Genomic DNA, 288,358 nt, shown 5'->3' with positions numbered 1-288,358 from the left:
CAGAACAAGACAGTTATTTAGACAACCTGAAAACATTTATTATGGAGACAGTAGAAAGAAAACACACACACACACACACACACACACACACAGTGCTGATTGCTGAGAAATGGTGTACATGTACACCTGAGTAAAGAAACTTACTTAGAAATATGAGATTTAAAAATTTCCAGAACGATTTAATAGCATTTGCAGTCTTGGGAGGCATAGAATTCAGAGGTTACAAAGTTGAACTAACAGACAAGTGGGTTCAAGCCCTGGCACCCTCCCAGCTCTGTGACCTTGGAGAGGGTACTTCACTCTGTGTTTCAGGTTCAGCGTCTGTAAATTCACAGTAACACTGCTACCACTTTACAGCTGCCGTGAGAATTGAGACACCATTTGCAAAGTGCTCACTATGAAGCTTGATACTAAAAAGAGTGGTCAGTAATGTTAGCTTTGTTCATTTTTGAAATTCTGAGGCTGGTGCAATTGACAGGAGGCTCAGAACTGTCCCTGAGCAGAAGAATCAACACTTCCCAGGGGGTTCCTGCATTGGAGGTGGGGTGCGGGGGTGGGTTGTTGTCCTTCTGATTGAAAAGTTTCTTTTTCACAGGTAGCTTCAAGGTACTTGTTTAGGAATATGGGTTTAATTTTATTCTTCTTAAACTGTATAAGTTACATATACCCTTGTATGTATATTTTATAACTTTGCAAAAGTAACTCTTTTCATGTACTAAATTTTACTACATTAATTGCTTTGATAGTGCTACATAGTCTCAAACACCCACAGTTCATATTTACTTTTTATAAATGAAATTAATGACCAAGTTAAATAATATTTCATATGGTCTGCTTGGATAGTGTGGCCTCTTTAAAAATCTCCTTGAGATTCAGCAAGGGAATACTGTTTGCCTCTTGTTTTTGTCTCTTCTGTCCTCCTGTTTTCAAATTTAACTAGATAAATTTTTAAATGTCCATATCAGAGTCTAAACTAAAAGACAAACATCAGATGGGAGAAAACATTTCCTCTACTTATGCTTGCAAGGCATTATGTAATCAAGAGGCATCAAAGAAGTCTGGAAGAATGGATTAATATCCTGGCTATATGGTGATGGTAACACAACTTTATAAATTTGCTAAAAATCATTGAAGTATACACTTACAGTGGGTGAATTTTATGGAATGTAAAAATATATCTCAATAAAACTGTAAAAATAAAGTCCTTGATATACTTGAAACTACAAAACAATTGGGGGAAAAAAGTCAACAGCAAAACGTGAAAGAGATGTAAGCAGGAGGTTCACAGGAAAGTAAATATGGGTGGTGAATAAGGGTAAAAATAAGCTCGATATTACCAGCCTAACTGCACTGCCAGGAGCACCAAGAGCACTTTTAACCTATCATTTGGTAAATTTTAAAATTTTAATTCAAATTATATAAATTATTTGAGTAGGTAATACATTTAAAGAGTTCAAAGATAAAAATGAAAAAGGGTGTAGAAATGCCCAGGGAAAGTTCCCTTTCCATCTATTTCTCCTCGATCTCTAGTTTCACTTTTTCCCCAACACGACCAATGCTATCAGTATCTCGTGTAATTTTTCAGAGATTGTTAATGTACATACAGGAAAATATGTACATTTACCACTGCCACCTTATGCACAATGATCAGGCCCCATATAAACTGCTCTTTACCTTACTTTGTTCCTTCAAGAGCTTTCCCTATGAGTACCTAGAGAGCTCCCTCATTATTTTTTTTATAGTGTGTAGAATTTCGTTATGCAGATATACCACAGTCTATTTAAATGTTTCCCTGCTGGTGGAAAGATTTTTTTCTGTATTTTTCCATGAACACTGCTCTGGACATTCATCACTTCACTTATGTGTGAGTACATCTGAGGAGTAGATCCATAGATGTAGTTTTGATAAATACAGCAAAACTTTTAAAGGTTGATTTCATCAGTGACAGTTCAGGGAAATGGATAGCTCACACTCTGCTTTTGGGGTGTAACCTTGCTGTATATCAAATTTAGAAATATGCATACACTTTAACCCAGAAGTTCTATTTCTAGGAATCTCCCGTACAGAAATTCTTACAAAGGAACACAAAGTTATAGGTTCCAGCGTTCTTTAAAATGACAAAACACTGGAATCAACTTAAATATACAGCAATCTTAGTAAACAAATTATGGTACATCCATACCGTGGAATATTATGGAGAGGTTAAAAAAAGAGAGAGATAGATCTTTATGAATTGACATGGAAAGGCAGCCCTCTTAGATGTGTTAATAAGAAAAGCATGTTACATGAGTGGTGCAGTTCCACATAAGATAGATGGAAAGGATAGATCTATGGATCTATATCTAGATACCACAAATCCCTCTTCCTCAACCCCTTCCTCCCTCCCTCTCTTCCTTTCTACAAATGCATAGATAAAGATCTGGATGTATACCCATTAACATTTAGTGTAGTTAACAAGGAGAAAGGGATTTCTAATTCTTATTATATTTCTTGTATCGTTGGACAGTTTTCATACATATTCACATATAACTTCTGTAACTGAAAAATGACATTTTTCAATAAATATCAATAAAAATTCTAATGTAAGCTATCACAACCACTCCAAGACCTTCTTTTTCTTTCTTCCCCCACCCTGTTTTTCGTTAATCATAAAAAATTTCAAGTATACATAAGGCACAGAAAATAATATAACAGATATTCCTGTACCCACCATCCCAATTTAACAGATGTTAACATTTTGCCAAATTTGCTTCAGATTTTGCTTTAAAAAAAGAATGAAAATGTTACTGTTATAGTTAAAGCTCTGTGCCCTACCCTCATGGTGGCAATTTTCTTGAAGTTGTACATCATTTACAATATTTTATCATAAAATAAGGTGCCCTTAAATGATGTAAAAGAAAAAAGTTTTAAGCTTAGTTTTCCCACATTTTGTAAAAGATTGCCTTTAAGAGCGATTACAAATTGCATCTTCTTCTTTTGGACTACTTGGAGGGGTTTCCGTCTCCTGTTCATCCCCTGCCACCTCCGACCTTGGTCTTAATCCTATCTCCTTGACCGAGCATCTTCCCCCGGCTCTTTGCTTCCATCCTCTTCCCTCTGTTCCATCTGGACAACTACTGCCAGACTACCTTGCTAAACCAAGGTTTCTCAACTACAGCACTATTGACATTTGGGGTGGGTAATTCTTTGTTGTGGGGGGCTGTCCTTTGCATTGTATGATGTTTAACAGCATCCCAGTCCTCTACCTACTTGATGCCAGTACTGCCTTTCCCAGTTGTGATAACAAAAAATGTATCTAGACATTGCCACATGTCCCCTGGAGGGCAAAGTCATCCTGGTTGAGAACCACTGTCCTAACTATGACTTTTGATATCACGTCCATGCCCAAATAGTCTCCCATTTGCCTATCACGACATCTTCACATTCTCCCTTCACCTCCTCCCGCCCCCAGCTGATTTCAAGGCCAGTCACAATCTGCCCTCACTTTCACTCATTTCTCACTTCTTCCCATCAGTCAGGTAGACCTACCTTCTTGTTCCCCTGCCCTCTTGTGTTAAGGTAATTTTCACCTCTGGACTTTTGTGCATGCTTTCCCACATCTTAATATGCCTTATCTGTTACTTTCTGCCTGTTCAACTCTTGTTTGCCCTTCAAGGTCAGACTCAAGTCTCATTCCTTCCTATAATGTTTCTTGATGACTTTAGCCTGTAGCTGTATCTTTCTTTGGAGGCATTGACGTCTGGTGGTTCAGTGGATAGGCTTCAGAATCAGGTGAATGTGGGGACAGCCCTGACCCTCCCACAAACAAGCTGTGCGAGCCACCTTGCTTTGCTGAGGACAGAAAAGCAGAAAAATAGATCTTGGATCCTTGATAATGCCTTCTAACCCCCAAATAAATCCTCCTGGGGTCAACCGCCTCCAGATTTGTTTAATGAGGTTATACAGTTTCTTTATTTTCAAGCCAGTTGAAGTTTGGTTTTCTCTTACTTGCAGCCAAAAGCATTCTAATTGGTACAATTGAAACCCAGAACAAAACACATTAAAGCAAAATAGGTTCTATAAACCCCTGAATACCTTCAGGCCTGTACCTAAAAGCATAAACTCCCACATCTAATAAACCACTCCAGCATAAAATAGCTTTCTTTTGACTAAAGCCCAAGGTCTTAGTGAAGGACTCACTTTTTCTGAAAATTGACACCCGTAGAACACACATGCCTCCCCTTTCATGTTTCCGTGTCACTGAATAGAATGAATACCAGTGGCCAAGGGCCGTGTTGCATAGTAACTTCAGGGATTATTTAGTTGGAACAGCAGTCACATCCCAGCCAGTCACCTTTGAGTACCTATGGAATGCATATCCCAGGATCCTATTCTGGTAAGAAGCTGGGGGACTATGAAGCATAAGGAATTAAGTCCTGCCTGCAAAGTGGTTATGCTCAAGGAACGGTAAGACAGATGGGTGGAGAATCCCAAGATAAATAAAGACCATGTATGGCTAAGTAGAAGGGGTAAAAGGGTGAATCCAGTGTTTGCTTTCACTGGAGGAGAGGAGAAAAGAACCAGAAAGTCAAGACTGTTTTCTGGTCCCACATTTTTTTTTTTTTTTTTTGCGGTACGCAGGCCTCTCACTGTTGTGGCCTCTCCCGTTGCGGAGCACAGGCTCCGGACGCGCAGGCTCAGCGGCCATGGCTCACGGGCCCAGCCGCTCTGCGGCACGTGGGATCTTCCTGGACCGGCGCACGAACCCGTGTTCCCTGCATCGGCAGGCGGACTCTCAACCACTGCGCCACCAGGGAAGCCCTGGTCCCACATATTTGTAAGTCATTTGCTATTAGTCTTTTATTTCATTCAGGTCCCTTTGCTAATTTCATCTCCATGGAGAAGCCCTTTTTAAGTACCCATCTAAAGTAGGGTGCCCCACCTGTCATTCCCCCAAGTCTCTCTTCCATGTGCTCTCACTGCTTTGTTTTTCTTCACAGCGCTTAGAGCTGCACTGACTTGCATCTTTCTAGGGGAGATTGTCTCTTAATCTCTCTCTTCCTCTCAACATCACTGTGCAAATCAACCAGTTATGTGGATTCTAGGAAACTTTGGAAGTTAACTGAAAAGTTTTCACGCTCCTACCGGGAACAGATCTTAAAGAATCACTTACACACAGGCATGGAGACATATATACTAGGGTGTTCATTACAGTATTGTTTGCAATAGAGGAAAAATAGAAAACAATGGAAATGTCCATCAATAAGGGAGCCATTACATAATTTATGATACAGCCACACTCTGTAATTCTGCATAGCAGTTAATGAGTAATTAATAGTAGTAATAATAATAGTAATCGCAGCTGAGAGATTTTGAATGCTTACATATATTTTATCATTTATTTCCCCTAAAACTCCTCTGTGGTATGAACTTTTATTATCCCTACTTTACAGATGAGTGAACTGAGGCACACAAAATTTAAGTGATTTGGCCAAGGTCAATTAGGCAGTGACAGAGTTAGGATTCGTGACCAATCTGTCCCTAGCACACACACTTTCAACCACTCCTCCATACTGTCTTCAAGGAATATGAGAAGATATGTGTGCTTAGATTAAAAAATCCTAGAAATTCTATTAGCTGAAAATAAAAGCAAATGGGTCTAGAATGAATCTGTTCAAAACACAAAAGATGTTGGTGGGTAAGTATATATGTGTGTGTTGTGTATTATCAGTGCTTACCTCTGAGGAGGGGAGAGTGGGGAGGGTAATGGAAACTAGCAAATTTATTCTCTATATTCTTAAGATGCTTGGGTCTTTCATTATTACCAGAGTAATTAAAAAACAGTTGTGTGGAGAAGGAGACGAGATGGCAGAGAAGAAGGATGTGAGCTCACCTCTTCTTACAGAAACACCAAAATCACAACTAACTGCTGAACAACCATTGACAAAAAAATGCTGGAGCCTGCGAAAAAAGATACCCTACATCCAAAGACAAAGAATAAGCCACAAAGAGACAATAGGACGGGTGCAATCACAATAAAATCAAATCCCATATACGCCGGGTGGGCCACCCACAAGTTGGAAAATAATTATACGACAGAAGTTCTCCCACAGGAGTGAAAGTTCTGAGTCCCACATCAGGCTCCCCAGCCTGGGGGTCTGGCAATGGAAGGAGGAGGCCCCAGAGAATCTGGCTTTGAAGGCCAGCGGGGTTTGATCACGGGAATTCTACAGGACTGGGGGAAACAGAAACTCCGCTCTTGGAGGGTGCATACAAGGTCTTGTGCGCACCAGCACCCAGGGAAAAAAAGCGACGACCTCATAAAAGACTGGGCCAAACTTACCTGCTACTACTGGAGGGTCTCCTGTGAAGGCAGGGGGCGGTTTGTGGCTCACGGTGGGGACAAGGACACTGGCGGTGGTAGTTCTGGGGAGTACTCGTTGGCATGAATCCAGACCAGATGGCTTCACTGGAGAATTCTATCAAACATGTAGAGAAGAGTTAACACCTATCCTTCTGAAACTCTTCCAAAAATTTCAGAGGAAAGAATACTCCCAAGCTCATTCTATGAGGCCACCATCACCCTGATACCAAAACCAGACAAAGATACCACTAAAAAAGAAAATTACAGGCCAATATTACTGATGAACATAGATGCAAAAATCCTCAACAAAATACTAGCAAACCGAATCCAACAATGCATTAAAAGGGTCATACACCATGATCAAGTGGGATTTATCCCAGGGATGCAATGATTTTTCGATATCTGCAAATCAATCAATGTGATACACCACATCAACAAATTAAAGAATAAAAACCATATGTTCATCTCAATAGATGCAGAAAAAGCTTTTGACAAAATTCAACACTCATTTATGGTAAAAACTCTCCAGAAAGTGGGTACAGAGGGAACCTACCTCAACATAATAAAGGCCATATATGACAAACCTACAGATAACATCATACTCAATGGTGAAAAGCTGAAAGCATTTCCTCTAAGATCAGGGTCAAGACAAGTATGTCCACTCTCGCCACTTTTATTCAACATAGTTTTGGAAGTCCGAGCCACAGCAATCAGAGAAGAAATAAAGGGAATCCAAATTTGAAAAGAAGAAGTAAAACTGTCACTGTTTGCTGATGACATGATGCTATACATAGAAAATCCTGAAGATGCTACCAGAAAACTGCTTGAGCTCATCAATGAATTTGGTAAAGCTGCAGGATACAAATTAAATACATAGAAATCTCTTGCATTTCTATATGCTAATAATGAAAAATCAGAAAGAGAATTTAAAGAAACAATTCCATTTACCATCTTAGGAATAAACCTACCTAAGGAGGCAAAAGACCTGTACTTCAAAAACTATAAGATGCTGATGAAAGAAATTGAGGATGACACAAACAGATGGAAAGATATACCATGTTCTTGGAATGGAAGAATCAATTTTGTCAAAATGACTATACTACCCAAAGCAATCTATAGATTCAATGCAATCCCTATCAAATTACCAATGATATTTTTCTCAGAACTTGAACAAATAAATATTAAAATTTGTATGGAAACACAAAAACCCTGAATAGTCAAAGCAATCTTCAGAAAGAAAAATGGAGCTGGAGGAATCAGGCTCCCCGACTTCATACTATACTACAAACCTACAGTCATCAAAACAGTATAGCACTGGCACAAAAACAGAAATATAGATGAATAGAACAGGATAGAAAGCACAGAAATAAACCCATGTACCTATTAATCTATGACAAGGTAGGCAAGACTCTACAATGGAGAAAAGAGTCTCTTCAATAAGCGGTGCTGGGAAAACTGGACAACTACATGTAAAAAAATGAAATTAGAACATTCTTTAACACTATACACAAAAATAAACTCAAAATGGATTAAAGACCTAAATGTAAGACCAGGCACTATAAAACTCTTAGAGGAAACCATAGGCAGGACACTCTTTAACATAAATCTCAGCAATATCTTTTTGGATCCATCTCCTAGAGTAATGGAAATAAAAACAAAAATATACAAATGGGACCTAATTAAAGTCATAAACTTTTGCACATCAAAGGAAATCATAAACAAAATGAAAAGACAACCCACAGAATGGGAGAAAATATTTGCAAACAATGTGACCTAAAAGGAATTAATCTCCAAAATTTACAAACAGCTCATGCAGCTCAATATCAAAAAAACAAACAACTCAATCAAAATATGGGCAGAAAACCTAAACAGACATTTATCCAAAGAAGACATACAGATGGCCAATAGTCATGTGAAATGATGGTCAACATCGCTAATTATTAGAGAAATGCAAATCGAAACTACAATGAGATATCACCTCATACCAGTCAGAAAGGCCATCATCAAAAAGTCTACAAACAATAAATGCAGAAGAGGGTTTGGAGAAAAGGGAACCCTCCTACACAGTTGGTGGGAATGTAAATTGGTACAGCCACTATGGAGAACAGTATGGAGGTTCTGTAAGAAACTAAAAATAGAGCTACCATATGATCCAGCAATCCCACTCCTGGGCATATATCTAAAGAAAAAAATGGTTTGAAAGGATACATGCACCCCAATGTCCATTGCAGCGTTGTTTACAATAGCCAAGACATGGAAGCAACCTAAATGTCCATTGACAGATGAATGGATAAAGAAGATGTGGTACATATATACCATGGGAATATTACCCAGCCATTAAAAAGAATGAAATAATGCCACTTGCAGCAACATGGATGGACCTGGAGATTATCATACTAAGTGAAGTCAGACAGAGAAAGACAAATATCATATGATAGTGCTTATGTGCAGAATCTAAAAAAAAAATGATGCAAATGAACTTATTTACAAAACAGAAACAGACTCACAGGCTTAGAGAACGAACTTATGGTTACCAGGGGGAAAGGTGGTGGTGGGGGAGGGATAGACCGGGAGTTCGGGATTGACATATACACACTGCTATATTTAAAATAGAGAACGAACAAGGACCTATTGTATAGCACAGGGAACTCTGCTAATACTCTGTAATAGCCTAAATGGGAAAAGAATTAGAAAAAGGATAAATACATGTATATGTATAACTGAATCACTTTGCTGAACAGCTGAAACTAACACAACCTTGTTAATCAACTGTACTTCAATTTAAAAAAAAAAAAAAATCGTGCAACAACCAAAGCTACCACGAGAGGGCTCAGTAAGCTGCTTACCAAGATTTCCCTCTAGAGGTGTTACCCAGAGAGCTGTCCAGGTGCTGAAATATGTAAGATGGGTAAGCTCACAAGAGTGACACTGGGGGAACTAGATAGACTCTTGGAGCTTCCACTGCCAAGCTCTGTGGCTAAGAATTGGTTGGACTATGGGAATACGTTAAATTCTTTCATCCTGTGTCATTCCAGCATCGATCAGCTCTAGCGCGTCAGGGAAGGGTAGGCAAATGATAGTATTTCAATATGCTCCTTGTCAAAGAAAAGAGATGACTCTGCCATCAGGAATTCTAGTGAGAGTGGCAGTCCAGAAACTCAGGGTAGAAGCTTCAGCTAGCAATAGAGAACAGGAATTCCTGCCTAGTTCTCAAATAATTGGGAGAGAATATGTCCTAGGAAAATAAGGTTTTTTAAAAAAGTCTTTATTGCTTTGAATTAACTTAAAGAACCCAAACTTTAAACTCCCTTGTTATATAGTTTATAAACAATGGCCAGGTCCTTCATTTTACTGTTTTATAAGAGATTGTAAATGAAAATGTGGAAATAAGAACTTTGTAAAAAATGAAAACTGTCTACAGTGCTCCAAGTTGGTAAAGGATTGAGGAAATAAGTATGGAAAGAGTATACGCTGTTCCTGAGAGTTTAAACTGCTGCAATCATTTAGAGAAGGATTTCTTTGTCTAAGGGAGGTTAAATCTGTAGCAATTCTGTGTCTTCTGGGTGAGGTCATTTTCCTTTTCTCATATGTGGCTTCAGAACAAAATAATGATAATGATAATAGTTCTCTTTTAATGGAGCACTTACTATGTGCGAAACAATTTTGTCTCATTTTATCCTCACTACAATCTCAGGTTAATTCTATTTAGGAGATAGAATTTATTCCCTTTTTACAGATGTGAAAACTGAGGATTGATTTATCCAAGGTTACAAAACTGGTAGCCAGCAGGAACAGCTTAATTATCATTTATTTAAGAAATTTAGATTCATTGAGTGCCCAGAGTCTACATCTTCCTTTTAGGCATTTTAGAATAAAAGAGGTTTGTATAACATGATTTTTCTCCTGTTAGTTAATGTTGTGCTTTGGGAGATAAGACACGTATTGATGAAGTAATGTGTGAACAAGGGAGCATTAAATAGAATAGACTTAAATCTATAATGACTGAGAACTGGACAATGTAAGCTACAACAAAGGCAGGCCAGGTAGAAGGCTAAAAAGATCTAGAGGAAGTGTTGTCATCGGCTCAGGCAGCCATAACAAAATACTAAAGATTGAGTAGTTTAAACAACAGAAATTTAATTTTCTCACAGTTCTGGAGGCTGGAAGTCCAAGGTCATGGTGTTGGCAGGATAGGATTCTCCTAAGCTCACTCTCCTTGGCTTGTAGACAGCTGCCTTCTCCCTGTGTTTTTACATGCCCTTTCCTTTGTGCCCTGCACTCCTGGTGTCTCTTCCTCTTCTTACAAGGACACCAGTCGTATTGGATTAGGGACCCATCCTTATGACCTCATTTAACCTTAAATATCTCTGTAAAGGCCCAGTCTCCAAATACAGTCACACTGGAGGTTAGAGCTTTAATATATGAATTTGGGGGTAGGGGACATAATTCAGTTCATAACCAGGTCAGTGTGAGCTGGTGCAGTCAGTAAAGGCTTCACAGCAGAGGAGGGCTATGAAAGATAAATAAGGTATGGACAAAGAGAGAAAATAATGAGGAAGGCATTTAAGGAATGGGTGCTGGAACAAGTAAAGGGCTAGTGACAGAGACAGAGACAGAGACACAGGGAGAGAAAGAAACATGGACTAGAAGAGAGGAAGAAACTTTCCATAGTGAAATAGTAGTAGCTTCCTTTTGGGGTGAAAGTTAATCCCCTTCCCGCCTACATTGAGTGAATTCAAGACCTTTGTGGGAGGCAGAGAGAAGAGAACAATCAAGGCAACAGGTTGGTTCAATAGTTGATAACACAGGAAAGGAAGCTCTGTTTCTTCACAGTCATATGAAGGGATCTTCATGCAGAGATGTTAATGCCAAGGATACATGAGATGTGCCCCAAACTTCTTTTAGGGCACACCTTTTCCCTCTTTTATTACTAACCCAAAATATTTTCCATACACCCTCTGCTTGGATTGCTCCCAAACTCCGTATCAGTACCTCCCCTCTCCTGCAGACTCAAGATCATAAAAAATATATAGACTATTTTTTCATCATGCCTCTTCCTTGGCTGGGCTGAGTTCTCATACTTATTTACTTTCATTGATTTAATGTATTCTATTTCTGCCAACAATCATTAAAAGCAAAATGGTTCTAAATACCCATGTCCACATAGTTATGCCTTTTTGCATATAGAACCTCTTTCAAGTCTGAGTTCTCATCAATATCATTTGATTGAAGAATTTTAATTTGCATCAATATGATATATTTTGCTTCCTGATTATAGTCCCTATCAGTGTGATTCAAGGGGGACAAAGGAAGCGATCTAGAATCAGAGTTTAAGGCTTTGGAGAAGCAGAGGTACAGGGAAGTGGCCTACTCAGCAAGTAATGCTTATTGAGACCCCACTATGTGCAGGGAACAGCGGTAGGGACTGGAGATTGGAAGAACAGTAACAGCACATTATTCGTCAAGAAATTTGCTATCAAAAAAAAAAAAAAGAAATTTGCTATCAATAGGGAGGAAACAGATGAGTACAGAGTAGTTCCAATATGACACGTTAACCGCTGTGTAAGAGAGGCAGCATGGAGAGGGAAGTGGGAATATAGGATTGAGACCCCTCATACTTGACATGTCTCTGCCATTTCCTAGCTTTGTGACCTTGGACAAATTACAGGAGATCAAGTTTATCCCATTTCCTATGTGATCATACCTATTATACAGGATTATCTTATAATATTAGATACTTCAGTGCCTCATGCATAGTAGGTGCTCAGTAAGTTGCAACTACTTTTATGATCATTACAATGATAGCATTTGTGGTGTATAAAGTGTTACAGAGACTCAGTGCGGGTAGCAGCAGATTCTGACAGAGACCAGGGGAAGCTTGATAGGGGAGATGGTGCTAGAGTCGTGCCTGCATCTGCAAACCATCTGTCAGGAATGTCAAGGAGGAAGCTCTGCACTAGGAAAGCATTTGATGAGGTGACCTCAAAAAGCCTGTCCAAGTATAAGATTCTGTGCATATTAGGTCAGAGAATTCTCCAGCTGGCAGAGACCTTTTGGGAAGAGTGCTTGATATACACTCTTGACAATGTGGAATGAACTGATGAAGCTAAATTGATCCTAAATGTGCATAAATGAATAATTCCTTTTCCCCCTTTTATGCAGACAGTATAGTACATAAGAATCTAATACTTTCTAGGACTTCTATAAATCAGAAAGTCAAGGGTTTGTTTTCTTGGATTAGGATATTTATATCTTCTTTAGAGGGACATTCATTTTCAGTTGGATCTGATTTCAAACTTCTTGAAACTTTGGAACACAAGATAAATGATAGGTGCTTAGCAACCTAACATGGGCTTAGCAAATACTTAATAACCTATACCAATACACTGATCTCTTCTCCCAAAGGTTTCTTACTTTAGTAAATATGAAGAGTAAAAATGTAACACTATGTCTTCTGGATGTCAAACATCAGATTTTTTTTTCAAGTAAAAAACCCAGGTGTTCCTGGGCATGTTGAGTCTCCCCAGGATAAGCCGTCCAACTGTGCAGGGAGTTGTTCAGTGATGCCCAGGCAATCTGGACTCATGGGAACAAATATGGCCCTCACACAATCTCTTCCATTACCTACTTGACTCTGATTGCTACAGAGGCAGGCCTTGTGGAATGTTTTTCTTTGGCCTTGAATTTCTCGAGGTAATGTGCATTAAAGTGAAAAGTTGCTATCTGAAGCTCAAGGGCAAAAGAGACCATAAGGTACAGACAAAATTGGAGTTCTGCAACCCAAGAAGGCTGCTGTGTTGTGCTGACATATCAGGCCACAGCAACAGAGTGAGCCAATTCTTGAGGCGAAAGCCACAGGGAAGGAATTAAAGCAACTCCAAACCTCTTATTCAGCACATGCTGTTATTCATGCAGAAGCAGGGATACCAGTAAGACTCAACATGCTGACTCAGCATTAGCCTACAATTCATATTATGAATGGAGAAATCCTTGAAAGGGCTAACTCTTAAGGGATGAAACGCCCGTAATACTTTGGCTGAACACACCCAGGTGTGACTTTTGCTGTGCGCAGTGGAAAGGTGATTTGCCCAATCAAAGGCACAGCTGGAATTGAGAGAAATACTTCCACTTGTAAATTGTCCACAAGCTGTGGAGCCCTTGAGAGCACTGGCATGGAGCTAATTGCCATCTAGCTGTACCCTTGGGCAAAGGGCTTACTTCCTCTATGCCCTCCTCAGTTTCCTTATCTGTAAAATGGGGAATAATCTGGAGAATGGGGAATGCTTGCTTCATAGGTGGCCTGGAAGATTAAATGACATAATGTATGTGATGTGGTTGCCCCAGTGCCCTAACACTTCATGAGCACTCAATAAATGTTAATAGTAATCAAGACAGTACCTCATGGTGCCTTGTTTCCATTTGGAACAGCAAGCCTTACCAGTTGCTTTGAAGCAACGAGACATTAACCCTCATATTTAAATTTCTAGACTTATGCCCATAAAGATTACTGGAAAAAAAAGTAAATATATAGAGAAAATTAGAAAACTTATTTCAGAAACAGAAGAAGAAATTCTCATCAGGATTCTGAAAAAAGTGATCAATATTACTCTGGGATCTTAAAATCAGAATCTAACTCTTATGATTCTATTGATGATAATTGTGGACACATTGAAACACTATGTATTTCAGTACACTAAGGGTTTTGCCTGAAATATTTCATATAACTTTCAAAATAACCATGTGAAATATGATATTATCCCTATTTCACAGATTAAGAAACTGAGGCTTTGAGAGGTTAAGTAAATGTCCAAAACCCTGACAGCTGGCATACTAGTTACCTGTTGCTGTATAACAAATTATTCCAAAACTTAGGGTCTTAAAACAACAAACATTTCCAGGACTGAGACCAGGGTGAGGTGATTAAGGTATAGGTCTTTAGTGCAAGAGTTAAGGGGGTGCCAAAAAATTCAGCAACAAAGATAAGTAACATTTTTAAAAATCAAAATTAATGCAAAAACATCCATGATGAACAAAATACCAAGATTTTTCTTTTTTCTTTTTTGCGGTACGTGGGCCTCTCACTGCTGTGGCCTCTCCTGTTGCGGAGCACAGGCTCAATGGCCACGGCTCACGGGCCCAGCCGCTCTGCGGGATGTGGGATCTTCCCGGACTGGGACACGAACCCGCTTCCCCTGCATCGGCAGGCGGACTCTCAACCACTGCACCACCAGGGAAGCCCAAAATACCAACATTTTAGATAAAGACAAGATTAGTATTACTGACTTTTCCTTTTGCCTCAGGCTTTAGTATGGCTCATCACGGCACTGTTAGTAATCCTGTCTTGCTTCCAGTTTCCCCATCTCTCAAATAACCACATATTTTCCAAGGTCTACCTCCTCATCTCTAATGTGTCTGCTTATCTCCATCCCCAAAGCTACTATGTTTAGTTTACATTAACTGCTTCTTTCTCTTGTTTTACTGAAATAGTTCTCACAGATGTCCTTCCCACTTACGGTCTGTCTTCCCCAGGAAGCAGACTTTGAGATGGAGGTTTGCATGCAGGAAGTTTATTGGGGTGTGCATGGCATCGATACAGAGGGCAAGTGAGGTAAGCAGTATTGGGCAGATGGAGAGAATGAACTGTGATGCAGTCACAACAAAGGCCTCAGCTGATCCCACAGGAAATCTTGGAGTTGTCCCAAACTGCTATGGTAAGGGGTCAGGCCTTTATACCAAAATCTGTCCCCCTCCCACATACATGTTTAGACTTGTCACTGGGTGCAAGATGCACACCCCCCATCCCGGGAGGGTCGTGACCTTAGGCCAGGCAGCTCTCTTCAGCCAAAGTAAATTCCCAGAGAGAGATCAGTTGAGTGCTGTCAGTCATCACTGCCAGCAGAAGCCAGGGAATTGAGTGCTTCAGTCTTGAGGAGGCGAAAGTATCTGGACAGTTTATCAGAGCATCCACCACTCCTCCAATCTATCCCCTCCTGTGGAGCTCTCCCTTCAGCTCTTGGAAAAGCTGAGAGCTGCCCACCCTGAGCCAGGACTCTACCATTCTCAACCGGGAATGCTCTCCCTACTCTGCTCTTTGCCTTCCCAACTTCTACTCAGTTTTCGGCCTAAATGACCTTTCTCCCAGAGCTCTTGCGTGCTCCTCAACTGCTTCTACTGCTTCATATCAAAGCGCTGCTAAACTTAGTTGCTTAAAACAACACGTGTTTACCATTTCTCATGATTCTGTGGAGTGGCCGAATGGTTCTTCTGCTGGTCTAGCCTGAGCTCACTCATGTGGTGGTAGTCAGCTGGCAGGTTGACTTGGGGCTGGGCTTAGCTGGGACAGCGGGTCTCTCTCTCCACAGGGTCTTCCATCCCAGCTTCTTTAGAGTATGGCTTCCAAGAGGGTGAGAATGAAAGCTATTGATGCCTCCGCTCTGTAACCTCCATAACACCACTTCTGCCACATTCTGTTGGTCAAAGTGGGTTACAAGGGCAGTCCAGATTCAAAAGGTAGGAAAATCCCCTTTGTTGGGAAGAGCTACAATGACTCTGTGGCCATATTTAATCTATCAGACCAACATAAACTAAGTACCCATGTGAATCTCTCCTCATCCATGCTCTGCTTTTCCTTTGTAGTTCTTTTTTTCACAATTTGCAATCATGTTTATTTGTTTTAGTTTTTCTCTACTATACTCTGAGCTCTGAGAGGATGGATATCATGTCAGTGTTTCTTCACTTATCCCAACTGCCTCGTCCAGTGCCTCACAAATAGTTGGTGCTCAATAAATACTGGTTGAATAAATAAAGGCAAGTTCCATCTCAGATCTAACATGCTTTGGATTTTGACAGCCTAGAAGTTAGTAAAAAATGAACAGTAGAGTTGAGTCTAATTCTACATATCTCAAAGCGGTAGTTCTCAGAGTATAGTCCCTGGATCAGTAGCATCAGCATCACCTAGAAACTCATAGAAATGCAAATTCTTGGGCCCCACCCCAGACCTATTGGATCAGAAATTCCAGGGGCAGCCTGAGAAATCTGTCTCATCAAGCTCTCCAGGTGATTCTGACAAACCTGAAAATTTGAGAACCACTGTCCCGAAGTATGTTCTTTAGAACATGAGTTTCATGGGATTTAAATGAGTGTTAAAAGGCAAAAGGATTCCATGGACCAATAACTGGGAAACACTGAGTTAAATACAGACAGATTTCTATACTGCAACATTTCATTTGCTAATGAGCACCAGGATTCTCTGAGAGAGATTCATGGCGTCCAGCTCCTCTTCCAGGAGCGTCTCATGGGACTAGTGTTCCACGGAACTCATTTTGACTCTTGGGGGGAAATGCTGCTCTAAATTAGAAGCAATGCATAAATTAGTGAAAACAAAAACCAAAAAACAACCCCCTCCCCGCAAAAAACAAATTACAATTGAGAATCATCTATTGAAAAGGAATTTTACAGCTGATCCAGTCCCAAATAACTTTTAGGTCTAAGTCGCTATGTTGTGTGACGTTGTGTCAATTAGTTCATTGGCAGAGCCTTATCTCAGTGCTATTTTCAAAGTTGTGTTACTTCTAAACACACCTCTTTTTTTTTTTTAATGATCACAGCTTTAATATTCAGAATTAGCTCCAATTAGGGCATCTAAAGCCTTTTTTTTTTTTTTTAAACATCATAAGCCTTTCCTTCTCTAATGCCTGCCTTAGAGACTCTGCCAAACACAGGTGATGGTGGCTGATTCCCTTGCTGTAGTAAACTCTGAATAAACAGCTTCTGCTTGTTTTCATTTGGGTGGTCTTCACTGATTTCCACACAGTGAGAAACAGTGTTCCTGCTTGATAGGCACTTGAGAAGGAGATTTCAGTGTGACTGTTTTATAAGCCGAACTACACATTCAACTATTGCTGTTTTCAGTGGCTGATTCTTCTCAGTAACTTGAGCCTATGCAATAATTAGTTCTGTTTTCCAACTTGAGACTATGTGGTAATTTGTCCTGTTTTCCAACATATATTGTACTCATAATCCAACTTTATAAATATCTGTACCAGGGCAACTCAAGTTCTCTGATGTGTTATTTAACACATGATTTTTTGTTTTTGTTTTTGTTTTTTTTGCGGTATGCGGGCCTCTCACTGTTGTGGCCTCTCCCATTGCGGAGCACAGGCTCCAGACGCACAGGCTCAGTGGCCATGGCTCACGGGCCCAGCCGCTCTGTGGCATGTGGGACCCTCCCGGATCGGGGCATGAACCCGTGTCCCCTGCATCGGCAGGCGGACTCTCAACCACTGCGCCACCAGGGAAGCCCTCACATGATTTATTTTATTAGGTTATCTCTCATAATACTTGCTTGTATTTTTATTTCTATTCTTTCATGTAGATTCCAACTTACCATCAATGTTAATATGCTATCAATTGAACTATAATCACATAAGGATTGACTTCTTATTTTTAGTTTGCTCCAAGTTCACAGGAAAACTAAGGAATTTACTATTTACTAAAACTAAGGGTTTACTATTATTATAACCAATTTACAGATAAGAAGACCAAGGCTCAGATAGGGCAAGAACTTCCCTGAGGTCATGAAGATAATAAGTATGAAAATGAGATCTAAAACCTGTACAAGACATATGTCCACAGAGAAGTTAACATTTACAAACATTGATGTACCTGGACGTAGGCTTGCAGAGCTTTTCTGTCTTGTTTCTTGAAGGATATCAGCAAGTCCTGGGGATTCAGGACATTTCCAACAGCACTGAACCTTAACAGGGAGCCAGCCAGCTGGAGCTGCTGCTGTTTCTTCCCATGTAGTGAGGGTGCTCAGACACTTGGGATGCTCCTGGCACTGCCCACCGTTGTTTCTCACTTAAACAAGAAAGGCCATCCCCACTGCAACTTTGTATTCCAGTTGATGGATGCTCCAACATCATTTTCTTAAATGAAGAAAACCTGGTGTCTCCTGCATGGTCCTCTCTTGGTGCATCTGCATTGCTGGTCTTGCAATAAGAAAGGAGCTAGTAAGTCATGTCTTTCTACATTGCTGTTGGTGCTATCATGGCTTTCTGTTTTCCAAGCAGAAGCAGCGTGATATCACCGTACAATGACTCCTGAACCCTCCCCACCAAAGTCACAAATCTAAGCTTCTAGGAAAAACTGCCAACAAGACACCCATCAATGAGAAATGGTTACTCGCAAAGAAGAAAACAAAAAGTTCCAATCTGAAATTCAGAATATTTTATTTATTACAGTTACTTCTCTCCTACTTATTATTAGCAATATCATTATACTACTGTGATGTGATAGCAGCTGTCTTTCATTGAGTACCCACTACCTAGCAAGAGCTGTGCTAAATGCTTTATATATTATATCATTGAATTCTCACAGCATTATGAGGTGTTTAATATTATCTCTATTTTACTGATGAGGAAACCAAGGCTTAGAAAGGTTCTCCTGCTTCAAAGTCAGCCAGGCTGCTTAACCCCTCCACTGTGCTATATATAGCAATGGGAAGTGTAGAAATAATTTAAATGTTCCTTAAAAACATTTGCCTGATTTTTCTTTTTGGCATGCAGAATCTTAAAATAATGTACTTTTAAGGTTTACACCACTGAATTACTTTTAAGAAGCGCCTTTCCTTTCCCCAATCCATTAGTTACAGGTGGCAGCATGGTGTTTTGGGGAGCAATAATGGCTTTGGTGTGAAGAATGCCCAGATGTGGGGAGAGTTACTGTGTGGGATATGGTCCCTCATCTTGCAAATGGGGACTACTACATCCCACCTCCCAGGATGGTTGTGAGTGCTAAATGAGGACATGTATGTATGTAAAGCTTTTGGCCCAGTGCCTGGTGCACAGCAAGTGGTCAATGAGCGGTGAGTCCTCCAAGTGCAGCCCAAGAGTCCTCCCGTGTTTAATACTCCCCTTCCCTGACTCTATAGCTTTCTCATGCATCTTTATTTACTTAAGGCTCACATTCCACCTGCTTTCAAAGAGTGTTCAAGAAGGAGCTCTAAGTTAATCTCTGTATAAGCATGGTTGGCTATGAATTTACTGGAGAGGTCAGAGGTCATACTTCTACTCCTATCCATGTAAAACTAGGCAAGCCCTGTGCCTCAGTTTCCTTATATGTCAATGGGGATAAAAGCAGCACTCTGTTTCTCAAAGGGCTGTAAGGAGGATGATAAGTGAAATAAATGGAAAGCTAAAATGTATTACCAGCTATCATTAATGTCAACTTGTAGTGGCTTGTAAATGCCACAAGGGACATGTTCTACAACAGGGGACAGCCTCAGACTATAATGAAACCCAGCGATAGAATAAAGCCTTATTTGTTTGTCTTTGGGTCTTCCTCTGTGGACGGCCAATGTGAAAGGGTCAGCCATCCCATTTTCTGCTTCCTCTAATGAACTCCTTGTGGTGCAGTTCCTTACCTAATGTCAAAAGGCAAGTCTTGAAGGCAGAGACAAGTCAGAAATTTCATTGTCCTCTCTAGTTTACTTCTGACATCTAAGTGCTTCGGCCCCTTGAGGTGAAGGTGCTGTGAATAGGGCTACTTTTCATTATGCACTTTCTCAGAACAATGTATTGAGACTCAAATACATTGAGTATCATGAGATACTCAAAAACATATCACACTTATTGTTGATAACCTGGGAAAAGTTTCCACTGTCCAGAAGCTGAGGTTCGAACGTCACTTTATGTTTTAGAAGCTGGTCTCATGAAGAGATGTGTCCTTTAACCTTTGTTCCCACCTGAGACTACTTCTGCTCCCCACCCCCGGCCTTTAAGTGTTTTGTAGCATTTGCTTTGACAGACCACCAGTTGCCTCTTCTCAGACAAAGTAGATTGAATGGCCAGAACTGCTTGGGCACCGCTGTTGACAATTAAAATTGGGACACCCAACCACAGCCCACTCCCAGGAAGTTGGTACAAATTTATGTCCTGCAGCTGTGTGGGCAGCACCTTCTGAGAGGCAGTTGCTTATTTGAAGGCTAGGATGAGCATGGAGCTGTAGAGAATGTGTCAGACGGCGGGAGTCTTCATTGTCTAGCAGTTGGTTAGGAGCTTGGACTTGGGAGGCAGACGACGCAGTTAGTGCCTGACCTTACTAGCTGTGGGAGGTTGGGTGAGTCCCTTGACCTTTCTGAGCTTCCCTTTTCTCTTATAGTGGAATGGTAGCTGTTTCAGAGGGTTGCTCTGAAGGTTAAATGAAACTAAGCCTATAAAGCTGTTAGACTAGTGCCTGATAGGCAGTAAGCACTCAATGGATATCAGCTATTGTTATTGTTACAAGCATGTAACGTGCTTGGCACAAGTGTGTATATTTTTTTTAAAAAAATTATTTATTTTAGGCTGTCTTGGGTGTTCATTGCTGTGCGCGGGGGCTTCTCATTGCGGTAGCTTCTCTTGCTGCAGAGCACGGGCTTCAGTAGTTGTAGCTCGAGGGCTCTAGAGCGCAGGCTCAGTAGCTGTGGCTCACGGGCTTAGTTGCTCCACGGCATGTGGTATCTTCCCGGACCACGGCTTGAACCCGTGTCCCCTGCATTTGCAGGTGGATTCTTAACCACTGTGCCACCAGGGAAGCCCCACAAGTGTGTATATTAAGGGTGGTTGCTGTTACCATTGTTATTGTTAGTGTTGTCCTTTGTCATCTGGACCTTGAATAAGTTTCTCAGCCCCCCGGGTCTCTCAGAAATGTACCCAGTGGAAGTGACCCCATCACTTCTGGTTAGAGGCTCCCTCTGCACAGAACTCAGACAGGACTTCCTGAGGCAGTGGGTGGACATCATCACCAATATCTGAAACAGACTCCAAGCCATCCTCATCTAGCTCAGTCTTTGACCAAGACTTGTATAATCCTCTTCCTCTCTGTCTCAGTAACCCCCCATCAAATGCCTCCAAATTCTCAGGCAAATCCTGAAGTTCCTTAGGTAAGTTTCATTCTTCCTCCTTCTGAAGCATGTAATCGACTTGCCACCAGAGCTCAGTCATGTATAGTAGGTGTCCCTCTCCCAGTCTTGGTCAGTGTTTAGTTCAAAACTGTACCAAGGGTTCTCAATCCTGGCTATACATTAGATTTATCTGGTGGGGGGCTTCTTGAACATGTAGGTGCCCCACTGTCGATGATTAAATCAATGTGTGGGGATCAACCTGGGTATCTGTGAAGCTAACACTTCCGAGTATTTATTTACTTTATGCCAGGCTGTGCATAAGAGCAGCTCATGGAATCCTCATCACAACCATGTGAGGTGTTATCCTCATTCTGCTGAGTGGTTAAGTAATTTGGCCAGGGTTACCTGGCTTAGCTAGAGGTGGAACCTGGGTGGAATTTGGGGGTCTCTTGGTCTCCAAAGCCATGGTTTCCTAATCACTAAGCTACTTTCCCCCAAAATCTGTTTCAGGAATGATTCAATATCTGAGCTTCCCTAATATTCTCACACATTTGTTGGAAAGAGCCTCTAGGCCCAGATATTAGTGGATGCCTGATTTCAACTGTAAGGTTAGAGGAGGAAGCAGTGTTGAGGCGATACCCACCATTTTCACACCCTCGCCCACGCTTCATCTGCAGTCATTGCAAGGTGAGGCAAGTGTTAGTCATGTTCCTGGAGACCCAGGATATATTGGGCATTTATTCTAATTAGAAGCAATAAAAGAATTACTCCTTATGGTGTGTATTTCCTTGCCCAAAGAAGAAGGGTTTTGGGCTTTGGCAAAACAGAGAAAACATTTGGTTCTTTTCCATCCTTTGTCTTATATTAAAGATGAGGCAGATCTAGAGTTTAGTCCATAATTAAGTTTACTTTATTTAAGCATTTTGATTTTTAATGGCTTTGAGAATTAACAAAGATGGTTATAAAAATAACTACAGTGGAGTAAGTCTCCAGAATCTTATAAACCCACTACCATTTATGTTGATGTGGCAAAATAGTTATATTAAACACATATACCTGCACACACATGCATACACTCACATATACACTTACGCATGCTTGCTCACAATTCACACACAGAATGAAGAAAACTAGAAGTTTACTGTATTTTAAAATAGAGCAGTAAGCCTCATTTGGGTTGCAGAATTAGTAAATATTAATTTATTCACACATCTACTTATTCTGGTTTTGATGGGTAAAATTAGAGTTAGACATGCTTTGGTCTTAATATAGGAAGAAATGACCTAACCCTTTGAACCATTTGATAATGGAGTGGACAGTCCTATGGTATAAGTGAGTCCTCTCTCACAGAAAGGATCCAAGCAGAGGCTAGCTGGCTCTGGGAAGGAGAAGCTGTCTCAGATTTCTTTTCTATTCTACGTTGTGCTAAAACCTAACGTAGCAGGTGCTTTGAGAAGGTGGACAGCAGCATCAGTGACCTGCTAGCACTTTGGCTTGTGTCTCGAACCCTCACTTTCAGGTGTGTCTGTGCAGGGAGGTAAGCTATGGCTTCTGAACCCCTCTTATCTAAGTCTCTTTCAGTCCCTTTTTGGACCTAGTCAGTTACACATGCAATTAGTGCTGATTGTTATAATTATCACTTTCTTTCCTGAAACTGATAACCAATTAATTTCATAGACTATGGATGATATGACATCAAATGCTATAGTTTTGTGGGGTTTTTTTGTTACATGGAATAAAGGCATTCTTCTGATCTTCATAAGGAAATCTTCTTAGAAAATTATCTACTCTTTGAGTTTCCACTCTGAGTTGAAATTCATAGAATAAAAGATTTTTTTTTCTCATACTTTCAACAGGTATCTATTATATCATGACAGTGGTCCTGACATTGGGGTCAACACACTAGAAGTCCTCTTATTCCTGATAGAATTCCTGATAGAACTGAAACACACTGTTGCGTGGACAGCACCGACACCATGAATCAATCAGCAGTTATTCCATTATAGTCATGATAAGAGCCATAAAAAAGAAGTGCAGGGGGCAGTGAGAGCTGATAGCAAGGGCACCTCACAGAGGGCCCAGGGAGACCTTCTGGAAGAAGTGCCATTTGAGTCGAGGCTGAAAGCGGAATAGAGGTTAATTAAGTGGAGTGGTGGGAAAGGAGGGTGTTAAGCAGTAGAAATGGCAAGAAGGAGCCCATTTCTTGGAATGTATTAAATTGGATCCCAAATCAGGTTGCAGTATTTCCCACCGTGGATTTTCTGTGAATATTAGTCTGAATTCCTGAGACTTCAAAACCATTAAGGGAAAGGCTTTTGAATTCTATTTCACAAACTATTGCTTTAAGGCTCTAGAAAATTATCCTTTTTGTACCTGTTTGTACTTTGCAGAACATAACCCAGGGAAAGCCTGAGTGCTATGGGCGCTGTAGTCAAATGTAGGACTCGTCTTCCTTCTTCAGCCTGAAACAGCTGCTAGAAAAAACCCCAGACGTGCTGCGTATGTTCACATGTCATGAGAAGGGCACGTGCCACTCTAAACAACATCTGACATGCATCATGTCTCAATAAACTTCGTTTTTGACTTCGGTCACAGAGAGAATGAATTCTGATCTTTACTCACAGTATAAATTTGCTTTTAAAAAGAAATCCAACATTTAAAAAGTCATGCATCTTTTTCTTATTTTTAGGATTGTTTTGATTCCAACTGTATCCTGGCTAGCACCCAGCTTTCTATGTGTGTTCTGAAACTTTAAAAAGAACAGTTTTTTAAAGTTACACTGGCAGTTGAGAAACTTGGAAAGTGGAAACAGCATACAGCCCAGACAACTGAATTTACTGTATCTCATGAAGAAAATGATGTTAGTTTCTATTTATTGAGCATTTACTATGGGCCCAGCACAGTCCTAGGAACTTTCCATACAATTTCTTATTTAATATTCTCAAATTACTTGTGAGGCAAGTACAGTTAATCAACCCACCCTTTTTTTTTCTCTTGAGGAAACAGGCTGAATGGGGTTAGATAAATTGCTCAAGACCACACAGGGTCATAAAGGGAGAGACTGGCTTGACTCTATCATTGTGGGACCACAAAGCCCAAGTCTAACTCTTTATTACAATTGTTCCATGTCTTGGAAACTGCACGATGGAAACGTTGGTTATCAGATTTTTAGACATTCAAACTGAATAGTAATTGTACTTATGGTTCCAGGCCTCAACAACTAATGCAAACATAGCCTCCTCTCAACTTCCCTTAAAATGTTCCTCTAACAGAGGTTTAAAGACCCTTTAAATGAATGGTGAGTTCAAGTTTACTACTAGGTGTAGTGGAGAAACCAGGATGCATGAGGCATAGTCTTTAGTCATCTAGCAGAGGTGATAGTATTATTGTTATCTATTAATCTAATTTAATTTAATTAATTTATTTTTTGGCTTTGTCAGGTCTTAGTTGTGGCACTCGGGATCTTTCACTGTGGTGCATAGGCTTCTCTCTAGTTGTGGCACGCAGGCTCCAAAGTGTGCAGGCTCAGTTAGTTGCCCTGCGGCATGTGGGATCTTAGTTCCCTAACCAGGGATCGAACCTGTGTCCCCTGCATTGAAAGGCATATTCTTAACCACTGGGTCAGCAGAGAAGTCCCTGGCAGAGGTGATATTAAATGCCACAAAGTATTCTTGCTACCGCAGGTCTGATGAGTACTGCATGGGTGGTTGGGGACTAAGTTCTACTTAAACTTTATTAGTGCTGGTCTCTTATTTATATAACAGTCATCATCACTTGTGATGTGGCTGCAGCTCTTCCATCTGAATATAATTTTCTGTGTTTATCACTTTTAAAAACTTCTTATGTTCCTGGCTCTAGAAAAAGGTCATAAACATTCATCCATACAATGGACTATTATTCAGCTATTGAAAGGGAAGAGGGAGATGTGCACTGACACGGAAACTGTCCACGATGTACACAATTTTAGCTGAACAAAATCAAATTGCAGGAGAGTATGTATATTAGGACTCACTTGCTTACAAGTGGTAGACAACCACGGAGAAGCTTTTCCATGGCAGTGGAGCCATGGATGTTGCTAACTCTGTTATTACGTCCTTATAGTTCCATGACTAGAGAAGAACAGAGCTCCAGTTGAAAAAAATCCCAGGAAAGGATTCTGATTGGTCTGACTGTGGCCACATGTCTAGCCCTTGGAGCAACCACTGTGGCCAAGGAGGGAAGATGATGTGACAATTTCTGAAGCCAGAAGAACGAGGTCTAAAGCTAGAAGGAGGAGATAAAGGATACTGAAAGTCAAAAAACATAATTGGGCCCAATTTTTGTTAAAATATGCATTCAAAAAATCCAAGGGAATATACACCAGGTTGTTAAAAGTGGTTGGCTGTTTTTAGAGCAGATTTTAACCTCTTCTGGAAAGTTTGAATTTTATTTTATAACCCGTTCCTCTTACTTTTGTAAGTTAAAATTAAATTTTTTTTTCATTAGAAGGTTAAGTAAAAGAAGGTCCTAAACTAGTAAGCTCTTGTTTATTCAGCTGATAATGTATCTCATTAATCAAACCCAGGAGCATCATTCTAAAGCTGTTGTCAATTTGGTATATATTTTTATCATTTAAAATAACTTGTTTTCTTTCATTATTCTCCTCCAAGCAAATTAGTTCCCTTTCATTAATTGTGTAGTTAAGCCTTTTGTTTAGAAAAGAACTCTTTCTCAGAGCTGATCCAAAGCCTGTTTCAAGAAATGGATGAATTTTTGGCAACATAAGTTATGAACCTTTGTACAGTCTATAAGAGTTGCTTGGTGGTAGAACATTCAGTAGTCTGAGCCACTTTTGTAGGTGGTAGGGTATATACTTAATGCTTGGAAGGAAAGCCAACACCCTCTCCTGTTTTCTGGGTCCTGGCCCTGTTCTACCTTTATCTAGCATTGGCCTCTGTCCTGAGGCAGGATGATTAATGGGCCCATCACTTTTATCTTTGCAGTACAACTGCGATTCCACTCTTCAAATTTACATTAACAATTCTCCTATTACTAAAAAATGGCTCATATTTATGGAGTACTCAGTGTGTTTATTCAGACATTTATCTCAGTGACTTTTCAAATATGTAGCCTAAAGCAGGTATTTTATAGACCTTCAAGATCCTTGGTTAAGTTGGGTAAACAAGACTGTTTTTGCTGCAAGAAACATTTCCAGTGGCTTGTTACCCTTTCTCTCACAAGAATCCACCCCTTGGGCAAATGTTTTTCTCCTGCTCAGAGAGACTCTGGACTGTAAAGATGAATGCAGGCATTTTCAGCAGCAGTGGAACACCAGGAAGTTGGGTGTTAGTTAGAAGCTCTAGTGTAAGAAATTCTTGTTTGGAACCCTAGGGTATAAAATTCCTATAACTGAAGCTCCAGACCCTTTTTTCCTCTTTGTTTTCTTTGTTCCTCAGAAGTTCCAATAAAACTTTACTTACAGAAACAATCAGCCAGCCCATGGGCTGTAGTTTGCTGATTTCCATTTCAAAAATATTATATATTATATTGATTACTGAGATTTTGGTGTCTCCTTAAAGTTTGCACCTAAGGCTAGAGTCTCACCTGCCTCACCCTAGTCCTGCCCATTTAGCATGGAGTTTCACAGGTTCATTTAAAACTCCTGACAATGTTACAACTATTGAATGCTGAATTTTTGCCACTAAGGAGGAAAACAGAAAAAAGGTTGGTTTTGTCATGTTATGGATATTTCAAATACCTTTCATGTTGCAACACCCTCCACCCAATTTTGTTATTCTTCTCTCACTTAATGGATCCCATCATTGGCTTGCTTAAAATTTTTGTTGCATCCTTTCAGCATCTGCATGGATGGAAGCTCAGACAGGATTCAAGGTAAGAACTGTTCATGGGTTCTAGAATAGCTTAACTCTCCAGAATGCCTTTAGCTTTTTAGAAGGAAAAACACAGAGGTATTTGAAAGTAACTGCTTTAGTAGCAAAAAGCACAAGTCTAAGGAACCACGGTTTGGGTAAGGCCAAAAGAATATATAAGCCTGTAGCATTCTGAAATATTTAAAACCTGCATCTGTAGTTATTCCTCTCCTTAGGGGCTTCTAAGGGGCCTTTTCCACCCTGAAATTGTTCTTGAAAAATGGGCACGGTTAAAAGTCCTTTTAATTTTACAGCTTTTAGCATAATTTAAAATGTGCTAATGAACTACCTTTAAATAGCCAAGTCAGGGAACACTGCAGGAAGAGGAGGCCTAAGGGATGGGCAGTAGCTCATGGAAAATACCATATAGAAACAGACATAGCCCAGGCTTAGGCCTTAGCATGGCCATCTGCCACATCTTCTCAGAAGCAGAGTGAGGAATCCCCAAAGACTGTAATAATGTCTACTTATGAGGTTTCCCCAAGGTTTGTTTTCTTTGGGGAATCTGGTTACTGGGCCAGATTCGGTCACTGGGCCAGATTTGGCCACTGGATTCTAGTGGACTGGAGTGAAGCGCTTTGTCTAAGCACTAGGAAGGTGGTTTTCCAATTCAGGGAGAATTTGGGTCTGCAAAGAAAAGAAACTCGCTCAGGCTACCTGAGACAGAAAAAAGAAAGGTATGTATCTATTGGAAGGACATGGGGGCCTCTCATGGAAACAAGGACAGCAAAGGTGGCCAGACTTCATGACTAGCCAGAATCGTAGAAATGGAAAGTTACTGGAAACCAAGGAACTAAATAAATGGATGTAATTTGGACATTTAATCAACATTTTTTACAAGCCCCTGAAAGACTTACATGCCTTGACATTACAGATATACAGAAAACTGTAAATGGGGAATTAATAGTTGTTTAGTTATAAATACCTACACAATGTAGCTTTATGGCTTTTCATATTTACAAACATTTCATTTCATTTGAAAACAATTGTAGGTTAGATTTTCTTCTCATCTCAATAATTCTTGAGTATGCTTGATGATTACAGACAAAGCATAGCCACAAGTGGATAAAATGAATTAGTCAAATAAATTTAAAAGCAAAGTTAAAGAAACTTTCAAAAATTTCTACAGGAAAAAGGATACATATTTTGATGGTGCTGGGTTTTGATATGTTTGCTACGATGCTTAGGGCTACCGAGAATTTAAAACACTTTTGGCAAAGAGAATTGACTCATATTGGCTTAGCTGAGCCAATAGGTTGACTTCCTAAGGGTCAGGTGATTGGGCCTTTTTTTTCTTTCGTGGCAGCCCAATGATGTTTCTCTTCAACTTAAACCTACCTTGTTAAGGGATATGTACAAATTACTTCCTGCCTAAGAAGGACAGATAATTGTTGAGTTGTTTAGGGATTTTGTTTCTCATCTAACTAGATTCTTCATGTGGTGAACGACTATTCTGGGTTACACATACAGAGTTTTCCTTTTGCTTCAGATTCTGATACGGCCCTGGGTAGAGATGACAAAACTGGCTGATGGGGTGGCTATGAAATCAGCAAAAGGAGAAATCAGAGCTGCTCCTAGGTTTGGACCTGAGTAGCTGGTTAAATGGTGGTGCCATTAATCTGATGGGCAACCTTGGGAGAGAAGCGGCTTGGTACCTTAAAATGCAGAGTCTTGTTTAGGACAAATCAAGTTTGGGATGCTAGTTAGATACCCACACTGGGGATATCAAGTAAACAGCTAGCTATCTAAGTCTTTTAGGCCTTTAGGAATCTCGGTTTCTGTCTATATGGCTCCCTATTCTCCTCTCCGCAGACCAGCTTCCTTGGCAAAGGTCTTAGAGCTCACTTCTCCATGATCTTTGGCTTCATTGTTTTGGGTGCCATGGTTCTGATTTGGGCCACCATGGTCTACCAGCTCACCATTCAGTACCAGCTGGCTGACTCATTCTCATGGCACAGTTTCAAATACTGTGGAGATATGCTGTGATAGCCCACCCAGAGACAAGTGTCCACCAAAGATCTGATCTCTGGTGGGGCTCACAGAGTATGCAGGCTGCTGCTCTGGACTGAGCACAGGATAGAGCAGGAAAGCTGGATGTGGCAAGCAAATTTTATGACATTCCCTTGGGAAGTATTTTCTGAACCCCAAGGTAAAAAGTTGGCTGTCCTTCCTTCATGCTCCTACAGTTCTCAGAGCTTTGTCCCTTCTAAGTGGTATTGTAATGGCCTGTTTTCGTGTCTCCCTTACTACACTGTGCAATCCTTGAGGGCAGAGGCTCTGAACCTGCAGGAATTAGTACAGTGTGGATACTCAGTAAGTATTTGTTGAGGGAATGAATGCATGAATATGTGAGAAAAAAATACCTGCACAAAGTGTGCTCTCTCTGACTTGCTGGAAGGAATCACTATGATGAAGAAATATGTAAAAAAACAACAAAGCAAAGCAAAGCAAAACAAAACAAAAACCAACAAAAAACTTGGAGCCACTTAACAGGTTTTATAAAACATAACACATCTTATAATTTTCTATCCCTAGCCCTCAAGGGCTACTTGTAAGAATTTTGAACACTGTATGCGTTTATATACATATTTAAACATAAAGTTAGAGAATGTTGGCTCTAGAAGGAATCTTAAGATCCTTTAGTTCAGCTTTTTAATTTTTCAGATAAGAAAACTAAGTCTCAAGAGGGTAAAGATGACTTATTTAAGATCCCTAAAGCTTCCAGTCCTTGTCTACTATATAAAGTTGCTTTCTATTTAATACAATTATTCTTTACTTGTTTCAAGGACCCAGTGTGAAAGAATTCTGTTGAGAATCATAGATCTTCTCTCTGGAGGAAAAACGTACATAGGCATATAAGTAAGAAATTGTCCCCATGGAGTCCAAGGATTCCTATTTAGAACCCAAGGATCAAAGGAAAAGAGATAGGGTGCCTAAGAATAGTGAGCCTTAGGTATAAATTGAAATACATTTTTAGCTGGGTATGTTACCTGACTTTTCTGAAAGATAGAAACACCTTACAGAGTTTTTGTGAGAGTAGTTGAGAAAATGTAAGTGCTGCACTTAGAAGGTACTCAACAAAACGTTGGTAACATTTCAAAAGACATGGCATTATAGGACTTCTCAAAGGACTCTCGACAAGGCTTTTTATATATATAACAAGCCTTTTCAGTTGAGGGAAAGGTACATGGGAAACTAAACACAACAGGTGTAGTTTGCTTTTGCCCACAGAGCATCCAGGTCTACAGAATGAGTGCTGATTTCCTTGTGACTGAGAGAAAGAAGAGGATGAGGGCAAAGAGGCTTCAGGGTCTACGGGTCTGTGAAAAACCTTAAATACCAGAGGTGTAAAAGGAAGGTGTAAGAAATAGGGCATTTGGGCTGGAAAAGGAAGGCATCCTCCTCTTTCAGGGGCAACTTCCTTCATTTAATATTTGAATTCCAACCAGGAGAGGAAAAAAGGAGTCATCCCTGGTCTTGGATGATTCCATTTATCTCTGCTTACCCAGACATCCCATGGTTGGATTTGCTTCATTTGTCTAAGCTCCCTATAAGACTCATCAGGACAGGAAGGAAATCACTGCTCTAGTCCTGCAAACTTTCTACTCAAGTGAAAGAGACCAAATCTGGAGATTCCCTTGACGTTTGGAGTCCCCTAATAGACAATAGCAGCAGCTGGGGCTCCAGACTTGCTGGGTGGGAGCTTTTTCCAATGCAAAACCTGTCCAACTCCTCATGCACTTTATCTTGAGGTGTATATTTGTATGTGTGTGAATGAACTGACACCATCTTTCTACCTTAAATAGGACGATGCACACACTTTGCTGGGCACAGATGAGGCACTCAATGAATGATGGCAACTATGATGATGATGATGGTATTATTTTCTTGCTCCCTTCTTCATTTCCATTCTCTTTTTCCTTCGGAGGAACAAGAAAGTAAAAGTCTTTTGAAATCCCTTCACCCTCCTAAAGAAGATAAAACTAATGGGAGGGTGCCAGGGTAAGGGAACCTCGACCCCCGCTCTAAAGCTTAACTCGAAAGATAGTTGCACCCCCTCCACCAAGTGTCATCCCTGTCCCTGTCGCTGAAGCCACCTAACTAATCCCCGGAGCGCCTGGCAGCTTTTGGAGGAGGGTAGTCGGGAAGGGGCGTCAGGGACAGGGGATGGAGACGAGATGCTCCGAGACAGCGGCCTCCTGGGAGGAGGCATTACGAAGACCCCCGCGCCTGAACCCCGCCCCGGCCGGGCGCTCTCTGCTGCCCCCCGCGGAGGTGGCCGCGTCCCAGCCCCAGCCCCCCCCCCACCCCCCCAACAGCTCCTCGGGAATGCTGGGAATGTGAGTCAGGGGAGCGGCGAGCGAGCGAGCGCGCCGAGCGGCCGCGGGGGGGGCCCGGCGGAGCGCAGTTCTGGCAGCGCCCGAGAGAGCGCGAGTCTCGAGACTGCGGCGGGTGCCGCCCCCTCGGCCGTCGGCCCCGCCCGGCCCGGCGCCCGGCCTCGGCCCTCGGAACGGCGCCTTTCCTCCTTCCCTCCCCCCCCTCCCCTCCCTGCTCCTCCTCCTCCTCCCGCTCCTGCTCTCTCGGGCTTCAGCTCCGGTGCCGGCTCCGGCTCCTCCCGACCGCCCGGGGCCAAGGCGACAAGAGGTTGTAAAAATCCTTGTGGGACGGCCCCGGGGCGAGCATCGGAAAGGTGAGACGTCGACGCCGGGGCCGCTGGGCGCTCGGCTCCCTCGGGGCGCCCGTGCCCGGGCATCCCTCGTGCCGGGTCCCGCTCACTCGTGGGGAGCTGCATTGCGTTATCGGGGGGAGCCGAGGGGTGAACCACCCGCCTCCACCAGGGCTTGCTGGGGCGGGGGAAAGAATGGGGCGGCCTAAGGGCGGATTTGTCTCGATGTAGAAACCCCCGGATTGGAACAAGTGCACGGCTTCCTCCGGCGCGCGGGGGCCGCTCGCTCGCCCCGGCGGCCCGGACCACCTCCCGCAGTCCCTCTCCTGCAGCCACCCTCATTGCTATTGCCTTTCTTCTTTCCATCTCCCCCTCTTTCGCCTGGCTTTCCCCCTCTTGCCTTGAAGGGTGGGGTGTTGGCAGGGGCAAGGGTCTCAGGGAATTCCCAAGCAGAACAAAGTAGAGAAAGGTGGAGCCTCAGACTAGGGGGTGGGGTACCTAGCTGCTTCGGTGGGCTCCGAGGGCAGCGGTTTAAAACAAACAAACAAACAAAAAAGCCGTGTCAGAGAACATGAAGCGGATTTATTGGGGAGGGGTAGAGGGTGGTGGTATATGCAAACGAATACGATGTGAAATTCAACTGAACGACATTCCTTCCCTCGCCTTTCCCATCTCCGAATTATACAAGAAAACCGATACTTATAGGATTGTACCTATTCATTTTATTTATTTATTTTTATTACTGTCGGAGCCTTTGAAAGATCATCTTAGGACAGTGAAGATTAAGGGCTGCTTTGGTGCGGGATAATAAAACAGCGCTCGTAAACTACGATCGGCCCTGCCTTATTTATTTTGTACTTAAGGGTCTCTGTTCTCCTTGCGCGAGAGGGAGGGTCCGCTCTGTTACAAGAGGATCGATTTTAGGCGGCTACCTGCCTTTGCTGGATGAAAGGCAGTTTACTCCCGGAGCGGTGAATTGTCAGCTCCTTCTGTGATTGACAGCCACACCTACCACTTAGGTGGGCAGAATGGGGACCGCTGGAATCTCAGGAGCCAATCAATGCTCGAGAGAGGAGGGCAGTTCCCACTGTCAGGGTTAGTTTCCTGGTTGGCTTTTTAAATCAGTGGTTTTACTTAACCATTGGTTTATACCAGGTATGAGGCTCCAGCTGTGAGAGGCAGACAAGCGAGAAGAAAACTCTTCGAAAATGGGCTTAGAAGCAAGTATGCTTGACTTGTATTTGTCACCCCCAACCCTTTTTTTAGTTGTAGTAGTTGGGGATGCTCAGGCCGTTGGCTTAAAAATGAAAATGAAATGAATCTGTGTAAAGAATGAAATGGGAGAAGGTGTTGGGGGTTAGAATTGTCCACCTATTTCTCTAGAATTGCAGGCTCCTTTATAAGAGATACCATTTACTCTTGAGGTATCTGGAAAAGGGTGTGGTGCTTTGTCTCCTATGGTCACTCTTGTCCTTGTAAAGTCACATTGTTTCTCAGTATACAGTACTTGGCTCTTGGCTCTATTGGGTGGATTTTTAAGATATTTTTGAAGCAGGCAAGCATGCTTTATTTGGATTACCACGAATAGATTCTTTTAGTTTTTGACAGTATAACCCAACTTCTGAAGTGAAGGCTGCCTTCTTCACTTCCAGTTTGGATGCCAGTTTGGAGGTGGCAGTGGGGTCAAGCCAGATCGTTTCTGGAGGGTAGAAGAGTTTGCGTTTAAGGTGAATTTGCTTTTAAGGTGAGCCATCTTGTCGGTCTGCTTCTGTGCTTTAATGAAAGCCTTGTACAGTTTGGGGGTGGTGGTGTGTGGATTGTGATGGAAGCATGGCTTTCACCAGCAAGATCTTCAAGGGTGGATGGATTGTGGGCGGAAGGAGCAGATCCTTCTCAATTCTCTATTAGTGAAAGGCTAATTTTTCAATACTCTTGTCACTGAATTCAGTGGAAAAATTACTGGTTGAACCAGAGAGCTGTCACCTTATAGAAGTTGTACCTGGATGTGAATATAAAGCTGTGCATTCAGCATTTCATGAACAGATTGTGAGCCAGCATATACTGATTAGGATGGTCTTCATGTAGGAGACAGGTTTGTCAAGGTAGTATTATTACTATTGTCATTATTATTGTTATTGCATTTGCTAGCACTTTGGGGAGTACTTTACATGTATTTTCTTTTTTAAACCCTGCAAAGCCCCTATGAGGTAGGTAGGACTATTATTATCCTCAAATTATAGATAAGGAAACTAAAAGGAATTAAGTATCTTGCCACAGTTTAGTGTGAGAGTGAGAACTTGAGCCCAGGTTTCTCTGACCCAGAGCCCATGACCTTGGACATGGCCTTGAATTCAAATTTTGGTTGTGCAGTCTGCATGTGTCCAGTCTGCAGTGTGGGCTCTTCCGGCTTACATAGGGTCTATTCTGCTAAGAGTTCACTGCCATATTGATGGTCTTTGCACTGTCCTATTTGCCTTGCCACTTTGAAAGCTGTTGCCTCCACCAACAGGCAATTTAAGTAATTTTGTGTATTATATATTTCCCGTATGTCAGTTTTGGCCCAAAGGAAATTTGGTTTCAAACTTAACGGTGACTTAAAAAAAGGTAAAACAGAATAGAATGCACACTCTTCCATTTTTCTTGATATCTTAAATTTCCACTTGGAGTTCTGAATAGGTCTTAGTTGAATACATGCTCTTTTCATCCAATTGGCTTGTTTTCTTATTTTGTTTTTGCTAAAGGATAGGAATTTTATTTTCTCTTCCACTTACAAAGAGATTCTTTTTCATTAGTGATTAAATATAATTATATTTAAAATGATTCTATTAAAACAATATTGCTCTCTTGCTTTATTATGCTGCAAAACCCACAGACTTAAGCCTATCAGTGTCTTCTTCCCATTGAAGAAACTCAGTGGTCATGGTTGGTCAAAACAGGTATCCTGAAAAGTGAGTTTAGATGAATGGTGTTGGAGTCCAGAAATTCACCTCAACAGATAGTCTTTGATTTTGGTGGCGTTGACTTTGTACAATCAACATTTTTGTTTGTTTTACTGGGACTTGCTTTAACCCCTTTTATCAGCTCAGAAGTTAACATTTTGGCTGTCACATGGGAGACCTACCTGCCAGCCAGCAGTTCAGTTTTAGCAATGTTTATGTTATTCCTTGATACTTTATTGTGATTTTCCTTATTTTAGGAAGATAGTAGAACAAAAGGGGAATAGAAAAGCATTGATATTAATGATAATGTAGGTCTCATAAATTTAAAACAGTTGATCAAAAGATAGAAATCATTAGGTGTACCAAAGGCAGAGATGCTTTAACTGGTTCTTTCTTACCAGAAGAAAAAGAACAAAATGAATGATTATGTAATAAATGTGAAATTATATCAAATGGTAAAAAATAAATTAGTCAACATTTGCTGCATAACAAAACTCCTGGACTTACAGCAACAGGTATTTATTCTTGGGACTTCCCTGGTGGTCCAGTGGTTAAGAATCCACCTTCCAATGCAGGGGACGCGGGTTCGATCCCTGGTCGGGGAACTAAGATCCCATATGCCATGGGGCAGCTACCTACTGAGCCCTCATATTCTGGAGCCTGTGCACCACAACTAGAGAAAAGCGCAACACAACTAGAGAAAACCGCACCACAACTAGAGAAAAGCCCACGCGCCACAACAAAGAGCCCACGTGCTGCAATGAAGATCCCGTGTGCTGCAACTAAGACCCCACGCAGCCAGATAAATAAATAAATAAATATTTTTTAAAAAGAAAAGAGGGATCTTCTTAAAAAACAAACAAACAAACAAAAAAACAGGTATTTAGTCTCACCCTCATGAGTCTGTCGGTTGACTGTTATTTGGCTCATCTAGGTTGGGCTCCTTGTGGTGGCTCTGCTATAAGCTGTAAGTTGGATTCTGATCTGCTCCACCTGCGTTTGGGGCCCAGGCTGAAGGGATAGCAGCTACTTGGAGCATGCTCTTATCACAGCAGATCACTGTATTCAAGAGCCTTGCCAAGTTGCACAAGCTAATGTCATTTCCACTAACAGTGTTTTTGGATATACCAAGTCACATGGGGAAGCCCAACATCCATGGGTAAAAGTAGACTCTGCCCATAGTTGGGGAGGGAATATTTGATGAACTATAATCTGAACTCCTACAATGTGTAAGGAGTATGGTGTTTTTATAGAATTTTGTAATTTTTCTTCTCATTCTTGGGGAATGCAGTCTTCATCCCCTCACTCCTATCCCTGGCTTTATGACATATAAACCTAGTGTTTTACTTGTGCATTTCAGGAATATACTATGTTTGATTCTAGAGGACTGACTGTAAAAGCAGGTATGAATATATACATGAGTGTATACGTGAATTACTTAAATGATCAAGGCACTATTTATTAGAACCTACTGTGTTTGAGGGACTGTGCTCAATGGAGTGAGGAGCTCAAGAATTTTTGTCTGACGTGAGTCCCGTTACCATAGAACTTATTAGGAGTAGGTGTCAGGAAAGAATTCTTGGATGAAATGGCATTTTCCTGGACCTTGAAGCAGTGACAGTTTTAGAGGTACAGATAGAGCAGTGGATATAGTAGAAGTGTAAGGAGCACATCTGGTTATAATGAGTTATTCCATTTGGCTAGAGGGTAAGACACGTGCATAATAATAACAATAATAATTATAATAATAGCAATAACTATAGCTTAACTTTTATCGAGCAGTTAACTACGTGCTGTGTACTCTGCTTAGCGCTTTACGTAAAGTATATAATTTAATATTGGGGTAGACATTGCTGATTGCCTATCCAGTATTCATTCTCTCCTTTCTAACTAAAAGAACTCCAATTTTGTTTGGGATGGGGATATGCGCATCTCACGCTCCCAAACTCCGTTACGTGAATGGCCACGAAATTCAGGTCTTAATGATGCAAGTGGATGTTGTTGGATGGGGGCCTCCCTTAAAGCTTAGTGAGGAGGACACACTTGGCTGGTATACCCCAGCAGCATTTGACCGCTTTTTGCTTCTTGCTGCTGGGAAAATGGGCACAATGCCTTGAGGCGCAGCCTCGAACTACAACAACAAAGATAAGACCATGTATTAAAAACGACAAAGCTGGAACCTGGAAGGCTGTTGGTCTTGATTGACATTGTTGAGCCATAGTAACAGCCTAGACTGCCTTCCCCTGTACTTCTTGTTGCTGAAAACAAATAACCTCCTTACTTGTAAGCCACTATTTGTTACTTGTAATCAAACATAATCCTCGCTGATACATACCTTCTCAAGAACCTTTCAAAGTAGATGCCATCATACCTATTTTAAAGGTGAGAACATCAAAAATCAGATTAAGGCATTTGCACAAGATCTAGGATTCATCACTATGTCATTTTGACTTTCAGGGCCATCATCCTGCCTTTGGCTGGGCAAATACAGCCACAGAAGAGATAGTGCTGGAAAAGTAGTTTGGGGTAAAATTGAGGAGGCAACTGGATTCCAGGCTGAAAAGTCTGAGTTTTAGTTCTGGGCTAACGAGTACAGTTGGCCCTCAGTATATACGGGTTCTGCGTCTGGAGGGTTGACTGTAAGGGACTTGAGCATCCTTGGATTTTGCTATCCATGGTCATTTTGGGAGCCAATCCCCTGCAGATACTGAGGGACAACTGTGTAAGATGATTTGGAAAAGACAGAGACTGGAGGTTGGAAGATCATTGAGGCTTAAATACGTGACACCAGTGCTTTAGTGTGAATGAAAGTGGAGGAGAAGCTGGGCACAAAGGTGAGCTGGGAACGTGAGAAGAGAATGGAACTGAGTGAACACAAATCATAGTTGGCTGCTTACCTGTAATCTTCTGAGAACAAAAATGAAAGTCTCCTGAAGGTTAGTGTTAATTTCTACTAATGGCTTCACATTTACCAGGAAGTAGGGAATGAGTAATGTAGAGAATTGTTAATGGGATGTGAATCATTATTTAGTGCAATAGGTGGGGACTTCTACTTCTTGTCTGTATCATTTACTGAACCCTTGATGACCTTGTATGACATGATTTTGGTCTGGGTCTGGCTCCATTGTGCCAAAGGTAGCAGAGATGAAGGGTATGGCCAGAGAGTGGTGAACATTACAACAAATTCTGTCAGTGGACTTATTTCCACATCTGCTAATCATTCTGGAGCTTTTTTAGGGGTGGGGCAGGGTCAATTTAACTTCCTGGGCCTCCTTTTTTTCTCCTGTCTCTCTACTTTTTTAATCTGTAAAATAAAGGATTTGGTTTACATTAGCGGTTTTCAAATGTTTTTCAGCTGTAGAAACTTTTGTTTCCTGAAAAAAAACTTGTCTGGACCCTGAGTATATTTACAGAAAAAAGCAGAGCTGCTCTGAAAATTCAGGGTCCAGGTTTGTGTAGTCTGGTATGTCTTTATGTTGAGGCCACTGATCTGAAATGACCCCTACACATTCTCCCAGGTCCAGGATTATGTGAATCTTAGAGCTGTCCAGATGTTTTATTGGAGCATCCTCTTTAACAAATCCCTTTGTTATTCCACAGCTTGCTGTGTTTTAGTATCATCCAGGGTAGAGGTTGTTAATGTTCGCCACAGCTACTTTTTCTCCAGGTGTATGTTGTGTTACCTCTATGCTAGAACATTTAATTTCCAGTGTGAGACCATCCAGTACTCTTTTCTGCTGTGGTGATCATGCAAGCACCTGTTGAGATGGAGCCTCCATCTGCCAGGGTCCCTGAGTCACTAAATGAGCAAAGCTTCCAGTCAACTGGCATTGGACATACAATGTGACCGAGAAATACCTTTGTTGTTTTAAGCCATTGAGATTTTGTGATTGTTTATGCAGCACTTTTTAAAAAGCTTATCTTTACTGATCATCTTTTAGCACATCTGCTAAACTTTAACTTACTTTTTAAGTGTCTTCTGGATCAACCTGAGGTCTGGCCAACTTGTCCTTACTTTGTGCTTAGGAAAGTAGGAGGTAGCATCTACATTAGCTGTCCATGTAGGTCTCTGTACTCATAGATTCTATGAATTGGAATACTTATGCTTAATTACATTTGCTGTCATGTTAAAAAAAAGTCCAAAGATATATTGTGTAGTGCACCTTACTTTAAAAAAAAAGCCTTTAATTTAATGTCCTGTTGCTTTTTAAGGTAGTAGAACCTCAGTGGTTTGGGGAAGAATAATTGTTATCAGTTACCATAATAATGGCTACTATAGCTTGAGGACTCATTCATTGATTTGTGTAATATTTATTGAGCATCTACTATGTGATAGGTACTGGTGGTATAGGGGTGAACCATAGATAGTTCCTCACTTGGAGCTTACACCCTAATTGGGGGTTGTGGAAAAGTTTGCTCTGTTCTATGAAGGACACCAGTTATGAGCATTTACTATGTGCTAGGTGCTTTATATCCCTCATTTCATAATACCCATAAAGGTAGGTATATTATCCCCATTTTATAGATGAGGAAACTGAGGCTCAAAGAATTTGATAAACTCTATGAAGGCAAGAGCTTTTGCCTTTTGCTGTATCCTCCAGTGCTTAGAAGAATCTTTGACACATAGTAGCTGCTGAATAAATATTTGTTGATTGAATAAATGAGCAGAGGAACTTGCTTAAAATTAATGCCATGGCAGAACCGGAACTTGGTTGGGTGAACCCACATCTGCTTGACTCTCAGGCTGTTAAATTATCAGTGGGCATAGCAGGAGCAGTGTGTTTACACACAGTTACAACAGAAGCAACAACTGAGCCCCACCAGTGTCAATGCCAAAGGCACCAGCAAGAGCCAGATTGTCTCTCTTTTATGGCTAGGGCCGAGTTCTCTGCATGATTTGCTACTCACTGTGTCTCAGCTGGGGAAACTCGAGGCCACTACCTCACTGACTTAATTGCTAATGTAATTGGTCACCCCTCTCTTGGGCCAGTTCAACTTCTGCTCTATCCGGATTTCCTTAGCACTTGGCTGGCCCTGTTTCCCAGGTCTGTGCCTCAAGTTCTGCTTTTAGCATTTTGTGCATTTCTTCTCCACTTTCATTTTCCAGATTTGTTGCTTTGAAGTTCCAGGAAATCTCTAGTTGCTGGCACCTAGTGGGCACTCAACAAAATTAAAAAAAAAAAAAAAAGGGAGAGAGAGAGAGAGAAGGAAAGGAAGGCAGCCAGCACTTTCAGGAAAGAACTGTGATTACTTTTTCCTGGGAGTCAATCGTGAGATTGCAGCCCCAGCAGATGAGTATGGGTTGGGTTGGAGGGCATCCCTGGGGTACACCTATAGATGGAAGGCCAGTGGCAATGTTCATAGATGCCTTATACCAGCAGCTTTACTTTGCTGTGGTTTGTTCTTCAAATTCTACATTTCGCTCACTTAATTCTCTTGTATGTGTGCAGTATGTGCACGCACGTGTATGTGTATGCATGGGGGGAGTCTAATTCTTTCTTCCTGCCTTACAGCTTTCCACCCCTAAAGGTAGTTGTCATTCTGTGATTTCAGAATGTGAATGAATTACAGGCAGCAAAGTGCATTCTCTGTAAGTGTATTAAGAGCAAACTATTAATTCAAGGCAATTTCTTAGTGGCTCAGAAGACAAGAGCTTGAATGGGAATTGAGCAATGTGTTCTTTAAGAATATGCTCAGATCCTTATGCAAACTGTGAGAGGCTTTCCCCTAAAACAGTATGGCTAATTATAGCAAGAAAGGGCAGGGTTTTATGTAAGGAATTATACTGAGTTGTGCACTGTAGTTACTAGTTCTTTTGTAGCAGATTTCTCTAAAACAAGATGGGTGTGGTCAGGGTGGGAAGTTCATCTTCTGTGGGCCCAAGGTGATTGAAGGTAGGGGCCCAAGGTGATTTGGGGTCTGGGAGCTGCTCTGAGGGTGGAGAACAACACTCTGAAGGCGGAAGGTTGAGTGGCTCTGTAAGATGTGAGGTTGGTCTGATCCATGGTTATTTTCTTAGTGACACCGGTAGGCACCAAACTCCTACCGAGATGACTTCCTTATTCCTGGTTTAAGTCAGATTAGCCATGCTGCATTCCTGCCAGCTGGCTGCAAGCTAACTGCCATCCCTGGAGGAGCAAGACTGTGGTTCAAAGATCAGGATCCTAGTGGATCAGCGTTGTTGATCCTTTTCCACATTTGGCTCTCAGGAGAGGGCTTCAGATGTGTTTTCTTTCTGTCTGGTGATGTGTGCTTTTTGTTCCTTCTGGGTAAAATTCTCCCTGCTTCCTTCCCCCCACCCGCTTTGGTTCTCTAGCCATCTTGTTTCTGAAACCTCTCCATGGGGGGAAGCAGGAGGTTACATAGTGAATTGGATGATAGCTTGGTATTCTTAGGAGCTCGTTGAAAATAGGTCCTGTTTGATGCTGGGTGGATATAAAGGCACTGGAGTTTTAGTGACTGCTGTTCATCAGGCTTGCAAGCACAGAGCAGTTAGTAGGGGTACATAAGGGAAATTCTTTACCTTTTTTTGTTAAGTCTGAGAAAGTACTATCTTTTCATACAGAGCCTTCAAACACATTGAGGGGACATCCTTAAAATCAGCAACATGAATAGCTGCTTAGGATACCTTCCGAGCAGATTTTTTTTTTTTTTGGTGGTACGTGGGCCTCTCACTGCCGTGGCCTCTCCCGTTGCGCAGCACAGGCTCCGGACGTGCAGGCTCAGCGGCCATGGCTCATGGGACCAGCCGCTCCGCGGCATGTGGGATCTTCCCGGACTGGGGCACGAACCCGTGTCCCCTGCATCGGCAGGCGGACTCTCAACCACTGCGCCACCAGGTAATTCCCCCCCACCCCCAAGCAGATTCTTTTGGATATAGAGATGTGAGCACTGACCTGCAAGTCAAGAGACCTAAATTCCATTTCTGGCTTTACCACTAGCTTTCTACTTATTTCTCCGTTTCTTAATATATATCAAAACCATCTGGCTCTTTTCCAGGTCTAAAATGATTTTTTTTTTTTTACAACAGGTTTTTCATGCAAAGGATCAGCTAAGTAACTGTCATTTTATAAGCTATTTTATCCTGGAAAACAAGAATGTCCGGTGTGCTTTCATGATGGACATTATTAACAAAGAGTTAAGCCATTATATTATATTTTCACTATATATATGTGTGCTTACTTCATGGCAGCTCTCTGCTGGCACTGGGGATGCAGTTGTAAACAGAGCAGAGTTGTAAATAGGTGATTTTGGGGGGCTCAGGGATTGTAGCCTCTAGGGGGGCACCAAACAAGTAAGCAGGCTACTGTAATGGAAGCTCTTCTGGCAGAACACCCAGGCTGTCCTCCTCTAGGAGGGCGGGGGAGATTCATGGATGAAGGATGGAGATAGGCTTCTAGAAGAAGGTAACACCTAAGGGGAGGTAGAACACTAAGAGGACCTGGCTGGGGTAAGCTTGGTTTTTTGTTTTGTTTTTTTAAACATCCTTCCCCTATCACATTTTTTTGAGTCTTTATTGAATTTGTTACAATATTGCTTCTTTTCTATGTTTTGGGTTTTTGGCTGCGAGGCATGTGGGATCTTAGCTCTCCGACCAGGGATCGAACCCACAGCCCCTGCTGGAAAGCGAGCTCAACCACTGGACCACAAGGGAAGTCCCTGGGCTTGGTTTTGATGGTACAAATAACAGGGGGAACAGTCCAGGTCCAAAGGTGAGCAAGAGAATGGAAGGTTGGGGGTTTGGGGAGATGAAAGTAGACCTGAGGAGATGGAGTTTAGCTTGGCTGGGGGTGGGGGTTTGTGAGAGAGGCCAGGGAGAGTAACAGGCATGAAGACCCTGTGATCCACTAAGGAGGTGAAGTTCAAGCTTAACTGTCAAAGGGTTTCAGTAGGGGACTGACACAACCAGAGATGCTGAATTCTCTTTATTCTTCTTTCATTCCACTTTCGTGGCAATAACTACCTGCTTTTGGTGTTTGTGGGAGTATGGAGTTTGAAATTGGGGTAAGGGAGTAGCAGGATGACCTGGAAAACAATAGAAAGATTATGAATATGGTCTTGGGAATCCTAGCAGTGCCCATTCTGATTTCATTGACCAAACACACTTTATGCAGCCTTAATAACTTTAAAAGACCATTTACCAGGTGAAGATGCTCCTGATAAAAGATCTGTAGTGGGACTCCATGCTGTTTGTTGGTTTTGAGCATCTCTCTGAATGTCGTCTGGGACCAGGTCCTTTTCAGTGAGTTTTGAGCAAAGCACAGAGTATGGATCTTGTTTTAAAATGTTTGCAAATGTTTGCAGTTAATGGGTGCAATTAAACTGACTTTGTTAGACCAATAGAAAGCAATAGTTAAAGTAATTCATAGTGTACAATTTCTGAGAGTGGCGTGAGAATGCTCATGAATGAAAATGGTTTAATTATTCTGTGAAGCGTACAAGATTGAGAGTTATGTGCTGAAACTGCCTTCAGTGCCCCATGTATACCAGCTGCCTATGGCTTTACTTTTGTATGATTTTTGTACTCTAGATGGTAACACTGATAAACTGCCTTTCATACCTTAATCTTGACTTCTGTGCTTCAGCTTGTGAACCAACATTTTGAGCTACTATATTATGGCCTTACCTGATAACAAGTAGTTTTATTTCAGCAACATCACCATATTTGTATAGCAGAGTTCGTGTAATCATTTGAGTAGTTCTTTAATCTTCTCATTATTTTATAAAAAGTAAGTGGAAAATGAAAAAAATATAGGCAGTAATAAAGGAGAAATATGAGCCTCATAAACATAATGTAATTGAGGCAAAGATGGAAACCATTTAAACATGCCCAATATAGATGGTGTTTACTCAGTCAGATGCTTTGGACTTAAGGTGGCCAACTCTATATAGTTGTGAGGGATAAGAATGAAGTTAAAGGCTATGGACATATGAAATTTTAAAAAAAAGCTTTGTGGATTATGATAAAGATCAAGATGTAATTTGGATTTTGTCACTTATTTGTCTTGGGGTACAGAGCTTCCCTTTTTAACATATAAGTGTAGTAAACTTTTGTTTGTTCAGCTTTACAAAAACGTATATTAAGAAAGGCATTTTCTGCAAAAGTAGTGGATAGAAATTGAACTTCTCACCAGTCTTATTTAGGAGAGTCTGCCATCGTCAGTAGCATATTCCTTTGATAGGCTAAGTGGCATAGGTGGTCATTGTGCTTAACAAAATTCTCTGTGTATTTTGGTGAACCAGTAAAGAGAAACCAAAGAAAATAAAATGGTACTTAGCAAAGGATGCACCTCAATGGATTTTCATGATTCCATGGTTTCATTTGGTAGAAAAAGACTAAATGCATCTTAGTCCTCATCACATGCCTTAGTGATGCTATGATGGTACATTTGGAGCCAAAGAGAAAGAAGGGTAAGAATTAAGATTTGTGTACAATTAACCCCACAGCCCTCTAATTCCCCTGGTCAGGAGGGTATGATGGTGATCTGTCTGCCTTGGAGGATCTAACTGTTATTTGGGAGCTTGTTTAACTTTCTTTGTGGGCTCTGCCCACTTCTAAGCAGAGGATTGAGTTGGATGCAAACTTTCGGTTCCTTTTCATGCCTCTTGTGGTTAAATGGTGAATGTTAAATCATGGGAGATGTTGATGTAAAAGAAAAGAATATGTATATTTTTAAATATATGTATAACTGAATCACTTTACTGTACACCTGAAACTAACACAACTTTGTAAATCAACTATATTTCAATAAAAATAACATGGGAGGTGTTAATCAGGTAGGAGATGGGAAAGAATAGCTCTTGGGTTTCTAACCTCTTCCTGAAACTGAGACACAGTTTATCAAAAGGGCAAATAACTATTGGACCAGAAGTTCAAGAAACTCATATTAAGTACCTACTATATGTCAGACACTGTGCTAAGAACATGCAAGAATGATCTCATTTAATCTTGACAGTAACCCCATGATCCAAATATTATTTCTCATGATGAGGAAATTAACATTTAGAGAAGTTAAGAAACTTGCCTGGGTGTCTTAGTTTAGCTTCTCCCAGAATTAGAACCTGAGACAAGTATTCTAGTACAAGGAATTGTTTGGGACATACAGGGAACGCCAGTAGGTGAACAAGGATATGAGACAGCGGGGAGAAGGCAGCCAATACATAGGACATTATTCAGTAAGTTACTTCAGTGGCGACTGGAGTTTAATCGCACAAGGAAACTCTGGAGATAGTGTAACACACCTGCCTCTGGATGGTCTCATGTGAGGGGTGAGGAAGCAGGGGTATGTAACCACCAGCTCCTGTCAGTTGTTTTTTGTTTTCTTTTTGAAAATTTATTTTTTATTGTGGTAAAATATATATAACATTTATCATTTAAACCATTTTTAAGTGTACAGTTCTGTGGTATTAAGTTCACTCACAATATTGTGCAATCATAATCACTCTCCATCTCCAGAATTTTTGCATCATCTCAAACTGAAGCTCTGTGCCCATTAAACAATGACTCCCATTCCCTCCTGCCCCCAGCCCTTGACAACCGCTATTCTACTTTCCGTCTCTATGAATTTGATTATTCTAGGTACATTATACGAGTGGAATCATACAATATTTGTCCTTTTGTGTCTGGCTTACATCTCTTAGCATAATGGTTTCAAGATTCATCCATGATGTAGCATGCATCAGAGTTTCCTTCCTTTTTACGGATGAATGATATTCCATTGTATTTATATACCACATTTTGTTTATCCGTTCATCCGCTGATGGACATTTGGTTTGTTTCTACATTTTTGCTATTGTGAATAATGCATCTATGAACATTGGTGGATCCATATTTCTGTCAGTTGTTTCTGAGAATGGTTAATTCCCTGGCAGTTCCATCCCCCACCTTGCAAAAGCAGAGTAGTTTTCCAAGGTTCAAAAGAAATCCTCAGCAGAGATGCTGATATTGGCAGTGTGAAGTCCTTTGGGGCACTCGAAAATGTTCAAGTCAGAGGGACATCAGTAGGGCGCTTAAGAGCATTTCCTCACATGGTCTTTACCCAAGTAAATAGAGAAGCTAGGATTTGAATCTTGGACTCTTGCCTCAAAGCCCATGCTTTTAACTGCTCTACACTGAGTACTACAGTATGGAGATTTGAAGATGAATGAGCCGTGGTTATTGCCTTCAAGGACCTATCAGGGTTGAATCATCTGTTTTGCAAAAGGCTCCAGGGAAGACAGTGGCATCACATGGAGCAATCTGGAACTCACAGGGCCACTGTAAGATGGAATCACACGTAGCAGACGTACGGGTTCCCTTTCTCCTGACACCCTGTGGTGGGGCATGCTTGGGCCGGGCACGACTGGACTCTTCATGGGGCTGTGCTCCAGGATAGGCACTCACACACGTGCTGACCACTGGAGTCATGAGTTCCAGCCCACGCCCATTGATGCTTCCTGGCGTTCACTTGAGCTGTTTGTGCAACTATTGATACGTCACCTCAACAGGGGTTATCCTTCTATGAGCTTTTCTGACGACTGTCTTCATCTTGATGTCCAAGCATCAGAAGCAGCTATTTGTTAGGAAAGAAATTAGGGCCCAGGAATTATAAAGAGAATACATTTGGAGGCAGTTAAAATGGTTGGTTATGTGTATCTGTGTTTGAAAAGACATCATTTACAAGTGGTTTGCATTTATCTAGAAACCTAACACGAGATATTTTGTCCCTGAAAGGATGACATTACCTAGACTGGTGTTGTGGCAAAAGAAGAAAAAAATGAGAGGTCAGTCAGTGAGAAAATGCTGCCCTATATTCTAACCTAAATGTTAAATATTTTGTTTTAGTACTACATTTGTGGGAGCTGGGTGTGTTAGTCAGATATTGCTAGGGTATGCTGAGATAACAACTCCAAAGCTCAGTGGCCTCCTTCTCTCTCATGGGTTGTGCATGGTTCTATTCCACCTTGTCTTTATTCTGGCACTCAGGCTGAAGGAGTCGTCCCTTCCTTGGATGAGCCATTCTCATGGTAGAGAAGAAAACAGTTATGGTTTACTCACAAGATGGCTCTTAGAGCTTCTGTTTGGATATGGCATGTGTTCCTTCAACTCACATTGCATTCTGCAAAACAAGTCACATGGCCAAGCCTTATGACAGTGGGGCAGGAAGGATTCTCCTCTCATGGGAGGGAGAGACTATAGGGATGAGCTGACTACAGAGGGACAGTGAATATTTTGAACAAATGAGGCAATTTACTGCACTGGCTAAAATTGTGCTCTCGTGCAAATTGCTTAGCAACCTTTTTAACCATCTAATCTTTTTAGATTCATCGTAACATGTTTAATATTGTTTTTCTCCTTTTTCTCATAAGGAAGACACATATTGTACGTAAGGGACTAGTTCTCTTCCTGGGATCCATGTAAAACCACCCATGTAGCTAGTATTATTATTCCTAATAATTCAGTCGTTACTGTCTTTCAAGAACTAATCATAGAGTTTGAAGGAAACATTGAGACTCAAAATTTGAATGCCTTTTATAGTCATGTGAAATTAATAGGGAACAAAGGACTAATTATTAACAACATGATGATCATCCTTTAAGAAAATAATACAATGTGTCTGTAGTTAATATTGATGATGAGGGTTGTTGTACTGAGTGTTTATCACGCCTCAGGCACTGTGCTGAGCACTTACACTTTCTTTGATTTAGTCAGGACTCGCCTTATTTTCGCGAAGTAGCTGTTGTTACTCCTGAGGCCATTGTTAACTTACTGAGGTACTTACTAAGGCTCAGAGAGGTTTGTTAGCTAGCTCAAGGTTAAACAGATAAAAAAATGTGAGTTTCAGGACTCAAACCTAGTATATGTTTAATCACTTAACCAAGGTTTCTCCCAGTTAGATGAGATCCCTTTAAAAGAAGATAATTTCTCATAGAACCCCAGGTATGCTTAAATTATTGTTATTGTAATGATACTTTTAACTGTATAAACATAAAGCTGGTGAGGTTTTTTTTTCTAAGCTCCTACACCTTTATAAAACTTAAATCAATTTAGAAATTAAGTACACGTCATATTACTAATTCAAATTAACAACATTAATTTAACCAGATTAACTAAATTGCTGCTTGTAACTGGAATATGATGCCAACTATTCCGGGCCGGTTCTTTGGCAGTCAGCTGGTCTACCCTGCTGTGTGCTGGGTGATGACTCAATTCTCCCGCCGTATTCACAATATTCAACTTGTGCGAAACTTGGCTTCATGCTGAGGAGCTTGATGTCCCTTACCTTTCACTGGGTGAGAACACATCATTTAGATTCCCAGGTCCATCTTTTTTCCTTTCTCTTTGGCGCATAGTGATTCCTTAGGGTACAGCTTGTTGCTCAAACTCAATGGGCATGGCTGCCGTGATGATCAAAAATATCCTTACACTATTTGTTTTCAGATTCTTGAAATAAAAACAACCTTAATTTCTCACAGGGCTTGTAAATTCTTTAATATATGCGACTGCGGATCTGCCTCCCTCCTCCTTAGTTTTTGCTCAGGTTAAAAAACTGGATTTTCTCTCTCTGGTACTACTCTGTCTTTCTTTTATAGGACTCTCTCCATCTGAGACCACACCCTATTACTACCAGAAAGGGTCTCATCTATTTCCAATGTTCACAATACCTGGTAGCCATGCACAATAACTGGAGTTGCTTGTGTAAACCTGAATAAAGGGGCTATTGTTTTCCTTTGAAATGGAGGAACTTGAGTCCCTGGAAGGTCAGAAACAATACTACAGATTTGTTCTCGAAATATTTGTTAAATAGATTGAAACCATGTCCCGTAATTTCCCTTTTAATATATTTTGCTGGATAAGCCTACACTTATCCATGCACTAAGAGATTTAATTCAGTCACTTGATGACTTAATGTAGTTATTGACTCTTATTCACTGTAATTTCAGTTGTTATAGTGGTTACTGAATACTATTCAGCGCCCTGAACCTGGCCTTTGCTAAAGTCTCATGTGACTCCTCCATGATGATCAGTCATATTTTTCAGAGACCCCAGAGTTAGGATATAACATTTATTCTTTATCTTCTTTCCAGAATGCATAGACGAATGCTTGTCTCATTTGCACATTTAAGCCATTTCCCTTCTCTTATTATTGATTGTGTGTGTGTGTATGTGTGTGTGTGTGTTTGGAATAACTTACAATCCTTTTTTTTAAAATAAATTTATTTATTTTTGGCTGCATTGGGTCTTCGTTGCTGCATGTGGGCTTTCTCTAGTTGCAGTGAGCAGGGCCTACTCTTGGTTGCGATGCGCGGGCTTCTCACTGTGGTGGCTTCTCTTGTTGTGGAGCACGGGCTCTAGGTGCACGGGCTTCAGTAGTTGTGGCTCGCAGGCTCTAGAGCGCAGGCTCAGTAGTTTTGGCGCACGGGCTTAGTTGCTCCGTGGCACGTGGGATCTTCCCGGACCAGGGCTCGAACCTGTGTCCCCTGCGTTGGCAGGCAGATTCTTAACCACTGCGCCACCAGGGAAGCCCCAGCTTACAATCTTTGCTAAAATTTTTCCTTGTGTATATGATTATGTGTATATTCTTTTCTAGTAAAGGGCTATTTAAACATAATCTGTACGTGTTGATTTTAAATGTAGAGAATTTTTGTGTGATTGGAGTTTTAGGGGCAAAGGGGTAGAGTTGTTATTCTTCTACCTTTCTATCATTTTCTCTGAAACATCTGTTAGTTGACAGATTGAGGATTTTTTTAGTGTAAGACCCAATAATTCCTGAATTTTTTTTGTAAGTACACTATAGCTAGAGCTTTGCCAATTGACATTTTACCTTTGCAGATTAAAGGAAATGCACAGGTGTTTCAAAAACGAATCAGAAACCTTATTTATCTGTTCATTGCAACTAGCTTAATTTGTCACATTTATGAAACTTTATGAGGCAGTGAATAATGTTGTTATAATCAGCTTATTATATTAACCATAATTTAAAAAAAATTTGATTTAGCATCTCAAATTTTTTTTTACTTTTACTGGTTGTTGTTTGGCATTTTGTTGTATTTTAAACGTGTGGATTTAGCTGTGTAGTAGCTAGTGGTCTATTCCTTTAACAAAAGTTTTTAGGTGCTTCAGATTTTAAATTTAATCCCTTAGAATAAACTGATAGTGTTTGAAATTAAAACAGAAGGTGTCAATGGAAAGTACAATTAACTAATACTTGGTGTACAGAGTCCTTACCTTGCAGTATAAGATATAGTCAATCTCTTCACTTAAGCACCTTACCATAAAATATAGCCAAGGCAGCTGAACATGTAATCATGCTAAATCTGCACATGGAAAACAGTAATTATAAAATGAGTTTGGGGGGACTAAAGGAGAGAGTAGTGATATGTGGATGAGTATGTTTAAGTTGCAGAGACCTTCTTGGAGAATGATGGAAAAGCATTTTTGAAAATCTCTGCTACCTGAAGCTGGACTTTTTTCCCCCTGATTCATATCATTGTGGTATTTAAAGAGGAAATGGCTTATTATTAGGACTTCAATACCTACATATGTATGATATTCTAGCCTGCAGACAATGAGAAAATGTCTATTTTTCTTTCCAGTTTTAAAAAATGGTTGATGTCTTGAGCATTTTTGAATAGAGGGCTGAGTTTGACTCAGGAGTCTGACAAAGCAAGCTTAGTGGACTGAGAGAATTCTAAGACAACTTTCAGGTTTAAAACGACTGTGCCCTGTTCTGGTAGCCTTGGGCGTATTAAAGTCAGCTTTTACTGAGCATTAGCTGTGTGCTGGGCATTGTACTAATTACTTTTCTTCTATTGTCTTATTTAATCTTTTCCAAATCACTATGGAAAGTACCACAATTATACTCATTTTACAAATGAGAAAAGTGAGGATTGGAGAAGTGAAGTAATTTGCTTAAGGCTACACATTAAGAAATTAAAGATATGACTCCAACCAGGTCTGATATTGAGCTCCCCTCTTTCCTTTTATAAAACACTATGTATCACCTCTCTGGCTACAATTACAAAATTATTGCATTAAATGCCATGGAAGTAATTTCAATCATATGATGAAAATGTCATAATATTATGTATATTCTTTCAAATATTCAAAAACTGTTTTATGTATCTCCTGTGTACCCTTAGCTCTGGGCAGGAAGAGCACCTGCACAGGGCCTGAGGCTTTAGAGGGCCCACTCTGGCCCTCATCTGCCTGCACCTTCCCCATGGGGGAGGGGGAGTCTGCGGGACCAACAGGCCTGGGATCTCCCTGCTTAAGTGACCCTGAGTGGTCTTCCAAGGTCGGCTTGGGCTTCTTTGCCAGGCCTGTCCTCCTGAGGACAAACCATGCTACCACTGTGCACACCGTTAGGCCTAGAGTTGCTGAGGGGTACCTATTTGTGAAAGTATAGACCAGGTGTCAGGAAACTACTGCCTTTGGGCTAAGTCTGCCTAACACCTGTTTTTATAAATAAAGTTTTATTGGAACACACCCACACTCATTTGGTTATAAATTGTCTATGGCTGCTTTTGTGCTGAAGTGGCAGAGTGAGCAGTTGTTACAGATACCAAATAGCCCACAAAGCCTAAAATATTTACTATCTGGTCTTTTTTAGAAAAAGTTTGCCGGCCCCTGGTGTAGACAGAGCTAGCTTAGTGTGCAGGGTGCAGAATTCACATATGTGAGGCCCCTGGGGTGTGGTTGAGCCAGGAGCGGGGAGAGAAGGATGTTGGCTGGGGGAAGGCCTGCCTCTTGCCACCATGTTTTGGCCAGAGCTCTGAAGAGCCCAGGAATTCTAAGTTCAAAATTCACACCTCACCTTCTACATCTTTATATTTGTCAAGGTAGGAAGATAAAATGCATTTTATTTACCAGTTTGTTACCTCGATTTATAACTGTAAAATATATAGACATGTGGTACTTGGGCCTCTATTTGTACTCTAGACCTGGGCCCCATATATGTTAGAACAAAAGTTAAGCCCTGGGGTACAGTGTAAGGGTTTAAAGTAGGAAGGAAGAGAGACCCCAACAAGTAATCACACAAATTAATATGGAATTATAATGTGTGGAAGTGCTTTTGGGTCATATATGGATGACTCAGAAACCTTGCTTCAAGTTTCACTTGTCCAAATTAAACCAAAAATGCTGGAACCCACCTGCCAACTTAGCTGGAAGTTCTAGGTCTTTCCACTAGGGCTCCTCCCGTCTTTCTCCACTTCTCCCCGTCTCCCTTCCTGACCCCTACCCCAGGATTTCACTGTCCTAAAGTGGGGGAATATGGGTATAGATCCCACACCCAAGCCCAGAGATGTTCTCTCCAACAGTTACACCACATGATTTCATCTTTGTGCCACAAGGTGTTTCTGTTGAGGCTGGTCTTCCTCAGATGAAAGATGCTGTGGGTCCCTCTGTGGTCCCCAGTATACGGTCCCACAAGGGAAGGCCAATCCAGTCTCCAAGTGGCCAAGCTCAGCCACTGGTGTGCCATGCGTGGTGCAGCAGATACTGTATCAGCACTCATGGCCTGTATTGGAATATGAGGACTTTTTCTTGGTCTCCATGTAGCACAGGCTGGAAGTGCCAGGGGAGCAGCCCTCTGCCAATGATGAATGGGTCCCTTGCCTTTACAGAGGTGCACCTATGAGGCAGGTTCTACACCGCCTCCCAGAACTCCTTCAGCAGCACTGAGCCCAGTTGTCCACAGCAGAAATTTCCTTGAAAATGCACCCTATATTCACTTCCTTCACTTCCTTGCCTTAGTACCAAACTCTCCCTTCAGTACTTCCTGGGATTACCTTCTAAATGAACCACCTGCACCCCAGTCCTTGTCGCATTGTCTTCTGCGGGAACCCTACTAGGATACGTGGACTTCCTCATGAGTTACAGCCCCACCCCATGCACAGCGTTGTGCCCCACTGCACAGGCTCCACTTGGCATGGCAGGGCCTCTAGGAGCTTCCTGCCTCACCTGCATGCTTTGTCCATACAAGCTTCTCCACAGCTCCTGGGTCACTTGTCTTGAGTCCCAGTCACCAGCCTGGACTCCCTCTTATCTTGAAGTAATTATTTCTGGAAACTCTAGTCTTGTTTGCAACCATATTCATCTCCTCCCACAGATCTCATTTACTCTGAATCCTGGACATCATGACTGGGGTGTCAATGACTTTCTTCCCTGAAGGCTCCAGAATCTTTTGTGCGTATCCATTCCTCTTCTTCATGGTTTCCTTTTTTTTTTTCAAACCAAGAATCTGAGGAGGGGCAGCCTTGATTGGGTTACAAAAGGCTTTCTTACACCTTACCTAGTGGATCCAGGCTACGTGGTCACCCTATTTAGCCTAAACAAGAGAGACACTTAAACAACCCTTGCAGGGCGATAAAGTCAGGTTCTCTTTTTTTAAAAAAAAAAAATTATTTATTTATTTGGCTGCTCCAGGTCTTAGTTGTGGCACGCGAGATCATCGTTGCCTCATGCAGGATCTTTAGCTGCGGCATGCGCAGCTTCTCTTATAAAACAAAAAATACCGTGTCTTTCATATTATAAGAAAAAGCATTATGCTTTGAGACAGCATAGCTGAAAGACTTGATTTGGATGGGATAGACCTTGTGAAGGATATGCTGTCAGATGCTGTGATCTAAAAGATGAAGAGGAATTAGCCTTGCAAAGAGAACAGCACATAGGAAGGCTCTGAGACAGGAAGATACTTGATGTGCTTGAGCAACAGAAAGAAGACCCAGGCAGTCAGTAAAGAAAGCAGCAGGAGAGGATGCTGGAACAAGAGCCTGTGTGGCCTCAGACCACGGGAAGGATTCTGGTCTTTGTCCAAAGAGCACTGGGAAACTTTGAAGGGTTTTAAGTGGGTAAGGGGAGACATTCTGTGATCAGAGTTGTTCCTTAAAATATTTAGTTTGGCTGGTGTGTGAGAAATAGAATGGAGGAGGATTAGAAAGTGGAGATACCTTAGGAGGATATGGGATAGCTTAGGCAAGTCTTGCTGGTGCAACAGGGTGGTGATAGTAGAAGTAGAAACAAGGAACAAACAGATCGAGAGAGATTTTGGAGGTAGAATTGATAGGATTTGGTGATGGACTTGAAGTAGGTGGTAAAGGAGAGCAAATTTTTATTTAAGATCTTTTATATGAGTAGAAGTAGTAACATTTAAATGCCTTTAGGGACAAATATGAAAAGAGGGAATCAGACTGTTAAAAGGTAAGAGGGAATGGAGGGGGCTGTGGCCAATGTGGAGGATGCATGCCCTTTCTCTAAGGGGCAGCTGCTGGTTGGTTCTGGCCAGTCGTTGCCATGTAGGGAAGTGGGCTTGACATTGTCAGATTTTCAGATGTTTCAGGAGAAGCCAGAGTCTGGATTTTTATGTGAAATGGCTGTCTCTATGTTGGCAACTAGATCAAAATTCTGAAGAACACTGTGCTAGCCATGATACCACACATCTGTAGGCAGCATCTGGCTCCTGGCCACTTCTTGCTTAAGATCTATTCTACACCATGTCTTCCTCTAGAAAGGCTTTAGAATTAACTGTAATCTGTGACACAAAATATTTTAAAAGTTAGGGATGCCAATAGGAAAAAAAAAGGTATGTTAAGTTGGGCTAAATCTTGGGAGATAGCGATGATCTCAGCTCACACAGTCTGTCAGCAGGGCTCAGGTGATGGGCTGAGGTTGAGATCTGTGGAAATAAACTTAACCTACTTTAGAGCAGAGAGCAGGAAGTGCTTTTTTCTTAAAATAGACGATTCTAGACCATGATAGTCTGAGATACTTGAGGTAGACAGGAATCAAGGCTCTTTCCACCTTTTTTTCCCCCTGAGCTACAGTTCGAGTCCCTTTTTTTTTTTTAATGCGGTACGCAGGCCTCTCACTGTTGTGGCCTCTCCCGTTGCGGAGCACAGGCTCCGGACGTGCAGGCTCAGCGGCCATGGCTCACGGGCCCAGCTGCTCTGCGGCATGTGGGATCTTCCCGGACCGGGGCACGAACCCGTGTCCCTTGCATTGGCAGGTGGACTCTCAACCACTGCGCCACCAGGGAAGCCCTCGAGTCCCTTTTAAGAGACCTTTTAAGAGAGTGAGTGAATGAGTGTTTATTTTACTTATGAATCCATATGTAATTAGAGAAAGTATTCATATAGGTTCATAAAACCTATAAGATTTTAAATTTTATTTTGCGTTTGAACCTTAAATGGAACCTACCCTTGGACTTCGAATTTTATTTACAAGGTGGTTTAAAGATGTGTAGTTAATTTCTTTGGTGGTATATTCAGCCATATTTGTCTGTTTCTGTGCACAGCTTAACCTAATTAATAATTTATCTTTCTTAAGACTGTACCTCACAAATATATAAACCCTTTTTAAGGGTTTATAAGAAAGCTCAATGATTGAGCCTATCTTGGCTTCATAATAATAATTAAAACAATAAGATCTTAACTGCTACCTCATTTCCTATAATGTATTTATAGGTGGGTGGAGAAGCATAGAAATGGTTTTCTTGAAGTCAGTAATGGGAAATAAGCGTCATTGCATTATTGATTGGTGAATAAAGTTGATCTTCTTGTTCTTTCTCAGAGATTCATTTTATAGCACTAAGAACTAAAACCAAATCAGGATGGATGAGAATTAGGAGACAACAACTAAAGAAAGCCTGAGTGTCAAAACAAGTACCCAAAAATATATCAGGGGGCTTCCCTGGTGGTGCAGTGGTAGAGAGTCCGCCTGCCGATGCAGGGAACACGGATTCATGCCCCGGTCCGGGAGGATCCCACATGCCGCAGAGCGGCTGGGCCCGTGAGCCATGGCCGCTGAGCCTGGGCATCCGGAGCCTGTGCTCCGCAATGGGAGAGGCCACAACAGTGAGAGGCCCGTGTACCGCAAAAAAAAAAAAAAATATATATATATATATATATATATCTCAGGAGACTTAAACACATCTGGGGGGGGTGCATTTGGGAGTGACTCAGTAGAACAGGAAGGAATCATAAGACTTAGGAGGACTTGTTAACCATGGGAACTCGCCTTTGCTTTACCTTGTCAACTGAGCCTTTTCATTTGTGAAATCGACATCACTCTGTGTGCTTCAGCTTTAGGGGTGAAATTGTTCCAGGAAACCATCCCTGCTCTTTGTAAATTTGGTGGAAGAGACTAATTCCAAAATAAAGGGTTGGGCCTAGGTTGCTAATTAAAATTTACTGTTAAGAAGCAGATGTATGGGGGTAAAGAAATTATTGTTACTGTTTTGATGTTCTCTGGAGTTCCTATTTGGTTTGATGTTATGTGGAATTATGCATAATACCTCTTGTCTGTTGTGACCTTGGAGTAAGAAACGTCAACCTGTTTCCTCACTTCTTAGATTAACAGCCTGCTGATGATTGACTTGTGTTCCTTTTGACATTCTAGCTTCTTTGTTGAGTGTTTGAAAAAATAAATACAGAATTATATTTATTTCTTGTCTTAGAGGGTCAAAACTCCAAACAGTCATTAGTTTGATCTTCTGTATTTCTTGAAAGACTCATTTCTGAGTCTTCTGGGTCAGTTTCACGTCTCTGCCCTTAAAGCAGATTGTAGTTCCCATAACCATCTTCCCCTCAAACTGTGTTAGATCTGAGATGAAGAAAACTCCGAGAAAGTCTATTCTAGTGGGTAAACTTCCCATAGACAGAAGCTGTGTCTATCTTAATCACTGCTTTATCCCCAACTTTCAAGACTGGGAATTAAGCTGATGCTTAAAATATAATGATTACATGAATAAAGTTGAGTGTTCAGTGAAAAGTTTTCAGGTATTCCAAAGGGAAAAGGGGTTCTCTTGTCAAATAAATTTGGGAAAAGCTATCTTATATACTGAATTTTGGAACAGTCACAATACACCTTAGTGTCCTAAAGTCTCTGAGATATCTAGGTGTAAAATCAAAATCCCGTTAAGCCTTGTTTATTTGAACATTTACGAACTGTTGAGGAAGCGGTGGCCTAAAGCAGAGCTGGTGTAGCACACTATTGGTATTTAATAAATACTTCTTAAGGTGTGTTTACTGAATATGCTGTGATCCTGAGTTGGTTAATTCAGAGATTTTTAGTAGCTTCAGGAGAAGATGGTGGATTCTTGGCTATGTTGAGAGAAAAGAGTAGAGGCTGTGGAGGAAAAACAGCCAAGGGTGAGGGTGTGAGTGTCAACATTTCTGAGGGGAATTTTGATAGTGGGTATCAAGAGCCTTTAAATTTCAAAATTTTACTTCTAGAACTTAATCCTAGGGAAGTAATAAGAGATGTATACAAAGCTTTATCAATCAGAATATTAACTATGTTAATTTTATTTTAAAAAGAAATTACGTAAGTGTCACGTAATAGGTGATTGGTTGAGGAAATGATTAGATAGCCATTCAAAGAAACATTAAGTGACTGTTTCAGTTTTTTTGCTATGTAAAAACAACCACCAAAATCCTCCAAACTCAGGAGGCTTTAAACTACAATTTATTATTTTCCATCACTACGTGGGTTGATTGGGTGGTCCTTCATGTTACACATAATGTTGACTGTCACTCATGCAGCTGATTTCAGATGGCAGCTGGGCTGGGCTGGGCTGAGGTCCAAGATGGCTTGTCTTACCAGTCTGGCATCTTAGTGCTGGCTGTTGGCTAGGATACTTCGGTTCTCCTTCTCATGGTCTCTCTATCTCCATGTAGTATCTCATCTTCCAGGGCCTTTCTGTGTGGTTTCTCTTTCCAGTAGGATAGCTTGAACCTTACATCTCTGGTTTTTAAGAGAGCAGAAACAGAAGCTGCTAGGCCTCTTCAAGGATAGGCCCAGAGCTGGAACAGTGTCACTTCTGTAGCATCTGTTGGTCAAAGCTGTCATGAAGCCAGCCCAGATTCAAGAAGAAGGGAAATATCATCCATTTCTTAGTGGAAGGAGAGACAAATCTGTACAGGAAGGGGAGGAATTTTGGTGGCCATCTTTGGAGACTTATGATGGCCATTAAAAATCATGTTCTATCAAAATATCTTATGGCATTAATGTTAAGTGGAAAAAGATGTTAAGAATAAAACATTGAGGAAAAAGATAGTACAAGACTTTATATGGAATATAATAAGGATTTTGTCTAAAATTATACACACGCAGTTAAAAGGAATTGGAAGCAACGACATCAACTTGTTAACAGAGGTTGTCTATGAGTGACAAAATTGAGAGTGTTTTCATTTTCTTCTGTACACATATATGAATTTTAAAATTTTCTGTATCATCTATTAGTTGTTTTAATCACTTATTGGGCCATTGAGAAAGTCTTGACAAATTTCAAAGATTAGAAGATATATGTATTAAGTTCTATGATCCCAGTGCCATAGCATGAGGACTACAAAGTTTTAGCCAAAAACCTCTATCTACTTTGACATTTAAATATATCCTGAATATTCCCTGGGGTAGAAAAAATTTCAAAAGAAAAGCTGTTTAAAGAAGAGTTCTATACATAAAACATATGCAGCCAGTGTGTGTAATCTTACATGCATTCATCAGAAAATATGATTGATGATAAATGAACATTTAGTGCAAAACGGCAAATGTAACTAAACACAAAGGAAATAGAAATTATTAAGGATAAAGAGATATTGATGAAATGGAAGACAAACTGTAGTAAAATGTATCAGTAAAACAGAAAAAAATGTATCTTTAAAACACTAAAAAATAGACAAGAATTTGTCATATTGTCATCAAGAGAAACAGAAAAATACAAACAACATTAGGAATGAGATGGAGACATAACTTGAAGAGATTTTAAAAATTTGAAGGAAAAGTTATACAGAGCAATACCAGGAAGACTGAAAAATCTCGAAGGAACAGACTGTTTCTCAAGAAACATTTTAATGATCATTGACACCAAATAGGCAGCAAATCTGAATAGATCAGTAAACATAGTAAAAAGTGAAAAGATAATCAACAACTAAGCCCATTTAATTTTATGGGTATGTTCTACTGAACATTTCAGGAATAGAGAGTCTTTATTATGCTAACTGTTCCAGAACATATGAAAAATGGAAAGCTTCTCAATCCATTCTATGACACTAAACTACCGATACTAAACCTAGAAAAGGAGAATGCAAATATTTAAAGAAACATTATTTCAAGCTAGTTAATATATCTGTGCATGTTATGTCATGTGTGTGTTGTGTGTGTGTGTATTTCCAGAAGGAGCAAATCCACTTTTGTTTGTTGGTTGTTGCAATTCTCCAAAGCATTGGCCAGCTGGGCTGGTAATATCACTGCAGATTAAATCTGTGTGGGTGTAAATTTTACTGAATTCGGATTGGGACCTCAAACCTGGCTAGGGACCTCAGAAATGTCTGCCTCTAGACACAAGAGAAGAGAGAGAAGGACAAGTTAGATTTTATCACTTCTTGGAAGATACATCTGTAAGTGGTGGCTTAGCTAGGACCTAGATTCTAAACATAGCAAAAATAACAATTAATTTAACTATTGGAATTATAGAAGGAAAAATTATTTTCTTAAGTTGATAATGATGAAAAGGTACATTAAGAGAAAAGAAAGGTCTCAGAAAATAGCCTAACTTTACACCTCAAGGAACTAGAAAAAGAACAAAGTAATCCCCAAGTTAGTAGGAGGAAGAAAATAACAAAGATCAGAGTAGAAATAAATAAAGACTAAAAAGACAATGGAAAAGATCTTTATTATAGAAAATTTAGAACATGCAAATAAACAAAAGGAAGAAAATGAAAACCATTTTGAACCCCATCACTGTTAACATTTTGACGTTTGTTGTTCCAGTCTTCTCTGCAAGCTAGTGTGTATGTATATGTGTTTTACAATGTGAATTGACCATAAAAATGTTTTTGAGTCTACTTTTTCCCCCCACTACTAGTATGTCATGAGCATCTTTCCATCTCATGATTAATATTCGTTACATATTACATATGTAATATGTATTACATAACGTTAAATATTCATGTAATGGTCACATTATTCTACTTTCTGTCTGTCTGCCTCATCATTTTTGTAACTGAATTCCTATTGTTGGAACCGTTGACTCACTTTTTTTAGAGAACAGATTATTCATGCAAAAATTTTAGATACAAAATGATTTTTGTATATTTTCAAGGAAAACAAAATTAAGCTTTGAGAAACAAACGTTTGAAACTAAGTTCCTTAGTTAAGAACAGGTGTATAATTCTTTGGAGAGACTTTTTAGGAGAAAGCTGTATGCAAAATATTTCTTCATACTATATAGAGGACTCTCTAGGGCATAAATGACAGATACCCTAATTCGAACGGAACGTAGCAAAAAAGAAAATTTATGGGTGAATGTATCAGTTTTCTGTTGCCTCAGTAATGCTGCAAAACAACCAACCACAAAACATCAGTGACATACTGAGAAGTATTTATTTAGTCTATGAGTGTATGGGGCTCACTGGATCTCAGCTGGACTTACTCATGCATCTGTGGTCGGCTGCTTGTTTGCTAGGCAGCTCTGCTGATCTTGGCTGGGCTTACTCAAATGTCTTGGGGTTGGCTGGCTATTGGCTAGGATACCTTGACTCTTATTTTATGTTTCTCATCTTTTAGCAGGCTAGACTAGGCATGTTCTAACTGCCATGGCAGAGGAAAATGAGCAAGAGGGTAAACACACAAGTGCTATTTCAGGCCTCTGCTTGCTTCCCATTTGCTATCACATTATTGGCCAAAGCAAGTCACATGACTGAACCCAGAGTCAGATTGGGAGGGCACAGCCAAGGACCCAGATACAGGAAGGGGTAAAGAATTGAGACCATTAATGTAGTCAGTCTACCTGGCATATGTAGCTAAAATGGCCTAGGGATAGATGTAGCGTCAGTGACTGCTGGATCCAGGGTTTCAAGTGATGTCACCCAGTTTGATTTCACACTATTCAAAGTTTGGCTCTGCTTTCCTTTGCGTTAGCTTCATTATCAGAGAAGCACTTTCCACATGGTAGTACTCAGAAGCTCTATCTTGAAAGCAAGTAATTCTAGCTAAAAAAGAGCTTATCTTTCCCAATTATTCCAGCTAAAGTCATGATAGGGAGTGTTTTTGGACCAGTGTGGGTCACATGCCTATCCCTAAACCAGCTATCATGTCTGGTGGATGGAATATGATGATTGGCCAGGACTGGGTCATGTTCTCACCGCTGGCACCCTCCAGGATAGAATGGAGGGAGTCAGCCTCACCTAAACCTGATGAACTGTGGGTAGAGAGTTGGGAACAATTTCTCTAAGAGAAATAGGGAGTATTACCAGAAAGGTGGGCCGGGGTGGGAGAGCTGAGGGAGAATGAAAGATAGGCAGGTAAAAAAAGATATATAATGCTATTAATGCACTTATTGATACTACCAACAAAAACTATTTATTGACTATTCTGTGCTAGGCACCAAACTGGGTGTTTTAAAAGCATCATCTTACCTATTTCTCACAATACTGAGTAAGGTGATTTTACCCACATTTTATTGATTAGAGAAGGGAAGGATGTGACAGTTAAATAATTTGCCTAAGGTCACTCAGCTTGTCAGTGTTAGAATGGATATTTGAACCTCGGTTGGCCCCTCTCCAAAATTTGTGGTCTTAGTGTTTAAAAGCTGAAGCAAAAGAAAGAACACTAAACATACCCTAAGAGGAAGAGCAGGAAGCCATGATGCACCCCATTAAGGCCATTTGGATCCTAACACTGAAGGGATAATCACAACCCTGTAGCCCTAGCTATGTAAATCTGCACCAAAGTACTTGAGTAACTATGACAGGGAGCTTTTCTCTAGGTGTTGTGGGACCAGGAACTCTGACATGGGGGACTGTTTCCCTGTGCCATTTCTGTACAGATGTAGAGTGGTTAATATGAATATTTATGTCAACCAAACTGGAAAAAATTCTCAAAACACTAGCCTGAAAGATGTGTATGAAGGGGGAAAGAGACAGGACTGCCATGTTCCTTGGTGATAGCATTTAGGATCTGGCTATATGTATAGGAGACTTGTTGGTTGAGCCACCTTTTTCTTCTAGCTCCAAGATGGCCAATAGGTTCCGACTCATGTGTCAATACCAGTTGATTGGTAAACCATCTAGAGTGTTGTGTTGAGAAGAGTTCTGGATTTTGTGGGAAAGAGAACTGTGATGGATTAGTATTGTCTGTAATGGTTACAGGAGAGGGAGGTAACAGCCTGCTTGACTATTATTTGACATCCTAAGAAGCAACAACTTCTCAGAGTCACTGTCAAGCCACTTGTGTATGGGGGTCTTGTCCCTAGGATGGAGTATTTTATCGCTAGGGTCTGTATGATAAGGAATCCTATGGTGAATTTTTCTGGAGGTCCCAACTGTCACTTAGCACAGACTGAAATGCAGAGCTTCATTTTCTTAAGGAAAAATGAGCTTCTTTTTTGCTCTGAGAACTTTTCACCTTGCTTGGGAGCAGGGTTGGGGGGAGTTTACAAAATGTTTACGTGTAGTAAGTAAAAGTTTGGGATCACTATTATTTTTAAATAAGCATAGGTGTGACTCTATCATCTATCATCATCAATCTATCATCTATATACGTATTTTAAAAATATAATGCAATTAACAGTCAGAGTTCTAAAGAAATTTGTTTTTGATTATCTTTTTTTCTCATTTTTCAGATCTCTGATTGGATGCATTTTGTGATACAGACTATGAAAAGAATGCAGTGAAAATTCTGGCCAACAGTGGAAATATTGGCTTAATCTCCAACTTAGTATAGCATTCCTTCTCTTCTGTAGCACCTCATAATAGAAGAAAAATGTATGGAAGTGCAAGAACAATCACCAATCTGGAAGGTAGCCCTTCCAGATCTCCTCGTTTGCCAAGGTCTCCTCGTTTGGGCCACCGAAGAACAAGTAGTGGGGGAGGTGGAGGAACAGGCAAGACTCTGTCCATGGAGAATATCCAGTCCCTTAATGCAGCCTATGCTACGTCTGGACCCATGTATCTGAGTGATCATGAGGGGGTGGCTTCAACAACTTACCCAAAGGGCACCATGACTCTGGGAAGGGCCACAAATCGAGCTGTATATGGAGGCCGAGTCACAGCTATGGGGAGTAGTCCCAATATTGCCTCTGCTGGACTTTCCCACACAGATGTCCTTTCATACACAGATCAACATGGCGGTCTGACCAGCTCATCCCATCATCACCACCACCAGGTCCCCTCCATGTTGAGGCAGGTAAGGGATAGCACAATGTTAGACCTTCAAGCCCAGCTCAAGGAACTTCAGAGAGAGAATGACCTCCTCCGGAAAGAGCTAGACATCAAGGACAGCAAGTTGGGGTCTTCCATGAACAGTATTAAGACTTTCTGGAGTCCTGAGCTCAAGAAGGAGAGAGTCTTGAGGAAAGAAGAGGCAGCCCGGATGTCTGTCCTCAAGGAGCAGATGAGGGTTTCCCATGAAGAAAATCAGGTAGGTTATGACTCATCTCAGTGTTTTTCAGCCTTGGCTTCTCACGGAGTAGTTGATGGTTTGCAGATGGTACCACGGCCTGTGCAGAAGAAAGTTTGGCATCATCAAGATAGCTATGGCTTAGTATGTGTTTGACTTGGAGACTAGCAGAGGGCATAGGAAATATAAGGTTACAGTGATCTCCTTGTTTTCCAATAACCTTTTCACATTGCTGCAGAAGAGGGGGGAATCAGTCCTCATTGGCTAACTTTATACTTGGTTATTTTTGTTTTCTTTTTCAGTAGTCACAAGAGCAGCTCAGATGTACTTCCTTCTGAGTAGAAGAGGAAAACGTTGATTTTTGCAAGAGTAGACACTTTTTTTTTTTTTTTTTTGCGGTACGCAGGCCTCTCACTGCTGTGGCCTCTCCCGTTGCGGAGCACAGGCTCTGGACGTGCAGGCTCAGCAGCCATGGCTCACGGGCCCAGCCACTCCGTGGCATGTGGGATCCTCCCGGACCGGGGCACGAACCCGCGTCCCCTGCATCGGCAGGCAGACTCTCAACCACTGCGCCACCAGGGAAGCCCAAGAGTAGACACTTTAACAGCAACATTTAGAGGGCCACATTTGACTGGTGAATTGATTTTTTTTTTAATGCACCAGCAACATTTCCTTCTAGAATGAGGGAAGTTGGTTCACTAAATAGCAAACTGAACAATATTAAATGGGATTGGATAGGATGGGTTTGATGTCATGTTAGAGAAACACAATAAATTTTAACCTGGCCTTTCTACCTTTATTCATTCAATATTAATTAAGCACCTACTATGTGCTTACTCTTTTTTGATCCATCTTCCATGGCATAGCAAGATTAGTTTTCCCATTGTATACCTGCAGTTATGCCATTCCCCTGCTTTAAAGCTCTCAATAATTACTCGTTACCTCCAGAATGAAGTGTACCTCTGGCTGAGCCTACAGTACCTTCTATCTCATACCACCTCCTTCCACATCTTCTGTGCTACCTGCACTACCACTTGGTAATTCTTGCACATACTCAAAGTTTCCCACCTCCTTTCCCTTCTGTTCCTTTCCATTCGTGGCCTTCTCAGCATCCCCTCTCCCTGCCTCTTTTTGTTCAGTCCCAGCTAGTCTTCATTTTCAAATCCTACCTATACTGTGAGGCTCATTTATATGCTGCTGTTCATAGGGGCTTTGGAGTAAGACATGCCTGGGTTTATATCCCAGCTTCACCTCTTATTAGCAGTGAGATAAATGCTAAGAGATGGGAAGTAGAGGCTGTTGTGCCATTTGGCTGGAAAAAATTCCCAGATGTCGTTTAACTTTCTGTAGAAGCTGGAGGTAATTTTAACTTGGCTGAACTAGTCATTCTCTGATAGTTGGTCCTGATGCTGTCCTAAGGAAGCTCTCTGCCTTTCTTGGGGTCATCTGCTGGCTTCTATCTGTTTCCCTGGCTGCCACCCCTTTGGAGTCCAAGCGTTTGTAGAAGCATTTCTGATCTGTATGAGAATCTGCTCTTCGTTTTCCTTCTATGTGCGGAAAGCAATCACCTTATCCCTTTGATTATCTGAGAATTGCTCTTCGTTTTCCTTCTATGTGCAGAAAGCAATCACCTTATCCCTTTGATTATCTGACAGAGCCTTTGCTGGTTTTCAGATGTGGAAATATGATTTTTGGTTGGAACAGAAAGCTTTGTTCTTCATTCCTAAGTCAAATCAATGCCCTTCACTATCATTTCTGCTTTCTTCTGACTTTGCTGGTTTATGAAGTCCATTTCCCCAGTTCTGTACTGGTTTTCTTCCTTTTTTAGTTGTTTTGGAAAATGGTTAAAGCAGTTTAGGAATGATGCAAGTAATGACAAAAAGCTTGGAAGCCATTTTTAAAGCTGTCAGCTGCAAAATTACTTGTTTCTTATGGTTTTATCATTAAAAAAATTTTTGAGCACAGATCCCTACTTATACATGTATATTTATTTATAAATTACACAATGTGCTACTGTGCCAATATATTATGTTTCTTCTTTGACATTCACAAAAAATTAATATGGAAAAGAAAAAATAAAATAAATAATTTATTGAGGTACATTTTAACGACACACAAAACCTTTTTGCTTTGACTAAAAACATTTTAAGCCCCTTGTCTATTTTGTAAGACATAGTTCAGTTTAAAGCAGGTAATATCCACAATTCCACTTAACTGTCCCATGTTACCTTAGCCAGAAGGAAGTGAATATTTGAGGGAACCTCTTCCTTGTTCTGGAACCTACTGTGATCACAGGCTACCTTGGTTACTGTGGGTGACATATGACTATGCAACATATGACCCAGTGAAAGCCCTAGTCTTAATCTGTATATTAAATATAAGTAAACTATAATTATTTTCTTTTTTAGGTTAAAAATATAAAAGGAGGAAGAGGCATGGAGATTTTGAAAAGTCAATTTACTTGCAATATGAAGTAGTATTACAAAGTAAAGAATATAAAAATTGACAAAAAGCAAGGTATTTAAAAAAACTGAAGTGCCCCCCCCCCCAGAAGTATATCAGGATCCCTTTCAGGGGTATATGAATACCTGTTGGTCAGAATAGGGTCGATCCTGCTGCAGTAATCAACAGACCTCAAATCTCAGTGGCTTAACCCATCAGAGATTTATTTCTTATTCACCTGAAGTTATGAAGCAGGTCAAGTGACTCGCCAGGGCAGCTCTCCTCCAGGCAGTGACTCAGGATCCAGGCTTTCCTCATCTTGGCACGTGGCTTCAAGAGTTGCTACAGCAGAGGAAAAGAGTGCCTGTGGTGGCACATTGGCTTCTCAGTTCCTTGGACTGGAAGTGACACAAATGCAAGGGGGTGTGAGGTGTAGTCCTCTCTTCTTTCCAGGAAGGAGAGGAGAGTCAGATATGAAGGAGCACTAAAAATTTGTACCAGTGGAGTTTTTATATTTGTCAGAAAGTGGAGCGAGATGAAATAAAGTTTGGGGAAGAATCCAGAGTTCTGCCGTTGCTGCTGTTTCTATTATTACTGCTACTGCAATCAGTAGACATCAGTTGGGGGCTTACTATGTACTAGGCATTGTGCTTAGAGCTTTGTGTACATCATCTTATTTAGTGTTTGCATCAATCATCTGAGGTAGGTGCTAGATTTTTTCTCATTTTACAGATTAAAAATAAATGTAGAGAGAATAAGCAGCTTGCCCAAGTTCACACAGCTGGTAAGTGACGGAGCTGGGCTTTAAGGCTTTGGTCTATTTTATGCCAACATGTAAGATCTTAACTTTATGCTTACTACCTCCTTATAGGATCACTGAGCTATGAATAGAATCTTAGTATGATAGGAAGATCACACTTCAGATGTCAGGTGAAAAACATGACTAGTTTTGATAGAATGATTAAGAATGTAATTTAGTTTACGATTTTTGTTCTTAATTAGAAATTTATTTCTTCTTAAACTTTTCTGTATGGAAGAAAAGAATGTAAAAGAGAGAAACAACACTTGATTGTGGTTTCTTAACAACCACAACAACAAATGTAGTTCTACCAGGGGGTATTTGGACAATTAGAATTTCACTAACTAAATTCAGGTGATGTAAAATGATTTGAATTGTGCTATGTGAATAGAAATGGGAAGCAGGTCCATTATAGTGTGGAGATGAGGATATTTGAATGCTCTTGTATATGAAATTCATAGTTCTGTGAATTTAATGATCACAGGCACAGACCTTTCACCCTTATGTGCAGTGTTACAGAGGTCTCCCATTCATCAATTCCTTTGCAGTATATTTTGAAGTCCTTGTGGTTCTGTCAGAGGAAGCTGAACCCAACTCCAGATCTAAGGGAGGATGTTGAACACCCGCCCTGTGTTAAAGGAAGTACAGACCTTGGAGCCAATGGGTAGGTGGCTATGACCAAATTTCTTATGTGTGAAGGGTAGATGCCCAGGTTCCTGGATGGATATTCCACCCCAGACCCCCTTCCCATTCACACTTCCTAGGTTCTCTCCAAGGCCCTACTTATCAGCCACAAAGATCTGCATGTATAGAAATACATTTGGGATACTAAGTTACAGTACTGATGTGTGGAATTTTTGGTTTGTTTGTAGAAACCAGAGTGCATGGATGCAGAGTTATGTGTATTCCAGCACTTGAGCTTTTTGCTTCACGATGTATTTTCTTGATGGAGGAAGAGTGGGGTGGAGTCTTGTGCTGTCAGTGTCACACCTGTAGACTGATTTGGGGAGAGATGAGGAGAAAAGATTTAGAATAGATGTTAGGCTGCCACTTGAGGTAGTCCTCTTTTTATTTTTAATGGCCTGTGGGGTAAGAGTGGATGTTGGGGGCAAGAGAATGCAACTGTGTATGGGGAAGTTAAGTGACCCGTTTTTCTCTAAAAGATGATATGGTGGTCTTTTCTTTACAACCCCATTCTATTTACCCATACAATGGAGATCAGAGAGAGAAAACATGGTAGAAAATACATTTTCAGAAAGTTCATAAGGACTTATATCTTGCAGTTTTGTGCATATAGGTTATTAACTTTTCATATCCCTGGATTTTTAATGCAATTATTAACTTTGTATTTTTAAAATTATTATTATTTATTTATTTATATTTGGCTGTGTTGGGTCTGCATTGCTGAGTGCGGGCTTTCTCTAGTTGTCGCGAGCGGGGGCTACTCTTCGTTGTGGTGCACAGGCTTCTCATTGCGGTGGCTTCTCATTGCGGAGCACAGGCTCTAGGCGCACGGGCTTCAGTAGTTGTGGTACGTGGGCTCAGTAGTTGTGGCTCGCTGGCTCTAGAGCACAGGCTCAGTAGCTGTGGTGCACGGGCTTCGTTGTTCCGTGGCATGTGGGATCTTCCTGGACCAGGACTCGAACCCGTGTCCCCTGCATTGGCAGGCGGATTCTTAACCACGGCGCCACGAGGGAAGTCCCAAACTTTGTATTTTTATTGGATTATTTTTTCCAAATTAGGTGTACATAAAGCAGTTTTTAGACATTTTCCTAATTCATGCATGGCTAGTCAAGGATCTTCATGAATATAAATAGCATCATACTCTGGAAGATTGTACTAGATCTAATATTTACCCATCTCGTGTGTGCAGAAGTGGGACAAGGTCACTGGGAAATGTAACCTAAGAAGTGTAAGTAAACCTGTCTGGGGAATGTTATGGCTTTTAAGCAATGGTTATGTGATAATTTCTATTTCTGGCTTAACACAAGAGAAAATAATCTACTCTAAATCAATATTAATAAGGGTTTTTGATGAGTTTTAGAGCTAGTTTCATATATGATTTATTGATTCTCATTTTGAGCCTGTAACTTGAAAAGGTCGAGGTGGATCACATTTCCGTGTTTCCTTTATTATTATTTTTTCTTTTATTTATATAACTGCAGGGCCATTTCAACAGAGGTCATTCAACTCTGTTCTAAAATATTCATTTCACTGTGAGTGTCCAGATATGAAGAGTTGTACCAGTTGGAAGTGGGTGACAGAATTAATTCTGTCTCCTGCTGAAAAGGTGGTGAGGCAGCTGCATTGTAAAGTGGTGTCCATTGACAGTTAAATGCAGCTGCAGTAACCTTGAGTACTGAGTGTTTATGAGATCAAGGGCTTATCCCTGGAGAGTCGGGTCCCATCAGGTTTGTGGGTGGTACTTAAATATATTCACTACTCAGATCTGTCTTATCCCTATATCTTCTCTTGGGCACCATTCCTTCTACTACTCTGAGATCCATGGATCCCTCAAAGCCAGGTTTCCAAAGTGTGTCCAGGGAAATGACACTTTCCAAAGGGGATCTTCTGGTCAAATAAGCTTAAGACACTACATACTAGATACTCCTCTCCTAGAAATTCAAACACTATATTTTGGGTTGAATTCTGTCCCCCCTAAAAAAAGATATGTTGGGGTCTTAACCCTCAGTACTTCAGAATGTGACTTTATTTGGAAATAAGGTCTTTACAGAGGTAATCAAGGTAAAATGAGGTCCTTAGGGTGGGCCTAATCCAATATGACTGGTGTCCTTATTAAAAGGAGAAATTTGGACACAGGCATAGACATGCACAGAGAGAAGACCAGTGGAAGAGACAGGGTGAAGATGGCCATCTATAAGCCAAAGAGATATGCCTGGAACGGATCCTTCCCTCACAGTCCTGAGAAGGAAGAACCCTGCTGACACCTTGATCTTTTTTTTTTGTGGTACGCGGGCCTCTCACTGTTGTGGCCTGTCCCATTGCGGAGCACAGGCTCCGGACATGCAGGCTCAGCGGCCATGGCTCACAGGCCTAGTCGCTCCGCGGCATGTGGGATCCTCCCGGACCGAGGCACGAACCTGTGTCCCCTGCACCGGCAGGCGGACTCTCAACCACTGCGCCACCAGGGAAGCCCTGACACCTTGATCTTGAACTTTTGGCCTCCAGAACTGCGAGACAATAAATTTCTATTGTTTAAACCACCCAGTTTGTGGTACTTTGTTTTGGCAGTCCTAGCAGACTAATATAACATATCAGCATGTGAAATGCTCTAACTCTTGCAGTTAAAAATATTTATTAAACTTGCTTAATCCAGCAATTTCCCAAACTTACTTGACCATGAAACTTTATCTTACACTGAACATTTATGTATTAGGCAGCTATTGCTGCAGTAATGCTGTCTAACAAGCCATACTAAAACTTGCTAGCTTAAGAAGATAAGCATTTACCTCTCCCTTACATATTTACAGGTTGGCTGCAACTTAGTTGGGCAGGTCTGGGCTCTGAGCACCAGGCTCTAGGCTGAAAGTGGGATTCAGGTACGTTCCACGTGTTTCCACATTCTCTTTGGAACAGCAGCTATTCAGGGCTTTATCTTCTGATGGTGGATCACAGACACCAAGTGATCCAACCAAACCACATAGATGCATTTAACGCCTCTGCTTGCATTTTGTCCACTAACATCCTGTTGACTAAAGCATGTTATCTGGCCAAGTCCAAAGTCAGTGGGGTCAGGGAAATCTATTCCCTGTGAAGCAGAAAGGGAGTGAAGTGAATACATACATACATATATATATATATATATATATATATATATATATATACAAATCCTATCTGTCACAAACTATAAATATTCCTAGAACTAAGGGTATAAAGGCCATACTTTGGGAAAGACTTCTTTAAGAGCAGCTCTGGAATTGTGACATTAAGTTTGAGACTTCTAAAGTGGATGAACCTTTTCAGTGTGGTCAAAGTTTCCTTCAGTGGCTGGGCCTTCTAATATCCTAATGATGCCTGATTAGTGGCTCACCTTCAGGCTCCTCCTCCCCTTCCTGAGGTGACTGACCAATGAAACTCAAGTGGAAATCTGGGAGATTCTAGGCAAACTTTTATTTTCCTGATAAAGGAATAAATGTCACCAGCAGTGCTCCTTCCTCCTTCTTTCTGTCTTTAGTGTCAGTACGTTGCCTGTTAGTAACCATGGAAGGAAGGACAAGAAAAGCATAGAGACATATGTCTTACCATCTCTGAGCAGTTGCACCAGCCCCAGCAATGGCCTGCCTCCAGACTTCTAGTCATGTGAGAAAATAAACCCCTAGTTGTTTAAGTCACTGCTGGTTGGGCATCCTATTACTTGCAGCTTAGTACCTTCCTAACTGATAAAACATAGAAAATCATGAACTGATAATTATTATTCTAATTATCACCAGTCATCAAACCATAAAAATAGGTGCATTTCAGTGAGGTGAAATGAGACCTTAAAGGACCTTACACATGAGAATGAAGAAATCTACTTGCTAATGGTATTGGACAATACTCTTAAGTAGTGACACGAATGCTACTGCTAGCCTGTATAAGCGAAAATGGAAATTTATTAGTTCCTGCAATGAAATTGCAGAAAGGCTCAGGTATGGAGCTTGGGGTTGACTGGATCCAGGGCCTCAGACTGTAGCAGGACTTTGTCTCTCCCCATTTCTTCATTTCTGGTTCTCAATATCTGCCTGTACGTGTGAGCCTCATTTTCTCCTTCATGTGGTAGGTCATAATTGAAGCTGTAAGAGATCCCTGTGTCTTCATTTATCATTTAGAAAATTTATGGAAGGACTTTGGTCCTGCCTTGGTTATATTCTTTCTCCAGGACTTAATGAGTGTGTGTGGTGGCAGGGGACAGGTATGTGAGAAGGGGTTACCATGGCTGATGACCTATTAGAACTGCAGGCACTGGGAGAGGAGCAATTCTCTAAAGAAACTGACATGAAGGGCGAAGGGATGCTCTAGGACAAAAGCAGGTGTCCACTGCACTGACTTGAGCTGTCCTTAGTCACTCTCTTTCTCCAAATGTCCTTGTAAGTCATATCAAGAGATTTGAGAAATTAAGATGTCAATCATATGTCATATCTGTAAGTTTTTTCACTTTAACTCTGATTTAAAGAGCGAGTGCCTGTGTGTGTTTTGCCCAATGTTACATGGGCACATGGATTTAGAACTAGGGAATATGAACTAGTTTGGTACCACAACATAACTTGGAATGCTGAATCTTAGAAGAAAAAGAAAATCATCTTCTTCGTCTTGAAATAGTCTTCCTCAGCTCTTCAGAGAATAGTAGCTTTTGTCCACCTTTCCAGAAAGGTGGAAAAACTTTGGTCCAGACTTAGGCAATGACCTACTTAGACTGAAACCACAATTTTAAATGCCTTTTGTCGGTAGGTGAAAACTTCCTTTGGTTCTGAAGATAGATGAGATGGCACGGATCCAACAGTTGATTTCTTTGTTTGCCAGAATGTAGGAGAATGATTTGAAGTGAGTGATACATCTTTGTCACAGATGTCAGCTGATTTTTGCCTCAGTAATCTCTTGCAGTCAGCCCTAGGATCAGCCATGTGCACTGCATTTGTAGCCTTACAGATTTTTATTCCCAGGTTTTCTTATGAAAGACTTGGCTAATGGGAAGAAAATAAACATTCTTGCATGCCAGACCTTGGGAGAACTAAATGACTTCCATCTTCCATTTTCTCTCTGGATCACTTTATTTTGGCTATGGGATAGCAACAGCACACAATCAACCAAAGAAAACATTTTGGAATATTTCAATGAATAGATTATTTTAGTCTCACTTGTGCTGAAGGCACTTATTGAAACCAAGCTCTGGGAGGGGAAGGCAGAGGGAATTGGTCACCCCCAAAGTATTCACTGCCTAATAAAATTCCCTATAGACAACATCCTCAGAGGAATTTAAGAAGCAAGTCTATATTGACAGGAGAAGAAGTAACAGAGTGATTTTATCGGCCAAAGCAGATGGGGTGGGTTCTGAACCTGGCCTCTTCTGGCCAGAGTGCAATTTCAGTTTCTATAATTAGTTGCAGGTGGAGCTCCTGTGTTGTTATTTTGGAGTCCACTGACATCTGTGTGCAAATTCCCACCATCCCCAGTTGGCACTTGGACTCAATAAGTGGTTTGGCTTTGCAGGAGTAGAGAAAATTGTAAATCTATTTCACACACACATAGATAAAGCTGCTCTAAAGGTCAGGTTCTGAAAGCTGTGGAAAGCATTCTCAAAAGTTTGGGAAGTAGGTTTTAGGCAGAATGTGGGCATGCAGCCAAGAGCTAGAGCAGCCTGACAAACAGAATTCTGGCACGTGCAATTTCTTCTCTATTTTTCTGTGAAGCCAGCATTTGATTGTATCTTGGAAGTGACATGCAACCATTTTGTTTTTTCAGTAGGAATATTCTGGAGAGAAGAAGTAATGACTTAAGCATTACTGTCTTATAAACCCATAGCTGGGCTTGTACTGTCTGACTGCAATATACATTGATCAAATTAACTTAGTGGTTCTCAACTGGGGGCAATTTTGCCCCCCAGGGCACACTTGACCACGTCTGGGGACATTTGGTTGTTGCAACTGGGTGGGGTATGCTGCTGGAATCTAGTGGGTAGGCGCCAGGCATGCTGCTAAACGTCCTACAATGCATGTTTAGACTCCTCCCACCCCCGCCATATTATCTGTCCAACAGTGTCAATAGATGCAAGGTTGAGAAACCCTGAGTTAATTGGATGGTTACTATATCTTCATCTTTCTTGATTCTTTGCCTATACTCAATTTATTCACTTTGTGAAGTGATGATCAGAATTTATATATTTATGTAAAAATAATGATTTAAAAGGCAAAACGACTCATGATTGTGTGGGAAAGAATTGTGAAAGATGTCTTTAAAAAAATCTTGACCTGGACTAGTAACCATGACTTTTCAAATACCTTGAATTCTTTTAGATGTAGACATTTGGTAAATAGAGATCAGTCTTATAAGGAGATGGACAACCTATAAAGAAAATGAAACATTTTTTAAACTGACCTTTTATGGTGTTTTTTGTTTCTGTCTCACATTGATCTTGAAAGGGAGGGTGGATAAGCATTTTTTTTTTTTTTTTTTGCGGTCTGCGGGCCTCTCACTGCTGTGGCTTCTCCCGTTGCGGAGCACAGGCTCCAGACGCACAGGCTCAGCGGCCATGGCTCACGGGCCCAGCCGCTCCGTGGCATGCGGGATCCTCCCGGACCGGGGCACGAATCCGTGTCCCCTGCATCGGCAGGCGACCTCTCAACCACTGTGCCACCAGGGAAGCCCTGATAAGCATTTTTGAGCTCCTGCTATGTATCAGGAACTTACTAGTTGCTTTCCACGTGCATGAGCTCAACAGCCCTGCAAGACATGTGGCATCCCCATTTTACAGATGAGAAACAAGGCATAGAGAGATTAAGTGGTCTGCCTGAGGTCTCACCATTAAAGAGAGCTGGGATTTGAATCTCAGGTATGCCTAGCTCCAAAATTGTTTTCTTTCCACTGTCTTGAAAGGGAAAACAACAGATTTGCTTAAAAACCAGGGAATTTGATGCTGAAGTGGAAGACCTAATATAGAGTGTGAGTAGTAGTGTGCTCCCTGACAGTATCTTAAGGATGTTGTCAAGGAGGTATACAGAAAGGATGGAAAGCAAGAATGAGGAAGGGAGTGTGTTGCTGGGAGCAACAGAGGATAGAGAGCAAGCAGGAAGGAGCAAATACGTTCTTGTCAAGTGAATGAACAGGGGAGAATGCCAAAGGAACACTCCTATCTTGGAAAGCCATCCAGAAGGCTGAGAGGAAGCAACTCCAGGACTGGCTGGAAAATTAAAACCACAGGTGGCAGAGAGAGATTATCTCTTAGGATGCTCATTAAAGGCCCAGCAGATCCTTTAAGGTGGTTATGATTTTGACAAATTTGCTGGGTCCGCAAGAGCAGAGCTTCAGGGATGGGGAAGCTCTTTTTTATGGATTATTGGACCCCAATGAGGATGGTCTCATTAACCCAGTTAGAATTTTCCTGACCTTGTCTCCATCTTCAAGAACTTCAGGGTATATAGATGGCCTCCTGACCCAGGAGTCCCTCAACTGGCATCTCTCAGCTTCCTCTTCAAGTAATTTCTGACCTCACTGGGATGCTCACACCTATTCAGGAATTATCTTTTGTATTGTTCCAAATCTTGTCTCTGAAAGTCAGATCTTCCCCTCTTGGGTCCCAGCATTCCTGATTTCTGCCTTTCTTAGCAACTTTGCCCTATGAAACCTCTTCTTTGTCTTCTTTGAGAATCCAGCTCATTTATTTACTGATTCATTCCGTCACTTCTTGGTTGAGGGAGAATGTAGTTCCAAGTAGCAGAAACACATTCAAGCATGCTGAAGGAAAAAAATGGGGGATTTACTAGGAACACATAAGAGTTCCTCCCAGACTCTAAGGGTAAGTAGGATAGCCAGGTGTCTTGGGGGGCTGGAATTGAGTTAGTTGGAAAATGATCAGGAATAGGGACAAAGTCTCTCACTCTCTCATTTCTCTCTCAGTATCTGGTTTTATATGTCGCTTGTGAAAAAGTGGCCACTAAAGGAAAGCGTACATGTCTTCTCCATTCAGGTGCTCAATAGATACTGCATAGTTTCTCTATTTCAATTTTGAATTCAGAGAAACAATAATCGGATTGGCCCAACTTGAATCAGATTCTGCTCTAGATCCAGTCAGCTGTGGCCAAAGGAGTCATGAGCTCTGTGGCCCCCTTCCCATGCCCCACCCCCAGAAGAACTATGGAGAGTCTCTTTGAGAAAGGGCATGTTGGGTAGATTCTCTATCAAGGGAGCCTGTGGGTAAGGTGGTAAGGAGGAATGGGCAGCTATTTCTGGGAAATATGTTTGTGCAACATATAATTGGGAGATTGCCTTCTTTCAGTTATTAGGAAGACCAAGACCAATCAAAGAAAGTTAACTACTGTTACCTCTGTCTATAACTAGCTATTTCAGTAAGCCCTCTGGAATCTCTTGACCATCACACCCATCTTGTCGATCCCTGGCTGTGATTTTGCCCACTGCAGAAATTCCGGAAGTAGTATTGACTGATACCAGGTTCATGCTATCTTATCTTAGTGGAACCCATATGGCTCCTTTACATAATGTCAGATTGCATCCTGTATGGAACTTTAAAAAATTCTCCACTGTTTGTAAACTTCCTTAGTCTCATTGACACTTGGGTCTCCAAACTGGTTGAAATTTTGGTGATAGTATCTGTAGACTTTTAGAACTAGGCATGTTATAATCTGACATCTTCTATTCTAAGGTGTAACAGTTAGCTTGAGTTCTAAAAAATATTGGCTCCTGAGCACATATTATCTAAAAAGGTTGAAAAAAATTAAGATTCACTGATTTGTCCCTTGGAGGAGCTTTCTGAAATACCCATGTAAAATAATATAAAAGTTCCCAATGAATCCTGAAACCAGTAGAAATAAGTAAATATATGCGATGGAAAGTTGGATAATGCACATGATGGCCAAATTTAGAAACTGCTCAAATTTAGAAATGCAGCAAATAATAAATAAAATTTGCCTTCTGAAAATTTTAAAACTTCTGTCTGTGATTTTAGACTTTGGGGACAAGGTACTTGCTGCGAAGCTTTCATTAAACTTCGTAGTTTTCCCTAGGACAATGTGCAAAATCTGAATTGTGCACAACATTTCTCCTCCCTACCCCTGCTCTGAACCCCAAGGGCATTTAGGTAAAACTCTGTCTAGATATTGCCATTTAATATTAAGTACATGTATTAGGAGTAAGAAGTTCCTAGTAGTTAATGAAATGAATGAGCTCTTGGTGGTATGAGACATGTCTTTGGCTCACTGCTATTCAGTTTGTGCTGAGCAGTGGGGACACGTACCAGGATTTTGGTGATGGTTAGAGAGTGTATTTGGTAAGGTGGAAGCTTGTAGATAGACTGTACCACATTCACTAAATGTATTCAGGTACAATATACTAGAGGTGGTAGATTTTCTTCTACCCTCAGGAATGTTGCCTTGAAAGAGTCTGCATAGTGTTGGGTGTCATAGTAAAGTATACGTTTAAATATTTCATTGAGGACTTTTAGGTCATTATGTTTGCCTTGGGGTGCCAAAATTCCCAGTTCACCTGAGAGAATTCTATTTCATTTGTTTGTAATTGCAAATAAATCTAAAACTGCAAATTAAATTATGCCATAGGCATTTGTGATAGAGCAAGAAACAAAAGATTTTGGTGAGTTAGAAAGTAAAGGTTAATTGGGTAACTACTGTGTTCCCAGTTACATGCTCAGGGCTGAAGAAGACTCTAAAGTAGTGTGAGACACACTTTTGGTCCCTTTACCATCTCATGAAAATTATTTGAGATCCATTTTTTTTTTCTATGTAGAATGTGAATAAGGAACATAGCAGTGATATACCTTGTTTTGGACTCTACCTCGGAGCTTGAACATGAAGTTTTAGCTAGGGAGGGAAATTTCTTGCTCATGTTTTTTAACCTTTCTCAGAAGAGTCCTTGATGTGAGCATTTTCTCTGTTCTCTAGAAGCCGAGGCAGAGTCCAGGAGAATGGGCATAGCAGCCTCCCAACGCTCAGCCAATGTGGGGCCTCTGGGAGGGGTTGGGGAGGGGGAGTTGTGGGGAAGGTCTGGGCTCCTGCCTTTGTCAGGCAGGAGGGTGAGGTCTGTGAATCACTTTCCCATTTAGCACACCCACCCGACTGCAGTATGTTCCCTTGATAAGAATAAAAATTATCAATGTAGCTCATAAAGCACTTCCTACGTGTATTCTAAATGGAATAATGATATTTCAAACTCTGTGCCAAAGGGTTCACCTATGGAGTCTCATTTAATCCCCATGAGGACCCTGTGAAGTAGGTCCTATTAGTATTATCCCCATTTTATATGCAAGCAAGGCAAGGCTCAGAGGGGAGGTTACTTGTCCAAGGTTACAGTTAGCAAATGGCAGAGCTGAGGTTGAGCCCAGACAGACTAACTCCAAAGTAGGTTGCCAAAATCAGGGTCGGCTGAACTATCTAGTGGCCAGCCCTGTGTACACAAGGTAATCTTAGGGCCGGCATGGAGTCTGAATTCACCAACTTGGAAGCGCATGTTGAAAAAGTCATTGCCTTTCCAAATCCCATCCAGTATTTCTGATTAGCTTCTATGAGAAAGTCTCAACTTGGTGCCAGTCTTGAATGCCTTCTTAACACCTATTAGGTGTTTCCTAACCTTGTTGTAGGATGTGTAGCGGCATTCATACATGATGCTTATATTGTAATTCTGGCAGCCACACTTTTACCCTCTGCATCTGATATGTTGCCCATTCAGAGTTTCTGTGAGCTGACTGGTAATGTGGCATTAGTGGGGCCTGCCTTCTTGGCTCTTGTTGGGTTGTCTTTGACAGCTGGTGGTTGAGAGCACCAGCTCTGGAGATTAAGTTCCTGGGTTCCATTTCCAGCTGTGGGACTTTGGGCAATTTAGTTTATCTGGCTGAACCTGTTTCCTCACCTGTAATGTAGGTATAATAATAGTACCTGCTTTAGGTGTAAATTTACTGCTATAAGGGTAAATTTAATAGGATTTAAGTTTAATTGGATTAAATGAGGGGGTTAATGTAAAAATATTTAGCACCATGCTAGCACGAGTAAACATTCAATTAATAGATTATGATGATAACCATGAGGGAAACCAATCTGGGGACAAAGGCAACACATAAGGGAGTTAGAGAGCTGAGGGAATGGCAGAGAAATGGAACCAGAGCCATACCTGAAGACTGTCCCACCTCTGGATTTCCTGCAATTTGTATAAGCCAATTTGAGTTGAGGTTTACTAATAGCCCAGAGCATCTTAATTGGTAGACAGGGCCCTCTGTTTAGAAGCTTTGTGGTTACAAAAATGAGTAGGTCCTAGCTCCTGCCAGGAGAATGTAGTCTAGCAGGGAAAATGCTGTACTCATAAAAACCTATAAAAAAAAGACCCACTAAAAAAAGGGAAGAAAGTTGTACCTGCCACTAAAATATACAACTAAAATGCTTTAGAAACCCAGAGAAGGAAGGGATGAGGGAAGACTTCATATAGGGAAAGTGGCATTGGAGTCAGTCCTTGAGAATGGACTAATATTTAAAATGGTGGAAGGTGGGAGCAGGGGTGGGTGGTAGGGAGTCCAGACTTTCAATGGAGAGAATGGACAAGAGAAACTAGATGATTAGAGATTTATGTCATAAAGCATTGGGATGAAGGTAGGGCAAAAGTACTTGTCCAATTATGGCACTTATGTTTAAAGAGGAGAAAGAGAAATTGGACCTTGGAGATCACCTTAAAACTTTTTTCTGATTCAAGAGAAGTAAGTATGGTACTTAATATTACATGGAGGCACTGTATTTTGCTTCCATGATTTTTCCTGTATGTTCCTGGCTCTGTGAACTCCTCTGCCATGGTACAGCAGAAGGATGAGTTTAAGACCTTCTCTGTCAATATGCTGATGGTCAAAAGGGAAGGGTGCTTACAGACCCAGCAGAAGCTCTGCGTCTTTTGAGTTGAGAACAGCCCAGTTTTCCTTGGCTCAGTTCTTTGACATGCCTTTTCTGTTATTAATATGTGTGTGTGTGAGAGAGACAGACAGAGGCACAGAGACAAAGAGACAGAGAGAGAGATAGAGAGAGAGACAGAGAGAGAGGAAAGGAGTGAGGGAGGGAGAGAGATGGCGGGGGAAATGCCATCTCTAAAATGTCATCACTGGATGCGTAGGTATTGTTATATGCCAAGGAGATGCCATATTACAGTCTTGGGAATGTTTTTTCCTTATTGTCCTGTTATTCTTTCTCCTTTATAGATTCAGTGGAATTAGAATACCCTGCTCTTGAAAGCAGTTCAGATGAGTTTCTTAGGGATGGGTAGGAGAGTTTTCTTGCCTGAGATATTGACCCCCTTAGCTGAATCTAAGGCAGCTCATGTTGTTTTACAGATGGCTCCTCTGGAGAATTTTGGGCCATAGTCAGACTTTTCTATTGCTAAAAAAAGGGAGACTCATATTACATTTTTCTGGTAGGCTGCATTGAAATATTTTCTGCAGCATAAGGCGGAAACTATAAATTTTTGTATCACTATAGGGAGCAATAGACAAAAAAGATGAGGATGATTTCCCAATAAATGCTGTTGTCTAAACTCTCAGGAAAGGCAAACTCTCAAGTTGTCCAAAGAAGATCACATGGCTTCCAGGTCTATATAGCTCCACACATTAATCCAACCAAGCTAGACTCCTGAGGACTCAGAGGAGGTGTTTGATTGATTGATTTTTTAAAAACTTTGGCCTGTTTTATTAATCTCTGTCTACTGAATCCATCTGCTACATAATCTATGTCCAGCTAAAACTCTTATGATGACACTTTAATAGTTTGTACCAAAGGAATGGTCTCTCATATCAAGTTCTCTAACCCTAATCTCTCCACTGGTCTTTAGATGTGTCTACCTACTTTCCACTGGAGATATCACTGCTGTCCCCCAAGGGGATCAAACAAAATGATGACTGCATGGCTGAAATGGATCAAGTCAACAAATATGGAATTTCCACCATTTTCTGGACTAGGTGCTGAGGGTATAGTAATAGTAAAAAATTCCTGCCTCTATGGAGGTTCCATTCTAGTGGAGGAAACAAAAGGAGTCAAAGGTTTGGGGCTTGATCCACTTGGGAAGACTGAGGGCAAAACAGGATCAGGATGCTGTGAGATCATGTTTTTTGATCGTGTTTTGTTGCAAAGTCTCACTCATCCAGGTGGTGATGCTGAATAGGGATGTGGGTTTAGTGGAACTGGCTTTTTTTTTTTTTTTTTTAACATCATGGCGGTGGTGAGAATGGATGTTAAACTGCAGTGGGTTGCAAGTGGTAATATAGATTTTTATACTTTTCCTGCAAGGAGCTTGGCTTTGAAGAGATAACTGGAGGGGATGCAGAGTCTGGGGAGTCTTCCCCCACCAATGTGTGACACACTTGGCCATATTTTTAACTTTTAGGGAATGGGCCACTAGAAAGAGGGGTTATTGGTTAAACAAGGTCTGAAAGAGGAGGGAGAACATGAGATGTCTTGGGCCGGTGGTGTTTCTCTTCCTCAAACCCAGGGAGAAGGTGGTCAGGAAAGGTCCAGATAAAGAGATATTAGTAGGTGTGGAGTAAAAGCAGTAACTTTTATCCTAAGGAGATTGCTTTGTTTAACAAAAAGAGAAAGCTCCAGACTACGGAGCTTTAGACTTAACTTAGACTTGACTTTGATGCCAGACAGGGTGTGATGTTGGCCCGGTCGCCTCCTCTCCTTGGACCTTCATTTCCCCTGAGGCAGGGGTCCGCAACCCCTGGGCCGCGGACGGTACGGGTCCGAGGCCTGTTAGGGCCGCACAGCAGGAGGTGAGAGTCGGGCGAGGGAGCCAAGCTTCACCTGCCGCCCCCCATCGCTCGCATTACCGCCTGAACCTTCTGCACCCCCCCTCCGCCCTCGCCCCCGCCCGTGGAAAAATTGTCTTCCACGAAACTGGTCCCTGGTGCCAAAAAGGTTGGGGACCGCTGCCCTGAGGTATCACTGCACTGAGACAAAAATGTTTGGTTGAAACATGCCATAACTCTAAGGCTACTCAAAAATTTTCAGGGAAATTAAGAGTTCCCTGGTGGCCAAAGAAAAAAAAGTGCTGTTTTACGACTCATAAGTGAGATTTGATGAGGGGATGGGGCTAGGATGAGGCAGGTGTGATTGAAGCAGACAAAGGTGGATGTTCTGGCGGTCCAGCTTGATGTGCTGGTGGTTTTATGCAGGTGCTGCCGATGGGGCGATTTGCTTGCTGTGGGACGACCCAGCAAGCCCATTACTCTGCTTGGTGGAGACAGGAGCCACCAGCACTTCCCAGGAGAAATTTTACAAGTAAAGGCTAATTTTACTTGTGCTGTTGATGGCATTTCTCGGCTATACTAATTACTATCCTGATAGAAACGCTGCAGAAATATACCCCATGCTCCCAAGAGTGCACAGTGGTTCTTAAATAATCCAAGAAGAGGTTTTACCTGTGGATTACAAAGCTACAGTGCTTCCCTAGTCATGGCTTTCTTAGTGGAAGATGCTCTGGTTTAAATAAAATTTTGTTTGCCTTTTTGTTTTAAGACTATGCAATCTATTCCCTATTCAATATCAATTGCAGATAAAAGTATTTTAGGACAGAAATGGTAGTTGTGGACTTAATGTTGTGTCTCAGTTTTTTAAAGGTATTTTGTAAATTTAGGAACTATGTTTTGCTTTTTCACTTGCTTTTTAAATAAATATCTGGCTGTCCATCCATCCATCTGCTTATTAAAATGATATCCCTGAATATGGCAGTTGTTTAGTAAATAGCTGTTGAATAAAATACAGTTATACACACACACACACAGAGCTAAGGCCTCTTGGGTTTCATGAGGCTAGGAGGGCTGGGTATAATTCTCACTCTGCCACAAGTTGGCTGTGTGACCTTGGAAATTAGTTGTCAACGTCAATAAACTGGGAGACTTTATGAAGAACCTGGATTTCTGAATTTTCTCGGACACCGAGCAGATCCAGTATCTCTGAACCCAGGGAGCTGCCTCACTTGGATTGTTGCTTGTCTTAGGTGGGACGTGTCTCTCCACGTTGCTCTAGTCTACCCCTTGGTTGACAGATGTACCTTCTTAGTTTGAAGATGAAATGAAGAACGTTTTCACATTCAGGATGTTAGTCAAATATGAGCATCTTCTGGCCTCAGCGTCTTAGATGAAAACCCTGACTCTAGCAGTGGGAGTGGGTGGTGGCATCATCTTAATCATTTTCTTGGGTTCAAGGCGTTTGAGAGCTGCCTGCACAGGATTGGAAATGGGAAAAGATCTGCTTTTCGATATTTGGGGAAAGAGAAGTAGGTAAGGTATATCAGGCATTGATTAATTCTTGAAAGTCAAAGACAATGCCACTATTGGGCACATACCCTGAGAAAACCATAATTCAAAAAGAGTCATGTATCACAATGTTCACTGCAGCACTAGTCACAATAGCCAGGACATGGAAGCAACCTAAATGTCCATCAACAGATGAGTGGATAAAGAAGATGTGGCACATATATACAATGGAATATTACTCAGCTGTAAAAAGAAACGAAATTGAGTTATTTGTGGTGAGGTGGATGGACCTAGAGTCTGTCATACAGAGCAAAGTAAGTCAGAAAGAGAAGAACAAATACCATATGCTAACACATATATATGGAATCTAAAAAAGAATGGTACTGATGAAACTAGTGCCAGAGGAGGAATAAATATGCAGACATAGAGAATGGACTTGAGGACATGGGGTGGGGGGAGGGGGAAGCTGGGGCGAAGTGAGAGAAGCATCGACATCTATATGCTACCAAATGTAAAATAGATAGGTAGGGGGAAGCAGCTGCATAGCACAGGGAGATCAGCTCGGTGCTTTGCGATGACCTAGAGGGGTGGGATAGTGAAGGTGGGAGGGAGGCTCAAGCGGGAGGGGATATGGGGATATGGGGATATATGTAGGCATATGGCTGATTCACTTCTTTGTACAACAGAAACTAACACAGCATTGTGAAGCAGTTATACTCCAATAAAGATATATAAAAAAAAAAGAGTGATGGTGGCACCCCAGTGTTCATTGCAGCACTATTTACAATAGCCAGGGCATGGAAGCAACCTAATGTCCATCAACAGAGGAATGGATAAAGAAGATGTGGCACATATATACAATGGAATATTACTCAGCCATAAAAAGTAATGAAGTTGGGTCATTTGTAGAGACAGGGAGAGACCTAGAGACTGTCATACGGAGTGAAGTAAGTCAGAAAGAGAAAAACAAATATCGTATATTAACGCATATATGTGGAATCTGAAAAAATTGGTATAGATGATCTTATTTACAAAGCAGAGATAGAGACACAGACGTAGAGAACAAACAAACGTATGGATACCAAGGGGGAAAGGGGTGGGGGTGGGATGAATTGGGAGATTGGGATTGACATATATACACTATCGATACTATGTATAAAATAGATAACTAATGAGAACTTATTATATAGCACAAGGAACTATACTCAGTGCTCTGTGGTGACCTAAGTGGGAAAGAAATCCAAAAAAGAGGGGATATATGTATACATATAGCTGATTCACTTTGCTGTACAGTAAACTAACACAATATTGTAAAGCAACTATACTCCAATTAAAAAAAAAAAGAGTGATGGTAGAAGTCTGGTGTCTGGCCTGGAGTAAAATGGATCATGTTTCCCCAATGAATGGAGTAAAAGGGAAGAGAGAACTATTAAAAATTCACAGTAGATTAAGGTGTTGCCCCCTTATGCTAAGAAGGCAGATGCTGAGGCTCTTTTAAGGAATTTGCTTTGCAGGAGAGGAGCTGCCTTCGTTTGCTTTTCTGATGACTTGGATTTCTACAGCTGCTCATGGTTCTTGAACTTCCTGGAAAAAGTACAGGCAGATAGAATTCTGATGAAATCAGCATCCCAGTGCTACATTTCCTAAGGACACTGTTAATTTCAATAGTATTTAGCTTAATTCCAGCAGCTGGCTTGGATTTTATATTGGGATATATATGCCAAGGCTTGTGGTGTGTATGCGTGTGTGTGTGTGTGTGTGTGTGTGTGTATGTAGATCCAGTGCTATAATTAGAGTAGGCTAACCATTACAACAGATTGATGTATTTGGTTTGGGGAGATATGACTTTAATTTCCCCAAGCGTTTCATTTTCTTTGTATTTTTCAAGTGTTAATTATCATTCAGATGACTAATAGGAAGTTCAATACATCAGAGGACACTTTATAATGAACATTATTCTTTGAAAAAACATAACTTATTATATACATTTTCCATCAGGAAGTAATACGATTTTTAAAAAAATTTATTTATTTATTATTTATTTTTGGTTGCACTGGGTCTTTGTTGCTGTGCGCGGACTTTCTCTAGTTGCGGTGAGCGGGGGCTACTCTTCGTTGCGGTGCGTGGTCTTCTCATTGTGGTGGCTTCTCTTGTTGTGGAGCACGGGCTCTAGGTGCGTGGGCTTCAGTAGTTGTGGCACGCGGGATCAGTAGTTGTGGCTTGTGGGCTCTAGAGTGCAGGCTCAGTAGTTGTGGCGCACGGGCTTAGTTGCTCCGTGGCATGTGGGATCTTCCCGGACCAGGGCTTGAACCCGTGTCCCCTGCATTGGCAGGCGGGTTCTTAACCACTGCGCCACCAGGGAAGCCCAGGAAGTAATATGATTTTGTTAGGAGTTTGGGTAGGGTTTTGGTGTCTGAATGCTACTGCTCTTTCTGCCTGTCTCCACAGTCTGATCAAGGAGTCTGATCACCTAAAGACTAGCAGTCAAAAGGGAAACAGAGTATGGCTTTATTAATCGCTGAGGATAGGCTCAATATCTCCATGCAGGGATTTTTTGATTAGGTGAGTGAGCTTGCTGTTCCCTCCCCACCAGACCCAAGATGGCCACACCTGCTTCAGGCTGACCCCAGGTAGCCACCACACTCAGCGGGACATCAAGGTTAGAAAGAAGAGGAGGCTCTGGTGTGCTTACCACATGAATACCCAGAAGTGAAAAGGTAAAGGAGGGTGGACAGGGCCCTGTCCTGCACGGCAGGGAAAGGTACCACCTGCCTTCCTGGTCCCGTGGCTGGAGAGCTGTGTGAATGGCAGATGCCTGAGAAAACAATGTTTCCAGGAGTGATCAGGAATGGGAGAGCAGGAAGCATATGGGAGGCTTGGGGCCAGCTTGCCCTACTGGGGCTGCACAAATGGAGAGAGGATGTGAGGCAGGGCTGTGTTCTTTTTGCTCTACAGTGACTCTGTCCACTAGCACAACACGTTCCAGTTGATGTCCTGGCCACTGGCCAACCATATTAGGCACTTCTTTTGGGGGGTTGGGACAGTGAAGACTGTCAGAGATATGCAAATCAAGGGTGGTGGATGTGACCTCTTGATGTCCAACTCCCCTCATAAGAAATTGGGAAATAAGATTTGTCACAAATTTCCACATATAATGATAAACCCTGCTAATGTGTCTACCACTATTTTTCTAGGCACTGCCATATTCCTGATTTTATAATTTGCCCTTTATCAATAACTCAATAGATATTGGAATAAAATAATAGTAATAGCTAACATTTATTGAGAGCTACTACATACCAGGCATATATATTGACTCATTTGTTCTCCAAAATAACACTGTGAAGTAGTTGTCACTTCTGTTCCCATTTTACAGATGGGAAACGGAGGTGCACAGCTAGCAAATGGTGGAACAAGGACACTGATGTAGGTGGTCATGTTCTAAAGTGCATGTATGATTCTGTCTCTCAATGAAGTGGGTAAGAGATACTGAAGAAAACCTGACCCAGGAATTGGGAGACCAGAGTGTAGCCTAGAGCCTATCTTGGCTTTGTCATGAACCCATTGTGTGATTGATAGCATGCTAATGAATTATTTGCTCTGAACCTCAGTTTCCTTTCCTCCTGTAAAGTGAGGATCTGATTTCTGTTCAAGGGTTTTGGGTCCATAACTCACTGTATTAGCTTTCTGAGGACACCATAACAAATTACCACTAACTTGGTGGTTTAAAACAGCAGACATTTATTCTCTCACAGTTGTGGAAGCCAGAGATCTGAAATCAAGGTGGCTGCAGAGTTGGTTCATTCTGGAGGCTCTGAGGGAGAATACATTCCATTCCTTTCTCAGAGTTTCTGGTGGACTGCCAGCAACCCTTGGCATTCCTTGACTTGTAGAGACATCAATCCAATCTCTGCCTCTGTCTTCATGTCACCTTCTCTGTGTGTCTCTGTGTCTCAAATCTCCCTCTGCCTTTCTCTTATGAGGATACTTGTCATTGGACTTAGGTCTCCCCTAAATCGAGGATGATCTTATCTTGAAATCTTTAATTAATTATATCTGCAAAGACTCTTTTTTCCAAATAAGGTCACATTCACAGGTTAAAGGGGTTAGGACTTAGACATATCTTATTTGAGGGCACTGCTCAACCAGCTACACTCACCCTCCAGCCTTTTTTTTTTGTGCTGCAACATGACAATGACCACAGATATTGGAAAAGAAAGGATTAAAGCTAGGTAGTGGCTAAAGCTTCCTGGGCAGTTTGGTGCAGTGGGCAAGAACATAGAATCTAGAGTCCAGAGCCCTGGTTTCAATCATTGGCTCTGCTACCATCAGCCCTGTGACCTGGAAAAAGTCATTGAATGCCTCTGGGCCTCAGTTTTCTACTCTGTAAAATGGAGCTAATCATAGTAACATTGCAGGATTATTAAATGAATGACTATATGTAAAGTGCTTAGAACAATGCTATGTTCCTTAGAACAATAAAATTCCTAATAGTGTCAGCTGCTATTATTGCTGTTATTGCTGTTGTTACTTCCACTTAGAAGTTAAGTGCATGCCTATGATTTTGATAGAGAAATGAATTTTGTGAGGGATGCATTTGAAATATGGCAAGGAACAGCCCACAAGTATGCTATTTTTCCACCACATTTTAAATTAGGATGTCCAAATGTGTCTGAAATGTGAGGCTGATACTTTCCAGTGGGCTGAAACAATTTTTGGCTTAATCTTTTTAGACATCAAGTAAGCTGAAAACAGGGTGAGGCTGTGCTCACGTTGGAAGAGGCGGGCAAGCAGATGGAAGGTGGCTGAGGGAGCATTTTGATGTGCTCATGGAGGAGGCATTAATATTTCAACATCTTGCGTGTTATTTACAGATAATTTTTATGAGAGATTTTCGGAGATGCTCAGTTTTTTCCCTTTCCTCTGAGTGGCACACAGTTGTTACAAATCAATCTGTTAATAAGAAGCTTAAGAATTTAGCTGTTTGGGGACTGATGGCAGTTCAAGTTTTGTAACTAACGTGTTTCATTTTCAGGATGCTGATTTTTTTCTGTGATAATTCATCACCTTTCAAAATTCCCCCAATAGCCTAAATTCAGCAGGAGTGATTACTGGCCTAGGTCTTGCATTAGAAATAGACCAGCTAATTTATCTGTATTAATATTATATTTCTACTCTATCTCAGGCAAAGAGGAGATAGAGGTGAATAGGAGAGTCCATAAACTCTTTGAAGGTGGCTTCATAGTGGAGGACAGGCCTTTAAATAAAGCATCACAACATGGTATATGATTATTGCTCTAACTGAGATGCTTGAAATGATTAAGTACAGGCCTCTGGAATTAGATATACCAGCATTTAAAACTTGCCTCTAAAAACAAAACCAGCTACTTCGTCTCTGAGTTTCCATTTTCACATCTGTAAACTGGAGTTATTTTACTATTTTCCCCATAGTGAGGTTTAAATGAGATAATATAAACAGAGCATTTATTTAGCATGATGCCTGGCATACAATAAGTGTTCAGTAAATGTTAGTCATTATTACTATAGAAATAAAGTTCCATGAGAAGAGCTGTTAAATTTTGTTAATTTATTCATATGGCTTGATGTTTATGTATCACATTGTGTGGTATATTTAATGAGCGTATGCTTTATTACCTGTCTTTAAATCTTTCACCAAAGTTCATTTACTAAATTTATATTCTATATCACATGGACCTAAATTAAAATCAGTTTGCTCTACATATATCCTGAAATTTGACATTTTGGATACAGCTTTTCATAATTTTTTAAAAAGCCATCACTCTATAGTTACCTGCATGGATACACTGAAAAGTATATTCGTTACACCATATAAGGAACAGAGCCTCACTCAGGACAACTCCAGTAATGAGGCCCTGTTTTAAGAAAATGAGAATCGGTTAATCATATTGGTTAACAGCACAGACCTTTGGGGTCCTAGGTATGCCCATTACAGCTTTATGATTTGGAGTACATAACTTATTGGAGATTTCTTCTTTAACTGTAAAAATGGAGATAGTGTTTCTTGCAACACTTGCTAGCAAAGACTATGTGAGATAACATGGAAAGCCCTTAACGCAGAGCACAGGTAAGCGTTTAATAAAAGCATTCAAATGGTATTAAGATGGCTGAAATCTTCCAGAAATCTGATAATAAGAAACGAGGTATAGCTGGGGCGCGGTGACACTGGGGGCTGGGGAGTAGGAGCTTTCAATCTTTACTCAAGAGTTCTGTTATTAACATAGCCACAATTACTCCTCTCCCTATCCACTTTTCTCCCTATATCCAACTGGTTTATTCTTTTCATATTCCCGGTTAAATTCCTCAGAGAAGCTGACTGGCTCATCTAATCATATCCTCCCTTTTGCGAGCAGACTTCTTGTACAAGGCGCTGTCATAGGTTGCTGGACTGGAAACCAAGACATGCTCTGGGTCACGTGCCAACCTCTGGACCAATGAGGTTAAGGGGGTGGGGCCTCGCTTCAGAGCCCGGCCGCTTGCAGCTCTTGCTCTCTTCAGAAGCGTAGTCCAGGAACCGAGAGGAGAGTGTGTGAACCCACTAGTAAGCGTTTTGGTAACGGACTTGGTGAAAACATGGATGGAAAAGTTCCTGAATCTGGAGGTGTGAGTTGGGCCCTGCCGGGCTCGCCTGCTTTGTCTCCTACCTCTTCCCCGCCTTCCCTCAGCACCTGCCAAACCGTCCTTTCTTCTTTGTGCTTTGGGGTCTTTGCACGCACTGCCTCTGCCTGTATTGCGTCCCCCCACTCGCCCCAGGCCTCCTGGTGGAATAGTTGGCTTCCAGTCCTTTCAGTTTCAGCCAAATGTCACCTCCTCAGAGACTTCCCTCCTGACGCTGACTGAGGGAGCCTGCCAGCCCCTACCTCACCACCTCATTTGGTTCCTTCCGTGCACTTATCACAATTTCTGTATTTGCTTATTCCTCTATGTTCTGTCTAGTAATAGGTAAATATCTACTTCTCATGTAGTTGTAGAATCTCCACATTAGAGCAGAGACTGTGCAGTACATTTGTTTTGAACGAATGAGCATGAGCTAAGGTGTCTACTGTGCAAATTGAGTAACTGTCGCTCCCCTGGCATTGTGACCCTTATAAAGCATGTGTGTGTGTGTGTGTGTGTGTGTGTTTGGGAAATGGGTGAGTTCCCAGGGAACCTCTGTAGTCCCTCATTGTGCCTATTTCCCTTTCTTAACCCAGATTGCTTGGGTTCAGATTCTGTTTCGTCCATTAAAGACCTTCAACTGTGAGTCCTTGGGCAAGCAACTTAGCCTCTCTGTGCTTCAGTTTCTCATCCATAAAATAGGGATAATAGTCACACTTGCCTCATAGGATTGTGTGAGGATTAAATTAGTGAAACCCTATAAAATGCTGAGAGCAGAGCCTAACATAGAGTAAGGTAGCTCAACACGTTAGCATTTATTATTATGAAGCTCGGGAGCAACAGGGGTTATGGTGGTGAGCCAGGGACTGCCCTCTGACTGAGGGGATCCATGCCTACCAAGGCTAGTGAGTGGGGTCATGCAGATGTTATTTCTTTACCTGCACAAAATTACGTCATTATAAAATATGTGACACTTTGAAGGATGTTCAGGGTACGATGAACAGTATAAATGCAGGAACCTCATTTGATTTTGCACTGGGGCCTGGTCATCAAGTCTTCCCTGTGAGCTACAGTGTGAAGACAGAGAATAGGTCTTACAAGGCCAAGGGTGAGGGGGTAGCTGGTGGTTGAGGAGTAGTGTATGCAAAGGTTACAAGGGGAAGGGCAGCATGATGGGAGTGCAGGGAGTTTGGGAGATGATTAGTGATGAGTGGCATCTGTGAGATGTTGGTACCATTCTTATTTTATAGAGACGAAAACTGAGGCTCAAGGGGCATCTACGCACAGTCATATTCCAGGGTGGTGCCTGGGCCCTGTCACAGGGATTGTGCTTCAATTGGGATACAGCCTGGGCATTGAGATTTTAAATACTTGCTCATATGGAGCCAGGGAAGGAACTACGGCTCTCAGTTTGTTAGAAATGCAGACTCTTAATCACATACCCAGACCTAATGAATCAGAGCCTGTATTTTAACAAGATCCCTAGGTGATGTATAGCACAATGAAGTGTGAGAAGCTCTGGTTTGTGCATAGACTCAACCACTTTTGGACAAAAGAATAGATATCTGAGGCCTGTTCCCAGATGTTGATTCAGAAGGTCCAGTGTGGGGCCCAGAAATCAGCATTCTTAAGAAAGATCCTGTATAGTTCAGAAGCAAAATCTGAGACCAGATTGGAGAACATGCTCTCAAGAATGTCAGAATGGGAGTTAGGATATGAGAAGGATGTGGACTTGGATTTAAACCTGAAAATAGTAAATGTGTATTAAGAGTGTTAAAAATGTTCTTATCCTTTGACCAGTAATTCCTCTTTTTTTTCTTTTTTTGCGGTACGCGGGCCTTTCAGTGTTGTGGCCTCTCCCATTGCGGAGCACAGGCTCCGGACGCGCAGGCCCAGCGGCCATGGCTCACGGGCCCAGCTGCTCCGTGTGGGATCCTCCCGGACCGGGGCACGATCCCGTGTACCCTGCATCGGCAGGCGGACTCTCAATCACTGCGACACCAGGGAAGCCCCAGTAATTCCTCTTTTAAGAGTTAAATTTTTTTTTTTTTGCGGTACGCGGGCCTCTCACTGTTGTGGCCTCTCCCGTTGCGGAGCACAGGCTCCGCATGCGCAGGCTCAGCGGCCATGGCTCACGGACCCAGCCGCTCCGCGGCATGTGGGATCTTCCCGGACCGGGGCACGAACCCGTGTCGCCTGCCTCGGCAGGCGGACTCTCAACCACTGCGCCACCAGGGAAGCCCTAAAAATTTTTCTTTAAATTGAAGTATAGTTGATTTACAATGTTGTGTTAATTTCTGCTGTACAGCAAAGCGACTCACTTACCCACATATATACATTGTTTTTTATATTCTTTTCGATTATGGTTTATTCTCGGATATTGAATATAGTTCCCTGTGCTATACAGTAGGACCCTGTTTCCTCTTCTAAGAATTATTTGCACACAAAGTAAAAAGATGTTCATCATAATGGTTCTATTTTAAGAAATAAAGTATAGGGACTAATCTAAATATCCACTAGTGGAGGATATGCATATTATCATATTGTTAAGTACCATCCAGATATTTAGAAACAAGACTATTTAATGATATGGGAATCGCTGTATCTTATGCTATATATCATGAATAAACAGTCATTGATACTTCCCCTTCAGTCAACTCTGATAATAGGCTTAGATATTGTGTCAATATTGACTTTGCTGAGGGCCATTGCCCTTAGTCTGGGTCCATCCATTTCTTTTCTCATCATCATCAAACATGTCCACCCCTGGTGCTCTGGTTTTTTCTGCCTGGTTTCCCACCATGCATCTTTTAATTTGGCCAAAGTGGATCCATTTGTATTCAATATTGCCCTCCCTTTCTCTGCTCCTTTGCTTGGTTGGCCAGGACTAGTCTCCAAATCTTCTCCCCACCCACATGTTGAAATCCTATCCATCTTTCAAACCAGTACAAATACTATTCCCTCTGAGAAGTTTTTTTCCTCCTTTTCTAATGATCCCAGCCAGAAATTGGGTTTGAATATTTTATAGCTTGTTGATTACTTATATAGCATGTTCTGTATATTGCTTTCTAACATAATTATTTATGTTCAAGTTTTCTCTTTTCCACTGGATTATTAACCCCTCAAGGAGGAGATCTTATCTTGCATTTCTTTGAATCACCCAGGTTGCCTCCCTTGTAAGAGTCATTCGATATATCTTTTTCTAGTGCATATGTTCAATTAATATGCATGGTGGTGGCAGCACAAATAGGGACTTTCTCAGGATGAGGCAGAAAAGAAAAAACAAAATGAGAAAGGGATAAGAGGGACTGTAAAAAAAATTAAAATCTCCAGAATTAATTTAGTGGAAGTATAAAAATAATTTCAGCTCATTTGCAAAATTAGAGGCCATCTTATGGGTGTCATCCTATGTCTAATATTTTTCTTCACCACATCCATCATTCATTCATTTATGTGAAATATGTAAGAAAAAGGAGGAGAATGTTATAAGGCTTGAATCACTGAGTCATTGGAAGTAATTAATGAGATATTCTGTGAGTAGACCACCTTTGCATTGGGGAATTGGTCTCATCACAGATACAGGTTAAGTGTTGGCACAGATCACTTAAAATACTTTTGTTTGTTTCAATGTAGATGAATGTATGTATTTCAGTGAAAATGCAGTCATTTTGGTAGACCTAATTTGGGGGCTGGATATAAATGAAAGGGTATCATGCTTTTGTCATGAAGTATTGGTAGTAAGAGAGGATGTCTTCAATCTTTAAGACAATATAAATCTAACCTTGTAATTACTTTTTGCTAGAAAAATTATATTGGTTTCTGAAACAACACATTTTGGAGTTAGGAAGTAATTTCAAGTATCAGTACAGTTAGGTGGATTAATAGCTGGGTCAGAACCATACCCAAGAGTCTGAGTGTGGCTTATATAGGCAGGAGGAAGAAGACACTGTGGGACTTTTGGTCACTATTCTGGATTTCCTCCTGTTTAACATTTTCAAGTGTTTGGAAGAAGACATAGGCATATGCATCAAGTTTTCAGACAAAGTAGGATGAAAGAATTAGGATTCATTAAGAGCTTGGTAGATGAAACCAAAAGGCAGAAGCCAACAAGGTTAAATTTAATATAGATAATTATACATTTCAGAACATTGGTTCAAACAATCACCCATAAAAGTCTACGGTACATGTGACCTTACTGCAGTTCCATGAAGAAGGCCCAAGGAACCTGTTGACCACAAGTATATTACGTGCCTCTGGTGTAATCTGGCTGATGGGAAATTACTAAATGACAAAACTAATGCACATTGAGGCTACATTAAAAGTAAGCTGGTGTCTAGTTCAAAGAAGGTGATGGTCTCCATTTCAGACCTCTCTTGAAGCATGGCTTCCCCTTCTGTCTGTCCTTTGTAGACTGGAAGATGATAGAGGGAAGTGAAGAATTGGATCAGTGGAGATTTGGAAACTAGATCATAAGATGAAAAGCTGAGGACATTTAGTCTGGAGAAGTATGGACTTGTGGAATGAGTGCACATTTGATAACCGACCTTAGATGTTTGAGTCTCCCAGTGCAATGCTTCTCAAACTTCAGAGTGCACATAAATTACCTGGGATCTTCTTAAAATGAAGATCCTGATTTAGTAGGTCCAGGGTGGGGCCCGAGATTCTGTATTTCTGACCAGCTGTTAGGCAATGCCAGTGCTGCTGGTCCATGGACCACACTTTGAATGGCAAGGTTCCAGAGCAGCTCTGTCCAAGGGGACAGTCTGTGATGATGAGAATGTTCTATATCTGTGTTGTCCAATGTGGTAGCCACCTGCTGTACGTGGCTATTGAGCACTTGAAATGTGGCTAGTGTGACTGAGGAACTGAATTTTTAATTTTATTTAACTTCGTGTAATTTAAATTTAACTGTGACTAGTGGCTACTGTATTGAACAGTACAGTTCTAGAGGGTATAACTAAAACTAATGATTAGAACTTAAAGGTATTTAGACTTCATTTTACTAATCTGAGTTTTGGAACAACTATAGCTGTTCAGCATTGAGAAGCCTGCCTGGAAAATTAGTATTCAATTTGACCATCTGTAAAAAATATTGAAGAAGGAACACTTCCATTGGTTGGGGAGGTGGGGACTAATATCCAAGAGGCAGTAGCATGTAATTGGAATAGAGGGTTAATCCACTAAGCACAGTGGTTCTCAGCTAGGGGCAGTTTTGCTCTCCAGAGGACATGTGGCAATCCCTGGAGACATTTTTGGTTTTCACAGTTGAAGGAAGTGCTACTGGCATTTACTGGGTAGGGGCTGGAGATGCTTCTAAATATCCTACAAGGCTCAGGGCAGTCCCCCACAGCAAAGAAGTATCCAGCCCAAAATGTGAATAGTGCAGAGGTGGAGGAACCTTGCCTTACCGTATACAGAGCTTCTGTAAATCAATAGTAAGAGTAACAATGGAGTAGAAAAATTAGTGAAAAACACAGACGGGCAATTCCCAGGGCAGGAAAAAGGAAAGATATTTAACCTTACTACTAATAAATATGTGCAGGTTAAAATAATGAGATTATTTTCAGCTATCATATTGCCAAAGTTTAAAAAGAAAGCTAATGCACAGTGGTGGGCAGACTGGTGAAATGGACCTTAATCATTGTTACTGGGGTTCTAAGTTGCCCCATCCCTCCGGGGGGCAGTTTGTTGTTATAATTCATATTTTAAATGTGCATACCCTTTGCCCTCCAGCTATTCTACTTCTAAGAATTTATCCTGGAGAAATAATGGGACAGATTCACATAAGTGTGTATATCTGGACATTCATTATAATATTTTTATTATGGCAAAGATTAGAAAGAACCTTAATATCCACCTTATAGGATTGGCTAAATAAATTATGGTACATTTCTTCATGGAATATTCTGCACTTTGCATAATAAGATGGGCATTGATGAGTGGAAGGATGTTGATATAAATAAATATTGATCAGGTTACAGAAATACTAATTTATGTTGAAAAAGATTTGTACATATGACCATATGTTTACATCTGGGGGAATGGGGGAATACTGGGACTAGTTGTTAAAGGATTTAAATTCGACTCAACTACTCCTTGACTCTTCTCATTTTACAAATCTGTTAATTCAGAGTCTCAGTTTCTTCATTTGTAAAGTTGGGGTAACTCCTGAGCAATCTACTCACAAAATGCCTAGACTGAACTATGCTTTGTTTGCTGAAAGGTACTATGTGTTTTAATACTTCCAGGTTGGCACTGGCCTAATTTAAAATTATTGGGCTTTAGTGATAGGTTTAAACAGAGCTAGAAGAGTTCACAGGCTGTCTCCCCAGGCATTGTTTAGATTGTTCAACTTTAGGACTTGCCTGCTTCCCTCTTATCAGGTAATCGCTAGAGGGAGAAAACAAACTGAAAGAGGATGCAAGAGAAGGGCAGCTTCCCCGCCTCCCCCCCCCCCCCCCCCCCGGCGATTATGGCTAATAAGGCTGATAAAAATTATTTCACAGTATGGCTGTTGAGGTTTCTCACTAGCAACTTAAAAAAAATGTTTGGAGCGTAGATTTCTTAGCTTCTATTAAAATCAGACTAAAGTATCCTCTTTGATATTTGATTGATGTTCCAATTATATATCAGACTAAAAACTGGATCACAGAATAATGAAAATAGTAAGAACAGGTATTAGCAAAATCATTCATTAGGGCTCTATTTACAGTTTGTTAGTAGAAAATAGTAATTGTTTTTTTGGAGAGAGGTCTTGATATTGCTGGCTTGTAGGAAAATTAAATGTGTTTGAAATTATCTTAGTATGTAGTATTTTTCCTCATTTAAATTCATGACAAGTAAGTCGAACCCTTCCTTCTGAAAAATATTGAAGACACAGGGTTTTATCTGAATTAATACATTATTCACAGTGGGATGTGAAATAGTGGGGTTGTTTGAATTTTTTTTTCTGTTGGAATATTATCGTATTTCAGATATTTACAACTATACTACTCAGGTTTTATTTTAATTTGTTGGAATATACTAATTTTTTGGCATGTACTAGAAATTTTAAAAAAATTATGGAGAATTTCAAACATGCAGAAATATAAACAGAAAATAGTGTAGTGACTTCCTGTGTACCCATCACCTTCCCCCAGTCCACCAACCTGTGGCCACTCCTGCCCTATCCATGTATATACGTAGATTGTCTCTGAAAGAAGAGACAAGACACAGGTAACAGTCATTGCAAGGTGAGAATCCAGGATAAGAGGAAGACATTTTAATCTTTTTTTTTACTCTTTGAATTTTAAAGCCAAAACCATTAAAAAAAACTTAAAAAATAAAAACTTTTTTTTTTTAAAGTTCTGATATGCTTGCTGAAGGTCTCCAGAACGGTGTGTACAGGCATTGTCCTTTGTGTTGTGGAAGACCTAGAGATATAATGAATTGAGTCCTTTCTCTTTCAGGAGCTTGTGTCCAACAAGAGGGTAAAGACATGAGAATTGATTGATTGCCATCCAGTGGTTTGAAGTAGAAACTGGTTAAGTTTGAGAGTAGAGAAAGGAGGAGCTGTGGGAGATTAAAAAAAAAGGGGGGTGTGACTTTTTACAATGGAAGGTAGGAAGTTGCCATTTTCCCTAGTTACTGGAGACAGTTGCAATTTCTGCCTCCCTCAAGCTCTCTCTCTCCCTTCCGTCTGCTCCTTCACCCCCCCAATTCTTCAGTGTGCCAAGCAAAGGAAAGGGAAATTAAAATTTTTTTTCCTTCCTCTGCTTGAAAAGTGATGCAATTCAAATTTGAATTGTAAAAAATTCAAACTTGAAAGAAATAGTTAACACAGAAAATGGAAATCCCATCACTCTAAGATAACTCTCATTAAATTTATAGTATATTGGGGCTTCCCTGGTGGCGCAGTGGTTGAGAGTCTCCCGGCCGATGCAGGGGACATGGGTTCGTGCCCCGGTCCGGGAAGATCCCACATGCCGTGGAGCGGCTGGGTCTGTGAGCCATGGCCGCTGAGCCTGCGCGTCCGGAGCAGAGTGAGAGGCCCGCATACCGCAAAAAAAAAAAAAAAAATTTAGAGTATCTTACTTCATATTTTTCCTATGTGTGTATTAAAATTATAAATGCATATTATATTTTAACTTTTTTTGTTTAACAATACATCTTGGACACCTTTCCATGTTAGTACATGTCAAAACATCTCATTCTTTTTAACAACTATCAAATATTCTATTGAGTGGACAGATTATTTGGTCAGTCCCTTACCATTGGACATCTGGTTTGTTTCTAGTTTTTCAGTATACAGATAATTTTCCAATTGAGCAAGTGTTTCTGAATGAACTACTAGGAGAGAATGTCTAGGTAAAATGATATGAATATGTAAAATTTTAATAGCCGTTGCCAAATTGCCCTCCAAATGATTGTGCAAACTTCTACTCCCACCAACAGTGAGTATGAATTCCTCTTTTACCACAAAGTTTTCAATCCTCAGCTTTTTATCAGAATTATAAGCAAAAATTTAATCTTATTTTAATTTGCATTTCTTTAATTCCTTGTAGATGTCATAGTTTAGCACCCATTTGGAGTCCGTTTTTGGTGAACTGTCCATTTATGTGAGAGGAGAGATTCTAATTCTTTCTTGAACATCTCATTCAAAATACAGCAGTCTCCAATTGGATAATTTAAGCCACAAAAAATTTCAGTTCCCCTTTTAACGATTTAAGAGTGAATCCAAAGACAACGTAAAAAACTTTAGGTTTGAAATAAAGTACTTTGGTTTTATAGCTTAAGAGTCTGAAATTTTTTAATAACAACTTTAATGAGATGTAATTCACATACCATATAATTCACCCATTTAAAGTATACATTCAGTGATTTTTAGTATATTCAAATAGTTGAGCAAACATTACCACAATAAATTTTAATTCATCACCCAAAAAAGAAACTCTGGCTGATGGCTCACCAAATTTCGTGCTGTGACGCTTTTGCGGTCTTCATTGAGGATTACAGTAGTGTAGATGATGGTTTGCTGATTCTGGCTTCAGTCAACAGGTTCCTGTTTGATTTGGGGAAATAATTAAAGGAGAGAGATTCTTAGAGAACTTTCTAGTTATTTGATTCAGTTCATTCATTCATTTATTCCATAAATTTATTAAGTTCTCACTGTGTGCTGGAAACTGTCTTAACTATTTGGGAAACGGGTGAAAAAGAAAGACATAATCCTTGGTTTGTTTTATTTTTAATAGTTTATTTATTTATTTAAACATCTTTATTGGAGTATAATTGCTTTACAATGGTTTGTTAGTTTCTGCTGTATAACAAAGTGAATCAGCTGTACATATACATATATCCCCATATCTCTTCCCTCTTGAGTCTCCCTCCCTCCCACCCTCCCTATCCCACCCCTTTAGGTGGTCACAAAGCACCGAGTTGATCTCCCTGTGCTATGTGGCTGCTTCCCACTAGCTATCGGTTTTACATTTGGTAGTGTATATATGTCCATGCCACTCTCTCACTTTGTCCCAGCTTACCCTTCCCCCACCCCGCATCCCAAGTCCATTCTCTAGTAGGTCTTTGTCTTTATTCCAATCCTGCCCCTGGGTTTTTCATGACCATTTTTTTTTGTTTTTGTTTCTAGATTCCATATATATGTGTTAGAATACGGTATTTGTTTTTCTCTTTCTGACTGTCTCTAGGTCCATCCACCTCACTACAAATAACTCAATTTCGTTTTTTTTTTATGGCTGAGTAATATTCCATTGTACATGTGCCACATCTTTATCCATTCATCTGTCGATGGACACTTAGGTTGCTTCCATGTCCTGGCTATTGTAAATAGAGCTGCAGTGCACATTGTGGTACATGACTCTTTTTGAATTATGGTTTTCTCAGGGTATATGCCCAGTAGTGGGATTGCTGGGTCGTATGGTAGTTCTATTTTTAGTTTTTTAAGGAACCTCCTATACTGTTCTCCATAGTGGCTGTACCAATTCACATTCCCACCAGCAGTGCAAGAGTGTTCCCTTTTCTCCACACCCTCTCCAGCATTTATTGTCTGTAGACTTTTTGATGATGGCCATTCTGACTGGTGTGAGATGATATCTCATTGTAGTTTTGATTTGCATTTCTCTAATGATTAGTGATGTTGAGCATGTCTCATGTGTTTGTTGGTAATCTGTATATGTTCTTTGGAGAAATGTCTATTTAGGTCTTCTGCTTATTTTTGAATTGGGTTGTTTGTTTTTTTGATATTGAGCTGCATGAGCTGCTTGTGAATTTTCGGGATTAATACTTTGTCAGTTGCTTCATTTGCAAATATTTTCTCCCATTCTGAGGGTTGTCTTTTCATCTTGTTTATGGTTTCCTTGGCTGTGCAAAAGCTTTTTAAGTTTCCTTAGGTCCCATTTCTTTATTTTTGTTTTTATTTCCATTTCTCTAGGAGGTGGGTCAAAAAGGATCTTGCAGTGATTTATGTCATAAAGTGTTCTGCCTATGTTTTCCTCTAAGAGTTTGATAGTGTCTGGCCTTACATTTAGGTCTTTAATCCATTTTGAGTTTATTTTTGTGTATGGTGTTAGGGAGTGTTCTAATTTCATTCTTTTACATGTAGCTGTCCAGTTTTCCCAGCACCACTTATTGAAGAGGCTGTGTTTTCTCCATTGTATATTCTTGCCTCCTTTATCAAAAATAAGGTGACCATAGGTGCATGGGTTTATCTCTGGGCTTTCTGTCCTGTTCCTTTGATCTATATTTCTGTTTTTGTGCCAGTACCATACTGTCTTGATTACTGTAGCTTTGTAGTATAGTCTGAAGTCAGGGAGCCAGATTCCTCCAGCTCCGTTTTTCATTCTCAAGATTGCTTTGGCTATTCGGGGTCTTTTGTGTTTCCATACAAATTGTGAAATTTTTTGTTCTAGTTCTGTGAAAAATGCCAGTGGTAGTTTGATAGGGATTGCATTGAATCTGTAGATTGCTTTGGGTAGTATAGTCCTTTTCACAATATTGATTCTTCCAATCCAAGAATATGGTCTATCTCTCCATCTATTTGTATCATCTTTAATTTCTTTCATCAGTGTCTTATAGTTTTCTGAATACAGGTCTTTTGTCTCCTTAGGTGGGTTTATTCCTAGGTATTTTATTCTTTTTGTTGCAATGGTAAATGGGAGTGTTTCCTTAATTTCACTTTCAGATTTTTCATCATTAGTGTATCAGAATGCAAGAGATTTCTATGCATTAATTTTGTATCCTGCTACTTTACCAAATTCATTGATTAGCTCTAGTAGTTTTCTGGTAGCATCTTTAGGATTCTCTATGTATAGTATCATGTCATTTGCAAAGTGACAGCTTTACTTCCTTTCCAATTTGGATTCCTTTTATTTCCTTTTCTTCTCTGATTGCTGTGGCTAAAACTTCCAAAACTATGTTGAATAATAGTGGTGAGAGTGGGCAACCTTGTCTTGTTCCTGATCTTAGAGGAAATGGTTTCAGTTTTTCACCATTGAGGATGATGTTGGCTGTGGGTTTGTCATATATGGCCTTTATTACATTGAGATAAGTTCCCTCTATGCCTACTTTCTGGAGAGTTTTTATCATAAATGGGTGTTGAATTCTGTTGAAAGCTTTCTCTGCATCTATTGAGATGATCATATGGTTTTTATTCTTCAATTTGTTAATATGGTGTATCACATTGATTGATTTGCATATATTGAAGAAATCTTGCATTCCTTGGATAAACCCTACTTGATCACGGTGTATGATCCTTTAAATGTGCTGTTGGATTCTGTTTGCTAGTATTTTGTTGAGGATTTTTGCATCTATGTTCATCAGTGATATTGGCCTGTAGTTTTCTTTCTTTGTGACATCTCTGTCTGGTTTTGGTATCAGGGTGATGGTGGCCTCGTAGAATGAGTTTGGGAGTGTTCCTCCTTCTGCTATATTTTGGAAGAGTTTGAGAAAGATAGGTGTTAGCTCTTCTCAACATGTTTGATAGAATTCTCCTGTGGAGACATCTGGTCCTGGGCTTTTGTTTGTTGGAAGATTTTTAATCACAGTCTCAATTTCAGTGCTTGTGATTGGTCTGTTTAAATTTTCTGTTTCTTCCTGGTCCAGTCTCAGAAGGTTGTGCTTTTCTAATAATTTGTCCATTTCTTCCAGGTTATCCATCTTATTGGCATATAGTTGCTTGTAGTAATCTCTCATGATCCTTTGTATTTCTGCAGTGTCAGTTGTTACTTCTCCTTTTTCATTTCTAATTCTATTGATTTGAGTCTTCTCCCTTTTGTTCTTGATGAGTCTGGCAAATGGTTTATCAATTTTGTTCATCTTCTCAAAGAACCAGTTTTATTGATCTTTGCTATTGTTTCCTTCATTTCTTTTTCATTTATTTCTGATCTGATCTTCATGATTTCTTTCCTTCTTCTAACTTTGGGTTTTTTTTGTTCTTCTTTCTCTACTTGCTTTAGGTGCAAGTTTAGGTTGTTTATTTGAGATGTTTCTTGTTTCTTAAGGTAGGATTGTATTGCTATAAACTTCCCCCTTAGAACTGCTTTTGCTGCATCCCATAGCTTTTGGGTAGTCATGTTTTCATTGTCATTTGTTTCTAGGTATTTTTTGATTTCCTCTTTGATTTCTTCAGTGATCTCTTGGTTCTTAAGTAGTGTATTGTTTAGCCTCCATGTGTTTGTATTTTTTACAGATTTTTTTCCTTTAATTGATATCTAGTCTCATAGTGTTGCGGTTGGAAAAGATATTTGATATGATTTCAAGTTTCTTAAATTTACCAAGGCTTGATTTGTGACCCAAGATATGATCTATCCTGGAGAATGTTCCATGAGCACTTGAGAAGAAAGTGTATTTTGTTGTTTTTGGATGGAATGTCCTATAAATATCAATTAAGTCCATCTTGTTTAATGTATCATTTAAAGCTTGTGTTTCCTTATTTATTTTCATTTTGGATGATCTGTCCATTGGTGAAAATGGTGTGTTAAAGTCCCCTACTATGATTGTGTTACTGTCAATTTTCCCTTTTATGGCTGTTGCATTTGCCTTACGTATTGAGGTGCTCCTATGTTGGGTGCATAAATATTTACAATTGTTGTGTCTTCTTCTTGGATTGATCCCTTGATCATTATGTAGCTTCTTTGTCTCTTTTAATAGTCTTTTTTTTTTTTTTTTTTTTTTGTGGTTCGCGGGCCTTTCCCGTTGCAGAGCACTGGCTCCGGATGCACAGGCCCAGCGGCCATGGCTCACGGGCCCAGCCGGTCCGCGGCATGTGGGATCTTCCCGGACCGGGACACGAACCCGTGTCCCCTGCATCAGCAGGCGCACTCTCAACCACTGCGCCACCAGGGAAGCACTCTTGTAATAGTCTTTATTTTAAAGTCTATTTTGTCTGATATGAGAATTGCTACTCCAGCTTTCTTTTGATTTCCATTTGCATGGAATATCTTTTTTCATCCCCTCACTTTCAGTCTGTATGTGTCCCTAGGTCTGAAGTGGGTCTCTTGTACACAGCATATAAGGGTCTTGTTTTTGTATCCATTCAGCAAGCCTGTGTCTTTTGGTTGGTGCATTTAATCCACTCACGTTTAAGGTAATTATCAATATGTATGTTCCTATTACCATATTCTTAATTGTTTTGGGTTTGTTATTGTAGGTCTTTTCCTTCTCTTGTGTTTCCTGCCTAGAGGAGTTCCTTTAGCATTTGTTGTAAAGCTGGTTTGGTGGTGCTGAATTCTCTTAGCTTTTGCTTCTCTGTAAAGGTTTTAATTTCTCTGTCGAATCTGAATGAGATCCTTGCTGGGTAGAGTAATCTTGGTTGTAGGTTATCCCTTTCATCACTTTTAACATGTCCTTCCACTCCCTTCTGGCTTGCAGAGTTTCTGCTGAAGGATCGGCTGTTAACCTTATGGGGATTCCCTCGTATGTTATTTGTTGTTTTTCCCTTGCTGCTTTTAATATTTTTTCTTTGTATTTAATTTTTCATAGTTTGATTAATATGTGTCTTGGTGTGTTTCTGCTTGGATTTATCCTGTATGGGACTCTCTGTGCTTTCTGGACTTGATTAACTATTTCCTTTCCCATATTAGGGACGTTTTCAACTATAATCTCTTCAAATATTTTCTCAGTCCCTTCGTTTTCTCTTCTTCATCTGGGACCCCTATAATTCGAATGTTGGTGCATTTAATGTTGTCGCAGAGGTCTCTGAGACTGTCCTCAATTGTTTTCATTCTTTTTTCTTTATTCTGCTCTGCAGTAGTTATTTTCACTATTTTATCTTCCAGGTCACTTACTCGTTTTTCTGCCTCAGTTATTCTGGTATTGATTCCTTCTACAGAATTTTTAATTTCATTTATTGTGGTGTTCATCATTGTTTGTTTGCTCCTTAGTTCTTCTAGGTCCTTGTTAAACGTTTCTTGTATTTTCTCCATTCTATTTCCAAGATTTTGGATCATCTTTACTATCATTATTCTAGATTCTTTTTCAGGTAGACTGCCTATTTCCTCTTCATTTGTTAGGTCTGGTGGTTTTTTACCTTGCTCCTTCATCTGCATGTGTTTCTCTGTCTTCTCATTTTGCTTAACTTACTGTGTTTTGGGTCTCCTTTTTGAAGGCTGCAGGTTTGTAGTTCCTGTTGTTTTTGGTGTCTGCTCCCAGTGGCTAAGGTTGGTTCAGTGGGTTGTGTAGGCTTCCTGGTGGAGGGGACTGGTGTCTGTGTTCTGGTGGATGAGGCTGGATCTTGTCTTTCTGGTGGGCAGGTCTGCGTCTGGTGGTGTGTTTTGGGGTGTCGGTGACCTTATTATGATTTTAGGCAGCCTCTCTGCTAATGGATAGGGTTGTGTTCCTGTCTTGCTAGTTGTTTGGCATAGGGTGTTCAGCACTGTAGCTTGCTGGTCATTGAATGGAGCTGGGAGGTCTCCGGTGGACCAATGTCCTGAACTCGGTTCTCGCACCTCAGAGGCACAGGCCTGACACCCAGCCAGAGCACGAGGACCCTGTCATCCACACGGCTCAGAATAAAAGGGAGAAAAACAGAAAGAAAGAAGGAAAAAAATAAAATAAAATGAAGTTATTAAAATAAAAAATAATTATTCAAAATAAAAAAATTTAAAAAGTATTAAAAAAAAGAAAGAAAGAGAGCAACCAAACCAAAAAACAAATCCCCCAATGATAACAAGTGCAAAAAACTATCCTAAGAACAAAAAACAGACAGAACCCTACGAAAAATGGTAAAAACAAAGCTGTACAGACAAAATCACACACAGAAGCATACACATACACCCTCACAAAAAGAGAAAAAGGAAAAATATATATATATTGTTGCTCCCAAAGCCCACCACCTCAATTTGGGATGATTTGTTGTCCATTCAGGTATTCCACAGATGCAGGATACATCCAGTTGATCATGGAGATTTAAGTTGCTGCTCCTGAGGCTTCTGGGAGAAATTTCCCTTTCTCTTCTTTGTTCGCACAGCTCCCAGGGTTCAGCTTTGGGTTTGGCCCTGCCTCTGCCTGTAGGTCGCCTGAGGGCGTCTGTTCTTTGCTCACACAGGGGTTAAAGGAGCAGCTGATTCGGGGGCTCTGGCTCACTCAGGCCGGGGCGGAAGGAGGGGTACGGATTCGGGGCGAGCCTGCTGCGGCAGAGGCCGGCGTGACATTGCACCAGCCTGAGGCACGCCGTGTGTTCTCCTGGGGAAGTTGTCTCTGGATCACGGGACCCTGGCAGTGGCGGGCTGCACAGGCTCCCAGGAGGGGAGGTGTGGATAGTGACGTATGCTTGCACACAGGCTTGTTGGTGGCTGCAGCAGCATCCTTAGTGTCCCATGCCCGTCTCTGGGGTCCGCGCTGATAGCCACGGCTCGCGTCCGTCTCTGGAGTTTGTTTAGGCGGCGCTCTTAATCCCCTCTCCTTGCGCACCAGAAAACAAAGAGGCAAGAAAAAGTCTCTTGCTTCTTAGGCAGTTCCTGACCTTTTCCCGGACTCCCTCCTGGCTAGCTGTGGTGCACTGGCCCCCTGCAGGCTGTGTTCACGCAGCCAACCCCAGTCCTCTCCCTGGGATCTGACTGAAGCCTGAGCCTCAGCTCCCAGACCCGCCCGCTCCGGCGGGTGAGCAGACAAGCCTCTCGGGCTAGTGAGTGCTGGTCTGCACCGATCCTCTGTGCGGGAATCTCTCCGCTTTGCCCTCCGCACCACTGTGGCTGCGCTCTCCTCCGTGGCTCCGAAGCTTCCCCCCTCCGCCACCTGCAGTCTCCGCCCGCGAAGGGGCTTTCTAGCGTGTGGAAACCTTTCCTCCTTCACGGCTCCCTCCCACTGGTGCAGGTCCCGTCCCTATTTTTTTGTCTCTGTTTTTTCTTTCTTCTTTTGCCCTACCCAGGTACGTGGGGAGTTTCTTGCCTTTTGGGAGGTCTGAGGTCTTCTGCCTGCGTTCAGTAGGTGTTCTGTAGGAGTTGTTCCACATGTAGATGTATTTCTGATGTATTTGTGGGGAGGAAGGTGATTTCCGTGTCTTACTCTTCCGCCACCTTGAAGCTCCTCTCAATCCTTGGCTTTAAGAACTAGTAGTGTAGTGTGATAGTTCCTAAATAGACAGTTACACAAATAATGAATTACAGTTGTGCTAAATGGCATGAAAAGAGCACATAACTGGGGGCCATAACTGGAAGCCTCACTTGTTTAGGACACAGAGAATGCTCCCCTGAGGGAATGACATTTTAGCTATAATATGAAGGGTGACTGGGGAATGGTAGAAGTGCTGGACGTTCCATGCAAAGGGAATGACAGCTGTGAAGACCCATGGGAGGAAATGGTGACTGGGAGGAACTGGAAGGGAATTTTGGACAAGAAAGAGCTGAAGGGAGGGCAGTGAGATTGTGGTCTTTATTGGACGCCATTTTCTATGGAACTTTATATAAAAGTCTTGTGTCTTGGGACTTTCCTGGCCATCCAGTGGTTAAGACTTTCCAATGCGGGGGATGTGGGTTTGATCCCTGCTCGGGGAGCTAAGATCCCACATGCCTTCCGGCCAAAAAACCAAAACATGAAACAGAAGGAATAATGTAACAAATTCAATGAAGACTTTAAAAATGGTCCACATCAAAAAAAAAAATCTTAAAAGATAAAAAGTCTTGTGTCCAAATGACACTTTAAAATACACATTCAAGGACTTTCCCCCTCCATTTTACCCCCATAGAAAGCTAGCTAACTCTTCCCTATTTGCCCTGAAAGAGGATTTTATGCTATGGTGAATTCTAGTATAATGGTCAAGGAAAGAGGGTAGACAGAAGTTGAGTACCAGTATCTTTGGGCAAAATGCATCTCAGTAAGAGAGTCCATGTGAATCATTTTCATCTCTCTAGAACAGCAGGAATTTTTGAGTCACTGTGCACATGCCTACCACTTCCTTTTTAAATTGTCCTATAATAAGCCCCAACAAGATAGAGGATGCTTTTGTTGGTAGCCAGTATCATGGTGAAATAATCATTCCATGAGGTTAACTTGGTTCAGGATTGAGAACCAAAGATATAGGTGAGATAGTTCCACATCCAGGGGCCAGGAAACATTGTAAAGGAAATAAAACCGTTGTGGTGGCATTAAATGTTATCGGGCATTCCTATTTACACACATACACACCTTTGCTTGGATGTATCCACTTGCATCTTGATAATTTTGGTATTTGAAACATTTCTTTAAAATAGTTTGTCTCTTTGAAGTCATCTTCACCTTTATCTAGCAGAGGAGAGCATCTTTGCTGTAATTTTCACTCCAGGATTCTAATATGTTTACTTGAATACTTTGCACAGCATGTCATCTGCTAAACCGTACTTTGTACATGGTAGGTGCACGGTAAGTGTTTTAACTTAAAATTGAATAGCGGGCTTCCCTGGTGGCGCAGTGGTTGAGAGTCTGCCTGCCAATGCAGGGGACACAGGTTCGTGTCCCGGTCCGGGAAGATCCCACATGCCGCGGAGCGGCTGGGCCCGTGAGCCATGGCCGCTGAGCCTGCGTGTCCGGAGCCTGTGCTCCGCAACAGGAGAGGCCACAGCAGTGAGAGGCCTGCGTACCGCAAAAAAAAAAAAATTGAACAGCATCCATGGAATGGAATAATTAATCTTCCATCAGATATGATTTCGAATATTATGATGCCCAGGGGACAGAGAAGGTTATTTTTAACATTTTCCCTAAAGCCCAGAGGCCTACTTTAATTCAGCAAATAAAAAAAGTATCTGTTTACAGGCACATTCTTCTCTCCCCTAGAGAGATGTTCTCCACAATCTCATTAGTAACACGTTCCTGTGCCTGGTTGACTTATCAATACACTCTCCCTTATATGGAAACTTAATTTTTACCTCTATAATTATAGCTCATTTTCTTTTATCTGTTTTTAAGTGATAACAGAGAATACAGGGTCATTATTCAGCTGTCACAATCTACCTGCTTAAGTTGATAAGACTCACCTTAAGCAGAAGACGTGGCATGGTATTTACAGTCAAGGCTGCAGCCTTTCCCTGCCCCCCACTTCCTCTTGCTTTAATCTTTTTCTTTCTCAGTCTTGTTATTCCTAAAGCAGGACTGATGGTAATACTTCTAGTTGATGTGAGGGTCTTCTTTTAGTCAATGATTGATAAACTGTAAAGTTCTAGACAGAAGTTAATCACTGACATTATTTTGTTTTTATCCCCTCACTGGTGAAGGAGGTGTGGTCAATGGTGCCCACTGAAATTTGTGACCAAGCAACTTGGATGGAGTGACACTGGTGGCTTATTCCAGGGGATGGAGGGGAACTCAGCTTTCTGCTCCTTATGGTAATCTTTCAATGGAGAATAATTTGCAGTGTTGGTATTTGGGAGCCTAATTTAGCATTTATTTTTGGAATGTCTCCTAGGCATGAGATTGAAAGGTGTTCAAGGTATGTTGAGGTCTCAGTGCTTCACTTAGGTTCTCATTTTAATCCCCACAACACCCTTTGAGATGAGGGCAAGAGCCATTATTCCCATGCGATTGATGGAGTCAGTCTGATATAGTATGAGTCACATTTAGAAATTGAAGCAGGTGCTCTGAGTTCAGTGCTTTTTCTCCACAGCACTTTGCCTACAGCTCTGTTAGGCTGTCAGAGTCCAAGCTTAAATGGGTGGTCTCCTCTCCTCCCCGGGAGGGGTCCTTATATCAATAAGTAGTACTTCCTGCTAATCCTGCATGTGAGGTAGGCCCAAAGCATTAGAGTGCATCCCATGGCATGATAATTCCACTTCTTCATCAGGCCAGGTCAGTGAACTCTTGATTATGTTGCATGTTAACTAGCTGAATTTTAAAAACAAAACAACTTAAGAATCTTCTTGCTACTACTGAAAACATTTCTCAATTCTTTCTTCTTACTTCCAACTAGTATGTATATAGGTTGCCCCATTGACAGATATCATACTGCCACTCTCCATTTTGTTTGCAATGGCAGAAATCACTAATCAATCATGAAACTGTCCCACTAAACCTAGTTTTGGCTTTAGAACCCTTCTAAATCCAATGTACCAGGCAACCAAGTCACTACCATATGCTGTCCTTTGTTGCTTTTCACTGTTAATGTAGCTTATAACATTCCCATTACTTATTCACTTAGGTGGGGTGGGGGCAGAGGAAAATGACTTAGAGTTCATTAATTTGAAAAGCAAGCTATGAGAAGAAAGTCATGAAATTCTATTTTTGGAGTAGGACTAAGAACATTATTAGAAAACCAATGTTGAGTAGTTGTAATTTTTTCTTGAAACTCAGTGGGAGGATTTCCAAGAAGTTGAGTGATAACATCTTTTGTGGAGAGTAAAATATACTTGATGGAAAAACTGATGGAAAAGCTAATTAAGAGATAGTTACTAATCAGGGCATTTTATCCTATTGAGAGAGGTTTTGAGAAAGGGATTCTTTTTTTCATTGTAAGAACACACTATTCCATTCCCGAGTTCGACATGATCATTTATTTTATTCACTGTCACTGGTTTAGAACTGGAAAAGGAATTATTAACTGAGATGATTTTCCATTGTTAAAATTTCAGCTCTATTTTAGGCTTCCGTTCAGAGTCAGCTGTAGATTTAGCTACCAAAATTTAGCCACTTTTGTGAAGTTGGATTTATAGAGCTGTTGTTAGTTGTTGTTAACTTCCTGTTCTTCGCCTCCATCTGGATGGGTCTAGCTGTCCTAGGTCAAAGCATGGCAGATTCCTGCAGTTTTCTTGAATGCTCTGAACCTTTCTTTACCTGGAGAATGACATCTATGGGTTCTCAGCTTGGACCTCCTGTTTCTGGGATTTCCTTCTAAGCAGCAGAATCAAAGTAGACGGAATGAGGTAATAGGACCAGGCAATGATTTATTACCTCCACTGATTCAATCAAGTTGGCTGCAGAAGCAATAGGCCAGATCCCTTGGGAGCACAGGCTCGACCTAATGTGTGGTCTTCCTTCCTAGGACATCATTCTTATTGTGGCACAACACGTGAGGTGGCACTAATAAGACCATGTGTGAACCTCACCTGTCATTATAGGTGGGATAGTTTTATTTCATTTGGAGATGGCTTTTCTCATTTTCATGCTGTGAACTGGGGTACTGCCATTGGGTAGCTGAATATTATGCATGCAGCTCTGGGGCTCATGAGCCCTGCTTGGTAGTTTCTTTTGTGCCCCTTACTCTTGTAGTTAAAAGATTACAGATCATTCCATGGTGAGACCTGTTTTTTCTCTGCCTTTTGCTCTCTTTCTCTGTGAAATATGAGTCTGGTCTCAAGGTCTGGCTGACTGGCACAGTTTCTCCTGCATCTGTTAACTGAACTTGATATATTTCCCTCCTCCCATGTAATAGATTATTCCCCCTGTGATCAATATTTTCCACCTAACAGCTATTGCTTAGCTGGCTTATATTTTTTGCTTTTTCCCATTTAGAATGTGGTCAGACTAGAAGTGAGGTATTCTTTGTTCATCCTTACAAGGAGAATTCTATAAAATGTTTATTATAATTTTTTGTACTCTGTGTCTTAATACTATGTGTTCTACTGCCCCACAATTTTCACAAATCCTCTTCCTATCTGTATTTTCTCTTTAGGTTCTGAAAATGTAATTAGTGCTGATTTTAAAGGTTGACAAATTTATTCTCCCCTGTGTTTTTTATTCAATTCATAATTTTTTTGGGGGGGTGCCACCTATAAGCGAGGTAGTGAGTGAGGTGCTGTTGGGGTTCAAAAATGAATGTGGGCTTAAGCTTCCTGTGAATGGACAGGATAGATGAGATATATACCTGATTGCCATACAAAGTAGAAAATGGTATGAACTGAAAGTATAGTGTGAGTAGAGTACTGTGAGCATGTAGAGTAAGAAATGGAATTATGGAAGGCCTCCTAGAGGAGGTGGCATTTGAAATAGCCTGGGAAGTCTAGACTTTAAACTCCATGAGGGCAGGGTCTGTGGATTCTCTTGGATACCATTGTATGCTCCGTGCTGAGCATAGTCCTTAGCCCATAATAGGTGCTCCATAAATATTTATTGTGAAAATGATGATTTGGAATTTGGACATGTAAATATGACATTAAAAAAGTCTTACTCAAAAGCAAGGCATGATCATGGACAGAAATAGAATGGCAGATGAAAACGGGAATCATCTGTAAGAATCATGTCTGTCTACAAACGTACAAGAAGATATTCACCTGTTAATTCCAGCTTTTGCTGCACACCAAATTATTATTGTCACAGGCTGAGAGCCTTTGCTGAAAATGAGAGTCCGAGACAGGAACATGGAACTTGCTTTATCCCCTTATCCAGTCATGCCTCTTTAGCACTGATGGCTGGGTCATATACTTCTTGCGAGGACACTCTTGGAAAAGAAAGGTGACAGAAGGGCAGTGACATTCTTCTTTGAAATAGAATTTGGTTAGCCTCTCCTCTGTTCAGGTGGTGAGAAGAGCCCAACTAGAGAGGTTATAAAATCTCATCATCATATTAAAAGGCTTGGATGCATTAGCAGAGACGATGGTGTTGTCATGGTGAAAGAATATTACCTGCACCTGCCTGACCTAACCCCAGGTTTCACAGACACAAAATGGCAGAGACTCTGAATAGTCAAATAAACAAGTGGGGAACAGCAGGGAGGTAATCTTTAGTATGGTCCATTGCCCATTTTATTGGCATGTTCATTTTAGAGGATTTAAAAAATCACTTTGCATTGCGCAGGTTAAAGAGAAATCAAGAACACCCATGATATGATGAGAATGCTTAAGGCTTAGGCAAAATTAGACAAAGGCCAAACTGTTGACTTTTGTAACAGAGATCTTGTATGTTTTTATGGGGCTCTATAATAATAATAACACATTGCTAAATACTTTCACAGTAACTGTAAATGATTTCAATTCACAGCATTTTTGCATTTTCAAAGTTGACATTCCTTAATGTCTGTATTTATAATGTAGCTAAAATTTTAAAATACTTTAGCTATTAAATTCTTAGATTGGTGAATTTTCTGTAGATGCTGTTTCACTATAGCATATTTTTGGTACCTTTTTAATAGTATATATTCTTACATCCTGATGGCCTCAGTTCTGGTTGCCTTATCTTCTGGCTTGACTGTCTCAGTTGGTAAGTTCCAGATATGGTCATTGTCTGATCTAACTCTAGCCCCTGAGGTGACTAGCATAATGGTTGGCCCATCATAGTTCTTCAAAAACTATGGGATTATATTAAAGCAAAGAATGTCATTTCTTTTGTTGTTGGGACATTTATTTACAAAATTGAGTCAGGAAAGTTGTGGTAGATACTGTTTTCTACCCAACAACTGTTACTCACCTTCTTTCTTGATAACAGAGTCTAATCTTGTTTGGATCAGCAATATAGCCAGGCCCAGAAGATGAACCATGATTTAATAAAAACCGATCAAGACAATCCTACTTCCTTTGATAGATTTTTAATTTTCCAGGGTCCCTCATATATACATGTGGTCATGTAACCCATGGACTACTCAGACATAGAGGAGCTTGGCTGGAGAGGGGCTTTGGGAAAGCCGGTGACTCCTTTTCCCCTTCCTTTTGCTTTGAATGTGAATGCGATGCCTGGAGCTGAAGTGGCTGTTTTGCTATCGTGATGCAAGTATGAAAATAAGAATAAAGAAAGACTGAAAGAATATGGGTCTTAGATGGCATCATTAAGTGGCACAGCCTTCTTATTTTGTGAAGAAAAACAAAGCCCTATTGGTTGTGACCATTGCAGTTGGGTTTCTGTTGCTCTTAAATTGAAGTAGAAATGCTACAGTGAGGGGAGAATATCTTTGGCAGATCTTCTCTTCGTCTAAGGGATATCTATGACAGGGGAACACTTGAAAAACCACCTGAATCCCTCTTACAGGTTGTTCCAGGCAACTCCTTGCTATCAACAAAAGGCTTCAGGCTCAGTTGTGATCATCTTTATACGCTATTCATGTTCGATGAGAGAGCTTCTGTTGTATCTATTATTTTGCCTAGCCAAATCTTAAGTTACATATAATGCTATATTTGGTGTTTGCTTTATAATTAGCGTCTTATTTTATGCACTTCTCCAAGTTTCTATGTGGTCTAGCAATTCATTGTCTTTGGTAACAGTAGCTGTTTCCCAATGACCATGGTGCCTTGTTCATTGGCAGAGCCAATTATTAATGCTGTCTCTCCAGCACAGAAAGCCAGTAGAGTCGTGGGGTCTTGACCAACAGGTCCTCAGTTCCACTTATTATCAGAATCACCTTGGGGGAACTTAAAAAAACAACAAAAAAGCCCAGATAACAAAAACCAACTGTAGAGATTCTGATTTAGCGTGTCTGGGTGGAGCCTATACTTTTAAACACTTTCAAGAAGATTTAGATGAGTGTCAGGATTGGGAAGTTGTGGGGATAATTCCATGATCCAGTTCTTTCTGTCAGAATTAACTACGAGAAAAGTGTAATCAGAGCCAATCTCTGTAACCATCGTATCACGAACAAGAGTCAGAGAAATCTGGGATGCTGAGGTGTTTCACTCTGACTTAACTATTGTTAATATTTAATTTAATCTAGAGTATTTTGACGTTGACATCTTGTTTTTTGCTGTTACTGAGTGTTGAGTCTCTCTTGACTTTCCACCTTTAGTCACTTCCCTACCAAGTGATCTGGGGTTTCAAGGTGTAGATACAAACCTTTGTTTAAGTGTTTTCATAATCATTTCCACTGGATCTCTAATTTTTATAGAGCTGTGTTCACTCTAGAGAGGGAGTTTGAAGTCTTCTCTTTATTCATAATAACAACACTTTCCATTCTCTCTTTGTTTTGTCCCAAACTGAGATGACTTTGAGGCCATATATCTATCATTAATTTAAGATAGTTTCCCTTCTGGAAAGATCCAAGTTTACACTGGATACCCCAGGAACCAAGTTATATTTCATACTCTATCTAATCTGCAGCTCAGGCCATTTAGCTGTAAATAAAGTTCTTATTCCTTTTACAGTGGTCTCATTCTTTTTTTTTTAAAATAAATTTATTTATTTTTAATTTTTATTTTTGGTTGCATTGGGTCTTGTGCGGGCTTCTCATTGCAGTGGCTTCTCTTGTTGCAGCGCACGGACTCTAGGCGCGCGGGCTTCAGTAGTTGTGGCACACAGTCTTGGTAGTTGTGACACGCGAGCTCTAGAGTGCAGGCTCAGTAGTTGTGGCACTCGGGCTCAGTAGTTGTGGCTCGTGGGCTCCAGAGCACAGGCTCAGTAGTTGTGGCTCATGGGCTCAATTGCTCCGCGGCATGTGGGAGCCTCCCAGACCAGGGTTCGAACCCGTGTCACCTGCATTGGCAGGCAGATTCCTAACCACTGCGCCACCAGGGAAGCCTCGGTGGTCTCATTCTTGGTAGGTAGTTCTCTAGTCTTTAGAGATCTCCTTGAAGGGACCCAAATGAATATAATAAAGTGAAAAGAGCAAAGCATTTTAAAAGAACATATATGTGTATGGATTTTCCTAGTAGCCAATGCTTTAAAAAAATGCAGTGGGATTCTTGTGAAAGTAGTGAGTTTCCCATCAATAGAGGAGGTGTCCCAATGTAGATGAAATAACCATGTGGAGATTTTTATGTAAAGATTTCAATATTACAGAAAAGATTTGGCATGCGACCTATAAAGCCTTTATAAATTACTCACTATGTTGATTTTTTTCCCCACTGGTTGCTCAAATATGGTGCATTTAGATACACGTGATGGTTGGGGAAATTATTCTTTGCCAATGCTGGGTGGACTTAGGGTGTTGTGTAGAAGGATTTTGGCTGTGTTTTGCAGTCACAGATAACTGTATGGTTGATAAGGACCTTAGATATTCTCTATCCAGGATGGCCTCACATTTCAACTAGCATGCCAACTTTGCCTGTTAGGGGCTGCCTAAACTTCCTTTTTGAGAAGGAGTCTGATAATATAACTGAACTTATGGGAAAGAGTGCTATGATTGGTTAGTGATGTCTGTCTTGGGCTTTGTTTGCAGGGATGTGGCATGTGTGGTACGTATCTACCATCCTACTGGTGGTATCTATTCATTTTACATTTGGGGGAATTGAAGTTGGAGAGGTCAGGAGACTTGCCCAAAGATATAAGTGATAGTCCAGAAATAAACCCTCACATTTAGTCAAATAATTTTCTGCAAGGGTGCTAAGACCATTTGATGGGGGAAAGGACAGTCTTTGCAACAAATGGTACTGGAAAAACTGCATATCCACATGCAAAAGAATGAATTTGGATCCTTACCTTACCCTATATAAAAAAATTAACTCAAAATGGATCAAAGACTTAGGAGCTAAAACTAAAAAACACTTAAAACATAGGGGAAAATCTTGATGATGTTGGGCTTGGCAGTGGTTTCTTGGATAGGACACCAAAAGCATAGGCAACAAAGGGAAAAATAGATCAACTGGATTACATCAAAATTAAAAACTTTTGTGCATTATAGGATGCTGTCAACAGAGTGAAAAGGCAACCACAGAATGGGGAGAAACTATTTGCAAATTGTATATTTGATAAGGGGTAATATCTAGAACATATAAAGAAGTCCTACAACTCAACAACAAAAAACTCAAGCTAGCTGACTAAAAAATGGGCAAACAACTTGAGTAGACATTTCTCTAAAGAAGATACACAGGTGGCTAATAAGCATATGAAAAGATGCTAAACATCAGTATTCATTAGGGAAATACAAATCAAAATCACAATGAGCTGTCACCTCAGACCCATTTGGATGACCATTACTAAAAAAAAAAAAACAACAGAAAATAATGTGTTCATAAGTATATGGAGAAATTGGAACCCTTGTGCATTGCTGGAAGGAATGTAAAATGATACAGCTGCTATGGAAAACAGAATGATGGTTCCTCAAAAAATGAAAAATAGAATTACTATTTTTGAAAGAATTGAAAGCAGAGACTCAAATGTTTGTACACTTATGTTCATGGCAGCATTAGTATAATAGCCAAAATGTGCAAGCAATCCACATGTCCATTGATGGATGAATGGATAAACAAAATGTGGTGTATACATATAGTGGAATATTATTCAGTCTTAAAAAGGAAGGAGATTCTGACACATGCTGTATATAACATGTATGAACCTTGAAGGCATGCTAAGTGAAATAAGCCAGTCACCAAACGACTAATACTGTATGATTCCACTTATATGAGATATCTAGAGTAGTCAAAATCATGGAAACGGAGAGTAGAATGGTGGTTGCCATGGGCTGCGGGGGAGGGGGGAATGGGGAATTATTGTTTAATGAGTAGGGAGTTTCAGTTGGGGAAGATGAAAAAAGTTCTGGAGATGGATGGTGGTGATGGTTACAGAATAATGTGAATGTACTTAGTGTCTTTGAACTGTACACTTAAAATGGTAAATTTTATGTTATATATATTTTATAATAATAATAATAAAAAGAAACTAGGGACATGACAGAAATGAAATGAACTTTCTAGTCCTCAGATGTGATTTGTTGCTTTTCTTGCTCTCATACTTCCAGTTATTCAGCATATTTTGTTGAATATCCACTATGTGCCAGGAACTGTTCTAGATGTTAGGAATATAGAAGTAAACAAAAACAGACAAAACTCTTGCCTTCTTGGAGCTTACGTGTAAGTGGAGCAGACAATAAACAGCAACAACAAAGTAGAATATATGGGATGTGGAGATGGGGGATTAGTGGTATCAGAAGAATAAAACAGAGGTAGAGTGAAAGATGCCAGATTGTGGAGGGCTTTGTTGTCCATTTTAGGGACTTGAATTTTGCTCTATGTGAAATTCCACTAGAGGATTTCTTGAATAGAAGAGTGATGGGATGTTTTAACAGAATTCCTCTGGCTGCTGTGTTGAGAACAAACCATAGGAGGGCAATGGAAGCAGGAAGACTGGAGGCAAATACTCTAGTCTGGGTGAGAGAGGTTGGTGCTTGGACCAGGATGGTAGCAGTGATATGGTGGGAAGTGGTCAGATTCTGGATGTATTTGATGATAAAACTGAGTGGATTTACCAATAGATTAAGCATGGGATGGGAGAGAAAGAAGAACTGAGAGTGATTCTAAGGTTTGGGGCCTGGGCAATTGGTAGGATGGAGTTTCCATTTACTGAGGAGAAAGTTGTAGGGGAACAGGCTTGGAAGGTAAAACCAGGGATTTGGTTTTGACTATCTGAAGCTTGGGATGTCTGTTAGACATCCAAGTGGAAATGATTAGTCAGTGGGCTCTGTAAGTTTAGAATTCAGGGGAGACATATCCAGACAAAATATATAAATTTAGGACTGATCAGCAGAAGTATGGATCAGATCGTCAAGAGGGTGGGTATAATATAAAGTACGTAGTATAAATAGAGAAGAGAGGATGGCCAAGGACTGAGCCCAGTGACAGTCCAACAGTAAGAGGTCAAGTTGATGAAGTAGAATGAAGCAAGAGAATATTGTATCCTTGAGGTCAAGTGAAGAAAAGTATTCACAGGCAGGGCATTATCAGTTGTTTCAAATGCTTCAGGTAGATCGGGTACTATGAGAACTGAGAATTGACCATTGGTCTTATCAAGGTCACTGATGACCTCAGTATGGTTAAGAACTCTTTTGGAGAAATGGTGGTAGGGGGAGAGCTTGATTCTAATTGGAGGCCATAACCTTAGACAACTTTTTTTTTTTGCGGTACGCGGGCCTCTCACCGCTGTGGCCTCTCCCGCTGCGGAGCACAGGCTCCGGATGCGCAGGCTCAGTGGCCATGACCCACGGGCCCAGCCGCTCCACGGCATGCGGGATCCTCCCGGACCGGGGCACGAGCCCGCGTCCCCTGCATCGGCAGGCGGACTCCCAACCACTGCGCCACCAGGGAAGAGGCTAGACAACTTTTTAAAGGAAGTTCTGCTGAAAGGGAGAATGGAGAGAAATGGGACAGCAGTTGGAGGAGGAAGTAGGGATCAAGAGAGGGTGTTTCTGAGATAAAAGACATGCCAGTATTTTTGCTGATGGATATGACTTGGTACAGAGGGCACCACTGGAGTGACGTCCTCAAGTAGGAGAGAGGGGATGGGATCTGGTACACAAAAGGAGGGGCTGCCCTAGATAGGTATGTGGACATGATATCCAGCGTTATAGGAGAGACGGTAGAGACAGTTGCAAGTTCATGGGTTATTGAGTTGGCAGCAGGTCAAAGAAGTTCTCTTCTGCAGCTTCAGTTTTCTGGGTGAGATGGGTAGGAAGGCCATCAGCTGAAAGTGAGGATGGGGGAAGGAGTTGGTGGAACTTTGAAGAAGGAGAAGTTATGAAGTATTTGCTAAGGAGGGTAGGAAGATGAATAGATTAAATCAGGAAAGGACTTATTACGCTAAAGAGGTTGAGGGTATAGGGGTTCTCTGCTTTTGAAGACCCTGGATTACAGAATGCACAGTGAAGGAATTTTGAGTGTTTGACGGGGGAAAGAGATGTATTCAGATGAGGGGATATAGAGCTGTGGGAGATTAGAGTCCCACGTAAGCCGTCAGAAGAGGCTTTGGCAGCTTTTTGGCAAAAAACTTTGGCAGTTTTTTCTTTTTTTCCCTTCTTTTTCTTTTCCTTAAAATTCTCTTCCCTTCTCATTTTTTCCTCTGCTCCCCTGTCCTCCTTTTCTCTCTCCTTCACCATCTTCTCCTCTCCCCTACTCAACTTTGAGGCACTAAGAAGAATCGGCTATTGAATCTATTTTCTGCAACTGGCCAACACATTTACAAAGATTAGTATGAATACAGATCTTCTTTCCTTCATTGGGATAGGATAAAGGCTTTAAACAGTTCATACAGTTCTTTAAAAATATTGACGATGAGTTGGTTAGAAGAAATTTCCATTTTTTTTTTTTTTAAAGAAAATTCCTTGTGAGCAACATTGGAATAATGGCCTGTTTTAAGCGTGGGAGTCGTGGGATTTTCCTTGACATAGTCAAACCAAATCACGCAAAACTTTCAGTGCTTGAAAAGTGCTTCCTTTTTAATTGGTTGTGTTTAGTTAAACGTTTCTCTTGATTTTCTCTCTTTTTAGCCTTGGGGACTGATGGTTAAGAAACAGAAAGAAATTGACACACATGGAAGTGTTTTTCTTTTCTTCTGCTGTTGTCCCAGTTTCTAGGTGGTTTCAGAGGGATTGTAGGTATAAATTGGCCTAGTTTGATAGTCAATTATCATTTAAAATAAGTTTTGAATTGTTTAACAGTCAGATTATAAGTAATTTTCACATACCAAAATAGGACAAAATAATTAGCTTCTGTTTCCCATGTGTTTAATATTTCAAGAACAAATTTACAACTCGGAGCAATTTGAACTTTAGCTCCATTTGTGAAGTTTACATTTTTAGTCACATCTCACTTTATATCAAAGGTGATATGCTGATAGTTTAATTTCCATATAAAAACATTTGTGGCTTTTAATTGCAGTTGGTTAGATGTTTGTATTAAGAACATGAGGACACATTCTCCATAAGCATGTATTCATGCCTTTAAACGTTTATTTGTTCATTCATACTATACCTATTTCCTGAAACGTGATTAACTATGAAAACATGGGTGCAAATAGAGTTAAAAGAGCACAAGACAAAAGGGGACAGCTGCAAGCTGTCGTTTTATTTATATTCCTCTTTGGAATCAGATGAGGGAGTGGGAAAACGTGCAAATCCCTGAATGGATCAGAGATGGAAGGGGAAATTGTATTGACCACCAGTAAAAATATGCTTTAGAATCAGACAAACCTGGATTCCAGTCCTAGCTCTTTCATTTATTAGTGGTGGGGCCTCTCTGGTCGACTGCCCAACCAGACCCTCAGTTTTCTCATCTGTAAAATGAGGGCAATAATGTTGCTTCCTGTAGTGCTACTGTGAAGAATAAATGAGATAATGAATGTGTAGCACTTAGTACAAGGGTTCATCAACTTGGGGGGGCAGTTTTGCCTCCTAGGGGGACATTTGGCAATGTCTTAAGACATTTTTGATTGACACACCTGGTAGGGGTGGAGGACTGTTATTCATCTCTAGTGAGTAGAGGCCAGGGATGCTGCTAAACATCCTGTGATGTGCAGGACAGGCCCCCACAGCCACTATTTGGCCCCAAATGTCAATAGTGCTGGCGTTGAGAAACCCTGAGTTTAACACAATGCCTGGCTTGGGGAAAAGGCTCCAAAAATGTTAGTCCTTATCATCATCATCATCACTTGTTGACACAAAAATTTTCAGTTGGTTGCCAGTTTTTTTCTCCTGAACATGTTTCTTGCTCTCATCCCTTCCTTACCTTGGTAGGTGAATTTCCCTTTGTACCTCAAGCCTGGATTTCTGTCCCAGCCTTTTCAAATTCTTCCCCAAGTGTCTTCTGATATGCACACTCAAATCAGACTAAGATTTCTTAATTATTTATCTCCTGTCCTTCTTTGCTCCTTATTGTTGAGTAAGTGTGGTGGGTAAGAGTGTATGTTCTAGAGTCAGCTTCCTTGGGTTGAAATCCAAGCACCACCAGGGCTAGAAGTGTGCCTTAGGCAGAATAATTTTCTGTGCCTCAGTTTTCTCGTCTGTAAAACAGGGATTATGTTGTACCTTCTCATAGGGTTGTTGTGAGCATTAAATGAAATGAGCTATGTAAAGCTCTTGGCTCAATACCTGACACAAAGAAGGTACTTGGTATATATTATTTCATGAGCGAATAGAAAGTGCACCAGGTTATTTTTCCTTTTCATCTCTATGTGGTTGGACTCTTGTTTAAATTCATGAGAGATGGGCTATCTTGGTGAGTAATAAACAACACAAAAACGTCTCTACTGGGTAATGAGATAGGAGAAGTGCACAAAACCTGCACTGTCCAATACAGATGCTGCTTTGAAATGTGGGCTGTCTGAATTGGGATGTGCTTTAAGTGTGACATGCTGAGTACAAAAAAAAAAAAGGATTGTAAAGTATGTCAGCAGTTTTTAATACTGGTTACATGCTGAAATTATATTATTTTTGATATACTGGGCTAAATGAGATATATTATTGAAATTAATTTCACCTGTTTGTTTTTACATTTTTAAATTGTGGCTACTGGAAAATGTAAAATTAATATGTAGCTTATGTTATATTTCCATTGGACTGTGCAGGACTAACCTATGAGACAAAACTTCGTTTTTTTTTAAACCGAAGCATAGTTGATTTACAGTATTATGTTAGTTTCAGTGTGTACAGCATAATGGTTCAGTATTTTTGCAGATTATACTATATTTTAGGTTATTACAAAATAATGGCTATAATTCCCTGTGCTATACAGTATATCCTTGTTGCTTATATTTTTCATACATAGTAGTTATATCTGTTAATCCAAGACTTCTTTAATGGAGGTGTGTCTGCCAGAATCAGAGTGCCCTGTTGCTGTGGAGATGTCCCATAACTGTTACTGGCACACTGCGGGTATAGTCATGACTAGGAAAGAATGTGAGCCTGTCTCTGAGCTTGCTTCAACTGGCTTATTCGGTAAAGTTCTAAACTGGAGACACGTGGATGATTTTGAGCTCTCTTTGAAATTTGGAATTATGTGAAAGAAATATTTTCTATCTGTATAAATCTCGAGTATATATGGAGAGTAATTTCAGGTGGCTGCCTTTGTTTCCAAGATAGAAAGTACTGAGTTGCTGTTCACTGCTGCTTTTGTGATTTAGTCCCATGATTTAGAATAAAAATGTGTAGTTTACACACACACACACACACACACACACAAAATCGCTTTCTACTTAATTGATTGCATTTGAGGGTAATCTTGTTTTGTAGGTCGGATGCTCCAGTGCATGTTAAGACTGGTTGGAGCCAAGGTACTGTGCAATCCAAAGGTTCTCATGTGGTTATTTTTAATACATTGTGTTCTCCCATTTGATACCTTCTTGAGACCTAAGGTGTGAAGTGATAAATTCTATTTAAAGATGAAAATCAATGGTAACTGTATGCATAATATTGCTCTGCAAGTGTTGATCTCTTAATTTATATTTGAAGGCTGCTACATGGTGCTTAAGAATTCAGTTGTCAGGTTGGAAAATTGATAAGTGAGATGATAATCTATTATACATAAGTCTTTGAATTTGGAAAGTTAGGTCAGCAATCTCAAGATTATAAAATTATAAAAATAAACTGCATAGGTCCAAAAGATTTGTTTTATGGTGGTCTCTGGTGTTTCTGCATTAAAGACATTTTGGAAAATGCAGACAAGTTCATCAAAGATAATGAATAAAGATTATACTCTTCCATTTAGTGATCATCATTGTTTATGTTTTGATGCCTTCCTTTCTGGTCTTTTTCTATGCATATGTCCTATCATAGACGTGGGATCATGTTTTACTCATTTGGCAAAAATATATTGAATTCTTACCAGGCAGCAGGCACTGTACTAGACACTGAGGATGCAGTCATGCCTGAGTCTGACCTTTGAGACTGACCTTGATTTGCCTGGCATATACAGTAAACAATTCATTTACAGTTTAGCGTATTAAGGGATTTGATGGGAGAAATACAGGGTGCTGTGGGAGCATTGAAGTACCCTTGACAAAGTAAATCTAGGGGAAACCAGTTGATCTGTTGCTTCCTAAATGATATTTTAGAAACAGCCTCCTGTTTATTGTGACTGCTTTATTTACTGCATTTTTCTGCCATTCTGGTTCTACTAGAATCCCTCTACTCTGCCCCACTCTTGACACCAAGCCCATTGGCAAAAGAAGGACTTTCTTCTTTCACGTCATTTCTTTTCTGAGAGCAAATGAGATTCTCTACTGAATAGTTGAAATCAGCTCAGCTTCACCCATTGGGAGGGATGGTTTCCATTTGTTTTATCAGTGTTACCATATCAGAGCTTCTGGACCTTGGTAGTGAAAACCCTATAAACTGTATGTTTTTTGTGGGGAACAAGAGAAGTTTGAAAGAAAGAGTGAGGTGGGTATTTTCTGGGCAACCTGGTTTGGTATCTGTATTAGTTTTCCTTTGCTATATAACAAGTTTCCCCAAAACTTAGTGGCTTTAAACAATGATAATTATTTTCTCACATTTTCTGTGGGTCAGAAATTTGGGAGCAGCTTAGATGAGTCCTCTGGCTCAGAGTCTCTAACAGGTTACAATCAATGTGCCAGCTGGGGTGCAATCACATCTGAAGGTTTGACTGGGAAGGATCTGCTTCCAAGCTCACCCATGAGGTTGTTGGCAGGATTCAGCTCCTTGCAGGCCGTTCGACTGAGGGGCCTCAGTTCCTTATGGGCTGTTGTAGGAGGCTGTCCTCAGTTCCTTGCCACTTGGGCCTCTCCATTGGGCAGCTTACACATGGCAGCTGGCTTTCCTCAGAGTGAATATGTAAGGGGGAGGAAGAAAGAGAAAGGGTGCAAAAAAGGCAGCAGTTGCAGTCTTTAATAACCTAATCTCAGATATGACATCCCGTCTCTTTTGGTATATTCTGTTCAACAGAAGCAAGTTGATAGGTGCAGCCCATATTCAAGGGGAGGGAATTACACAGGGCATGCGTACTAGGAGGTAGGAATCATTGGGAACCATTTTAAGAAGCTACTTAACCTAGCTTCCTTAATGGTTCTCCCCAAAGTGATATTCCCACTGGATTCAGTGTTTCCTCATTTTATGTTTCTCTATCATTATTGTCATTAGTGGACTGCCTTTCATCAATAGCCTGTAAACCCAGAGGATGGAGACTTGGAGACTTTGTCTGGCTATGTCCTTAAGGCTTAGGTTTGTGGCACAAAATTATGTTCAGTACACATGTGTTGCCAAGTTCTTCCTCCTGCTGGGTATCCTGGACCTCCCCTGTTTGCCTGACTCCAACCTTAGTCCTGATTCTTACCTCTCTTCCCACTCCTTCAGATCCAGTGTTTTGGGAGTCCCTTTGGCCCCAGAGCTCACTTCCCCTTGCCTCCATTCTTCCTTTCTTGCCCCTTTCCCACACCTAGCCCTGCCTTCAGGGTCGTGGTGTACTCTTTTAAGGAAGAGTGTTTGGAATCTCTTTCCCAGAGGGAAAGGTTTTGGTGGGAGATTACTACTTATATCTCCTTTGTGTTATGGGCAGATATGACCTGGTAACCTTGGGAGCATCCTGGTTCTCCTCCCTTAATGCAAGTACTGAGGAAGAACACACAGGAATGGCTGGTTTCATCCATTCTGAAAAAGGTAAAATATGAAGGTGACCTTGGACACTAAGTAAACACACAGTTATATTTTGGGAGAATCCAGTTCTTCATCCTCAGTGATAACTATTGTTAGATTGAAACTGACAGTTCACCATTAAATAAAAGAAACAGACTAGTCATTTTCAAAAGAAGTGTAGAAATAGGAACTTTTTAATTGTATTGGTGGTTGTGACCTTTGCTCTGTTGATGTCTCCTATTTGTTACTCTTCATATTAAGCTTCCTGGTTGACTGTTTTTTTTTTCTCCTGCCTCCTGCCTCACAGAAACATTTTTAGGTGGGCATTTAGTAGTGGTGTACTGATAGCAGGGATCCTGGAGTTAGATTGCTTAGGTCCTGCCAGTTTCATGACCTTGGGAAAGTTACTTAACCGTTCTCTGAGTTTTCTTATCTATAAAATGGAGATAATGATGGAACCTACCTTTAAGCTTAAGGAGAGGAATTAATGAAACGATCCACTCAAAGCCCTTTACACATACCTTAAGTTTTAGCTGTGTTTATTGTTTGAAAACAAATACTGGATGACCTCTGCACAGAGGTGTAAAGTTGACTGAGGATGTGATCATTTAGAAAACCCGAAACCGGGCAATTCTGCTTTAGACCAGGAGTCAGGAAACTAGGACCTAAGGGCCAAGTCAGTCCCACCGCCTATTTTCACATAGCCCATGAGCAAGAATAGATTTTTCATTTTTAAATGGTTGGAAAAGATCCAAAGAATAATATTTCAGAGCGTATGAAATCTGCCTGAAATACAAATGTCTGTAAAGTTTATAAAATAAAAACAAATGAAATTTAACAAAATTTAATTAAAAATAAGGTTTATACAGTAGACACATTCATTTAAGCATTGTCTCTGGCTGCTTCATGCTACAATGGCAGAGTTGAGTAGTTGCAATAGACTATCTGGTTGACAAAGAGTAAATATTTAGTATCTGGCCCTTTACAGAAGAACTTTGCTGACCCTTGCTTTAGACCAATATGCTACTGTCTGCATGAAGCACAGAGTTGGGAGGGTGGGGACAATGAGATGGGGAAGGTGAAAAGCTCTGCAGTTGATATCCTGTTGAGTCTTAAATATGCTTTCATGATATGGTGATGTCCCCAATTATTCATATCCTATACTCAAATTTAGGAAGTAACAAATCCTAAGGTTGAATAGACTAAATGACTTTAAAATTTCTTCCTCTTTTTAGTTGATAGAAATTGACTCTGTATTGACATAGCAAGTTATCGAATCTACTTCTTCTGAAATAACATACAATTATTAGTATGATATATAGTTTTTTTTTTGTTAGTATTTCAGTGTGACTTCCGTGTAATTTTATGGGATCATTATGATTAAAATATATTAATATATTGTTAAAATAAAATATATTGTTAAATTTCCATTAATATTAGGCTGAAAAATGCTGATGAAATGCTGCCCTGGTGCATAAAATAGACTTACAATATATGAAATTACGTTAGTGGTTATCATCTGAAATAATTTGGAAGGCAGTTGCTGATGCAAAGTCAACTTTAAAACTACAGTAAATTGAAACACTAAAAGGAATTTATATTACATATTTGTCAAAGTGCAACACAGGTATCTAATTAGAGTTGACATAGTATTAATAGCTGACTTCATATAAATTAAATTTAATTTTCAGTTGCTGAGTAATGATGAATTTTCTCTCCCTTGTCACATTTGTTTTTCTTTATATTAAGCTGTTATGCCTGAGTCGCTATTATGTGGTTAGTCAAATATGGGTTATATGTAGCCTTGTAAATTAGAGGTTGGTAGCTCAGGGTATGAAGTTTAACAGATTATAGCTGAGTTCTAGCTCCTGTTCTGCTATGTGACCTTGCTCAAATGTTGTTAGCTTCAGCTTCCTCATCTATACAATGGATTCATTAATAGAACCTGTACCGTCAAGCTGATGTGATGATTAAATGAGAAAACACATATTAAGTATTTGATAATAGTGCCTGGAATATAGTGAAAGCTTATTGAGTGATAGATGTATTGTTAGGATATAATTAACCTTAGTAATATTATTTAATGTTGCTAATGTTAATCAGTATAATTTGGATGTCCTGCCATCAGTGGGAATGTGGGAGTATTATGGGTCTCACCTGTTTGGAGTCATACTGCAGCTTGTAGCTTGTATAGTCCTCAGAATTTGAAAGCATGGAACACCTCCTAACCAGAGAAGTCTTCTACTCGTTTCCTTGGTAACTGTCTTACCCATCAAAAGCATCACATTTATGGTCCTCTCATTTTGGGCATCTTGCCAAACCTCTATAGGTCCATTCAAATTCCTTCCCAGGGCAGAGGCTCGCATACAGCATGAAAGATCCAAGGACTGGGTGGCATGGAAACTCCTTAGTACCTTCCTAGTTTTCTGAAGCCATGGCAAACACAGAAAATGGTAATGTTCCTGTGTCACTCTAGAGTGAGCAGCTGAAGTTGCCCATGGCTGGAGATGCCTGGCTGGGATGGTGGTGTGGGAATAAATGACTTATTACCACACTGGTAACCCATTTGTGGCTGTGCCATAGCACATGGTTAGGAAGCTCCATCTCTGAGCAGAGTCTGGGTGCAGTGGTAGGATGTCAGGCAAGTTTGCCTAACTGGGAAGGGGATATTGGATAGGTGGTAGCAATTACACCTGGCCTTTGGCAGGTGGGGTGGAGAGGTGAGAATGTGCTACCTCACTGAAGAGTGACGCTCTTTATATGGCTACTGAGATTTCTGAAGTATTCCACATGGCCCTGCTATGTGTGTGTGTGTGTGTGTGTGTGTGTGTGTGCACGCGTGTGGGTATGTGTAGTGTAGAAATAAATGAAGGTCACCCAAATGAGAACAGAGACTATTTATTCAAATCCTGCTATAACAAGGAAGGCAGCCACCATCGCTTGCATTTGACAGAAACTCTTGGAGGCAGTTGGTAGAGTGGGAAAGCTCTCTAGTGATAAAAGGGGAGGCTTCAGGTATATAAGGTTTGCTTGTAGTTAGTTGGCATGGACAAGCAGGCTAACTAGAAGCAAGGCATCTTATGTGATTGCTTTGGGGGAAAATATTTGGCTTCCTCTCATTGGTCCTGAGTTAGAAGCACGACTGAAAAACAGGGAAGCTAGCAGTCATTGACCAAATCCTGACTGTTGAAGGCTGGTTGCAGCAGATTTTTGGGTCAGAGTTCTGTTGTCATGACCATGTTCGTTTGTATATTCAGTCCCACAGTCCTCTCTTTTCACCATTCTTTTGCTTTTGCATTTCAGGACAGATTAGAGATCCAGAACTTCACTTGTCAGAGATTATCCAGTTCCCTCCACAGTCAACTGTAGTGCTGCAATATCTTCTTGACCTTTTTGTTGTTGTATCATCATGGCAGTTATTTGACCATTTGACAAAAATGAGAATAATTAATAGTGCCTGTAAGGTGCTTCAGAACCAGGTACACCAACTGCTCAACCCTGACCAAAAGAACGAATTCCATAGGCCATGAGGATCAACCTTGGAAAGCCAAGTAACTGTTTCCTGAGGGCTGTGTTTAGCCTATCCTACCTTTTTTTTTTTCATTGATCCAAGTCCAGCAGGCAGCATTAGCAATTGCACAGACACCACGTGATTAGCCAACAAGAAATGTAGAGCAATGCAGTTGTCCATAACTATTTGAGCCAATGAGTTGAGACTAATCCATATTCATCTAGGGCAGAAGTGGTAGTATTAATAACTTCTGCCAGAGTTAGTCATTAATTTCTTACAGATATTTATGTTTGTAAGATTCCCATAATTGGAAACATTGCTCTGATTGTTTGCATAAACAGTGAGTCAGTCATTTCCCCTGGTAGAGTGCCTGAATAATCAAGGGTGGCCTCATTTTGGAGTTCATGTCCAGCCTTGGTGAATTACAGAAGTGGAGTCTCTGTGCATGAACAGGTCTTGGACTATTATTCCTGAAGTACGTGAGGTATTAGTTTGAGGCAAATAGCATCAGGCATCTTGGCTGCAAAAGGAGTAGTATTCAGGGCTTCCCTGGTGGCGCAGTGGTTGGGAGTCCGCCTGCCGATGCAGGGGACACGGGTTCGTGCCCTGGTCCGGGAGGATCCTGCATGCTGCGGAGCGGCTGGGCCTGTGAGCCACGGCCACTGAGCTTGCACGTCCGGAGCCTGTGCTCCGCAATGGGAGAGGCCACAACAGTGAGAGGCCCGCGTACTACAAAAAAAGAAAAGGAGTAGTATTCAGTAGGTGCTCATGGATATATAGGACAATAGGAGTTGTTTATAACATGAGATCTGAGCCAAAGCATCACATTAGCTGGGTTACATATTTGAATCTCTAAGAGTCTCCTTCAGGTGACATTTGGACCATTACTCTAGGAAATGTGTTAAATTCAAATGTGACATTACCTAGGCTCTGACGAACAGATTGTAATAATTAGCTCTTTATTCTGGGAGAGAGGGTCATTAGCAAAGTCACAGATTGATTTAAGGTCATTTGGCCACATAGATTTAAGTGGAAATGCCATCGACTGTAATTCCCTATGGTCTTATTTGATGAGAATGGAATTGCCCGAAGGATTATATCATGGGTATCCAGTGTTGGATGGGGCATCTAGCAATCATTAAGATTGAGGTGTAAAAAAAAAAAAAAAAAAGATTGAGGTAGTGGCTACTGTTCGGGTTAATCTAAGAGTGAATGTTTTCTGACCTAACAATTATTATGAAGAGGAAAGAAAAGAAAAGGTGCTGTTGTGGGTGGAAACAATCAGGAATCTATAGAAAATGGGAAGAATGATTAGAAGGAGGCAGACGAAAAACAAAACAGGAATTGCCTTGAGTGGAAACTGTCCTCTATCTGAGGTCATCAGCTTGTTCCAAAAGTCTTGGGTCAGCTGTCTATTCTGAAAATTGGCTACTTTTAGAGGATATCTGACAATTTTCAATTTGAGGTCCCTATGTTGGAGTAGTTCTTTGGAATTCTGCTTCTCTAGCTGTGAAGCATGAACCTAGGCATTGACTCCTTGGAGTTTCACTGCTGGATTTGTTGTTAACAGTACCTGATAATGTCCCTTCCAACAAGGTTAAAGGGCAGTTTTTCTCTCATGTTTCTTTCAATTGACAGATTTCCTCAGGATCATGAATAGGCTGTTTAGGAAGATGTTGTAAGAAGGGGGTCTTAACCTGTGGGTGATAGGGCTGGGTACACTGCAATATTTGCCATGTCTGTGTGCAGCAAGACAGAATCTAGTGTTTGGAATGAAATCCCTAGACATACAGATTCATAGGAGAATAACTAATGTAAACCCAAGGGAGTGGACCACATGCCCATAAGGGCGAGTGGGAGTACCTTTGGCCAAGGTGAAAGAGCCACTGTTATATCAGCACCTTCTTTAACTCCTGAATATTGTTGGAAATTATTTTTCATTCTATTCTAAAACTCTCCTATAGTTTCTTTTCATTTTTTCTCAGCATGATTGAATTATGGTCCCATCTACTTTTATCGGAAATGTTTTGGTTATGGCTTTTAGAAGATTTTGCCGTACTTTTCAGGCCTTTTTTTTACTCTCAGGTTTATTGTGGAAAGAGAGATCCTGTAGGTCCTTTTCTGGGACAGTCCAATTAGCCTTTGCTATTCAGGATTTAGATTCTAGAAAATATGTGTACAAGTTGATAAAAGTCTAGTAACCCGAGTCATATGCACTCAAAAGAATTCTGAATTCTTCTATCAATGGTTGCTGGTCTTATCTGGATTTAGGAAAACCCTTAATTATAGTTATTCATTTAGCTCAGGTCAAGGTTTAAATTCTATAGTTGCTTGAATACCAGAATCATGGGCAGGATGGATCTTCAGACACAACTGGCATTTGGAGTCTTAGGAGAGTCATTGAGAAAAGGTGGAGGACCTGGATTGAGAAAAGGGGAAGAGAAGTTGACAAAGGTGTGGAAGGAGAGAGATCAGAAGGATAGGGGGATGAGGGGGTACTAGACATAGGGGAAGGCACCTGGAGGACAAGGAGGAGGAGTGTTTACTAGGTAAATGAGTCTAGTTTGTGGTTGCTCGAGATTGTTAAATTGTTCATTAGCTTTGGCCAAAGAATCTTTTAGTGAAGCAGTTTTTTTTTTTTTACGGGATGCGGGCCTCTCACTGCTGTGGCCTCTCCCGTTGCGGAGCACAGGCTGCAGACGCGCAGGCTCAGTGGCCATGGCTCATGGGCCCAGCCGCTCCGCGGCATGTGGGATCTTCCCGGACTGGGGCACGAACCCGTGTCCCCTGCATCAGCAGGCGGACCCTCAACCACTGCGCCACCAGGGAAGCCCTAGTGAAACAGTTTTTGAATCAGAATTTTGTTTGGCGCCTTCTGCCTGTCAATAAAAAATGATGCTTATTGAGCCTGAGAAATCTTATTCCTCCCTTTTTTCCCCTAAGGCACCTCTCAAAAAACAATTTTATTTAAGTCAGATATTCTCTAGATTGTCCATTGAAGGTGTCTTTAGTGAAATTAGGTGAGACAGTTACAAGAATTAGGATTATATGAGAGTAAACATACAAGAGTCAGGAGTTTTTCCTGGAGGAGGAGATGACTTAGACTTAGATGACCCCATGAGAGCTGGCCACAGTTGATTGAAAGTGATGCTTGTCCACTTAGCATCTTGGACCCTCAACCTGATGGTTGGCTACTGTCAAAAGCACACCTGAGAATAGATTGGTGGTTGGCAGAGTGGGGGGTTGGTTGAGACGGTGAAGGGGGTCAAAAGGTACAAACTTCCAGCTATAAAATAAGTAAGTCCTGGGATGTAATGTATAGCATGGTGATTATAGTTAATTATACTGTATTACATAGTAAGAGTAGATCTTAAAAGTCCTCATCATAAGAAAAAATAATTTGTAACTCTGTGTGGTGATAGATGTTAACTAGACTTTTGTGGTGGCCATTTTGCAATATATACGCATACTGAATTATTATGTTGTACATCTGAAACTAACATAATGTTATATGTCAGTTATATCTCAATTAAAAACAAACCTCAACCTGCAAAAACAAAAACAAAAACAAAAAAATCCAAACCAACAACAAAAACACACAGACCTGACAATCTCTGCCCGCCTGGCAGGAAGACCAGGGAGAATGCTCTTTCTGGATTAAAACCAAACTCTCAGGAGAAAAATTAGAGATGGAAGGAGTACTTTATCTGGTTTTATTGGTGACTCACAGAAAAGCTTGTCCAAATGGACACTGGTCTGATGAGAACTACAAAATCACCAGTCTGTGAGACTGACTCAAACAGCAGGCTTATCAGGGCCTGTTTTATGATGGGTGCGTAAATTGCCTGTGTTCTATACACTGTGATTCTTTTTATGACAAACACTTTTTAGATAGTACAACATGAAACAGAAAGACAAAAGAGAGCAAAAAGGGTTGAAAAGGAATGATCTGATTCCTCCAAACCAATAAGAACTGATGCCAAAGCCTAGGTGCTACCAAAGAGAATAAACAGCCAAGGAACTCAATGCAGAGAGAGTGGTGTTCAGACCCAGTGCTGACTTATCATGTTGATACAGACTTGACAAGTGGAGAGTAGCAAGGCACAAGGGACCTTCTGTGTTCCATACCTGGGAGTCAGCAAACATTTTCTGTAAAGGGTCAGATATTTTAGGCTTTGCAGGACGAATGGTTCATGCAACTGCATGAAAGCAGGCATAGATAATATGGAAATTTATAGGAATGGCTGTGTTCCAATACAACCGTATTTACGGACACTGGAATCTGAAATTTTAAATAATTTTTGTGTGTCATGAAATGTCATTTTTCTTGATTTTTTTCTAAACATTAAAAAATGTAGTTTATGAGCCATACAAAAATGAGTGATGTGTCATATTTGGCCCTCGAGCCATAATTTGCCAATTCCTGCTCTAGAAGGGGATGGTTAATAAATATTCACACACATGAGTGTAACAGCAACAGCAGCAATAAAAAAAGATTGCAGGGCTTCCCTGGTGGTGCAGTGGTTGGGGGTCCGCCTGCCAATGCGGGGGGTGCAGGTTCGTGCCCCAGTCTGGGAGGGTCCCGCGTGCCGCAGAGCGGCTGGGCCCGTGGGCCGTGACCTCTGGGCCTGCGCGTCCGGAGCCTGTGCTCCACAACGGGAGAGGCCACGGCAGTGAGAGGCCCGCGTAACGCAAAAAAAAAAAAAAAAAAAAAAAAAAAAAGATTGCAGCTGATAGTGAACTAAACACTTAAGTCAGAGTACTGGATGTCAGACGTTGTTTCATGTACTTCATGTAAATTAGCTCATTTATTCTCTTGGTAACATTATGAAGTAGGTACCATTATTATTTCCATTGCTCAGATGAGGAAATAGAGGTTCTGAGAGGGGCTTAGTGAGTGGTGAAATCCTGGCAGTCTTCCTCCAGAGTCCCTGGCTGCATTATTATTTATTTATTTATTTTTTTGCGGTACGTGGGCCTCTCACTGTTGTGGCCTCTCCCGTTGCGGAGCACAGGCTCCGGACGCGCAGGCTCAGCGGCCATGGCTCACGGGTCCAGCCGCTCCGCGGCATGTGGGATCTTCCCAGACTGGGGCACGAACCCGTGTCCCCTGCATTGTCAGGCAGACTCTCAACCACTGCGCCACCAGGGAAGCCCCCTGGCTGCATTATTAAGCTCTTTTGGCCACCAAGACACAGCATTATAAACAGACACATGGAAGTGACCAGGGGCTCACTCAGTGAAGAAGAATGTAGGCAGCACTAGATGCCTGGGGTCCTCTCTGACACTCCACAACCATGTGCCTTGACCCCCAAGAAGGTCACGGCTTATATCTTATTTTTATCTTGTTTAAACTTTTAACGTTAAAATGACAATTATTCTTCCTCTTCTGGATGCAAAGGCAATACAACACAAGCTCATTATGAAAATTTGGGAAAATGTAGAGGAGCTCAGAAAATAGAACCTTCTGCATCTTGCCATCCAGAGTTAATCCCTGTTAGTAATTAGGAGTGTATCCTCCCCTGTCTTTCTCACACACTGGTATTTTATGTACATTTTTAAATAGCTTTATTGAGATATAGTTTACATACAGTACCATTCACGCATATAAAGTGTACAACTCAATGGTGTTTGGTATATTACATTATTAATTTTTCAAAATCATGGTAAATATACATCACATAAAATTTGCCATTTTAACCACTTTTAAGTGTATAATTCAATGGTGTTAATTATAGGTACAATGTTGGGCAACCACTACCACTATTTCCCAAACTTTTTTTTAAAATTTATTTTACTTATTTATTTATTTTTGGCTGCGTTGGGTCTTCGTCGCTGTGCATGGGCTTTCTCTAGTTGCGGTGAGTGGGGGCTATTCTTCGTTGCAGTGCACAGGTTTCTCATTGTGATGGCTCCTGTTGTTGCAGAGCACGGGCTCTAGGCTCGCGGGCTTAGTAGTTGTGACTTGCAGGCTGTGGAGCGCAGGCTCAATAGTTGTGGCACACGGGCTTAGTTGCTCCGCGGCATGTGGGATCTTCCTGGACCAGGGCTCGAACCCGTGTCCCCTGCATTGGCAGGCAGATTCTTAGCTGCTGAGCCACCAGGGAAGCCCTCCCAAACTTTTCTATTACCCTAAACAGAAACTCTGTAACCATTAAGCAGTAAATACGTACTCCCTTTCCCTCCAAGCCCTCAGTAACCTCCAATCTACTTTGTCTCTATGCATTTGCATGTTTTAGATATTTCATGTAAGTGGAATCATACAGTATTTGTCGTTTTGTATTTTGCTTATTCACTTACAATGTTTTCAGGTTTCATCCAAGCTATAGCATGTATCTGATGTTCATATTGCTTTGGAGCCTACTTTTTAGTTTAACAGTATATTGTGAAAATGTTCCTGGTTGGGCAGCGGTTGGACATTGGAGGTGGGCTGATTTTTGTAAACCACACTGAGGAGTTTGGGTTTACTTCTGTAGGCAAAGAAGGAATAGCAAACATTTTCTCTTTCTTTGTTTTTTTAAGTAGAAGAATGACATGATGACGTTTCTGTTTCAGAAAATGCACCCTGACATAGGTAGGGAAGAGGCCTGAGACAGGGCGATTTTGGAAGCCCTGGTCCTCAAACTTGAGTAAACATTAGAGTTGCCCACAGTGTTTATAAGAATGCATATTCCTGGACCCCACCTCAGAAGTCCTCCCTCAGTGGGTCTTGGATGAAGCCAAGACATCTGCATTTTAAACCTGTGTCCCAGTTGATTCCTATGCAGATGGTTACTGGACTTTGAGAAATATTGGACTGAAGGTTGGAAGACTAATTTGTAGTATTGCCTAATTTTATTTTTTAAATTGCATTGAGAGAGAAAATGCTTTTCTATTTAAAGTGAAGCAAAAGTCCTGTAGTTGCACCTTTTTTTATACAAAGAAAACTGACACTCTGGGACTTACTTTGACAGGAAGAAATATATGATGTTGCAGTGTCATTGCCTAATGACTTCTGCCTCACACTGTATAAATTCTCTTTTTCACTAATTCAGTTGTGTGCACCTTGCTTGTACCAACTTGAGTTTCAAACTGCTCTGGATAAGAAGCCTGCTTTACCTTCCCCTCTTACGTCCCACAGTGTTTGGTGCCAGTCGGCAGTCATGAGTACTTGATTAATTGATTTCAAAACAAGGGCTTAACTTCTTCTTCTTCTTTTTTTTATTATAAGGGATCACTCTTTGATGCTCCCATTGACTGTTTATTTATTTATTTATTTATGGCTGCACTGGGTCTTCGTTGCTGCACATGGTGCTTTCTCTAGTGGTGAGCGGGGGTGGGGGCTACTCTTCGTTGCGGTGCACGGGCTTCTCATTGCGGTGGCTTCTCTTGTTGCGGAGCACGGGCTCTAGGCATGCGGGCTTCAGTAGTTGTGGTACATGGCCTCAGTAGTTGTGGCTCATGGCCTCAGTAGTTGTGGCTCATGGGCTCTAGAGCGCAGGCTCAGTAGTTGCGGTGCACGGGCTTAGTTGTTCCGCGGCATGTGGGATTTTCCCAGACCAGGGCTTGAACCCAGGTCCCCTGCATTGGCAGGCGGATTCTCAAGCACTGTGCCACCAGGGACATCCCCAGGGTTTAACTTCTAAGGTTGAAATATCGTGTGTTTATTTTTCATACTGTGGATGGTTTGTTCCATTTGAAATTCAGCAAATCTATTTTTGTTTTAAAATTATGGCCATTTTTTTCATCAGGAGTTTATTCCTACACTTCTAATCTACTTCTCATTATAGTCCTTTCTATTATGCTCTATTGTTACTCTACTCTTTAATGTATCGCCATCCACAGATTCAATTCTTTATTTCCCTCTGTGTCATAAAAGTATCATGAAGAAATGATGTTTATTATACTGCCATAGAGAATGACCACTCTGTTTCTGTATGTGGCTATCCTAAAAACAAATTGCAACCATCCTGTTTACCTCTTCCAAAGGAGACCAGACTATGAAAGGACTACATCCTCTGTTAGGTGTGTCTGCCAATTTCTGGACAGATTTTCAAGATACCTAGGAAGCTCAGGCTTGAAAACCCCAAGAAAGGCTGCACTGTAAATAAGGAGGAGCCTCCTCCCAGCTGTTGGACAGAGCTTCCAGAGCAGGATTCCTCTACTCCAGTGGGACAGATGTTCTCCTGGGAGGGGGATGGCATCTGTCAGGAAGAGCCAACTGTCAAGCTCCTTGCAGATACGAAATGCTAACTGTCCCTTCTGAATAGACTTGCATGTTATTGTTCCTGCCTTTTCCTAGGAGAAAAAATAATTCGAGGCACACTGGAGATACTCACAAAACAGGAGAAGCTCTGGGAGTAGAACCACTCATCACCAAAATCACTAATTCAGAGTGTTGCAGAACGAGGGTGTGGCTGATTTATCTCTGGTCTCGAGGGGTTTGAGCCCACCCTCAGGGGAGGATGGCTGCTTTATCTGAGGACTTGGGTTCTGGACCCTGGGAAGAGCATCGTCTTGCAATGGAAGTTGTGATAAGCCCTGGTTTCTTTGTCTCTCTTTCTCTCCCCTGTTCCCTCCTTCCATCTCTCTCTCTCTCTCTCCCCTCCCAATGTGCTATAAGAGGCTGGGGTATTTTTCTTGTTTGGGTCTTTATTTTCCTAATCTATAAACCAAGAAGTTGAACAGGATGGTATCCAAGGAACCTGGAAGTTCTAACACTTAAAATCCCTGGTAGCTTGGTCCATGGATCTTTCTTCATGTGTTTACCCTGGTTTTGGTTGACCAATGTCCTTCTTTCTGTTTGACAGGAGATATGGTATTTAGTCTTTATTTTGTCATATTTGAACTCTCTTGAATCTCCAGACAGAGGATTGGTTGGGCTTTAAAGTTCTGTCTGCATCAATAGAAATATATCACTTTCCTTTCTGTAGAAGTGGTGTGTGTAATTGAAACAGATTTTTTTTGGAGAACCCTTAATTCCCTAGTGTGAGTCATGACTTGCAGCCAGCATCATGGGAGCGATATTGAGAATAACAAGGAAGTTGTGCTGTTATTTCAGGTCTTAGTGTTTCCTGGGTTGTACTCTGCATCCATACCCCCCATCTATATATGATTTATGATGCATTTCTCAGGGGAAAATGAAGAAAGCCACCCCTGTGGGCATGACCTCTGTCCCTTTAGCAATAGTTACCATCTCTACTGCTCAGGTTGGCTTGCTGGACCATTGTCTGCTCTAACTGATGGTGCTGGTTCATTTCTTGATGTCTCCAATGGTACAGTGGCTTCACCTCCAAACCAGACTCATTGCGTTTTGTTGTTGTTGCTTTCAATTTCTTATTCCTTTTAGTTAAGCTCCTCTTGAAACATAGAAGATTGAGTCCTACTTTTTACATTTTGGGTTCTGTTGATCTCTGTTGGAGACCTTGTGCTAATCTCCATCACTTTCACTTTTGAAACTTTCTCTCCCTTTTTCTTACTGGTCTAAATCAAATATGCTATGGGCTTGTTCTGTTTTCAATTCTGTTTCCTAAATATCAAGGATCCTGTACTGTTGTCATTTCTCTTGTGGGCTGTTTTTCCCTGGATGGAACTCCTTTGAGCAGGCATCATCTCTTCTTCCATGTGTTTCATTTCAGCCTTTGATCTCCTCACCTCTCACACCATCTCTAACCCATGAATGAGCCTTTCCTTCACCCCATTGTCCTCTGTCTTCACCTTCTATACTCTGTCCTGGGGCAACAGCTGCTTTGCTGGTCTCTTTCTGCCTGTAATTTGGCTGCAGAATGCACTCTACACTCTATAGCATGGCTGACAAACTTTTCTCTATCAGCCCCTCGTTTCCTCTCTAGCCTGTTTCCCTTTCCTTCACAGCTCACTCAGATACCTCCCATCTCACTACCTCTAACATGCAAGGATCTTTCCTATCTCTGTGCTTCTGTTTGCATGATTACCCCAAGCCTGGATGCCCATTTCCCTCTTTCCTAACTGGCAAACTCTTACTCATCCTTCAGTACCTAACTCTTACATTGCCTCTTCATTCCTGGATTGAGTCCCTTTCTCCTTGGATCTCCTATGACACATTGTTTTTAGCCCTGGAGACCATGCCTTACTCTGTATCATCATTGCTTGCCTCTGTCCTTCCCATTAGACTATATGCTCCTTGAGGGCTAGAGCCAAGCTTAGTTTCTTTATATAGGACCCCATGCCTGCCACAGAGCTTGGAGAAGTGGCAGGGACTATTTGGAAGAGTTTTATTACTAGAGAGGGTAGGGTTCAAATCCTGACTCACCACTTATGAACTAGATGGCCTTGGGCAAGTCACTTCATCTGTAAAAGCCTTGATTTCCTGATCTGTGAAATGGGAATAAGAATATATACTTTGCACGTTGGTTGTAAAGATTAGAGACAACAACACAGCAGTTGATAGAGTATCTGGTGCAGGGCAGATCATAGTGTCAATTGTGTGAATAATCAAGTGGTGCTGCTCTTTGATTACTTTCTCTGATATGCTTATTTTCCTAGGTTTTTGTTTTTCGTTTTAATTTTTTTCCTGATCTCATTTCTGAGCTGTATATTCTTGGCTTGGGTAAGTGTGTTCATTTGTGGGAGGTTGAGGAGAAGTGGAGAAGGGAAAAGGAAATTAAAAAACTGCCTTCATTTGGACAGCGAGGATCCAATTTTAACTTGACAGTTGTTCTGTGATAGACTCCCCAGTCTGGTTAGGTTCACAAGGCATGATGATAATGTGGTGGAGTTTTTGGCAAATATGCCAGAATTGGCACACATGCACATCTTTGCAGATGCATGCACACGTGCACACATGTTGAAATAAATTTCTGCCAAGTGAGTTAACCCCTTGTCAAGGTGTCACCTAGACCATCCACCCTTCTCAGTAGTTTTATTGCTCAGCGTTCTCTTTCAGCTCTTCTTTCAGAGCTGCATGTTCTTCAGAATTTCCTCAGTGATCATAGCCAACATTAATAAAACTAATAATCATAACCTACAGGTATTGAATCCTTATAAGGAGTCAGGCAGTATGTTAATGCTTTATATTTAATATGGATTTAATATGCATTTAAATGGATTATCTCATTTCACCCTCATAACAAGCTCAGGGGGCAGACACCATCATTCCATATTATAGATGAGGATAACAGAGCTTGAAGAGGCTAGGGGTTTGCCCACATCCACAGTTACTAAGTGTCACAAGTTGAGATGTGAACCAAGTCTTTAGTTCCCATGGCCTAAGCCACCAGCCTGACTGGGCATCTACTGCACATTTAAGGGTGTAGTTACCTTTTGGAAACCAAGCTATGTCTGGCCGTAACTAGCACTAGGTGTTCGTTGTATTATGTTACCCACACTGACTATGTAAGCTAGATTGAAGTATGCTTTTAATCTATCAAGTATTTCATACACTTGACTGTGGACCTAAAAAAAAATCTGGGAAGACCACCACTTTAGATAATTCCAATTTAAATTTATCACAGTGACTCTTTTACCTTATGCTAATTTGGAAGTTTAAAAGAATGTGTATTAAAAGTAAAACAACAGCCACTATGACAGTTAATCTGTTTTATGTGTTTTCTTTTTAAAATTAATTTATTTTATTTTTGGCTGCGTTGGGTCTGCGTTGCTGTGCGCGGGCTTTCTCTAGTTGCGGTGAGTGGGGGCTACTCTTCGTTGCGGTGCGCGGGCTTCTCATTGCAGTGGTTTCTCTTGTTGTGGAGCACATCCTCTAGGTTCGTGGGCTTCAGTAGTTGTGGCACACGGGCTCAGTAGTGGTAGCTCGCGGGTTCTAAAGCACAGGCTCAGTAGTTGTGGCCCACGGGCTTAGTTGCTCCATGGCATGTGGGATCTTCCCGGAACAAGGATCGAACCCGTGTCCCCTACATTGGCAGGCAGATTCTTAACCACTGCGCTACCAGGGAAGTCCCTGTTTCATGTGTTTTAAAAATAAAATCCTCACATAAGAGGAAAAGAGAAGAGGGTAGGTCTAGTGTTTGGGCCAGTTGCGTTAGAAATATTGTTTCATTTATCAAGAACCTGTGCCATAGCCATTTTTGTTCGTATGTTCTAGATGAGGAGCTTGAGGATTAGTGAGGTTCAAGGTCACTCCGACAGTAAACTACATTTCTGGCTCTGAAACTCATGTTTGCTCCACTGGATGACATATCAGCCCACGGGGAGAGCAAAGATTTATTCTTTTGTAATCAGGATCCATTTTCCCCTTTTCTCTCCTCAGCCAGCGTCCGGGCTTGTCTTTATCCGTTATTTGCAGAATTAGGGCAGAAGAAGTCTTATGGAGGAGGAAACTTTATATGGATGGCATGGTTTAATATGGCAGGTTGGTGCCTCAGAGTAGAATCAGGCACACTTGGAGTAGGGACTATAAATGAAATGGGCTCTGGGAAGTGATTTCCTTGGTGCTTGCAATATTTATTTATAATTAAAAAAAAATGACATTGTGCGACATGATGTATTTGATCCCTTAGATCATTCATTCCACTGAATGTAATGGCTTATTCAAGTTTAACAATGGAATATGAAATCGGGTCTTCTGAAATGACCTTTGATCTTTAGTTATCTGGAATGTTTTCTGTCTCTTCAAAGTGGTAAGAAGTGGCATTCCATGTGAGACCTGCCTCAGGAAGCCAGGGGCTGTAGTGGCCCTATATTTCCTGTGGACATACAAGGGTAGCAGAGTAGCCAGGAGACCAGGACTCGGTTCTGGGTGGTCACACTGAAGAGGTGTGGGTTCCAGCTTCAACCTGGGTATATATAGGCTGTGGAGGTGGAAAATGCAGCTCTAGGGTCCCACTAACTGGGTTCAAATCCCAGCCCACACACCTAACCAGCAGGGCAACCTTGTGAAGTTCTTTCGCTTATTGAAGCACCTTTGCTCAAATAGGAATAGTGATGGCTCCTGCGTGGAGGGAGGGCTTTTGTGAGGTCTTTGGGAAATAGGGACAGAGTCTGGCTCCTACCAAGTACCTAGCACAGGTTGCTGTTACTGTGTGTAAGTCTTGAGCTGTGTGCGCTGGAGGCGGGGAACATTGCCAAGGTGTTTGTAGCCCATTGACTTTACATAGTGGAAGTTTCATACAGGCCCCCAGACCACCTGTTTTCATGCTGCTGGTGAGCTAAGAATGTGTTTTTCATTTTTAAATGTATAGCCTATGACTGCTTTCACACTACAATGGCAGACAGAGTTGAGAGGTTACAACAGAGAATATGTGGCCTGCAAAGCTAAAATATTCAGTATCTGGCCATTTACAGAAAAACTGTGCCCTGATTTAGTGCCCAAGACAGACAAGGGCTATACTCTTTACTAGCTGTGTGATCTGGGGTAAGTTGCTTTTCCTCTGTTAGCCTCAGTTTTCTCATCAGTGAAGTGGGAGAAGTGATATATATCTGGCATAGGAAAATTAAATGAGGTCAAATATATATAAAGAGTTGAGCATGGTACCCGGAACATCGTAAGAGCTCCACAAACAGCTACCCTGATGTCCCCTATTCAGCGAATAATGTGAGATCATGTTGGCTGGAGTTGGTGAGGTTGGCTTCTTAGAGGAGGTAGAGCTTGATTTAGGCCACTAAATCAAGTGGAGAAAGTATAGAATCTGAGTGAGCAGACATCAGAAAAGGAAGGAAAAGTCAGAATAAAGTCCCCATGTGTGAGTAAATGCTCAGCTAATTGTAGGTGGAATGAATGAAGGGGTGTAGACATATGCCAACTAGATGCCTACTCAGACTCCAAACCAGATCCTAGCCAAGGGCTCAATCCACGCACATGAGTTCACCAACCCCTGTAGAACCAGGCTAATGCTCAGATGAACTTAAACCCCAGACCACTTTACCCCAGGCCTTGGTATATACTTGTATTGCTGTTTGCTGATACTGTTTGGCAGGTACTCAGGCATGTGCCTAGGAAAATTATATTTGAGAAATTAGATCTGTTGTTTCAAAGAATAACCTTCAGAAAATTCCAAATGTGATGATTAGTGATTTTGGAGTCCCCCACTGCTTTGAATCTCTCCTGCCCCCATTAAAAATAATCTGTGGTTGATTGTACAAAGTGGCCATTGTCTTTCACAATCAGCTTGGATTTGATTCTTTAAGAGGTGGGAAACAGCAGGAACTAATGGCCTTGGTTTTCCAGCCCTGCTGACTGTGCTGGGTTTCTGATTCACTGGGCTTCTGTGTATGGCCTCACTGATTGGGTGTAATCAAGATGCTCCTGAGGAATTTCAGAGACCCACGCGGTCCTGTCCAGTCTGATTCATCAGCTCCTCCGTGGTAAGTACAGTGCTAGAGCAGACGGAACAATTTTGGAGTCTTCTCAGCAGTGTGGGCGTGGTCCCAAAGGTTTTAAGTTATTTTGGGATTCAATGGACTTGTTTTCTATTTATTTGAGAGCAAAAGAGGAGCCAGACTGTACCCTGAGATTGACTCACAGAGGCATGGAAATACACAACATGTCCATTTCCTACTTGGTAGAAAATTTGTTGGGATGGTCCTTTGACTCATTGTCTGGAGTACAGGTTTAGATTTCTTTGTCTTGAAAAATAGAATAATGGTTCCTTCTCCTTCTTAGAATTATAATGTATTTTCTGCTTAGTATACGCACAACTCCTACATGTGTTAACAAAAAAGAGGACTCTTCATCATTCAGCAAATACATCTGACATGCTTTAGAACAATCTTGTTGTCTTCCTTCACAATGATTTGTGATTAAAAAATAAAAAGAATCATTTTTGGAAGGTAGTTCATTTGCATGTCCTTGCCTTTCAGACATTTAAGGGGTGAATGGTTGCTTGAGGAAATAAACACCTTCCAGTCCTTGGCATTTGATGATGTTTCTGGGTCTGTTTGTCTCCATCTTGCATATTGTTTCATTTATCTGATTTTTCTAAATCAGGGAATTGTTTGCTAATTCAAATATACAGGTGCCAGAGGCTGCTCTGGGTAAGGCTCTATTAATTCCAGAAGTAAATTAGACTTTAGTAAATTCAAAGGAGAAGCTCTTAGTTTGGAGGAAATGTGTTAATCATTGAATAAATTACTCTTGTAGAAATAAAGCCTACTCCATCTTTGAAATAAACTTCAATTCCTATCTCTTCGACACTCGTCCTGTTTGGAATTTAGGTGTAGGTTGGGAAAGGAGCTCAGATATTTGGGGCTCTGATTGCATGTAGGTTTATCTTGGAGAGTTAGGACATACACATAAAACAGCGAGTGAACTTTATGTTGATATACATTAGGGTTTCTCAAACTTGACATCATTAACACTCTGAGCTGGATAATTTCTTGTAGGGACTGCCCAGCGCATTATAAGAAGTTTAGCAGCGTCCCTGGCCTTCATACACTAGGTTCCAACAGCACCCCCTCCCTAGTCATGACCATCAGAAGTGTCTCTAGACATTGCCAAATGTCCCCATTTGGATGGCAGAATCACTGCTCGTTGAGAACCGCTGATACAGGTTGTAATCCCAGTACCAAAAGAATGTGACAGGGGCCGCTGGTGCCCAGCTGAGGAGTTGTGTGGGGAAGCCTGTGAGGCTCTGCAGTTGTTTGCTAATCCTCATTACCTGTAGGGGGAATAAACATTTGCACATGTAGGTACTGTGTTTCGCATATATTTATATATTCTATCATGGGAAAAAACTATAAATATATTTATTGAACTCAAAGTGGCTTTCGGTTATTTTTTATTTTCTCACTCAGAGGATCCTAAAAATGCAAGTGGTTATGTTTAAGTGGCTGGTCTGGCTTTGAGTGTGGGCTCTGCAGTCAGAATGCCCAGTACCCACCACTTAATTAGCTGTATGACTTTGGGTAAGTGCCTTGTCCTTTCTGTGTCTCCATTTTCCCATCTGTAAAATACGAATAATATTTGCACTTCACTTGGTATCATTTTGAGGATTGAATGAGATATTGCATATATGGTTTCCAGTATAGTGAGTGATATATAGCAAGCATTTAATAAGTGGTAGCTATTATTATTTCTTTTGAGGGGTATGCAGTTTTTTGACCCTCAGATTTTGGAAACTGTTTGTTTAGATTTTAAATGCTATCAGACCAGAATGGGGTGGGGAAGGAGCAGAGGGGAGAGCCTCCTTGGAAAGATTTCATGGAAGAGATTGAATTGAGAGGGATGGATGGGTCATGAATCTATAGTTGAATACCACTCAGTAACTAGTTGCTTAGGCCATGGGGCTGTAGGAGATAAGAAAGAAGGTCCAGGTGTTTCCAACTTTTGGTGATCAGATGAAAATGACTGTGGTGGATAGACTCTAAGGTGGCCTCCATGACCCTTACCTCCTGGATTCAGGCCTTAGTGTGATCCTCTGCCCTTGAATGAGGCAGAGAGGGGAAGACCTGTGACTTTATTCTAACCAATAAAACACAGCAAAGGTGATGGTATGTATGTGAATATGTTACATAAGGTTGTAATGCCTGTGTTTCAAGGAGATACTCATTCTTGCTAGATTTAAAGAAGAAAGCTGCCATGTTGTTAGCTGCCTATGGAAAGGGCTTTGTGGCAAGGAGCCTAGGGTGGACACCAATCAACAATGAACTGAATGCTCCAAACAGTCATATAAGCTAAGAAATGGAGTCTCTCCCAGCTGAGCTTCAGAGGAGAACCCAGCCCTCGCTGACAGATTGATTGCAGCCTTGCAGAGGAACCAGCTTAGGTATACCTGGACCCCTGACCCACAGAAACTGTGAGATAAATATGTGTTTCTTGAAGCTACTAAATTTGTGCTAATATTGTTATGTAGCAATAGGTAACTCGGTGAGTAGGCTATAGAGGCACAGATGACAAGGAGCTCTCACCAGACACAGACAGTTTAAACTCAATACGTCCAAGTCTGAACTTGTCACCTTCCCCCAGTTTTATCCTGTGTCCCTTTTTTAGGGAATGTTTCCAGCATCCCAGCCCCACCACAACCAAATCACACACTTTGAGGTCATCCTTGACTCTTCATAACCCCTGTCCAAATTAGTCCCCAGTTCCTATTGATTCTTTCCCCCCAAGCGTCTCCTGACTCAGTTCCCTCCTTTTCATTCTCCCCATCTCAACCTTAGTTTAGGTTTCCATATTTCCAGCCTGAACAACTGTAGTAGTCTCATGACTTACCTCCTCTCCTCCAATCTAAACCTCTTTCCATTCTGTTATCTGTATTTTCTCCACATTTTTATTTTTTAATGCCAATCTGGACATGTGATTCCCCTAATAATGAACATTGAATGACTTTCAATTTTCTTCAGGATAAAATATAAAGATCTCACCATGGTATGCAAAGTCATATCCCTGATAACCTCTCCAGCCCTCCTTCTACTTCTTTCCTTGGTTATCCCTCCTCCCTTCAAGAATCACATGCCACTTCTGAGCAGCCTTCCTCAACCCTTGTTCCCATAGGCTGAGTTCCTAGAATCCCTAAGATGTACCCCATTATGGGTAGAATTAATTGACTTGTTACTTGCCTGAAAATTTCCAGCAGATTATGAGCTTTTTAAGGGTAGGGACTATGTCTGGCTCCCCACAGTATCTTCAGCTACTGTTGATGAGTCAGGCTCATAGTCAGGATGTGGTAATTATTTGTTGCATGCATGCATGTATCCATGAATGAATGAATGAATGAATAAGCCAAAGCCATGTCTGTGCACTAGTTCTCCAGGCACTTTGCCACCTCTTCTAACAAACCTCCCCAGAATAGTTCTCCTGCCTTTCTGAGTGTGAGCCTCCTTCCCTCTTCACATCTGTCACGTTAAGTGTGATTCTGCAGAATTTGGAAGAGAACACGTGATGAGCTGCGTAGTTTTCTGGGTTGTTAGTTTTATTTTCTTTTTGTCTCTCTCTGTCTCTGAATCTCTCTTTCTCTCTTTCTTTCCCTTCTTTCAAGTGACGATGCCCTGCATCAGTTGTCATAGGTAAACTTTTCAGGAATTTGGTCTATAAATGAAATTTTGTTGCAAAGAGAGCTGTTTCCTTTGCTGATCTTACTGCAAGTTATGTTATCTCAAATATTAAAGGAAAGAAAAAGAAATAGTACAAAATGTCTGTTATTTTACATCCCCTCATAGTTCTGCTTTATTTTCCTTCCCAGTATTCCATCAGTTGTTTTGACAAGGGCAGTCATTTGGCCTGTCAAGATAACCCTTGGTTTTATCTTTCACTGGGAAAGTTTTCTTTCTTCTCTTTTAGACCAAATGCTTTAAAGAATAGTGCTTTCTTCAACTGTTCAATGAGAATAACAACACCTACATTATAGAACTGTACTATGGAAAGACTCATGTACTCATTCATTAGATACAGAGAGTACAGACCTGGGCCAGATGCTATGCTAGAGAGACATGTTCCCTCATAGAGCGGTGGTAGATGCAGAGTGCAGAGAGTCAGGGGCATGGTGGGTACCTTGCATACTAAATGGTATCCTTTTTCTTTTCTCTCTTCCCCTCTCCTTCTTCTCCTCCCCAAGAGAGCCTTTGGAACTAGGCAGACCTGGAATTCGAATCTGGGTATGCCCTTTCCTCGCCAAGTAACCTTGGGCTTAAACTCTCCGAGCCTATAGCTTCATCTATAAAATGGACATAATACCCAGCTCACAGGGTTGTTGAAAGGGTTGAATAAGATAAAGCAGGTGAAGTACTAGACATTGAGCCTACATGCCGAAGTCCGCAGTAAACATGAGATGCTTCTCTAACAGCTGTGAGAATCATGTTATTTTGCCCCTCTGAGCTGTTTCATATTGGTTCTTTTCCTATTGATCTGAGTATATTGTCTGTTTCTGTCTTCTCCTCTTTTACTTGGCTCCAGTCTCTTCCGGCCTTTTAACCAATTACACTGTCTTTTTAAGGCCCACTTTTTGAGATGGACTCATGCGCTCCTCTTCATTTCTTAACACATCTCCCCTTCTCTTCAACATTTGGTATCTTCACCATGCGCTCTGGCATTTCACAATATATATGGCCTTTTGAGGTCCCCAAGTGCCTTTGATTTGTCTCTATACTGAAATTTCCTGAGTCTGATCTGTAAACTTTGAAAATCAAACAGGCTAATTAGAATTTTGTGTCAAGAAAGAGTGAACGGACTGAAGATACAGTAGTTCTCCAAGGAGTCTTTAGGGCGTGGCCTTTGTGCCAACCATGTGAACTCTGTAGAGGCCTCTTATGGCTCCTTTCTGGCTTTTGGAGAGTAAGGTTGTGGGTTTTAGATGGGCTAGTTCTTATTGCAGTTGACAATAAGTACCTGTGGAGGTGGAGCAAAATAAGTTGGCCGTGGGAAATTGTAATGTCTTCCTTCTGTAGGAATAACACACAGGGACATGTTGGAATAAGGAATAAGAAATTAACCCCTTCTGCCCCGCATCCCCACTCTGGCATTACTGACATCGCTTTTTCCCCCAGCAGATGGACTTCACATTGCTCTGTGCTGTTAGACATTCCAGGCAGCAGGCATCATACTGCTTTGGAGTTTGCTCTGAGGCTGGTAAAGTGTGGCTGGGAAATGTAGCTAAGCTTTTAAAATGGCATGCTTTTTTAGTTCACATATGATAATTATAGAGCCAGTGTGTCTTTTTCTTGCAGACTGGGTAATTGTACATGGAGGGTTTGGGAGGTAAGTGGGTGTGTGCCCTTATGTGTACCCAAGTGGCCGACTTACTCAAATGATGCCTTCTCCATTTCAGAGCCTTAGGTGTTGGTGGGATGAGCAGAGGGTAAATTTACCACTGGATCAAGCTCTAATTTCATTGTCACCATTTTGGCATATGTATACCAGGCCTACTCTGTTTGTGTCATTTAGAACTCTAGAACAAACTGTTCTGTAAATATTACTTAAAAAATAATGTAGCACTACCACCTTCTAAAATAAACTTTAAAAGCGTTGCTTTAGAGGCTATTTTCTTCTGTTAATTTTTTTCAAAGTTGAATCCCAGATTTTCTGAGGTGAGGGTTTAAATCAGGTAGTATCTTCTGTTACTCAACTCTTTCTTGCTTTCTTTCTTTCATTTTGGTGGTAACTTTGAAAAGTGGCAGGGAAAGGAATCCTATTTTTGGTTTGCTGTTGTAATTCAGAGCTCTGTAGTTTACTATTAAAAATAGTTTTAATCATCAAATCTTTGACAAAAAATGGAATATGTCTAATGCATTTGATGCTAGCATTGTGCAGTGCTAGCAAACAGGGCATGCAGGCAGGATTAGGCAAGTTTCAGTTAACCTGCACAGAATGGTAAAGAGCCATGTTTAAAAACTCGGAGATTTCACGTAAAAAATCTTGATTTTTTGACCTCCCTTGAAAAATTGAGGCTCTGATATCTAGACAGGCACACACTTTGCAGCCGCCACTGGCACCACAACTTCCAATTTGCATATTTGCATAACTGTACTTAGACGGTGATGACATTGGAGTCCCAGAGTTCTTATGCGTGGCCACCTTCTCACCTATGTCCGACCTTCCCACGGTGGGCATTTCAGTTTGTAACCTCTGGCATGAGGAAAGGAGCCCAAGTGCCTCAGCTCTGTCACCTTCTGAGACTCATCCTTTTTGGCAGACTGGTTCTTGGGATTTTGTGTTGGAGAATTAGGAGGAAAGGAGTCGGGGAGGAAGACAAAAGAGACTACATTGAAAAGCTAAGGGTGGAAGGAATTTCAGGGGGAGAGGAGACTCTTGAGGAGTCAGCATGGGAGCAGCTGTAGTATTTGAGAGCGGCAGATGGGATTTTAGTAAAGTTCAGAATTATGTGTCTGCTTCATAGTGCTCGAGAAAAAAAATTGAGGATTAGAGTTCTTTTGAAATTGCCTGACTGTGTATCAGTTAGGGTTGAGTCAGGAGACAGAAATTACATTAAATATTTTAACAGAGAATTTAATATAAAAAATATCAACCAGATATTAAAGAACTGAAAAGGCAGCAAGAGAACACTACGGGATCACAGAAGTAGCAACCACAGGAGGCATTTGCCACTCCTAGGATTGAGATTATTAAAGTTCAGAAGCTTGGTGGAGGGGCCCTGTGGGGCTGAACTCCCATCTCCAAGATAGTGTCTGGTGCTGAGGCCTCTGAGCTCGGAGGAGGGAAGCTGAGGGCCTGGTACCCAGACCTCTGAGAGATGGTACTACCTGGTTGGTGTTATGGAGCCTCTGAGCTCAGGTGAGGTGCAGGGGGCTAGGACCTGGACCTGAGGAGGAGGCAGGCTGGAACTGTGCTTCCAGAAAGACTGCTAACTGGATTCAGCCAGCAGCTGCCACAGGAAGGAAGTGCAGCTGCTGGAGTGAAGAAGCAGGGCTAGGCCATCCACAGGAGCAGGAAGCCAATAGGTTACAGACAGAAAGGAACAAGCCACACCTCCCTCTTCCAGCCTCCTAGCTTCCATCCAGTGCCCTCTGTGGTCAGAGCCTAACAGGCAGCAGCTAACAAGGTGTTCACAGAGCCCCAGCCCTAGCATCATAGAGATGGTATGGAAGGATGTGTTTGGAGCTGAGAGGTAGTAGCTTAATAACAGGCTCAGTGTCTCTTTAACCAGTATAGAACTTTGAGACTGAACTGTGGAGGGCTTCACAAGCACTACACAAAAATCCATGGTTCTAATTTTATAAATATAATTTAGGTGGGTTTGTAATCTGGAGTTCTTGTGATCACCAGATTTCCATCTTGTGCAATACTAGTTTCCAAATTACTGATTTCTTTTTCTTTTCTTTTCTTTTTTTCTTTTTTGGCTGTACTGAGTGGCATGCGGGATCCTAGTTCCCCAACCAGGGATCCAACTCCTGCCTCCTGAAGTGGAAGTGCAGAGTGCTAACCACTGGCACACAAGGGAATTCCCTAATTACTGATTTCTTTATAATATACCCCAAAGTAGTATCATTTTTAATTAAGTTTGTCCTTTAGTGAAGGGGTTAGCAAACTATAGCTTGTGAGCCAAATACGGTTAGCTGGCTGTTTTTATAAGTCAAATTTTATTGGAATACAGCTATGCCCAATTGTTTAGCAGAAAAAGTTTGCAGACTCCTTCTGTAGTGTAAATTTCAATCTTTCTTTAGTTCTGATTTAAAACAGAGGACTATGACACATAAGTTTAGAAAAGTAACTCTCACACTGTAAAAACCAAACACACAGGTTAGATCTTTATGTGAAAAAAAAAAATGAAGGCATTGTCCAAGTGTGAGTGAGTGCCACCAAAATTTACCTTGGCTTTCTGAGAGAATGGACACATATGGGCAATTTTTTGGACTTGCTGATAAAATTAAGATAATGCCATCTTTCTTGAACAGATAATTGCTGCTTGAACAGAGCCTGTCCAAATAAGACATTCCACTAGAGGCATCTTCAGAAAGAATGTTGAGTTTGGAGTCAGACACCTGGAGGCCTGGTGCCACCACATTCATGCTGCTCTGTGACTGTGGGCAAAGCAGTTAACCTTGGCAATTCATTTTTACATAGATGCCCTGAGGACTAGAATTTTCACATTTATCCTTGTAGCTCCTTGGTCTGTGTCTCCCACCCTGTTACTTTTCCTGAGCTCTAGCCTGCACATATAATGGCCTTTAGAGGGCATGCCGAAGTTGTCCTACTTCATGTCAGGTGCTTCAGACCTAACATGTCTTTGATGGACATTCCTGATGACCACAGATATCAAGTTCTCCTCTGCTTCTGGGCTATTTTGGGCTACATCTAGGAGGATTGCAACTCCTCTGCCCTCTTGAATTTAGGCACAGTCATATGTCTATTTCTGGCCAATAGTTTGTGAGTGGAAGTGATGTGTCCCACTTCTGGGCCAAAGTATTTTAATTGTCAGGGCATGGTATGAATCTTTAGCACTCCTTTGTCCTGCTTTTGAATTGAGCAGTGTTTCAGATGGCAGGGTATCCATCAGTCTGCGCCCCAGAGGGAGGTCTGTTGAAGTACAATAGACATGTAGCATGAATGAGAATTTCGTCTTTGTTGTTTAAATGACTGAGATTTGGGGATCGTCAGTTACTATAGTTTATTTTAATCTAGGCTGATCAATACAGTGTTCAACCAAAAGTTACTCTCTTCCTCTTCATGTCTGCTCCCTCTCCTTAGGTCATACATAGGATGGCACAGCTATAAATTTACCTGCCAGAAATCCAGAAATCATCTTTTTATTTTCTATCTTCCCTTGCTGTCAATATCCAGTCAATTATCAGGTCCCTTAGCTTCTATTTCCTTAATAGCATTTGTATTATACCTCTCTATTGATGCCCACCACTGTTGTCTTATTTCAGGGTGTATAACCTCTCACCTGGACTATTATTTTCTAACTACTCATTCTTTTTATAATCTTATTCCAGTCTACTCCATTTCATATAGGAAACTTAAATTGGATCATGTCCCTTCGATTCTCAAAAATTTTCATGCGTTCTTTGCTGGCCCTGAGAGAAAGCAAACTCCTCAGCATGGTGGGCAAGCTTCTCCATAGTCTTCCCAGTCTCCCAGTGCATCCTCTGTGTTTGCTGTCCTTACTGAACTCCCTTTAATGTCCTGTGCCTAGAAAGACCTTTCTTTTTGTCTGCCTGTCCGTCTCTCTTTTAAGTCTAAGTTTTAGCTTAAGAGTTACCTCCTCTATAAGCCCTTTCTGAATTTCCCAGATGCACTTAGATATTCCTTTCCTAATATTCTCTTTGTTGTTTGTACACACTTGCTTACATAAACTAACATATTAAGTACAATTGCTTGCATGTCTGGTTCTCTTTACTAGATGGTCATCTTCTTGAGGGCAGCTTCTGAATTTTGTTTCCTCTTTGGCCCAAGTAATTAGCAGAATATCTAGCACTTGGATCATTGTAATTGTTGATGAATGATTTACTGTTACTGTAAAATAAGGAATAATTATTTTTATAAAATAAATATAGGGCAAAAATAATTTAAGTTTAATAACAAACATTACTAAGACTACCGTCATTCTTTCTGAGGGGAGGATGGCATGCACTTTTTGAATCAAAGACCTTATTTTTCAACATAGGCTTAGGTGACTAAAATACATTTTAATCAATATCAAATATCAGTGAAGAATTATTGTCATAGTCTTATGAAAGGATGAGGAATGTTAATATTGGCCGATATCAGTTTTTAAAATATTCTAGTTAGGGGACTTCCGTGGTGGTTATGACTTTGCATTCCCAATGCAGGGGGCCTGGGTTCGATCCCTGGTCCGGGAACTAGATCCCACATGCATGCTGCAGCTAAGAGTTTGCATGCCACAACTAAGGAGCTGGTGAGCTGCAACTAAGGAGCCTGCCTGCCACAACTAAGGAGCCCAGGTGCTGCAACTAAGACCTGATGCAACCAAATAAATAAATATTTTTAAAAAATGTTCTAGTTAGCAAGTAGAAGTTTAAAAAATACTGACACAGCCATGGAGATCACATTTTAGTCTCTGAAAATCTTGTTAGCAAATTCAGAAAGGGTAGCTCTTTTTTTTTTTTTTTTTTCCAGTACGTGGGCCTCTCACCACCGCAGAGCACAGGCTCTGGACGCATAGGCTCCGGACGCACAGGCTCAGCGGCCATGGCCCACAGGCCCAGCCGCCCCGCGGCATGTGGGATCCTCCCGGACTGGGGCACGGACCCGCATCCCCTGCATCGGCAGGCGGACTCCCAACCACTGCGCCACCAGGGAAGCCCCTGGGTAGCTCTTTTAATATGCATATATCTTCTTTATCCAAAGTGTTACACTGAATTCTATTCCATAGAGATTTTTAGTAACATAAGAAGCCAAAATGAAATGGACAAAATGTTTCAGAAACCTCAAAAATATTCGTATCCTGTGGCCCAGTGATTCTTCCTCTGGGGTGACGTCCCTTTGGGATGGTTTTGGCTTCCCTCTATGGGGTGAGGGGTAGATCTCCAAATAATAAGGAGAGCCAGACTTTGAAAGCTGTGTGAGGTCACTTTCTTTCTCCCCTTGGCCTGGCACAGGCAACAGGCAGAGTGGGAAGTGATTCATGGCTCCCAGCTTCCCAGAGGCCACTCAGAGCCTCCATACTCCATGACTTATGCTTACCAATTACACACCTGTGTTTGCTCTACTATCTCATAGTATTCCAAAGTGTGGGCGTGCGTGTGGGGAATAGGTTATCTAAGACAGTGGAAGTCTTAGTACTGCTCTGATGCCCTTTTACCACTCTGACACAAAAGTTCACTGAGGAACCTTCCAGCTGAGCCCTCTGCTACTTTCTGCAGTTTTCTTTATTGTTCTCTTTCTCTCCCCAAACCTGCAGTCTTCCTTTTTGTATAAATGCCACATTGTTTTTGAACAACCCTCCCTCACCTCCGCAGTCCCCCAATGCCATTTTCTCTTTTACCACACAAATGATTGTTTCCACAAACCAGTTGTTTCCATTTTCCTGCCTCAGTTGAACCAGAGCACGTGTATTTTACTTTCATAACCCCTACAACTTTTTCTGGGCAATGTTTGGCTAGATGCTTGCCCTTCTAGCTAAACTGTAAGCTCGACAAGAGCTGGACTGCGCCTCTCTTTCTCAGTGTGTGTCTCCAGGGGGTGGAATAAATAGATGTTCAATAAAAGCTGCTGAATGAATAATTGAACAAAACCCATTAAAGGCAAACCTATATTCAGACTTCATTGTTTTCAGAGAAGGTAAGCTGGATCATTGCTGTGCGGCTTGGTGCTGTTAGTGGCCTTGAGAAGAGCACTTTGGCTGGTATGTGGCTTTTCATTGACACATCCCTTGAGGACTTTGTTGACACATTCAGTGAAGGTTTGTTGTACATCTCTTCACATCTATAACAGTCACCGTGCTTAGAACTGGGAATTCATGTCCCTGTCCTTGAAACACCTGACAGATGAGTAGAAGGTAAAGCATAATAACCTTTGGCACATAGTAGGCACTCAGTCATTGTTGAGTGAATGACCCACCGTCACAAGGGCACCGTGGAACTGATGTTCCATTAGTGAAAATGCTCTAATCCCAATTTCTTATTTGCTTGGGGTTGATGATGTGAGGGTTGGCTTGATAAAAGGAAAAAAGTGACTGAGGGAATAACTTAAATCCATTTTCATAGTAAATGCATTGTATATTGGTGTCAGGGCCCACCTTTTATTGAAGGATGGTATTTTTGTCCTTGCCACTTCTTGGTGTGCAGGGAGTGAGGTGGAGGAGTGGAGCTGGGAGAAGCTCCTGGGTTTTCATTCTGAGCCATGCTGCAGGCATTTATTGGAAGCAGACATTAGGGCATTTGGTTACAGTAATTGTGAGCTTTGTGCTCAGCAGACCGTATGAAGGTGTGTTGCTGTCAGGTTTCCTCGGTGTGCTAATCAGAGCGGGTGGAGGAGAGAAGAAGGGAGAACGAGGGAACCGCTGTTGGCCTGAGCAGTGGAGGCCTGATTGTGTTCAGAGGCTCAAGTGGCCAGCTTAACCTAAGTTATTAAACATTCTGCAAGACGCTGGGTCCTTTCCTTATGTTTGTTTTGTTTTTTTCTTTTTGCCACTTTATCCAGGAGATATGAGCAATGAAATGGCGTTTATTTTACAAATGTAAAAGGTTATTTCGTTTTACATGATATTTGAAATATCCATCTGCCTCTCTCTGCCTGTTTGCTCTGATAAGTCCTAGTAACACAGGCTTAGCTGAGTTAGGAGCCAGGGATCATGTATTGTATTCTTTGGGGAAAAAAGAATGTTAAATATCAACAGATAAGATTATTGAAATAAGTAATCCTTTCTTTGTTGTTACTGAATTCTTCACTGTGGCATCTGAATGCAAACAACAGAATCTGCAAAGCTAATGAGGACAAGACTTTGTGAAGGAAGAAAATTTATTATTATTATTATTATTAACATCTTTATTGGAGTACAGTTGCTTTACAATGGTGTGTTAGCTTCTGCTGTATAACAAAGTCAATCAGCTATACATATACATATATCCCCGTATCTCTTCCCTCTTGCGTCTCCCTCCCACCACCCTCCCTATCCCACCCCTCTAGGTGGAAGCAAAGCTCTGAGCTGATCTCCCTGTGCTATGGGGCTGCTTCTCACTAGCTATCTGTTTTACATTTGGTAGCGTATATATGTCCATGCCACTCTCTCACTTGGTCCCAGCTTACCCTTCCCCCTCCCCGTGTCCTCAAGTCCATTCTCTTATGTCTGCATATTTATTCTTGTCCTGCCCGTAGGTTCTTCCGAATCAGAAAATTTATTATTAAAAAAAACCCCACTATACAATAAGGAGCAATAATTTAATTTAGACAACTCTGTCTTGTGGCCTAAGGTTTGCTGTTTATTTAGTGAACATTTCTGGTGCACTTTCTGGAAGCTGGACACTTTTGGTCCTCTAGGAGCTTAGTCTTTTGTGGGAGAAGGTCAAGTTATCTAAAAATTAAAATTCTATCATTTGATAATTATCTATTAAGTGATTATCATGTTGCAGGCATTGGGGACCCAATAACTAGCAGGACAAAATCCCTGCCCTCAAGGACAAAATCCCTGCCGTCATTTACAGCCTAGTGGGGAAATGTTGGCCATGGAACTTCTAACCCACACAGTCTGATGTGTGTGTGGTGGGGGGAGTGGGGCTTGGAAGGCTGCATAAAGGAGGTGGTTCCTTAAGGACAAATCAGAATGAGCCTGCTGGAGGGAGAAAGAGCACATGGTATATGAGGGGGAGAAAGCTTGGTGTGGCCTGGTAGTGCTTCTAAAGGGAGGGGTGTGCTCAGCCCAGGGCCTGCACTGGGGCAGAGAGGAGATCAGGCAAAGGCAGGCTGAGGGGCGCAAACTTCATCGAAGTAAATGCCGCCTTGCTTAGAGAATTTATTTTTCCTTCGTGAGCTAAAAGAGAATCCTCATATGAGAGATCACTTCGTCATCCCATGAAAAATCATTTCTCAGATTCTTAATGATTTTTCTCTATTCCAGTGTATTCAGTTTTGTATTTCATTTTATTCCTCTTCCTTCGGTTGGATTGTTCTAATAAAGGTGGGGTCTAGGATACATGGGTGAGTAATGGCCCCCCCTTGGCAGTACCTGATACACACGTCACAGAAGCCTTGTATTGCTTCCCCTCCCCTTCTAGGGTATAAGTCCTCTGAGAGCACGGACCAGGGCCACTTAACCTGTGTCCATCGTGGTGCTTGGCACAGCCCAGTGGTAAACGTGTGTTGAATGCTACAGAAGGGCACACTCAAGGATTTGTCATGGGCCCTTTGGAAGTTTGCAGTTATGAAATACATTTTTAAAAGGAGACTGACACATGCCCAGCACAGTAGTTGGCACGTGGAAAATGTCTAATGAATGGTAGTTTTCTACCTATTTTAATCAAAGCTGCATTACTCCATCATGCTATTCCCCTGTTAAAGTCTTACAGTCCTTGCATTGCTTGGTGAATTAAGAGAAGTGATACACGCTTTGTTATTATAGTATTTTATTGTATGAATATGTTCTCCATTCTGTGATGCCAATAAGTAGTATTGTTGGTTTAAAACTCAGGGTAAGAAAGGGCTTGTTGCAGCATTTTAAAAATAGTCTGGGACATTTGAGGTAAAATGTCAGCCAGATTGCCCCGCACGTATACTACTCGGAAGAGAGTTGTGTTCTGAGACGCTAGAGTTCTGTATCCCTCATGTGGAGAAAGAGGCATAGCGGCAGGGTCAGCACTGCAGGTTTGCAGAATGCAGTGTCAAACGAGCAGGCACTAAGATCCTTGTTAACACGATCACATCCTTGCTCCCTGTTGCCACCCTGCCTCTCCAGCCAGCCTTCGGGAGTGTCTGGCTTGGTGGACAGAGCCAGCTACAGACAGCACCTTCACAAAGCTTCTAGAATACCTTGTCCCTGAGCTCTCAAACCACATGCATGTGGTCTAGGGGTGTGAGATGCCTTGCTTAGGAAACATAAATAAGTGAACATGAAGTTTACCTTATATTTTTAGGAATCACAAATATATAGAAACCAAGGGATTGCAATCAAGAGTGTTTCCTTGGTGGAGCAATGTTCTGGAGGCTGAACTAATGACTCAGGATTGCTAACAGGATTAGAGAAGCTTCTCAGGCATGCCCAGTGGGATGCTGCTTGATGAAAAGTAGCTTGGTAGTCTTAGGATGGGATGTATCTACCTTGTTCTTTTAACTTTTTTTTTTTGGTAAAAGGTTGATGAGCTCATGGCACAAACCCCTCACAGATGTCACTCTTATCTGTGGTGGGTGTTCTGTTCCTAACAGGTAGCTTCCTCTTTTCATGCTAACAGGAAGCTGGCTCTTTGAGGATAATCTAAAGCTCTGTACAACCTCTGCTTTTTCAAAATGGAAGGCTCAGCTCCCAGGGGTTCAGGCTCAGTGCAGTGTTTTTAATTGGCAGAAATATCCCCTAACCCAACAGTGATGCATTGTGTCTGTTCCCAGAATGACTTTTAGTATAGGTTCTAAGAGCTCTATGCTGGCCTGGACCAGTTCACCTTAGAACAGCCTTTGTAAGATGGAAGAGGGTGGAGATGGGTAGGAAGGAGAAGGTCTTCAAGAATAGATCTCATTCTTTAAAAATAACCATGACCTGTTACATTAAGTATTAATTGCAACTGTTTCAATTTTTAAATAACATTCAGTTCTTTAAAGATTTACATCTGCTCATCTAAGCTCAATCAAATAAAATTTAAAACAAAGGAAAGAATGATCAACTTCTGGGTGCCATTCAGTATGTTAAATTAGTTTCAGGATTTTTCCCCCCAAGAAGTGGGACATTTATTTTTAGGACTTACATACTTTTTCTTTTTTCTGTTGAAAATTCTGCACAGAAGTAGAACAGGTCTGTCTACTTTTAAAGTTTTCTTGTAGGTGGCAATAGGTTTTAACTTTTGTATCATATAGGGAGAAGAGGAAGCTAATATCTATAAATCTGGCTCGTTGAGGATAAGCTATAAAGGAAGCTATCTGTTGAGTATTTGGAACGTCTGCTTTACAATTAAAAAAAATTCCCCTGGTTGTTTTCTGGGCATGAGTTTGGTGCCACCTTGTGGGCAATTGTCAGACTATTATTTGTGCCATTAAAAGAAAACTTGCCACGAGGCAATTAATAGTGCTCAAAAAATATGCTCTGTAAATTTGTTAGATTAAAAAAACCCCATATTTCAGTGATTCTTTCACTAGATTCATGCAGCTTCATCTTAGAGGCAATACTGCTACCTATTTTCAGGAAACATTTGATTTTTCCTCAGGGATTTTGATACCCTGCTGAGGTACCAGTGTCTTATCACCTGTAGAAAACATTGTCGACGTATCTGTGTTCTTTTTTTAAGCCTTGTGTTTTCACCATATTTTAACATGGTTTTCTTTATTTCATTTAGAGCTAAATATTAGGTATCTAATAAAATATATCTTCGTAGTGGTAGTATTTAATGCTGACCTTATTTGAGAAAAAAACAAATACAAACAGATTACCTCAAATATAATATAGACATGTACAGGTATGAGAAATTCTTGTTAATTTACTTTAAATAAAATTTGGATGCCTTGTTTGTATAGATTTGCCACATCATAGAATTTATATACTTTTAATTAATAAGAGAACAAATAAACTATGCTGTGTGATGCTATTTTGCATAAGGATGCTACTTTTACTGAAGTCCTTTGGCAGTTTCAGCAATGCTGAGGATGTGATTTTTGACCTACTTTATCACATTTCTCACAACAGCCCTCTGAGGTATCTAGAACTGATCTCCTAATCCTTATTTTGTCTGTGGAGAAGATGGGGTGGAAGGCATGGGTGGCTCACCCTGGGTCACAAGGCCTCATAGTGGTGGGGCAGGATTAGAACCCAGCTCTCAGGACAGCTGATCTGTTGCTCTCGTCATTAGCTGATGCTGTTCTTATTATTTACATCATAGGGTGACAAATGCAAGAAATGAACATGTCTGTGCTGATGGGAGTTTTAGAGAATCAGGGTGTTGGGCAGGAGCAGGAGGAAGTGGGGCTGGGGGGGGGACGGAGGGAGAGAGAGAGGGAGTGCCAGAGAGATTCCTGCTGCATAGACTTAGAAAACATATCCTCATTCTTTCTAAAAGGGAAAGTGGACCCCATGTTGGGGTTTAAACATTAAATCCCATGTTTAATCATTGTTCCCATGATTAAAGCTTTTCAAGGCTCTCTCTGCCTACATGACAAAGTCCAGACTCCTTTCTTTAAGTGGCTCTCAGCTCCTTTATGACCCGGCTCCCTGAGTTCTCCTGCCAACTACACGTCACTCCAGCAACACCAGAGTGCTCTTAATTGCCCCGGTGGTACCAGTTCCTTTTCTTACCTTCCTCCCTTTGTTTGAACTGCCCCTCACCACTGTTGCCTTGACCACCCTTTCTCCTCTGTTTTTCCTAATGAATCCAAATTATTCAGTAGGGCTCAGCTCACAGGTAGCCTTCCCTCTCCTTCTCTAGTCTGGTCAATTCCGTCTCCTTCTCCAGTCTGGTTAAGGTGTTCTACCTCCCTGCACTCCTGTAATGCTGTGCAACTATCTGTTGGAATGTTTGTTTTCCTAATTAAACTGTCACATCCTTAAGAGAAGGTCCTGCATATTATTTACCTTTCTGTTATTAGAATTGAGCACAAGATCTGACGTATATTGTCTCACCGTAGGTGGGAAGGACAGAATCGAGGCTAAGTTGCAGAAATCGGGGCACCAGAGGTAGAACTGGGGACTCAAGGCTCGCAAAGCCTCTTTCTGCCTTCTCTGGCCTCTGCTCCCCTTGCCCTAAGGCACTGTTCTCAGGCCCTTGCCTTGTCTCTCTCCAACTCTCAGCTCTCCTTCCCTCTTCTGTCAGCCATGTTTTGTCCTCCATGTAGACATGGGTTCCTCCACATGGCTGGAGAAAGTGGCCTCCAGAAGACTCATCCCCTTCTTTTTGGTTTAAGTATTTATTTACTTACTTATGGCTGCATCGGGTCTTAGTTGCAGCATGCGGGATCTTTTCGTTGGGGCGTGCGGGCTTCTCTCTAGTTGCATTGCTTGGGCTCTACAGCACGTGGGCTCTGTAGTTGTGGCACTCAGGCTTAGCTGCCCCACAGCATGTGGGATCTTAGTTCCCTGACCAGGGATCGAACCTGAGTCCCCTGCATTGGAAGGCGGATTCTTAACCACTGAACCACCAGAGAAGTCCCTCCAGACTCATCCTTGTAGCTTGGCAGCCTCAGGGAGAAAAGTGCTTCTCTTCCGCAGTATCCCTGTGGGATCTGGGGGGAAGGACTTTGGTCCTTCCTAGGTCATCCCTGGAATGATCACTGTGTCCTGGCACTTTGTGCATGTTAAATGAATAGTCCATGTGGCATTTCTCTTTGTGTCCCTCATTTCTTGCCTGTGTTAATTATAAGCTTCTTCATTCACTTTTCTTCATTTTTTATCATATCTCAAAAATGATATGATACAAGACAGGGGCTGACTTCACGAGTATCCCTTAACCAGAATGCAAGGTTAGGCAGTTCTGTCTAGACAGTCATAGGTGGTGGGCCCACCTCCTCATCTCTCCTGCATCCTCCCTTCCTGTCAGCCTCCACTAGGATTTTTTTTTTTCTGTACGCGGGCCTCTCACTGTTGTGGCCTCTTCTGTTGCGGAGCACAGGCTCCGGACGCGCAGACTCAGTGGCCATGGCTCAGGGGCCCAGCCGCTCCGCGGCATGTGGGAATCTTCCCGGACCGGGGCACGAACCCGCGTCCCCTGCATCTGCAGGCAGATTCTCAACCACTGCGCCACCAGGGAAGCCCCCCCACTAGGATTTTGGCTCAAGGAGACAGGGGGTTTGGAAAGGCAGAGCTAACTACATAGACCACATTCCTCAATCTTCTGACACTCCTGAAAAGAGGGCCTGGATTAGATGGGGCAGGTAGAATATTTAGTTTTTCAATTATTGTGAAATATCACAAATATACAGACAGAAAGTGTACAAAACCTAAATATATAGCTTAATGAATCAGTATCACATATATATAACCATCATCCCGGTCCAGAAACAAAACCTCAGAAGCCTCCATGTTCTCCTTCTCAGTCACAACCCCTGACTTCCCCCAAAGCCAGCCATTACCCTGACTTCATGGTAATCTCTTTTATTTATTCTTATACCCCCCAAGTATGCATCTTTCAACACTAGAGCTAATTTGATTGTTTTTGAAGTTTATACTAATGGAATCATCTAGTCTTACTCTCTTGTGTCTGGCTTCTTTCATTCAGCATTGGGTTTGAGAAATTCATCCCTTTTGTTGAGCATAGCCCTGTTTCTCATTTTTTGGCACCATGTGGTATTTTATCATATAAAGGTACCATCATTTCATCATTTATTTTTCCATTCTATTGTTGATGGACATTTGGGTTGTTTCCAGTTTTGGGCTATTATGAATGATACTCCTGTGAACTTTATTGTTCTTGTCTCTTGGTGCACGTGGGATGTGCTTCAGTTGGGTGTACACTTAGGAGTAGAAGTAGTGGAGTGTGGGGTAGGTATATCTTCACCATTAGTCTATAGGCCAGTTTTTCAAAACAGGTGACCAATTTACCAGCAGTGTTTTCTTTCTCTACCTCTTCTAATCCCCAATTTTGGTGGCATTGCAGGAACCACACAGAGATAATAATCACAACTGCCATTTATTAAGTGCTTACTCCATATGAGAAGTGCTTTATAAACAGTATATCAAGTCATCTTCACAACAATCCTTAGGGACAAGTGAAATTGCTTTCTCCATTTTGCAGATGAGGGTCCTGAGGATCAAAGAGAGATTAAGTAATTTACTTAGGGTCACATAACTAGTCTATGGTAGAGCTAGGACCCAAACCTGGGTCTGAGCTCCTTGACGCCATAACCTGAGCTCTTTTTTTTTTTTTTTAATGGGTGAGGTTATTATTATGTTTTTTACATCTTTATTGGAGTATAATTGCTTTACAATGGTGTGTTAGTTTCTGCTTTATAACAAAGTGAATCAGTTGTACATATACATATGTGCCCATATCTGTTCCCTCTTGTGTCTCCCTCCCTCCCACCCTCCCTATCCCACCCATCCAGGTGGTCACAAAGCACCGAGCTGATCTCCCTGTGCTATGCGGCTGCTTCCCACTAGCTATCTATTTTACGCATAACCTGAGCTCTTACCTCTACATTGAAAGGCTGGGGTTTACCTGGTAGCCAGAGTGTGGGAACTGTGGTTTGGCACAGTGCACCCGTGCCTTCCTGCCTACAAATGTGGGTCATGCCTGTTGGCAGTCATTTCTTTAAAGAAAGAGCCTATTTTTCCAGGAAGAAAACACGTGGAAGAAAATGCAGGTATCTGGGAGCTTGAAGCACTTCTTAGTCCTCTTTGGCTTATGTACTATTAAGGCCAGGCTCTGCTGGTCCTAGTGCTGAGACTTTGCCTCAAGTATTTGTCTATTCATATTTGTTTTTCTCAAATGTCACAAGGCTGTGCCTTGACCATACCTCTCATGCCCCTATTCAAATTCTGAGGTTATAAAATAATCATGTGTTTTTCTAGTAGGAGTTAGAGTAATAAAGATTCATGTGTTAGTATCTGGCTTTTCTATGAAGTTTCTTTTTTTTCATTAGTGACAAAATTGAAATCTTAAACACGTAGAATAATAATGTCATATAAACATTTTCCAAGGCCTCAACACTATCCCCACTGATCTTTTCTTCTTTTTCAGCCACATACCACAGAAACTTTCTTACTGGCTGGCTGGTACATCTTCATTCATCACCACACCCTCATCAGTTGTCCTGATAACTGTCAGTGGGATCTTTTAAAAAGACCTAGTCTGCTTGTGTTTCTTCTCATCAATACCCTGTGTGATTTGGACCCAGCCTCATGCTACTCTCCCCTTTTCTTTGTATTCCAACCACAATACTGTGTAAATGCCTTTCCATGTGCCAGACACTATTCTAATAATTCCATTGTGTGGAAAGTATTATTCCTATTTTAAATAGGAAGCACAGAGAGGTTAAGTAACTTACTCAGGGTCACCCAGTTAATAAATGTCAGGTGGAGGTAGGATTCAAACAGGTCCACTGGCGCTAGAGTCTGTGCTCTTATCCATAGCACGGTGCTGTCTCTCTTTCCTAGTCTTCTCTAAGTACCTTTTATACACCCTACTCCTCTCCTCAGGGACTTTGTACTTGGTGTTCTTTTGTCTGAGATTCTCTCCCCTCACTCTTTGTCATCTAACTAGCATCTCTTCCCCTTCAGAGCCCAGCTTCAATGAAGTTGCTTGAATTGCTTAATCTTACTATTTAAAAAATACTCAGTGCCTTTTAATTACTTTGAAACTGTAAGCTCCATGAGGGCTGAGGCCCACTCACCCTGTTTAATCCCCTTGGTGCACAGCTGCAAACCTTGTGTGTTCATTCAGCAAATGAATGAATGAAAGGATGGCTCACAGCAGGGTATAGAGGCAAGATTGTTTTTCTATCCTCAGATATAGTTTTCAAGTAAGCCCTAACTTAAGTGAACTTAGATTCTAATTATTGTTTAGATGGCTTCTTTGGTCTGGTGCCTCATTTGATCTGGATTTTTAATATGTGTTTTTAGTTCTCAGTCTCCTTTCCTTCAGGCACTGCCTTCTGATTTACAAGGCTCCATTAGCTTAAGGTGTCTTGCTCATGGTTTTGTATTTCATCTTATGGTTTATGGGTCATTAATAACACTTAGGCAAAATGTTCCAATGTATCTATAATGCACACTGGAGCTGCTGCCTATCAGAATATCCCCTCACTTTTTTTTTTTTTTTAATTACAGCTTTCTCAGTTGACCCAAGACCATCCCCTAGTCATGTATCTGTGAAAATCATGATCTGTTTTAGGTGAAATCATGGAAGAATTGTGACTGACATGTATGTGTCTCGTATGGGCCCTTTATGTGCTAACTTGAGAGAAGGTGGGACCTTGAGATGAAATGAGTTTTCAGTTTGTTCTTTAATGGTGAGCATGTTAAATAGTCTTCTTACTAATTGAGTAGAGAATCTACCTTTTAGAAGTCACATTTTAACCTAATGTGCTAGTATTAATGCCACCCTTCAATAAATATATATATTTTTATATTCTAATCCTATAAGCTTTCCTCACATTCAAATTTTTTACAAGAGATTTTTATTGCCAACTTTATCATCAGTATCAATCAGCTTGGCAACTTCTCAAGTGTTTTCAGCTATTCTAATAAGTAAGTTTATCAGGCATGGTCTTTCCCTAGTCTCTCAGAAACAAAGCAGTGCTTTTGTTTCTATGCAATATTTCTTAAGGATTCTAACTTAATATTTCATGTTTATAGTTATTAGAGACACCAAGAAGTCAGGACAGTTTTGGTTGCACATACAGATACCTAAACCAAGTTAGCCTAAGAAAAACAGGAATTTATTGTCTCACCATTTCTAGGAAGGACAGAATTGAGGCTAAATTGTGGGGGGTCATCAGGGCTGGAACTGGGGTTTCAAGGCTTCAAGAATTCTCTTTCTCTCTGCTGTCATGGTCTCTGCTCCTCTTGACCTGGACATCATTCTGCAGCCCTTGCCTTGTCTCTGTTCATCTCGCAGCCCTCCTTCCCCCTTCTTGTCAGCCTCCTTTTGTCCTCCTGCCGATATGGCTTTATAATATGGCTTTTCATATGGAGAAGGTGGCCCCCCAATGCTCTAGGCACCTTCTTGCACCTTGGCCTCTGTGGTGTGTTGGGGGGGAGTGCTTCTGTCCCTCAATATCCACATGTTGATTTTAGGGAAGGACTTTGCCCCTGCTTGGTCCATATCCCCACTTCTTGAACTGTCCCAGTGTCTGGTCAGGAGGCTGTGAATGACAGACAGCCTCACCTGAGTGGTGAGGAGGGAGCATGAGGTAGCCAAAGCAAAGGGAGACTGTTGCTAGAAGAGGGATAAGAACATTTGAGGGAATAATGAAACCATGGCTTCCATAGTCCACTGGATGTTTGCTCTTGAGATTAAATAAGCATTTACTGAGTGATTCCTCTGTGTCAGGCACCCTGTGATACCCTAGGGATTCAAAGACTAGTGATGAGATTACAAAGCAAGTTAAATGATTCTAAATTACAATGGGAGGGAGTGGGCTAAATGTAAGGAAAAGCCTCCTGGGAGTGACTGGAGTTATACTTTGGAATGTGTTTCATCTTATTCTTTAGAATTTTCTGTTTTGTTGTGCTTTCATGATTTGTCACTTCTCTGGGATGACTTGACTGTTATAGATAGCACAAACCAATATCCTGGAAGGTGAACATAGATTTTAAAATTCATCCATTGAAACAATTATGTTTTCTTCTTCTGATGAAAATAATATATGTTCATTTGGAAAATATAAAGTATAAAGAAGAAAAAAAATAATTCTAGCAGCCAAAGATGGCCTTTTCATTTGTTAGTTAGCATTTTGGTATTTCCTTATGGTCTTTGATATGCATATGTGTAAAGACAAAATATCTAATTTTTATGCTTTAGAAAAATTGGTTTAAGAGTGTTACAGTTTTGAATCTTGCTTTTTTATTTAATGTTTTATTGTGAGCATTTACCCATGCCATAAAACATATGTGAGAGATGGGGTTTTTATTATTCTCTACTTCATAATCCACCAAATGGCTGAACCACAACTTATTTAACCATTTCTCCAGTATCCCACATTGAAGATGTTTGCTATATTTTGTCAACATGAAAAACTCAAAGAATGTTCTGCAACCTAAATCCTTGTCTGGTTTTCAGATGATTTCCTTGGGTCGCATTCCTAGTAATGGACTCAGGAGATCAAAGAGAAGGCACACATTTAAGTCTCTGGATCCAGATGGCCACTCTGCCCTTTGAGAGGGTGTTTCAGTTTACATTCTTACCAGCTGTAGATGAGAGAGAGCATAAGAATTTAATGGACCATCTCTGACAATTAGGTCATGGGTCCAGTCAACTGATTTTATCCTATCTGTGAGGGACTACTATGTGTGAACCAAGTGTGACCATGTGTTGGATACCGGAAAAGGCTCTGGCAGCATGAACGGAAAACTTTACCTTTTCAGTGAGAAATGAACACATGACTTCCTCCAAAGGATTCACTTCTTGTTTCAAAAATGCCATACCTTTACTCTTGAGGCCAAGTAAATGGAAAATGCAGTGTCCACGTTGGGAATTAAAAAATTTTTTTCCCTCTTCTTCCTTTTTCTTCTTTCTCTCTTTGACTCACCCTGGCTCTCAAAATAAAAGAGCCTCTCTGATTATCCTCTTGGATATGATTCCTAGGAGTGCAATTATGGGATCAAAGGGTGTCTTAGTTCAGGCTACTGTAACAGAATACCATAGACTCGGTGACTTATAAACAGCAGAAATTTATTTCTCACAGTTCTGGAGGCTGGAAGTCTGACATCAGAGTGCCAGTTTGGACAAGTTCTAGTGAGTGCCCTCTTCCAGGTTGTAGATGGCCATTTTCTTGTTTCTTGCCTCACACGGCAGAGAGAGAGAGAGTGAGCAAGAGAGCTCTCTGAGGTCTCGTTTATAAGGGTACTAATCCCATTCATGAGTGCTCCACCCTCCTCATGACCTAATCGTTTTATTTTATTTTATTTTTTGCGGTACGCGGGCCTCTCACTGTTGTGGCCTCTCCCGTTGCGGAGCACAGGCTCCGGACGCGCAGGCTCAGCGGCCATGGCTCACGGGCCTAGCCGCTCTGCGGCATGTGGGATCTTCCCGGACCGGGGCACGAACCCGTGTCCCCTGCATCGGCAGGCGGACTCTCAACCACTGCGCCACCAGGGAAGCCCCATGACCTAATCATTTTGAAGGTTAGATTTCAACATATGAATTTTGGGGAGACACAAACAGTCCATAACAAAGGGATATAAGTTTCCATTGTTGTTACCAAACAAAGTAGGAAAATCTGGTGAGAAGAGCCCAGAGGCAAAAGATATAGTCCTCAATAAACTGGAAATATTAAGAACCTAAACAGATTCTTTCACTCAGCAAATATTTACTGAGCACCTACTCTGTGGCTGGCGTGTGTTACCACGTGAAACTAATTGTCTCAGGAAGGGCTTTGACACTGAGACACTGAGTATTGAGTCGCACTCACGTGTTTGATAGAATGACTCCTGACGTGAATTTCTGGATGAGGTGGAAGGAACGCTGGTCTTGGAATTGGACAGATCTGGGTAGAAATCCTGGCTCTGCTGGGTGCTGTTGGACATGTTACTTTACCTCTCTAAGGCTTAGTTTCCTCATTGGAAAATCTAGTCAACTCACAGGGCTGTTAGGAGTAAACACAATGATTTAAGTCACTAGTACCCTGTTGGCACCAGCAGGTGTTCGATAACTAGTAGTTGCTATTATTTTTGTCATGGTTATTATCCTTATGGTGATGACTCAGGGATAAGATGAGTTTGTATGCTTTGACAGTAGTTTACAATGCCTCTCTCAGCACCTTTCCTCTCAGAGCAAAAGCAACTCTGTGCATGTGTATATGTGTGCATGTGTGTGTGTGTAATATAGGAAGTCTCTCCCCTGGAGTCAGTCCCCAGAGCCTGTTTCAGAAGGGTTCTTATAAGCGGCTATTAGATTCCCATCTTCCCCGCTCTGCTTTCTGAACCCTGCAAGCTCAGAATGGAGGCAGGGGGAGTGGTCTCACCAGTAAACATTCAGCATGAATTAGGTCTTAACATAATCTGGGTTTGGGGGTAGAGTGAGTACCCTTTTTCGGCTGTGAGTGGGGTGCTTGGCCCTGAAAATCTAGATGTGAGGTTTCATCATCTTTACTCTCTTAGCTTTTGGGGTGCAGAAGGCAAATGTTGGTGATGGGGAGAGTGAGAAACTGATGCACCTCAAAGCCGCATGCCCACAAATCATTGCGCGGGCTGGGCTGGCCGCAGCTACTGAAGTGTGATTGATTCCACATGGGCCTACCAGCCTTCACTTCCCATGTTTAGGTGCTTGGTGCTCTTGTACTTTCCCCCCATCACATCAAATACTGATTTAAAATAGTGCTTGAACATCTTAGTATGTACAAGTGTGTATGATGAGGCCACCCAAAGTGGCTGTTCTCTTGCTCTCTGTACATCCCCTGCTCGACCAGTGCCTATTTCACCTACACCCTATTCACATGACTGACCTTCCTACATACTTACCCCCTCCCCAGCTGGTGATTGTTCTAACCGTTAACTCAAAATACCTGCACCTTGATAGCTTACCGAAGAGGCGCATGAGGGGTGTGCTCCTCTGCTGGTTTCCCTGGCAACCAATGAGCCAACCTGACGTCACTTCCCCCTATAACTAGTAAGCTCCCCTTTCCCCGGGAGTGAAGGCTGCTGCCATGTTCTGCCCTGCCGTGCAGGGTGGGTTGTCGCTTCAGGACCTTGCTTCACAGGGTAAGCTCCCCCTATCCATTAAACCACTGATGTCTCTGTCACCTGACTCCAGGCTCTTTCTTCGGTCTTGAAGCTGGGCACGTATAGGCCTTGTAGGCCTGTGGGGTGCAGGTCGACAAAGCTTCAGAGTCTTCTGCACGGTAGAAACTTGGTTCCAGAAGCTCCTGAGAACTGTTATTTTGTTGGAGTATCATTCCTGTGTTCACAGAACAATTATTCTGACACTTGTTAAAATGGTAAGGAAGACTATTCAAGATTACTGCAATAGGGGTATCGCACTAGAGGAGAGAGATGGGGCTTAACTTGGAATACAGCAAAGACAGCTGGAGATTATAGCCAGTGAGCAGAGTGAGGGGGTGAGTGGGTGGAAAATTACTAAGGGGAGACATCAAGGGTAGGAGAATTCTTGCTAAAGGCAGGCCACGGACTTAGACGTCAAAGGAGGAGGATGAGGACCATCACCAGATACCTAGGGTGGGGGATTCTCTTTAAACTGACTTAACAGGTTCTTGCTAAGACTGGGTTTTGCAGGCCTGGCAAGGACAGAACAGAGGCCAAGTGGAGGTCTAGTTGATGAGAGTGCTCAGAGGAGCCTAATTAAAGTTTGATCAAGGAGGGAGTCTTTGCCACCTGCCATGATTAGAATGAAGCACACGTGGTTACGGGCTCACCTTTTAATTACCCCTGCTTGATGTGTGACCTTGGGCCTTTATGATCCTGAGACTTTTACTGGAAAATGGGCCAAGCAGTAAAATATCTCTCTCATAAGGAATACAGTGAGCATCAAATGAGATAACGCATGGGAAGAACTTGTGACGGTGTCTTTCCTAAACTAAAGGCTCGATAAACGGTATTAGTATTATAAGTTGGGGACTGTAATTAAGTTGTTTTTTGTTTTTTTTGCGGTACGCGGGCCTCTCAGTGTTGTGGCCTCTCCCGTTGCGGAGCACAGGCTCCGGACGCGCAGGCTCAGCGGCCATGGCTCACGGGCCCAGCCGCTCCGCGGCATGTGGGATCTTCCCGGACCAGGGCACGAACCCGCGTCCCCTGCATCGGCAGGCGGACTCTCAACCACTGCGCCACCAGGGAAGCCCTGTAATTAAGTTTTGATCCAGTAATAGGAAAATACGTGGTTTAGTGAAAACTGCTCTGGACTGAAAGGGTTTAAATAGCTGGATTTAAAGTCTGGCCACACCAATGTTTAGCATCCTCCCAGAGCTTAAGTTTTTTATCTGCAAAATGGGACAATATCCTTTTCCTCGACTGTCCTGCAGGATGGCAATAAATGAGAAAATATATGTGAAAGTACTTGGACAACTAGTAATTTGTCTAAAGTTGTTCTTTAATAGTCCTATGATTAGGTGTCTGTTTGCTTGTGAGGCTGTGCCCCTGGGCTGTGACCTTCACTAGGGCTTCTCAGTTTCATTTTGTTTTTCCCTCTTAGGAGAGATAGGAAGGCTAGAGAAAGTTGGAGTTGGGTATTTCCCTTCCCTCAGTTAGGTTCTGGTAAAATATTGATAGTTTACTTTGAGGGCAGACCTTGTTAAGTAGAACAGAATGCTCTGGGAATACATAATGACTGCTTTCCCCACCCTCCTTGCAGGAAGAACCAAAGGACTTTTCTCCTGGCTTTATTGTGAAAGCCTGATAGGGCTCCTTGGGGTAAAACTCACAAAAGTATGGGGGTTGGCCAAGACTGGGCCCCCACTGGAGTTTTTATAACATTGTTTATTCAAAAATTAATAAATAAAAGAGTAATTTTTTTTTTACTTTGTTCCTATCAGCTTATTGATTGGAGATAGGAAGATGGTTAGCAGCCATTTAAGGAGTTTATTTAGAATAATGATAATGGCTGGCAGCCAACGTATAACTATCTTGTGGTTACAACCAGATGATTCTAACACAAGTGTGTGGTTGAAAGGAAAAGGGAGTGGATGAAAAGAATATGCTACCTGTCTTTGTCTCTTTTGGAGGAAACCAGGTAGTAAAGTGGATATTTTACAAAACAGAAAACTGAGTTATATCCACTTCAGGTTATGGTGGATCTTCAAAATCTACCGAAAGCTAGAAAGTCATAGAAGTCATTGGCTTACTTTAAATACCAGACAATTGTTTCATCAGTCATTGCTTTGGAAGGTCCTTTAAACTATTTTTAAAAAGTCCTATCGTGCTGAATGATTTTCATTGTTGGACATTTTGTATAACTGGATTTGTTTCTGATTTATGTTCTAAATGAAGTTAGGGTAAAAGAGTAAAAAATAAATCCTTAGCCTTCTCTCAAAATAGAATTTATACTTTAGTCTGCTCATAACAAAATCTTTTAAATATCAGAAGTCTACTTCCCATCTTATAATTTGTAAAAAATATTTTGCTTTTGATTATTTTCTGGATCCATAAATGTCTTTTTATTGGAAAATAAGGTGAGCAAGGGGGAGCTAGGGGAAGGCACATTGGGAAGATACAGGGAAATATCTGAGCTTTGATGTCGATGGATTTGTCTGTTGCCTTGCTCTTCCACCATTTTTATTTGAATTACTTTTAGGATGCACGTGGCTGGAGCTGCATCCTTCAAGAAGCTAACTCTCAGAGGAGACGTTCTTGTACTTTTCCAAACACCAAATCTGGGCTTCTTTCTCTCTCTCCTCACAAAGTCTACTGTTCTTTTTCAAATTCAGTGTCAGATGGTGATGAAGAGTTCAGCTTCTGAGATCAGACTCATTGCGTTCCAGTCTGGCTCTTACTCTTCAGTGTGTGACCTTGGGTGTGTATAACCTGTGTGATTACTTGACTTCTCTCTACCCCAGTTTCCTTGTCTGTAAAACATGACTAATAATACTACCTCCCTCTTAGAGCAGCTGGGAGGATTAAATGAGAGAATCCATGTATGGAGCTATTGTAAGGGGTTGGTAAATGTTACTTGATGCTATTATTATTTACCCTCCTGCTTTGCCTCTTTTTTCTTATTCTGTTCCTTTCTTCTTTGCCTTTGCAAAGGCTATTCTAAAAATTCCCATTTGTACCTTCTCTTTCTCTAATATGGTTGTGGTATATCCTACTAATTTCATTATGCACACAAACACACATATACATACACACGTGCACATATACATATGTTTCTTTACTGTGTACCTATAGTGTGTACAGCGCTCTGGTAGATACTGAGGATGAGATTCCTGATTTTGTGGAGTTTGCATCTAGTGACAAAAATACAGAAAATGAATCAGTTATAGAAGTGAAAGAAAGACCAAGGTGCTGTGGGGTTGTGCAGCCAGGGCACAACCCCAGCCTGTGAGGTCATGGAAGCCTCTGTGAGGAGGGAACAGTCCAGCTGAGACTGGAAGCATGAGGACCTTCTCTTTGGAGCCCTTTCTGGTCACATTTATTTTTTACACTCCTGATTGAGGTTACTGTAGCACTTTATTTCTGCCTCAGGTATAACATGTACAAATTCCTATCTTATCACATAAATATGTGGGTCAATCTTGCTCCCACTGAGTTACCTTGAAGAGGATGTTACTCATCTTCGTATGGTCATAGCTTCCTGTATAACACTGTTGATATTGGCCATCAGTTAGTGTTTTCTGAACTAAACCACATTGTGCTTTGAGGAGGGTAGACCTACAAAGGAATTCTCCTTTCTCATGTTTGGCTTATTTGGGCCTGAGGGGTTCCTCCTTGCCTTGTTATAACTCAGTTTCATCATACACAAACTGGAAGGAATGAATTAGGCTCCTTCTGGTTAGTGTTTCTTTGATTCTCTTGAGGGAATTTGGTGTCGCTTTAGATGTGCAGCACGAATGTGTATTTAGAGTAGTGAAATGTAAATAGGGGTCCATTATCTTTCAGTGGTCTTTAAGGGGATATTTTGACTGGGGCTGAGTTGAATTGGTCAGCAGGCAGAGTTAGGCAGCAGCATTCCCTTTTTATGCTTCCAGGCCGCCCAGGTGTCATGGAACATTTGTGGGGAAAGAACTTGCGCTCTTAACGTAAGTGGAATCTAGACCTATGCAGCCCTAGTTTGGTGGACTGAGGTTCACCAAAAGAAAGCCAGATCGCAGAAGCAGATCATGGGACCCTTGAGAAAAGAACTCATGAGTGAGGAGAGTTCTCAGAGAACAAAGGAGTCGAGGAGAAGTGGAGCAGGTGCCTCACCCTGGCCTGACACAGCCTCTGTGCTGCTGCTTCCTGAGAACGAGAAGGCTGTGGCATAAAGAAAGAGAGATGAGTCACTAGGGTCCCACAAGCTTTGCTGAGGGAACCTACTGAACAGCCTGGCTATGCACAGCCACAGGAGCACTCCTTCTGGCCAGAAATAGACAAGAACAGCAGAAGTTGGTGACCTTGAAGGTCAGGAGTGGTGGAGGGAGAAAAATCTGAAATCTGGAACTCTCCTAGCTCTCTCTTACATGTCCAGGATTAGTAAGCAATTCAGCGTGGTTCCAGAGAGGGTCCTATTGGATAAGAATGCCATTTCTCATCCTATAGTTTAGCCTGGCCAGTTTATTACACTATGGTTGATTGGGTAAGTTGAGATTGTTCAAGCTACCTCAAGAGAAAGAAACCAGAGGTTCACTGGAGCTGAAACTGAAGCACTACTGGTATATAAGTTGGCTCTTCCTTTGGGCATTTCTATGGCTTTCCTGCCCTATTCTTCCCTCTTTACTATCTACCTTCCACAGCCTTCTCCATGTTTATTTTGCTTCCTCAGAACTTGGGCTTCTCTGCGACTTTGGTTTGTCAAAGCCCCATATCCTCCTGAGGAATTCTTTGCAACTTTGCTTCCTCTGTTGACTGCCTCAGGCTCTCAGTTTCCAATTCCATTTTTTTGAGAGACATACGATGGCCCAGTCAGGCCATGGGTGAGAGGCCTATTCCTTGGTCCATTTAGCCACTGGACTCGGGGGAGGCAGGAGCAGGGCCAACTGACATGGAGCTTGGCTGTGGACAGACAGAGTTGCTTGGAGTAGGTTGTGACCAGAGCAAGTCATGATGGACATCTCTAGCTCATAATCCAGTCATTCATTCATTCTGTTTCTTACCTGGGAACGTAGCATTGGGGTTAAGAACTTGGGTCCCAAAGTCAGACTTAAATCTCAGCTGTGACTTTCCTCATCTGTAAAAAGGGGATGGTAATCACACTCACTTCATAAAGTTGTTTTGAAGATGTGAGAAAATGCATATAAAGAGCTTAGCATAAGGCTCAATGCAGAGTAAGCACTTTTTAAGTTATTCTTTTTACATATAGTCCATAAATGAGCAAGACAAGTATAGCATCTGGCTTTATAGAGCTTGTAATCTAATTTTCATGAGCCACGCACAGCACTATTGACAATGCATTTATAATGTTTGGAGGACATCATATAGTTAATAAATTAATTTATGGAACAAATATTTATCGACCATCTACTAGGTGTGTGGCACTGTTTCTGGCGCTGAGTGTACAGTTTTTAACAAATAGTCAAATCCCTACCCTCACGGAGCTCATGTCTAGTTAGAAGATAGACACACTGATTAAAGATAGACAGATGGTGGTAATGTCTAGTGATGCTATGTGGTATGAGGGAAAAGAATAGGGTAAGGGAATAGAGAATGCCAGGGTGAATGTGAGGGGCCTAATTTACATGGAGTAGTTCATGATGACCTCCCTGAGGAAATGATGCTTGAGTGGGGAACTAAATAAAGTGAGGGAGGGACTCATTCAGCCATCTGGTAGAAGAGCATTCCAGTCAGAGGGAAGGGTGAGAGCAACAGCTTTGAGGCAGGAGTGTGCCTGGCATGGTCAAGAAACAGCAAGGAGGCTGAGGTAGCTGTAGTCTATTCAGTGAAGGTGAGAGTGGTGGGAAATGAGGTCTCAGAGGTAGCCAGGGGCCCGGGGTGATTTTTAATTTTTAACTTTACAACAGTCTCTTGTGTCTAAGGCTCATCTGGGCTTTTCAGATTGGCATGAACTCCTGGCTTGTCATTTTCCTCTGTGACCAAGGGCAGCAGACAGATGCTCATTTTGAAGCAGGCTGACTTGGAGATGCACAAAGGCTCACTAGAGTTTTGAACTATCTTGTGGACTATTGGCTCCTGAGACTGCAGCTGGTATTTCTCCCCACCAGGGTAGGGTGAGTCATGGTGGGGGGGAGGGTCTTGATAAATGTAAAGCCAGCTTCCTCTCTCATCGCTACCACAGAGCTTCCTTAGTCATCCTTTAATCTCTGTGTTCTGACCTCTTTCTCAAGGATTAAAATAGCCCAGCATGCTGCATCCAGTGTAGTTATTGTTGAGGGACAGGAAGTGTGCTAAGTGACTCACCACAAGTAAGAGGTGAACTGTTCAGCTGTGTCTGCGGCTGGCTGCTGCTGAGGATAGGAGGCCCACAGACTACCCTGACATAGGTGTAAGAGCAGGGCTATCTTCAGTGTTCCATGGTAACAAGAGGAAGAAGCAGGTATTTCCATCAGCAGACTCTTGGGAGTGTTTTACAGTAGATGTGACATTTGAGCTGTGATATTTCCCGATTCTCTGATTCAGAACGTGTTTCCAGAATGGTTTTAATTTCCTGCAAGAAGGCTATGACTCTTGCTGTAGTTGGGGCTGGCTGCCCTTAGGTATTGGTTATGCCAGTGGGAGGCAGGGATAGGCTATTTACTGGACATTTATTGCTCATTTTTCTGTATATACAACATTGTTTTAGGCGTCTTTTATATCAGTTATCTATTGCACTGTAATAAATCAGCCCCAAACTTGGGGACTCAAAATAATATTTTTATTTGCTTACAGTTCTGAGGATCATAAATTTTGGCCTGACTTGGCTGGGCTCAGCTCGGTGGTTCTTCTGCTGATCTCTTTTAGGGTCATTCTTGAGGCTGCAGTCATCTGGTGATTTGACAGGAATGTTTGGTTTAAGATGGACTCTGTCACATGTTTGGTGGTTGGTGCTGCCTTTTGGTTGGGTCTTTTTTTTTTAAATTTAATTAATTAATTTATTTTTGGCTGCGTTGGGTCTTTGCTGCATATGGGCTTTCTCTAGTTGCAGCAAGCAGGGGCTACTCTTTGTTGAGGGCTTCTCATTGCGGTGGCTTCTCTTGTTGTGGAGCACGGGCTCTAGGCACACGGGCTTCATAGTTGTGGCTCACGGACTCGAGAGTGCAGGTTCTGTAGTTTTGGCGCATGAGCTTAGTTGCTCCGCGGCATGTGGGATCTTCCCGGGCCAGGGCTCGAACCCATGTCCTCTGCATTGTCAGGTGGATTCTTAACCACTGTGCCACCAGGGAAGCCCCTGCTTGGGTCTTTCTTCTCATGGTCTCGTAGTCTTAAAGAGGGTATCTTGGGCTTACTATCAAGAGGGCAAAAGTCTGAGCTCCAAGTATGGTTTCCTCTATCCTTTTGGGTGGTTCTTTCCCTGGCCTCAGGCAGTTTATTCACATACATTTGATGGTTAATAGCTGAATACTTAAGGGGGACCCTCTGCAACTCTCTGCCCTGTGAACTTTAGTTGCCTTGATCTTTCCAGACTCCTCCCAAACTAGGAAGAGTATAGGTCTTTGCCTGGGACTCTCCTCCTTGTGCTGCAGCCTGGACATTGTCTTCAGGCAATAGGCTGGGGCAGTTATAGTGCTCACCTCTTTTGATCCCCACCTCTCAGGGATTACTATTCTTTTTCAACATATTTTTAAAAATTTATTTATTTATTTATTTATTTTTGGCCTCATTGGGTCTTCATTGCTGTGCATGGGCTTTCTTCAGTTGCAGCAAGCAGAGGCTACTCTTTGTTTTGGTGCGTGGGCTTCTCATTGCGGTGGCTTCTCTTGTGGAGCACAGGCTCTAGGAGTGTGAGCTTTAGTAGTTGTGGCACGCGGGCTCAGTAGTTGTGGCTTGCGGGCCCTAGCACGCAGGCTCAGTTGTGGCACGTGGGCTTAGTTGCTCCACGGCACGTGGGATCTTCCAAGACCAGGGATCGAACCTGTGTCCCCTGCATTGGCAGACGGATTCTTAACCACTGTGCTACCAGGGAAGTCAGGGATTACTATTCTTGAAACCATTGTTTTATATGTTGTCTAGTTTATTAGTGGTTTCAGGCGAGAAAATTTTTCTGTCTCTATAACTCCTTCTTGGCTGGAAGCCGAAGTCTCAAGAGGATGAAAGTGAACTGGCAAGTTGTCTTGAGGCCTTGGCTTGGAACTCACAGACATCACCTCTGAATTCTGTTAATCAAAAGACACCCAGGGGGTGGAGAAATAGATTGGACTTCTTGATGGGAGTGGTAGCAAAGTTACATTACAAAAGGACATGAGGATAGGGATGGGAAGAGTGATTGAAGTCCTGTTTGCAAAGACTACCCAACTGTGTGTGGGCAGGTAGGATTAATAAGATGACAGCTATCATTTGCCAGGCTGATGCTATGAACCAGGCCCTGTCTGAAGCAATTTATGCACAACTTATCCTAATAACATTGTGAAGTGTTGTGAACTTTGTAACATGGTTCATATGTGGAACTAGTGTAACATTGTAAATCTCATCCTACAGGTGAGGAAAATGCCATTCCCCCAGGTTAAGTGATTTGCCTGAGGTTTTGTGGCTTCCATGCCTGTGTGATTTCATGCCTGTGTTCTGAATCCATCCTTTTACTTTCAACTTTCCTGTGTTTTTAAGTTTTAGGCATATTGCTTATAAACAGATATAGCAGCATTAAAAAATGCCAAAAGATGATTTCTGTCCTTTTAGGTGGTAAGTTTATTCCATTTACCTTTATTGTAATTACTGATGTATTTGGATTTATTTCCACTGTTTTATTTTGTGCTTCCTATTTGCTCTCCCTTTTCTAGGTCGATTTTGTCTTTTTTTTGATTGCATTTTCTTTATTCTCCTTTCCTACAGATTTGGAAGTTATATTCTCTATTCTTTTAACTATTACATTTGAATTTTAACATGTGCACTTGAATTCAAGTGTAAAGTTAACCTGTTTATCTTAGTTTTCTCAAAAAAAAAAAAAAATCCATGAAGAATTTGGAACATTTTAACACCATTTGCCTCCAGTCTTATATGTTTTTCTTTATGTATCTCCCTGGGGATATGATAGTGTTGCATTGAATACTTTCCAGTTCCCTTTGAAATTAGGCATGGCCATGTGACTTGCTTTGGCCAGTGAAGTATGAGAAACAGAAAGCTTCAAGAGCTAGTGTGTAGTTCACCATATGACCTGTAGCAGTTGTTGAAGCAAGTTTTGAGATGAGGTCCTTGGGGGGCTACAATGGGCAGAGTCCTCCTGCTAACCTCTGAAGGATATTTAGCGTCAGTGAGAAATAAACATTTGCTGTTTTAAGAGATAGAGATTTTGGGTTTGTTACCACAGCATAAGTTGATCACCTGATTAACTCCTGATTCTGTCCAAATTAGTTGTCATCATTATTATTGTTTTATATAATCAGTGCTTAGAATTACAACATTTACCATATTTATTTGATCACCTGTCCTTCATTCGTATCAATACTTCCTTCTAGATTTTTCTTTTTTCTTGAAGTACATATTCTAGAAGTTCCTTAATGTTCTTTGTGGTGTGCTGGTAAATGTTTAACAGCTGGTTCCCTGAGGACCAAAGAGCCTGGTTTTTAGTGTTTGCTGTTTTCCATCGTGTAAATACTCCCACCATGGCTGATTTCAAGTAACCAGCATATTGTCAACTGGCTCTCAAGAGTCCAGAAAATTTGGCTCTTATGAGCTAGTATAACACACTGCTATTTCAGGTGGTTTATGTTAGTGGTAAACTGTTTTTGTCTCAAGATACCTTTATTTTCTCTTCATTCTTGAATGGCAGATTTACTGGGAGTAAAATTCTAAGGTTGAAAGTGTTCTCTTAGCAGTTTCAATCTTTTGTGATCGAAATAAAATTGTTACTTTCTTGAAGTCTATTGTCATCTTGCATTATTCCTTTGCAGTTAATCTATTCCTCCTCTCTGGTTGCTTTTAAAACCTTCTCTTTATGCTTGATGTTCTGTAGTTTTGCTTTGCTATACTTGGATATGAGTTTAATTTTACTTATCTTGTTTGGATATATTTTGCTTCCCTCAATCTTTAATGAATTTTAGAAAATTTTTAGTCATTCTTTCTTTGAATATCATTTGATCTTTGAGATTCTGCATGATCTGGGTTGAAAGACTGTACTTCCAGAGCATTTATTTTTGCAGGTATCACCTTGGGATCATTTTTATATTTATTTCTCTGGAAAGTGAACCCCATAGTCACATGAAGGTAGACCCTTGGAGAAACTAGTTTTATCTTGTCCCAAGTCCAGAATTCAGGCTGTCATCTACCATTTCACAGATCCAGTTTTATGGAGGGGGTCTCAGCTTTAACTTGCCCAGAGCCTGTTCTGGCACTCTTCTAAGGCTGTTAACCCAAGCTCACTCTCTCTGCCCCTGCCTTGAGCCCTTGACAGACAAACCCTCAGCTCCTTTCACTAATCTGACTTTTAATTTTCCTTTTTGTTTTTGGCTCCCAAGGATTTCTCTTACTTTCATGCATGGTCACCTATGCACGCAACGAGGTATTTTTGTATTTTTGTTTGATTTTGTATTTTCTCTAGCTTTTCCTGGTGTTTATAGTTACCCGTCCTGTAACTTGGATTATTCCAATACCTTCCTCATTGGTTTCTTTGCCTCTAACCTTCCTTTCAGGCTATCTTCCAACTGTAAAATATCCACCCCTGTGTCTCCCCCAAACTTTAGTATATGTGTCCCTCTTAAAGTAAAAATAAAAACACGTTCTTGTAGACCCTTAAGAATGTTTGTGACAACCATGGGGAAAATCTTATTTTCTGAAGATATCTTCCAAATATCTTTACTCATATGTCACATTGGTGAGGAAGTATGACTGACTACTTGTCTATTGTGCATGAAATTAATACCCTCTTACCATTTTCATGTTTTATTTATCGGTTAGGGTTAGGGTTATCAGCACTATTTCCTGATATGCTATACTTCTATTTGTTTACTGATTGTCTCCCCTTTTTAGATTCTAAGTTCTATGAGGTCAGGTACTTGTCTCTTTTGCTCATTGTTACATCTCCGATGCCTAGTATTGTGCCTGGCACATAGTAGATGTTCAGTAGATATATTTTGAATGAATGAATGAAACATAAATTGTTAGCACAGACAAAAGTGGTGTCTTAATTTTAGATAATTTTATTATCATTAAAATTAAAGAAATTTCAAATTTTTATGAAACTCGTGGACCTCTGAGAATGCATTCATAAGCGTGGTTTGTAACGTGCAGTATTAAACAGTATTTACATGACTTTCTGAAGTTCACATCCTTTTCATGACATTTGAGTCCTTTATTGATGAGCACTGCCACCTTTGTAGCTACCTCCTGCCACTCTTGATGGTGTATTCTTTTCCTACCCAACATGCCATGGTTTTTCCACACTTCAGGACTTTAGTCATGTCCTTTACCCTGCCTGGAATACCTCCCCTTTTTGCCTCTGGAAAATTCTCCTTTGTTCTTAGTCCCCACTCAAAGTTCACATCTTCTGTGGAGTTTCTTGTGCTCAAACCAGATCGATGCCTCCTTCCACTGTGCTGCCTCAGCACTTTGTATATGCTCCCTTATGCTCACATCCCTTTCTGTCCTGATTATTGGTCTACACATTTGTCACTTCCTCTTGACTAAGAGCTTCTCAAGGCCAAGGACAATGTCTCCTGCTTTATCTAACCTTGAATCCTCAGTGCCTTAGCATAGTGCTTATCACACTTAATCAATGCTCAGTAAAAGTGAGTTGAGTGAATGTTGCCTGGGAGTGGTTGTGGCAGAAATTAATGACCACAGACTCTCTGACTGGACTCAAATGAGGGAAGACAGATAGTGGATTTGATGGGAGATTGTGTTAGCATCCTTAAGCTTCTTTCAAAAAAAAAAAAGACTTCTTTCTGAGGAAGTAAATAAATGTTATCTTGCCTAGAGTTTATTGAATGAATTGCTAAATAACCTTTAAAGGTACTTTCTAGCAAAGTGGTGTTTTTCACTATTCATAGTAATTGTAACATGAAGAGAGGTTGTTTATTAAATTCATAAACTGTACTAAGCTATATATGTAGCCATACATAGATATAAGTATATACATTTATATATATACATAAATATAAAATTATTCACAACTACAAGTGTATCATCCTCATTTTACAGTGGAAGAAAGTGAGGGCAAATTATTTGCCAGAGATTAAACAGTATAGACATAAACAGTGGTAAATCCAGTTCTCGCTTGAGTCCAGGACTCGGACACTTAACTGAAATCCACACTAGATTTCAGTAACTCCTCTAATAACAGAATTTTCCTTGCCCCTTTAAAAGGTGACTTAAAAGCTTATTTAAAGGAATAAGTGAGGAGTCTCTTTGCAGACACTGTAAACTCATCCTATGTTTATTTTTTCCTCCTTTCTAAAACCGTAAAGCCTGCAATTCTTTCCACTCTTATTTCCCTTTAGATTTTTAAACTAAAGAAACAAAGCCTTTAAAGATACAGCAAAAAGTTCCACTCATTTCATAGGCCCCCATCTTCACTGGTTTTGTACAGCAGCCTTTTTCTACTCCACAGCTAAGGATTCAAATGATGGTGAAAGGGACAATCATGCATTTTAAATAATGTGCAGATGCATAGATTCAAGAGAGCCATTGGCCTCCCTGTAATTTGCTGAGGGCTCTGGTATGTTGAAATGTATGTAACCCAGAACTAATAGTTTATCTTATTAGGAAAAACGGCAGTAGGACTTGGAGTTACTAAGGTTTTACATTCGGACTTGCTTCAATTTAAATTCTTCTTCCATTCAATAATGCTTTTGTTCAGGGCACCAGCAGTGTCTGCACTGTTAGACACACTTTCTTTATATCCCTGTTAGACTTGATAGGTTAGCTCTGTTCCAGACTCAAATTTGAAAGCCATTTTCCTCCCTTCCCAACTTTAAAAGTCTCAAATGAATTATAAAACAAAATAAATACCCAGGGATGAAAAAAGTACTTTGCAAGTCCTTGTTTAAAAATAATTTTTACTATCCTTTTGGAGAAACTTCTATTCACTTTCACTGGTTTAAAGATTTGAGAAGGGCTTTTAAAGCATATGAAATGTATCCATATGCTCATGAATGTGCTTACATGGGTTTCTGAGTTTTTGCTAAGGAAAGCTTTTGTTATTAATAATATGTATAAAATTATCCAGATAAAATAAAAATAACCTCAAATTGATATCATTCAGGACTGGTATTGAAGGATCTTATTTCTCAGCCATATAACATATTCTTCCAGTGATGGTATCTGTAAAAGAACCCTTCCTTCCTTTCTGGTTTTTGCTTTGGCTTTCTCAATGATAACATGGATCTCCTGTGACTTATCATATTTTCCAGGTTCCTAAGTGGCTACTTCATTCTTGACATTTATCTCACATTTTCGGAGGGGGAAATTCCTCTAAACACTTTTTAAAGTCCTGAAGCTCTCAGGTGGAAGAATGCTAAATCTTTTCAAATTCTCTAAAGGTATTGTTTAAGAAGTCCTTTCAGAGAGAAGAGTTACTTCATCTTGGTTGGAATTAATGATCTGTTCCAACTCCTGAAGTCCTGGAGCCACTGGGGTATGGAGTGTGGTTACAGCAGCTGCACCATCGGTGGTATGTGGTGGAAGGGATGTGTCTGGGCCAAACATGTTTGACTCCAGTGTGGAAATCTGGCTTGTGGCAGCTGTTGGACATGCCCTGACACTAATTATGTGGTAATGGGATCCTTCTGCAGTTTGGTGACCAAATAAGACTGGTGCATGGGGGCTATATGGGAAAGACCACGACAAAACAATGTGCTGTGAGTTTGGTGTCTGGGCTTTACAGCTAGCAGTGCTGCCATCTCTGCTGTGACTTTGGGTGAGGAGTGGTTCCTCTCTTTGGGCCTCAGTTTATCCTCCTATAAAATGAAGCAAAAATAATTATTCTTATCCCTTTCATCACTAATCTTCAGTGATTCTGTTGTTAAATATTTGCTGTCTTTTTTTTCTTTTTTTGGCGGTACGCGGGCCTCTCACTGTTGTGGCCTCTCCCGTTGCGGAGCACAGGCTCCGGACGCGCAGGCTCAGTGGCCATGGCTCACGGGCCCAGCCGCTCCGCGGCATGTGGGATCTTTACGGACCAGGGCGCGAACCCGTGTCCTCTGCATCGGCAGGCGGACTGTCAACCACTGCGCCACCAGGGAAGCCCCTTTCAAAGTATTTTATTTGATATTGAAATGTTAGCATCTCAAGTGGCCAAGCCAGAAAATTTCCTCTGGGTTAAAGGTTTTATTTGTGTATGACACAGCCAAACATAATTTCACCCCCCCCCCACCTCTACTATTGTTTCTTTCCATTACATTTTGGGTTTGTAGATTCCTAACAACGGCTTTTAAAAATGATGGCTTCCTGTGGATTGGAGTGGGACTTGCTAAGTATCAAACATGCATTATCTGTTTAACTTTATCATGGTTTTGTGAGATGTTTGTATTATTAGGAGCTTTTTTTTTTTTTTTTTTTTTTTTGCGGTACGCAGACCTCTCACTGTTGTGGCCTCTCCCGTTGAGGAGCACAGGCTCCGGACACGCAGGCTCAGCGGCCGTGGCTCACGGGCCCAGCCGCTCCGTGGCATGTGGGATCTTCCGGACCGGGGCACGAACCCTTGTCCCTTGCATCGGCAGGCGGACTCTCAACCACTGCGCCACCAGGGAAGCCCCTTATTATTAGGGGTTTTTAAAAGAGATAGAAAGTGAAATCTAGAGAACAGAAGTAACCTGTTAGGGTCCCACAGCCCACCCAAGGCTGTGGGACCCTGTAGCTAGTGAGTGATCCGATTGACCCCACAGCTAGTGAGTGCCCAAGCTGGAGATTGACCCCAAACTGTTTGACATCAAAGACAGGGTTATTAATTGGGAGTATTATTCTCAATCAGATATTTAGGACTTTCACTGTCAAATTAATTATTCCTTTATTTCCTCCCGGAAGTCTATAATTCTCTTTAAGTTTTCCATTCTCTTAACTCATGTCTGTTGTTGGGTGTCAAAAGCTTGAATTAGCATGGTTATGTTTGTACCATGGAGATCACCCAAGTCTTGTATATATTGCTGTTTAGGAATTCCTTGCCCTGAATAAACATAACCACAGCACTATTGTGTTATTCATATTTTGCTTCTTTAATTATAACAGCAATTGTAGTATTGATAGATTCTTCTTGGGTCTCTGCCCACCTTTAAACAAATATCCTTCTCTTTTGAGTAGCTCCTGATGAGCAGTGTCACCTGCCACAACTGATTGATTCATGGTGGACACCTGGCCCATGCCAGGACCATTTTGTCTTCTGTCCTGGGTATTTACAATTTGGAGCAAAGAATTGTTGAAACCAAGTCACAACTTCTTGTAGAGATTCCTGTTGTGTCCTGCTTGTTTCTTTTCCTGGGTTTTGTTTTCACAATTGCTGTTTTGATTCAGGGAGATACCCTGATATCTTTCTCATACATTCTCTTCTTTGGCTTAAGGTAGGCCAGATCAGTTTCTGTTGCTTGGAACTCAAAGAATATTAACTAATCTAGCAGTGATGAGCACATGGCAGGTGTCTTAGTTTCATTCACGCTGCTAAAAAAAAAAAATGCTATAGCCCAGGTGGCTTATAAACAGCAAACATTTATTTCTTACGGTTCTGGAATCTGGGAAGTCCAAGATCAAGGTGCTGGCAGATTTGGTGTCTAGTGAGGGCCTACTTCCTAGTTCATGGGCAGCTGTTTTCTCACTGTGCCCTCACAGGGTAGGAGGAGCGGGAGAGCTCTCCCAGACCTCTTTTTATAAGGACAGCATTCCCATTCATGAGGTCTCTACCCTGAAGACCTGATCACCTCCTAAAGGCCCCACCTCCCCAAGTACCGTCACATTGGGGATTAGGTTTCAACATAATTTTGGGGGGACCTAAACATTCAATCTATAGCAGTAGGCATTCAAAAATTATTCTTAGAAAAAATATTTGCAGAAGGCATCCATAATGCTCCCACCTGCTGTCATTTTTAACAGTTTTATTAAGATATAACTCATGTATCATAAAAATTCACCCTTGAAAAGTGTACAATCTGGTGATTTTTACTGTATTCACTTAAAACATTTTCATCACCTCCCCCCAAAATCCCATACCCTTTAGTAGTCTGTCTTTATTCCCCTCTCCCCCAGCAATTATCATTTTGATGTATTTTCTTCTAGTTTTTTTCTTGTCTCTTCATTTTACATACTATGGTATGTTGGCCATATTTTTATTTATGGGATAGGGTATATTCATTCTCTCTGTTATAATATAAAATGTATATATGGGGCTTCCCTGGTGGCGCAGCGGTTGAGAGTCCGCCTGCCGATGCAGGGGACATGGGTTCGTGCCCCGGTCCAGGAGGATCCCACATGCCGCGGAGCGGCTGGGCCCGTGAGCCATGGCTGCTGAGCCTGCACATCCGGAGCCTGTGCTCCGCAACAGGAAAGGCCACAACAGTGAGAGGCCCGCGTACCACAAAAAAAAAAAAAAAAAAGTATGTATTTAAAATATTAAAGATCATAGGCATTGTGTGGATACAGTAGTAATCTTACCTTTATACCAGAGAAAGAAATGAAGATGTAGGCCTTTTAATAAAATGGAAAAACTTAGGGAGTTTAAGTGATTAGGCTACTTAGGAGCCAGTATATTCACATTTTCCCTATATACTGTTCAAGTTATAGTTTGTAAAATAAGGTTCATCTCAGACTCCTCATGGTTTTCACAGTTGCTTAAAATTCCACCGAGAGCACAGTAGCATGGATATGCTACTTAAAAGTAAAAATGAATAAAATAGTTGAATGTAAAGCCTAGTACTTGGCACTTTAGATGAGTCTTTAAAGATTCCTTCAGATTGACTTTAAATAACAATAACAAAAATAATGGTATAGAATTAAAATTCAGATATTATATATCATTAAAAAATAAACAGCATATATAATAATGTGTAATCATATACTATATAATATATGTAACATATATTTTATATAATAAAATAGATATGTATATAATAATAATTATATTTATATTTAACCTGGCAGGCTTTTTTTTAACGTATAATACATATATTTATTGTACTTATGAGGTGTGTTCTCTTTGGGAAGTACAAAGCTATTTGAGACATGGGTTGTTCATTTTTTTGTTTTCCCACAAATACTGTGACCCTTTGAGCAGGAAGGCCTATATTTTACTAACATCTAGAGCAAGCAGCTAATACGGTGTCTAATATGTCAATAAATATGAAATAGATAAATGAACACAGTTTTAACGACTTGGAAAGGAAACTTAGTATATTGCCTGTCAGAGAGCACATAGTTCAATTAAGGTTGAATGAATGAATGAACGAATGACCCTCTTTGTCTGTTTTATCTAGTATTGTCTTGTATTAAGGGGCACTACTCATAGTTTACTCAGTTTTTATTAATCACACAAACTGACTTTCTAGTGTGCTCCTTAGGACTGTACTACAGTCCTATTTTCATGATGTTTTCCTTCCCCACCTTTCAATTACCAAAAATTTCTTAAAGCAATAATAGAGCTGAAACTTCTTCTTGAAGTCCAGAGAAGTACTTCTCAAACCTTTATGTGCCTACAGATTACCTGGTAGTCTTGTTAAAATGCAGATTCAGATTCTGCAGGTCTGAGTGAGACCTAAGATTCCACCTTTCTTTTTTTTTTTAGCAGTCATGTTGCTTTATTTTTTTTATCTTTTATTTATTTTTTTATGCAGAAGGTTCTTATTAGTCATCCATTTTATACACATCAGTGTATACATGTCAATCCCAATCTCCCAATTCATCACACCCCCCCCAGAGATTCCACCTTTCTTACAAGATCCCAGGTGATGCTGATGTTGCTGGTCCAAGGGTCACATTTTGAGTAGCATGGAGGTCAGTTATCCCCCCTTCCCAGGGGTGGAGTGAATCAAGAAGCAGAGAGAAGCAGGAGAGTTACTTAGGAAGAATCTCTCCTCATGAAAAATTGAATAACAAGGATTAGAGTTTGAGCAAATCATGTGGTCAGAGTAGGAAAAAACAAGTAGTTCAATGCTTGCCACCCAGCTATTTGCAATGATATTAATTTAGGTCCTCTTACTTTTTTTAGAAATACTTAGGTGGTAAGCAGTTTTGTTAGGTGAACATGTTGAGGTGAAGAGGAGGTGACAGGGAAGGAAATTGCAGTAAAGATTTTAAAATGTCATTTACACTGAAGATTTGCTAAGCAATTAAAATGAAAGAACTATCCACTAACTGCATGTGGCTGTGACTATTAATAATTGGAAAAGTTCCAATTTTAACCATCATTTTTTTTTTTTTTTTTTTTTTTTTTTTTTTTGTGGTACGCGGGCCTCTCACTGTTGTGGCCTCTCCCGTTGCGGAGCACAGGCTCCAGACGCGCAGGCTCAACGGCCATGGCTCACGGTCCCAGCCACTCCGCAGCATGTGGGATCTTCCCGGACCGGGGCACGAACCCGTGTCCCCTGCATCGGCAGGCGGACTCTCAACCACTGCGCCACCAGGGAAGCCCTTAACCATCATTTTTATGGTTGCATGTTTGGGGTTGCTTCTCTAAACACATTTAAAAAATATCAATATTTCTTAAATTTGTATCTTTTTTTTTTTAGCTGTAACAGGTTGAGCAGTGTCAACATCAGGGGATGCCACTGTCTTTTAGCTGCTTATATATTACTAGATAATAGTAGGGAAAGAACCCTGACCTTCAAAACAAATCGTTGATATTCCCTAGAGCCGCTTAAAGAGTTATTTATAGATAAGTTAATAGGAAATCAGTTCCATCCATCTCTGAGTTGGTCTTAAAACAACTGTTTCCTGTTTTCCCTTATTTAAAAAATGCCAAAGTACTTAGCATTTTGTTTCCCACTGTTGCATGTATTTGATGGTCAAAAATTTATGTTTGTTTCTTTTCAATGAGAGGAGGAAGGAGACACATTTTAATTCTGGATCTCTAGCGGCCACCAGTGTCTCAACAACAATGATAGCAGTGAACATTTATTGAGCACTCATTATGTGCCAGGCCCTGTGCTTCATGCTTTATGGGAACTTGTTCACTTTGATGAGCATCTCATGTTGTTTTTGTGCACATCGTGTAAGTTAGTTATGAGGATTATTTCCTGTTTATGGATGAATAATTTGATGCTCACAGTACTTAAATAATTTGTCCAAGGTGACATAGGCTGTCATAGGTAGCTATAGGATTCAAAACCCTGCTCATCACCACTGCTCTTGGAAGCCCAGACAAGTTTGGTGATTTTATCCAGATCATGTAATAGGTTAGGAGCAAAGCTGGAATTAGAACTTAAGTCCTTAACTCTCAGCTCAGTACAGTATTCCAATACTGTGCCACCTTATAGTATTGGTCTGTAATGAAAACCAGAACTCCTTCTTGCTTACAAAAGCAACTGCCAAGAGGGCTTTCGCATGTATACTTAGTATTATGAATTTTGGCAAAATGTCACATATTATCAACCAAAGTGGATTCTGCAGTTATGGATAGTGCATCTGTGTGAGGATCCCAGGATACTGGTGCTTTGGTGCTTTAAAAAAAAATCACCTATCAATATTCTCTATTAGCTATGTGCCTGTTCTACCCTAAAGGAGAAAGCCTAGACCATATGTTCACATCATAATTTTTAATACTTTTCTCAGCAGAGCAACTCTTGAACAGTCCGCTGGGGCCACATGTTTTTAGCCAATGCCTGCTGTGTGTCTTTTCACACACATGACACAGCCCATGGAGGGTTTGAAGCCACGAGGAATGCTGCACATCCTGCAAGCAGGATTATGGAAAAAGGGATCAGAGAACCTGCCCTTAATATTTGATTTGAGACAAGCTGGAAAATGATAAATAGGAAAATAAAGTCATAGGAGAAGTAGAGCAGGCCAAGTTGTCTGAAAAGAGATTCTCTTTTCTTTGAAAGAGTATGTTAAGCCCTTGCTTGAGAAGGAGTATGGATTTATTTTAAAAAGTTCAAGACTTTTGGATATAAGCCAATTCATATTTTTATCAAGCTCAGAGACGGTTTTCATAGCAATGAAACCCTAAACTGCTTTGTAGTAGAAAACTTTATCATTTTTTGTTTTTTCCCCATAGTGTGGAAAAGAGCTTAAGGTCACAAATTTTTTCAAATCTGCCAGGAACTCGTATTTTCCATGTTTGGGGATAAGACACAGTAGATTCTAAACATCTGGCTAGTCCCTACTTAAATAATTGTGTGTTCCATGCACATCATACATATATAATTATATTTTCATTCTATTTACCTTTTTTGTGTTTTAGACATTCTGATATCTGGATTAGATTCTGACTCCAGTAGCTATTAGAAGTCAGTCTCCTAAATGTTGGCTAAAGCAAAGTATATATCCCCCCCTTTCCCATATAAACTCAAGTATGGCTTAGTTTCTTATATTTTCATTGTTCTCCTTTTTTCAAAATTAAGTGACTATGGAAGCCTATAAGAGTTGTGTAAAATGAAGTTCTATAGTATTTTTAGAGCAAGAGAGACTTTAGAATTGGCTGGAGGAAATGTCTATTTTAGACCCTGGACCATGTTTGCTAACGATGTGATTGCAGTAGAATCCTTTAAGCCAGTTCAATTTATTCTCTTGTGAAGTAGACATAGTTCTGGCAGCTTTGGAGCAGTATTGTCAGATGAGTGGGCTGGTGGACGTGACGAATTTTGAGTTTTGGGGGAGAGAACAGGACAGAGTAATCTGAGGCCAAGGATACTCTTCCTACTCTCCCCTCCCTCCGCAACTCTCCCCCCACCCCCAGGCTAATAACAGCAAAGCAAAGAATGGAAGCCATTCTCCATCACATTGTTTCCCTGTGCTGACCTTTGGGTGAACAGTTTCCTTTCTGGTCTTCATCTTCCTATCCATATTTTACTCGCTATTTATTGGGTACCTATTATGTGCTAGAGTAGGGGGTATGATACAAATCTGGCCCAGAATCTGCCCTTGAGGTGCTCACTTTCTCTCTCTCTTTCTTGGAGGTTTCCCTTGCTTTTTTGTGAGCACAGCAATGCTTTGAAAGATACATTTGCCTTTATCTGACTATTGAGTACTAGGAGGTCCTATCAGAAAATTAGCCTGCCATAACATCAGAAACAGAAGTCCTTATGACCTCCTTTATTGTCTGAGACTTAGAATCAATTGGACGGACTCATCTCTTTAGCTCCCATTCTGTTTAACTGTGTTTAACAGACAGGGCAGTGATTGTAAACTTTTTTCCTTCCGTGGACTGGAGATGGGGTTAAGCCTTGTCCAGGACAAAGTTCAAAGTATGTAATTAATTGTGTGTGGGGAAGATGAAAAAGAACTGAGTTAAAGGTCAGGTATCAGGATAAATATGATGCATTCTGTTTTCACTCCTAACAGAGTGACTGCAGAGAGGAGCCTGGATGCTTGTTGTCACAGCTGCTTTTGCTTTCTTCTGTCGTGTCCTCAGTGATCAGCTGTGGATAAGGGAGTTTGCCTTTTCAGCTTTGATTGAGGACAACTGGAGAATGATCCCACAATCAGGGTGGGGAGTAAAAAGCTTTCTGAATATTCATCCAACCATAGACTCACTTTTGTGCTTGAAGGGAATTAGCTGTTTTGCCACCTGTTTCACCTGTGCCATAAGTGCCAAGTGGATAGAATTTTGATTGGGACCCAGGCATGAGGTCGGATCACCTGGTGATGTCCCTTTCCGATGCAGGTGGACATTGGAAGGGCTTCTCTCTCCTAATATGCAGTGGAATGGAAGCAACAGAAGGAGTGGTTGAGGCTTTGGGAAGTTGAGACCACAGTGATGACTGGGAGATTCCAAAGAGATGGCTCCTGGACACATCCTTGCAAGTTGTGGGTTTGTAGGTACCTGATGTAGGTAACAAACTGAAATGTATGCTCTTGATTATTGATCCAATGAAGCTTAAGTGGCTGCCTTAAAAGAAATGTGCTTTCGTGGTTGAGAAGTGGGAGACGATTCAATTCCAAGGAATTGAATAATCAAGGAAGCGGGGAGATTGAAACCTGTGCATCTTTTTTTAAATTTTAAAAAAATCTTTTGACTCTTAGAGAAAGTGCTTTGGCTTTGCCAGAGTTTTCACTTGTACTGTTGTATCTTGATCTTTTAGAGAGAATTTTTTTAAAATTGAGCTTGTCTTCTAATAGCTACTACTTCTAATACTAATACTACTAGCTTCTAATAGCTACTCAGTAGCTATTACTAATTGCAGGGACTTAGAAAGGAGGTCTCAGTAAATTATCCTTGGAGTGTCCCATGCTATTTAACTATTTGATGGGACCAGTAATGCAGAGGGAAATGATTTAGATTATCTCTTATCCTAATGAGAAATAGGAAATGATCTAGGTTCTCTCTTATCCATATGAGACACCACTGCTATTTCCTAAGTTGTCAAAGTGGAGAGCCACCCCTGTTGGTCTACTCTTAGGGTTATTAGAATACATACCAGGATGGAGTCCAAGATCCCAGAAAGATTCTGGCTTTAGCAGTGTGCTTGTGTGCTCTTGGGCCTGTCATTTAACCTGTGTGGATCTGATTTTTCTCATTTGTAAAATGAAGTTAACAAGCTAATCTTTAAGGCCTCTGTGAGCTCTAAGAATTTTGATCCTATGCCATCAGCATGTCAGGTGGGTTTCATCTTTCAGAATGTGGGTTTTTGTGCTGTTGTCACAGCATACTCTAGCCTATCCTGATTGATATAATTGATTATTGTCTACCTGGTACTTTCTAGAGCTTTATATGTATTAACTCACTTAATCCTTAAAATAACCTTATGCAGTAGGAATTACTACTCTCACTTTTACAAATAAGGAAACAGACACAGAGAGAATATTATTTTCAGTTGGTTATTTATTGAAAGTACTATTATATTTTAAAATTGAAATTGTCTATGTTAAGTATTCAACTAGAGATGAGTATCTGGTAAATAATTTTTGAAACTTGATTGAGTTAACTCTCTTAAAAGTAAGGCAATGAAGAGGGGAGAGAAAGCGGGGTGGGGAGCGGCGGGGAGAGAGAGCAAGAGAGAGAGAAAAAGAGTGTTTTAAAATCTCTCCCCATCCTCTGAAGCAGAAGGATGATCAGTGTTCTATAAGGCACGTTAATTATGCTCAAGAATCCCTTTTTAGGAACAAGGAGATTCCTGCTTAATTTAAATATCTTTTTTTTTTTGCGGTACGCAGGCCTCTCACTGCTGTGGCCTCTCCCGTTGTGGAGCACAGGCTCCGGACGCGCAGGCTCAGCGGCCATGGCTCACGGGCCCAGCCGCTCCGCAGCATGTGGGATCTTCCCGGACCGGGGCACGGACCCGTGTCCCCTGCGTCGGCAGGCGGACTCTCAACCACTGTGCCACCAGGGAAGCCCCTAAATATCTTAAAAGAGAATGAAAACTAAATGACATATGGGTTTGAGAAGTTTTTGAACACTAAATTTTACGTTGATTATCAGATTGTGTTTGGTCATGCTGAAGTCATTCAGTGACTAATAAAATGATTATCTGGAAAGTAAATTTTCTTAATGTACAAACTGAAAGTATCCATCATGACAGCCTCTGAGGAATAGGTTGGTTAGGATGGCTAATTTTTAATTTTGAGAATTGCTGTAACTGTCAAAATGGCCTGCCTGTCTGCTCTCACCACTCCTGCCCACTTCCCTATTCTTTTTTTCAGCCATCCTGAAGTATTTACACCAATTCACAGGTCAGGTTGTGTAGTGGTTCATGCAGGGGTATTGGGGTCAGACTTTCTGGATGAACACCTGGCTCTGCCACTTACCTAGCTGGGTAACAGTAGAGGTTGCTTAACAGCTTTGTGTGTTCATGTTCTCATTTGTTAAGTGGAGTTCATAACAGTGGCTGTCTCACTGGTGGTTGTGAAGATTAAAAATGCTTAGAACTGGGCCTGGAGTGTGGAAGCACTCTACAGAGTTTTGCTATTACTGTTCATTAATAGATTTGGTCTGTCTTTGTCTCTAGGCTTTTGTACTTTCTCTACTCTTTCCATCTTCCTGCACGAAGTTGACTCATTTATTCTTCAAGACATAGCTCAGTGGTAGCTGTTGGTTTGTGGGGGTATTTTCTTACACGTCTCTAGCCTGGGTTACACCTTCTCTGCATTTCTAGCCACCTCACTATGACTTATGTTATATTGCTACTATTGGTTTACTTGTCCACATGGATTGGGAGCATGGACCACTTCTTTTCCTTTCGTTTCTTTTTTTAAAAAATTTCATCAGTATGAGGAAGACACTGGGTAAATGCACACTGAACGGATAAATAGACTGATTTTTTTTTTCCTTCCATTCCTCTTTCTTTTTCTTTTTCTCTCTCCTTCTTTTTCGTTCTTTTTTAAAAAAAATTTATCTTAGGCTGCGTTGGGTCTTCATTGCTGTGCTCCATGGCATGTGGGATCTTTCCCAACCAGGGCTCAAACCCATGTCCCTGGCATTGGCAGGCGGTTTCTTAACCACTGCGCCACCAGGGAAGCCCTCCTTCTCATTCTTTTTTTCTACTTCTCTTCCTTCCTTTCTTTCTACCAAACTTACTCCTTCCCTTCACTCTCAAACCTGGCACTTGATGCGTTATCTTAGTTATTCCTCACAGGCACTCTATGAGGTAGGCATTATGATTAGTCCCATTTTGCGGGTTAGGAAACAAAGGATCAGGGCAATAGGCAACTTGCCCATCCGAGCGGGCAGCCGCCTTAACAGAGTTATCTCCCAGTGTTGCTGTCTTTGCTCAAAGCACTACGGCAATCTTTTTTTGGGAGGGGAGGGAATTCCCTTCTGGCTAGTAGTTTATTAACTACATAAAAAAATCCAATCTTATTTCTGGTCTCTCTCAGAAAAGATGATTTGTAGTCTCATCATCCTGATTCATCGTGTTTGCCTCCAGATAAACTTGGATTGTCTCAGAAATCCAAGCCACTCTCAAAGGACAAAGATTTGCCGTTGTCAGGAGTGTTTAAATGACTTGAAGACAGTTGCACCGTCCCAAGAGGCTTGGCAGCAGCCACATCAATGGGCTGAAGACGGTTGCTACTCCTGTGAACTTTGGTGTCGTTTACGGATGGGGGGTGGTGGAGGAAGGTCACATTACCTTACAATCCCACCTCATGTTTTTTTTTTGACAGCTTTATTGAGATATAATTTATGTACCATGCAATTCACCCATCTAACATGTAAAATTCATTGGTTTTTGCTATATTCACAAAGTTGTGCAACCAACATGACTGTCTAATTCCAGAACATTTTCATCATCCCCCAAATGAGGGATGGAAGGATGACTACCATACCCTTTAGCAGTCATCCTGCATCCCCCCAACCCCCCAGCAATCACCAATTTATTTTCTGTCAGTGGGTTTGCTTATTCTGGATATTTCCTGTGTAATCATATAACATGCGGTCTTTTGTAACTGGCTTCTTGCACATGGCATAGTGTTTTTTTTTTGCGGTATGTGGGCCTCTCACTGTTGTGGCCTCTCCCATTGCAGAGCACAGGCTCTGGACGTGCAGGCTCAGCGGCCATGGCTCACGGGCCCAGCCGCTCTGCGGCATGTGGGATCTTCCCGGACTGGGGCACGAACCCGCGTCCCCTGCTTCGGCAGGCGGACTCTCAACCACTGCGCCACCAGGGAAGCCCGGCATAGCGTTTTTAAGATTCACCCATGTTGCTGTGTGTATCAGTACTTCATTGCTTTGTATGGCTAAATGATACTCCATTGTATGCATATACCACATTTTATTTACTCATTCATCGGTTGACTGACATATGTTTTGTTTCCACTTTTTGACTATTATTAATAATGGTGCTCTGAGTATTTGTGTATGAATCCACTGCTGAATGGGTAAATACAATGTGGTAGGTCCCTATAATGGAATAATATTCATCTATAAAATGAGTGAAATACTGATCCATGCTACAACATGGATTAACCTTGAAAACATGCTAAGTGAAAGAAACCACTTATTGCATGATTCCGTTGATGTGAAATGTCCAGAATAGGCAAATCCATAGAGACAGAAAGTAAACTAATGGTTGCTAGGGCCTGAGGGTAGGGAGGGAGATGGGGGGTGACTTGTAGAGGGTGCAGGGTTCCTTTTGGGGGTGATGAAAATGTTTTAAAATTTGTGTTTATGATTGTAGAACTTTGTAACTATACTAAAAAGCACTGAATTTTAATTTTAGTTTATAGTAATTTTGACAGGGGTGAGTTATATTTTAAAAAATTTATAATCACCATCATTAAATACATACCAGTTTCTTACTCTGCATTCAGTACCCTGGGAGGCGCTGTGACACACAAATGAGAGAGAGTAGTTGTTCGTTGTGCTCTAGGAATTTCTCATTCCATGATCCTAAATGGAAAGTTGAAGTGGATACCAACAAAGAGTTTAATTAATGCATCAGTAGGTGCTAGTCTCTGGGTACAGCCCACACTCAGAAAGATCTCAACCCCTCTGGGTGTCAGCTGTGGGAATTCAGAAGGATTTCCCAGTGTGGACTCCTCCAGTATTTATGTAACTTAGACATAGTATTATCCATGCCTTACAATACTGTGAGTTCCCTTCAGGCAGGACCTATGCCTTACGTCCATCTTGATTCCCGTACTTAGCACTGTGTCTGGTCTGCATGGGGAGAATGTGTTTGGTGAATGGATGAGTAACTGTGTTTTGGAAGCCCCTTGGTTTCTTCCTAGGACAGAAATGCCTTCAGCTTATGGCTGCCTGCTCTGATCAGCCTGGGGGTTGTCCCTGTTGGGAAAGTGTTGCTGAATTCACCTGTCTTCGTGCAAGGGTTTCTTTTCTCACAAGTGGTAACTATTTTGTTTCTCTGGCACTTTCACTCTGGTTTTGGCTAAAATGGTGACCTGGAATGACATGTGGGTACTTCTGGAGTGTTGTGCTTTCCTCCCTGGTAATACAACCAAGATATTGGGTTCTTGGGTCAGTGAGATTTAGGAAGACAAAAGGTGGAATAAACCTCATTTTGTTTCTTTTTTAAAATCACATTTATCAAGCATCAGTGCTATAAATTCTGTGTAGCTTATGGGTCTTTGCTGCAGTAAGAAACTGTTTTTCTTTTTTCTTTTTTTTCTCTGTGAAGGTACTGTGTGTTGATTAAGTTCTTTCTGTTAAATATCCTTTGCTTGCACTGGACTTTTCTTTGTGTTGATTTTTGCTTCGTTTTTCTTTCATTTCCCATGCTGTTCAGCTACTGGATGCCAGAAGAACCAAGGTTTGTCCACTCTTTGCAGCTCGTTTGTTTTGCTCTGCACAACCTCACCCCCTTGTGTGTTTGAGTGTCTCTGTCTCTGTCTGCATTTGTTCCCTTTTGCTTGCAGATGCAGTAATCCTGTTTACTAAACCTGTTCACAGCTTTATTTGTAAAAATAAAGTCCTCGTTTGTGTCTACTTGTAGTGGATGCTATTATTTTTATTTTTAAATGGACGTGCACTTAATCACAGAAAATAATGGATAGTAGAATAAAGAACACCTTAGAAAACAAGGAATACTGAGTCTGGAGCATTGTGGGTGTGAAGAAGGTGTGTTTGTGAAAGCTTCCCTTCTAACCCTTTCCACTCCTAAATTAAAATCCTGTAGATGTATAATTTACCTTGTGACTGACACTAATATACTGTTTCTATGTATGTGTACATTTCTCTTAAGACATTCAGAAAGCATCATTGAATTAATTCCCCCTCTCCATGTGCTGTCCCATGCTTCTGAAGTCACCCTGGAGGACTTCACGGCTGGCCCTCTGGACCTCATGATTAACATTCCATCTTCATAGTGTGGTAGCAGCAAATAGCGTTTGGCATGTCCATTGACTTTTCCCCCCCTTCTTTCTCCTCTCCTGCTCCGTCTTTCTCATCACAGCACCTGCAGTTGACAATCCAGGCCCTTCAGGATGAGCTGCGAACCCAGAGAGACCTCAACCACCTCCTGCAGCAAGAGAGTGGCAACCGAGGAGCAGAGCACTTTACCATCGAACTGACGGAGGAGAACTTCCGGCGGCTCCAAGCTGAGCATGACAGACAGGCTAAGGAACTGTTCCTATTGAGGAAGACCTTGGAGGAAATGGAGCTGAGAATCGAAACACAGAAACAGACCCTCAATGCCCGAGATGAGTCGATTAAAAAGCTTCTTGAGATGTTGCAAAGTAAAGGTTTGCCGTCCAAAAGTCTTGAGGATGACAATGAACGGACACGTAGGATGGCAGAGGCTGAGTCTCAAGTCAGCCACTTGGAAGTGATTTTAGACCAGAAAGAGAAGGAAAACATACATCTTAGAGAGGTAAGGACGTTCACTTTATTTTCCCAAAGCCGTATTTTACAAGTTAAAATACGTTAAATATGTTATCAAGTTGTTACCACAGGTTGAAAGATATCTATAGCCTTAACCAAATTGCTGTTGTCATCTGTTTTATAACCTTCCTGTCTGCTTATCACCTTTAAAACTGGAATTTCGCATTAGCCTTTTTTCCTATGCCCACCACACATATGTTCCATTATGATTCAGCACGTATTCAGGACCCAAGTGTGTGCAGCACGCGTCAACTCTAAGGTGGTTTACAATTGCTTTCCTACAGATGGCCATTGTTTCAGGGCCTTTTAAATGCACTACTGGTTAAATTTTAGATGTTTATTAAGTATCCTCTTTTTAAAGGAGCAAAATGAATAGGTGATTAGCAAAACAATGAGCATAAATACTTTTATAGCTGAATTGGGGGTGGGGTTTTCAGAAAGTAAAGCCTAAGGATATTTCTGGAAAGAATAGAAAAACGTGCAGACCAATTTTGAACGTTTAGATAATCTTTGTCTACATTTACATTCATGGACAGAGGGACATGAATGTTCCAAGGACAGAGTGTTCCAAGTTTTCTGAGAGTGTGTTTTGCACTTAGTTAAATCATTTGAAGTTTCTCAGAGGCAGCCTCTCTGGCTTGCCACCACCATTGAATGTTGGGAGCCTCAGATATCTGAGAATACGTAGTTGGATAGATCTTAGAAAGAATGTGGGTGACAGCCAAGGTTTGAAATTTTTATAGCAGTTCCTTGCTACTATGGTGGATGTGGATCTCAATAGTACCATGTAGGCAAAATGCTGTGGCAGACACAGATCTCACAGAAAACAGGAAGCAATAAAGTGGCATTAAGTATATTTGCAAAATATTCTGCAGCCATAAATAAGAATTCGAAAAGATATTTGCTTTTAGACCAAACTAGATTTCTTGGCATTATGTACCTTTCTGGATGGGCAGCGCTTCCAGTGAGTCATTTGTTTGGTTGTTCAGAAAACATGGCTTTCGTGTTGGGATTTGGTAATGCAGGTGCTCCCAGGAGTTTTCTCTGATATAGACTGTATTTGCTTATAACATTTGAGTAGACTTTTGTGTCTTCAGATTTAATATTCTCCATGCTTATTCTCCTTGGTTTTGTTTTCATGAGACCTTAGCTACATGTTTGGGAAGTCAAATGGCTTGGTTTCACATTGAGATGCTTAAAGATATGCTTTGTTGGGCCTGGTCTTCCTATCTGTATTCCAAGACTGTGAATGTGGTGGGAAGACTTCTAAGATCCCTACCTCTTGGAATTCATATCCTTATGTAATCTTCTTCTCTTGAGTTTAGGCTGAACCTAGTGATTTGCTCCTAAACAACAGAATGACAGAGGTAATGGAATGCCGATATCACTTCCATGATTAGGTTACTTCCATCTTGTTAGTACGCCCCGTTGCCTTCTCGCCTTGCATGCTTTGATGAAGCAGGCTACCATGTTGCAGAGGCCCGTGTGGTAAGGAACTGTGGGTAACCTCCAGCTGACACCCAGTGAGGAACTGGGACCCTCATCCGAACAGCCACAAAGAACTGAAAACTGCCAACAATCACTTAGTAAGCTTGGAAGTGGATGTTTCCCCAGTCGAATCTTTCGATGAGACTTCAGTTCCTGGGCTGACAACTTGGTTGCAGCTTTCTGAGAGACAGTGAAGCAGAGGACCCAGCTGAGCTGTGCCCAGTTTCCTGCTCCACAGGAACTGTGAGATAATAAATGTGTGTTGTTTTAAGCTGCTGAATTTTGGGATAATTTGTTACACAGCAATAGATAGCTAATACAGTGGAGCAGAAACTAATCTCTTCCTGTCTTACTCCATAGACTTTCCATTTAGTTTACAGAAGAGAAGCAGTGATTACTGGCATGTTATCATTGCATGTAGAGTGTCTGTGGATTTTGAAATTTTGATTGTGTTATCTGAAAACTGTGGTTGGTAGATTGCTATAGTTTAAAAAAGCTGCTGCTTTATTTGGGGTTCCAAGGGATCATGTTGGATGTATAGCAAGGCTGTGATACCAGAGAAACCTCTATCTGCAGCATTGACCTTCACTCCATTTTGGGATCTTGGGGTCAGGTAGTCAGTCTGAATAGATTCTGCTCACTGGTAGCACTTAAATAGATGGTGCCTTGATTCTGTTTTAGTATATCTCCGTTTAAATGAATGTAAACACAATTTGGTTTGTGTTTTATGAGATTAGTTGGTCCTCACGATGGTCTGGCATGAATATGTCATGTTTAGAGCCTTAAACATTAGTCTAAGAGTGCACAGAGAGTCGTACAGAAAACGCAGCCCAACGCATGCAACTAGTTTCCTTGAGCACCCGACCAAAGTCAGTGGGTGGCCCTTATCTCATCAAGAAGGGAGAGTGTGAAAAAGTTGTCTATAAAAAAAAAAATCTCATTTTAAACTTGAACTCAACAAACAAGATTTGGAGGCCTGAAAGGACCCTTCCCAAGAGAAATAGTGTACTGGCTTGTGAGAGCCATTTGTTATATTTCCAGGAATTTTGGTAGCTTGAAATTGGTCATGGTGGGAGTATTTACAACGTGGAAATTAGCAAGTGCTACTCTCGGTCTTCTGCCCGCTTCGCCCCATCCCTGAAAGTCCATTTTCCAACACACCTCTAAATAAGTGCCATGAAATGTTTATCCACAGTATACTAGGAAGAGGCAAGTTAAAAATAGTGCAAGAATTATGATTCTGAATCCATTAACCAGTCATAGTTCATCAGATATTTTCACAACAGCATCTGGATACATGTTTATCTGTTGGGCATTATGAAGTGTGCTTTACGTTGATTCACATTTAATTCTCACAACCACCTCATTTGTTCATTCATCCATTCATCCATCCACCCATCCATTCTGTGAATACTTATTGAGGATCTGGTTTTGAGTAATGATAACTGATGAAATTTGACTTCACGGTGCTTATATTTTATTGGGGTGAAACAGATAGCAGTTTAATAGTTAAACAGAGAAGTATCATGAGAAAAAGAAGAGGATGAAGTACAAGTGAGCTGGGTGGGGTCAACTTCATATTGGATAGTCAGGGAGGGCTTTTTGAAGGGGGTGACATTGTGAATTTGAATGACAAGAAGGAACCAGCCATGTAAGGCTCTCAGAAAACTCCTGTTAGATGGAAAGGCCCATGCCTAGGAGGTAGGTGCTATTATTTTGCCCATTTTGCCTGGGGAAACTGAGGGACAAGTGACATCAAAAATCTTGCCCAGTGTCCCACAGCTAACAAGCTGGTATTTGAATTAAGCTGCCTCTAGTCTCCACTCTTAAACCATATCTTACATATATTCCTGTTCTAGAAGAATCTTTCTCAAAGTGTGCTCCACAGAACAAGCTGTTTTGTGGGATATTGTTATGTGTTATGAGAGAAAAAGGGCTGCAGGGCTAAATGAACTTGGGAAAATGTTGAATTCCTTAGAGCTTATCGAAGGGCTCTCAGGCTCTCTCATATGCAAGTGTGTATCAGTTATTTCCAAGAAGGGGCCTGGGGAAGGCAGAGCCTCGCAAACTTACTTGATTTGCTTTTTTCTTGTTGCACTGATGTTCTTTGTAAAAACATTTTGGAAAAATGCTATGCTAGAAAAGAAAAATTGTGCTTTTAATTTGTGACCTACAAAATATGTAATAATATACAAATAGTTGTTTCCCATGGCCAATTAACTGGGTAATTTCCTCGATTAGTTATTCTAGAAAGTATATTGTAAGCTGTTTCCATATTCTCTACCGGGTTTTAGACTGTTTGTTCTTCTGTCAGGGTATTTTTTTTTTTAGTGGAAAAATGAGGCTGACTGCTTTTGGTATTAAACCAGTAAGAATAACCCAGCTTGAATAAAGAAGTTGCCTGACCTCTGTTAATTTAAATGAATCTAAAACAGGATTTAAAATGTACTTGAGGTTTTAAGTTCAGAGTGTTCCTGATTCCTTTTTCATTTTGCACAATTCAACCCAGTTGGAGCTGAATGGTGTAATGGTGGGGAATGGAGTGTTAGTGGTTTTATGATTAATTCTCAGGCAGAGGTGTTGGACCTCATATAAACCCCATCTCCTGGAATACTGGCTTTGTTTAGCCCATTGTTACAGGAGATTGAGAATTGGCAGGAGTTGCACATGGGGAGGGTTGGGCTGCTTTAGTGTCTTGTTGTCTTTCCGTGGTCTGGAAAAGACTGAGGGTGAAACCTCTTCTTTGCCTGGCAGGAAAAACAACAAAAGGATTATGATCTCAACTTATTTGGAAGACCAGAACTACTGGCCAAGAACTACAACCGACAGGCTGATGTGAGCTGAAGTGTTGGCTAAAGTGCAGGCATTGCTCACTAGTGTAGTCTGATGCTTCTTGATACAGGTTGATTTGATAAGACATTGTTTGATGTGGTAATAGTTTACCTTGTTCTCCAGCTTTTTCCGCAGAGGACATATTGTTCCATATAAAGGTTTTAGTAATCAAGTACCCGAGGTACTACTGATCTCATTAAAGAAAAAGAGGGTTTACATACTAGGATCCTCCTATATTCACTGTCCTTAATGTTTTCTTGGCTGATGCTCAGAAGAGAGTCAGGAGTCTTTGGATTCATTGTATTGTAAGATGTTTGAGGGGAAAGGATGTATGTTCTTCTGCCATGCTTGTTGGTCTTCTATGCTAATACCCTTGGGCAGCTTGCTATTCTTTGAAAGGAAGGGCAGAAAAACACTTAAGTCATTGGGAGCCGCAATTGCTACTAACCCTGGACAAGTAAAGCCCCCAGGATACTGGGCCTAGGCTTCCCTGCATGCTGTTGGGGGGCAGGGAGGAGGAGGGCAAGGCAACATGAATTCTTGGTCTCCTCGTTTACTTAGCCAAGTAAACTTGGACAACTTATCCAAGTTGTCCCTAGGCCAGCAGGAGATCCACCAAGGCAAAGTCTATGACCTAGAAGTTCTTGAGCTCATAAGCCTTTTACTGACAGCTCAGACTTCACCTATATAATCAATCTTCACCCTAGTCCACCCTCTCTCAGTACCAAATGGCCTTGTTCTCTTTAACACACACTTGTCTCCAATTTGGTTGACTGAGCCGTGATTTTGCTGCTGCAGTCATTTCTAAATGACTGTAATCATTTCTAAAATCTGACTGTACAGATTATACATTCTATTTCTACCAAGAAAGCTTATCACAGAAAATATTCCCAAACACAAGTGACCATATAAACATAACATTTTATATCCTTTTTTTTGCAAGAGTTTTTCCTTATATATAATAGAACCTAACAACTGCTCCCTATTTTAATAAAGTAAGTTTTAACATAATCAGTACCTTCCATCAATATTCCCAGACTTCAAATATCGCCTGCAAGATGCTCAATAAATATTTGAAAGAGTGAAAAAATAGTTTAAAAGTACCTTGAGAGTTGCTCCGTGGTTTATTTTGTCAATATTGGACAAGTTTATAATGATTGTACAGAGCCATATTCTGTTGTTTTCTCTCATTGCTCTGTGTTTGGAGTGGAGCAGTAGCTTTGAGGGTAAGCTTAACTGGAAGTTTTATTTTTTTCAAAATACGTTGTACATCACTGGGCACATGTTGAGCATCCATATACAAGGGTGCTGTGGGAGCATCCATGGCAAGTTTGTGGTCTTGTTCAGGGATTCAGTTGGGCAATAAGAGAAACAGCTCACACTTATGGAGGCTTATTCTCTCTTTTTTTTTTTTTTTGCGGTACACGGACCTCTCACTGTTGTGGCCTCTCCCGTTGTGGAGCACAGGCTCCAGACGCACAGGCTTAGTGGCCATGGCTCACAGGCCCAGCCGCTCAGCGGCATGTGGGATCTTCCCGGACTGGGGCACGAACCCGTGTCCCCTGCATCGGCAGGCGGACTCTCAACCACAGCGCCACCAGGGAAGCCCTGAGGCTTATTCTGTGTCAGGTGCTGTACTAAGTGAAAACTGTTGTCATCATCCCCATTACACAGATAAAAGGGCACAAAGAGGTAAATAATTGTACCTCGTCACAGATCAAGCACTGGAGCCAAGGTCAGAACCTGGGAAGTCTAGCTCCAGAGTTTACACTTGTCACCACTACACAGTACTGCTTGTTGGGGTGGTGCACTGAGAGGCCCTTGAATGGCACTTACATGCTGCGCAGCTTAGAGGTAGGGGAGCTGACAACTGGCTTCCTCCATGATAAAGCTGGTCTTGAAAGGCAGGAAGAATTTCAACACGCAGATATGGTTGTAGAAGAGATAGTTGAGCCACATGTTAGAGGTGGGAACTGTGGTGGGTTTGGGGCATAGTGAGTTTGGAGCAGCTGAAACTCCACCTGTCAGGAGGGAAAGGAAATAAATCTCAACAAGTGGTTTGAGGTCAGGTCACTGAGGACTCTGAGCATGTGATACGGGAAGTTGGTCTTTACTTGCTACTCTGGGCAGCCTTTGAAGGAATTTTCCCTGGAGAATGGCATGATCAGAAAAGATTGTCAGGTGCTAATTGATAGTAGATTGGATAGGAGGAGAATAAACGCATGGAGATAAGTTGGAAGGATACTGTTGTTGTTCAGGTGAACAAGAATCTGAATCTGGGTGGTGGCCAAGAAATTGAAGGGCAAGGTCATCCCCACCTGCAGGCAGGACTTTGACAGCTCAGGAGCTGAGTGCTAGGAGCTTTGAGGGGCAGCCAATCACTGTGGGCCCTGGTAGAGGCAGGTGGTGGGGCAAGGGGCAGGAGAGAACTGTCAGGAGGAGGAGCTGGGGTTGAGGAAAGACTGTGGATGTGTTGAGTTTGATGAAATCCTGGTGGAGCTGTCCAGCCAAGGGTGAGAATATGGCTGAGGAAATGACTGAGAAGTTCTGCCCAGATGCACAAGGCATTTCTGACTATTGGTCACTTTTTATTGTAGTTGTTTTCACACACACTTCATTATTTGTGACCACGAAGCCCCCAGGTTATATGATTGTTCTAAAGGCTGCCATGTCACTTACTCTTACTATTATTTAGGAGGAGACCCTAGGAACTGCATACTTTTTCATGCTTCTTTTCTGAATAAGCACTTAATTTTGAATATGGTATCTTGAGATTACACGGACTTTTCATTGACTGATGCCTACTTGATACAGATTTCCTTTGCTCTCACTGAGTTCCATTTTCTCCAAGCATTTAATGCAGGATAGATCCCAATGAAGAATCTCTGCGGAAAAGCACTTTTTCTGGACCCTGCTAACAACACATCCAAAAACAGGATTTCATAACTTTCACCCTCACATTTCTGACGACATAGGGAATGTATTCATTTCTGTTTAGCAGCATTTGCCTTATCTTTAAATTCTAATACATTCTTTAAAGTTTAAACACTGCATGCTAATTTGAAATGGTCGAGGTTTTACCCCATATTGATTTTAATGAGTGTAATTGGTTGCTTTCTACAGTAACAAAGACTGATGGAGCCCCAGGGAGCCATTAGGCTCAAGGCATATTGCAACCTGTTGAGAAGAGAAAGTGGCAGGGTAAAGGGTGTTTGGGGAAGTGCCAGGGAGTGGGGAGAAGTCAGGAGGTTATGCTGGGAGAGATTCTAACAGGACTCTGTCCTCCTGCTCTACCTTGGGTGTGACTGCTTTTTGAAAAATACTCTTTTGGCAGCTGACCTAATTTATCATTGTCATCATTTGGTGAAACAGTGCACCACAAACAAAACCTCAGTGGTGAGAAAGTACTCCAAGCACTGGTACTGCAGGTACTTGAGTGTGTTTCACAAGCTGCAGCAGTGGGAAGTTGCTCACCTGTAACAGAGTCCTGCGTGTCTTGGATGGGGATATTAGCTAATACCGTACATGTGGAGAAAGCTTTGTACTTTATAGAACACATTGCATTTTAATGATTTCCTCTGATGCTCCTGGTAACCCTGTGAGGAAACTGAGGCTCAGAGAGATTAAGAAGTGATGACAGGTAACATTTACCAGGTACTCATGAGCGAATCACTTTTCGGGGAGTGCCGTGTAATCCTCCCAACAATACTCTAGGGTAGGAGGTGGTTTCCTGCCTCTCAGATGAGGAGGCTGAGGCCCAGAGAGTCTGGTCCCGGTTCTCAGAGCAAGTAGTGATGGATCTAAAATTCAAAATTGGGCCTGCTGGTTCCATGCATCTGTCCCTAACCACTCCTTGAAACGGCCAGGGATTTCAACCCGAAATCTCTGAACAGACAAAAGACGAGAATTCTGGTCTACTGACTTCTTGCTCAGGGATATTTTCTCTGTAAGTGCAAAAAGAGGAAAAAATGCAAAAGGCTCTTTTTTTTTTTTTTTTTTCCCCTTGCCACGTCTTATCTGGGCCTGCTGAATTGGGGTTGGTAAGTCCATGAGGTCACCGAGCAGTGGAAGGTTAAACAGTGCCACATAGAAGGCAGCACCAGGGCTAGGCCTCCTCAGACCATGTGTGGCTCATTAAAATGAAGGTACTTGCTTAAAATATGAAGCGTGGTACTGCATATACAGGCGTTCCATGAATTCCTAGGGAATAGGTGAATTTTTATAGCAGAGAATAAGGAAAAATTGGAGGTGCTTAGAGTCGGACCTTCTCCATTTCATCTGTTCAGTTAGCCTTCTTTTTCAACTTTTTTACTTCATCATTACCTCATTGCCTAAAAGAAATACTTTGCCTTCTCAAAATGACTTTACTTTTTATCTAGTTTCTGTTGGGTATTGGTTTCTTTCTTTGTCGATTGTGAGATATTAAAATTGTATTTATAACCTCCTAATATGTGCCCCATTTCATTGCTCTTCTAATTGGCCAAAATTTGGTAAAGCAAAATCTACTTTCCTAGCCACCTGGCTTGGTTGAAAGGGATAGCTTTATTTGTGTTTCCAGCTTGGCATATAGGTTGAAGGATGCCTTAAATGTTTTGGGCAGAGTGTTAAATAAGGCAATGAGAATGGTTGCCGGTTGATTCCTTTGAGTGGCTTATAGTTGCAGCAGTTGTAAAGAATGAAATAAACCCTCCTTACTAAAGGAAAAATATTATTATATGAGTAGTCTGTAGAAGGAGGAAAAAGAAAGATAAGTGAGACACTAGAGTGAAAATTCTAAAGAGTCACTCACTGCTCACTTAGATTAAGAGTTGGCAAACTGTAGCCTGTGGGACAAATGTGGCCCACCACCTTTTTTTTTTTTTTTTTAATGGCCTGGGAGCCAAGAGTGGTTTTTACCTTTTTAAATGGTTACATTTGAAATGGTTATGTAAGTACCTATGTAATATCCTCTATTTTGCCTGTGGCCCTCAAAGCCTGACATATTAACTACTTGACCCTTTAAGAAAGTGTGGAGATTCCTAATTTTGATGATAGGTAAATAGATTTTGAATCAAGAGATTTGGTAAAAAAACATACGTGCAATTAGTTACGTGCAGAGTATAAAAATCCTATTTTATGTGTAACTTTTGAGTTTTTTTAAAACGGGGAGACAATTTTTTTCATCATTCCTGCACATTTTTCTTTTTTTTATTAGATCAGTGATTTTAATCTCCAGAATTACAGCACATAGGGTATTGCCAGTTATCACAAAAGTCTGCAGCTCTTTCAGGAGTGGTGGGTGTTAGGAAGGTAACCTGTGTGGATTAAAAAGGGAGTCTGGGGATTCCCTGGTGGCGCAATGGTTGAGAGTCCGCCTGCCGATGCAGGGGACACGGGTTCGTGCCCCGGTCCGGGAAGATCCCACATGCTGCGGAGCGGCTGGGCCCGTGAGCCATGGCCGCTGAGCCTGCGCGTCCGGAGCCTGTGCTCCGCAACGGGAGAGGCCACGACGGTGAGAGGCCTGCGTACAGCAAAAAAAAAAAAAAAAAGGGACTCTGTGTGAAGTATTCAGTAACCTAGAAAGTACCAGAGAAATGGAGGTTGCCATTAAAACTCTGATAGATTTAGGAATTCTGACCTAATTAAAGCACAGGGTTCCAACTCGTCCTTCTCTTATGTTTTTAAAAATAGTGTTTATTGATACTTTTTAGGCTTATGCAGTTAGTGCTTTAAAAATCTGTGGCTGCTTTGAAGGAACTAGCATGAAAAAGAAAGTGGCCGTGTGTATACAGTTGTGTTAAAAAATATTTACTTATTGTAATTGTTGGCGTGCCATAGAATTGCTGGGTTTTCCTATGGGAAGTACTCTTATTTAGGTAAAGCTAGGACCTGGTCAGGATGACAACTGAGAAATCCCCTTACCACTGGCTGTCCTTCCTTCAGCCCCCAAGGCAGTCAGATTTCTTTTGGTGATATGTGGTTGTATGAGTTGGGTTGCCAGTTGTTAGAGCATTTTTAGTGTTGGGGGAAGACCCTGCCTATTGATGTAATTTTGCTTTGTCGGTATGGGCCAGGGTTTCTCAATCTTGGCACTATTCACATGGGGGCAGGATAATTCTTTGTTGTGGGGACTGTCCTGTGCATTGTAGGATGTTTAACAGTATTCTGGGCCCCTACCCACTAGAGGCAAGTAGTACCTTTGCCCTTCCCTCAGTTGTGACAATTAAAAACATCCCCAGACATTGCAAAATATCCTCCAGGGACCAAAATCACCCAGGTTGTGAACTCTGGTGTAGAGTGATTGACAAATCCTTCTGGTGGTTGGCCTGTGGACATGGCAAATATAGTAATTCCCAGCCCCATGTACTTGAAACTCTGTTTTACTAAGGAAGGGCAACCCAGATCAAGATACTTCCTGATCCAAAGACTGACCACAGGGGATACAACTAGGAAACAGATGTACTGAGGGGAGGTGGGGGTTTAAGCCTGAAAAAAAAAAACAAAAGTGCGATGTGTGTGTGTGTGTGTGTGTGTGTGTGTGTGTGTGTGTGTGCGCGCGCGCGCGCGCCCGGGAGGGGCATTGGTGGGGGTGGGGGGTGGGGAGAGAAAGAGAGAAGCTTTCTCCGACTCCCCCCCCCCCACCTCCCTCCTTTCCTCTCAGAAAAGGTAGCAAAGAAATCTAAGGGAGGGGTTTTGATACGAGATACCACATGGGAAGGTTGGGACTTTGTGAGAATAAGAGACATTTATTCTCAGGAGGTAATACTAATGGATCCGAGAAGACACGTGACCTGACTTTTTGACTACTGGACTCTCACTATTAATTGGCAGTTTTATTTTTATTTATTTGTTTATTTAACATCTTTATTGGAGTATAATTGCTTTACAATGGTGTGTTAGTTTCTGCTGTATAACAAAGTGAATCAGCTATACATATACATATATCCCCATATCCCCTCCCTCTTGCGTCTCCCTTCCACCCTCCCTATCCCACCCCTCTAGGTGGGCACAAAGCACCAAGCTGATCTCCCTGTGCTATGCGGCTGCTTCCCACTAGCTAGCTGTTTTACATTTGGTAGTGTATATATGTCAATGCCAGCAGTTTTATTTTTACAATAAATGTTGTCATCCTTGCTTTCCCCTAAATGGCCTTTGAGTCTCCCTTTCTGTTTTTTAAATAAACATTTCTTCGCATGAACCACTATCCCCCCTCCCCCAACCCCAGCACCACCAAACTTCAGAACAATTTTGGAGTGTGGTGATTTTATCATGTGGAAATGTAGTACAGATGTTCAGAATTACCTTTTCTTTCTCTTTAAAACATCATGACCACACATGCTTTGCTCTAAGTACTATTTAGCATTTTTATTATTGCTATTAAAAAAATCTTGCCTCAGGCAGAGTCCCAGTAAATCTCAAGTAAAGGCAAATATTAAAATAGAAATAAGTATTTATGCACATCACACTAAAAATCTGAACTCAAATTTGGCTTTTTATGCAACTGAAACTTTTATTTTTTGACCCACTTAACCAAGTCCTCTAGTTTTACCCCTTTTCCTGACTCTAAAACTTTGAGTTCAGACTATTGGATTTTGTTCACCATCCTTCCCCCTTCTACCAGTTGTCTCTAGACTTGAGTTTTTCTCTTTATCCTGCATATATTTTTGAACTCAGCCCGATCACCTAATGAAATTTGTTGGGAGGATTTGGACCGCCAGCATGAATTAATTAGCGCATGTTTTTAAAACTTATTAATGGAGGGAAGTTTTCTTCTCACAGACAGTCCCTGATGCATATAGCACTTAAACAGCCGAGTTTCTGCTGGGGCCAGTAGTCATATACAGAGGAAATGCTGATCAACACCCAACACATCCCCCACTCAGAAACCTACTGATGGAGATTAGCTGCCGTTCCAACCTTAACTTCTTTTGGGTTCATTGATGCCACTTTCTTTTTACATTTCTTGGCCAGACTTAAATGTACTTCTCCAAATAGTTGTTAAAAAGGAAACATTTCTATTTAATCACTTGAACCCGGAATTGAGAGCTCTCTCCTCACTATGTATACTTTTTAGTTGCTGGAAATTAATCCTGGTTTAGACAAATGATCTTCTTTAAGGCAGTGCTTTTTCCATGCACATCCAAATAGAAATGCATTGCAAAGTGATTTTCTTTTAAAGGACAGTGGAGATATTTGTTGTTTTGGCAGGGTCTATACAGCAAGGAAGAGGCAAAACCTGATTGTGCCTTAGATAGTAGAAATAATACCTACTTAGTGTGAGTATTCCATCCTCCTTCATGATACCCAGCGGTGTTCCTTCATGATACCCAGCGGTGTTCCTGTTTTTTGCAGTACTTTCATGATGCATGTGAAGGTTTAGACGATTTTAAAGACTCACGTTTTAGTTGCTTTAGAAGACAGAATGTTGCATAAATGTCCTTGCCAATTCCTCACTGGAAACACCGTAAAAACCTGCCAGGTGGTAACCTCAGTAGGTATCCTTAGGATGCTTTTTGAGCAACTGTTACAGATAGAGTGATCATGGGAGTTTAGTGGAGACTTGAGGATGCTTGTGCCGAGTGGGGACTGTGACATGGGATGACACAGGATTCTCCAGAGGACATGAAACCTTTTTGGAAAATATGTTCTCTATTACCTCTTCTCTAGGCTGTGGTTATCTTTACATGCTGGCTCCTTGCTTTGTTGCCTTACAGACACAAATGTGTTACTTCTTGCACAGAAAACTCAAGGAGAATGGTCCAAAATGACCACATTTCCTGAAATCACAGCAGCCTTCCAAGGAACTTGTGTGGCACTGACTGTCTGAGGGTTATCACGGGGAAAGAGAAAGGTTCAAGGAATCTCATCTTGGGAGGTCCTGGCAGGGTGTTAATGGCATTAATCATCCTGGCTCCTCACCACCACTGTTAAATGGAAGGCTGTCTAGGTGCCAGCCCAGAGCTCAGTGCTATACTAAGCTACTCCTCAGTGCAACCCTATGAGGTGTGGGTGCTGGGCAGCTAAGTAACTTGCCTAAGACCTCACTGGGGACTTGACCTCAGAAATGAGAATCATTGTATCATCTACTCTGTAGAAAGTCAAGGTAACTTCCAGTCATTTCTTCCCATTCAGTTCCTCTCCTTCTCTCTGATTTGTTTTCTTTGAAACTTGCATTTCCATTTAGGTTTCTCATCTGGTTTCTATTATGACTTCATTTAAAATCTTATCCTGTCTCTTCATATGTTGATTTCTTTCTCTTTTATTGTAAGCTCACTCCTTTTCTTCCCTTTCTGTTTCGCTCTGCTGTTGTTTTGTGGGGTTAATTGTGTTGTCTTCTCCCAAGTAGCAGTGCTGGGCTTTTGCAAGAGACCTAAGAATGCTAGTGAAACTTACAGGAGACTTCTGGCAGGCCTAATTTTAATTTAATCAGAAGTTTTCTCTGCCTTCTACAAAACCTTTTCATCCACCTCTGAGTTTATTCTTTGGTTTCCAATGAAATGCCTATGCAAAACACTTTTCCACAGGGCTTGGCTAAACAAATGCCATTTATGTTTCCTTGAGGAAAGGTGAGGAGGGGATAAGTAAGAGTTACCTTCACATCAGTTGGTTTCCTTGTAAAGCAAGTCTATGCTCCCTTTACAAAACATAGATTTGTTTCTTAAGAATCAAACCTTGCCTGGTGGCATTTTATAGGTCACTTGTTTGGGCACAGGTGTTTGTACTGAGCTGGGCAGACTCAAGAGTGACCTTTGCTTCACCATCCTGGTTTCACTTTGTAATCGCTTCAGAAAGTTAGAGTGGATTATATTGTATGGTAGATAGCTGCTTTGAATACCTTGAATAAATTAACTTGAATGTAATACATGTGATACATGAATTACATGTAATGATGGGCACATACTAGGTGCTTAATAAATGTTAGCTTACCATTCTTTTTATTTTTTCTTTTTATTGAAGTTTCGTTGATTTACAGTGTTGTGCCAGTCTCTGCTGTATAGCAAAGTGACTCAATTATACACATATATACATTATTTTTAAATATTATTTTCATTATGGTTTATCATAGGATATTTAGGATAGTTCCCTGTGCTATACATTAGGACCTTGTTGTTTATCCATTCTAAATGTAATAGTTTGCATCTACCAACCCCAAATTCCAAGTCCATCCCTCTCCCTCCCCCTCACCCCTTGGCAACCACAAATCTGTTCTCTGTGTCTATGAGTCTGTTTCTGTTTTGTAGATAGGTTTGTTTGTACCCTATTTTAGATTCCACACGTAAGTGATATATGGTATTTGTCTTTCTCTTTCTGACTTGTTTCACTTAGTGTGATAATCTCTAGTTGCATCCATGTTGCTGCGAATGGCATTATTTCATTCTTTTTTATGGTTGAGTAGTGTTCCATTGTATATATGTACCACATCTTTATCCATTCCTCTATCAGTGGACATTTAGGTCATTTCCATGTTTTGGCTATTGTGAACAGTAGCCATGAACACAGGGGTGCATCTGTCTTTTTTTTTTTTTTTTTTTTGTGGTACGCGGGCCTCTCACTGTTGTGGCTTCTCCCGTTGCGGAGCACAGGCTCTGGACGCACAGGCTCAGCGGCCATGGCTCACGGGCCCAGCTGCTCCGCAGCATGTGGGATCCCCCCGGACTGGGGCACGAACCCATGTCCCCTGCATCGGCAGGCGGACTCTCAACCACTGCGCCACCAGGGAAGCCCGCATGTGTCTTTTTGAATTATGGTTTTGTCCAGGTATATTCCCAGGAGTGGGATTGCTGGATCATATCATAATTCTACTTTCAGTTTTCTGAGGAACCTCCATACTGTTTTCCATAGTGGCTGTACCAACTTACATTACCCCCAACAGTGTAGGAGGGTTCCCTTTTCTCTACACCCTCTCCAGCATTTGTTATTTGTAGACTTTTTGATGATGGCCATTCTGACTGGTGTGAGGTGATACCTCATTGTAGTTTTGATTTATATTTCTCTAATAATTAGTGATCTTGAGTATCTTTTCATGTGACTACTGGCCATCTGCATGTCATTTCTTTGAGTTTCACAGCTTCTAGAGGCCAGCTGCAGTCCTTGGCTTGTGGCCCCTTCCTCCATCTTCAAGCATTTTCCCTCCATCTTCAGATCTCTCTTTCTATGACTTCTGCTTCTGTTGTCATGTTTCCTTCCCTGTAACTCTGATCCCCCTCTTACAAGGACCATTGTGATTACATTGGACCCACCCGGATAATCTAGGATGATTTTTTCATCTCAAGATTCTTAATCCTATCTGCAAAGTCCCTGTTGCCATGCAAGGTAAAATATGCACAGGTTTTGGAGATTAAGGCTTTGCCTTCTTTGAGGGGGGACAGTATTCAGCCTACCATACCCCCTGTATCCAATGTATCACTAAGTCCTGTTTACTGTCTCTACAGACTCTTGGGTCTGCCCATGTTTTTTCATTTTCATTGCTCTTACCTTTGGCCTGGTGTTCTTAACTAGTTTCCCAGCACTGTACCTCATAATTCTTCACACTTGTTAGGGTCATCTTTGAAAAATGCTTATCTGTCCTTTCTGAACCCTCGGTTGCTGGGAGGACAAAGTACAAACTCCTGAGCCAGGCTCACAAGGCCTTGCTTTTCCAGTCTTAAGTCCTATTCCTTCTTTCTCCTCAACCTCCCAATCACCTCAGACTCTGGCTTTGCACCCCAACCAGCCTCTGGGCTCTGTCCCTATGTTCGTGTGTCTCTCCTACTGTCTGCGGACACTGGGGACACCCTTACTCCTCCATCTTCACTTGACCAATTTTTATTTATCCTACATTATTCGGCCTACGGATTACCTTCTCTAGAAGTCCTCAATTTCACTCCCTTACACTCTAGACTGAATTAGGGTCCCTGCCTGTGCAGGTATTTCTCAGAGAAATTATTAAATATCAATTTACTGTGAATATCCAAGGGAAGAACCCTCTCAACTTCACTGGTGCATCCGCAGGACCTAGTACTGTCCTTGGTAGATGATAAGAACCCTATAAATATTTGTGGATTGACTTTGGAGTGAGGCTGCATTGGAGTTCTTTTGTGGAGGACTAACTTTTTAGTTTGAACTACTTCTGGACTTACAAAAAGTTTGCAAAAATAGTGCAGAGTTTTCATAAGTCCCTCACCCAGCCTACCCCAATGTTAATATCTTACCTAACTTGAATATAAGTATTAGAACCATGAAATTAATGTTTCTGCCTGGTCTGGCACAATACTATTAACCAATCTAAGTACCCTGTTTAAACTTCGCACTTTTCTACCAATGGCCTTTTATGGGTCCCACGTTGCATATAGCCGTTATTTCTCCTCGGTCTCCTCCAGTGTGTAATAGTTCCTTAGTTTTTCTTTGTCTTTCATGATCTTGGTACCCTTGAAGAATATTGACCAGTTATTTTGCTGAGTTTCCCTCAGTTCAGGTTCTTCTGATGTCTTCTTATGATTGGACTGAGGTTTTATATGTGCCTGGCAATAACACTACGGAAACGGTGCCGTGTCCTTCTCAGTGCATTGGATCTTGGTGCTCATGATGTTGCTGTGCCTTATCACTGCTGATTATACCAGTCTGAGCTCTGCTTTGGGATCCTGGCATATTAAGTGGTCTGTGGTCATTGTCATCAACATGGCTGACATTTATTAATCACCTGTTGTATGTGCCAGGCACTGCTCTGAGCACTTTAGATGGAGGAACTCACTTAATCCTCACAAGAACCTAATGGAATAGAGCCTATTAATCTCCCCTTGTTACAGATGAAGAAATGGAGTCATAGGGAAGTGGATTACCCTGTCCAGAGCCTTACAGGGAGTCACAGTCAGGATGGACTCAAGGCCCATGCTCTTAACCCTCAGATGACACTGTCTCCTTTGTGTGTGTGAGAGAACCAGGGGGTGCTGTTAGTGCAGCATTCGGGGTCACAAAGGCTTCTTATGGGGCAGTTATAACCCACACTCTTTCTACAAGTGGCCCCCATACTGGTCCCCTTAGTCCTGCACCTGCCAATTAGGAGGTAGCTTTGAAAGTCCAGGAGGCTGTTTGTGGAGTGGAATTGAAGTGATGACAGTGGGAACAGACTGGAAATAGAAGGGAATGCCTTGAAACAGGAACCACATTGTATGGTAGCTAAGAATGTGAAGATGAAGAGGGTGGAGATATCAGAGAACGCTTGAGTTTTCAGCTTGGGTGACAGGGTCACTGATAATGTTTATGACAGTCATGAGGGAGGCAGGGTTTTGGGAGGGGAAGATTAATTTGACCTTTGAAAATACATGTTTGCCTCTCAAGGCAGAAGACTGGGCTGTTCATGTGGATTTGGGATCATTTGTAAGAGGAAGGGAAGAGCCCTTGTAAAGGGAGGAGGGCCCAAAGGCATATCTGGGGCATATCTGTGTTCAGGACCTAGAAGGAGGAAGGGAAGCAGTGAAAACAAAAACTGAGAAGGGATTATTTAGAAAGGAGGGAGAACCCAGAAAGCTGAGTGTTCAAGGATAGAGAGTTCATTGATTCATTCATTCATTGATTCAGTCATTTTATTGAGAGTCTTCAACTCTAAACTATGTTTTGAGGGGGACACTGAGATGACAAAGACCCTGTTATGGTAGCTGTGTTAGTGTGGGACCTTCAGGCTAGGTCCCTAGGGATGAGGAAAAGTTCATTGATAAGGTAGGAAAGACAGAAGGATTTGTATAGCCTGGGGGCTTGATATGTTAGCACACGTGTTCTATGTTAGATGTCCACTCCCCCCAAAACTGTATGAATTTAACTGAACCTTAACTTACCCCTAAATTGTATTCAAATGTACAGTCTTCCTAAAGTATATGTTATAAGCAAACAAATGACACTTGAAGATTCTCTTAACACCACAATAAGGCATGGTTACTTCAGTAAAAAAAAAATTAAAATTGAACTAGTTTTTTGGTATTATGAACAGTAAAGATTCAGATGAATGACTGGTTTCTTTGCTGAGTTTTGGGAATTGGGTGGATGCTGGGTGCAAAGCACTGCAGTATCCCAGCACATTATTGATGGTAAGTAGCAATAGCTAAGGCTGAATAATAGATGGTTTCATGTGATCCTTGTCAACAGGGTAAATGTTTGTGCTGCCAGAACAGGAAATTATAAAATTTGCATCTAAAAATAATCCTATCCTTTGCCTTTTCAATTGTGACCTCCAGTGCAAAGAAATAAGGATCTCACAGAAACTCTGAGCAGTGTGTGAAACCTTTCTTTGTAATCAACTGATTTGATTTTCTTCAGTATAATGGCAGAATATTTGTGAGGAAATTAAACTTCATCATACTCTAGACATTGCTTGCATTTCTATTGGGCTTTCAGGAGAATTTTTGAAGTACTAGAGCTACCTTTGACCCCAGTGCAAGTTTGCAAAACTGCAGCAGCTTTGGAAGAAGTTTAAATGAACTTGGGGCCTCTAAAGCAAGATTTCTCAACTGTATCACTGTGACATTCTGAGCTAGATAATGTATTGTTGGGAGTGAAGGGCTGTCCTCTGTGTTGTAGGATGTTTAGCAACATTCCTGACCTCCACCTGCAAGATCCAGTAGTACCACCACCCCTAGTTATGACAGTCAAGTGTGTCTAGACATTGCCAGATGTCCCTCAGAGGGGCGGGGCCCAAAATTGTCCCCAGATGAGAACCACTGGTCAAACCTCGCTACTGAAAATATGGTTCAACAACCGTCAGATCATGGGCATCTTCTGGGAGCTTGTTAGAAATGCAGCATCTCAGGCTCCCCTCAGGCCTCTGGAGTCAGAACCTTCATTAACAAGATCTGCAGGGGAACGTTTGAGCACATGAAGGTTTGAGAAGTGCTGACCTAAAGCTCTGCCCAGGTCAGTGTGGTGTAGCAGAAAGGCAAGAGCTTTGGAGCCAGCTATGGCTTATCATTAATAGCTGTGTAACCTCAGGCAAGTTGTTCAACCTCCCTGTGACTCAGATTCCTCCTCTGTAAAATGGGACTAAGAAAACCTCTGTGCTCTGAAAATAAAATGGGGGAATCCAGGTGAGGCAGCAAAAGAGGCAGCTGGCCCTTATTAGGATCTTAATTGGGCTGGTTTCCTTCCTTCTCTTTATAAAGCTGTTTTACTTGGCCTTGCTGCTGCTGCATTCACTGTTACTTGTAGTGATGATTTAAGAGGGGGAAGAAAAGCAGTATGTCTAAGTGCTCCACAAGTAGAGCAGGCCATAAAAAATCTTGTTTACAGATTTTTATTTCTGAATAATTATCTACTTTCTTTAAGATGTGGCTTTTGTGATCTGGCCTTCTCATTGCTTGGGAAACTGGGATCCCATTTCTGGAAAACCCATTATTTTGGGCGTTGTGAACTATTAATGGTCTCATTTAGAGGCCAGAATCTAAAGGTGGGAAAGTTGAAGCTGATGGCAGCTAAATGTAAAACTGTTTAAAGGAAGAAGAAGCTCACATGGTAAATTTGATTCCTGTGCTATAGCAAGTGGATTTTGAAAAGGGGCAGTTGTTTTTATTACCATTAGTAAAATCTTTGGTTATGCAAGATAAGAATGCACATTTTTGCCTTGGGAATAAACTGATTGCTCGGAGACTCCTAATTTTCCCCTTTTTCTCTTTCTCCCACCATGACATTGCCTTGGTATAAAAGCATATATTTTAAAATTTCTTATCCTTATGTATATAATAGCTGTTTTCATGGCTTTGAGCCAGTAGTCTAATCTGACATAGATGATTCTTTTTTTTTGCAAAATGCATTAAAAATAACATATACAGGTACATACATGCACGTGTGCAAATCACACACCCAAACAAACAATATAAGAATCTGACTTGTCAGGACAATTTTTAGGCAAATCACAAGTAGCTAGTTTATTACAGCTCTGACGCTATGAAGATGAAGGGACATTGACCAGAACCAATGTACAGTTGTGTAGATTGGGCACCGCACAACTCTGAATGTGCTGTGTATATCATGGACATCATAGATTTGCGTAAATATTGTGACAGTTTGTCAGAAGATGGTAACACAGTCCCTTGTTCCAACAAAATCATTATATTGCAACAGTTTTCCGGCACATGGAAGTAAAATGTCCTGAGGAAGGTGCTTTCTTTTCTAATTTGCACAAAGGAGCCATATGGGCTAGTGGCAACCTCGCAATCTCACTTTTGTTTGGAAGCTCCTACTATGGTATGAAAAGCGATACAGATTATCATCCCAGAAGTCATACTGTGGCTGAGAGCCACAGGAAAAGTATAATTTGTTTAATTTTCCCATTTCATGAATATGAAAAATGAATCCTCCATAAAAGTGGTCCTTGAATACTACTTTCACCTTGAAGCTATTGCTAATGTCTGTGTGTATGTTGCCATCTTTTTCAAGTGAAGGAGAAATAATTTAAGAAGTAGAAGAAGTTTGCCCACGTAAGTCCAGCAGTGAAAAGTCAGGTTATACCGAAGAATCGCATCAGCTCAGATTAGTTGAAGATCAGCTGACACCCTGAAGGAAGGTGGGTGACAGGTGGTTAAGCTGGAGAGATGGGGGTGGCGATATTCTTCTTATACATGAGAGTATACCTAGTATATTCTTCCTTAAGGCTTTGCCTCTTGGGCTCGAGGGCTATTCATGCAACTTAGTATTGGTCATGTGAGCATTTTTGGTTTGTTTAGTGTCATACTTTGAGTTGACACATTTTACACATGTTCCTGTAGTTATCCCACTTTTACTTCCATTTCTTTCTAGAGATAGTCTGCAGTTTTACATGGAATTGCATTGGAACAGCCACTGAGGAGGGGAAAAGGTCTCTTTCAACTCGGCCTTTTTAGATGCAGCAGTGTTGGTGGTGCAGATGACAGGGACTCCTCTAGGTGGGCAGAGCAGGAAAGAGAGAATGCAATTACTGACAGGGAACCAGGTGGAGGAAAATCGTTTTTGTTCAAGTGGTAAACTTCTGGAGTTATTTTTCTTGGGTCTGGATGTGCCCAAATTGGTCATTTTGACTGAAATGCAAAGAGGGATGTATTTTGGGGGGGCGATGTTATGTTAATGGTTGTGACTGAATTCTCAACTGTGAGCATAAATTGTGAGGTACAGGGGAAACGATTGGTTCTTAATAATAGTTAAGGTCATGAAATTTGCAAATAATGTGTTAAAACTATTAAGATATAATAATGATAGAAATAATAGATGCAATGTTAGATAGCTTATATAATAGAAAGCTTAGTTTGGGTCCATAATCTCACTTAATTCTCACATAATTCCCTGAGGAAAGTTCTGTTGTTATCTTTCTTATAGTTGTAGAAACTGAGGCTTAGAGAGGTTAACACTGCCATGAAGTGGAGAGAGTGGGATTTGAACCCAAGCCTGACCAACAGACTCCCACTCACAGTTATGCTTCCCTGAGCTAATAAGATAAGGGGTTGTGCATAACCACATCTCTGGACCGTGCCTTGGGGGGGGGGGTGTGAATATCACAGTTCCTGTGTACAATGACTGACTATCCCAGTTTCCTGGGAGTAAGGGGAGTCCCAGGACGTGGGACTTTCAGTTTAAAAACCGGAATAGTGCTGGGCAAATGGGAAAGAGCTGGTCACCCTATTCCTGCATGCATTGGTAAGGACGAGGTAAGGATAAGATGGAAACCACTGGATTGCTTCATCCTCCTTGGAATTGTTATGTGTATTCTGGACGGTTTGGATGAGGGTGTGGTTTTCCATTAAACTTTTTCAGGATATAAAGAAAATGTGTGAAGATGCAGGGCTGGCCTTGTAGGCAGCTCACCAGCCAGGATCCTTGGGGTCTTTCTAGAAGCAGGTGAAGAAGTTGTAAATAAATACATAAATAAATAGCCTGCCTTGATGGTGGGGAAACACATTTACTGTACCTCAGATTTGGCCACGATGGTCACATTGCAGCCAGATGTCTAAGTCCTGTTTTCCACTAAACTGAGGGGTCTTAGTAATTTGGTGCTAGGGATTGGGGCTGGGGGTTCATACCCTCACACAACCCTGCCCTGAATTTGGGCTGTTTTTCTTCCATTACAGGAGTTTAGAAACTGGTAGTTAAACGTTAAATACTATTCACATTGTTGTCCTGGAGAAAATAAAAATAAATTTGCTTATTCTAAAATGTAAATTTGCTACTTGGAAGTGTCTACTCCCTTGAGGAAGTTATTCAGGTTTGATCATCTCATACTGGAAGATCTGCTTGTCGGCCTGGCAGTTGTACAAGGAGAATGTATTTGGTTCCTTTTTTGTAAAAATAAGAATGATTTGTCTTTATTTTTAAAGGTATTCTTGTGCCTTCATTGGAAACTTGGCAATTTGTTTTTTAGCAATTGATAGCTTGCCTATGTGGTCACACAATTTTTCGTCTATTCCCCCCCTGCCCCCCCCATTAAACAGTTTGGGTGTGGGGAGGAGATATCCATGTCTCTTCAGGACATCTGCTGTTTGTTGTTGTAGCTGACTTTGGAATGTTGTCCTTGGAACAACTTCTGATGTGGAGTATCCTTTGCAGTGCTCCATTAACTGATGGTACGGGAGAAAGGAGGTTTTCTTGTAAGACTGTTCCCCAAGTGACCAGAGCCTCGCCCTTTACATGTCAACACTTCAAAAAATGATTAACCACTTTGAGGGAAATCTTTATAAATTACAGCTATTTGAATATTTCCTGGCTTTCTTACACACAATGTGTCTTGGACATATTGAAGCCTTTTTTTTTTTTTTTCATAGCTCGGGTCGAGATGAGCATTATCTATTATTACTCTTTCCTGTGAAGGGGTGGGTCCCTTGGATGGTCTTGGGAATAGAGGGTTATCTGCCTCTTTCCTAAGTGGCCTCAGATGATGTCCTTTAATATCCACTGTTGATGTTTTTTTTCTTTTCTTGTACTCCCTATGCTGCTAGAAATCACCTATTCTTGTTGACGGTGTCTCTAGCACTTCTTTGACGTGTTAATTCTGTTTAGATTGGAATTAGATTGCCCAGCTTTTTAGAATTGTGTAAAGTAACTAGGGTTTGAACAGACTCACCAAGAGTAAATTGAGTGTAACAGAATTTTATTCAAGCTATTTGGATATTACATGTTTATAATGTTAGCCAAAGTACTTGTATTTATGAAATTTCCTTTGTTTTCTTTTTAATTATGGATAAGGAATTTTTTTTAATCTTTAATGTTTTAACCTCCTACTTACATGTTTATCCTCAACCAAACTGGGTGTAACTAGAAAAAAGGAATGACATCACATTTCATAACCAAATTTGGAGAAGCCCCAAAGCAGGTTAAAATTCCTATTCCTTAGTACCTTGTGGAAGTCAGCTGAGCATAGTGTTGAAAGGTCTGGGAGAAGGCAGGTGAAAATTAGAACTTTTAAAGCCATATGTTTCCCTCAGCCTGTTTTGTTAGACTGTGACAGTAAATTTTACCGAACTGCCAGCCTGTTTCGGTCTCTTAATATTTGTTTGAAATTTAAAAGTGATTAGACTTGCTTTGGATTAAGTGAGAAAGTTAAGCCACTTATACCAGTTAGGCTTAGTATAATATAAAAAATTAAAAGCTGTTTCAGTTTGTGCATTACAAACGAAAAATTCTGTATTATTCTGGCCTAGCAAAAATTTCTCAAGTTTTTACTTTCTATGAGTGTGTAGCGGCCTAGAACAAATATGTGTATGTATTAGAAATCTCTTGTATTTGTGAGTCAACTAGAAAATCAAAAGCTGACTGAATTAATAGACTAAAAATAAAAATCACTTTGAACTTGTTACTATCTTGTAAATTACATAAGCCTGAGAGTAGAAGGTTAAAGGCTCTTCTACCTGAAAGGGCATAAAATGAATGGAAGTGGGCTAGTATTGTTGTATTTCTCTTGTTGCTACTCTGAATCTTCTGATTATGAAAATGCCTTCTCCTAGTCAGTCTCCATGTAAGTTGTAAGAGGATAATTCTGTTTTAGGGGAATTAGTTTGTGGCTGTGAAGACATCTAAGGTTATAACTTCTATAGCGCAAGTGTGAGACGAAGAAGTGACAATCTTAGGAATGTTAACTCGTTACAGGGGATTAGTTAAGACTGTGCCCCCATGAAGGAGGTCCTTCTTACCTGAAGATACTCATATTGGGAGCAAAATTCATATAAATAATGAGAATAAAGTTAGTAAGTTTAGATTGGATGTTCATCTTTCAAATGGAATTAATGGTATGGAATGAGTTTTCAAATCTTACATTTAACAAAATATAAGTGACAAATATAACTATGTGCTAATTTTTAGAATAGAAAGAACAAGGAATAAAACACAAATATCAGTTTTCATTTAGACAAGTTATTTCTGAAAAAATGGACAGCTACCATGATGCAATGTCTGTCACTCAGTGCTTGACCTTCACCCTACCATTTTTTAAAAAGAGTCATTTTGCCAAAAATATATTAAAGAACTTCTTGACATTTCCCAGAAGCCTCTTTTATCTCTTGTTATTCAGGTAATTCTCTTTTGGAGTTTCTGTCTTGCTAATCATCCCAGCTCCACTGATCATATCTTGTTGATGGCTGTGTCTAAGATCCAGTGGTTCCTTACCACCTCATCGTCACTGAGTGCAAAATGTGTGCCAGATGTGGTGCTGGGTGCGGGGATGATGTGGCCCCTCCCTTTCCAGTCATACAGTAAGGGCAGCATGAGGAGGTACACACTTGAAGAGAAGTAATGCCACATATGGTCTTCAAAAGGTGCAAAGAATGAATGATTTCCATTAATGTTGGGAACCCCTATGGGAAGTGGCATTTGGAAGTGGGCAGATTTCAGGAGATAAAATAGGATGGGATAGCAAGACAGGGCACAGTCAAGCGCAGTCTCAAGGGTAGGAACACACAGGACTGGTCTAGAGGACAGTGAGTTGTGCAGTTTGGCTAGGGAATAGGAAAGGCAGGGAGGATCAGGGGAAGTCCAGGATGAAAGATAGGTAAGGTCTACCCTTCTTGCAAAGCGTTATACAAGAGAATGAAGTTAGGAGGTGGAAGAGTCTGTTTTGACTGCCCGCCAGGCACCGTAGATGAAGCTGTTCATAGGATAGACAGTGCTGATCCTTATGGGGAAAAACCAGATTGTATATAGTTAAATCATTTCAATTATTAAATATGCCTGGGAGTGTTTAACAGTTACTTAACCTAGTCAAGGGGGCAAAGAAGGCTTCTCTGGATCAGTGGTATATAAGCTGAGTCTTGAAAGATGAAAAAGAATTCAAGGAGAGTGTTGGGGAGGGGAAGGTACAGATGCACTGGAGGCAAAAGGATTGGCTTTATAATGGCTGGAGGCAGCAGAGAGCTAGGTCCATAGTAGTAACCAAGGAAAGTCTGGAGCTGTGCTGTCCAATATGGCAGCCATAGTCACATGTGACTTTAAGCACTTGAAATGTGGCTAGTGCAACCAAGAGACTGAATTAATTGGCCACTCCTGGTGGCTACAGTATTGGACAGCACAGGTTTAGAATACCTGTAACAGAGTGAAAAAGAGGGAGAGAGGTTTTCATCAGGCTGAAGAGGCCTGGAGAGAGATTTTGTGAGATATGGTAGACAATGGTGAGCAGTCAAGACTTTATTCAAGAGCTTTAGGAAACCACTAAAGGGTTTTATGAAAGAGGGGGACATGATCAAATTGGCATTCTGTAATCGGCCTGGGAACAGGATGCTACTGCTGGAGTTGAGCAAGGAATTGATAGTAATAACACTGTCCCTAAGGAAGGTTGCTATGGAGTGGGTGGGTTGGACTGGGCAGGGGATGGAGGGATGTGAAGACATCAGAGGGGGAAGAGGTAGAGCATAGTTAGTAATGCAGGGTCTGGAGCCTGATTGCCAGAGACAAATTATGGTCTGCTATCTTCAGTTTGCCTGGAAGAAGGATGCTTCAACTGTGAGCAGTGCTTGGGTCCAGAGCGGGCCTGGTTCACAGAGCTACAGGGCACACGACAGAGGGGCTGCCTAAGCTTCCAGACTCTCTGAGAGTCACTGTGGGTTGCCATTCTGGGGATATGGCATGGGGGCGATGTCCTCCTGTTTTTTAATTGGTGCTGAAATTAAGGGCCCTTTGTGACATCTCATTCAATCTTCTTTTACCTTATTTAGTAAGCTTTTCACTAACCTTTTATGAAAAGTCTGTTATTCTCATCTGTTTCCTGTAAGGAAGTGTTGGGCCGTGGCAGAGAACCCCAGGACTTAGCGGGGACGAGTGGTTTCCTGAGGGTTCCCCGCAACATTCTCATAGAGCTTACTTTCCCTGGTTGCGGACCGAACGGACTGACTGAGCAAATTCACTTTCTCTCTGGAGAAGACTGAGAGGGGTGGCTAGGCAGATGCAGTGAGAATCTAAGCAGGCAGTGTATGTGGAAGTTAAGACTCTGGTTGCAAGAAATCATAGCTAGCACAATTAGAAAAGGAGTCTTTACTGAAAGGGCAACATGTGGAATTCAAGTGCTGGATATTGCTGGCCCTTAGGAAAGGCTGGAGGAAGAAACCTGAGGGTTGCCAGTGTGTTCCAGCTCCTCTGAGCACTGGCTTCACCTGTGGTGTGTCTTGGTCCTTGTGGTCAAATCAGCCAACCCAAAGCTCTTGAATTTGTTTTATAGATCCAATTGGAACCTGGGATGGGGCCCAGCTTGGGTCAGTTTTCATCTTTGTTCCAGTCAGGTCTGACTTGCAGGGAACGGCCACACAGAACAAATACAGGTTTTGGGCCCCCCTTTCCCTACCCTCTTAGGATTATGGAGTTCTGCTTGGTTGTTGTCATAATGGTGTTCATTATGGTGTCATGTGATAAATAGAAAATTACAGATATAATATCCTAAGCAGTGTCTGGGATATTATATTAAAAATTACTCCAAAACCCAAGTTTTTTCCCCATGTTGCATCCTTGGCCACCTGATATAATGCTTGTTATAAGGAAACTCTTTTGACTCTGCCCTGTTTTTCATAATATCAGCTATTTACACAGGAGAGAGGAAGGGCAGAAACTAATTTTACGTGATCCTTATGAGATACCCTTTTTTGGGAGGAGGGGGATTAATCTGTGCAGTTGCATTCTCTGAGAATGTCTGATCATCTTCATTGCTAGCTGAAGTGATTACCTTGACATGATGTCTCTAACTAAAAAAAAATCCTTGATGGGAATTTGGCCGCTTAGGTGGACCTCTGTAATTACTGACTTGCTGGAAATTGCTTTTAAATCTCTGGTGGCCCATTTTCCATTTTTTGTAGGCAAAGATCCTAAACATCTTTCTGTGCTACAATCAGATTTTAAAAGGAAGATATGACTAGAGTTGATGAAGGGGTAAAGTTCATACTCACAAGGCAATGGCTGAAAAGTAAAATGTACCAAATCCTTGATTTTTGTTCTGATTTTTAAGGCATCAATATATTGATTTGACCTTGAACCTGATGTCATGGAAAATGACCTCTGAGGTAACTTTTTCAAGTATTTCAATTTTTATAATGTAAATGAAAATCTAAATGTGAGTTGCAAGAGTTACTCAGGGTGGGAAATGGAGCCTTGTGATTGGAGCAGTAAGGATGAGGCTATTCAGTGCAGTTTAAGTCACCTAAACTGCAGGTGGTTATTAAGCTTGCAATGCCGGATAAAGATTTTAAGCCATGATGTGTTAAGGTGTATACCAAAAGAATCTCAAGGTTTTGCCGATTTATGTGGGCAGGAACTTGGGGCATATGCTTGCAAATGAATTTTCACGGTGTTAGATAAAGGAGGGTGGATTTTATAGTTAGAACAAGCACAATTTATACATATGGATGCAGTGACCAGAAGGTCGCCTAGAAGGGAAAATCCAGAAGGGGTTGGGAATGGGTAGCACTTGTTTCATTTCAGAAGTTTTATCAATATGTAATCTCATTTAATCCTCAAAGTGTCCCTATGAGATGAATATTATTCCTATTTTACAGATATGGAAACTGGTTAATTAAGCACTTCTCAAGGTCACGCAACCAGTAAGTACTTAAGCATATTGGCCCAGTGTTTTCAAAGGAGATGTAGTTGAAGTTGGAAAGCAAGTGGGTGCCTGGGAAGAGAGCCCTTGAACCCTGCCCCATTCCACGTGAGGGAAGAGAGAATTAGATACGGTCTCCTTAGATCCAGAAAACTTCGAGGGCAATTCAGGAGCCATATAGAGCACTGGGGGAACTGAACTTGCTTCCCAGGGAAGCCTGGGGAAGACTAGATGATGCACATTTAACTCACCGCTTGAATGAAATGGCAGTGGCTGAGGACAGCCATGTAGGACCCAAGCTCCAATGTGGTATGGGAAAAGCAGCCAAGAGGACCGAGCCCTCAAGGGAAGCTGTGGCAGATGCTGAGAGGGAAGACTGGAGAGACCTTGGCAGTGAGTGAGGAGGAGGACTCAGAGTGTGGGCTTTGTTGGAGTCCGTGGTGGGGGCAACAGTCATCAGTAGTTGATGCCAGAGGTCAGGTGGCACCTGCTACTCTGACACTATCTGTAGATGGCAAGTATGCCCCAGAGGCTGCTTTCCCAGTGTCAGGAAGTTAGGGGTAGATGAGAAGATGGGGAAAGAAGAGAATCTCAAAGACTGATGTTAAACTAGTGGTTACCAAGTTCGTTCTTTTTTTTTTTTTAACATCTTTATTGGAGTATAATTGCTTTACAATGTTGTGTTAGTTGCTGCTGTATAACAGAGTTAATCAGCTATATGTATACATATATCCCCATATCCCCTCCCTCTTGCGTCTCCCTCCCACCCTCCCTATCCCACCCCTCTAGGTGGACACAAAGCACCGAACTGATTTCCCTGTGCTATTCGGCTGCTTCCCACTAGCCATAGATTTTACATTAGGTAGTGTGTATATGTCCATGCCACTCTCTCATTTCATCCCAGCTTACCCTTGCCCCTCCCCATGTCCTCAAGTCCATTCTCTACGTCTGTGTCTTTATTCCTGTCCTCCCCTTAGGTTCTTCAGAACCATTTTTTTTTTTTAAGATTCCATATATATGTGTTAGCATACAGGATTTGTTTTTCTCTTTCTGACTTCCTTCACTCTGTGTGAGAGTCTCTAGGTCCAGCCACCTCACTACAAATAACTCAATTTCGTCTCTTTTCATGGCTGAGTAATATTCCATTGTATATATGTGCCACATCTTTATCCATTCATCTGTTGATGGACACTTAGGTTGCTTCCATGTCCTGGCTATTGTAAATAGAGCTGCAATGAACATTGTGGTACATGACTTTTTAATTTTTTTTTTCCGGTACGTGGACCTCTCTCACTGTTGTGGCCTCTCCTGTTGTGGAGCACAGGCTCCAGATGCGCAGGCTCAGCGGCCATGGCTCACGGGCCCAGCCGCTCTGCGGCATGTGGGATCTTTCCAGACCGGGACACGAATCCGTGTCCCCTGCATCAGCAGGTGGACTCGCAACCACTGTGCCACCAGGGAAGCCCGGTACATGACTTTTTGAATTATGGTTTTCTCAGGGTATATATGCCCAGTAGTGGGATTGCTGGGTCATATGGTTGTTCTATTTTTAGTTTTTTAAGGAACCTCCGTACTGTTCTCCATAGTGACTGTATCAATTTACATTCCCAGCAACAGTGCAAGAGGGTTCCCTTTTCTCCACACCCTCTCCAGCATTTATTGTTTGTAGATTTTTTGATTATGGCCATTCTGGCTGCTGTGAGGTGATACCTCATTATAGTTTTTATTTGCATTTCTCTAATGATTAGTGATGTTGAGCATCCTTTCATGTTTTGTGGGCAATGTGTATATCTTCTTTGGAGAAATGTCTCTTTAGGTCTTCTGCCCATTTTTGGATTGGGTTGTTTGTTTTTTTGATATTGAGCTGCATGAGCTGCTTGTATATTTTGGAGATTAATCCTTTGTCAGTTGCTTTGTTGGCAAATATTTTCTCCCATTCTGAGGGTTGTCGTCTCATCTTGTTTATGATTTCCTTTGCTGTGCAAAAGCTTTTAAGCTTCATTAGGTCCCATTTGTGTATTTTTGTTTTTATTTCCATTCCTCTAGGAGGTGGGTCAAAAAGGATCTTGCTGTGATTTATGTCATAGAGTGTTCTGCCTATGTTTTGCTCTAAGAGTTTTATAGTATCTGGCCTTACATTTAGGTCTTTAATCCATTTTGAGTTTATTTTTGTGTATGGTGTTAGGAAGTGTTCTGATTTCATTCTTTTACATGTACCTGTCCAGTTTTCCCAGCACCACTTATTGAAGAGGATGTCTTTTCTCCATTGTATATTCTTGCCTCCTTTATCAAAGATAAGATGACCATAGGTGCGTGGGTTTATCTCTGGGCTTTCTATCCTGTTCCTTTGATCTATCTTTCTGTTTTTGTGCCAGTACCATACTGTCTTGATGACTGTAGCTTTGTAGTATAGTCTGAAGTCAGGGAGTGTGATTCCTCCAGCTCCATTTTTCTTTCTCAAGATTGTTTTGGCTATTTGGGGTCTTTTGTATTTCCATACAAATTGTGAAATTTTTTGTTCTAGTTCTGTGAAAAATGCCATTGGTAGTTTGATAGGGACTGCATTGAATCTGTAGATTACTTTGGGTAGTATAGTCATTTTCACAGTGTTGATTCCTCCAGTCCAAGAACATGGTATATCTCTCCTTCTGTTTGTATCATCTTTGATTTCTTTCATCAGTGTCTTACAGTTTTCTGCATACAGGTCTTTTGTCTCCTTAGGTAGGTTTATTCCTAGGTATCTTATTCTTTTTGTTGCAGTGGTAAATGGGATTGCTACCTTAATTTCTCCTTCAGAGTTTTCATCATTAGTGTATAGGAATGCAAGAGATTTCTGTGCATTAATTTTGTATCCCCCTCTACCAGATTCATTGATTAGCTCTAGTAGTTTTCTGGTAGCATCTTTAGGATTCTCTATGTATAGTATCATGTCATCTGCAAACAGTGACAGCTTTACTTCTTGTTTTCCACTTTGGATTCCTTTAATTTCTTTTTCTTCTCTGATTGCTGTGGCTAAAACTTCCAAAACTATGTTGAATAATAGTGGTAAGAGTGGGCAACCTTGTCTTGTTCCTGATCTTAGTGGAAATGGTTTCAATTTTTCACTATTGAGAACAATGTTGGCTTTGGGTTTGTCATATATGGCCTTTATTATATTGAGGTAAGTTCTCTCTATGCCTACTTTCTGGAGGGTTTTTATCATAAATGGGTGTTGAATTTTGTCGAAAGCTTTTTCTGCATCTGTTGAGATGATCATATGGTTATTCTCCTTCAGTTTGATATGATTTCAATTTTCTTAAATTTACCAAGGCTTGATTTGTGACCCATGATATGATCTGTCCTGAGAATGTTCCATGAGCACTTGAGAAGAAAGTGTATTCTGCTGTTTTTGGATGGAATGTCCTATAAACATCAATTAAGTCCATCTTGTTTAATGTATCATTTAAAGCTTGTGTTTCCTTGGTTATTTTCATTTTAGATGATCTGTCCATTGGTGAAAGTGGGGTGTTAAAGTCCCCTACTATGATTGTGTTACTGTCGATTTCCCCTTTTATGGCTGTTAACATTTGCCTTATGTATTGAGGTACTCCTATGTTGGGTGCGTAAATATTTAGAATTGTTATATCTTCTTCTTGGATTGATCCCTTGATCATTATGTAGTGTGCTTCTTTGTCTCTTGTAATAGTCTTTATTTTAAAGTCTATTCTGTCTGATATGAGAATTGCTAGTCCAGTGTTCTTTTGATTTCCATTTGCATGGAATATCTTTTTCCATTCTACCACTTTCAGTCTGTATGTGTCCCTAGGCCTGAAGTGGGTCTCTTGTAGACAGCATATATACAGGTCTTGGTTTTGTATCCATTCAGCCAATCTGTGTCTTTTGGTTGGGGCATTTAATCCATTTACATTCAAGGTTATTATCAATATGTATGTTCCTATTACCATTTTCTTAATTGTTTTGAGTTTGTTATTGTAGGTCTTTTCCTTCTCTTGTGTTTCCTGCCTAGAGAAGTTCCTTTAGCATTTGTTGTAAAGCTGGTTTGGTGGTGCTGAATTCTCTTAGCTTTTTCTTATCTGTAAAGGTTTAAATTTCTCCATTAAATCTGAATGAGATCCTTGCTGGGTAGAGTATTCTTGGTTGTAGGTTTTTCCCTTTCATCACTTTAAATATGTCCTGCCACTCCCTTCTGGCTTGCAAACTTTCTGCTAAAAGATCAACTGTTAACCTTATGGAGATTTCCTTGTATGTTATTTGTTGTTTTTCCCTTGCCGCTTTTAATATTTTTGTTTGTATTTAATTTTTGATAGTTTGATTAATATGTGTCTTGGTGTGTTTCTCCTTGGATTTATCCTGTATGAGACTCTTCTGTACTTCATAGACTTGATTGACTATTTCCTTTCCCATATTAGGGAAGTTTTCAGCTTTAATCTCTTCAAATATTTTCTCAGTCCCTTTTTTTTCTCTTCTTGTCTGGGAGCCCTATAATTCGAATGTTGGTGGGTTTAATGTTGTCCCAGAGGTCTCTGAGACTGTCCTCAATTCTTTTCATTCTTTTGTCTTTATTCTGCTCTGCAGTAGATATTTCCACTATTTTATCTTCCAGGTCACTTATATGTTCTTCTGCCTCAGTTATTCTGCTATTGATTCCTTCTAGAGAATTTTTCATTTCATTTATTGTGTTGTTCATCATTGTTTGTTTGCTCCTTAGTTCTTCTAGGTCCTTGTTAAACGTTTCTTGTATTTTCTCCATTCTATTTCCAAGATTTTGGATCATCTTTACTATCATTACTCTGAATTCTTTTTCAAGTAGACTGCCTATTTCCTCTTCATTTGTTTGGTCTGCTGGGTTTTTACCTTGCTCCTGCATCCACTGTGTATTTCTCTGTCTTCTCATTTTGTGTGACTTACTGTGTCTGGGGTCTCCTTTCTGCAGGCTGCAGGTTCGTAGTTTCCACTGTTTTTGGTGTCTGCCCGCCGTGGCTAAGTTTGGTTCAGTGGGTTGCGGAGGGGACTGGTGCCTGTGTTCTGGTGGATGAGGCTGGATCTTGTCTTTCTGGTGGGTGGGACTGCATCTGGTGGTGTGTTTTGGGGTGTGTGTGACCTTACTATGTTTTTAGGCAGCCTCTCTGCTAATGGGTGGGGGTGTGTTCCTGTCTTGCTGGTTGTTTGGTATAGGGTGTCCAGCAGTGTAGCTTACTGGTTATTGAGTGGAGCTGGGTCTTAGTGTTGAGACGGAGGTCTCTGGGAGATCCTTCACCTTTTGATATTATATGGGGCCGGGAGGTCTCTTGTGGACCAATGTCCTGAACTCAGGTATCCCACCTCAGAGGCTCAGGCCTGACACCCGGTTGGAGCACCAAGACCCTGTGAGCCACACGGCTCAGAAGAAAAGGGAGAAAAAAAGAAAGAAAGAAAAAATATATTTATATATTTTTTAAAAAATTAAAAAGTAATAAAAAAGAAAGAAGAGAGTAACGAAAACAAAAATCAAATCCACCAATGATAAGTGCTAAAAACTGTACAAAAAAAAAAGGACAGACAGAACCCTAGGACAAATTGTAAAAGCAAAGCTATACAGAGAAAATCACACAAAGAAGCATACACATACACACTCACAAAAAGAGAAAAAGGAAAAAAAATTATATTTAAAAGAAAAAAGGAAGAGAGCAACCAAATTAATAAACAAATCTACCTATTATAATTAAGCTTTAAATACTAAGCTAAGATAAACATAAAACCGGAAACAAATTAGATGCAGAAAGCAAACCCCAAATCTGCAGTTGCTCCCAAAGTCCACTGCCTCAATTTTGAGATGATTCGTTTTCTGTTCAGGTATTGCACAGATACAGGGTACATCAGGTTGATTGTGGAGATTTAATCTGCTGCTCCTGAGGCTGCTGGGAGAAATTTCCCTTTCTCTTCTTTGTTCGCACAGCTCCTGGCATTCAGCTTTTATTTTGGCCCTGCCTATGCATGTAGGTCACCTGAGGGCATCTTTTGGGAAATCTGAGGTCTTCTTCCAGTGTTCGGTAGGTGTTCCGTAGGAGTTGTTCCACATGTAGATGTGGAACATGTAGATGTGTTTTTGATGTATTTGTGGGGAGGAAGGTGATCTCCACATCTTACTCCTCTGCCATCTTTAAGGTCTTTCTCTACCAAGTTACTTCTAATTGCCAAGGTTAAGTCACCTGTACCTTTATTCTCCACTAGGGGGTTGGAATTAGGAATTTATAGGCCACATTGAAATTCGGTTAGATATAACATTCTTTTGTACATCAAATATAAGGTTATATTTTGCACATTGTCTCAATAATTGCTATGATAATTTTTAAGCAGTATCAACTGAGTTAATTATGCTTCTATTTTTTCACATTAGTGACTGAACTTTCTGAATATTTAACAGGTGTTGGAAACCGTGTTCACTATGCATATTATCTCACTAAATTTGGGAGGTATGTACAATTATTTACTGTTGTGAGGCATATACCATTATTATCCCACATTTTACAGTAGAGGAAACTGAGGCTCAGAGAAATTAGTTTAGTTGGTCAAGGTCACACAGCTGATAAATGAGTGAGTCTGGAGTTACTGATTCAACATGCATTTTGGATTCTCAGAGCCTGGCACGGGACCTGATAGAAAACAAGAGAGCAATAAATACTTGAATGAATGATTTCTCAGTTGTGTGGCAGCATCAGGTGACCAGTGGTATGTTGGGAATCCTTTTCTAAGAAAGGTGAGGGAAGAAAAATTAATCAGAGCTGGATCCTCCTCTTGAAGAATCAGCTATCACTAATACGCTGTGCATTCTAACTCATAGTCAAGCCTTTGGAAATACTTGTGAGTCCTGTCAGAAAATATACAGAAAGCAAAATAGTTTTAGAAGTGAAAGAAAATGTTTTGTGGTTTAGGGTCTCCTGAGGAAAGTTAACTCTTGGGCTGAGTGTAGTATGAGGGGAAATATGTGAGGGGCCAAGAAAGTATTTCAGGTCAGTTATGGCTCTTAGAGTCTCTTTACAACATCGCATTATGTTGCTGTAAGCCATGAGCAGAATAAAAGTGGGTAGCCTTCCAGGACAGATGTGAAGAAGTTACAGGCAGGTCTCTGGTGCAAAGGAGTGCCAGTTTCAAACCTAGGCACCAGCCCTCTCCCAACCAGTCCAATCTAACTGACAATACTTTGATCTGGTTTCCACTCTGTGCTTGGGTCTCTCTGTTAATCTGATTAAAACACCAATCCTATGTGTAGGTGTTAAATCTCCTGTGAGCACCTTGAGGTTGAGGTCTTAATTAAGAGCTTTTTTAAATCTACTGGAAGCACAAGTCCTTTTGGAAACTTATGGTTTTCGAGTTTGGGGAATATTTAGAAGTTGCATCACACATATGGGAGAGGATTCTTTATGTTAAATTCTGAGTGTGTGTGCAAACAGGTGAGTATTTCCGGAGCTTCCCAGTTGCTGTGCATGTTCAACCTGGACTACACTGAGAGTGGTCTGCACCTACAGTTATCTCTCAAGCTTCCTGTTCATAACTGAGGGATAAGAAGTCTCATATTTTGTGTAAATTGGGACAACCATATTGGGAAAAAGCTTGTCAGTATAAATGAGGCTTAGGCTTTGAATTCTGTAATTCTACTTCTGGAATCTATCCTTTGAGATAATTCTTAGTACAGAAAATGTTTTGTGCCCGAAGATATTGAAAGGAATTTCTCCCTTTTTTAAAATAAGAGAAAACATAATTTTTAAATATAAAAAAATTTTTTTAAATTAAAAAAAATATTTTATTTATTTTTTGTTTTGGCTGCATTGGGTCTTTGCTGCTGCGTGCAGGCTTCCTCTAGTTGCAGCAAACGGGGCTACTCTTTGTTGCGGTGCATGGGCTCCTCATTGCGGTGGCTTCTCTTGTGGCGGAGCATGGACTCTAGGCACGCGGGCTTCAGTATTTGTGGCATGCAGGCTCAGTAGCTGTGGCACATGAGCTTAGTTGCTTCGCGGCATGTGGGATCTTCCCAGACCAGGGCTCGACCCTGTGTCCCCTGTGTTGGCAGGCAGATTCTTAATCACTGCACCACCAGGGAAGCCCTGTAATTTTTTTAAATAAGAGAAAACTGTTTCAAATAAGATAAAGTGTAAACATTTCCAAATATGAAACTAACAGGGATGGAATATTATATAGCCATCAAAATGATTTTAAAAGTACCAAACCAGATACTTTATTACTTGTTTTTTATTCTTTAATTTTCACTCAAGTTATTACTAATCCATTTTTCAATCTGGAGAGGAGAGAGTAGGCTGTGGAGCCAGAGTCTGTGAACATGAATTCCTTCTTACAGTAACCAGCTGTTAAGTTACAGCAGTGAGAAACACTGAATCAAGTGTCAGGAGACTTGGCTGTGGCCGAGGCTGTCCATAGAAGATGTGGATCTGCGGCCCCTTAGCCAGCAATACCCAAACGAAGTACTCTCATAGGAGCTGTATGGCTGGTGCTTCATAGGTTCCTTGGAATACAAAGAAACACAATACCCACAATGGTTTAAATTAATTAATTTATTTTTGGCTTCATTGGGTCTTCATTGCTGCATGCAGGCTTTCTCTAGTTGCGGCGAGCGGGGGCTACTCTTCGTTGCAGTGCATGGGCTTCTCGTTGCGGTGGCTTCTCTTGTTGTGGAGCACGGGCTCTAGGCACGCGGGCTTCAGTAGTTGTGGCACGTGGGCTCAGTAGTTCTGGCTCACGGGCTCTAGAGTGCAGGCTCAGTAGTTGTGGCACACGGGCTTAGTTGCTCCATGGCATGTCGGATCTTCCCGGGCCAGGGCTCGAACCCGTGTCCCATGCATTGGCAGGTGGATTCTTAACCACTGCACCACCAGGGAAGTCCTGACAGGGGAGTATTAAGTTTCAAAACCAGTATTTAATCTAAGTGCAATAGAATGTCCTTCTAGCCTGATAGGCACTTTAAATGAAGCCTCCAGACCTTCCACAATAGAATTTTAATGACAGAGAAGAGGGGCAAGTGGGAGTGTCCTATAGTCTACCACCCTCAGCTCAGTTCCACTCACCCCTCAGGTTACAAAGACAGACCCACTCTGGGGCTTGACAGGCTATATAGGCAGTACTAGGTACCAGGTCATTTGCTTAAATTGCTGGAGGCCTCATGTGTAACATGTGGAGGCAGGAGCTGGATTAGATCAGCATTTCCTAAACGTTATTTTGTGAAACTCCAGTGCTCTGTGAGGAGTTCAAAGGCATCCACAAGTAAAGAGTTTCCTTGATCAAATACATGTGAGAAATGCCACATCCCCCTTTAGAGTTTCCCAGTGTGTGAGCATATTCTAGGCTGTGCGATATTCTGTAGTAAAAACGTATTTTCCAGTGTTTCACCCAGCATGTCTTAAATATATTTGATGACAGAATCCTGTTAGCAAGGAACATATTTTGGAAAACACTGAACTAAGTTTTTTCTGAGTTCCAACATTCTGGGGTTTTAGACATGCCATCCAAATGTTGCATAGCAACATTACAGCCACCTGATTTTCCCACTAGATGGCAGCCTTGAATGAGATTTACTTTTTATTTTTGACTGGTTTCGTTTTGGACATTGCTTTTACCATGCTCTGGGAGAGGGCAGATCAGTTATTGATTTTAAGGCCATTCTTGTAACATTTTGCAAGCTATTTAAAATAAAGCAGTTGTGTCAACTTTGAGGATACATATCAGCCTAGATTGAAATAGTATATGAATTTTCTCACTAGAGCTAACTTAGAAAAAAAACCCCACAATACTGTTTGAACAATACCAGTGTGTCTTATTTTTTCACGTTTTAAATCAGACTTTAGCCAGACAAAATTTAATTGGACATTTGGGTTCTATTGATCTACTTGAAACACTGAACTGTGAGGCTGTCAGGGTGTCAGGAGGCAGTTGAGAACGTTCTTTAGTTCTGTGATGGGTAAGAAGTGTCTTCAGCCACTACATATATGTGAGTTTGTTACGGGGTCACTGAAATATTATTGTGTTTAGATGGCGGTGCACCTTCAGAAGTTCTCCCTTTCCAGGCAAACTATGTTAAATGGTCTGTTAAAGAAAGTCTTCTTCATGATCTAGTAAATTTGTGATTGGCTCTGTATTAAAAATAATTTGCTATTAGACATTAAGATTTTGCTGGTCTGTGGGTTCGTCAGTCCGTCTTTCCCTGGGTCTCACTGTTGTAAGGTTAAGCATTTCAGCAAACCCCCGCCACCCTCCCCTGCAACCCCCTGCCTGGAGTTCATGGAATTTCACACGTTGGTTTAAGTGTGCCCAGGAGTTTTGGCAAATTAAGTCAGCTTTACTTAAGAATAGTCATGCTTCGAGTTTGTTCAACTGAAGGATGTTTACCTATTAGAAATGTGTACCTTTTTAATGATGGAAAGGGAGCTTTTAAAAATATAATGAGGAGGCTTCCTGAACAGCTCTCTCAATTACCTGAAATCTGTGTATATTTGCAGGGGGTAGTGAGAAGCCACCCTCTGAGTGGAGTCTCATCTTGCTCTTTCAGTGCTATCTTCAGAAGGTGAAATATTGGTAAGGCCTCCTAGGTATTATTCTAGTAAAAGATTCTTTCTGAACCCCAGTGGCACCCAAGGACATTACAATTCTCATACTTCCTTAAGGTAAGTTGTCTGAATTGTGATTTTCTTAGCATGACTATCAGGTCTTTTGCTTCATATTTTGCATTTTTTTCTTAGCTTTTTCCATCGTAATGTTCAGCACGGCATGGGCCCTAGGTTTTAGTTGATCTTCAGACCTTAGATTTTTAGCATAGTTTGTGTGTTGTGCTCTTATTTGGTTAGACTATTTGAGAAATTTGATGCAGATTTTGTGAGTGTGGTTTATAACTGAAGTATCAGATAAAACAGATAATAATAATCATTGTTAATATGTATTGAGTGTTTATTGTTCTAGGCAGTGTGCCAAGCATTTTACACATATCATCTCATTTCATTTTCACAGCAACCTGAATGGGATAGGTGCTATTTCTATGGCATTTTCAGAGAATACATTGAGGGTTAGAAAGGTGAAGTGACTTAGTTAATGTCATACGGTCTGTAAGTGGCCCAGCAAAGACTGAAGATTTGGTCTCTCATGCCTTACATTTTGCCACCACATGAATGATACGAAATATTCACATCCTAAGTGTTTTGTGGAATGTGTGTATGAATCTTTGTAAGGTTGAGGCAGGCTGTGCTAAGTTGCCACAAGGTAGGAAGAAATTTCCTGATAATGAGAACTTAACTGTCAATTTTTTTCTCAGCTTTAGACACCAAGATTTCTTGGCCTGATGGCTTCATATTCAAATATGTTGGCCGTGTTTCTCAAAACACTGAGTTACTATACTTTGCGTTAACAGTGCTTGGCTTTGTCTTTTATGCAGGAAGCCCCTCCAGGCCTCTGTAATGTGCTAAAAAAGATCTTGTCTAAAACTCATGAAAATAAATAACATAAAACTGTTCGGAATAAATTTGACTTAAGTGAACAGAACCCTCTTCTGTGTATGCATATTGCATACATACAGTTGTGTGCGCCTGTGAACACATGTTCTGTCACAGTGCCTAGGACCAGTATCCTCCATAGTGAAGGACATCTCAGAATTTCCATTATAAATTATTTTAGAGGGTTATAACTAATACTGTAAAAAAATTCAGCCCCACCTGGAACTTACTTTATTGTGTTTGCAGGATTAGTTATTGCAAGGAAGAATGTAGATGCGAACAGATTTTTGTCTTAGCAGTTGGGGGTGGTGCAAATGTTTGTGTAATTGTTGGAAAGTATGGGAGTGCTGTTGGAATTAGATCAGGGACCTCAAAGATTCAAGTGGCAAAAAGTAATAGATCTGTTGGATACTGGATACCTAAGGGGCAAACACAAAGTTTGATATTTAACTTGCATGTTAATTATAAACAGGAAGTCCATACAGCATATCATTGAATTCTGTGAATCTTTCTCTCTTTTTTTTTTAAAGAAATTGTAAGAATTAAAACATTATCAGACAGAGGCACATAGATTTATTTTTACCATCAAGACCAATTGAGACCAAGATTCAATTCAAAAGTCACCTCTTCTGGAAGGCCTGCAATAATTACTAAAATATACTGAGCACTTGCAGGGAGTGTGCTAAGCTCTTTACATGAGTTTTATTATATATTCCTCTGAACATCTTCATTTTACAGATGAAGAAGCCAAAGATCAGAGAGAGGAAATAAGCTGCTCAAGGTCATGAAGTAGGAGCTGGTAGAAGAGCTGATTGACTCTGGGGTGCAAGAGCCTACAGTATGCGTGGGTGTGCCCAGTGTTTTCTGATTCCCCCTTTGCACTGACATTCCTTTAACTCAGTTTTTCTCGCCCCTGGGGCTCATGAGAACAATCTAAGAAGCTTAAAAATGCATGCAAGTCCCACCCCCAGATCTGATTAATTAAATTAGAATCACTAGAAAGGAGGCCCAGGTGATTCTACTGTGCAGAGAAGGCTGGCTGAGAACTCCTCTCCCCTCTGCCCTTTATTCCTGGTCAGTTGTTTTTTTTTTTATAAATAAATTTATTTATTTATTTTTGGCTGCGTTGGGTCTTTGTTGCTGTGCGTGGGCTTTCTCTAGTTGTTGTGAGCGGGAGGCTACTCTTCGTTGCAGTGCATGGGCTTCTCATTCTGGTGGCTTCTCTTGTTGCGGAGGAGGGGCTCTAGGCATGTGGGCTTCAGTAGTTGTGGCTCGCAGGCTCTAGAGCACAGGCTCAGTAGTTGTGGTGCACGGGCTTAGTTGCCCCATGGCATGTGGGATCTTCCCGGACCAGGGCTTGAACCCATGTCCCCTGCATTGGCAGGTGGATTCTTAACCACTGCGCCACCATGGAAGCCCCCGCGGTCAGTTTTAATAGTTGTGAGGTCAGTTATTTCTCAAGTAAAAGTTTAATTAATTCAGTTAAAATTTGCATCAGTTTGTATGGGCCGGGCAAAAGTTTGCCTTTGCAGAGGATTTGCTAAGCAAATTAATAGATTAACTGGAGCATAAAGGAAACATTTATCCTATTAAAGAGCACAAACAGCTTTCAAGAATAATAGAAAACTTTATTAATTATAAACAAATTGATAGGTGAATTTCAGGTCATTTTAATGTCTATTAATAAAATTCTCAAGTACTGTTAGTCCACAACATTTTATTAACCTGATTGATTACTTGCTTTCAAAAAATTGTTTCCAAGAAAAATATATAATTCTAATTTTGTGATGTAGTCAACTTGGGTTCTCCTTACTTTTAGGTGAAATAGTTATTATTGTCTGATGTGCTGTAAGTCTTCTTAACACCATTTTGTAGCTGGGTGCTTTGGCTTATCCATGAGATTTCAGATTTCTTAAAAGCAAGGATCTCATCTCTTTTTAAAGTACACATGCCTGTTTTTGGTGTTCTGCACCTTGCAGGGGCCGTATGAATGTGTGCTTTTGATTAAGGCAGTGCTTGCTTGGGCAAAACAAAACTTCAGTTGAGGAAAATGTAGAGCTCATACTCATCCTGTAGGCATCAGGTGGTCATACTCACAGGGGTTGTTTATGACCTGTGTCCCTGGGATTGGTGCATGCCTGGGTCCTACCAGTTGTTCAGTAGTTGAATTTTAGTCCTGGGAAGATGCAAGAGCTTCTGCTGTGCAGATATATCCTTAAATGTGTGCTGGATCCCCTGGATGGCTCTGGGTCACAAAGTAGGGAAGATAGAGATTGTACCTGGTCTGTTCCTGTCAATTTTGTCCGTTTACAGAAAGGCAAAGTGGCACAGTAGTTAGGAGGTAAGGGTCTGACATCAGTGAACTCAGGTTCAATAAATGATTCTACCCCTTAGTAGAAATGTGGCCTTAGAGAGGACATGTACTTTCTCTGATTATTTCCTCATCTTTAAAATGGGATATTCTGAGGGTTAAGTGAGTTAATTTATAAACATGATTGAAATAGTGACTGGCCAGTTGTAAGCCTCAATGTATGTTACCTTTTACTATTAATATAAAATGGAACTATTAAATTTAGAGCAGTGATGATTAACAGGGAATAATTCCACTTCCCAGGGGACATGTGGCAATGACTGGAGACAGTTTTGTTTATCACAGTGTGGTGTGTTACTGTCATTTAGTGGGTAGAGGACAGGGATGCTGCTAAACATCCTGTAGTACACAGGACAGCCCTCCATAACAAAGAATTATTTGGCTTCAATTGTCAATGGTGTCAAGGTTGAGAAACACACGCGTGAATACAGAGATGGCAAATTATGTGGAGTATTAATGTAAAGTCATTTGGAAATAACCTCTAATCCATAGCCAGCAGTACATTGGCTGCTGTACTGACATATATACTGCGTCCCTTCTGTTTATCTCAAAATGATCAAGTTCAAACATTTGAAAATGAGTAGTGGTAGTTTTCTTATGAGTAGAGTTAAATTCACATTTTGCTCTGTACTTTGCTATAAATACAATTGGTTTTAAAGATTAGTATTAGGAGTGATCGCCAGTACCCTAAAATGTGAGCAGAACTTGTATTAAAATGTATTAAATATGTATATATATTTAATTTATTATATAAATATTAAAAAATATTATAAATATTCTTGAGAATGGACTCCAGCCTCTTCGGCCTGGCCTCCCAGGCACGTCACAATTAGGTCCCCAATCTACCTGTTGAGCCTTGTCTCCCACTGTATTCCTCACCTACACTGTGCTCTCTTTACACTAGAGTGATGATAATATGAAGTCAACTTTAGAGACAGTTTTTGTGCCTCTAAAGAGAACTTGTCTTGCTCCTAGATATATCACCTGGCACAGAATAGGCACTCAGTATACATTTGGAGAATGCATAATATCTCTCCTTGTAGAGCATGTACAGATGTACAAGACACTATGTCTCTCTATCTTTGTGCCTTTATTCCTTCCTCACTCTGGAAGGTTTTCTTATTGAACTTCATCTTCTCTGTTAAAATCTACCTGAAAGACTTGCACTTATTTCTTCGCTTATTTTTTCTTTAACCTCCAGTCCTATGAATTCCTCCCTCTTCAGGGGCCTGAAGGACTGCATTTTTCTTCCATTTGCCTTTTGTTAGATCTAGTCACAACGATATCCTTCTATACAGCTCAAGGTAAGGAGCCATGACTGCACATCTTTCTTTCTGCCACAGGGCCTTTGCACACGGTAAGCATCCATGTCCTCATCAAATAACTCAGTGGGTCATCCCTTTGTTGTCAACTTGAGGTTCTGTTTGCTATCATGCTGTTTACAATGTGCTTACTTGGAAATGAGTCTAGGGGAGAGTAAGTCAAAGAAGGTAGTTAGCCCCTTGAGGGTAGGCGCTGTGTCTAATTCTATTCGGTAGCTCCTTATCTAGAGTAGCACAGAGAGCATGACTAACAGATGTCTGGGAAATGATTGATGCCTTGTATTACTGTTAGGTGGTTAATGCTTCTTTATTATATATTGTTTGTGGTGTGGAAGACAATCGATGATCCTGTTTAATCAACTTAATCAGGGATATAAATAGAGTTTCTCTCTGTATTAATCATACAGCTAGTGTGGGACTGTTTTATATACTGAATCTTAACTTGTATAAGGAGGGATGAAAAGCAGGGCAAAGGGCTTCTCTAGAAATGGAAATTAGTCTTCAGAAGACCTTTCAGCTCGATTTAGAGGCACGCTACTCTTAAATTTCTAAAATCTGCTACTGATAAGCATACATTAACTGCTTTTTAATTGGTGCCAGAGGCTACTGGGAGAATAAGACCAGTTCAAAATATGGTCCCTGCCCTCTAGGGCCTTATGCTCTAGCACAGGGCTCAGCAAACTTTTTCTTCTTTAAAGGATCAGATGATAAATATTTTAGGCTTTGTGGGCAAAGCCTTCAGTTTCTTGCAGTTATTCAATTCTGCCATTGTAGGGTGTTCTCAGCAGCCACAGGTAATATGTAAACAAATGAGCATGACCGTTAAAATAAAACTTTGTTTACAAAACTGGCAGCCTGGTTTAGCCTGCGTGCCACAGTTTGTTGACCCCTGCTCTAGAGTGTGGGTGGGGGTGTATATAAATGGATATGTGTATGCATATAAAACTAGTGTGCTTTTTACTGCCAACATTGTAGGAACTCTGAGGTAGGAGAGAAGGCTGAGCCAGAGTAGTAGGGGAGAGGCTTGATGAAGGGGGACTTTTTGTCTATGTGAACACGTATAGAAATTTTCTTCATTCCACTTTCCTATCAAAGTTGTTTGTAAAGTCGTTTGTGTTTTCATATATTTTACAAATATTTGCGAAGTGATCATTATAGACAAATTCATTATAGTTTTTACAAGTTTAATGATTTGTTGTATTTTCTGTGTTTTAATGACTTGTTTTTACACTTCAGTATCTCTGAAATTGGGATGCAGCTCCCAATTGATGGTGTTACAAAATATTCCTTTCTTTGCAGATATAAATTAAGATGTGTCAATAATCGATGATGGCTTAGAATCTAGAACAGGGTCACTTCCTTTAGATATTTTAGTTTTTACTTTAACATTTACTCAGGTACCTACTAGACACAAAAATTCTGAGAACGTTTTAAATAAAGATTGTAAATGCCTATTTTTTTTTTTTTAAACTGATACCTTAAATCCTGACAGAGATTGGTTACTTTACATGTCTCAGATAATGTTCCGTTAAATAAACTGTCATATCAAGCATGGCTTTTTCTGTGCTCTTTAATGATTTTGGCTTGTTTCACAGATTTCCTTCATAAAGGTAAAATATGGATCAAAATTTCAGAAATACCTTTCTGTGGCCCAGTAAGGAACGTGGTCACAGAACTGTGCCTATTACCTATAACTTTCCCTTTGTTAGAAGCACAGAATTTGAGAACAGGTGTTGGAATATGTGTGTTTTTCCCTAATTTATCTCATTTTTTATTTCATTGCGCTCAGATTTTCTAAAACTATGAAGTTCTTTATGCAGGACTGGCCTAATTAGGAGAGCTTGGGAAGGTTTGTAAAAGGTTTAATGTTCCCCCTCTTTCCTGTCTGTATAAATCAATTAAAATGGACTGTGAAGGAACTCACACTCAAATACTGTATAGCTCTAGATTTCATTGCCATGTACTTGTTTTCTACATTCAAGGAGGAGGTTCTGCTTAACTGTATTTATGATTTACAGTAGCCAGAGATACATTTCAACCAGTTCCATGATATATGGGAATAAGACATAATATAGAAACATTATTTATGCCTCAGATCAGAAGGGGAAAGCTGTTTCTCATACAGTGCTTATGGGCTAAGCAGTGTGCATAGTAAGCACATCTGTCTTTGTAATTAGTATAAACAAATCAGAAAAATTAAAATTCAGATTAGTATTTCACAGCTGACATCTCTAAATATTTTTTAGTCATTGCTCCTAAGTAAAAATAGTAAACACTCCTCAGTGTTTGTAGTTTTTGGTTCCTTTTGACATGGCTTTCATTTATTTATTCTCTCAAAACTTATTATTTGAATGCTGAGTCTTGAAATAACCTCTCCATGTTTTTTTCCTCTTGTGTGTTTTAGAAAAGGTCTTCGGTGCAAGAAGGTGGTTAAATGTTAATTGGCAATCGATCATGAGAAAGAGAGAGAGTAACTGTGATTCTTATACCACATGCAGAATTTTACAGTGTGGTAATTGTGGTTCTTTTGTGTGTGTGTAACCCAAAGCATTTCAAACCGTAGTTTTACTTAATGACATTCTTTTTATAGGGCATGAGAGGTAGGAAAGGGCAAGCCAGAAGCTGCAATTCATTCAACGATTTCTTCTTGGAATAACTCTGGAAAAATAAATCTTATTTATTTCTGACACCTTGAATTGCAATTTTTACCTGGCTTTACCTTAAAGTACTTAAGTGAAAAATATAATGACTTTTTAGAGCAGGTCTAAACTGTAGAGCAATTTAATTGAATTCTCTTATTTTTAGTCAAGGAACCAGAGGCAGGCTGCCCTACCTACCATTAGTGGACCCAGGGAAAATGGTAATGGAGCCCCACAGACCCAAATAGCTAAATATGCTAAAGGTCTAATTAAGCTATGCCTGCCTTTTCTCCTGGGGGCTTCAGCCCAGTGCCTGGAGACTGCAGGAGCCTCAGTCTCTCCGGGGCCAGCTCTGTGGCCTGTGAGCCTGTGTGGCAGCATGGATCTGCTGCAGCAGGACAGAGTGGGAGGTGGGTTGGCCTGTTCTCTACCTCCAGGCCCCACTTGTCTGATTCTCCATTTCCAGGGGGTTCTGAGTACCTCTGAGACCACATCCTTTGAACAAGGGGAAGGGAGAGAACAGAGTTATCTGGGGGATTCAGTATACCTGGACATCCATTTTGTTCTTGGTTCCCAGTGGCAGAGGCTGTGGTTCACCCTGCCATGGGCTTTCAGCTCAGCATCCTCTGGTCTGCAGGCCAAATTCAGCTAATAAGTCCCTCTTGTTGGTTCAGGCAGTCACCAAATAAAAAAATATACACAACTTTCTTATGAGACTTAAAAGAAAAAAATTATAGTTTGAGAGTTGTCCTGTGTGGGGTCCTCTATAGTGTGTGGCCCAGGAGAAGGACCCCTCTGGCCTAGGTCTAAGAGAAGGCAAGGGTTGGGATAACATTACACAGCTAACTAGTGGTGCAAGCATGATGATATGTTCTTCAGAAACTAAACATTTGTGCCATCTACTTTATAATTTACAAACATGCTTGCTTCTGATAGAGTGAAAAAAAAGGAAAAAATGCAAAGGCAGAAGAGATTTAAATGATGTATTATTCACATTATCTCCTCCTAAGTTTTCTTTGTGCTAAGGAACCCTTGAAACTCACGTGTACATCGTGACTTCAAAAGAAAGAAAAGCGATCAAAATACTCTCCTATGTGAAATTTTCCATTTTTTAGGGAATTCAGGTACGTGAATCACTTCTGTCCTGTCATAGAAAAAAGAAAGAAACGTGACTTTATAGTTCAGCTGAGGAGGCCAGGGTTGGTGTTTTCTGAGGAAGATTGCTTATCATAGAGCAAAGCTATATTCTTAAATCGATTTCTACGTAGATGTTATAGGAACAGTTTGCAGATGTGGACAGCATTCCCAAGAAAAGATTTTTACAGTGACTGACAACCTCAAAACCTTCCCAGAAAAAGGAAAATGTGTCCTTTCCCAGCTTCGCATATGCTTTCTCCCTGATCAGAAGACTGATTTATCCATGGTGGCACCTGAAAAATAAAGTTTTTAACAAGGTTGCTTCACAGTAAAGATGAAAGCACAAGCAAGTATTAGACAGGCCAACTGGAAGGGTTTGAGTATGGAGGATTTTTATTTCTTCTTGCAGTAAACACATGTGGAGTCCAGGAAGGGTGATGCCGTCATCTGGTGGTGTGATGGAGATTCCCACTGACGCTGGAAAAATACCAGGTTAATGAAGTATAAAATGTAGCTTTAGGTACAGGCAGGTATTTTGTGGGTTTGGGAGTCTGCCGATGGGAATAAAATCTTAAATCTTACTGGTCTCAAGGATCTGGGAGTGGGCAGAATGGCTTAGGCCGGGAAGTAGCAAGTGGGTTTGTTTTTGCCTCAAAAACTGCATTTGGATGTCCTGTGAGAGGTCAGTGGAAGAACTGTATGAGAGATGGTTCTCCTGTAGGCTTTATATGTTGACTTGCCTTGATGTTTTTACCAACATGTGTGTTGGTTGTTCATTTAGCACCTGTAACGTGTCTGTTTTTGCATTGATTGGAGGGATTAAGCTTGTTTACATGTCTGTTGTATTCCTGGGCTTTTAGGGCAGTACTTAGTCATCTATAATTTTTCTCTCTATTCTTAAACAGAACTAATTAAGCTTTGGAAAGGTTGTCACTTAGTAGAGGTTGGCTGTGTGGAACCAGAAAATAAGGTCTCCTTTCATGGAAAGATCAGACCTGTTTCCCTATTCTTACCACCAAGGGTCCAAAAATGCCTCAAGTAATAAATAGACCCTAGGACTTGAGAAGCTGTTAGCAAAAACCTAGCTTTTAGCAGCATGGAATCAGAAACAACTCACAAAGCACATCATTTTCACGGAAGAAGCAGGTTCTAAAAAAAATTGAGGATGCCTTCCTCCACAGCGAAGTCACTGTCCTTTAGAAAGGAAAAATACTACAGTGGAATCCACGCAAGAAGAACATTTGCTGTTCCCAGGGAAACGGTCTGCTCAGCAGATGGCCTTCACATTTAGGGCCTTGATAGTTTCAGAATTGGAAATTATCATCCTGGAATGGAGAGGAAGAAAAGTTGATTTTCTGGGTATGTGCCCTTCAAATGGAGATCATTTCTCAAGGGATACTTGAAAAAAAAAAAGTATGGCACTATTACCTGAAGCTCTGAATTTATATGTAGCCCTCTACTGTTTGGATATGCGCTAACCAAGGATTTTTTTTTTTTTTTTTAGTAAGGAGACATTTAGTGAGCTAAGATCATCAGGAAATATTTCCATAAAGATAAATTCCCACCTTACATTCCCTTATGCATTGTTCTTTCTGCCTAGATCACTTTCCCTCCAAGTGTCTTTAATCAACTAATGTTGGCACGTGAGTTGGCAACGTCATTTGTCTTTCAGATCCCAGCTTTGTGGTCACTTCCACAGGGGAGTCTTCCTTGAATTCCCATATTCACTTTGGTTCTCATTTTCAAACGATTTCATATCATCTCATAGTAGGACTTGCAGACTGGTATGCCTATAGGAGCCAAGTATGTGATGTAAAGAATGAAATGGACTGTTGATAGCAGAACCGCCTGTGTTTATGGAAGTGTTCTATATCTGCCTGGTTTATGTTGGTATCTACTAGCAGCATGTGGCTATTGAGCCCTTAATGTGACTAGTGTAACTATGGACCTAAACGGTTAGTTACTATTTAACTTTTAATTAATTAAAACTTAAAATTAGATAATCACGTGGCTAGTAACACAGGTCTGTAGAAAAAATAGCAGCATAAATGTGATGACAGATGGTGATAGAACTTGGGCTCAGTGTCAGGGAGATGTAAGGGAGTGCTGAGGACTGTGGAAAACCAGAAACCATGTGCCATATCAAAAAAGGACAGCTGTTGCTCAGTTCTAGCCAGTTTTTCAGAGTAACAGAAAATCCTTATTTCACTGTGAAATTTCCTTATTATTATCATTTTTTAAGTTAGCAGCTATCTGAAATTCTTGGTCAGATTTTGCCCACATGTAGCCATTTTGTGATTTCTGTGATATTTCCATAGCAAGTGTCACTATTACAATCGTTAGTATAATTATTAATTTGTCTCTCCAGTAGAACATAAGCTCCATGTGGACAGAAGCCATGCCTGTCTTGTTCACTATTACAACTTAATACTCAGTTTGCTATTGAGTAGGCACTTAGTAATATTTGTTGAATGATTAGTGTATGCATAAGGTGAAAATAAATTAAAAGGGCGGGAAAAGCCAAATGTAAGTAATAAGAGCCAGGGAATTTGGCTCTTGAAAGAAATCCAGCTTGCTTTTCTTCATGGATAAGCAAATGCCTGGATGGGAGGAACTCTTCTGGATATAACTCGGTATATGGTGGGTTTAAGGAAAGAGACCAGATCTTAGAAGAATGCAGTGTGTGGCCTTGAGTATGCTTGGTTCCCTGAGAAGGGGGAGAGGTGGTATAGGCCAAAGGAATCTGGACAGGAGAGGCTCTTTGTGAAAGCAGTTCCCCCTGTAAACCCTAAAGGAGATCAGGAAGAATCAATTGTTTCAAGACAATAGAGGAAAATGCTGTTGCTATTACTTGTCATGGTGTCTATATCCTAGCTGAAACCATTTTGTCTTAATACTCTAAACCGTCTGAATATCCTGTAAATTCCAAGGTTTATGGTCCATAAATTGTTAAGAACTGTGTATCAAGACCTTTGATGTTAGTAAGAGTCTATCTCATGGAATTACATTTCTGGAGTGTTGGTATAAAACTTACGAAGTTTAACTGAATTAAATTCTCTGCCCTCCAATTACCCAGTTGAGTTTATAAAAAAGCCCCTTTCACATTTGGCTATTAACACAGTTGCTTTGAATTGAGCAAATCATCTGAGATGTTCATGAGAAATTATTCCAAGAAAAGAACGAATTGTGATTATTTTCATGCTGCTCTTCTTCGCCTTGTCTATAGATGAGTTTTCATAGTGATTCTCTAAAGATATAGAACTGTAATAGATTCTCATTTCTGTTATTGTTGTTAGTATTCTTACAGGGAAATAAGTACATTTAAAACCAATTGTAGGCAGAATGGCCCCCCAAATATGTGGACATCCTAATCCCTGAAACCTGTGACTATGTTGCTTTACATGGCAAAAGGATCTTGCAGATGTGATTAAATTAAGGATCTTGAGATGGGGTGATTATCCTGGACTATCCAGGTGAGCCTAAGATAATCACAAAGATCCTTATAAGTGAAAGAGAGAGGCAAGAGAGAGTCAGAGAAGGAGATGTGATGATAGAGGAAGATATTAGAGCAATGTCATTACTGGCTTTGGAGATGGAATGTGCCTAGGAACCAAGGAATGCATGGACGCCTCTAAAAGCTTGAAAAGACAAAGGCAGGGATTCTCCCCTAGAGCATTCAGAAGGAATATGGTCCTGCTGACACCTTGATTGTGACTCGTGAGATCCATTTTGGACTTCTTGTCTCTAGAACTATAAGATAAAAGATTTGTGCTATTTTAAGCCATTAAGTTTTTAATAATTTGTAAGAGCAGCAATAGGAAATTACATCACCAATGAATGAAATGAAGTCTGTTTACAAATTATGTTCCACATCAAAAATTATGACGTGATCTGATAAGTGAATTCATTTATTCAGTAATATTAATTGAGCACCTACTATGAGGAGGACATTATTCTAGCCACTGGGGATTCAATGGTGAGCAAACCCCATCATAGTTCCTGCCCTCAGGCACTATGGAGACAGATATTAAACAACTACACACACAAGTATTTAGTTGCACATGTGGTGTTATAAGGGGAAGGGAAAATGCATAGTTTGAAAAGGTGGTCAGGGAGGGCTTTCCTGAGGAAGTGATTTTTGGGTTGAGCTCCACATGCTGACTGGGAATTAGCAGGGAAAGGGAGACGACGGGGGAGCATTCTTGGTAGCAGGAACAGCATGTATGAGAGCCCAAGGCAGAAGTCTCCAGCATCCTTGAGGAGCTGAAGAATTCTGGGGATGATAGAAGGAAAGGTGCAGGAATGAGCCTAGCACTGTAGGCCTTGGATGCCAACACAGTGGGATCAAAGGAAAGGTTTTAAGCTGGGAAGGAATCAAGGACTGTAGTAGTGTAGCAAGTATCATTTTGCCTGTGATGTGGAAAAAGGATTGAAGTTAGGTGAGAATAAATGAGAAGTAGAGTGACCATACATCATCCAAACTGGGACATTTCTGAGAGTGAGAGGAGGTGCTTTACTACTTGGACAATATTAACTCAGACTGTCCCAAGCCCACTGGACACTAGGAAACTGTTGTAGTCCCGAAGTGAACAAGAGCAGGAGTAGCCTGGACCACGTGGTAGCTGTGAAGATGGCTCCTTGAGAACCACATTAGAATGTACTTTCTTTTTCCCTTGGCCCTTTTATGTTCATTTCTTGCTGGAATAAAATTTGTAGATAAATAATTTCAAACAGGTCCAGTTGCTTTGTATGTTGGACTCTGTAAAGAGGCTTCATGTTTTCCACCACACCTGCCTCCTTTGTCCTGCTGTCATGGAATCCCTGGATCTTACCTCTGAAGACATACCATGTGCAAGCAGACTACACAAGTGGAAACAAAGGCACATACCATGGAACCTGACACCCAGGTTTGCCTGCACTTGAACTGCAATTTCTTCAACCTCTAAGTTTTCATTGCCATTCCTACTGATATTAGAGAATATTAAGCAGTTTGCTGGTTTCTGGCAGTGATTTTCGATAGGGGGTGCTGTATTGAATCCTTTGTAAGGCAAGCGCATAGAGCCTCAACTGGGGACAATTCCCCCAATCCTGCCTGATTATGAGAAAAGAGTAAGGATATTTGCAATCAAAGATTTGATTTCTGTTTGTTACCTTTTCTATCACTTTGTGTGAATCTCAAGAAAGTTTTCATACTTGACATCTGCTATTACTATTACTATATTTATGCCTAAATTCTGCATTCTGACAGGGATGCTCTGTTTCCTGTATAGGGTGAAACTTTATTCATTTACTGCTTGTTAAATGTGTGGCAAAGGCCACATTCTTATGGGTTGCCTTTGGGGGTCTCCCTCCCGCTTTAATAGCCTCACCCTTTGCTATACTCCCAAGGGCATCTTCCACTTTTGGCACATTTTACAGCCTTCCCCCAGTAATCCCTGAGCTGTCTCTCTTTCTAGAACTTGGCGTTTTCCATGTTCTCACCTGGGATGCCCTTCCATTCTTACAAGTCCAGGACTGATTTCCCCCGTGTAATGGTCTGTTTTACCTCTGTGTTCAGTATGGTATAAATATATGTTTTTTTCTGTTGTAACACTCATCAGCTCATGACATGGACATCCTTGAGTCTGGGGATAAGTGTGTGGGGGGGTGTATTTCATTCCAACAGTGCCTTGTCCAGAATATGCTTTCACTAAGTATTTTCTTCATTAAATTATTAATGTAAATCTTGTGGAGTAGATGGCATAATTCTGAATTTTTGTTTGTATTTAATAATGTAGAGCAATTTTAACTGAACTTTCTTTTTCTTACTAGTCCTCAATCATGGTATAGTTTTTAAAAGAAGTAGTAAGAGTTATTAAAATGTTTTTTCCTGCACTTTGGCTGGGCTGTCTTAGGTTTTGCTGTAGTCAATTTCTAGTATATTTCATATGGCCTTTGGTTATGTCAAAGTTTGACAGTGTTGCTATGAAGTAATTGTTGAATTCATTTTTGAGTGTCTTTACTTCATATCCTCTGGGCTTTTCTTAAGCTTTCCTTTTAGGGAAGGCTTTCAGAAGTGTGTGGTTTGGTGTCCATGAATTCCTGGAAGTTCTGGATGGTTGGAAAATGATTCACACAGTAAATATCTAGGACTGGATTTGCAAATCATATGGTAAAATCTTTCAGGCACCGTTGGCCATCAGTCATTGCCCTGCTGGAAGTAAATAAAAGAGATTAGTGTCCACACAAATCTTCTCAGATATGGCTTTGACATAACGGACATTCTTTAGAGCGGTGGTTATCAGAGAGTGGTCTTCAGACAAGCAGCATTGGCATCAGTTAAGAACTTGTTAGGAATTCAGAGTTTCTGGGACCACCCCAGACCTCCCAGACCTACTGCATCAAACTCTGAGGTTGGACCTAGCAATCCACAGTTTAACAAGTTCTCCAGGTGATTCTGATTCACACTGAAGCTTGATAACCACTGCTTAAGAAGATAGGGAAAAAAATATTAGAAATTGCCCCACCTCATGCTTATACTTGATATGTAAGATCTGGAATAAACCCTGGTTTTCTCTTTAGCTCCTTTTCTGAACTTCCTCTGAAAAAGTCATCATCCTGAGATTTCATTTGTTCATTCATTCGTTCATTTAGAATTTGGGAATTGCAAACCTCAATATCTATATCTGAAAGATTTATGCTTCATTAGGAAGGCAGCTGGTAGATACAGGCATTTAAAAAATTGTTATAGGGGCTTCCCTGGTGGCGCAGTGGTTGAGAGTCCGCCTGCCGATGCAGGGGACACGGGTTCACGTCCCGGTCCGGGAAGATCCCACATGCCACGGAGCGGCTGGGCCTGTGAGCCATGGCTGCTGAGCCTGCGCGTCCAGAGCCTGTGCTGCACAACGGGAGAGGCCACAACAGTGAGAGGCCCGCGTACCGCAAAAAAAAAAAAAAAAAAAGAAATGTTAAAAATGGTTGCTTGTGACATTATTTCTCTCACACCTCCTTCCCTAATTGAAAGAGATTTGCTTATAGGAGGATTTATCTTTGTTTTGTCTTGGACAGCATTGCACCAAAACTGCAGCTGGCCAAAAATCTTGGATATGGCGCTGTGCTTAGGGCTTCAGTATGTTAGAAGAAGAACCCTGTTATGCTGAGAAGCAAGCAGAGGCTCAGGGAGGGCAGCCACTCATTCAAGGTCCTGTAGCTACTAAGTGGCTGAGCTGGGGCATACCCATGCCCCCTTCCAAAGTCTCTGATCTTAACTACCCCACACACCGCCTCACCAGTATCACCGGGCCTTGGGACAGCACCAAGTAATTGCTGCCCTCTGGGCCTCTCTCCTACCACAGGATCCATGCTCTTGAAGCCCTTAAAACCATACCTCCTCTTTTCTCCAAAGTAAAAACTTCCAGTCCACGAAAAATAGTGCCTTGCAGGAAAACCTTTGAAAAACTAAAGATAGCAAAGGGAGCTGGAGATATTACTTAGACTTATGGTTCTCTCTCAGGACTTTGGAGTGAAAAAAACGAGATACAGTAAAATAAGTAAATGTATATTAACAATTGTTTATATGTATACCACCAAACCTTTGAAGATGGCTATAGAGTTGCCAGCTTTTAATTTTTCCAATTTAGGAAATTGAAAAAAAAAAAGACAGCTATCATCGACTATCTTCGTCATTTAAAAATTTTATTTTTGGCTGCGTTGGGTCTTCGTTGCTGTGCGCGGGCTCCCTCTAGTTGCAGCGAGCAGGGGCTACTCTTCGTTGTGGTGCGCGGGCTTCTCATTGTGGTGTCTTCTCTTGTTGGGAAGCACGGGCTCTAGGTGCGCAGACTTCAGTAATTGTGGCACGTGGGCTCAGTAGTTGTGGCTTGCAGGGTCTAGAGCGCAGGCTCAGTAGTTGTGACACACAGGCTTAGTTGCTCTGCAGCATGTGGGATCTTCCCAGACCAGGGCTCCAGCCCGTGTCCCCTGCATTGGCAGGCGGATTCTTAACCACTGCGCCACCAGGGAAGCCCTAGCTTTGTCATTTTTCATGTCAGACTTTTTCTCTTTTCTCAACACTCAGCCCCTGGGTGAGCTCATCCAGTTTATGGCTTTAGATACCATCAGTTTATTGATGGTTCTCAAATTTGTATCTTTGACCTCAGCATCACCTTTGAATTCTAGAATCATCTGTTCAATCGCTACTCCACCTCTCTGCTTATATGTCTCATAGGCATTGCAAATGCAGTGAGTCCAACTTAGATTCTTAATTCCCCCCACTCCCTTGGTCTTCTTTCAGTGTTTCCCATCTGATGTTCAGGACAGAAATCTTTTCATTATCTTTTGGCCTGTCTCTCACATCTCATATCCAATTCATGAGCAAATTTTGTTGGTTCTCCTTTCAGTATATATTTAGAACTCAACCCCTTTTTACCACGTCAGCTGCCACAATCCTAGCCTAAGCCACCAAAGTCATCTCTCACCTGAATCATTCAATAATCTCCTAATTGCTTTCCATGCTTATTGCCTCTTAACGAACTCTTCTCAACACAGCTCAAGAAGGATCCTTTTAAAAGTGTGGCTATGTCCCTCCTTTGCTCAAAACTCTCCCATGGCTCCCATCTCATTCAGAATAAAAGCCAAGACTCCTTCACCAGTAATAAATCATGTGGCTATCATATCATCACCTGATAGGATATGATGACAAGGGCAGTTCATCTCTGTGGTATTCTTCCCCAAACCCATAACCCTAGACTAAACACAAGGGAAACATCAGAGAAACCCATATTGAGAGATAATCTACAAAATACGTGATCAGTGTTCTTTACACTGCAAGGACATGACAAACAAGGAAGGACTGAGAAACTGTCACACTAAGGAGACATGTTTAAATGTAGTGTGGTGTCCTGGATTGGATCCTGGTACAGAAAAAGACATTAGTGGGAGAAGTGATGAAATATGAATAAAATCTGGGGTTTAATTAATTCTATTGTACTAATGCTATTTTCTGTTTTGACAAGTGTACCACAGTTGTGTGAGATGTTTGACGTTTGGGGAAACTGGCTGAGAGATCTGCTCTGTGAACTATCTTTATTCTACAAATCTAAAATTATTCCAAAATTAAAATTTTCTAAAAAAAAAAATCCTTATAGTGTCCAACCATGTCCTATGTAATCTGGTTCTGATAAATACCCTAACCTCATTTTCTATAACTTACCCGCTTAAGCCATACTAAACTCTCTCGGATATACCGAGTTTGTTTTTGCTTCTGGGCCTTTGTACTAACTGTGTCTTTTGCCTGGAATGCTTTTTCTTCAGTGCATGACTAGCTCCTTCACCTCTTTTAGATATTTCCTCAAGTGCCACAGTATGAGAAAGGGCTTCCCTGACCTTTTCCCTCCCCGTTCTACTCTCTATTACCTTTTCGTGCTTTATTTTTCTTTGTAGACTTCTGTGTGTATGCTGTGTGTGTGTGTGTGTTTGTGTGTGTGTTTGTCTTTCTTCCTCCACTAGAATGAAGGAGAAAATGTTTTATTTACGCTGTATCCCCAGAATAATGCCTGGCATATAGAAAGGACTTACAATTGTTGAATGAATGGCTAAATTTCATAAAAATTTAGAGTGAGCATCCAATCTCAGAAGGAGCAATAGTCCTTTAAATGCAATGAATTTAGCTTTATGAAAAATTCATAAAACTTAATTTTTTAGTTTGTTTTGCTATGGACTGTTGAAAACTTGATGGCTGATAGTGACCTACCAGTTGAAATTTTAGAGCCATTGGGCTAGGTCATTTTCCCTTCAAATGAAAGTGGTATTTTAATTATCCTAAACGCATGCTATTCAATACAATAGACACTATCCACATGGGACTGTTTATATTTAAATTAATTAAAGTTTAGTAAAATTAATTCAGTTTCTCCATTGGACTAGCCATATTTCTAGTGCTCAGAGCCACATGTGGCTAGTAACTACCAAAGCGGACAGCACAGCTATACAACATTTCCATCGTTAACAAATGTTGTATTGGCAGCACAGTTTTAGACAGATAAGTCTTTGTTTTAATACCTTCAGATAATAAAAATCAAATGATAATAGCAGGAACCATAACTTACTGGCATTTACTATGTGGTATGCACTGTGCTGTCTGCTTTCTAAATGCTATCTCAATCCCCAGATTGCTGGGAGAGGTAGTGTTTTTATTTTATAGATGAGGGAATTGAAGGTCAAGGAGAGTAAGTTTCCCAAGACCTCACACCTGGTAAGCCAGGTTTCAAACCCAAGACTGCTACCAAAGTAAGGCCTGTTAACACTGCATTTCAGAGAAGTAGCACTTACTACCATGGTGTGTCTTTGGATAAGTATCTCTCATTGACAGGCAGCAAGGTTGTCAGGATATATTTGTTCCTTTCCCATCTTGCCAATTTCATCGATAAACTCCAACTTTATTCTGCAGGGTAAATTTTATCCTAAACGCCTCCTCATCATTCTCATCTTGTTCCACGTGCTTTCAAGTTCCCCAGTGTGAATGTTCGTTGCAAGCACTGCTCACTGCTGATGGGTAGGGGTTCTCTTTGTGATGTGATGAAGGATGGCAGAGCCATATCATGGCCCTGGCCATTTCACTTTTCTCTTTGAGTTGCTGGTTGAGTTTGTTACCTCTGCTTGTGCCCCAACGGGATTGTGCACGTGGATGATGTCCCAGGCATCAACAGAGCCGACAATTGTACATAGCTCCTCTGGAATGGAGGCCATTGGAGCATAGGAGGATGTTTTCTGAACGATAAAAAGAGAAATTCTAGATCGTTAAAAGAAAGCCCTCTGAGAGGAACCCTGCTTGCTTTGGGAGATTGTAGCAAAACTAGTTTTTTAAATCTCATGTATCTAGTTCAGAAGGGATTTTTGTTTCTTATTTTGGATTGTTTTGGCTTACAATTAAGAAATATGTCTAGATCTTATATTCTATAAAGAATTTTTTCTAATGTAAATTGTATAGTGCTTATATTGTGTGGCCAAAGGGTATTTTTAGCGGCAACTGAAGAGAGAATTTATTTAGAATGATTTTCCTTTCTTATTTAAGCATTCAATGAGGGAGATGGTCTGATGCATAGTAACTAGGCCATGTGTCTGTTATTAAAGTCACTGTTGACAATTGGAATAATATTGTTCTTGAAGAGAATGGCTAATGGTGGTGATTGACTGCTAAAATTCAGCCTGTCAGACCTGACCTATTTTTCTGTGACTCAAAAGAACATAGAAATATGTTAATGCAAATAAATGTGTCATAACTGTAACCCCTGCATAATTGCCTCAAGTTCAACCACTTTACTTTATAATGCATTATGTACAATTACATCATGGACTCTCGTGGAGTTTTGACTGGAATGTTCAAATACAGGGCAGCCAATCAGAGATGCTATAGCATGTGCACAGTTGGTTGAAGGAATGCCACAGAGGTGGTGGCTTTTGAGCTTAGTCTTGGGTAATGGGTTGGGTTTTTTTTGTTTAATTTATTTATTGTTAAAATTTATTTTTGGCTGCGTGGGGTCTTCGTTGCTGCATGCAGGATTGCTCTAGTTGTATCAATGGGCTTCTCATTGCGGTGGCTTCTCTTGCTTTGGAGCACGGGGTCTAGGCGTGCAGGCTTCAGTAGTTGTGGCGTGTGGGCTCAGTAGCTGTGGCTTGCAGGCTCTAGAGTGCAGGCTCAGTAGTTGCAGTGCACAGGCTTAGTTGCTCCGCGGCATGTGGGATCTTCCTGGACCAGGGCTTGAACCCGTGTACCCTGCATTGGCAGGCAGATTCTTAACCACTGCGCCACCAGGGAAGCCCAATGGGTTGGTTTTTGATGGGAAGAGATGAACTGGTGGGACATTCCTAAGAGAAGAGTGTGCACACAGGTGAAGGGTTTGGGAAATCTGTTTATATATTAAGGAAAAAAATACTAAGTTCAATGATTGAAGTGTGAGAGACAGGTCTTGAAAGATAGATTTGGGGTCAGGGCAGGAAGGGTTTTGAATGCTTAGTAAAATAATTTTTTCTTCATATGGAAGGAGTCATTCAAAGTATTGAAGCACCATGCTTTAGAGAGCACAATTTGAATTTAGAGTAGAAGCTGCAAATATGTATATAGTACAGTGTTAAAGACATGAACCCTGGAATCACACTTTCCTGTTTTGAATCCTAAGTAACTTAAATATGCTTAAGCTTCGGTTTCTACATCTTTAAAATGAGAGTAGTAGTAGTTTCTACTTCTTAGGGTTATTGTGAGGATTAAGAGAAGTTAAACACAGCACATGTCATAATGCTTTCCTTAGCACCGGACACATGTTGTTGTTATCTTAATTTTAATTTTGTTATTATCACTTGGGTGAAATATGCCTAAAAATTATTACAGTAATCTATGTAAGAGGTAGTACATATCCTGGAGATGCTGGGAGAAGTGGCAAAGAGCATTTGAATGCCGTTAGTAGTATTTTACTTTTATGACAGAATCTTTAGTTTACCTTTTTTCCTACTTTAACAATAAAATGCTTAAAAAACACAAATATTAACTATAGTTAGTTCTATAAAGAAGGTAATATTTTCTGACATACATAATTTTGGCATGCGTAATTTATAAAGTTCTTTCTTTTTCCTGCCTAATGACTTTGAATTCAAGGATCCCCAGGGAGTATCCTACTACTCTATAATAATTTGGATAATTTTAAAAGCACTTTACTATAATGCTATATGGATGCTGACTTGCCTTATTCAACCACTACTGGATTTGAAATTGTCTTTATCATCCTTTCAATTCCTGTTTTAAAGCGATGGAGCTTATTCTCATTTTCTGTTTATCATTGGAGATGTCTCAGTCAATGTCATGTGTTCTGCTTAAGTTATTAATAAGCATTATAACTAGGGACCTTCTGGAAAAATTGGCAAGGACTGTCACATCTTCCTTGATTGTTTTAGTTTGTTGTTTTTTCTTAGATGATTCTCTGAGCAAAGACTAAAATCTTCAGACTTTGTACTTAAGTATTGTACTCAAGTACCCTTAGTTCTTACAGTTTGCTTTGTACTTTAAATTCCTAGAGGGGAACCTGGAGACCCCAATTCTATTCAGCTTGATACTCATAGACACTGTGACTTGAGAGGCTATTGTCATTTCTCTGAAACCACCTTTTTTACTTGTAAAATTTGAAGCTTTGCTGAACATGCCTTCCAAGTGTCTAAAGAATGGTAGAAGCGCCTGTTGTGTGTACAACGCTGTGCTTGGGGCTGGACAGAGGACAGACCTTGCCTCATGGAATTTACAGTGCAGTGGGAGAACTGGTGAGAAATAAACACAAGAACATCTCTACCAGTTGTCCCACTAAAAAATATCTATCTGTTAGTATGTTAGGCTCTAGAAAGGCAGGGAGTTTTTTGGGTCTGTTTTGTTCACTACTGTATTTTCAATAAACAGAAACAATGCCTGGAACATGGTAGGCACTTGATAAATATATTCTAAATAAATATGTTACATATATATATATATATATTTTTTAGCGGTACACGGGCCTCCCACTGTTGTGGCCTCTCCCGTTGTGTAGCACAGGCTCTGGACGCGCAGGCCCAGTGGCCACGGCTCATGGGCCCAGCCGCTCTGCGGCATGTGGGATCCTCCCGGACCGGGGCACGAGCCCGCATCCCCTGCATCGGCAGGTGGACTCTCAACCACTGCGCCACCAGGGAAGCCCTGTTACATATATTTTTAAGTATTAAAATAAAATACATGCAGTCTTGAAAATGGCATTATGTAAAATCATGCAGTAAAAGTATTGGGACTTAGGGGAAAAATAGGATTGGTACAGACTGTTCAATATCTGTGTACATTTGTAACCAAAGCACTGGCAAAAACAATAATTGGCATCCCTCCTCCGCACCCCACCAGGAAAACATACACAGCCCAAGCAGGCATCTAAGTCCAGCTGGAGGCTGTTTCCAATTTTTTTGGTGAGGCTTCTGTTAAGGAGGGCATAAGAGGAAGTTCAACTTGCTACAACCGGAGAGCCAGTTACGGCTGCGGTGTGACTCTGGGGAGGGAGGAGAACATGCAGGAGGTTTTTTTGTTTTTGTTTAATTTTTAAAAATAGAGCTGAAAAGGCTTTAGTCAAGCTGACACTTACTTCCTTTATTTCCTGTAGGAGGTTGTAACTCTACTCCTGTATTCTTACTCCCCATTGCCTCAGAAAAATTGCTTATGAACCAACACAGCTTCCACATTATACTGAATTCATTCACCAGTCACATCTGAGCTGATTGGTTTCGTGAAAATACATCTTGGTTTCGTGAAAATACATCTTGTATCAAAACACACCATGTATGTACATAAAATTAAGAATGGGGTGAATGCTGTGGATGAGAAGAAAGGAGTAGTTATGATGAGCAACTTGGAATCTAAGCAGGGCAAGTGAGGAAATGACCAGGGAGGGCTGATGATGACGCAGTGGGATCCATGCGTTGAGAGCAGGATGAGGTGGAAGTAGTCAAGCAAGAAAGATGGAGGATGGAAGGTGAAGTTAAAGGGTAGGATATTAGCATAAACAGGAGTTAGTTTTTGGTGTTGACAAGGTTTTGAGAGTAATTGTGAGCATGTTGCAACAGGGCAAACTGAAAGATAATCAGAGGTGAGGAAGTCAAAAACAAACGGCCAGGGAGTTTGGATGAGTCCTCCACAAGTATGTGGAGGTTACCAAAAAGATGTTAGGAGTTGAGATGGATAAGAGAGCCTATGAGCCTCGGAATTCTAGATGGGATTGTTTGTATGCTCTTCCTCCCTGACCACCAGCTGGGAAAGTAGCTTGGGAGTAGGCTGGAGACCCTTCTCACATACCCATAGTGCTTCCAGCTATCTTCTCATCTCTGCAGACTTTCGCCTTTTCACATCTCTTTACTGTCCTTTTAAAAAATAACCATTTTCCATGTACTTTAAATTTTATGCAACTACAAAATGTTAGCAAATATGTTGAGCCTGTATTATGTTCTATACATGGTGCTAGGTGCTGGGGAGATGATGGTAAACAAAACAGGATTCCTGACCCAGGGAAATTGCAGAGAATTAATTTAAAACAAGACAAAACTGAAAAAGTCTTCTTTGCACGTTGGCTGGAGGTATTTTCTCTAACTTGACAGTTGCTTATAGGAAAAATCATAAGTAAAATGCAGGTCACAGAATTTTTTTTATAGGTAGATAATATGTATCTTGGAGCAGAATAATAGCATCTCAGTTGCAATAGTAGTTTAATAAATAGAAAAATGATAGATTGCATGAGGCATAGTTCTCATTTTTCATAAGTGCTAGTGCTTGGGGTGGCAGAATGCTGGATCTGAGGAGCTGAAGTTCTGGCCAGAGCCCTGTGAGTTGGGGGTGAGTGGCTGTTGATGGGCTGGAAGCATCAGTAAGATGACATCCCATTTTCCTTCAGAACGTAGACTTTGTTTCCTTTCATGTTACTGTCAGTGCCATCCAGCCAGTGACCAGCAAGAGCACACTTGTTGACCATTTTGGATCTATTGTTGCAGTGAGAGAGAACATGCATTATGGGGAAATGCGGAGTCTCAGTAATAGGGTGTTAGAAGAAACCTATTATAGGATTTGGGCTTGGGTTGAGTGATTCAGGGAAGAAGATTTTGCTCTAGATTGGAGGCTGTGAGAAAGTGGGCACAATTCTATGACTGAGTAGCTTAATAAATCTTATATATAGGAAGGGCAGACTAGATGGAAGATAAAATCATCATTGGTAAGTAAGCAGCAGTCGCTCGTTATAACCAAGGGGGTGTTTGGTATTATGTTGGTGGCACAGTGTCCTTATTACCGTCTGTGCTTAGACAAAATTGTGACGTGGTTTTGTTTTGTCTCACTTTATCATGGTCTCAGAGTAACCTTGTCTGAAGTCGGTGTTCTGTGAGGTGGTTTGTGTCCAACAGGAGATTAACATGGCCTTGCTGTGAGTGCCAGGCCAGCTTCTGGATGTCAGATAACACTTTTTTTCCCCATCCTAAGTATGCTGACAGTTTCAGGACCTCCTCTTGGAGCAGTTAACAAATGGGAAAACAAGAGGGGGCATGCAGAAAGAGGGGACCAAATCTTAAGAGGGAGGTTTTACTGAAGAACCTAGGTAGGGGGTGGAAGGCTGAAGTGAGGGTGGAAGAATGGAAAAAGAGCTGGTGTTCATGAGAAAGGGGTTGCCTGCGGGGAGATTAACAGGATAAACAAGGGAAAAGTGAAAGGAAAGGGTGCAGATTCCCTCCACCAGAGGCCAAGAAATGAGGTGATAATAGGAAATATATGCCAAGTGAGAGAGTTAATTCTCTGGCGGGGGTGGGGGGCTGCCAGCCATTGTGTTGGTGGCCATGTAAAGCCCTTAGCAGGTGCCTGGCTCATAGTGGGTGTACAAAGTCTCTCTTATCTTTATTAGTATCTCTGAGTCTCCCATGGGGTAAAAGGTAGAAGAGAATGATGTGTGAAGGCCTTTTGCATTGTTGGGATATAGAATACATGTGTATTTGTAGAGTAAGAAAGGGTTTGTAACCTTGGGTATACTTGCATATTAAAACCAGTGTGTGTCAATGAGCTATCACCTCACACCTGTCACAATGGCTATCATCAAAAAGACCACGAATAACAAATGTTGGTGAGGATGTGGAGAAAAGGGGACCCTTGTACACTATTGGTAGGATTGTAAATGGGTGCAACCACTGTAGAAAACAGTATGGCAATTCCTCAAAAAACTAAAAATAGGGGACTTCCCTGGCAGTCTAGTGGTTAAGACTTTGCCTTCCAATGCAGGGGGTGTGGGTTCGGTCCCTGGTCAGGGAGCTAAGATCCTACTTGCCTCACGGCCAAAAAACCAAAACATAAAACAAAAGCAATATTGTAACAAATTCAATAAAGACTAAAAATGGTCCACATCAAAAAAAAAAAACCTTAAAAAAACCCCTGAAAATAGAGCTACCATATGATCCAGCAATTCCAACCCTGGGTATATATCTAAAGAAAAGGAAAACACTAATGAGAAAAGATACATGCGCTCCAATGTTTATGTGTGTGTGTATAGACGCACACATACACACACACACAGACACACACACACAATGGAATACTACTTAGCCATAAAAAAGAATGAAATTTTGCCATTTTCAACAACATGGATGGACTTGAAGGGTATAATGCTTAGTGAAATAAGTCAAACAGAGAAAGACAAATACTGTATATTACCACTTATATGTGGAATCTAAAAAATAAAACAAACTAGTGAATATAACAAACAGATTCACAGATACAGAGAACAAACTAGTGCTTAGCATTGGGGAGAAGGAAGTGGGGAGGGGCAAGACAAGGGTAGGGGATTAAGAGGTACAAACCACGATATATAAAATAAATAAGCTACAAGGATATATTGTACAGCACAGGGAAAATAGCCAATGTTTTATAACTTTAAATGGAGTATAACCTTTAAAAATTATGAATCACTATGTTGTACACCTGAAACTTATATAATATTGTATATAAACTATGCCTCAATTAAAAAAAAAACCTCTGTGCGTGTGTGTTTACTTTTTAAGAAAGCCTACTTAGTCCAGGCTTTACATAGTGTCTCTGTCTTGCAACTACAACAATAATTTCAAAGTAGCTCAAAGTTCTATAGTTAAATTTCTCAAACACCACGAAGGATAAATAGCTGTGGCAGTACTTCCTTGTAATGATAAACAAGGACACTCCTTTCCTGCTCTGTTTCTGTTACCATCCCTGTTCCTATAACTATGAAAAACTCCTTGCCCCTCACCCAAGGTGTAGCTCTAAGAATTTCTGATTCTTTTAAAAAAAAAAAATCTATTTTGTTTCCTCCTTATTCTAGATTTGGACTTTTTTTGATCATAAATAGTGCTACCTTAGACACCCTTTAACATAAACACTAAGTTTCTTGTGTAAATATATTCATTGGGTAAATTCCTAGCAGTAGGATTGGTGGGCCAGTCAATTAAGATTTTGCCACATTACCTTATAAATGAATTGTGCTCATTTAGACACCAGTAGGATTTGAGAGGGCTTTTTTTTCCATACTGTGGTTAGCCTTGGCTGTGCTAAACCTGAGCATTTTTGCTGATCTGAATCTAAAAATATTATTATTTAGTAAATCTAATTGACATATAGGGAACATACAAAAACTTTAAATCTATATATCACTTTTCATTCTTTGTTGCTAGATGTATCTTTCGTATTGATGTAAAGTTATCTAAAAATATAATGCAGAAAGATGTGGGTGAATTAACATGTACTTTGGCAGGCTTCAACTTTCAAAGATGATGTTTTGTAGAATGTTTTTAAAACTGTGTTTGGTGGATAGGGAGCATTGCAAATAAATTTTAACATAGAAATGGTCTCTCGAGGAGTGAGGACCCTTTGATAACAAATTTACCCTCTGGTTGGCCACCAGGGCTGGGACATGATTAGTTACTACAGAGAGATGCCAAAGAGAGCTTCAGTAGCTAAAGTGCAGGTGCCAAGAAGCAGTGGATTGAAAAAAAGGGTAGATTTACATAAATTGCAGGGCTAAAGTATCAGCAAAATAGTGTGGTTACCCTGCCAAGTCAACTGTTGGTTGTCATTTTTCAGCTATTTTTCTTTGGTAGCCCTTGAGTTTGTTGTTCTCTATTAATTTGTCCCCTCTCTATTTGACAAACATGGTCACCATTTTCTAGCAAATGTTGCCTTCAGTTTGTGTGCCATCTTGGTTTTGGGGAGAATGTTTTTCCATCTAAGAGGCATAATTCAGTCGGTGCGATGTGAAATGGGGACAGTGGTTAACAGGGGTCCCACCACAACGCTGACAAGCCTTGCCCTCCCAGCAAAGGAATCTCCTCAAATGGGATCATTCATACTGACCTACTTGGATTCTCTATTTCTGGTTTCCAGGATGTTCATTTTAGGCACAAAGATTCCTTTGAAAAATGAAATGTGAAGAGGTGAGGACAGTTCAGATGCCACAGAGCTCCATTTGTCGACATAGACAGCTGCCTTGCGTCTGGGAGGGAATGAGTTAAATTCCGAGCTTGGTCTGTTGGGGGGCAGTGTGTGTCTTCATTGCTGGCGTGGCAAAAGGCACCTAGCTGGGATGTGGCTTTTCACTGGGAAGATGAGGGAGAGGAGAAGTATGATGGCTTCAAGTAGGAGCCAACTTGTTCTGGGAACTGGTTGTTCCCAAGACGGAGGAAAGCTTTGTGTGTAACCTGAAGCTTGGTCAGGCTTGAATGAATCTGTCTATAGGTCTCCTTTTTTCCCATTTGACATGTCACAACCATGGGGCTTTTGTATGGTTGTTTAGGCCGTAGAAACAATATGACTGTGATGTGTTTTACCTCGAGCTATAGCAGCTATTTGTTCATTTGTTCATTCATTCATTCATCTGTTCATCTATTTAACATTTGTTGAGCAGTTTATTGTTAGAGAATTTGTTGCTGAAGAAGATCAGGTTGGTGCCTGACCTCTGACCCTCCATTCTAGGGGGAGCCCAAAACTGGGTAAGTAGTTAAAAGTGTGGTGATGGTTCAGAAAGGGGAAGGACAGAGCATGTGGGGAGGGTCATGCAGGGGCACTTAAGCTTATTTTAAATGGTCTGGTAAGGGCTTCGCAAGTAAGCGATGTTGCAGCTGAGACTTGAGGGAGGAATTGCAGTTGGCCAGTGGAGTCAGGTGGAAGGAGCAGGTGGTGGTGGTGGTGGTGGTGCGGTGTTTGTGCCTCTGGTGTTCCACGCAGAGTGACATCATCTGCAAAAAGTCAGGGAAAGAGAGAAATTGTTTGTATAGGAAACTAAGAGGAAAGTAGTATGGTTAGAGCTCAGAGAACTGAAGACCCTGCGTTCAGACTGCGTTGTAGACATTTCTCACAAATATGAAAACAGAGGCTGTAATCTATGACCATAAACTGCTATGTCCTTCCAATAACCTATGATACCTTTTGTATTATCTGCCATTCTCAGCACAGAGTATTTTCATTTGGGCTCACCACTTGGGCTCATGCTAATAATTTTTAGCATTTCAAGTCCCATGATGGGTTGTTAGTAACATTGTCTTTGACTACTAAAAACATTCTAATATGCTCTGGACAGTGAACGACAGTAAAATGGTATCTCTCCTTGCACCAGTGAGTGAATTATCTAAACTTCTTTCATGATTCTTCATAACTTCTTGTGTCCTCGATTTTTACTTTTTACTCGGAAGACGCCAGGGCATCTATTGTACTGTTGTGTAGATTGTTTCAGGAATTTTGAAATGCTTCTTAGGTTTTGTGCAAACATGATGAGATATTTCCATGGATGTCAGTAGCATACCTTGGAATTGAGTGTGGCTTTGGGCAAGGCTGTAACCTGTATGTATGGTCTTTGTTTTTCTCTTCTGTAGGAGGTTGCAAAGCTGCTGAACCAGAACTCCATGTAAAGCGCTTAATCTTCTCCAGGGTGTGCTGCATAGTAGGTGCTCAAAAAACAAGAGTTACTGTTGTTTTTTCGATGAGCTGATAACTTTTGTTGGGCTCTGAAATGACATCCCTTGACTTCTTTAACCAAAGCAGGCAGAATAACATTGTTTAAATTCACTCTCTAGTTTTGCAGAAGTGGGTGGCTTCTGTGCTATTGACACTTAACTTGCTAATGCTTAGTCAGTACCTAATGTTAGCTTGACACAAAGCAGAGAAAAAAAGAGAATCTTAGTAACAGATGCCAAATTGCCAAATTAAATTATGGACTTTTGAAGTTCCTTACCTCAGTGGGTATCTCTGACAGATATTTGTTCAGAGCATATGCATAAAGTGGACATTCATTTTTTTCTCTCAGTTTCATAACATTGTTTCCATATTTGGTGGAGGGATTTCTCCACCATAGGAGTCTTGATAAGCAGAATTTAACTCCCCCAGAGAAGTGGAAAATACCAAATGCTTACTTTTCAAGTTTCCATGCACCTATCCCTCAAGCAAGTGACCTTGACTCAGCCAGTCACATGCATTTGTTCTGGAATTTGAACAGGAAGTAGTGACACTTTTGTGGCAATGGTAAAATCTGAAGCACCCAGGGTCTACGGGCAATTGCAGTGGAGCCAGTGGCAACATGCAGCTGTCAGTGTGTGGTGATGGTTGGGACAGCCAAGTCAGATGCAATGGTGGTGCTTTGGGTTGTGATCCTAGCTGCAAGGCATCTCAGCTTGGTTCTCCATCCCTCCCAGTGATCCTGTGAGCTGCCCCATAACCTTTCAATACATTTCTACTTCAGTTATCAATTGATGGCTTGTCATGCAAAACCCAGTTGACCTACATTGCATTTGCCCTTGCAACCTGTTTTTCATAGAGCATTTCATGGGATTACTCTGTGAGAAAATATGACGTTAAATGCAGAGTAGCATGATGTAGCAAAACTTAGGGATAGTGTTGAATTGTGAAAATGACCATGCTTAGCAAGTCCCTATGTGTGTCTGCAGCTAATCTTGTCTGCAGAAAGTTTTGTAATTACAGTTTAAGGTATTGCAGGGGATAAATAGGTAGGCAATTACTAGTACCTCCAAATCAAGGCTAGACTTTGTTTTGTTCTTTGTGTCATCCAGAGGAGTCTACTTTTGTTTGTTGTATTACTCTGATTATAATAATTATAAACAATCATAATACACAACCAATTTTTTTTTTTTTTTTTTTTTTGTGGTACGCGGGCCTCTCACTGTTGTGGCCTCTCCCGTTGTGGAGCACAGGCTCCGGACACGCAGGCTCAGCAGCCATGGCTCACCGGCCAAGCCGCTCCGCGGCATGTGGGATCTTCCTGGACCGGGGCACGAACCCTTGTCCCCTGCATCGGCAGGCAGACTCTCAACCACTGCGCCACCAGGGAAGCCTTTCCACAACCAATTCTTTTATGCTCTTTCCATGTGCCAGGCACTTGCCATAAATAATTTCCATTTAAATCCTCATAACAGCCATGTGTGGACAATGTTATCTTTATTTTCACTTGCCAAAATGGAGGTTCAACAAGATGAAATAAACTGCCCAAGATTGTTAGCCATAAAACTGTGATTTTAACCTTGTGCTCACATTCTTTGGGCTAATTGAAACTAAGCTATTAAAGTGCCTCTCAAATCAGGGAGCAGGAATTCTCTTACCACCTTGTTTTCAAGGCATCACAGTCTTTCTGGCTGGTTCTCTAGACCCAGCACTGTTTTTCACTGTTGTTTGCCTCAGTTGAGCTCTCTTGGCCTTCAGGTTTCAGCCTAAAGTCACTTCTGTAAAGAGGCAGCTTCTGACCTTTTAGTCATGTTCGCATATTTTTCTGTCAGAGCACTCTCTGTGGTCTGGAATGGTATGTTGTGTGGCTATTTGGTTTATATTTGTACCCCCCTTAGGGCTGTAAGCTTTGGGAACTCCAGGGTCCATGTCTGTTTTGTTCACCACTGTATACTTAGCTCCTGCACAGTGCCTAGCCCATAGACAGTCCCCAAATATCACTTAATAAATGAATGGGTCCATCACTTGCTAGAGGTTAGGTCAGCATTTCTCAAACTTTTTTGTTTTTTTTAATTGCACACATAGGAGGAAAAATTAAATTAATTCTCCCTAATGAGAGAAATTAAACACTAGGGAATAAAAATTTAAGGGGGTAGTGTTGGCCTTTGGATGGCCACCAACCATTGTAATATCTAAGTTTTTCTCATCACCTAAGAAGCAATTTTTGTCCGTTGGTGGCAATATCATCCCTGTTAAGAATGCACGGGCCAAGTTTTTTGTTTCTCGGTTTCAACTTCTACAAAATGGAGCTAGGAACATCTAATTTGTAGGGTTGCTATGAAGATTAAAGAATCAGTATGTATCAGTTCTTGTTGTATTGTAGATGTTCAAATATGGGTATAAGGTGTTCTCCATTAAATGTTAATTGAATATTAAGAATGACTTCAGTTGGTCAAGTAATTTTCATGTTGATGTTATGGTTTTTATAACATGCAAATCTGAAAGATGAGATGTAAACAAAATAGCATTTACTGAAAAGGCACACAGGTTTATCCAAGATTTCTTCATTTAATGGTGATTTCTGGCCTTGACAGTTTACTTAGCTTAATTCAATTTTGAGTCTTCAGTTGTGGAATTTCCTAAAGAATGCCTGATAGTGTAACTTAAGCACAAAGTAAAAGCCCACACCTACAGTGTGGATGCATTATTCATTTTAGAGCATAAAACATAATATTTAGTACAAAGCACACCTACATGGATTCCCTCAAGAATATGCTGTCAGGCCAGTAATTAAATTATGTAGAAACAGCTTAGCTGTATTATATATGCGTTCTCTGGGCTTAAAAACAGATTTTGAGTCGTAAATATGAAAGCCATTTGGGGCATGTTTCCTTCTTTTCAATTAGATAGGCTCAACAAATTATTTTTCCTGTAGATAATAACTTTTATTAAAGGAAACATCAGAAATGCACATCTCCATGGCAACTGACTAGAATCCCTTGCCAAGTTCTCTGCTTAAGTGTCTGATTTATCAGCCCCCAGGTAGTTCACTTTTGCACAAAAGAAAAGTATTGTCAGTTAATTAGGAGAAAGAAATTAGATCAGGAACTTTACTTGCAGTTTAGTTTACTAGAGTATGTGTTTACATATGTACCATTGATGATATTAGGAAAATATCTGTTGATCGTAAAAGTGCCCTTAAAGTTTGTGCTTGGGATTTGTTTGTGTTTAAAGTATATGCTTTTATAACTGTACTGTGTTGTCAAGGATGAAGTAAGAAGGGAAATAGGCTGCCCCTCAATTCCACAGAGCAGCACTCTTTTGTCTGAATGAACTTAATGCCATGACTTCATGGAAATTTCAAGTGTATTTTTCATGGTTAACTCATTTGAGAATTCTCTGAAGCTTGGAACTGGTGCTTGTTTGTAGGTTAACAATGAGGAGGATGATACTAGGGCTTATTGAAACTGCTCACTCACTTTGATAAGAGTGAGCAGCCAAGTTGGGCTGGCCCCCAGGTAGACCCTTGTTTCGTGTCTACTTTTTTTTTTTTTTTTTTTTTGCGGTACGCGGGCCGCTCACTGCTGTGGCCTCTCCCGTTGCGGAGCACAGGCTCCGGATGCGCAGGCTCAGCGGCCATGGCTCATGGGCCCAGCCGCTCCGCGGCATGTGGGATCTTCCCGGACCGGGGCACGAACCCGTGTCCCCTGCATCAGCAGGTGGACTTCAACCACTGCGCCACCAGGGAAGCCCTCGTGTCTACTTTTGAGAGGACTTTGGGGCTAACTTCACCAGGCAAGACCGTGGTCGTCCTTGTGAGTCCCTTTGAAAGAGGAACAACATAGTTCATCTGTCCACTTTTAAATGAATATTTACTGAGCACTGGTTATGTGTTGCATGCTCTGCTAGAAATTAGAATGGTGAATCGACAAAAGTGTTCTACATCCTCATGGAACTTATAGTTTGTCTAAAGGCACCTCATAGGAAATTTCCATGATGAGGAGTGAAATCAAGGAGAAGTGCACTGATACTAGGAGACCACAATTTAGTCTGGGAGGCCAAGCAAGGCATCTTGGAGACCTGATTAGAAACTGGAAGCAGGTAGAGAGGGGAGAAGTGCATAGGAGGGAAGCAGAGCAGGGGAGAAGATTCAAGACAGGGAAGATTCTCGAATGATGTTCTCCAGAAGCTGAAATCAGCTGAGCTCTGGAGCTAGTGAGAGAGGGAGGGGAGTGGTGTGAAGGAGGAGTGGTGAGGTGTGAAGGAGGGTGGCAAAAAGCTTCGAATGCGTGGACTTGATCCATTGGGTAGTGGGGAGCCTTTGAAGGGGAGAGGAATCTTCAAGTTTGACACCCTGGCTGCTCTGTGGGAACTGGGTGAAGGGCTCTGTGGACTCTGGGGCCCAGCTCCATCACCATGCACCCCATTTTCTGAGCCTGAGTTCCTAAAGGGGCCAGTGGCTGTGGCTATCCACAATTTCCTAGCCTGCCTATTCTAGCCCCTGGTTCCTCTGGCAATGTCAGTTGAAGTTGTTTTAACTTCAGTTTCTGCAGAGGGGCCCCAGTGTTCTTTTCAGTGTCCGAGTTCTTGGCTTTATCTAATGGATGTGCCCCTTAACTATAGAGCTGTCCCCCACGCCATATCACTAGCTGGGCTATACTTTCTTACACCCTGTATTTTCTTTCCTGCTGGAGAGCTGAGAAGCTACCATTTGCCTGTTTCTAATGAGGCACCAGTGTGTTCTTTGCCAATGAGGCAACTTCTGAAAAGTTACCAGCTCCTGACCATAGCCTAAGGACAAAGAAAGATTTTAAGGGTGAAGAACAGCACAAATTTCCACCTTCCTCAGCTGTTGATCTTTCTTGTTAGCTACTCGACCATTGGGGATTTATAATATCTTACTTAGCACTGTTTGCCATTACATCTGCAAAATGATAACATAGAGTAAAGCACTGCTTTAAAACTAGAATTTAAGAAAGTATAGGTAAAACAAGCAGGTGTATTGAATTTCTGACCTGTTGACTCAAGCAGAACTTGCTAGAATTAACTTGTGGCCAACAATTTTATTTTTAAAATATTTGTTCAGAATCTCTTTATGAATTTTGGAATACTAAGGACAAACATAGTATTCCTGGCAACAATTAGTGGTGATCCTTCTGGTATCTTTATGATTTGATAGGCTGAATCATGGAAATTCTACCCTGCCCAAGCAGATGTAGAAGCAGATGTCCCAGAAGTAATTGATTGGAAAATCTGCTTGAAGATGCGTCAGTTTATTCCCACATTGTCTGGATCTGATAAACCGTTATGCATTTTGGGGATCAAATTACCACAATTGACTTTGCAGTGTTGCCAGCTAGTTTGCATGCTGCAAAAGTGGAAGCAGGGCTTCCCTGGTGGCGCAGTGGTTGAGAGTCCGCCTGTCGATGCGGGGGACAGGGGTTCGGGCCTTGGTGCGGGGGGATCCCACGTGCCGCGGAGCGGCTGGGCCCGTGAGCCATGGCCGCTGGGCCTGTGCGTCCGGAGCCTGTGCTCCACAACGGGAGAGGCCACAACAGTGAGAGGCCCATGTACGCAAAAAAAAAAAAAAAAAAAGTGGAAGCAGTTTACACTTAGTAAAAATGCCATCTATGAACAGTAAAACATTATTATGTGTGCCAGCCTTTCACTTCTTGATCTCCATTTAATCTAGAGGAGGCTCACAGTCATTGAGGAACTGAGTTTTCTAGAAACCCCAAGTATACAACTCTCTAAGTATATCCTCCAAACTCTAATGCCTAACCACCCGTTCTTCTTCCTCCTTTTAAATAAATATTGTGCCAGGGAATCTTCTTGGTCCTGAAGATATCATGGCATGGACAAGATAGATATGTCCTTAATCTCATGGTGTCTACACTGGGATGTGTCCTTTTGTTTGCTGTTTACCAAGTAACTGAACACCATAAAAACCTTTTTTTTTTTTTTTTTTTCCTGTATGCGGGCCTCTCACTGTTGTGGCCTCTCCCTTTGCGGCGCATACATTCCGGACGTGCAGGCTCAGCGGCCATGGCTGACGGGCCCAGCCGCTCCACGGCATGTGGGATCCTCCTGGACCGGGGCACGAACCCATATCCTCTGCATCGGCAGGCGGACTCTCAACCACTGCGCCACCAGGGAAGCCCCATAAAAATCATTTTTAAAAGCTTTTTTTTCCTGAGAAAATTTACCTTCTGCCAGCCCTGTGTTCTACTAGAGAATGGACTTGAGGATATGGGGAGGGGGAAGGGTAAGCTGTGACAAAGCGAGCGAGTGGCATGGACATATATACACTACCAAACGTAAAATAGATAGCTAGTGGGAAGCAGCCGCATAGCATAGGGAGATTAGCTCGGTGCTTTGTGACCACCTAGAGGGGTGGGATAGGGAGGGTGGGAGGGAGGGAGATGCAAGAGGTAAGAGATATGGGAACATATGTATATGTATAACTGATTCACTTTGTTATAAAGCAGAAACTAACACACCATTGTAAAGCAATTATACTCCAATAAAGATGTAAAAAAAAAGGTAATTGTGATCTTCAAGACACTTTAAGCCTATGAGATGGAATATTCTAATGCCATTACATATAATATATATTTTTTTGCGGTATGCAGGCCTCTCACTGTTGTGGCCTCTCCCGTTGTGGAGCACAGGCTCCGGACGCGCAGGCTTAGCAGCCATGGCTCACTGGCCCAGCCGCTCCGTGGCATGTGGGATCTTCCCGGACCGGGGCACGAACCCGTGTCCCCTGCATCGGCAGGCGGACTCTCCACCACTGCACCACCAGGGAAGCCCACATACAATATTTTTGAAAAATAGTTAGTGGGAAATACCTCAGGACATAATGTTAAATGAAAAAGGCAGAATATAAGCTTAATATATCATATGATCCCATTTGTATTTTATAAATAACTACAGAGATATAAACATTTGTAAATACTTGGAAAAATTAAAAAACACATAGATAAGAGGCTGGGTGGAAATCCAGAATATTGTTAATAGTTATGTGTGGGTAGGGGCATAGTGGTTACTTTTTTTCTTAAACTATTCTATAGTTTTTCTATTTTCAAAAATAATATGTATTAATTTTATAATCAGGGGAAAATGTTATTGAAAATAATCCCAGTCTTGAATCCCTATGAAATAGACATTTTATTGCTATAGAGATAGATGTCTGCACCAAGCATCTGGAGGGGCTTTTATAGCAGAGAGAACTACAGCTGATGCTCATTCTCCCCTCTCCTGTTGCTCAGATTCTAAATGCTTTACCTCTCTCCTCGAAGTCACCCTTCATTTTGCTTATCTCCATCTAGTTCTTCCGGTTATTTAACTAAATTATTATTGGTATATAGGAGAAATTACTGTAATTCGGGTATAGGCTGACGTATCTCGCTATGTTGCATCTACTTAAATCCCAGCCTAGGCAAGGACTTAGACATGTTAAAAGTGGTGAAATTAAGTAAAGATATGAATGATGTGAAAATCCATTTGGGGTGCCTTTGGAGGTGTAGGGTACTATTGATACACTGTTCACGAAAGGGAGGAAGAAGACAGCTAGAGGATTCTGGAATGCCACTCAGTGAAAAGCTGGGACCTTAAGGGGAGTTCTGAATCTGGGTGTGTGTGTGTTTGTGTTACAAGGTCTGCCTATATGTATGTGCTATGGGTATTTTTTTTGTACTCAGAAAATTATATATTTTGGGGGTGAAATTATATATACAATAGTGTATATAGTACTTTTTTCCCCAAATGAATGTAGATGCTGTTATAATGGATATGAAATTAATTTACTCATTAGCGTCATCAATGTATCCTAAAAGTGCAGTTAGTATCTTGAGGTCCTTCATAATAATGCTAATGATGATACCACACCTAACATTTCTTGGGTGTTTAGTATGTGTCAGATTCTATGCTAAGTTCTTCATTCTACACTAACTTATGAAATGCTGTTTTATTATTGGAAAGGTGTCTTTATCCTTGGAAAAATTGGGAACTACTGGTTGAGAATGTCTGGTGTAAATTCTAAGACCCAAAAGCTTTGGAGGCAGTGTAGTTTAATGGGTTAGAAGCTGAATCCTGGTGTCAGCAAGACCTGGGTTCAAACCCTGGCTCTGCCCTTTTCTGGTTGTGTGGCTTTGAGAAAGTTATTTAGCATTCCTCGATCCTTCTCCCCATTTGTAGAACAGAAATTACTGTTACAAGATTAAATAATACAGGCAAAATCCTTAACGGTGCCTGACAAGTAGAGAGTGCTCAAAAATGATACCTATTTCATAATGAGCTTATAGTCACAGGTTAACTTGAAAAAAGACCAGTGAATGGCAGTTGCTATACGAAGCCACATAGGTGATTTTTTTGTAGACTTGAGTCTCAGGCCCAGAAAAAAGGAGATAAAATTTATCCAATATTTAAAAGTTTTAAACCTTGACCAAGATAAAATTTGACAAGAAAGCACATAAAGTTTAAGGGATAACTAAACAGAATTAGGCAAACAACTTGAGGTACCACCATCTATATTACCAGCTATTGATTCTCCATACCCATTGGATTTGCTGCCCGGTGCTCTCCTTTGGGAACACAGATGGATTTGTTTTCTTAAGTGAGTGTTCCCTCTGCCTTAGTCTTGTTCTTGGCATCTTTTGCATCTGGCCTTGTGACCTGATGGTAGTTTTGGTGGCATTGCCCACAGCTGGCAAGACTGTTGTTATTTTAATGCCTTTAAATAGTCTGTCTGAACCACAGCCCTTGGATACCAAAAATCAACATTGTAAAAGATAATGGGCCCTAATGATGTGGGTTGTTAGGTGGTTAGCTGAGTTACAGAGGGTCTTGTTACTGGTCCAGAGTTTGGACAGACATTAATCAGATGCTGGAGTAACTGGGATCCTGCTCAGAATGCAATGTTCTCCAGTGACTCACTTTGCGGAAAGATACTGCCTTTTTCTAAGAGAGCACCCTGGACTTGGGGAAACAATTTGGAGATGGGCTTAATGAGGAAAATTTCCATAGTAATCATAGGTATTGTCATACACAATTATGGAACACAGGCTCTTGCTTGCTCTAATCAAGTATTTAGTTGTCTGTGGATTGAAAAATAAAATCTGAGAGCGTATTCCCTGCTAATTTCTTCAATGAAGAAGGTGTTGATATCTGGATGACAGATAGTAAGGACTGGGTCTATTTGTTTTATTTTGTTCTAAGACATGGGTATTCTATACAAGACAAGCAGTTATGTTAAGACAAGCTGTTTTTTTTTTTTTTCATGAAGTGTTAAAAGAGTTTACATGAAAATACTTTTGAAGAAACCATTCAAAGACAACCTGAATCCAACTTTGTGGCTTCATAATGAGATACACACACACATACACACCATTCTTCAAAAAAAAGTTTTCTTGCTGAGTATAAGTGACTCTGTTGGGGGCAGTGTTATGTCATATTGATGTCACTGGAAGATTTTTCAGTGCTTTCTAAATATGCATCTAATTAAATGTATATGTCACATTAAAAACTTCAGGGGAATTAACTACAAATGTTTGTGTGTCTCTTAATGAAAATGAGACCTTAAATAGAGTTAGCAGAGCAAAAGTAAAATTAAATCATGCATCCAGTCCACAAATATGTTTTGAATGCCTGCTCTGTGGCAGGCCCTGTGTTGGGAGATGGAGTACCCTGGTGTGAGCAAGGCAAGCAACTCCTGCCCTCATGGAACTTAGAGCAGTCTGACTACTACACTCAAGGCTGTCTTGTGAATTTCCCCAAGACAATAAAAAAATACCTCCCATCAGGTCCTCTACATAAGGCTGTTCTTTGGGTTAGTCTATGAGCTTGTTATGAGATGGCATTTACTTAGCACTTACCAAGCTCATTATAAATAAGTATTATAATTCCTGTTCCCAAGCTTTCAGTTTGTCCCTTGTGTTTTCTTTTTTTAATATGCTTTTTTTGGGGGGAGAATAGTCACAAAGTAATTGGAATGAATTAGGGGATGCTGAATCCCTGACCTGTCATAAACACAATATGGATAGGAGAATGTGCCTTTTCATCATATCTGAACATTTTCAGTTGGTATTTTATTTATTAAGTAATTGAAGAAAAGACTTTATGCAGATTTTCAAGAAATTGCTGTAAAATTATATATAATTAGAGAGTATACCATAATTTGATAATTGGGCTTTTCTCAAGTAAGAAATAATCCTTCCTTTTGTCCTAATTAGGTTGAGTAGCATTTACTTGTACCCCTTTTAAGCCAGCGGTCAAGAAATAGAAAAGTGATCAGAAAAATCTGGCCTTCTTCATCTTCCACAAATAGCTCTTAGAGTTACTTTAAGGTCAGAGGCTCTCAGGCCACTGTCCTTCTCTTGGGAACTTAATGATAGTTTAATCAAGTCAAGGAGGAGATGCTGGGTGATCTCATTCTTGATAGACTCTGATAAGCTGGTAATGGGCAGAAATGTTTTCCCAATGAGGTTTAGGTTTCAGCTGCACAAAGAAACTGTCTTTCAGGAAATGTGAGCCCAGGTGCAATACAAACTTGTCTTTTGCCCAAGGGCTGTCTTAGCTGGAAGGCCCAAGAATCTTTGGACCTAAGACATGTGTGACTTCAATGTCAGTGGTTATGGAATGCGTTTTATTTTTCCAAAGCAATTAGTAGCATAGGCTTGGCTGCCTTTTAAGAGCTTGAGTTTAGTGATGCTCAGAAATCTCTGCTGTGGTTGCCCACCGTCGTCCTTTATTCTAGATTGCAGTACAATTGTATATGAGTTCCTCAATCAGGACATTTTGGGAGGCTTTCTAGAGACACAAACTCATTATAATCAGATTTTGTAATTTTAATTTACTGTTACAGCTATTTATAAGAGTGTATAATGTCTTTTGGATAACTAAGAGAAACCAGTTTTCATCCTCAATGTAAGACATTTTTATATCCTCCTAAAACGCACTGCAGTTCGTGGATAAGGTACCTTGAGGCTTTCAAAATGGAAAATGGAGTATTCACCTGAGGACAGTGTTGGTTACAAGTGGTTATTAGGGAAAGTGATTGCAGACTTCGGGTATTGCCAACAGGCTAAATCCTCCTGTTCCACTCAGATGTCCTGCGGTATTCTGCGTAATGGTGGAATACAAAGATGGCCAAACCAATGTTCTGATGGCTGTTTTGATCCAGGCATTGGAAGAAGTTATGTTTTTGCAATCTGACTCTGAGTTAATGGCAACATTTGCTTCTTGTGTAGCCAAGCATGTTAATAAAGCACCCTTTCTGAAAGTGGTCCAGAGAACTGGCTTCTAGAAGCAAAGAGCAATTCTCTATTAAGACTTAACGCTCCTAGTGTTGTAAAGAAGTTGTTCCATGAGAACGAATTTATTGTGCGTAAGAGCATATTCTTAACTCTTTATTCTTTGCTGATAGCAAAATGTATGCACCTCGTGGTTAGATATTGTCTTACTGTTGTTTTTTTTAAAGAAGTCACTTAACAATCTGGGTTTCTACTTAGGGTATAGCCTGTTGTACCCACTGAAGCAAATGGCTTTGATCAATCCTCCCCTGGTGGCTGGGCTGTGTATGGATAGATAGAGGGTTATGGAGTGTTGGGAAGGGATACTTAGCTGGGCTTGTGTTTTAAGAGATGATTAGAATTGCTTTATGTTCTCTTTTACTAATTCTATGCCTAGTTCCTTACAAAGGAAAAGAAAAGTAAGGAAAAAGAGCTTGGTTCATGCTGATTTCTCGTACTCCTGGAATAAAGTTTTGGTTTACATACAGTTCTCTTAAGAAGAGAAGACTGACCCCAAAGTGACTCCATCCCATATTTTTTAAGTAAAAAAAAAAAAATAAAAAGAGTATGAGATTTTCATATAGTTCAAATAATTAAATAATTATAAACTTCCTAATAATAAACTTCCATGGGAGAAGTCTGTACCTGGAACAGAAGGGACACAGAGAAAGTGGTAATTCTATTTGTGTGCTGGCCTTGGTGCTGAGTGATGTACATGATATATTTATTGTTCATCCCTTACAACAACCTTGAGAGATAGATACCCAGTCCACTCAGTTGCTCAAGCTGGAAATTTAGGAATTATCCTTGATTGTTCCTCTCACCCACTACATCCTATTTATAATCAAGCACTGATGGTTATACCTCCACTTATATTTCACAGCCATTTGACTCCTCTCCATGTCCCCATCTAACCCCCTGGACTAGGCCACTATCATTATTCACTTCTTATCTGGTATCCCTGAGTCCACAGTTCCTCCTTCATCCTTTCTCTACGTGGCAGCAAGAATGATACTCTTAAAAGTACATGTCATATCATGTTATTCTGCTGCTTAAAAACCTTCAGTAGCTCTCTATGACTTTTACTGTGAAGTCTAAATTCCTTCCCATGATCTAATCCTTATTAATGATGCCCCTTGCTTTCCAAGCTCCAGAACACTGATTTGTCAGTTTTTCAAACACCCAATATCTTTCCTTTGCCTTTGTCTAAAACCCAGTTCCGTTTGCTTCCTTTCCCCCTATCGGGTTCTTTCTCATCCTTGAAGTCTCTGTTTAAATACCACCTATTGAGGTCTCTGTTTAAATACCTCTGTTAAAATACCACCTTCTTTGACCTTGTAATCCAAGTAGGTCCTTCACCTTCTATGATATTCTCTCTCTTGTCACCCTGTTTCCTTTATAGCATTCCCTATTTAATTTTTAAAATTTGCTTCCTTATTTTTAGCTTTCTTGCCCACTAGACCGTGGGTGGATACTATGTCTCTCTTGTGTATCATGATTTCTTCAGTCCCTGGCACTGTGCCTGTCATATAGTACATAAACACCTGTCGATAAACACATGTTGAATGAACACCTGTTGAATGAATAAAGAAACTGTGTCAGAGTCCAAGGGCACTTGGGTTTTACACTATTGCCTGTTCTCTCTAGCGAGCACCTAAGGTCATTGCCATTTTCTCTGCCACCCCCCACCTTCTGTTGTACAGTGGGCTGATGTTGCTGGGGGTTGGGGTTTGGCCTGTGATGTCTTTATAGCCTAGATCCAGTCCCACAGTTACCCCCTGAGTTTAACCATCATTCATTTGCTGGTAGTTCCTAAATCTGGGTCTTCACAACATTCTTACCTCACCTGTAGCCTACATTTCCAATGCCACCTGGGCACCTTTTGACTGAGCCCCAGGTGTCTCAAACATAACTTGTACAAAACTTGAATTCATCAAATTCTCTAGTTCTCTTTCTGTGATCCTCATCTCAAGACAATGGCACACTTTCGTCTGCTCAGTTGTCCAAGTTAGAAACCTGTGCATCTTCCCTGGGAGATTTTTCTTATTTCCAAGTCAGTCAGTAAAACCTACCACTTTGAACCTCTGTGTATCCTTTGACTCAGGGCCCTTCTTCCTCTACCTACCATCTCTGCCCTAACTCAGGTCACTGTCTTCTCTGACCTGTTACTACAGCAGCCTCCTCGTGGGTCTCCCTGCTTCAGGTCAGGTCAGCTCCAGTATATCCTAAGATATCTACTGGAAATGCACGTTTGATCGAGTCACACTCTTCTTGAGCCCTTACATAGCTTCCCCATGGAGGTTGAGAGGAAGTTTCAAATCCCTTAGCACATTAGAAGGCCGGGGAAGTACATTGTACTAACTTATGCACAAGTTGTGGGGAATATATAGGGCAAGGATATGAAGAGCAAGACCTGATGTATCACTTTTTGATAAAGTAATGCCTGTGCTTACTCTGGACTCTGTGCTTGCTATTGTGTATTCAGAGAGTACAAATCTCTTGTCATGGCCCCTTCTTCTTTATGTTTTCTCTGATCTCTTTTTAGTGGTCATTTTTCATTTGTATGTACACACACACACACACGTGTGTTTATTTCTGTTAGCTTCTACAACGTATAATTGTAAGTTATGTTTTCCTCAGGCAGCCTGGGCTCTAGGAATTGATCAGTGTTTCTAGGTGCGTGTTTCAGATTCCTAATACCTGAAGTCAGAACCCAAGCATGTCTTTGTTGTAAAGTCTTGTGAACCCAAATGCCAAAAATTTTCTGAAAAATTTGAAAGTATCTAGTTTGTCCTCTTGTTCGCTGTTGCTGTCACCACCATTGTCAATAACAATTAATACTTACTGAGCAAATGGTGAATTGTGAAATACTAGTGGATTTTGAAAATCAATTAATTGGGTCATGACCAACATGTTTTAAATAAAAAATATTAGAATAGAGCAGAGTGGAATAGAATCAGAGTTTCTCATGTTTAGTAAGTAGAGGAATTGTTTCATGAAACTTGCTGTTAAATCCATGTTGTTATAAACTGCTGTTGCCACCAGCATTGCATTCCCCATTTCTTCATGGGTACACAACTGGACTGCATTTCCCAGATGCCCTTACATGTTTGGCCATGTGGCTAAGTTTTGGCCAGTGGAACAAGAGCAAAAGTGAATATACCACTTCCAGGCATGGCCTCTAGAAACCTTGACTCAACTTATCACTCAAGTTGCTTCCTGTAGTAGGAAGCCTATACTAAAGTGTATTTCAGAAAATTGCAATCGAAAAGTTTAGAAGCTTTCGTATTATTGCATTTAATTCTAATAACCATGTGAAGCAAGTACTATTACCATTGCTATTTTACAGATACTGGAGCTGAGACACAGAGAGGTTAAGTTACTTGGTCAAGGTCATGGAGCTGGAGATTAGTGGAGCCAGGATCTGAATCCAGGCCATTAGTCTGCAGAGCTGGGATTTCCATCATGACATTGTGCTCTCTCTCATGACGATGCTTGTCTCCGGCACAGGCACAGCCAAGGCCAAGAGCTTTTCTCACATAGGTGACTGGAGCTCAGTTTCCAGTTATCCTTTTTCATTGTTTTGAATCTGTTTTTATAAGCATGATCTCCACAGACATTGTGAAAATACCATTGTGAGATATGACTCTGAAGGCTTCAAAGTGTCGTGTTGGGGATTAGCAGTGTTATTCCCAGGGATTCTAATGTGAGTCTGGCTGCCAAAAATCCCTTCCACTGTTTTGGAAAGGACAAAGGGTGGGGGATATAGTCCCATTTATAGGGGAGGAAGGGTAACTTCTAACATATGGCTCATGATTTACTATCTTGAAGAAACTTTTATCTGTGGCTTGGTAGCTAGGCGTCGTCAAGCCAAAGATGATGAAAGTGTTTATGAGGAATGGGCTCACTAGTTCAATTATTATTTCAAGGGAATGGCCAACAGGAAAATTATACCAGTACAGTTTTTAGAAGCGAAACTCCAATTGTGTCTTTGTGGACAGCTTGATTGTTTTAGAGCAGTTTATTCAACTTCCATTATATCTTCTCAATAACTGATCTCAAGAAGTTTTAGTCTTAAGCAAGGAAGGAGGGAAGTCATCTGTCTTGTCACTCAGCAGTGAATTTAGATGGGAACTGCCTGACTGGATGTGGTTGTCTAGACTCCTTTGAGGATGGGCTGTATTTTTAATATACTTTACCTTTTTCTACTATTTCCCACAATGTATAGTACTGTCCTGTTTTAATTAAAGAGAACACACCGCCCCCCGCCCCAACATATCACATTTATACACATTCATGGAGAACAGGTCTGGAAAGCAAGTTTATGGCAGACTGTTGATGGCAGTCATCTCTGATACTGGGATTACAGGTAAATTTCACTTTTTCCCCAAGCATTATGTGAACCCCGCCCTCACCACCCAACCAAACCCTCCCAAAACCACTCCCCACTTTTGGCGGTGGCTCTTATGATAAGCATTTCTTTTTTAAACGTACGCTCCCTCCACCCAAAGCTGCTTACCAGCTGTAGTGGGACATGCGGACGTCAGAGTTAGGTGTCAGTTCAAGGCCTGTCTCCTTTGCTCCAAGCTGGGTACTTCAGGTGAGTGCCTCAGTTTCCAGATCTGCATTTTACAATGGGAATAATGCGGGTTACCCTGTGAGGATTAGAAATGCAGTAATGCCTGTCAGCAGTTGGCAGGGGGCCTGCCCGAGTAGGGGTTCAGTAAACAGCAGCTGTTGTTATTTTTCTGGACACGTCAGTGTGGCTTGCTCGTCCCTCACATTGCCCCTCTCCTCTCCGTGCTCATGGCCCCCCTTCTCTGCCAGCCCCCATTTCCTCAGTTATCGAAATAGTTCCCGATGATCCAGCTTCCTTGAACTCGCCAAGTTAAGGAAGTCAACTAGACTTAGCAAACAGTGGTGAGTATCAGCAGTGGGCAGGCACTGTGGAGTTATGTTGGGGATTGGGAGGCCACCTTCTGCTCCACTTTCCCAGGGCCCCCCGGAAGACATATACATACACATGCAGAAAGAATATTGCAGAGAGCTAGGTAATAATGGCTAAGAGCACAGGCAAGGAATTGAATCTGAACCGTATTATTGTAGGCCACTCAGTTCCTCGGTTTCCTTGCTTGTGAAATGGAAAAAATTCTGAAGATTGAATGACACAGAACATGTACAGTTTAGCACAGTACCTAGTACATGGAAACTACTCTAAAATGTTAGCTATTGTTATCTGCGTTCTAATGGAAATAAAAGCAAAGTGCAGGACAAGAAGGAAGAATTAATACGTGTGTGTGTGTGTGTGTGTGTGTGTGTGTGTAGCCTCCTGCAGTACATGGGATTTGAACTCTGCCTTTGAGAGACTGCAATGAATGAAGGTTGTATGATAGAAAGGACAACCTGGGGACTATGTTGGGAGGAGTGTGGATGGATGAATGTGACCTTAATGGCGGGATATTGGGGCGGTTATGGTGGGGCATGAAATCAGAGGGTGATGTGTAGCTTCTTTCTGGGAAATGGCTTCTGCCTTAGGTTTGAGACCATGTTGTCAATTTACTTCATCTACCCATCCATCCGTCTCTCCCTTATCTGAGCACTTAGCCTAGTCATTTTACCTCTCTGGGCCTTAGACCCCTCATCTGTAAAGTGAGGATAATCACAGGACTTCGGGGAGTTGTGGTTGAGGGCTGTGTGAGAGAGGTGCTTAGTAATGGATGTTAGGTGCTCTTGTTTGGGCCATGTGCTAGAGGATGTGCTGTGTGCTAGGGGTTAGGTAACTACTCAGAGTGTGCCCTCAGACAGTTTGCTGTGTAGCTCTTAGACTGGGCCCTGGGTTTTTTCCTCTGGACCTCCTGAGGACTACAGCTTGCCTCTTGGTTTCACCTGGCTGCCAGCTTGCTCAGCAAGGCCTCTGTAAGGGCCTCCCATTTACCAGCTCTGCCTGTGAATGAACTCCACATGTGACCCATCATTGCCTTTCTGCCTAGGCTGCTTCTCACCTGTTACACATTTCCAAAGGGACCATCTGCCATCTTGGGGGCATCCTATTCTTGTGACCATTCCTGTCCCCTCCCAGGGTGCATGCCCCTTTTCCAGCTTCCTGCCTTTCCTGCCCTTCCTGCATTGGCTTGTCCTAATGCCCTCCGAACTCCAGATGGTCATGAGGAGTGGGTCGCGCCATTAAATAAATGTTAAATAGCCAACATTTATTGAACTATATTCCAGGTACCCTTCTAGGCACCACTGCATACTGGCTTTATACCTGTTAGCTCATTTCATCCTTGTAACAAATGGGACGGGTGCAGTTCTTGTTCCCATTTATAGATGAGGCCATGAGGCACAGAGAGGTCTCCATCCTATCTGAGATTTTACAACTGGTTGGTGGTAAAGCCTGAAGTGTTTGCAAATCAGATGTCCAAAAATCAGTTATTTATATGTTTTACAGGAGGAAGAGACTACTCTTCTTAGAGATATGAAAAAAATTCTAAAATCTCAAATTTTTTTTTAAGGTACAGTCATTAGGAATCTCTGGCAGTATTAATAATTTTGTTACTCAGCCTCATACTTGAAAGGGAGTTGCCTGGATAAAGTGTCAGATTCACGCTAGAGATGAGCCATTTTGAGATGTGCACTAGTGCCACCTGCCTCAGTTCTTTGATTTGTGCTTGTTGTCATTTATGTCAGTCCTTTTGTTTCAGTTTTCCACTAGTTTTAATACAATAACAAAGGCGAATGCAATAAAACATTCTAGAGTTGCACAGAATCTGGTGCAGAGAAAGACTAGATGGTGAGGATTTTGAGCAGATTTAGGGTTGACTTGCAAGCAGCACCAACAGGTTTTGTTCACCATCTGAAACCCTAAAATTCTGATTGAGTGCATGCATGGTGGTTTAAAAGGCTCCATCTGTGATGCCTGAAAGCCAAATGTTTGCAAGTCCCACAGGGGAAGCCAAGGAACACCTGTGTATAGGGCACTTCTCTTGGGGGTGGGGGGAATTGGCCCTGGGCTCATTCATGTGAGCCTACCTTGTCCCACATGGGACAAGGTCACACCATTTCTGATTCAGGAGCATCTTTGCTTGATGCAAAACAGCTCACAGTGGCTGAAATGGCTGACTAATTTTTGGCTGCTTTAGAAGATGGATAAGGATGGATGGACTCTGCCATTGTCAGATTGCTTGCATGTGGAATGGCCAGTTCTTGGCACCATGTTTTAGGAATGAGATTAGAAGCTGGAGCTTTTCCAGGGAAGGGTCATCAGGGTGGTTCTTATTTGGGCTCTTATGTTCTACCAAGAATGGTCAAAGGACCTCGAGATATTTCAGGTAGAGAAGAAAATTCCATAAGAGATAGATGTGGCCTGGCTTCCCTTACTTGGGGTGCCTTCTTATGAGAAGGAGCTAGGTTTGTTCTGTGGAAGTTGCATGTCAAGAGTTGCCTGAGCTTTTAAAGAATGATAGCTGTGGGTCAGAATCTCAGCTTTGCTTCTCAGTGGTCTGATCTTGGGTTGCTCCATTATCCTCTCTGAGGCTTGGGTTTCCTCATGACAAGTGAGGATAAGATTTGTACTTATCTCCCAAGTTTGGGCTGAGGGTGAGATGAGGTATTTTATGTCATGTACTTAGCACAATGCTTGGGACATGTCAAGACCTCGATGAATGGCCAGCATGGGTGTTATTAAATTCTGTGTAATGAAGAACCACACCAGATGGAGGAGAGTCAGAGGGAGCAGATTTTGAGTTACCATATGTAAAGAAAACTTTCCAACTATCAGAGTTGCTTCGTGGAGTTGTGACTGCCCAGATGTAAAATTTTCAAACTTCAGCTCAGTGACCCACATCAGGGATAGGAAGAGATTCACACTGTGGGTGAGAAGCTGCACCAGCTAGTTCCTATGGTGCTTTCCGAGTCTATGAGCCCTCAGTATCTTACACTATAAGGTTTTACTACAGATGGGTGTTTGAAATGAAAACGTTGCAAAAGAAATACTGTGTCCTTTTCTTGTAAAAATGTCACCACCACTACCACAGTGTGTTCCCTTCGTGGTCCAAAGTATGGCGCGTGTTTCCAGCCAGGGAAGTCTTCTGCGGAGGAGCCGCCCTCTCCTCCTGTGACACGCAGCCATCTGGACCGTGGGGGTGTGCAGGGAACACGCTGTTGATTCATATGCCATCCCCTGCTGGCATCTCTAAAATGGGCCCTCTGGTTGGAGCTGTGAAGCAAGCCAGGCCCTCCCTCCCCCACGCCTTCTCCAAGTACTTGAGAAAGAAAGGGACATGACAAAAAGTGTGTAAAGATCCAAGAATGTGGAATGATGGTTGGGTGGTCCCTGAGGGTAACTGGACAGAAAGCCAGTGACTTTCTTCAATCCAGTTTTAGAATCTGTGACCAGAAGTATGATACCCAGAATTATGGCTCTCAAATGACATTTTAAGGTGGCCTGGAGTTCCCAGAAGGTGCTTTTAGGGATCCCTGCAATGGAGTGGGTGGGCTCCAGGCCTTTCCTCTCCTCCCACCCCATCAGTCACAATAGATCCACTTTCTTCCACTTCTTTGTTCTCTTCTTGAACCACTCTCCCAACAGGTGTTTGCATGGCTGGCTCCTGCTCATCCTCCAGGTCTTAGCTTGAATGTTTCCCACTGTGGGAGTTCTTCTCTGATCACTAGATTAAAGTTAAGGGGCGGCTAGTGGGAAGCAGCCGCATAGCACAGGGAGATCACCTCGGTGCTTTGTGAACACCTAGAGGGGTGGGATAGGGAGGGTGGGAGGGAGGCGCAAGAGGGAGGAGATATGGGGATATATGTATATGTATAGCTGATTCACTTTGTTATAAAGCAGAGACAAACACACCATTGTAAAGCAATTATACTCCAATAAAGATGTTTAAAAAAAAAATTTAAGGGGGATGATAACGGAAAAATAAAGTACCTTAACTGATACTACAGTTCAGAGCTAAAGAATTAGAAATTTGACCACATGTTCAGCATGGCTCTGGATCGTAAATTTCCCTCCCCCATTATCTCCATCTCAGCATCCATTTATTGCTGTTGTTTGTACAGCACTTACCTTCTGTATATATTTGCGGTTTTTAATTTGTTTCTTTTCATATTTCTTCTGTCTCTCCTACCAGACAGTAAGCCTCATGATGGCAGGGACAAATCTGTTTTACTTCCTCCCTATCTCTAGGATCTGTCACACTGTCTGAAACATACTAGATGCTCAATTTTATCGTCTGTGTGTGATGTAGAATTTTGTTTGGGAACAAAAAAAACCTTTTACTGTTAAAATGAAAGTTTTAAAGCCAGTTATCTAGAATAGAAGAAATGGAATCCAGCCCTACTCACTCCGTGCTGGTTCACACCAAAGCTGGAGTTCTGTGCACGACCTCTGAATCATGAACTATAGCAGATGCTAATTCTGCCTGGCTCAGACCCCCTGGCCTCCCATTTACTGGGCAGGTGTGCCCATATTCCAGTAGCTGTGGGTGCTGCTGTGAAGACTCATACCTGTGATCTTTCCTAGAGGTGTGCCTTCATGTGGCTAGAGTTGCCATACTTCCTCCTGTCCAGAAGTGTCCAGGCAGCCCCCACGCAGTGACTAACTAGAGCAGAGTTACAGAAGCTCAGCTTCCTGGAGTCAAGTGGGGTAAATTCTGGGGCAGAGGGGACTCCCCAGAGCTCCTGTGGGCTTAGGCTTAATTTTCTTTCTTTTTTAAAAAAATAAGATATAGCACAATATGATCTTCGGTTTCAGGTGTACTACATAGTAATTTGACACTTGCATACACTATGAAATGATCACCACAATAAATCTGGTAAGCATCTGTCCTCATACAAAGTTATTACAATATTATTGATCATATTCCTTTTGCTGTGTGCTCTATCCCTGTGGCTTATTTTATAGCCGGAGGTCTGTGCTTTTTAATTCCCTTCACCTGTTTCACTTCTACTCCTACCCACCTCCCCTCTGGCAACCACATTCTCTGTACCTATGTCTCTCTTCATTTGTTTTGTTTTTTTGGATTCCACATATAAGTGAGATCGTACGAGATCATCTTTGTATGACTTATTTCACTTAGCACAATACCGTCCAGGTCCATCCATGTTGTTGCAAATGGCAAGATGTCACTTTTTTTGGCTAACATTTCATTGTATATTTATACCACATCTTCTTTATCCATTCATCTATTGATGGACACAGGTTGCTTTCATATCCTGACTATTGTAAATAAAGTTGTAATGAACATTGAGGTGTATATATCTTTTTGAATTAGTGTTTTTGCTTTTTGTGTGTGTGTGTGTGTGGGTAAATATCCCAAAGTGAAATTGCTGGATCATGTGGCAGTTCTATTTTTAAGTTTTTGAGGGACCTCCATATCGTTTTCCACAGTGGCTGCATCAGTTTACAATTCCACCAACAGTGCACAAGGGTTTCCTTTTCTTCACATTCTCACCAATGCTTGTTATTTGTTTTCTTTTTGTTGATAGCCATTCTGACAGGAGTGAGGTGATACCTCCTTGTGGTTTTGATTTGTATTTCTCTGATGGTTAGTGATGTTGAGTATCTTTTCATGTGTCTGTTGGCCATCTGCCTGTCTTATTTGGAAAAACGTCTATTCAGGTCCTCTGCCCAGTTTTAAATCAGGTTTTTTTTTGATGTTGGATTGTATGAGTTCTTTGTATATTTTGGATATTAATCCCTTATCAGATATATCATGTGCAAATATCTTCTCCCATTCAGTAGGCAGCCTTTATGTTTTTTTTTAATAGTTATTTGTTTATGTATTATTTATTTTGGCTGTGCTGGGTCTTAGTTGGGGCACATGGGATCTTCATTGCAGCATGTGGGCTTTTTTTTTTTTAATTAGAGTATAATTGTTTTACAATACTGTGTTAGTTTCTGCTGTAGAACAGAGTGAATCAGCTATATATATACATATATCCCCTCCCTCTGGAGCCTCCCACCCATCCCACCTCTCTAGGTCATCACAGAGCACCGAGCTGAGCTCCCTGTGCTATACAGCAGCTTCCCACTAGCTATCTATTTTACACATGATAGCGTATATATGTCAGTGCTACTCTCTCACTTCTCCCAGCTTCCTCTTCTGCCCCTGTGTCCTCAAGTCCATTCTCTATGCCTATGTCTTTATTGCTGCCCTGCCACTAGGTTCATCAGTACTGTTATTTTAGATTCCATATATATGTGTTAGCATACAGTATTTGTTTTTCTCCTTCTGACTTACTTCACTCTGTATGACAGACTCTAGTTCCATCCATCTCACTACAAATAACTCAATTTCATTCCTTTTCATGGCTGAGTAATATTCCATTGTATACATGTGCCACATCTTCTTTATCCATCCATCTGTCGATGGACATTTAGGTTGCTGCCATGTCCTGGCTATTGTAAATAGTGCTGCAGTGAACATTGTGATACATGTATCTTTTTGAATTATGGTTTTCTCAGGGTATAATGCCCAGTAGTGGAATTGCTGGGTCATAATGTAGTTCTGTTTTTAGTTTTGTAAGGAACCTCCATACTGTTCTCTACAATGGCTGAATCAATTTACATTCCCATCAACAGTGCAAGAGGGTTCCATTTTTGCCACACCGTCTCCAGCACTTACTGTTTGTAGATTTTTTGATGATGGCCATCCTGACTGGTATGAGGTGATGCCTCATGGTAGTTTTGATTTGCATTTCTCTAATAATTAGTGAGGTTGAACATCTTTTCATGTGTTTGTTGGCCATCTCTAGGTCTTCTTTGGAGAAGTGTCTATTTAGGTCTTCTGCCCATTTGAAAAAATTTGTTTTTATTTACTTATTTTCAGCTTTGGCTGCATTGGGTCTTCATTGCTGCGTGCAGGCTTTCTCTAGTTGAGTCGAGTGGGGGCTACTCTTCACTGTCGTGGCTTCTCTTGTTGTGGAGCATGGGCTCTAGGCGTGTGAGCTTCAGTAGTTGTGGCACGCGAGGTCGATAGTTGTGGCTCGCGGGCTCTAGAGCTCAGGCTCAGTAGTGTGGCACACAGGCTTAGTTACTCTGTGGCATGTGGCATCGTCCCGGACCAGGGATCAAACCCATGTCCCCTGCATTGGCAGGCAGATTCTTAACCACTGTGCCATCAGGGAGTTCCATTCTGCCCATTTTTTGATTGGGTTGTTTGGCTTTTTTGTTATTGAGTCTGGCCTTACATTTAGGTCTTTAATCCATTTTGAGTTTATTTTTGAGTTTTGTTTTGGTATTAGGAAGTGTTCTAATTTCATTCTTTTACATGTAGCTATCCAGTTTTCCCAGAACCACTCATTGAAGAGGCTGTCTTTTCTCCATTGTATATTCTTGCCTCTTTTGTCAAAGATAAGGTGACTGTATGTGCGTGGTTTTATCTCTGGGCTTTCTGTCCTGTTCCATTGATCTGTATTTCTGCTTTTATCTCTGGGCTTTCTGTCCTGTTCCATTGATCTGTATTTATGCTTTTGTGCCAGTACCATATTGTCTTGATTACTGTAGCATTGTAGTATAGTCTGAAGTCAGGGAGCCTGATTCCTCCAACTCCATTTTTCTTTCTCAAGATGGCTTTGGTTGTTTGGGGTCTTTTGTGTTTCCATATAATTTGTAAATTTTTTGTTCTAGTTCTGTGAAAAATGCCACTGGTAATTTGATAGGATTGCATTGAATCTGAAGATTACTTTGGGTAGTATAGTCATTTTCACATTATTGATTCTTCCAATCCAAGAACATGGTATATCTCTCCATCTGTTTGTGTCATCTTTTATTTCTTTCATCAGTGTCTTACAGTTTTCTGAATAGAGGTCTTTTGCCTCCTTAGGTAGGTTATTACTAGGTATTTTATTCTTGTGGTTGCAGTGATAACTGGGATTCTTTCCTTAATTTCTCTTTCTGATCTTTCGTTGTTAGTGTATGTGAATGTGAGAGATTTCTGTGCATTAATTTTGTATCCTGCTACTTCACCAAATTCATTGATTAGCTCTAGTAGTTTTCTGGTGGCATCTTTAGGATTTTCTATGTATAGTGTAGTATCATGTCATCTGCAAGCAGTGACAGTTTTACTTCTTTTCCAATTTGTATTCCTTTTATTTCTTTTTTTTCCTCTGATTGCCATGGCTAGGACTTCCAAAACTACGTTGAATAATAGTGGTGAGAGTGGGACCCTTGTTTTGTTCTGATATTACAGGAAATGGTTTCAGTTTTCCACCATTGAGAATGATGTTTGCTGTGGGTTTGTCATATTTGGCCTTTATTGTGTTGAAGTAGGTTCCCTCTATGCCTGCTTTCTGGAGAGTTTTTATCATAGATGGGTGTTGAATTTTGTCAAAAGCTTTTCCAGCTACTGAGATTATCATATGGTTTTTATCCTTCAGTTTGTTCATATGGTGTATCACATTGATTTATTTGCATGTAGTGAAGAATCTTTGCATCCCTGGGATAAATCCCACTTGGTCATGGTGTATGATCCTTTTAATGTGTTGTTGGATTCTGTTTGCTAGTATTTTGTTGAGGACTTTTGCATCTATGTTCATCAGTGACATTGGTGTGCACTGTTTTCTTTTTTTCTTGATATTTTTGGTTT

This window comes from Delphinapterus leucas, chromosome 10, assembly GCF_059928025.1.
Source record: "Delphinapterus leucas isolate spDelLeu-1000000601 "Yukka" chromosome 10, BTC_Dleu_Yukka2, whole genome shotgun sequence".
NCBI classification, from domain to species: domain Eukaryota; kingdom Metazoa; phylum Chordata; class Mammalia; order Artiodactyla; family Monodontidae; genus Delphinapterus; species Delphinapterus leucas.
Note: the sequence above shows the minus strand (reverse complement) of the source record.